Source organism: Labeo rohita, chromosome 8 (assembly GCF_022985175.1).
Source record: "Labeo rohita strain BAU-BD-2019 chromosome 8, IGBB_LRoh.1.0, whole genome shotgun sequence".
NCBI lineage: Eukaryota > Metazoa > Chordata > Actinopteri > Cypriniformes > Cyprinidae > Labeo > Labeo rohita.
The window spans coordinates 36,043,428-36,300,663 of NC_066876.1; the positions used below are offsets into that span (position 1 = coordinate 36,043,428).

Sequence of the window (257,236 nt, forward strand, 5' to 3'; positions counted from 1 at the left end):
TCCAACTTAACTAAACTTATAATAACTAACTAATTTTATAAGTTATATATCTGCCTCCATTATCACTATCATTGGCTACAGAGTCTCACAGCTACTTTCTGCATTTGATTGTCAGATTTATGTTTTCTATTGATTATCTATCATTTGTATTGATCAGGTTCCTTTGCAAAAGCTTCTGGTAACCTGACATATGTGTACCATATTTCCCATCATCCCTTACTGCTTCCAGTATGTGTGCTGTTTTTACTAGTCATGGCTATTATCTGGTTAAATTATTTAGTTGCATGGTAAACTGCAGTTTTATTGGGTTATCCTTATTGTTATCATAACAACGTCTTAGAGATTTTTACCCCATATTATATGTCTTTTAATATGCACTGGCATTTGTATTCAAGATGCGTTTTGATCCCCTGGGAACTTCCCTTATAAAGAAAATGTAATTATTATTTTAAGAAGGCTCTTGTTTTTTTATTATGCATTGGAGTAAAAAGACTCCCGTGTGGTCTGTAAAATTAATTAGAAAACTTCTTATAACCTTGGGTGCTTTGCTGCATTATTGGACCTTCCTGACAACAGAGGCCAGATCCTCAATGCATCAGCTCAGGCTGACAGCCGATTGGCTGCGTTGTCTTGGCATGTGCACAGAATCTGAGTGTATGTGTCTAGTAAAGCAAAAGATTTTTAATAGAAAGTGATCAGTTAAAGAGATAAATATTAATATAAATCACAGGTTACCTATAAATATTGCATTGCAATTTTTAGCAAACTTTTTTGTGAAAAAAACAAACAAAAAAACAAAAACTTCGGTCTCTCTTTGATGGAAGTGCAGTATACTGGCATTTCATAATTCATTTGTATATTAATCTATATAAGCTATTTTAAACACGTTCATAATGCTTTTACATATGCATGCGGTTTTATGACTATAAATTAGTTTAAAGACTACATGGAACATTTGTTATAAAAATAGTGCAATAAAAGGTTTCTTTAAAACAGTGATCAGTTACAGAAAATTATATACATATCATATTTAAGCTAAATTTATTTATTTATTTTTTGGTGCCAAGTTCAGTCATATTACCTCATTGTAGAAATTGCATTTCTTGTGTTTGCATTGCTCTGCGTGTGCAATAAACCTGACTTTGCTTGCGTTTGCATGCATAAAAATAACGAAGATATTTATAATGAATCCGAAGCAAAAAAAAAAAAAAAAATATTGGCAAAGAAACTTTTACTTGCAAGGCATTTAACTTTTTGGTTTGATCCAAAGAACACAGCCAAATCAGAATGGATTGAAAAAATGTATTTTATATATTAATAAATACGTATGTGGTATTAAAAACAAATCTTCTATTTTCACATAAAATCACATAAAATCTATAGAAAGACAGAAGATTTTTTTGAGCATGCAAGTCAGCATATTAGAATGATTTCTAAAGGACCATGTGACACTGAAGACTGTAGTAATGATGCTGAAAATTCAGCTTTGGATCACAGAAATAAATTTCATTTAAAATATATTCAAATAGAAAACAGCTATTTTAAACTGTACTAATATTTCACAATATTACAGTACTTTTAACAAATAAATGCAGCCACTTTTCTTCCAAAATATTTAAAAAAAAATCTCAATTTATCAAGACTTTTGACATATGCATTACACGTGTGTTTAAACATGTAGATGAAGAGTTTAACTGAGTGAGCATATAAAGTGTAGCTGCAATAAGGTAAGTGATTAAACAAGTGAAAAAAATGCAGCAAGTGCACTAAACAACACGTGATGCATGTTTTATGCATTTAATAATGCAGAAAGTCACAGCCTCTTGACTTCACCTTTTATACAATTTTAAAAGACTTCGACTATTTTGGGGCATTGAGGTGAATTGCTGAACATCCCAACGTCCCAACGTCCTCCTTCAACTTCATTGATTTTCCAAGGGGAGGGTGCCGCTCCTGCCTCGTTGACAAAGTAAGCCGGCGTATAAATACAGAACGACAGAACTCATTCCCTCACCACACCATCTATTCACAAGCACCATTCACTATGGACATGATAGTGACCTCGTCCCGCAGAAGGGGTCTGGAGACACGGACTATCCGCCAGCCGTCCTCCACTATGCGCTCGTGGGCTAAAACCAGCCCCCTGTCTTTCAAAAGATCCACAAATGTGGCCGCATCCAGGGCTGCCTACAGCCCCGCCGTGCTCGCGTCTCCGGAAGGCTTCGAGCTGAGCGCAGCGCTCAATGGAGACCCGGTGCGCAGTAACGAGAAGGAGCAGCTCCAGGGGCTCAACGACCGCTTCGCCAGCTACATCGACAAGGTTCGCTTCCTCGAGGACCAAAACAAGCAGCTGGAGGCTGAGATCCAAGCGCTAAAGCAGCAGAACCTGTCGCAGTCCCTGCAAAGCGATGCGTACGACCGCGAGCTCCAAGACTTGCGCTGCGCCCTGGAGCAGCTCCACAAGGAGAAGGCGCAGATGATGCTCGACACAGACCACATGGATGAGGATCTGCAGCGGATCCGAGAGCGCTACGAAGATGAAGCCAGGCTCAGAGAGCACATGGAGGCTGCGATCCGGGGCATGAAGAAAGACAAGGACGACTCGCTTCTGATGAAGCTGGAGTTGGAAAGGAAAGTCCAGGCGCTGGTGGACGAAATGGACTTCTTGCGGCAGAACCACGAGGAGGAGATCAGCGAGCTTCTGGCTCAGCTTCAAGCCGCGCAGGTGCCGGTGGTGGAGATGAGGGACCTCCAGAAGACCGACATCACCTCCGCGCTCCGGGAGATCCGCGCACAACTGGACGGGCTCTCCTCCAAGAACCTCCAGCAGGCTGAAGAGGTGTTCAAGTGCCGCTATGCCATGCTGACGGACGCCGCGGAACACAACAAGGATGCTATAAAGTCCATACGGGACGAGATCGCAGACTACCGCCGTCAGATCCAAGCCAAGAACATTGAACTCGAGGCTCTTCGTGGCACCAAAGATTCATTGGAAAGGCAGCTGCATGATATCGAAGACCGCCACAACACCGACGTTGGCAGTTATCAGGTCAGTTTACTAAACAAAAGCTGATACATTATAAGTTTAATTTAAAATATTGAATGCAGTAACATTAAACTAACTAAAAACACGTAATTACTATGTATTTTATGCACAGTTTTTGTTAAAATGTAATATATATATATCGAAAGAATTCAAATGTGCTGTCGTTGTTTTATGATTTGCATCAGATCTGAAAAACAAAATCAAAACAAATCCTGCTGCACTAGCAGTATTATGTAAATGTAAACACTGCGCCGTTGCGCGTTGCGCAAACGACTTAAAAATGGCTTTCTGATGCGTTTACGCAGTTTAACGATGTTTTGTTCGTAGCCCGTGTTTACTTGCTGATTCTAACGTCCTAAATAGAGGCTACACACAGAATGGCCCAAAAAAGCTGCATACTCGGTCTTGAAACGCAGCCATTATTTCACAGGTGGTTTGCGCACTGCGTGCGTAATCATGCGCAACGAGCAATGCGCACACTTACGTTTTACTAGCACTGCAGGATTTCGTTTTAGTGGCCTACTGGGTTAGTCTGAGCCAGATTTGGTATAATTTATTAAACAAGTCCTAAAACGGATGTGGGGTGCTACACTGGGTACTAAGAGAACATTGAACCCTAAATAAGAATTTAGTTGTTTATTGCAAGTTGCTTCATAAAAACTTTTTTGTTGAATCTAATGTAGTTGTAAATAAATGTATCGCATCTGCTTCAACAGGAAATGATTCACCAGTTGGAAAATGATCTGAAGGGAACAAAATGGGAAATGGCTCGTCATCTTCGGGAATATCAGGATCTGCTTAATGTCAAGATGGCACTTGATGCTGAAATAGCTGCTTACAGGTAGAGTTGTGCACCTTTTTGCTCTTCTGCGTGCCATTTGTTTGATTACTGACAACGTTTTCTCTCTCAAATGTAGGAAACTCCTGGAGGGCGAGGAGACGCGCTTCCGTACCGTCTCTGGAAGTATTTCAGGCCCTGTGTTTGCCTACAGCCAGCCTAAAACCTCTAAGGTCAAGCATAAAATAGTGGAGGAGATCATTGAAGAGACCAAAGGAGAGAGCGACCTCGATGATGATCTGGCAGAGGTTGCTAAAGAAGTAGCAGAAGAAGCTGCTGAGGGTGAGGAGGAGGAAAAGGAAGAAGAGGAGGAAAAGGAAGAAGAGATCGTTGCCGCAAGTCAGGCCGAAGTGACTTCTGCTGCTCCTGAGGCCGAAGAAGAGGAAGAGGCAGAGGCAGAAGGAGGAGATGAGGAAGAAACTGCTGAAGAGGGAGAAGAGGGAGAAGCCGCTGAGGAGGAGGAGAAAGAAGGAGAAGAGGAAGCAGAAGAGGGAGGAGAAGCGGAAGAAGCCGAGGAGGAAGAGGAACAACGAGTGGAAGTGATTGAGGAGACAGAACTGAGCGGTGAAAAATCTCCAACAGCCGAGAAAGAAGGCAGTGAGAAAGAAGAAAGTGAGAAAGAAGGAAGTGAGAAAGACGGCAGTGAGAAAGACGCAGAGGTAAAGGAAGAGAAGGAGGAGGAAGGTGGTGAAGAACAAGAGGCGGAAAGCAAAGAAGAAACCAAAGATGATGAGGAGGAGAAAGAAGAAGCTGATGAAAAAGCCGACGAGAAAGAGGAGACCAAATCCGAAGGAGATGAAGAAAAGAAAGACGAGTCTGGAGGAGAGGAAACTAAGGCTGAATCAGAGAAGAGCGACAAAAAGAGCGATTCAGAAGACGAGAAGAAATCACCAGAAAAGGAAAAACCAGAAAGCCCAGTAGAAGAAAAGCAGGAAGAAAAAGAAGACGAAAAAGAAGAAGAAGTTGTTCCCAACGGAGACCAGAAGAGCCCGGCCAAAGAAGAAGCCAGTCCGAAAGAAGAGGTCCAAACCAGAACAGTGGAAACCATCACCAATGGAGACAAGGAGAGCAAACCTGACACAGATAAAGAGAAGAAACCAGAGGAAAAGCCTCAGGAGAAAAAGAAAGTCACTAAGAAGGTGGAGAAGGTCAGTCCACAAGCAAAGGAAATCAAAGGAAAAGACTGATGCAAATGACTTTGGCAGGGAATTAGTTATAACCAATTGTTAGAAATAATTCTATTTGATGCAAATGGCGTTTGATTCAGCTAGCAAAAATTATTGCATGCGTGGTAATGATTGACTTGCATGTGTGGTCTGGAGGGACGTACAGTACTGAGCCATGCTGAGCCGTCGCGTCTGAAACAGAAACTATTGCGCCTTCGAATTAAAGTGCAAGTACATTTATGCTGCTAATGATGAGAGATTTACAGTCATGTCAAGTTCTTCAGCAGTTGTTTGGCAATAATGGTGCTATAATATCATCATTCGCAGGCGCAAACTGAGCTGAAACTCCATTTCATTATTTAAAATTATATGATGTCTTTCTAGTATACTTCTTGCCTTAAGACATAATGCACTGAATCAATGACAAGACTCGGTTTGTTAACATGAAACACAAGAGCTGTTAACAATGATACTGTGAAAGCTAAAGGTGCTGCTCTTTGCAATCTCACCTCAATCAATAAAAGCTCATCAAATCCTTACAAAACTCCCAGTGTGTTTGAATTTATGCTGCTGCACACTGCTGTCTAAAAGTTTGGGGTTGATTTTTGTGTTTTGGAAATAGTCTCTTCAAAGCTGCATTTATTGTTTAAAAAATAGTGTTCCTTGTCACATGATCCTTCAGAAATCACTCTATGCTGCTCAAGAAACATTTCTTATAAATGGTGAAAACAACAGGGTTATTAGGGTTAACTAAAACCATTACAAAAAATATTTGTTGAAATAAAACAAATGTTAACTAAAATAACAGAATACAAAAACATTTCAACTTATTTTATCTCAGCTATTGCCAAAGCAGTATTTCTTATTTTGGTTTAGTTTAACTAAGTTAAATAACTAAAGCTAAAGCCAATAAATAAAAGCCCAAAGAAAACCCTTAAAAATTACAAAAATACAAAAAAATTTACAATTAAAGATAAAACAGAAAATATAAAATAATATCTCATTTAAAATATGCTTAATTTTTTTGTGTAAACCATGCTTTTTCAACATTTACTTACTTTTTTTGAAATTAAAACAAGGTTTAAAAATGGCATTTACTTGAAATAGAAAATAACACTGTAACATTGTAAATGTCTTTACTGTCACTTTTGATCAATTTAATGCATCCTCACTGAATAAAAGTGCAAAGATTTAAAAAAAAAAACGAATAGCACAGATTATCACATCAAATCTATGTAACTCTGCATTTTTTGAAATATTTTAAGATATTATTTATTTCTGTGATGCAAAGCTGAATTTTCAGCATCATTACTCCAGTCTTCAGTGTCACATGATCCTTCAGAAATCATTCTAATATGCTGCTTACAAAACATTTCTTATAAAGGTTGAACAACATGGTTAATAAAGTAAACTAAAACTATTTATGTTGGAAAAAAAACAACAACTTATTTTATTTCAGCTATCGTCAAGGCAACATTTTAATTTTTGTTTAGTTTAACTTGAAGTAAAATATTTAAAGCTAAAACCAATAATTAAAAAAGAATAAAAATAGACAATAATTTGAAAAGCCACAAACTTACAATTAAAGTGAAAACAGAAAATATAAAATAATATCCAACTTAAAATATAAACCATGCTTTTTCTGATTTAAAAAAGTTTTAAAATGCCATTTATTTGAAATAGAAATTTGCAACATTATAAATGTCTTTACTGTCACTTTTAATCAATTGAATGCATGCTTGCTGAATAAAAGTGTTAATTTCTCTTAATAAACATTTGCACTCCAAAGATTTTAAAACTGAATAGCACAGATTGCAGATTATCATAAAAAATCAACATAATATCCTCTTGGAAAAGTGACACATAACCAGGGTTGCCAGGTTCTCACAAAACCCCCGCCCAACTGCTCCTCAAAACTAGCCTAAACGCATTTTGACAATGGCTCCCCAGTAAAAATAACGTCCAGGCGGGTAAAATACAATACAATACAATTTTGGCAGGGTTGCCTTAGTAAAATGTGCATTTCAGGGGCTATATATCACGGACATGAAAAACAACCCACAGCAACCATAGCAATGGCGGCAACAGAAAACTGCAGACTTGGCAACACTGCATATAACCCTAAATATATATGTATGTTAAATGCTTCCTGCATAATAAAGATCTTAAGATTACAAGTTTTTAAAAAGGTTATCCGTCCATTGGAAGATAAAGTCCTCTACACGTAAACTAAGATTAATAGTAGGCAATAAAACCTTCCTTTTTTCTACATGGGCAAATGCAAGGAATATCAGCTAGACCGAAATAGTGAAGCATGACTGATCTCACAAACGTTTCATCACGGCATGGACATTAATCACATTTTTCTTCTCAAACGAGACCACTCTCTATCCCCCTCCATTAGTGTGACTAGACATCAGCGTGTAGCTCTCAATTAGGATAATGGAGAACATGTGCTGCACTGGCTTGTTAGAGCTTGAGCCAAGAGCTCTGGGTCATCAGGTAACTGAATTTGTCACTGAGGGAGCAGTAATTGGATTTGCATGCTTAAAAACACTAATTCTGCAATGCAAACGTTAAATCAATACAGATTTGTGCTGATCTCTGGGTTTGGTTTGGGACCACAACTGGGGTGATACACTTAGTGCACAGATGAACTCTAATAGAGTTTAAACCTACAGTTTTAACAGTTCAGATTTTAACCACTATGCAACACTCACCTCATGTATACATGCATGGATGTGTGAATCACTGTGCTGTTGTTAAAGTGCTGATTGTGCACAAAATGGTCACATGACATCACTCTAGTGAATCACTTTAGCTGAGCTCTGGGTTTCTTGCATTATATTGATTACAGCTGTCATGAATAAATAATCAATGCACAGAGCTGTACTGGAGTTGATGGCTGCATACTAACAGATTTAGTGGGTTGTATTGTACCTGATTGAGAACAGGGGCCGTGCTTGGAATAGTACTATCTCTGCAGTATGCAATATATATTGTGTGCAGTATGCACATTTTCTGTATGCCTTAAATACATGGATTACCTAAAATTTGCAGGAAACAACAGACCACACTATGTGGGACATCCTATACCACAATGCATTGCACTCAACCTTTCATTTCCAGCATTACGAATGAACAGGAAGCAATTTTTCAGAATTTAAAGCAATAGTTTATCCTAAAATGAAAATTTTACTTGAAATAGATTTGGAGAAATGTAGCATTGCATCACTTGCTCAATAGTTCCAGTGGTCCCTCTACAGTCAATGGGTGCCGTCAGAATGAGAGTCCAAACAGCTGATAAAAACATCATGATAATTCACAAGTAATCCACACCACTCCAGTTCATCAATTATCATCTTGTAAAGTGAAAAAATGCAAGTTTGTAAGAAAAAAAAATCCATTGTTAAGATGTTTTAATGTAAAACCTTTGCTTAATAACACTTCCGCTAGTGAAAAGTCCATCTCTTCTTGTTCTCTCACATCAAAATTCACTGACATATTTGTTTAGGACTGTTTTCAATTGTAAACTGTGTTTGATCTGTGCATATTTCTCTCCTGATTCAGACAAGGTGACTTTTTTACTGGAGAAAGTGATATTATAGTTAGAAGGTAACAAACATGTAGCTTTTGATTTCACAAGATGTTAACTGATGGACTGGAGTGGTGTGGATTACTGTGGATTATTGTGATGTTTTTATCAGCTGTTTGGACTCTCATTCTGAAGGCACCCATTCACTGCAGAGGATCCGTTGGTGAGCAAGGGATATAATGCTACATTTCTCCAAATCTGTTCCCATAAAGAAACAAACCCATCTATATCTGGGATGGCCACTCTTTCTCCTCTTTTCAGCAATTTTTACATTTTTGTTGACCAATTACTTTTCACACAATTTAACAAAAAATGCAAAGCAACCAGTAATAAGATGCCACTTGCTGAATTATGCATGTCACATAGCATATAGTGTATACTGCACACAGTTAACAACAACAGAGTAACATACCAAGTTAAGGAGGTTTGTTAATTTTTTATTGGTAGGCAATCAGCCTTTCTTTGAGGATCTGGTCTAAGGCATTTTGAATACTAAGCACACTTGTGTTATCATAGGCAGTCGACAGTGTGATTAATGCTGAAGGCATACTGACACAATGCTCAAAGAATATCATTTGCATTTTAGTGAATAAAACGACAATTAAAACAACACAAAAAACCTGCAATTGCAACGTCCCTGCCAAGCGCAAACGTAAGGCATGTCTTCATGCAAAGGCTACTCTGGCTTGGGCCGATCTCTATGGTTGCATTTATAATTCTCGTTTTGCGTACATCGTGGTTTGCTTTTAATTTGAACTGAATCTGAAATCAGGCAGCAGGACACAGTGAAGTCGTTGTTAAGATGCCAGCATGTGTGAGATAAATGCACGAGGTTTGAACACCTCCAGATAGCACCAGGGTGTTTGGTCCGGTGTGTTTACTTCTCTTTTGGCTTGGCTTTTTCATCTTTACTCTCTTTATCTTCTCCTTTTCCAGCATCTTCCTTCTCGGCCTCCTCCTCTTTTTCTTCAGCCTCACCCTCTTCACCCTCTCCTCCTTCCTCTTTTGCTTCCTCTGCCTCTTTTCCTTCTTCCTCTTCCTCTGCTTCTTTTCCTTCTTCCTCTTCCTGTTCTCCTCCTTCCTCACCTTCTTCCTCTCCTCCCTCTTCACCTCCTTCTTCACCTGTAAAAGAAACCAGTTACAAATATCACCACTGCAGTAGGGCTGGGTGCTACAACAATCATATTTCGCATTTTGATTACATTACATATGTTAAATACATGAGAAATCTAGTTATAATCAATTTTTTCACTAAATGAAGAAAAAAACTATTTTAATTTAGATATACAATATATAAAAAACTAATGATCCTCACCCTCTTCTTTTTCCTCTTCCTTTTTTTCTTCTTCCTCCTCCTCCTTCTCACCCTCTTCTTCTTCCTCGTCCTTCTCTCCCTCTTCCTCCTCTACCTCCTCCTTCTCAGCTTCTTCCTCCTCCTCTTCCTCCTCTGGACTTGCACCAGCCTCTTGAGCCTTGCTGGATTCGATGATCTCATCTGGTGTGGCAGAGTAGCTCATCAGTCTTGTTCCCAGAAGATAGGGGGCGCCAGAACTCAGACTGGCCTGCACAGAGAAAACGGGACGTCCGAAAGAAGGAGTGGCGGCGATGGAGGGAGAAAACACACTGGAGATACCGCCAATGCCGCCCACGTTGAATCGGGTTTCTTCTCCTTCCAGAAGCTTCCTGTTGGAATGCAAACAGACTTTGTATTTAAGGATGTAAAGAAATATTCAATAATGGGAGGGGTATTGTGCCAATTAATCAAATGTATTGTACCGATTGACTAATATGCTAACGATAATATTACTAACCTGTAAGCAGCAATCTCAATGTCCAAGGCCATTTTCACATTGAGAAGGTCCTGATATTCTTTGAGGTAACGGGCCATTTCACTCTTCATGGTCCTTAGCTCATTCTCCAAGTCACTGATGGTATCCTGTCCAGTCAAATGTATTAAAAAAAGTTTAGCTTTTTGTGTACAACAGTAGTGCAGTATATAGCTTTTGATTAATAAATGTAAATTAAGCATATGTAATTATCATTCTGACCTGTAGGGCGGCGATCTCTGAGCTCTGTTTCTCCTCGACCTCTTGCAGTTGGCGCTCAAGTGCTTGGTTCAAGCCCTGGCACGCGTCGATCTCCAGGTCACGAGCTTTCAGCAGGCGACGGTACTCTCCAGCCTCGTCTTTAGCGGAGCGGATGTTCTCCGTGTGTTTGGTCGTGTCTTCCGCCATGGTGCTCACCTTCCCACGGAACCACTCTTCCGCAGCGTGGATGTTTTGCTGCGCCAGGCGCTCGTACTGACCTCGGATGTCTCTGAGAGCTACCGAGAGGTCCGGTTTGGCCACTTCCATCTCAACGGACACCTGGGCGCTGTATTGGACTTGGGCTTGGAGCTCGGCGATTTCACTTTCGTGGAGCCTCTTGAGGAAGGCCAGCTCATCCAGAAGATTGTCAGCCCGTTTTTCGAGCTCAGCTCGGGCCAATGCAGCATTGTCCACCCCCTTCCTGGCATCCACCAGCCGTCTTTCGACTTCCTCACGGGCTAGGACTTCTTCTTCGTAGCGGCTCTGCAAGGCCTTGAGCGCCTCTTCCAGTCGGTCCCGCCTTTCTTGCGCCGCTTGGCGCTCCCTGCGGGCCTCGTCTACTGCTGCACGGAGCTCCCTCGCCTCTTGCTCGTACAGCCCCCTCAGACGGGAGGGTTCGCAGTGCCTCTGGCGCAACAAGAGCAGCTCTGCCTCCAGGGCACGGTTCTGTTGCTCCAGGCCATGCACGCGCTCAATGAAGCCGGCAAAGCGGTCATTAAGGTCCTGAAGTTGAGCCCTCTCCTGCGTCCGCACTGCTTTGAACTCAGAGCTCAGCTGAGTGGCTTGGCTCAGGTCCAGATCCGGTGATGCAGCAGAAAGATGCAGACCTGCAGTGGAGGAGAGAACCGAGGCACGGGATGGGGATGAATAGGTCGAGTAGACGGAGCGAGAGCGACTGCTTCCTCCGGTGAAGGGCGTCCCGCTGCGCACCACCACCCTTCTCCGCTGCACAGATGGGAGATAGGGGTTGTAACTCAAGGAGCTCATGTTTGCTAAAGAGAGAAGAGAGCAGAGACGGTTTCCGCAGTGCTGCTGCTGCTGTGGAGAGAGGTCTGCGAGGATGCAGTGGCACCGGCAGGGCTTTTATAGCAGGCGGCGAGACTCTGACGCAGAGCTTTTTACTGACAGCATGAATCGATTATCTTCCAGTCCGGGCTGGGATGGGTTCTCGGAGAGTGGAGGAGGAAATTACAGAAATGGATTGGCAATGCAATGCAAGAAAGACAGAGAGAGTGAGCACAGCAAAAAGGGCAATGAGGACAAAGATTTCAAAAGCTTGTAGAGGAAAAAACTATTCATCATGTATGGATTCACTGTATAGCTCTATCAGGGGATACAGGCCACACGGAGCTGTTAAAACAAAATCCTTTTGTATTAGTTTCTAGCAGTTTTAGGCTTTACTGACTGTAGAACTGAAATGAAAAATATGCATAGTATTTTCACCTTCATAAAAAGGAAGCTGTAAAGGAAAGTGTTTTTAATGTCTGTGCAATTGTGTATATTCAGATGCACAGTCTTTTGAAATCTCTCAGTCACCAGGGGCCCTAAAGGCAAATCTTACTACAGACTGCATATAAACATTAACAGAAGTACTAACACAAGTAAATGCTTCTCTCTAGTGGCGGTTGAAGGTATTGTGAAATAATATCACATTTAAATTACTGTGAAACAATGCAGAGTCATTGAAAGAGTCATCTGAAAACTGCAGTTGGAATCAACAATATTGTGTAACAGAAAAGGTGCTGTATGTAATTTTATGTAAAATTTATGTGAAATTACTACAATAAAGCATAAAAATGCCATAATATGTTTGCAGATATTTAGGAAATTTGTGAATATTTCAAAATTCCAAATAGAAGAAGTAAGCTTCACTATGCTCACTATACTAATTATACATAAAACCAACAAATAAAATAATGAAATTTAAGATATTGCTATTTCACAGTATCTTAAATGTACAAACAAAGAGCATAAATATTCAGAAAATGAATAAATATACTCTTGTGTTTATACAAAATATTACAATTACTTCAGATATAATACTGGTGTTAAGTAAAATAGTTCTTTTAAATTAACGTCTATCCCAAAAGTGCTTGCCTGTGAAAAGCTGACGAAATTACTTCCTTGAAGTGACCACTGCATGTTTCCTTCACTAACAGACTTCTGGAAGGGCCCTTTGTGAAGAGATTCAGTTGTTTACTTTCGTTTGGAAGATCCCTACAAATGGCGTCCATTCCTATAGTGCCTTTCAAAAACACACACACACACACACACAAAAAAAAACATTTTGAAATGTGCATTCTTTGTCAGAATGTCTGTTTTGTTTTGGTGTGAGTGATTCTTCAACATCCGAGGCTTGGATCATGATCATGGCTGAACAATCTCAGGCTTACTGGATTCCAGTTGATGGATCCAGTCCAACTTTTTTTGGTACCATGATGCTGATCATCGACTTTCTCTGTCAACTCAGGCTTTGATCCTGAGTTTATGGAGCATGTGCACATGAAAGTGTGACATCAGTAATGAACAGCCAATTACATGCCTTGAAACTGCAATTCACTTCTCATGAGATAGTCAGTGCGATCACTGCCAAAGATTAAAAGACTGAAAAATGTGACCCTGGACCACAAAACCAGTCAAGGGTCATTTTTAAAACTGAGATTTATACATCTGAATAAATCAGCTTTCAGTTACGATAGGACAATATTTGGCTGAGACACAACTATTTGAAAATCTGGAATCTGAGGGTGCAAAATAATCAAAATATTGAGAAAATTACCTTTAAAGTTGTTCAAATGAAGTTCTTTGCAATGCATATTACTAATCAAAAATTAAGTTTTGGTAAATTTACGGTAGGAAATTGACAAAATATCTTCATGGAACAGATTTACTTAATATCCTTATGATTTTTGGCACAAAAGAAGAATTGATAATTTTGACCCATACAGTATTGTTGGCTATTGCTTAAGTGCTACTTAAGACTGCTTTTGTGGTCCAGGGTCACAAATATAAGAATTTAAGAACATTTACACAGCAAGATGAAACAATCTATCCATAAAAGAGGACAACTTAAAGAAAACATTTTGCCATTTCAGCGCAAGTGAAAGTTAGTTGTTAAAAAAAAAAACTCAAAAATCTAAGCTCATATGTAATCATGTTTAAAGCTGTTGATTCTAAAACTTATATTGCGGATTATCTTTATATATTTATATTGATTTAAAATAAATGCTTAACAATTATTAAACTAAACTGACTTGTGTAGTGGATTAATGGTATAATGATTATAATAATGATATAATAAATAATCTTCTCTAGAAGACAATTTTATCTTTAAAAATTTAATTTGGAGCAAGAGAAACTGGGGGAGTGACTTGTGTCAGAGATGTGTCACTTTGCTTAAAGCTGATTGGTCAAATCTAAGTTTGAGAGCTCTAAACCAGAACATAACCTGCCCCACAGCAGTTACTATGGCGATAAATGCCTCTAAAAGCCAAACCACTTTCATGGTACCTAAAATCCAGAGTTGGCACAAACTAAACTGAAACTTACCTGGGTAGCTGGCTAAACCAGCTTCATGGTACAGGCCCCAGAGTCACTCATCCTAAAGGAAATATAAAGAAGCCTTAAACTCTGATAATATTTTGGAAGCACTGTGTTTTAACTACACAAACAGCACTTAAAATCAGTTTGAAGGAAGCCACAGAATGTAACTCCTTTCTGTGGTGCAAAATGAATTCATTGCCACCCCTGAGCGTAAAGCAAAACGTGAGCCTTTTCTGTGGCAGCCCCATGTCTTTGGAATAGTCTCCCATTGCACATTAGATCATGTGACTCATTAGACTGTTTTAAATCAGTGTTGAAAACACACCTTCGCTCTGTGGCATAGTTGCCCCTAGCTTTTGGGACATTAAACAGTGATGGATATTGTGTATTGTGTCTGTTTGGGTCATTTTTAGACACGTAAAGCACTTTGGTCAACTGGTGTTGTTTTAAATGTGCTATGTAAATAAATGTTGATTGATTGATTGATTGATTGATCAGTGAGTACTCCTATTTATGCATTTATCTGCACTTCTTGACACTAGAAATGTTTCAAAATCCAAAAATGCACAGGAAGCGATTCGCAAATGAATGCTAGGCAGAGTTGTGTTTGTGACATAAAAACACAGGAAGGCTTGTGATGCTTAAAAAGGGATGACATTCTTTTATAAGGTAAGCTTTTTTTTTAATTATCATGGGCTATAGTAAATAAAAAAAAAAAAAAAAAAAACAAGTAGACCTTTTAATATAAAACTAATAGTATAAACATTTGGTTCAAATACATTTTGTTAGGCTATAAATATGTGGCTATGCTGCAGCTTAAAGCTCTTGATTTTCGTCCTTTTCCATCTCTCCAATCTTATTCTGCTCGCAGGTGATTGGAGATAAGTGGAGTGTCAAGTCAAGTCAAGTCACCTTTATTTGTATACCGCTTTTAACAATACAGAATTGTGACAAAGGGGCAGTACAGTATTGAATAAGGAATGGTGCATCAGTGATGCAAAAGGGCAACAGTGAACACTCAATTTTCAGGCAAAGGCAGTTCATCACTGGATTCAATGATGTCATTATCTAGCTCAGTTCAGTTCAAATAGTATACGATATGGTTTTTAAAAAAAAAAAAAAAAAAAAAAAAAATGGTCAAGCCAGAGGCGACAGCAGCAAGGAACCAGAACTCTTATCTCCTGCTTTTGTAACCTTTTGTAACTTCTGTTTTTGCTTTTCAAACTGTTTTTGCTTTTCAAATATAAAAGTATAAAAGTGGCTTTTGTTTAATATGTAATATTGATGAAAATAAGTAATCAAATAATATTGGGCTTGTTTTGGGCTTTCTTTTTGAAGCTGCGTTTGCTTACACTGTCTCACGACAGTTGACAACAGCGACTTAAAAGAATATTTCAGCCAAAAGAGACATATACAATAATTTGTGATGCAAGAGGCAAGAGACTAAGTGATATTTAAAATGTGTTTATTGAACATTCTTAATGTCGTTGTCAAAGCTTAGTCTGAGCAGAAACAAATTCAAGCATTATTACATCAAGAAAAGAACATGGTTACTGCTTTTAAGAGTCTTAAAAGCAGCCTTGAGGACCTTGAATTAAGACAACTTTTATTATTTTAATTATTATTGTGCACAAACTAATGCCAAAAATAACATTAAAAAAAAAAAAACAGTGCCAAATGTGTTTGCAATTATTCACAATAACTAATCCTCACTAGTAATATATAAAAACAAAATGTGAAGTCTCAGATAGGCTTGCAGAGGCCGAGGGACTAACAGCCATCTGAAGTGCAATCAGAAGCCCTATTTGGATGGTAATTATTTCGTGGACGTCTGTATAAATGAATTTACATGGCACCTCAGTGATAAAACTTGTGCATTCGGATTGTGATTTATTCCGGGTGGAGAAGTGATTTCTGTGATCCTAAGCAAAGCACTGTTCACGTGGCCAGTATTATGATTGATTACTGAAACACCTATTCGCCCAATCAATTTAAAAAAAAAACACACACAGATTAATTCAAAGACCAACTTCTGTCTACTTCAATGGCGAAATCCTTGCCACACTCAAATTTAAATAACATATTTCAAATCACCAACAAAATATGACATGAACTGTCTTAAAACCATTAATATCTCATGCTTTTTTTTTTCAGAATCAGAATCAGAAAGAGCTTTATTGCCAAGTATGCTTAGTGTCATTAGCTTCCAGTATACAATAACAAACACAATAATACAAAGATTAAACCATATTAAAGCAAGTACGATAATCAAAGCAATATCAATAGTTCTAAAAATGAATAAAAAGCAAAAAAAATAAAATTAAAAAAAAAAAAAAAAAAAATATATATATATATATATATATATATATATATATAATAAAATAATAAAAATCAGCCTATGCTAAGTAATTTAATGCTGTGAATATCATCAGTTTGGTTAACATCTGTTTGGATTTGATTATCATGTCTATCGCACTGAAGTCATGCGTTTTAAAGCCGTATCAAACCATATCAACTAAACTAAATTCCTGTCTTATTGCGCTTAAACTGTCAAATATAAGTCATGGCAATGGATTATGGTGGGATTTGGATGGATTTGGGCTTTAATTTATTCAAAAGAGGCATATGCGTGTATCTTTACAGAAGCAGCGCGGAGAGCCGCTTCAGAAACGTGTGCGACGCTGCTGGTATATACATCACATCAGCACACATCAGCTCCGGTGACCGTGTCGGAGCCGTTACGCGCCGCAGATGCGTGCAACGTACATAGCCTAAGCATTAACATAAGGGAAAGCACCGTACACTTACACTTAGCAAATAACTGTGTGTGAAAAAAACTGCTGTGTGTGATGTACTTTTTTGTTAATAACAAGAGGTTATTGTTTGCTAATAACAGGAGACAGGAGAAACACTGAACCATAAACTGCAAACCCAGCGTAGAGCGGTTCGCTGAATGTAGTGTTGAATGTGTGTATGCGTGTGAGTGTGTCAGAGACACTGTAGAAGGACAAAGTGCCGGCTGGCTGGTCCAGGTACACACCTACTTTGTTAGGGCATTTTGTTTGGACATGTATGTCTATGTTCTTGTTATTGTGCCAGGCACTGTATCTCTCAGCAGTACAGAAAAGACTCCAGGACTTATCATTCCACCCAAATCTACAGTCCATCCCTCCTTTCTTTCCTTTATATGTCACTGCAACATAAGCCCCCTCAGTACATTCAACCTCCCAGTAACAGCGTTCAGATAAAGCTTCTGTACACAAAACCTGCTCCTGGTGCACAAATCTGTCTGGATGATCAGGATATGGCTGCTCGTCTTCCACACGTGTCGCTTTTCTGTCGCCCTGAGACAGAGCAAGATGAGTATTTGCTGTGTTTCGATCTAGCACAAGATCACAGGCATCTAAATACAAGAGAAATTAGAACAATAAATACAAGGTCATAACCACAATATACATTGAGGGAGATGTTTTTTTTAATCAGTGCCAAAATGTTTAAAAAACCCTAATATGAATGCAAGCATGGTGCTTTAGTTAAAGAGTAAGTGAAAGAGTAGCTTTAATATTTGAAAAACTGTTTTACAATTTATCAGCCTAAAATATGTTACAAAAGCTATTTAGTTCAACCCCCTATTTTGGTACTATGTAAAGGGACAATGACAGAAAATAGGGGAGATAGGGAGATGGAGGGATGCTGGAAAAATTGTCACTGGGACTGCTGCTTATATACACTCATAATAATGACTGACAAGACTGTTTAGGCTCTTCCCAAACCTATGTTTGGAACTTGATTAAATTTAAAATCTGTTGACTGAAACTTGTCGCCAGTATACAAATCATCCTGTTCCTGTCCTACTCCATGTCTTCCCTAAAGTGCTCTTGCAGCCCCCTGGGGAAGTGAACTCCAAATTTTGAAAACCCCTGAGATTGATTTTTATTCTGGTAGTGTATGTAACATATTTAACCAAGATAATGTGACTGGGACATGAATTTACATTTAATAATATTAATAATAAAAAAATCCTAATTTCAGAACACCACTGCACGCCACTGATATGGCTCCCAATAACTGGCAAAGCAGGCCCAGTGTGACATTTTGTTACTAGTGCTATTATTTGTATTTTTTTATTATTATTATTATTATTATTTTGGTTCAGTTGTAGACATCTCCAGGTCTCTGTCTAACCATTAGACAACCAGGTGTTGAGCAAAGCTGACTCAGGTGTTGACCTTACTCCAATCCTCTACAGTCCAATCCTTATGGTCTTTTGCAAACCTCAGCATGGCTTTACTTTGCTTCTCATTCATGAGTTTTTGTCTAACTTTGCATGACTTCAGTCCTGCCCCTAGGAGCCTGTTTTTGAATGTCCTCGCTGTGCACTAAACCCTAGCTGCCATTAGCCATTCTTTTTGTAGGTCACTTGATGTCACGCTACCGTTTTGTAGCTTTGTTGTCCCCAATGTCTACAGCTCGACCTTGCTCTTATAAACTGCTGTCTTTTCAATTTTAATGAAGGAAGCAACCTGACGCTAAAGCCAGAACTAAACACTTCTTTTTCCTCACTCAAAACTTCTTTTTAACTCCACTGGCATGGTCAACAGTTATTATGCAAGACCACAGCAGTGGTTTTTATACTTGTATACTAAATACTATTTTATACTACTTATATACTATTCCTCATTAAAGGAGAAGTCCACTTCCAGAACAACAGTTTACAAGTAATTTACTCCCCTTGTCATCCAAGATGTTCATGTCTTTCTGTCTTCAGTCGTGAAGAAATTATGGTTTTTGAGGAAAACATTTTTCTCCATATAATGGACTTCATTGGTGCCCCCAATGAACTTTCAAAATGTAGTTTAAATGCAGCTTCAAAGGCTCTAAACGATCCCAGCCAAGGAAGAAGGGTCTTATCTAGTGAAACAGATAAGATTTTTCTAGGAAAAAAAAAAAAAAAAAATTTATACTTTTTACGCACAAAAGCTCATGTAGCACAGGCTCTGGGATGCGCGTCCACGATGCTACGAATTAGTGATGGGTCGTTCTTGAACGATTCGTTCATTTTGAACAAAGTTTTAATTAATCAAAACCCGGTCATTACACAAATCAAATCGCAGTATGGACTAGTATCTGTAAATATTATGCCACAAAATACCATTTAAATATGAATCCTGCATGTTTTGTGTGTCTCTTTATGAATGAATGGAGCAGACGTAGGCGCGGTTTGCTTTACTGCACACAAGCACGCGTGACGCTCACAGTGATTTTAGTGTCTGCAGCAAAATGCATTAACACCATCTCCAGAACTGCTCTGAGAGTGCTTCGTGAGCATTTCACTGTTTCATTTGAGTAAGCCAGGGTCATATACTCATATAAATGTAAAGGTATTCACGGAAACCCGTCAAAATAAAAGTTCGGTTTAGCTTGTAGACATGGTGCCAGAAATATATTACTCTCACTCAGTAGAATGTACGTACCTACAGTACCACTACAGCTACTGTTGAAAAAGTAATAAAACTTTGTTAAACAATATTTTTTCCATCTTTTAAAATTTAATAGTACATCCCCTTTATTTGCCAAAAATATAATTTAATTTTCATTCATTAAAAGATAAGTTATTATTTTATGCCTTAATTTCATAACCAGAAAAAAACACAGAACTTCATAAGGCTGTTGTAGAAATAAATAAAAGTTGTTTATGCATTTAAATAAATAGACATGCTAAAACAAATTTGGTAATAATAACAATAAAATATAAGGTGAGAAAAAATAAAACATTTCATAGGGCCCTAAACATACTGAACAAGGGTTAACTTGGAGCTCTTATTTTTGAACTCTCAAAGTACACCAGATTAATGAATTTAACTTTAAAATATATCAAGTTTTCTCCTGGAGGAGCATGCCCCTGGATCTCCCTAGAAGGATCCAGGTTCACCCACCTGTATCTAACAAAATCTTACGTGAGTGTGATGGGAGCTCCCATCCACCACTACTAGCCCCAGATGTTTTCAAATCCTAGAAACGCCCCTGCTTCTACACAAGCTTTTGTGCTTAAAAAGTATACACATTTTTATTTTCCGAAAAAAATGACCGATCGCTTCGCTAGATAAGACCCTTCTTTCTTGACTGGGATCATTTAGAGCCTTTTGAAGCTGCATTTAAACTACATTTTGGAAGTTCAAAATTGGGACACCAATGAAGTCCATTATATGAAGAAAAATCCTGAAATGTTTTCCTCAAAAACCATAATTTCTTCACTGAAGACAGAATGACATGAACATCTTGGAAGACAAGGGGGTGAGTAAACACACATGTAGACCAAATGTCCCCACAAGGATAGTAAAACCTGACATTTTTGACATTGTGGGGACCAGCCTGCGGTCCCCACAATGTAAAAAAAAGATTAAAAATGTTTATCTGAAAGTGTAACGATGCAAACATGTTTTCTGTAAGGGGTAGGTTTAGGGTTAGGGTTGGGTTAGGGGATAGACAATATAGTTTTGTCAGTATAAAAACTATAGAAGTCTATGGAAAGTCCCCACAATTTACAAAAACAAACGTGTGTGTGTGTGTGTGTGTGTGTATATATATGTATATATATGTATATGTATGTGTGTGTGTTAAAGAGGAAAAACCTACATTTTCTTAGTCCTTCTGTGATCCTGAATTCCCCACAATTGTCTGAACTACAAGATACAGAAAAATGTAAGTGAAGCAGAGCTGGTCTAGTGCTTTTAAAACTTTTTTTTTTTCCTTTCCTTTTTCTCCCACCTGTTAATTATTATTTTTTTTAAGATGGCCTCAGACAATTAGAAAAGCAACAACACAGAGCTGGATCAACTTTTATCAGAAAGATTCAGAAAAAAAAAAAAAAAAAAAATGTTCTGATATATTTATTTAACAAATGTGCCATTAAACCCAACATACTTAAGTTTCTCCAGTTTGCAGTCTGGATTCTCTAGCAAAGCAGAAAACATCTTGACTCCTGCTTCTCCTGGGTGATTGTAGCTCAGATCCAGTTCTCTCAGGTGTGAAGGGTTTGAACTGAGAGCTGAAGACAGATAACTACAGCCTTCCTTTGTCACCATACAGCCAGATAACCTACATAAAGAAAAAAAAAAAAAAGTCAGACTGGGATTTCTGGTTGAATTAGAATATTGAGTATGCTATGATGTTAAAAGGAAAAGTATGGGTTTTTCCACTAATTCATTCGGACAAGGATCACTCATTAGAACTCAGACTTACCATAAAAAGCCAAATTCTAAGACCAAAATAGTATGCGTCAGAGGTGTCAATTTGCATAAGCAACCCAAACAGAGTATACAGCCCAAAAGTTTTAGCTTTATGCACATGTGCCTAGAAATGACTGATATAACTGGTGGGTCAGCTAGCAACAGTCACAGCTGGACAGCTGTTTTAGAGAAATATTCAGAGAAGATGGAAAATGGCCATTAAACAAAAGGAAGTTCAGAAGGTTCTTGTGAGTATTAATTCAAATTTTCAATTCAAAATTTATTCGTATAGCACTTTTCACTACACATATTGTTGCAAAGCAACTTTACACCAAATTAACATTTTTACATTATATGTAGTAGTATTAAGATGACAACTCAGTGTTATCCTCTGCAGGTCAAGTCAAATATCAGAAAGCAGTGCTCAAATGTTGTTGTATTTATTGGCAGAAGAGCATAATGGCAGATACAAAAATCAATCATATCCTAGGCATTACTCACCTCAGTATCTCCAGCCGACAGTTTGGATTCTGTAGTCCAGCACAGAGGAGCTTCACACCAGCATCCTTTAGGTCATTGTTACTCAAGTCCAGCTCTACCAGGGGCGAATCTGATGATTGTAGAGCTGATATCACAATTTGATTGCCCTGATCTGTGAGGTTACAGCTGGTCAAACTGAAAGAGAAAGAGAAAAACACTGCTTGAGATGGTAAAGAATGCCTATAACAGCTCGTTAAAAGTTAATGATTTGTACACAGTGTTGGGGAGTAGCTAGCTGCGAGTAGCGACGCAACTAACACAATTAAACAGTAGCTCAACTACTTTTAAAACAATGTAGCATTTCCAGTAGCCAACTACTTTTTCCAACAAATAATCATGTAGCATGACAATAGCTACATTTAATTTTGTGAACTTGCAATGGGCTGATGCAGCACAGCGTATTCTGTTACAGCAGAAGTTGGGCGCCTTTGTCCATATTAGTGATTTTCTGTAACGTCATCAGTTCTGTTACTTCTGTGATGCATATTTGGACTTTCTGTGCGAGGGCGCCCTCTGACTTACAGTATAAGTGAAACTGACATTACATGTGCTTAGCACTTAGTAATGCATATTTAGTATTGCCTATTTTGGGTATAAACAGCAAAAATAATACTTTTCTCTAAAGAAGTCTGAAGTAAACATGATAATCCATGTTTTTCTCTGGTGTACAGAAGTGTATAGAAGTGTACAGAAGTTTTTCCCCCACTGTGGATGCATAAAAGTCTCAAATTTCATATGAAAGACATGGGCGCTACTGTTGATTTTACATACCTCCTGATAAAAAATACTAGAGATGGGACGATAAATCGTTGCAATGTGAATCGAGAAATGAAAATTACATGACCCAGCCGAACGCACAAGTTTTCTTCAGCACTTTTCTTCATGAGCATTTGATCTACAAATCGATTTATTGTCCCATTCCTAAAAATTACTGTCAAAGATTTTGATCTTAACAGGATCATATGATGTACAGTACAGGGTGGTATGTTAACAAGTAACCCTGCAGTTTTTTGTGAAACAATATAAAAATAAGTATCATTATTCTATTGTTATTCCATTTTAAAATCACAAATCGCAATTTTAAAAAGAAAAAAACCACACCTGTTAAAAATGCTTCTGTGTGCTTAATTTAAGTTACTGTACTTACATTTTGTTATTGCAGTGCTAAATTTGTATTAAACTTTGACTTTTGACAGTCTAATTAAGATATTTTGTGTGACAAACAGTTTTTGACATCACAATTGTACTGCATTGCTTTAAATACCAAATATTTTACTTAAAACATTTCTCATTAACGCTTATTCAGGTATTTGTAATATGCTTAAGTTTTCAATGTAGCTATAGATACTTTTTGGTAGTAACTTGTAGTGTAGCTAACTACTTTTTCAGAAGGTTAGCTTGATTGTAGTTTAACTACTTTCACTTATGAGTAGCTTGTAGCTTATCAAGAATGTAGTGCATAGAGAATTATTTACATTATTAACGAATATTAACGATTGAGTTTTATTGGTCATTATTCAATTTTAAATGTATTGTTACAGTGTTTTGACTTTCTATGGAGTTACAACAAACAGGAACTTAAAACATGCTAATTATACCTCACCAATTTCATCTCTGCAATTTAGAATGGATTGGTTTTGTATTGTCAATTGAAAGCTTTACCAGAAATCATGTGAACCAAACTGATACTTGACATTTTACCATGTAGATACTCACAGAGCTTTTCTGCAGTTCATCACAGCTGGTAACAGTCTTGTTCTGCCCTCACTAGATGCATTGTATTTCTTGAGGTCCAGCTCCTCCAGCGCCTCGTCTGAAATCTGGATCATGTAGGCAATTGCTGAGCAGTGAGACGGAGAGAGTTTATTCTGCAAGTCTTTATCTGATTTCAGAAACTGCACAATCTCTCTCAACAGTGTCTCATCTTTCATCTCCAGCAGACAGAGGAAAAGATTGATGGATCTGTCAGCTGAGAGACCATGTTCATGTTTGATTTTGTCTTTAATGTAAGCTGCGATTGTTTCGATGCTCTCAGAGCTCTTCTCCGAATATTTCAGCAGACCCTGTAAGAGTCTCTGATTGGACTCCAGTGAGATTCCCAGCAGGAACCGCAGAAAAAGATCCAGGTGTCCATTCTCACTCTGAAGAGCTGCATCTATCACTCCTTTATGAAAATTTGGAAGCAAATTAAAAAGATTCAGAAACTCATAATTACGATTTAGAAAGCAGTAAAAGGCATAAAATGCGGCAAGAAACTCCTGAAAACTCAGATGTACAAAGCAGTAGATTTTCTTTTGATAAATCACAGATTCCTCCTTAAAGATCTCAGTGCAAATCCCAGAATACACTGTGATGTCACTGACATCTATGCCGCTCTCTCTCAGGTCCTCCTCATAGAACATCACATTGCCTTTTATCAGCTGTTTAAAAGCCAGTTCAGCAAGTTTCATAATCACTTTTCTGTTGGACTGCAGGAGTTCCTCTGGATCTCTCTGATCAGTCTCATCATACTTCTGATTTCTCATCTTCATCTGAGTGAGCAGGAAGTGGATGTACATTTCAGTCAGAGTTTTAGGTATTTCTGCATCATTTTGTTTCAGGATGTTTTGAAGCACAGTGGCTGAGATCCAGCAGAAGACGGGGATGTGACACATGATGTGGAGGCTTCTTAATTTTCTAATGTGTGAGATGATTCTGCTGGCCTGATGTTCATCACTGATTCTCTTTCTGAAATATTCCTTCTTCTGGGGATCACTGAATCCCTGAATTTCTGTCACACGGTTGATGTATTTGGAGGGGATCAGACTGGCTGCTGCCGGTCTGGAGGTGATCCAGATGAGAACATTGGGTAGCAGCTCTCCTCTGATGAGGTTTGACATCAGCACACCCACTGATGAAGACTCATTCACATCAGAAACACTCTCTTTTTCTGAAAACGTCAGTGTAATTCTGCTTTCATCGAGACCATCAAAGATGAACACAATTTTACACTCCTCATAAATTTCTAAATCCAGATCTTGAAGTTCAGGATGAAATTCCAGCAGAAGTCTGTGAAGACTGTACTGAGCATCTTTAATCAAGTTCAGCTCTCGAAATGAAAGCACAAACACAAATTCTACATCCTGATTGGCTTTTCCCTCAGCCCAGTCCAAAATGAACTTCTGCACAGAGACAGTTTTTCCAATTCCAGCAATTCCTTTAGTAAGAACTGTCTTAGTTAAATCTTCTCTCTGCTTCTCACATCCTGGCAAGGGTTTGAAAATATCATTGCAATTGATTGGAGTCTCCTGGAGTGTCTTGTAACTTTTCTCCATCTGTAAGATCTCATGTTCTTCATTCACCCCTTCCCTCTCCCCCTCTATGATGTAGAGCTGCGTGTAAATGCGGTTCAGGAGGGTTTTATTCTCTTGTAATGGATTTCCCTCAAATAAGCTCTCATACTTGTTCTTCATGTTTGTTTTGTGTTTTTCCTTAAGTGCATCAACAGATGAAATGTAGTGGGGAGCAGAATCAGCAATACCGGATCTCTCCACACTGAAGAAAGGGAAACAAATTTCTTGATTACAATTTTAAAATAAGAACATATGTGAGATTTGACTGCAAATAGAATCCGAACTAGAAAAATAATTAACTAAAAAGAAAAAATAATTAAAATTACACAAAACACATTGCATCAAATTGATGTTCAAATTAAAAAAAAAAAAAAAAAAACAATCCCATGTAGTCTTTTACATTTTAAGTGTCCTTTCAAGAGTCTTGTACTATTCATACACACAAAGAGGGGTTCTGAAGGTACTGCTGTTTGCTATGTAAACATTTTTTTAAACTTATGAAAAGCAGTGTCTAGTCTTACCCGGGATCAGAGGCCACTGGTCTTTCATTGAATTCAGGAGGTTGATACATGGAGTCTGTGCTGTTCATAGACACACAGCTGGGTTCTGGAGATCTTGTGTTAATCCGCTTCCTAAAACAAATTAATGCAAGAATTAATTAATTTAAACAATTAAAAAAAAAAAAAAAAAAATCATGAAAGCACATGAAAAGTAAACATGTTCACTTAGTTTTCATTTTTGCTTGCATAATGCAATATTTTACAGAAGCAGTGCATTGTTTTACCTAGGGGGCACCGATTCATCACTGAATTCAGGAGGTTGATACATGGAGTCTGTGCTGTTCATAGACACACAGCTGGGTTCTGGAGATGCTGTTCTCCGTCTCTTCTTTCCTTCCATAGCTATCAAAAGATTACAATGTGTCAGTCATAGTAACCCCCCAAAAATGCTATATGTTTTGTTTTCTATTATTTTTAAATTATATCAAGTTTAAAAAATTAAAACAAAATCGAATTAAAAAACACTTTATTTTAGGGTGTCCCTGTTGCAGGTGCATGTACTTACCATTATAATAACAATTAATTATGCATAATTACATGCAAGTAACTCTAAACCAAACCCAAATCCTAACTTTAACCATAAGTACATGTAGTTATTAATATTACTCTGTATTTAAAATGTATAATTACACTGTAACAAGGACACCTTAAAATAAAGTGTAACCAAAAAATAAAAAATAAATAAATAAAAAATCCTACACTGGGTCAGAAATACCATAGTGTAGCAAGAATAGTGGGCGCACATTTTGTCCATTTTAAGCAATATTTGTAATGCTGTACTATAAAGATTTTTCCTAAATTATTTTAATACCGCACAAAAGCACGGTGCGTATGAATATGCCAGTTAAATCATGTGTATTTATATCCGGACGTCAGAGCCCTCTAGATTTCAATCTAAACTCAAAATGTCGTTAACATCCTCCACCTGCATCATTTGTTTACAAAGCCATGTCTACAAAGCCAACAAATAGTTTTTTTTTTTTGCTGAGACCTTTAAAGTTTAACAAAGCTCAATACAAAATCACAAAAGTTAAAACGTAAAAACTGAAACTTAAAGACTGAAACAAACATTCAGCGATTGCATTCCACAGTCAGACTACCTGCGTGACATACATGCAAAGACTTCTTATTAAAATATTCACCTGCGCAGTTTCAGACTCTGATCGATAACGCGAAAACAAACTTACTGTAAAATGTTACCACTCTGCTGATTTTCACGTTTTTATTCTCAATTCTGTTCAACTAAACGTCGAACAAAAACGTCCTATTTGCTTTTAGTCTGTCACTTTCGGTTTGGTTTCAAATAATTAGTCACCTGAAGTGGGTGGAGCAAAGTCGGAAGTGTATAGGTGTGTTCGACTTCATCTACGGCTACAGACGGCGATCAACGAGAGTAGCCGAGAGCAGTCGGGGGCGGAGTTGAAAACTGAGCTGTCAAATCGGACACTTTCTGCTCTCGTTAGTGAAGCTCTCGTGGTGTTTTCATGCTTTATCACAGAAGAAGTGAATTAAATGCAATATTTATAAAATACACCGACTTTTCAAAAGCGTTTTCATGAGCAACAGAAACACGTTTCATATACTGCTTAATACAGCGCCATCTGAACAAGAATAATGATAAACATAAACATACACTATTTAAATACTAGTAAAGTGGGGTTATATATGCTTTTATCAGTGTTTTATGAATAAATGTGACTCAATATAACATTGCGACAGTGGCGATTTCTTTAAGACTGCAAGGGAAGCTCAGCTTCCCCTATAATGTCACAAAATTAATGGTCAAATTATGTACTATTGTATTAACATTTTATTGACTAAAAATGCGTTAGAAAACGTTCATCTCAAAGACGAGTTCGTTCAGAATCAGTTAGATATAGCAGGTCGGCTGACTTGATTTTCTTCTCATACATTCCCGTAGCGTCACAGTGCATTTCCCCGTTGAAGCCCAGCGTCCATTGACTTCAATGCGGCTGCTTTGAACGTTTTTTTTCAGTGCTTTGAAACTAGACGGTCATTGGATAAACGCTGCGATTATGTCCCGCCCACGGACGCTCAGCGTCTCTGGGGGTGAATGAGGAGCAAATGAGGAGTGGGCTGGCCTGGACTCCGAGCTTCTGCGTGATGATTGGAGGGTCTGTCGAAAGATTGCATCTCCTTTTGACTGACAGCGATTTTGTACTATAAGAAATCGCTGAAGCTATTCGCGCTCAGTCCCATCCCGGATTTCTCAAGTTCAGTCGAAATAAAAACTGCTGCAACCTATTTCTTTATATTTGCTTGGCGAAATTGCTTGATTTTCATCATACATTTCACACAATTATACACCACATTCCTTGTTTCACTTTTACAGAGTTTAATATTTTTTTTAGATCGTTCATTCATTCATTCATGTTAATATTTAATGTAGTAATCAATATATATATAGATTACTACATTAAATATTAACATGGAGGATGACTATAAATTAATATAAATATATATATATATAGTAATCTTGAAAAATTTTAACATAACATAATGAAACCTTATATTTCTATTAAAATACTTTATAAATAAATAAATAAATAAATCTCCATAATAACCTTATTTAAAGTGCAAAATATTTATACTATATAGTAGCATCTGACTAAAAGAAAAAATACATCATGTTTTGCATAATAAAACTAAAGCTTTTTTTTTACGATTGTTTGCATTGTGACTTACTTATGACAATAAGGCACATTCTTGTGAATAAATAAATAGACAATTTTATGATGTTGATGTCATGAGCTTCCCCTATTTGACAGACCAGTAGCCGCCACTGCATTGCGACTACAGTAAAAACACTTTTATTGTTCTAAAAACACAGATTTGTCAGCATTATTGGAGTTGAGGATGTTAGAATAAACCCAAAACACACGTGATCGTTGTCATGCGGTGAATCTGGCCAATCGTGAAACAGTCATGTGGTCATCAGAGCTCCTGCAGCCGCTCTGGAGAAACTGCGCCGGCTGAGTCAGTCGACTGCTCTCGAATCGCTATCGCGGTATTTTGATGCCACACGTGACAGTCACGAGGCGTCAGCGCCGCCTCAAGTCGGACAAAATTTCTAACCGGCATGCACTGCTTCAAGTCAGAATTTGGATCGAGCTGCGCAGCGCTGCGTTGCGTTAAGTCGAACACACCTTTTTCTTCTGCTGCGTCCAAAAGCCTACTCAGCTGACTTGCTGCCTCGGTGCCCTATCAGGCAGTGACTTCGAAGGCTTCCATGGCAACTTAAAGAAACAGTTGCGGACAGACTTCAGAGACAGCGTAACGTGAAGTCGTTGCTAGGTTACCTAACGGTTAAGTTGTACATTTTGTAGAAAAACGTATAAATGTATACATGAATAATACATAAAGACCTCAATGTCATTGTCACTGAAGGGCTGTGCGTCAGAAAAAAACGGCAAAGAATGGCATTTTCTGCTTAAAAAAAATAAAAGAAAGTTATGAAAGTACTATTGCAGAACAGGTCATTGTTGTTAGTGCCTGTTTCATTATAATTGGTAGTATATTGTAAATATTATTCTTATGTACTACTCGTTTGAACCGAAAAAGTTCCTAAATAGTATTTATAAAAATACTATTATTACAAACAACAAATTTATTATAGTTTTTACACTATTGTTATTCATAAAGTATACCATGGTCAAGATCTCATATATTATACAAAGTAACAAGTTTAATTTCAAAATTCGATCAAAAGACAGGAAGCGAAGCAGAATTTGAATTCGGACGTTCCTTGATGTCTTGGAATGGCGTCTCCGAATGCTGTCGTCTTCTTCATCTCTTCAATTATAGGGGCGTTCTAATGCATTCTAATAGGCTTCATCATTCAGTAAATGTTTCAGGACTCTCAAAACTTTTTTTTTTTTTTTTTTGCCAAAGTGAGTGTCATGGTCAGTGTCAACAATTATATTATCACACTCCAAGCCCAAAATATTTTCTGTGCGTGAATTCACCTAAAAAAACACGTAACACTCCAAAATAGGAAGTAAAGAAACCAAAAGGTTCTTAGCTGGACGATATCAATTTACTTGGCCATTAATAGCGGAGGAGACTCAAGCACACAACCTTAATAAATACAAATATGACGCTTTTATTCTTATACAATAATACAGATATTAAAACCTAAAGAGGGCAGAGCAGCAGGTCAAGATAGTTGTTCCAAGAATACTTCTATTACTAATGTATTAAAAATCAGTAATTACCTAAAACAGTATGCATTCAACGAGCAGGAAGGTATTTAGCAGAGAGCTTCAACATCTTAAAATTAGTTCATGTGCCCACCAATTATACACAATTTCATTACACCGCAAACACCAGAGGTACGAAAATCTATAAGTGCATCAGTTACATTACACACACCAATGAAATCACTCAATATATGTGACCCTGGACCACAAAACCAGTCTTAAGTCGCTGGGGTATATTTGTAGCAATAGCCAAAAATACATAGTATGGGTCAAAATTATACATTTTTATTTTATGCCAAAAATCATTAGGAAATTATGTAAAGATCATGTTCCATGAAAATATTTTGTAAATTTCCTACTGTAAATCTATCAAAACTTAATTTTTGATTAGTAATATGCAGTGTTAAGAACTTCATTTGAACAACTTTAAAGGCGATTTTCTCAATATTTAGATTTTTTTGCACCCTCAGATTCCAGATATTCAAATAATTGTATCTCAGCCGAATATTTTCCTATCATAACAAACCATACATCAATGGAAAGTTTATTTATTTAGCTTTTAGATGATGTATTAATCTCAATTTTGAAAAACTGACCCTTATGATTGGTTTTGTGGTCCAGGGTCACATATGCCAAGACCACTCTGGCTAGCTACTTAGCCATCGTCAGTATAAAACAGTATGAAAATTAGCACATGAATAATTATAACCTGCATGTGTGCGCGCACACACACTCACAAACACAAACACAAATACAAACGCCCGGGAACCAGTAATAATTAATCATTCACATTAAACCAGGACTCCCCAGCGAAGAAAACACTTAATAGATACAAATGTCAATAACCACAGAGGCAGATAATGGCGCCAGTTTGACTTAACTTGACCTGACTGTGGTTCAGGCTCATTTTAAGCATGTTTATTGATGGCAATACTGATAACTACTCTGACGGCTTATGAATAAGGCACATTGTATAATAACCTTTACTTATGGTGGGAAAAAGTGACCATGACTAGACGCCTAGCACCGGATTCAAAATTCTTCCTGTTAGATCGCTGTCTCCATGCCTAGACAATTAAGATCCAGCCCCGGACACCAGATCCCGTCAGAAAATATCAGTTGTCCAGTATCAGAACAACTCGTCAGCAGAGTAGTCTAATACCCAAACCCTGTTAACAGGAGGTCTTGTCTGGTACCCAAAATACCCAAAACACTATTAACAGTCTTCTGTCAGCCAAGAAGTTGACTGAGGAAAAACCAGTGAAAATGAAGAGCAGAAACAGGAGACGAAGTAATGATGATAAAAAGAAGCAGAGTTTACTGAATAGTCTTAGTTGCGTATGTCTCAATGCTCAGACTTTATCTGAAAAACACAAATCCAACAAGTATTGTTATAGCAAACTGATTCACAACAACATCCCATAAACCTTGATTTTCTATAAACATTCCCTTGTTACTCTTATTCATGAAGACAAACAGCCCTTGAAGCTACACAGTCATAAAACTAAAAAACAATGGAAAAAAATCTATAAAAAAACAACTATAATATAAATGACTAATCAATTAATGAATAAATAAAATGAATATATAAATGACTATAGTGATTATTATAAATGATTATATGATTAAATGGAATAATAAAATGATGAAATGATTAATGACTATACATGAATAAAGAAGAATATATAAAAAGAAAGCAAAACACAACACAAATGTATGCATTGCACAGTTTGCATTTGAGGATCGTCGGATCCTTCATTCCTAAACGCTATTTTTTTCTTCCTACTTTTGAAAAACAGCTACAAATATTTTGTATTCTCAAAGATAGTATGTGCACGCCGTCACTTTTGCTAAATTTAAAATTTAGCCTACAGTAGCAGAACAAGCACAAACACAGACAGTGCAAAAAGACAACACATAAATGAATGAAACAGATCACTATACCTTGAGATGCACATGGTGCATTAAAACACAACACCAAGTGCTAAATAGCTGGCAACTAGTCAAAACGAAAATATTGTGCGCTTATAATAATTACTATGCAATCTGAAGGCAGTGCTAAAAGACAGCTTTTGAAGCGTTTTTTCTAAATAAAAAAATAAAAACTTCTTTTTTATTATTTAAGAAAAAAATTTTTCAAGAATTTAACATGCCTACGACAAGATTTTTGTGAATCCAGCCCCTAGTAAATTTGACTGCCAATGGTTAGTTAATACACTCTAAAGCAAGTGTAGTCTAAATGAAAACAGACAGCTGTGTGTGATGTATCTGCTGTAAATAACAGGAGGCCATTCAACTTGACAGAAGCACTGAACCATAAACTGCAAACCCAGCATAGAGCGGTTCAGTAAACGTGGTGTTGAACGTGTGTATGTGTGAGCGTGTGTGTGTCAGAGACACTATAGAAGGAGAGAATGCCTGCCGGCCTGTCCAGATACACCCCTACTCTGTTAGAGGGGTCATGTATGTCTCTATTCCTGTTTTCATGCCAGGCACTATATCTGTCAGGAGTACAGAAAAGACTCCAGGACTTTTCATTCCACCCAAATTTACAGTCGCTCCCTCCTTTCCTTCTGATTCCTTCATATGTCACTGCAACATAAGCCCCCTGACTCCATTCAAACTCCCAGTAACATCGTTCAGGCAGGGCTTCTCTACACAGGACCTGCTCCTGGTGCTCAAATCTGTCTGGATGATCTGCATATGGCTGGCCATCTGCCACACATATAGCCTTTTTGTTTCCCTCAGAGAGAGCAAGATGAATGTTTGCTGTGTTTGGATCCAGCGTGAGATCACAGGCATCTGCACACACAGAAAGGATATTATAGCAATAGATAAAGTTTATTCATCATAGTCTTAATTTGCTCTGTGGAATATTTTTTTTTCTGGAGCATTCAATTCTGATTTGTATTTATACCGAATATATGGGTCATTGCATGTGAACTCCCCGAGGTCCCCGGCTCAAATTTTTGATTTTGTTAACATTTTTTTCTGGTGAAAGAAATACCCAAATGAAGAAGAAAGCCAAAATATTAAATGCCAACAATGTACATTTACTAAGTAATCCACTATTTTCACACTGTTCATACTTCAACCAGAGTTTATTAATCCTGGTCATTCATAATCTGATGTGTCAAACTGTACATTCCTAAACCCCAGGTTGTTGTTATTATTCGCATATCTGCAGTGACAACAGTGATGTTTAGATAAACAATATCAGATTTGGTTTTAGACCACTGAAGATGTGTAGGATTCAACAATTTGGACATACAGCTAAACTGAGATCCCAAAGTGACCCACATCTGGTTCTGGACAACCAAAAATGTGTACAATTTAACAACTGACTGCTGGAGCCATATTGAAATTGCAACATCTCTGGAATGGAACCACAGAGGACCTTAAAAATGAAGATGCCAAAAGGAAGGTTAGTTAAGGCATGCAAACTTGAAAAGTGCCTTTTCCCCATTTTTGAATAGTCACCATCGGCATATAATGTAACAAAGATAGCTAAAGTCAACAAATTTTACTAACAGAGCTACCAATATCTGAGTAAAAACAACAATGATGCTGCCATCTTCCTGATTTAATTTTATACACACGTAATTTGGCTCCAAATCTCAGGTGAAAATTGCCATTTTGACTGCGCTCTACAAAATAATGCATCACGCAGTAAATATACATCCATGACATTTAATATTTTGGCTTTCATTAGAATACATGTTTATCTTTTTTTAGAAAAAATATTGACAAAATCAAAAATTTGAGGCAGGGAATTTTCTGAAATTTGATTGATTTGACACAGAATTACCCATATATATTTGAATTTGAAGGGATAATGTGTAGTATATATGTTACATTATGCATATTATATTACAGAAGGTATATTACAGAAATGGAGAACCTACATTTTCGTAGTCCTGTTGTGATCCTGAAATCTCCACAATGGTCTGAACTAATAAGTGACAGAAAATATACATATAGTAGTATTAGGGAGTAATACTCTCTGGACACTGTAGTTTTCTCACACTCTGTGTAATTACATTGTTTACTGATTTCTTTGACTTAGTATTAGCAGACTTCTTAAGATCAAATTGTAGATCTAAACTGTAGATCATTACAAATGTAAACAGGAACATTTATTAGTGCAAAATAGCAAATATTTGAATGAGAGTCCAGATTTTAATATATAAATAACACGTTTAGCAGAAATACATTTGTAATGAAATTCAACTGACTTGAGTTTCTTCAGTTTGCAGTCTGGATTCTCCAGCAGAGCAGAAAACATCTGGACCCCTGCTTCTCCTGGGTGATTGTAGCTCAGATCCAGCTCTCTCAGGTGTGAAGAATTTGAAGTGATAGCTGAAGCCAGATAACTACAGCCTTCCTCTGTCACCATACAGCCTGATAATCTACACAGAGAGTATTTGTGAGACTGGAATTTCTGGTTGCATTAGAGTTGTATTTATTATAATCAGCTAATGGAAGACAAAATGTAAAAAAAAATTGTAATGTGACTCTCACTAACCTCAGTATCTCCAGCCGACAGTTTGGACTTTTAAGTCCAGCACAGATAACCTTTACACCATCGTCCTGCAGGTCATTGTTACTCAAGTCCAGCTCTACCAGTGGCGAATCTGTTGATTGCAGAGCTAATGCCACAATTTCACAGCACTGATCTGTAAGATTACAGCCGGCAAGACTGAAAGAGAGTACAACACTTTGTTTTGAGTTGATGTAATAGACACCTGTAGCAGGTTGTTACTGTTTTTGTACAGTGTACAGTACTGTGCAAAAGTCTTAGGCCACTAGTATTTTCATCAGCTAAAAAATGGTCTAAAGTCAGTTAAAGTCGGTCTGTTGCTGTAGTGTGTCAGTAGGAAATATCAGTTTACATTTCTAAACATTAATTTAGCCATTAATTATAATAATCCAGTGAGATTTTTGTATGGAGCACAGGTTGTTGTCAGACTCCTTGTGCAAACAGAGATCTGATCTGTAAACTGATATTTCCTACTGACACACTACAGCAAAAGATAGAAATAACTTACTTTAAACCATTTTTTAGCTGGTGAAAATACTAGTGGCCTTTTGCACAGTACTGTACATGTAAAATTCAAGTTATTTACACACTGTTATACACATTTCTGTATTGTTTGTCATGTAAATAAGAAAAGAAACACAATTTTAGTAAACTAAAAAGCCATCAAGTTTATTTTTGATATTTCAATAATAACAAATGTGTTACACGTAGACACTCACAGTGCTTTTCTGCAGTTTATCACAGCCGGTACCAGTCTCCTTCTGCCCTCATCTGATGTGTTGTATTTCTTGAGGTCCAGCTCCTCCATGACCTCGCCTGAAATGCGGAGAATGTAGGCGATCGCTGAGCAGTGAGCAGGAGAGAGTTTCTCTAAGTCCTTGTTTGATTTCAGAAACTCCAAAATTTCTCTGTACAGAGTCTGATCATTCATCTCCAGCAGACAGAGAAGAAGATTGATGCATCTATCAGCTGAGAGACCGTGTTCATGTTTGATTTTGTCTTTAATGTAAGCTGTGATTGTCCTGATGCTCTCAGAGCTCTTCTCCGTGTGTTTCAGCAGACCCTGTAAGAGTCTCTGATTGGACTCCAGTGAGATTCCCAGCAGGAACCGCAGAAAAAGATCCAGGTGTCCATTCTCACTCTGAAGAGCTGCATCTATCACTCCTTTATGGAAATTTGGGAGCAAATTAAATACTTTCAGAGCATTTGAAGTGTCATGTACAAAGATGTAAAAAGCATAAAATGCAGCAAGAAACTCCTGAAAGCTCAAATGTATGAAACAATAGATTTTTCTTTGATAAATCACAGATTCCTCTCTAAAGATCTCAGTGCAAATCCCAGAATACAATGTGGCATCAGTGGCATCCATGCCACTCTCTCTCAGGTCCTCCTCAGAGAACATCACATTGCCCTTCATCAGCTGCTTGAAAGCCAGTTCAGCAAGTTTCACAATCAGTTTGCTGTTGGACTGTAGGAGTTTCTCAGGATCTCTCTGATCGGTCTCATCATACTTCTGGGTCTTCACATTTGTTTGGATGAGCAGGAAATGGATGTACATCTCAGTCAAAGTTTGAGGGATTTCCGCACCAAGATCATCTTTTTTCAGGATGTTTTGAAGCACAGTAGATGAGATCCAGCAAAAGATGGGTATGTGACACATGATGTGAAGGCCTCTTGATCTTCTAATATGTGAGATCATTCTGCTGGCTTGATGTTCATCACTGATTCTCTTCCTGAAATATTCCTCCTTCTGAGACTCATCGAATCCCTGAATTTCTGTCACACGGCTGATGTATTTGGAGGGGATCAGACTGGCTGCTGCTGGTCTGCAGGTGATCCAGATGAGAGCATCGGGAAGCAGCTCTCCTCTGATGAGGTTTGACATCAACACGCCCACTGATGAAATTTCACCCACATCAGAAATCATTTCATTTTCTGAAAACATCAGTGTAATTCTGTTTTCATCCAGACCATCAAAAATAAACACAACTTTATACTCCTCATAAATCTTTGAGTCCAAATCTTGAAGTTCAGAATAAAAGTCCAGCAGAAGTCTGTGAAGACTGTACTGAGCATCTTTAATCAAGTTCAGCTCTCGAAATGGAAGCACAAACATGAAATCTACATCCTGATTGGCTTTTCCCTCAGCCCAGTCCAGAATGAATTTCTGTACAGAGACGGTTTTTCCAATTCCAGCGATTCCTTTAGTAATAACTGTCTTGATTTTGTCTTTTCTCTGCTTCTCATATCCATGTAGTGGTTTGAAGATGTCATTGCAGTTGATTGGAGTTTCTTGGAGCGTCTTGTAACTTTTCTCCATCTGTAAGATCTCATGTTCTTCATTCACCCCTTCCCTCTCCCCCTCTATGATGTAGAGCTGCGTGTAAATCCGGTTCAGGAAGGTTTTATTCGTATGAATTTGATTTCCCTCAAGTAAGCACTCATACTTGCTCTTCATGTTTGTTTTGTGTCTCTCCTTAAGATATGAAATCATGTAGTGGTCAGCAGAATCAGCAAAACTGGATAATCCATATTTGGACTGAGCGCCTCTCAGCACACTGATGAAAGACAAACAACATTTCTTGATTACAATTTTAAAATAAGAACATTGTGAGATTTGACTGCAAATAGAATTTAAACAAAAAAAAAAAAAACTAAAACTGTTATTTAAATGATACCAGGCACACTATAGTAAGGTTATCCCAATAATTTAAATTAACATTCAAATGAAAATAATCGCATGTAGTCTTTTACATTTTAAGTGTCTAATTATACCTGGCCTTGTCTGTACTTTTCACATACACATAGAAGGGTTCTGAAGGTACTATCTACAGTCATGGGCAAAAATATCGGTGCCCTTGCAATTCTGTCAGAAAATGCAACCCTTCGCTCAGTAAATATTTTGCAGCTGCAAATGTTTTGGTACTCACGTTTATTTTTTTTGTTTGTACTGGAAGTCGAATCTGATACAATTCCACACAGAACCCCAAAAAATGCACTGGACAAAATTATTGGTACTTTGGTAGCACCCCCTTTGAAAAAAAAACTGAAATAAATAGCTTCCTGTAACGATGAATGAGTTTCTTACACCTCTCTACTGGAATTTTGGACCACTTTTCTTTTGGAAACTGCCTTATCCCAACTGCTGTTTTGAGATCTCTCCACAGGTGTTCTATGGGATTCAGATCTGGACTCATTGCTGGCCATTTCAGAACTCTCCGGCACTTTGTTTATAACCATTTCTGAGTGTGTTTCGGGTCATTGCCCTGCTGGAAGACCCATGACCTCTGGTGGAGACACAGCTTTCTGACACTGGCCACTACGTTGCACCCCAAAATTCTTTGGTAATCATCAGATTTCATGATACCATTCACACAGTCAAGGCATCCAGTGCCGCAAAGCAGCAAAGCAACCCCAAAACATCTTTGAACCTCCACCATGTTTGACTGTAGGGACTTTTTTTGAAGGCCTCGTTTCTTTTTCTGTAAACAGTGGCATGATGTCCTTTACTAAAAAGCTCTACTTTTGTCTCATCTGTCCACAGTACGTTCTCCCAGAGGGACTGTGGTTTTGTCACATAAGTTTTGACAAAGTCCAGTCTTGCTTTTTTATGCCTTTGTGTCAGCAGTGGTCTCCTACAATAGCATCCCTTTTCGACTGATAGTGTGAGCTGACACTGTTGTACCCTGTCTGGAAGGCAATCGAGGTTCTTGATCCACCATTCGAACAATCCTTTGCTGTAATCTTTCATTAATTTTGCTCTTTTGTCCACTTCCAGGGAGGTTACCTACAGTTCCACGGGCTGTAAAACTCTTGATGATATTGATAAGTGGACACAGGAACATTAAGATCTCTGGAGATGGACTTGTATCCTTGAGATTGTCCATGTTTTTTCACAAAATTTTCTCTCAAATCCACAGACAACTCTTTACACTTCTTTTTACACTTTACACTTCTTTTACACTTTTTCTCCAAGCTCAGTGAGACACAACACAAAGGTTGAGTCAATGTTTCTCCATTTTAACTGACTGCAAGTGTGATTACTATATTGTCCACACCTGTTACTTGCCACAAGTGTGTCTAAATACAAATTACAGGAGCATCACATGCTTGAAAAGCAATTATTTCTTACAATTTTGATGAGGTGGCAATAATTTTGCCCAGTCTATTTTTATGTTTTGTGTGAAATTTTATCAAGTTCGGGTTTTCCTCTGTTTTTTGTGGTGTTGCAGTGCAACAAAAACAATACGCACATGAATACCAAAACATTTGCAATTGGAACAATTTTCTGAGAGAAGTTTAGCATTTTCTGTCAGAACTGCAAGGGTGCCAATATTTTTGGCCATGAATGTATGTAATTTGCTTTGTAAAAAAAATTCAAGATTAGTGTCTAGTTTTACCTGGAATCAAATGCCACTGGTCTATCACTGAATTTAGGAGGTTGATACATGGAGTCTGTGCTCTTTACAGACACACAGCTGGGTTCTGAAGATGCAGTGATAATCTGCTTCCTAAAAAAAAGCACATGAAATGTAAACATGTTAGCTTAGTTTCTTTTCAGCCTGCATAATGCAAAATTTTACAGAAGCAGTGCCTTGTTTTACCCAGGGTCAAAGGGCACCGATTCATCGCTGAATTTAGGAGGTTGATACATGGAGTCTGTGCTCTTCATAGACACACAGCTGGGTTCTGGAGATGCTGTTCTCTGTCTCTTCATTTCTTCCATAGCTATCAAAAGATTACATTGTGTCAGCCATGGTAACCCAAAATAAATTCTATATAATATGATTTATTTTCTGTTAATTTCCAAATGATATAAAATAAAAACATTTAAAACAAAATTGAAATAGGAATAATAAATAATATAATAGCCTATTACACTGGACCAGTGTTAAAACAGTGTTGCAAGAAAAATGGGTTAAAATTTGTCTAATTTAAGTAATTTTATTAATGTTGTATAACAAATTGAGCCAATAAACAATTGCGTTTTTACTTTCACCATCACACGAAAGCATGGTGTATCATGGTGTATACATTTATTTTACACCGTTTATTAATCTTTGTTAATGTTAGTTAATAAAATTACAGTCATTGTTAATGTTAGTTCACAGTGCATTAACTGATGTTAACAAACACAACTTGTGATTTTAATAATGCATTAATAAATGCTGCAGTTAACATTAACTAATTTATGTAACTATAAACATAATAACAACTAATAACATAATCTTATTGTAAAGTGTTACCCTTATCACTTCTAAGTAATATTCAACTACACAGTTTCAAGCTCTGACGAATAATGGGAAAACAAACTTACTTTTAAATGCCATCACTCTGGTGATTTTCACATTTGCATCCTGAACCCTGTACAACTAAAAGCCGTTGAAAAACGTCCAGTTTGCTTTCCTTTTCAGTTTGGTTATCTGAAGTGGGTGGAGCAAAGTTAGCAGGTGCCAACTTTTCTTTTTATGCATCTGTTACTTATTCTTATTGCATTAGAATAAGGAACGTATCCATAATAAGAAATAAAAACAATAACAGTAGGATAATAAAACAAATGCCATATTGTTGTAATATTATTGTATAATGGTGAAAAACTTGCATTTGTTATTAGAGTAGCTAAAGTTTTACTCATTAAAAAGGGCTACACAGCAGCACTTATGTCTTGGGTGGTAGAAAAAGAGAATGTGTGCTTGATTTACAATCATTTATGTGCTTGTATATTCAAATAATATCTAATGTACGATACTAATTATGATATACTAATGTTTTTTTTTTCTTCCTGATAGACTGAGTGACAGGAGACTGGTGAGACTTACTAAAAGTATGAATTATTGTACATTTATTTACTCATTTGACATCTACAAAATAGCACTGCGTTATGTTCTGTATTGTGTTCTGTTCTTAAAATTCTACTATAAAACTTAAAAAATGACTGAATCAATTTTGTGTTTAAGATTGACTGTGTAATGAGTATTTTAAATTAAAAAATAGGTGTGGCATAGATATGGTTAAATAATGGCTTCTGGTCTATCAGCCTCATGTGGGCCACGTAAGGGATGTCAGCTCTTTACAGAACTCAACCATACAAGAATACCATAAAAGGTTTTAGGTTGGGTTATGGCACTGTTCTGGTTCAGTTCTGGGCTGGGCAAACACATGCTAATCTGGGCTACACTTTAGTTGTTGACATTGGCAAGATCCAAGCCAAAGGAAATTTGCTGACTCACGTGAGCAGGGCCAAAAAGATATCCACACTGCTGTGCAAAAAGATGTTTGGGCAAGATAAGTGACCCCGTCGCTTATCAACTTTTTCCCTTTTCCGAGCCTACTGCTTTTTAAATGGGTAATATGATGTTGCTAAAAAGAACATCATTTCGTGTATTTGGTTAAATGCAATGTGTTTACGTGATGAGAAGTTTCACTCAAAAAGACTGAAACAAATTATTTCAATCATGAAATCAGATCTGAAATTTTCAGATCATCTTTATGTTCAGTTTTCAGACACCAGGAGAATAATGTAGTGCAATTTTAATGTGACATTGTATAACAAGAACAGGTCTTCAGTCTGCTGCATTATTGTCCTCATTATTTAAAAAAAACAAAACAAAAAACGTGTATTTGTGGTCTGCTCTCCCGATTCAATTTACTATATATCTGATGAATAATTCACTGATATACACTAGGAATACCTCATTTTTCTCTCTAAATCATCAATTTTTCAGGTTTTCACAGGGATGATTTAAAATATACGTGTCTCTCCTTTTTACATCTAATCCATATTAACTATGTTTACTGGAATGTTCCTAAAGCAGCTAAATACAATATTGGTTATCTGCCATCTGTATGTTACCCAGTAAAGACATTAAATACTATAGCGATACAAGTCCTTAATATTGCTGCAGAAATACAAACCATTTACTACCACCGAAGTCAAATATGATTTGTGCCAAGCATAACCACATTATTGCTGAGATTGAAATTCAAGAAATATTTAAAAACCAAAATAACTAATTTCCTATTCAACCTGTGCCTGTGGTTTGTTGCACAATATGAATAAATCTCAATGTCTGATTCTAAGGAGATCTTTGTTTATGTTTTCGGATTGCTTTGGGTTGCCACTTGTCAGTTGAGAATCACTGAATGTCATTGAACACATCTTTTGGTGAACATGTTCAAAAGATTCAAAAAAGTCACTGGACTGAATCAGAAGCCTGTGTTTTATCATGCACCCAGACACTATATACAGTTGAGGTCAAAAGTTTACATACACCTTGCAGAATCTGCAAAATGTTAATTATTTTACCAAAATAAGAGGGATTGTACAAAATGCATGTTGTTGTTGTTTTTTTATTTAGTACTGATGTGAATAAGGTATTTCACATAAAAGACATAGTCCACAAGATAATATAATAGTGGAATTTATAAAAATGACCCCATTCAAAAGTTTACATACACTTGATTCTTAATACTGTTGTTACCTGAATGATCCACAGCTGTGTTTTTTGTTTAGTGATAGTTGTTCATGTGTTTGTCCTGAACAGTTAAACTGCTGCTGTTCTTCAGAAAAAAATCATTCGGATGCCACAAATTCTGTGCTTTTTCAGCATTTTTGTCTATTTGAACCCTTTCCAACAATGACTGTATGATTTTGAGATCCATCTTTTCACACGCAACTATTACAGAAAGTTCAAACACTCACTGATGCTCCAGAAAGAAAACACAATGCAGAGGCAGGGGTGAAAACATTTGAACAGAATGAAGATGTTTACATTTTTCTTATTTTCCCTAAATATCAAAGTTTTTTTTATTTAGTATTGCCCTTCAGAAGCTACAAGATACTTGCATGTTCCCTAGACAAAATTAGTTAAATTTACCCTCCAAATTCAAAAAGTTTTTACCCTCTGCCTCTTAATACATTATGTTTCCGTCTGGAGCATCAGTGAGTGTTTGAACTTTCTGTAATAGTTGCGTGTGAAAAGATGGATCTCAAAATCATACAGTCATTGTTGGAAAGGGTTCAAATACACAAAAATGCTGAAAAAAAAAACAGAATTTGTGGGACCTGAAAGATTTTCCTAAATAACAGCGGGAAAGGCAACTGTTCAGGACAATCAAGGGACTCATGATTACTAAACAAAAACAAAAAAAAAAAAACACAGCTGTGGATCATTCAGGAGCAACACAGTATTAAGAATCAAGTGTATGTAAACTTTTGAACAGCGTAATTTTTATAAATTCGACTCTCATTTTCTTTTGTGGACTATATGTAAATGTCTTTTATGTGAAATATCTTATTCAGGTCAGTACTAAATAAACAATAACATGTACTTTGTATGATGCCTTTTATTTTGGTAAAATAATTAACATTTTGCAGATTCTGTTAGGTGTATGTAAACTTTCGACTTCAACTGTAAATAACAAAAACTACACTGACCACAATTATAAATGCAACACTTTTGTTTTTGCCCCTATTTTTCATGAGCTGAAATCAAAGATCTAAGACTTTTTCTATGTACACAAAAGGCCTATTTCTCTCAAATATTGTTCACAAATCTGTCTAAATCTGTGTTAGTGAGCACTTCTCCTTTGCTGAGATAATCCATCCACCTCAAGATGCTGATTAGACAGCATGATTATTGCACAGGTGTGTCTTAGGCTGGCCACAATAAAAGGCCACTCTAAAATGTGCAGTTTTACTGTATTGGGGGGTCTGGGGGTCCGAAATCCAGTCAGTATCTGGTGTGACCACCATTTGCCTCACGCAGTGCAACACATCTCCTTCACATAGAGTTGATCAGGTTGTTGATTGTGGCCTGTGGAATGTTGGTCCACTCCTCTTCAATGGCTGTGTGAAGTTGCTGGATATTGGCAGGAACTGGAACACACTGTTGTATACGCCGATCCAGAGCATCCCAAACATGCTCAATATCCGGTGAGTATGCTGGCCATGCAAGAACTGGGATGTATCCAGCATCCAGGAATTGTGTACAGATCCTTGCAACATGGGGCCGTGCATTATCATGCTGCAACATGAGGTGATGGTCGTGGATGAATGGCACAACAATGGGCCTCAGGATCTCGTCACGGTATCTCTGTGCATTCAAAATGCCGTCAATAAAATGCACCTGTGTTCGTTGTCCATAACATATGCCTGCCCATACTCGATCCACGACACTGACATCAGCAAACTGCTCACCCACACAACGCCATACACGCTGTCTGCCATCTGCCCTGTACAGTGAAAACCAGGATTCATCCGGTCGTAACAGACCCACTCAAGTCGGTTACGACGACGAACTGCAATCAGGTCGAGACCCCGATGAGGACGATGAGCATGCAGATGAGCTTCCCTGAGATGTTTCTAACAGTTTGTGCAGAAATTCTTTGGTTATGCAAACTGATTGTTGCAGCAGCTGTCCGGGTGGCTGGTCTCAGACGATCTTGGAGGTGAAGATGCCGGATGTGGAGGTCCTGGAATGGTGTGGTTATTCGTGGTCTGCAATTGTGAGGCCAGTTGGATGTACTGCCAAATTCTCTGAAACACCTTTGGAGACGGCTTATGGTAGAGAAATGAACATTCAGTTCAACAGCTCTGGTGGACATTCCTGCAGTCAGCATGACAATTGCACGCTCCCTCAAAACTTGCGACATCTGTGGCATTGTGCTGTGTGATAAAACTGCACATTTTAGAGTGGCCTTTTATTGTGGCCAGCCTAAGGCACACCTGTGCAATAATCATGCTGTCTAATCAGCATCTTGATATGTCACACCTGTGAGGTGGATGGATATGGATATCCCGGCAAAGGAGAAGTGCTCACTAACACAGATTTAGACAGATTTGTGAACAATATTTGAGAGAAATAGGCCTTTTGTGTACATAGAAAAAGTCCTAGATCTTTGAATTCAATTCAACCAAAGTGTTACGTTTATAATTTTGGTCAGTGTACATAAATATCATTACACCATAGAATATTAGGATGAAATCCGTGGTATTTAATTCCATTATCTATAAGCAGAAACTTAAAAACCATGATGAACCGACAACAGACATGAAAAATTGAAGATATCCAACAAGGCAAAACAGCTTTAAACTATATACACACCATACAATGTAAGAGACTCAAACATTTCTTCAGTGCTCCAACTACAAAGTTGATCTTGTTAAGGTACATTTTGTACATTATTATTATGCAAAAAATGAGGGCTGATTTTAATTATCCACTCCAAATTAGCTTAAAAATAAACACACACCAAAATAATGCAATGTATATATGGCCAGGGCTTCTCTAGTCTGCTGTGGAGCTTCAGCAGGGGCTGATGGGTAGAGACCTGGTCCAGCACGAGCACATGTGAGCGAAGGAAGCATGAAATGATTACCTTCCAGTCCAGGCTAGGATGGGTTCTCGGGGACTGGAGGTGGAAATTACAGAAATGTATTGGCAATTCAACGCAAGAGAGGAGGAGAGAGACAGTGTGGCAAAAAGGGCAGTGAGGACAAAGATTTCATGAGCTTGTGGAGGGGATAAAAAACAGTTTTAATGTATATTACACTACAGCTCTGCCTGGGAATACAGGCCGTGAGGAGCTGTTAAAAATGCTTTTTGTATTCCTAGCAGCTCTCTTTGGCTCTGAAATGTTTCTAGCACTGAGATGTAAAATCTGTATAATATTTTCATGTTTGCCATCTTAAAATGTAATCGGTGTGAGGAAATCTTACAAACAAGCGTATAATGCATATAAACATTAACAGGAGCACTAACACAAGTAAATGCTTCTCTCTAGTGGTGGTCAAAGGTACTGTGGAAAAAAAAAAAAACTTAAGTCACATTTGAGGAATCTTAAAGGGGTCATCGGATGTCCATTTTCCACAAGTTGATATGATTCTTTAGGGTCTTAATGAAAAGTCTCTAATATACTTTGATTAAAAATTCTCAATGGTTTTGTAAAACAACACCCTTTTTACCTTGTCAAAATCAGCTCTGCAAAAATCATCACATTCTAAGGGGTTGTTCCTTTAAATGCAAATTAGCTCTGCTCGCCCCGCCCCTCTCTTCTCTCTGTGGAATGATGAGCTTGTTTACTTTAGCCGCGTTTAGCCGCTAAACTTCCTAACTACCACGTTATTAGGAAAGGCGATCGTAAAGATTCATAAAAAACTGCTTATACTTACTTCTGCTGTAAGTGAAGCTGGATCACGAATGATTCGCGTGAACATAGACGGATATATGTAGATCGGGAGGCTCATTCCCTTCACAAACAAACGTAATCCACTGCATCTTCAGCGGCTCAGATGTGGGGAGTAAATGACGACCACTATGTTCATTATTACATCCAGCAACACAACACCTCAATCGCTCAATCAGAGATATTCTTGTCTAACTTACATCCCTGCTTCAGCATCAAAACATGGAAAGTTACTGGACTGTTAAAGCTGATCTGAGGTAAGACGCTCATGTCAATCAACTATCGTGGGAGTGGCCTCTGTGGGTGTGACGTCACAACGACAGGCATCTGAGAACGGCTCGATTTGAAACGGGATATTATTTTTACAGATTAATTAAAAACCACTGCATGGATTTTTATTATTATAGGGTAGATTTGTACATACACTGACAACACATATTAATGTTCAAACAACATGAAAAAGTTAAGTTTGCATCCGATGACCCCTTTAAAAACTACAGATCAAACCAACCAACAATAATTTGTAACAAAAAAAAAATCTAAAATTTTATTATTTAAAAATCTAAAAAGTATTAGATTTACTAGATTTTCCTCTTTTTTTAATGTTGTTAATACAGCAGGTGATCAGTGTTGGTACAGATACCCGTGCACATAACTAAGTCTGTGGACTGAATCAATGGCCGTCACTGTCTCAGCCAGGTAGAACTGAGCCTGTCCTCCAGGATATGATCAACAAACTTATTCAGCAATGTTGATACTGTAAAGAAGAAGAGGAGAGACACCAGAATGAACAGATAACAAACACAAGATCACTGATTCATAAGTACTGAAACAAAACACACTACAGAAACTGAATTATCTGCCATAAATCAATCTGAATCAAACTGTTCAACACATTTCACCTCTTTCATGTTCATCTGCTTCTTCCATTTGATCTTTTTACATTGAAATATTTCAATCTAACATGTTTTTTGAGGTTCACCTTGTGATATTAATGGAGTGTTTCACTAGTTAGCAGTGTAAACCGGTTACCTCACCTGAATATGTTCGTAGATTTGTATTGGATGTCTTCTACGTGGAAAGCAGTTCTTCGGAATCGAAATATGGATATTTTATTTGTAACCACTACACTTTTGTCTACCACTACACTAATAACAGTAAGCGGTATAAACATGGCTGAAAACGCGAAAAGAGCAAGAATAAACAAACAGATTCAATTGAATGAGTCGTTTACGCTGGAACCTCTCTGATGATTAAAACTCAAACTCCTTCCAAGCTTTTCCCTAGCAAAGTAAAAAACACATAGTGAGTGATAACTGAGGTTTTCAAAACTCCGAATCAGTTAACCTATACATCACAAATATATGATTCACTGTTTCGAAGCACTCGAATCGAATCGCGTATAGCCAATCATTTGTTTCAGACCGGCAAAGCATGTATTGCGAATCATTTGATTCAGATCGGAACTTCAGTGCGTGTATCGCAAATCATTTCAGATCGAAACTTCGAAGCGGCTTCGCGAATCATTTGATTTAGAGTGGAACTTCAAAGAGCGTTTCGTGATCGAATCTTTTGGTTCAGAACTCAGATCGGGACTTCGGAGCGCTTATCGTGAATTGATTCAGATCGGGACTTCGGAGCGCTTATCGCGAATTGACTCAGATCGGGACTTCGGAGCGATTATCGCGAATTGATTCAGATCGGGACTTCGGAGCGATTATCATGAATTGACTCAGATCGGGACTTCGGAGCGATTATCGCGATTGATTCAGATCGGGACTTTGAAGTAGGTATCACAAATCAGTTGATTCAGATCAGAGTCCCGAGCGTGTTTCATGAATCTTTCAATACAAATTGAGCCTTCGGAGTGCTTAGTGTGAATCATTTTTTTTAGTTCAGAATTTCGCAGTGGTTTGGTTAATCTTTTAATTCAGACCTACCCTGTGTCCCAAAGTGCATACTATCTACCCTATCTGCCCCAAATAGTATTGAAAAATTACTACTACAACATTGAATTTAGCATGGATAGTATGCACACTGGGACGCAGGCCTGGATTTTGGAACAGATTCGCAAATCATTATTCAGATCTGGGCTTTGGGGCACCTATTGCGAATCATTTGATTCAGATCGGGAGTGAGTCGTTTACGCTGTAACCTCTCTGATGATTAAAACTCATCATTTGATTCAGATCGGGACTCAAATCAGAGTCAGGGGTGACTAAACAAGCAGGGCAAACTAAATGACTCTTCTGGTCCTTTTTGGAAATATATATCAAAATTTAATAACGGATTATACTCTTTATTTACTCATGACTTGAAATGGCTTTTAATGAATCGTAACAAATTAAGTAAACAAATGACTTACTCATGACACAGACACTAGTTACCTCCCAAATGACACTATATACTGAACACAATTCACTTAAACTATGTACTGTCAAGTGTACGACATTTAGAGGCTAGTTTGTAATTAATGCTGTGACCATTAAGTACATGAACATTCCACACTTTGTTTTTCCTGTAATTAAGTGCATCATCTGGGTTTCTTAAGTGCACTTCTTCATGTTGGATTTTTTTAAGTGTGAACACCCAACTCACATTTCAACAGCTACAAACTATATTATATATTCACAATGCACAATGGCAGAGATTTAAACATTTCTTCAATATGCAAACTACAAAGCTGATCTTGTTAAGGCACATTCAGAGTATCACATAAATAAGAAAGCAAAAAACAGAGAATGATTCCAATCAGCAACTCCAAAACAGCTTAAAAATAAACACACGCCAAAATGATACAATGCACATACGGCAGTGAAGCTGTACACAACATTAAAGATTTAACTGTAAACAATTATCAGTTTTCATATTGAAAGATACACAGATAAACTACAAAATGAACAGAAATTACTTGGTAATATATAATACAGTGTAGTTACTGTCATTTTGACACAGAAAACACCAAGTCACACCATTTGCATGACATTTATGACACTTATTTATATTTTTTTATTACTTTCTCATTCTCAGACTACCAGGAAAATTATCCTACTGCGTGTTGATCAAATGAGGCAGGCATCAAGTCACTTTTATCTGAGTTTTAATGAATGCAGTGTTCATTAAGGGCTCCATATTTACAGGCAGACGCATAAACCGCATCTTTCAGCGTTGAGAACGTCGAGGTTTGAATCTGTCCCAGCCGGCTCTGTCCGTCCAGCTGTTTTCTGGTAGCAGCGAGTCCTTCAGTCTGTCTGGCAGTGGCAGGGCTTTCACCTTCTCTTCAAAGGGCCAGGGCTTCAGACAGCAGCGGATGAGTCTCCTGCAAAGGCATCTTAGTGGTGGTGGCCGCCTCTCTTGCTCCTCTAGTCTGCTGTAGAGCTCCAGTAGGGGCTGATGGGTAGAGACCTTGTCTAGCGCGGGCAGTTGTGAGCGAGGGAAGAGAGGAGGAACGACTGGAGAGCAGATACTGGCCAGATCCAACAGCACCTCAGCTTTCGCTAAAACATCAGCCGCCTCTGCAGAATCTAAAGCTTCACCGAAAGCTTCAGCGAGACGCGTGAATATCAACTGTTGACCCGTCCAGTCGGAGGCGCTGTGGTGAGAGCAGATGAAGGAAGCGCCGTGCTGGAGGAGGAGTGTGGTCAGGGGAAACAGCAAGTCGAAGTTTTCAAGACTGGTGTAGGTTAGCGAATGTTCCCACACTTCCCCGTCGGTAGCGTTCAAGCAGCAGCTGGGATCGGCGCCGTGGCTGATCAGAAGATGTGCCACGCGGGTACAGAAACGCCCGATCTCCTTCGCATCCTCCACGCTGCCGTCCAGAGCCTCCTTCACCAGGAATGTGAGCGAAGACATGGGGGTCTCGCCATCATGTGTGGTGGCGTTCACATCTGCACCTGCGTGGGACAGACATTAGCATTATAAAACCACAATATTAGCTTTAACAACAATAAGCATTAATTGTTGTGTATTAAATGTATATGTATATTAAAGATATTAAAGGTCATATTTATTTTACCCCAAAATAATATATATAAAAATTAAATATATCACAATATAATTAGTAAAATTAACAACAATAAGCATAAAAAAAAATTTAAATGCCTGTTTTTTTTTTTTTTTAAATAGCTTAAAAAAATTAATTAAAAATATATTTTTATATAAAATTATATATATATATATATATATATATATATATATATATATATATATATATAAGAGACAGATGTATATTAAAGATTTTAAAGGTCATATTTATTGTACACCAAAATAATACATATAAAAATATAATTAAATACAATGCAATATAATTAATAAAATAAAATTACACAAAAAAAGTTACATTATCCTGTTTAAAAAAAGTAAAAAAAAAAGCTTAAATACAATTTATTAAAAATACATATTTTATCTAAATTATTAATCGATTACTATACTTATAATTACTTGATATAATTATCGAAAATCCTATTTCATATTATTATAAATTATATTATTTATATATTACACTATTTCTATTTATATATATATATATATATATATATATATATATATATATATATACATAGAGATTATGATAGATTATAGATAGATTATGTATATTAAAAGTCATATTTATTTCACGCCAATATAAAAAATATATAAATATATAATTAAATATGATGCAATATAATGAATACAATAAAATTACACTACCGCTCAAAAGTTTGGAATCAGTAGAATTACTGTTTTTTAAAGAAGTCCATTATTCTCATCAAGGCTTCAATTATTTTAATAATATAATTTTTTTTTAATTATTGAAAAATACATTAAAAAGAGTAGTATTGTGAAATATTATTACATTTTAAAATTTCCAGATTTTTTTTTTTTTTTTTTGTAAACTACAATTTATTACTTAAACTGAGTTTTCAGCATCATTACTCCAGTTTTCAATGTCACATGATCCTTCAGAAATCATTTTAATATGCTGATTTTTTATCAGTGTTGGAAACAGATGAGATGCTTAATATAATATTTTTGGAGATACCTGTGATACTTTTCTCAAGATTATTTCATTAATGAAACGGTCAAAAGAACAGCATTTATTCAAAATGAAAATCTTTTGAAATATATAACCCCAGTTAAAGTTATTTTAAAATGACAAAAAAACAACTATATACATTATTTATGTTTAATATTTTTAAAATATTGAATTGAATCAATATCTGAATAAAACTGTTGCCTAATAATGTCAGAGCTGATGGTTTAAATGCAAGGTGAAGCACCTCTTTCTAGAAGCAGCTGTATATTGTCCACATTATTGACTGTGAGTCCATCACTGCTGGCCAAAGCATGAAGCAGTGCAGTTTTTCCTGCAAGCATGCACAATAAACAGAGTTAGAACCAAAACCAAAAACCAAAAAAAACAAAAAAAAAACAAATCACAAAAATTCTATTTTGTTAGATCATTAAGCTAAAATACCATTCTTGTCTTTTGCATTCACATCAGCACCCAGATCCAGAAGCACACGCAGACACGGCAGCTTATCCACCTCCTCACTGGCCAAATCAAGAGGACTGCTTTCATGAATCTGAAGCAGAGACAAAAAAGCAAATATTTAAAGACATTAAAAAATGTAAAATGTGAAAAAATGACTACATTCAAAGCAAAAATCAAAGATACAATGAATTTAAAAAATTATAAATAATATGCATGTTCACAACAGTTTATAGAGAGAGAGAGAGAGAGAGAGAGAAAAATTCTCACCCTGTCCCTCTTTTCGATTTCAGCTCCACGTAATATCAACATCTGCACCATGTCTGGCCTGTTCCTCAACACTGCGATGTGTAAGGGGTTGTAATATGATACAGGGTCTGGAATCATAAAAAAAGAGATCTGGTTATGTTTCCATGATTAGAATGAGATTTATCCGGATCCTAAACTCATCTACAAACCTTCAAAGTTGAGATCAGCTCCGTAATCCAGAAGCACCCGTGCTGCGCTGATCAAGCCGAGGTCCGACACTCGAAAAAGGGAGTAACTGATTCCCTCCATGAAGACGGGAGACTGAGACTCTCTATCCAGCAGCTCCACAAGAGCCCCAGAGACGCTCTCTTCATCATCTTGCCTGTGAAATGCAGGATATCAAATGCAGCTCATATAATTCTATCATTGCAGTCTGTAAAATGCAGTTGGTTTGCTGACCTGCGCTGGTTTTCTCCTTCTACTCCCAGGACACACATCACAGAGTCCACCAGCGGCTGGTACTCGTACACGATCCTCCTGAAGCCGTGAAGGAAAGGCATAGCGTGTTCCCTTTGTGCCACAATCTCTTCACGCTACAAAACAGTACAGATATATGTAAATCACACAGAAATCATGTTACCATTCAGCAAAACATTACAAACATAAAACTGGATGAATAAAGATTGAGAACAAAATTTAAGTTGGCTTGAGAAAGCCTAGCCTGAAAGTTTGAAGCAGTTGTAAAAGTACGGAAGCAGCTGGCATGATTTAACACATTGCTTACATGATTTAACATGTTGTTAACATGTTTTAGCATGATTAGCTTAATGCTTGCATTTTTATAGGCTGATTACAATGTTGTTAGCATGATTAGCATGTCGTTATCATAATTTTCAAGTTACTAGAATGTTGTTAGCATGATTAGCAAGTTATTAGCATGTTTCTAGCCTGATTAGCATGTTAGTAACATGTTTCTAACATGGCTAAGACGTTATTAGCTTGTTGTTAACAGCATTAACTAGCATTTTTCTATCATGATTAACATGTTGCTAGCATGATTAGCATGTTACTAGCATTTTGCTAGCATGATTAACAAGTTACTAGCATGTTGTTAGCACGATTAGCATGTTACTAGCATGTTGTTATCATGATTAGCATGTTACTAACATGTTGTTAGCATGTTTCTAACATGATTAGCATGCTGCTACCATGATTAGCAAGTTACTAGCATGTTGCTATCATGATTACCAAGGTAATAAAATGTTGTTAGCATGGTTACTAGCACGTTGCTATCATGTTTCTATCATGATTAGCAAGTTATTAGCATGATGTTAGCATGGTTAGCAAGTTATTAGCATGTTTCTAACATGATTAGCATGTTGCTACCATGTTTCTAACATAAGCAAAGTTGTTACCGTGTTTCTAGAATGATTAGCATGTTACTAGCATGTTGCTAGCATGGTTAGCAAGTTACTAGCATGTTTTTAACATGATTAGCATTTTGCTAACATGTTTCTAACATAAGCAAAGTTGTTACCATGTTTCTAGAATGATTAGCATGTTACTAACATGTTGTTAACATGGTTAGCAAGTTACTAGCATGTTTCTAGCATGATTAGCAAAGTAGGTAGCATGTTTTTAACATGATTAGCAAAGCTGCTAGCATGTTTCTAGCATGATTAGCATGTTGCTAGCATGTTTCTAACATGATTAACATGTTGCTAGCATGTTTCTAACATGATTAACAAAGTTGTTAGCATGTTTCTAGAATGATTAACATGTTGCTAGCATGTCGCTAGCATGTTTCTGGCATGATTAGCAAGTTGCTAGCATGTTTCTAACATGATTAACATGTTGCTAGCATGTTTCTAGCATGATTAGCAAAGTTGTTAGCATGTTTCTAGAATGATTAGCATGTCGCTAGCATGTCGCTAGCATGTTTCTGGCATGATTAGCAAGTTGCTAGCATGTTTCTAACATGATTAACATGTTGCTAGCATGTTTCTAGCATGATTAGCAAAGTTGCTAGCATGTTCTTAGCATGATTAGCATGTCGCTAGCATGTTGTTAACATGATTAGCAAGTTACTAGCATGTTGCTAGCATGATTTAGGTAGATTATAAATATTATAAATATTAGAGTGGAAGCTTAAATGAGTGTAAATGGATTAGAAATAGTACATAGAAGGGAAGCTTGATTGAGCCTCAAGGGATTCTGGGAGTTTAGATTTGAATTTTGTCAGTTGGAGTTTGAAGAGTGTTGCTCATTTGAACATTCCGTCAGTGTAAGTCTATGGGATTTTTGGTGGTTTTGATAGTCTGGTTTATGAAAATCATAAGCCGGATCAGTCTGAAAAGATACAGCACACCGAGTCAGACCAGTCTGAAGGTCTGGACCGAGTTTGGTGGTTCTAGCTTGAAAGCTCTAGGAGGAGGTAGAAACCGAAATTTGGCTCAGAAGAAGAAGAAGAATCATCTTAAATAGTAGATCAGTAAGTTCACTTTCTCAAGCCAACTTGATTACACAACTTTAAACGACACAGATCAGCCTGTTTGTAACAACAAAACAATTTTATAAATTCTTATGGAGAAATTAAGGTATGTAGTAATGTATAAATGTATAGTACGGCTGTGATTATATAAGAAACAATCATTACATCACCTTTTTTTTTTTTTTAGTTTTATAAATAACATTTATGCAAAAGAAGAGAAGACTCAAGTTTATCAGATGGACCACACCTCTGAAAGAGCGGTCTATTCACATGCATGAAAACATACAGTAAATTAAAACTTCACAATGGCTTTCAAATTATAACGTCGGAATTAATTTAAAATAAACCTGCAAAGCAGATTTATTCATTTTATTCGTTGTTTTATCTTGTGGGTTCTTTACTTGCCTGCTAGCTGTCTCCCGCTTTCTATATGAATTGACGTTATACGTTATCAAAGCTCTTGGAGGCTTCCGGAATTATTATTATTTTATTATTTAACATAAATATACGTATAAATTTGCGTTTCATTCATATGTTTGTTATTCTTTTAGCTTACCCACTCTAGTACCGGAAGTAGTTCCTCCCACATGTTACAGTTAAAAAAACACTGTCGTGAGAGATTTTTTCTTTTCAAAATAAAAGCACACGAATAAACGCAGGACGAATGATTTCAAAATAAAAGCCATTACATATAAAATGGCAACAAAGGTGTCAAATCAAGTTGTTTTTTTTTTTTTATTGAACAATCATTCATGTACAAACAACTCGGCAATATCAAACATCATTATATTACTACAGAACAGGTGCATACAAATAAAATAGAAGAGAACGGAGAGAGAAAGAAAAAAAAAAAACTCCATGCGGGGGGCTTTTAGGGTTTTTCTTGTAAATCATATTCTATAATAATTGAAAACAAATTTACTGCATTTTACCTTTCATTACCTTTAGAGCTTTTGTATACAGAATAAACTCATTATGAAATGCACAAAAGGTTGGTTTTACTTTCAAGTATTTTGACTTATGTATAAAGAATTTACCCAACATGGGGATGTTATTTATCAGAAGATCATCTTTACTATTATTCATTACAAGTCCATAGCTAATGTCCTTTAGGGTGAAGCTATCAAGGTTACGTACCTTTGGGTAAAGCCAGTCGTGGATATCCAACCATAATGCATCTACATACATACAATGAAAAAACAAGTGATCTGTGGTTTCAATATCATCACAGAATATACATTTGTTAGTATCAAATCCAAATCTAAGTCTTAAGTACTCACTGGATGGATATATTCCGTTTAAGATTTTAAAATGAATTTCTTTAATTTTGGGAGATAAAGGAAATTTTAAGTATTTAGTTCTGAGACTATGAATGATATCTTTTTGGAAATAGTAAGTAATTGAATTTCTGTAAACTATGCTAGGATAGGAAATATTGTTAAACATATTTCTAATATTTTTGTTTGATAGTTTACCTTCTCTGAATTCACAGCCTTCAGTTACCAGTGGAGGTAAACATAAGGTCATGGTATTAGAGTAAAAGAGAGTTTCTTTAATTAGACTAATAATAGAATTAGGGATAGCTTTAACAACCAATTCAAATTTAGCCCGATTACAACTTAAATATTTAATGCAGAAACTCTCATATGATATAATACCACTCTTTTCCATTAAATGAGACACTGACCAAATACCTTTCTCCATCCAATCCTTATCACACAATGATTTGTTTCTAACTGTAATGTATCTGTTATTCCATAGTGGTGTATTATGTGGTGTGAAATTATGGTTATATAAAATCTTCCAATATAGCAAGACTTGCTGGTGACACTGTGATAATTTAACTGGGAGACGTTGAGCAGTGAAATCACATCTTAACAGACACTCTATTCCTCCTAATTTCTTGAATAACTCTCTGGGAATATGAAACCAAAAATTGTTTTGATTTAAAAGGGATTTCAAATAATTAATTTTAAGGGTATCAATTTTTTTGATAGCTCTTTTGAAATAGCAATTGTGTGCTATGCTATAATTGTGTTATATGCAGGATATATTAATCTTGAAATACTTTCCATCTTTGTCAAAAATATTCTACCTAATAGACTTATATCTCTCAACAGCCAAGAGTTGAGTTTAATTTGACATGTATCTATTGTTTTCCACACATTCATTAGTTCATTTTCAGATGAATCTTTTGAGATAAGCAAAAAGTTTAAAAAATTTATGATGATAGGCTTGTGAAAAGGGTCCATTCGCTTAAGTCACAGTTTGGTCAGTTACCTGGATGCGCGGCCATACTGGCGATACTCGAATGTAAACAACAGCATGGAAAAACAAACAAATACAAAACAGCAGTATTGATTGCAGGGTTTTAATGTACTACTGAATATCTTGTTATGCTAATTTATGCAGTCTTAACCATGGGCAAAACGTGTGGAAGCTGCTAAATCATAGAGAATGACTTAGTAAGCAGAAAAGGATGCAATATTTTGACAAACTAAAGGTAACAGGTGGTAAAGATACATACAAGCTGTATTAATTAAGATATATAAGCCTAATATTTCACTTACCTGACAAGAAATTGTAAGAACAAACACGAATGTTGTCAAAATTCTTGCCCTGGAAATCCTGCTTCAGTTTGGCCAACTATAAACTCCTTTTAGTCTTGAGTTTTTTGCACTTTTCTCCTTGATTTGTTGTAACCTTTGGCAGTCTATCCACCTTATTTTTCCCATAAGAGTGGGTTCAGCCATTTGTACATTTTTTGTGTCTGGCTTCCAGTCTCATCCACTTCCAGCTATTATTAGCTGCACAATAAGCTTGTTTTGCACATTAACACATTACCAGAAAACAGCTTACTTCCGCACTGAAAAATAAGGTGGATAGTATTCCAAATGTTTTTTCCTGGCCCACCCAATTAGTGCAGCCCAAAACATGACAATAATTGACCATTTTCAGTAGCAATAATCAGCAAAATATGAAGTTTCGTTCGGTTCAGTGGCATTGTTTACATATGGTGCCGCCAATATGGCCGATTGATGGCGCGTGGTGAAAACCCTCTATTCAACTTTGAAAATATAACTAGGTTCAATCTTATAAAAAGTCTTTAAAAATCTACACCCACATTTCCATTTTTGTTGTCTGATAATAGCTGGCTATTTAAAAAAACAAAACAAAATATGAAGGAAAACACAAAGACCAAATGTAGGTTAATTCAGCTAGTGTGATTAAATTTATTGAGTTCAACAAGGCATAAATACAGTAGTGTTATTGTGCAAGCGAACGCAACTTCAGTGACACGCCGACTCAACATTCTCACACAGACTCACTAAGACACACAATGCACAAAGGTGAACAAAGTATTATATTAACGTCTCCTCTCTTAAGCTGCACATTTATGACCACAAATCACTAATGAATTCCACATCCCACAAAAACAGAAATATCAGCCCTAAAAACAAAGTTAAGACACAAGTTTCTTTCATGGTCCACATGATTTAGTTCAGACTCACTTGAAACACATCAGTCATCTTGACATTTACAGTAGGAGTTTCATTGCACATGATTCAAGCCAGCCTGCACGGAAGATGCTGTTGCCAAGGTAGCGAAAGCTTAAAAGTTGCTGTGGTTACTTCTGCTCCCGTCTCCAGATGATCACCATTCCGGTGGCGTCAGAGGAGGCCAGCAGGCTTTCGTCACAGTTGAAGCTCACGTCCAGGACGGGCCCGCTGTGGCCCTGCAGCTTGTTTACGATGGCCTTAGTGTTGCGCTCGACGTCGAAAAAGTAGACGCACGCGTCCTCACTGCCAGTGACTGAAAGGAAAGAGCAGGATTCACTTTACTCATTTGTGACCCTGGACCACAAAACCAGTCATAAGTGACACGGGTATATTTGTAGCAATAGCCAAATACATTGTTTGGGTCAAAATTATCGATTTTTCTTTTACGCCAAAAATCATAAGCATATTAAGTAAAGATCATGTTCCATAAAGAAATTTGGTACATTTCCGACCGTAGATATATCATAACTTAATTTTTGATTAGTAATATGCATTGCTAAGAACTTCATTTGGACAACTTTAAAGGCGATTTTCTCAACGTTTACATTTAGTTTTTTCACCCTTACATTCCAGATTTTCAAATAGTTGTATCTTGGCCAAATATTGTCTCATCCTAACAAACCATACATCAGTGTAAAGCTTATTTATTCAGCTTAAGGTGATGTATAAATCTCAATTTTGAAAAATGTACACTTATGACTGGTTTTGTGGTCCAGGGTCACATTTCATTCATGTGCCATACAAACAGGAGATTTCAAAAAAGTTTGTCATTAACACGTTGATATCCTAAAAACAAAAGGCTCAAAAGATTTTTTAATAAATTAATCTGATTGAAAGTGACAGTAAAGGTGGTTATATATTTTACAAAAGATTTCTAATTATTATTCTTTTGAACTTTATGTTCATAAAAGAATCAAGAAAATCAAATATGAAGCAGCACAACTGTTTTCATCATCAACAATAATAAGAAATTAATGTTGTCAAATCAACCACATTTCGGAAACTTCTCTTGCTCAAATTTTTGATTTTGTTCCTATTTTTTTCTGTAGAAAAACAAGCATAAATAGTGAAGAAAGCCAAAATGATAAATGTCACAGATGTATATTTACTGAGTAATCCACTATTTTGTGGATGGGGGTCCAAATGACAATTTTCACCTGAGACTGAGCCAAATTACATAAAAGTAACTTTAGAAAGCTGGCAGCATCAATGTTTTATTTTTACACAGAGATTGGTAGTTCTATTAGTAAAATCTGTTGACTTTAACAATCTTTGCTGCGTTATATGTCAACAGTGAGAGTTCAAAATGGCAAAAAAGCACTTGTGTTTTTTTGCCTCATCTTTGGATGCCTGTAACTCAAGAAGTATTAAAGATATCTTAGTATCCTTTTAGATTCTGTTTTTTTAACGAACTTTCCTTTAGGTATCTTTATTTTAAAGGCCCTCGATGCTTCAATCCCAGCAATATAGAGATCTTAACGTGGCTTCATGAGTATATTTGGTTTTTGGCCGCTGAAAATGTGAACAATTTACCAGTTTACTCATGAAGTCACATTAAGATCTCCATATCACTGGGATTGAACCATCGAACGACACTGAACGGCCTTTAAAATGAAGACACCAAAAGGAGAGTCTGTTAAGAACCAATATCTAAAAGGATATTAAGATATCTTAATTAAGATAAGTTTATTAAGATAAACGTCTTGGGTTAAAGCCATGCAAACTTGAGGCAAAAAAAAAAAAAAAAAAAACACAGAAAGTGCTTGTTGCTATTTTGTTAACTGTTATTGTTGGCATATAATGAAACAAAAATTGGTAAGTCAAGAGATTTTATTAATAGTGCTACCAAAATAAAATAATGATGCTGCCAGCTTTCTAAAGTCACTTTTACACCCCTCTAATTTGGCTCCAAATCTTAGGTGAAACTTGCCATTTTGACCTCCCTTACTCAGTAAATATACGTCTGTGACATTTAATATTTTGGGCTTTTATCACTGTATATGTTTGCATAAAAATATTAACAAAATCAGAAATTTGAGACAGGGATCTCTGGTTGAGTTGACAGGGAATGACCCTATTATTTACCTGAGAAGCAAATCAACATATTAGTATGATTTCTGAAGGATCATGTGACTAAAGACTACATTAATGATGCTGAAAATTCAGCTCTGCATCAAAGGAACACACAAATGGCTTGTAATATGATGATTATACTCTTACCAACACAGGCTCCCTGTCTGAAAGACATGAGAGGACAGAAGATGCTGTGCAGCGGTTGGGATCCGTGTTGAATGGGGAAACTCCTCTTCAGCTGTAGAGTCCCCTCATTATCCACAACCCTGTCAATACCAGTTCCACACTGATCAATAATCATCTTAGTCAAGAGAGACAATCTGAGTTGCTATAAGTGCATTCTAACCTGTAGAGCAGTAGTTTGTTGACACAGGCGTTGACGAGCAACGACGGATCACGTGCCTCTCGACTGATCCACGAACGGGCTGAGATACTAGAGATAGAGCTGCCCTCATTCACCACCAGTCTCTTAGCTTTGGTCAGTTTTCCTGTGAAAGAAGAACCTCAGCTTTACATTAACACCAATATAGTAACTGGACGACATTATGTTGTCCAGATTTTCACTCTTTTTACATGCAAGAAAATATCTTTGTACCTGTGGCCATATCAAAGAGGAAGGAGAAAATGCTTCCCCTGTCATCACCAGCCCATAGGATTCTCCCCGGAGCATCAAAAGAGAGAGAAAGCACTCGACCAGTGAGCTTACTGGAACCTCCTTTCACTTTCTTCCCAGTGGAGATGTTCACCACCTGCAGGTGGTGTTTACTGTTGCCAACCTGGGGACAGACAGCAAATAACACGTTTGATGCATCATATCAACAGATAATACTTATGCAATAGATGGGATTGAGCGTAGGAAATGTGTAACAGACATCTGAAGATTTTATTTTCATCTAAATATATAAACAAACTTTCATATAGAAAATTAAACAATTAAACTCTGTAGCTGTTATTTTGGTCTCGGTTAAAGTTGCACTCAGTAATTTTTGTTTAGGTTGTAGCACTGCATAAACGCAAATATTTTAGATTACAGATACCAGAGAGGGAGTGAATATACTTTTAAATATTTTTTTTATTTATTTAGTTAATTTTTTTTTTTCTTTTTTTCAGAAGAACAATGAATTTCTGTTAGGGTATTTATTAACCTTGCATAGCCTTGCATAGAATAATCAAATTATTTGTTTAGACAAAATCTAAAAAAAGGTTTGCGTGTGTGGGTTTTATTTATTTATTTTTGAGTATCATATTTGACACATCAGGCTCATATAGAATGATATAATAAGAGTATGGAGTTGGAGTACTCAAGGAGGAATAAAAAAGCAGTCCAAATTGATACAAATATGTAATTATAATTTATAAAATTATAATTTATAATTTCTGACATTTATTTATGTTTTAGTGCTGTCAAATGATTAATCACGATTAATCACATCCCAAAGTTTCTGTTTATGTAATGTATGCATGTATACTGTGTATATTTATTATGTATATATAAATACACACACATACAGTATATATTTAAAAAATATTTCCATGTATTTCCATGTATATATTTATATTCATATACTTTATATTATACATAAATGTTTTTAATATAAACATAAAATTTTTCTTAAATATATACATACACTTGTGTGTATTTATATACTTTTATTTATATATATACACACACATACAGTACTGTGCAAAAGTCTTAGGCCACTAGTATTTTCATCAGCTAAAAAATGGTTTAAAGTCAGTTAAAGTCGGTCTTTTGCTGTAGTGTGTCAGTAGGAAATATCAGATTACATTTCCAAACATTCATTTTGCCATTAATCGTAATAATCCAGTGAGATTTTTGTTTGCACAAGGAGTCTAACAACAGCGAGTGCTCTGCACAGAGATCTGATCTCATCATCATCCAGTCTGTCTGGAATGACATGAAGAAACAGAACAAACTCAGACAGACTAAATCCAGAAGAACTGTGGCAAAGTCTCCAGGATGCTTCAAGAAACCTACCTGCAAAGCTGCAGCACTGTTAAAAGTTTTAGGCACTTGTGTAAAAATGCTGTAAAATGAGGATGCTGTCATAAATAGATTTTCTTTATCAATTACCCTCTATTAACTAAATGAAATCAACATTTGGTGCAACCATTCTTTGCGTTTACAGCAGCTTTTGCCCTGGGTGCCATTGCGCAAAATTTTTCAGGTAGCTTTGCAGGTAGGTTTCTTGAAGCATCTTGGAGATGTTGCCACAGTTCTTCTGGATTTACTCTGTTTCAGTTTGTTCTGTGTCTTCATGTCATTCCAGAGACAGACTGGATGATGATGAGATCAGATCTGTGTGGAGCACTGGCTGTTGTCAGACTCCTTGTGCAAACAAAAATCTCACTAGATTATTACAATTAATGGCAAACAGAATGTTTGGAAATGTAAACCGATATTTTTTACTGAAACACTACAGCAAAAGATAGAAATAACTTACTTTAAACCATTTTTTAGCTGGTGAAAATACCAGTGGCCTAAAACTTTTGCACAGTACTGTATATATAAAAATGTTACACACATATATTATGTAAACAAAAACTTTTGTTTTGGATGCGATTAATCACGATTAATAGTTTGACAACACTAATATTTTTATGTATATTTATATGGCCAAAAAGTGAGATGGCATTCTGTCTTTAATATAAATCAATTAGATAATTCTAATAGCAGCAGACATTAAAAGCATATAAATATCAGTTGTCACTCTATATCTCCCAATAATGTCCTATTGTAACATGATTTTTAAATACTTATTTTTATGTTCAAAGCTCTGTAGTTTCAAAACATTTAATGCAACTCAATACAATGATGGATGAGAGTTGAACAAATAAACCTTCCTTAAAAGCCTGATGCATCATTTTTATACTCACATTTAATCAGTTTTCCTAGACAAATGATGCAATCAAGTAAACCTAACAATAATATAAATTGTTATATTTATTTTCACATATAAATCAACATTGCATTAACAGCTACATAAGAAAGAAAGCATAAGAGATATAATCAAACCATCAACTGCATTTCTTGTCAAATGTCAGAGATGTTTTACAGGGCACCCAACACAGTGGTTTGCGGGTAAGTAAAATGACCCACCATCGCACACAAAGTACTCTTTTTGGCTGCTGGCGCATGTTAATTTCACACCCTAATAAGATTACTGAAAGGGCTGATGGTATTTGTTACTGCAGTCTGCAGTGTTTCATCAGCATAAACAATTTCATATTCCCAGAAAAATTCTGTCACCTTGAATAATACCATTACACTGTCAAATGATACTGTATTGTGGTTTCTACAAAAATATTAAACAGCTCAACTGTTTTTAACTTATGACAATAATAATCTATGTTTCTTGAACAGCAAATCAGCATATTAGAATGATTTCTGAAGGGTTATGTGACACTGAAGACTCGAGTGATGATGCTGAAAATTCAGCTTTGCATCACAGGAATAAATTATATATTAAAATATATTCAAGTACACAATGGTTATTTTAAAGTGTAATAATATTTCACAATATTACTGATTTACTGTATTTTGATTAAATCGCAGCATAAGAGACTTCCTTCTAAAACATTTAAAAATCTGACTGACCCCAAACTTTTAAATGGTAGTGTAAAAGGGAAATATATATATATATATATATATATATATATATATAAAAATAATGGCTGGCATTTGGACTTACCACTGTCAGGTTGTTGTTCATTGGCTGAAAAGTGCAGCACAGCAGCTCACTGCCCTCTGGGTCGACCACCTCTCGGATGCAGCGTCCATCCTCTGTGTTCCAGATACGCAGAGTGCCGTCTTTCGATGTGGACACAATGATGTCATTGCTGAGCGACCAGGCGAAGTCAGTGACTGGACCAGCATGGCCCTTTAGTGTCACCTTTACAGTTGGTGGAGGCGGAGACAGCGTCATGATTGACAATGTCCCATCCAACGAGCAGCACGCGAGGAGGTGTTTATCATCATTGGCAAACTGCAATCGAGGAACTGAGGAGATAAAATAGTAAAAGGTTAAAAAGAGAGGGTAAAACAGCAGTTCAGAGTCTGAGTGACAGACGGCTACTTTCAAACATTTACGTGCATGTACTGAGGCAGGCTAGTGGTAATGCTAGTGGAATCAGCAGATGCTACAAAGCAGAAATTAAACAACAACATTAATCAAACAATATTTAAAAAAGAAGAAATAGCAATCCAGTCACTGCTTTTTTTTTTGTTTTTGTTAAGTGTCATGACTCTTATTTAGAAACAAATTATATATATATACATATATATATATATATATATATATATATATACACACACTACCAGTCAAAAGTTTCTGAACAGTACAGTAAGATTTATAATGTTTTTTAAGGAAGTCCTTTCTGTTCACCAAGCCTGCATTTATTTGATCCAAAGTACGGCAAAAACAATACATTTTTTTAAATATTTTTGCTAAAATAATTTTTGTTAAAATAACTGCTTTCTATTTTAAAATATTTTAAAATATAATTTATTCCTGTGATCAAAGCTGAATTTTCAGCATCATTAATTTAGTCTTCAGTGTCACATGATCCTTCAGAAATCACTCTGATATGCTGATTTGCTGTTCAAGAAATATTTTTATTATTATTATTATCAATATTTAAAACAGAAGAGTACTTTTTTTTCAGGAGTATTTGATGAATAGAAAGATTCAAAGATCAGCATTTATCTGAAATAAAAAGCTTTTGTAACAACATACACTATATCATTTAAAGCTTTATTTTTTATTTATTTATTTACTTTACTATAGAAACTATAGAAATTAATACTTTTAATTAGCAAGGATGCTTTAAATTGATCAAAAGTGATTATAAAGACAGTTATAATGTTACAAAAGATTTCTATTTCAGATAAATGCTGTTCTTCTGAGCTTTCTATTCTTTATAGAAATCTGAAAAAAATTAGACTCGGCTGTTTTCAGCATAATAATAATAATAATAATAATAATAATAATAATAAATGTTTTTTGAGCAGCAAATCAGAATATTAGAATGATTCTGAAGGATCATGTGACTGGAGTTATGATACTAAAAATTCAGCTTTGAAAATCTTAATTTTCCATATTCATTTTTTCCGTCAAGTTCAAATATTTTATCATACTGCTTCTTTTTTAAAATATTTAATTTAGTAAGTATTGTGTTAATAAATCTCTAGCACACAGCATTTGTTATTTACCATTTTTAAATTAATTTGTATTGTACTGACATTCTTTCACCCTGCTCTCTAAGGTCCTGACCATCAAATTAAAAAATGGTATAGACTACAGTAATTTTTGTTGGTCACAACCCTTAGTCATGTCATTAACAGCTCACTCACCAGCTGAGTCGACATGCTGGTCAAAGATGTGGTGCATGCCGGCAAAGGCGTAGTTCTCACTGAGGGTGGTGTCACCTGCCATGGCTCGACTGGCTTCTGCCACGGATGTGGGCACCAGACTACCTGGAGGCCTGGCACATAAGATAAACCTTATTTATAGACTTATTTATACAATATGCAAAAAACACTAACAACACCTTGCATCATATTTGTTCCCCGGGACCACAAAACCAGTGTTAATTTGCATAGGTATATTTGTAGCAACAGCCAAAAATACATTATAATTGATAATACAAAATTATCGATTTTTCTTTTATGCCAAAAATCATTAGGATATTAAGTAAAGATCATGTACCATGAAGATATTTTGTACATTTTCTACTGTAAATATATCAAAACTTAATTTTTGATTAGTAATATGCATTGCTAAGTGCTTCATTTGGCCAACTTTAAAGGTGATTTTGTCAATATTTTGATTTTTTTGCACCCTTAGATTCCAGATTTTCAAATCGCTGTATCTCGGCCAAATTTCAATCCTATCAAACCATACATCAATGGAAAGCTTATTTATTCAGCTTTCAGATCATGCATAAATCTAAATTTCAAAACACTGACCCTTATGACTGGTTTTGTGGTCCAGGGTCACATTTGTTTAATGAAATCCATTAATTGTTTCTAACTAATTGTGCGTTGCTGATTCTAAAAAATAGTGCTTGTATTACTCTAGCATGTCACATTGTGTCACAAAGTATTAGGAACTTCGTAGCATGTAAACATCTGTCAGGTGAAAAAGTTAGTGGGATTTACCTTTCATCATACACCGCCCTGTTCATCTGGGCTTGCAACTGGTATGAACCACGGCTTACTGATCTCCGGTGGCCTCTGGCACCCTGAGCCCTGGGATCCTCCTCAAAGTCCTGATTGAAAGACAGAAAAGAGGATAAAAAAGACCAAGAAAAGAGGACAGCGGGCAGTAATGAAGGATGATTTTAGAGGTTAGCACTACAGCAACATAAAGCCAATCATGCACAAAAGAGCTCGCAATCTACATGCACTGCAGCTCTCACACAACACAATGACCTGGATCTGGATTGCTATTTATATCAAAAACTATATAGATGTTCTATCTTTCCCTCTGTCTGTGTTTTTGTGGGGCTCATTTTAGCCCAGAACTCTTTATCCGCATTTCTCAAACCCTTTTCCCTGTTTCTGAATGCACCTAACCTCCATGCGATCCAGTGTGGTGCGGGAACTGCGCACACTGCTGGCTCTGAAGCTGCTCTGCTCTGACAGAGGCCCGTAACGCAGGGCGAGCAACTGACTGCGCAGACGCAGATACTGCCTGCGCAGCCCCGGCTCAAAGCCACACTTGGCATTCTCACGGAGCAGCTGACTGCGCCGACGGATGTACTGCGTGCGGAACTGGGGGAACGTAGGTGTGCGGTAAGCATTGTACCTGGAGATAAAACACAGAAAGAGGCAGAAAGACAGAAAATAAAGAATAATGTAACACATGATTAGGCCCTACAAATGTCAAAAAGGCACATATGCATATACAGAGTCCCACTCCAATTTTGCACACACCTTGCGTCCACTGCCAGCACCTGCTGCCAAACAGCAGCCATGAGATCCACAGACACAGAGAGATGCAGGAAACACAAGGGCTGCAGGAGACACAAATACACTGTTATAGTAACTAAATGTTAAAAATATATTCTTACTAACTAACTAAAGATGTCAAAGCATTATTTGTATCATTCAGTGCATGATACAAGTTTATTTGTGACCCTGGAACACAAAACCAGTCATAAGCAGCACGGGTGTATTAAAGCAATAGCCAACAATACATTGTAGGGGTCAAAGTTATCGATTTTTCTTTTATGTAAAAAAACAGGATATTAAGTAAAGATCATGTTCCATGAAGATATTTAGTAAATTTCCTACCGTAAATACATCAAAATGTAATTTTTGATTAGCCAAACTTCATTTGGACAACTTTTAAAGTGATTTTCTCAATATTTAAATTTTTTGTACCCTCAGATTCCAGATTTTTCAGATACAAATAGTTGTATCTCAGCCAAATATTGTTCTATCCTAACAATCCATACATCAATGGAAAGCTTATTTATTCAGATAATGTATAAATTGTGGTCATTTTCATAAAAAGATCAAATGGGGTAAAAAACAAAACAAATATCCCTACAAATAAGTTATAAGTGCAGTATATTTTTTATGTTCTTAAGAGTAAAGTAAATCCAATATTTTTTTTTTTCCCAAAATTAAATATTTGGCTTTTGCACTGACATTTTACTAAAACATAATGTTAAAACGTTATTTGGAATTATTTACTTTTAATTAACTTGACAACGTTCATAAGATTAACACTTAATGTCTTTAGAAAAATATTTTTAAAACATTTATGAGGGAAAAAATGTCTTGGTTTTTGACCAGTCCTTCGACAGCAGAATGAAATAATCAATACTTTAGTGAATGTGAGCGTTAAACGTATTTTATTACTATCTTAAGTGCACACATTAACAGTCCTAAATACATTTTGTAAATAAATAAACAAAATCTTATCAATCCAGTTTAGTATACGAATAACGCAAATAAAGCTTGCTAGTGTTGTTTTTCCAACACACTATAATAATGAAACATGAAAAACGTAAACACGACGTTTATAAGAAATCTAAAATAACAAAAACGATTCATATTTAAGCACAGCATTAAAGCACAAATCAATGTTTTGACGCATTAGCCACAGTTAGCAGGGATGCTAACAACAACAGTCGTGACACACCGATTAACAATCCCTCCAAAAATCATGTCAGTCACCCCGTGGCTATAAAATCTCGCTAACAGCAATATCTGAAAGGTTTAACTTACTGAAACGTCAAATAATGTATAATTTTGTATTTGAAAAACACCTACCGTGCGAGACTCTCACCGGTTCATTCTGTCTGACGGGACTGGCGTGATCACGTGATCGACCCGCCCTTCCAACAGCTGATCTGCATATCATTGACGTCACCGCAGCGTGTGCAATGAGGACTGTCCAATGACTTGTATGATGTTGAAAATGGACAGGTCATGCTGTGTCACTTGGCCACGAGAATTGATGTTTACATGTATGTACAGTAAACAGCAGTGTCTTTATATTTAATTTGGTGCATTTAGAATCAGTCAAACAAAATCAGGTCAATATACCATCGGTCAAAATAGGCATATCTCTGTGTTCAAGTGTGAAATTCAACAGCATGACATACGTCTCAGAAGAAAAGCTCACAAACTACAAATATCAAGGCTTATCAATGAACATAATATAGGGTATAATTTATTAACGACAGAGGTTCCATTATTACAAAAAAAAAAAAAAAATTCATATGTTTATATTTTTTTAATATCAAATTTAGCCTATATCACATTTTCTTTTATTATTTTACTTTGTTTTTTATTTGTGCCAGGTTTGGATATGTCTAAACATTTTGCTTTGTGCATATCAGTATGTGGCCTTGGACCACAAAACCAGTCATAAGGGTCAATTTTTTGAAACTGAGCTTTATACATCATCTGAAAGCTGAATAAATAAGCTTTCCATTGATGTATGGGATAGAACAATATTTGGCTGAGATACAACTATTTGAAAATCTGGAATCTGAGGGTGCAAGAAAATCAAAATATTGAGAAAATCACCTTTAAAGTTGTCCAAATGAAGCTCTTACTAATGCATATTACTAATCAAAAATTATGTTTTGCTATATTTACAGTAGGAATTTTACAAAAAATCTTCATAAAACATGATCTTTATCTAATTTCCTAATGATTTTTGGCATAAAAGAAAAATCAATAATTTTGACAGCGAATTCAGACTGGTTTTGTGGTCCAGGGTCACATATAATTCTTAAGTTGCGTCTTCATTACATCTAAATAATAAAGATACAACACTGTCCTGGTAAACATAATTTATCAGAACTAATAGATCAGACTCTGTCCTACGGTTGTCCTACGGTTTTGTCTTAAATTTCAAACTGGAGTATTAAAATTTCTAAATGAGTAAATTATATCTATATCTGTATTGAGGGAAAGGCTGCAGGAGCGAACCATCGATCTGTGTTCAGCAAAATAAAAGGATCAACTGTACAAAAGATACAGACACATGATTTCACCTGAGCTCAGCAGAGGCCCATAGCAGGACAGTGCAGAGGCACAGCTGACGGGGCTCTTTGCTTGTTCCTGAGGCTCTTTCCCGAAGGGGCCCTGTACATGGAGTCATTCAGGGGCCGGGTCCATAAATGAGGGCCGTGGCAGCGGCTCAGCACTGCTTATTCTAAAAGGACACAAGACTTTGGAGCGCAGCCAAAATGCCTGGAACAAAAGGTAGATACTGAAGCATGAAATATACAGATTACATTTTATTTAATGATTTTTATATTATACGTAATATGCAAAACTGTCATGAAATAATAGTTGTACATTAAACCAGGCATGGAAAAAGTAATGTCCTAAATGTTTTAATGTCTAACAGGTAACAAGGCGGACAAGAAATCCACCACCAAGGTAAAAATTGCCCACAGCAGACCTATTGCACGTATTGGTTGCACATGCATAATTCATAATGCCTGTCAGTATCCCAGCTATCAGGGACAATTCTGAAAACGTTGGCTAATGTTCTGGTAATGTTCTCCCAAAGTTAAAAATAGTGCTCCAGTAACATTAATAGAATATTACTAAACATTCGCAGAATATTAGCACAAAAACTCTATTTATATTGTTCATAGAACTTTTTTTTTAAGAATTTTTTAAAATGTTACTACTTGTTTCAGAACATTCCGAGAACATTCAAGTAACATTCCCTTTATTTTTGCTCAATGATAAATGGACCATTCCCTGACTGTTTTCTCTAATGTTTACATAACCAAGAAAAAAAAATGTTTAAAACTGTTGAACATTCAGAGATCATTCTGAAATAACGTATTTATAACTTAATGAGAATGTTAGCAAATCTTTCTTAGAACATATTTTGTTAGCTGGAAGTTATTTCAGTTACATTAACAGAAAGGTTTTCTGATCTTTAATAACATGCACAGAAAAATGTTACTGATCCATTGCTCATGGAACATTTTTTAAAACTATTTTGAAACATTATTACAGAACATTCAAAAGTCATGTTTCCATAATGTTTGCAAAATGATAAATAAAACATCCCTTTAATGTTTTTTTTTTTTTTTAATGGACATTTTGAAAGTTCAGATGCCAGTGCCGATTATTACAGATCAAGTAGATCAGCAGCTAATATTTTGAACCATGTGGTGTAAAAATAAAATTAATGTCAAAATAACAAGGGCTCTGACAAAAACTTTCTTTAAATGCTTTTAAATTATTTTATTGGCAAATCGTTTTTGAAAATGACCAATACCGATAATCATAATAATGCTTAATATAGGCACCGATAATCAGCCTGCCCAGGCGATAATCGGTCGACCCCCAGCTGGAATATCTGAATGCTTTTTTAAACTTACATTTTTTCCCCCTTTTTCCCTGTAGCAACCTCAGAGTCCAAAGGATCAGCCGAAGAAAGGTGATCAGAAAGGAGATGATGCCAAAAAGCAAGGAGGTAAATATTGGCAACAGCATAGAAGTCATGAGTGAGACAAAAAGGCATTTCTGATGTGCAATTATGCATGAAATACAAGCAAAAATGTGACCCTGGACTGCAAAACCAGTTGTAATGGTCAGTTATCTGAAACTGAGACACATACATGAAAGCTGAATGAACAATAAATAAGCTTTCCATTGATGTATGGTTTGTTAGGATAGGACAATATTTGGGCGAGATGGAATCTGGAACCTGAGGGTGCAAAAAAATCAAAATATTGAGAAAATCACCTTTAAAGTTGTCCAAATGAGCGTTTTAGCAATGTATATTACTAATCAAAAATTAAGTTTTGATATATTTATGGTAGGAAATTTACAAAATATTTTCATGATCTTTACTTAATATCCTAATGATTTAAAATGAAAACACTATTGGACAGTAAAATATCTGAAATGTAAAATGCTTTTTATGGCTTATGAAAGAAAATGGTTTGTTGATTGATTAGAATAGATTATTATTATGAAGTGTTAATCCATATTTAGCGTGTGGGAGAAACACTACACAACATCTTGACGCAAATGAGAGGGAAGATTGCACATTTCCATCTTGCTCTCAGGGATAACTGGATTTTATTGCACTTGCTGTATGTTTCCAGTCAAGGTATCTGTCTTTGTGTCTTCCCCTCGCAGGACAGCCGAAGGGAGAGAAGCAATAATTTCCAGGCCTTTGTGAAGCTGGCTCTGGAGACTCTCCTGGGTTCTTGTCGACACAAGCATGGGGGCCCACGGGGTAGGCGGGGCTGAGGTTTGCTCCTCCCACCACCCAGCCAATCACCAGCATCCATCTGCCCGTCACTAGACAGAGTTGGCCTAAGCCTACGTAGTCTGTCCCTTCTGTAATTTCTCACATGGGTCTCAGGTTTGAATAAAGCTGCTTACACTGCTCATTGGAATTTAGGCCAATATAAAGACTCGAGAGACTCTGTGACCCCGCCCTCATCTGTTCATTTGACTCCGCCCATGTCATAGATCTCAACTGTGCTGTACATAAATGAACTGATTTACAAATAAACTTCATACGCTTGGCATAATTTGAAATTTTGACTTATTTTTAAATCAAAGTATTTATTTATTCATTCATTTACACACACAATACTATTCAAAAGTTCATGGCCAATAAGATTTTGTAAAGTCTTTGAAAGTAGTCTCATGCTCACCAAGGCTTCATTATTATGATTATAATAATATTTCATTATGTTATAATTTAATATTATAATTTATAATTTATATAATAATTTAAATTAACCGTTCTGCATGTAAAAATGTCATTTATTTCTGTGATGACAAAGCTGAATTTTCATCATTACTCCAGTCTTCAATGTCACGTGATCCTTCTGAAATCATTCTAATATGCTGATTTGCTGCTATAATATAATATAATATAAAGTTAAAAACTACAGCATTTATTTGTAGTAGAACTCTTGTCACATTTTATTATAAATGTCTTTATTGTCACTTTTGATCAATTTAATATGTCCTAGTAAATACTGTTTTTGAATAACATGTACACTAATAAATCATTTGCAACTAGACCAGGAGCATGTAAAATAGACGATTAATAGGTTTGATTATTATTTTATGTTGATGTTGATCATGTTGATTTTTTTAGCTACATAATTCTATAATAAAAAGACAGTAGCTTCTTGCTTTGACCTACAACAACATATGCCTTTTAAAGTAAATCCATTTTTGTCTACACTGGCCCCATGTGAACCGACATCTGGCCTAGTAGACAGCAGAGAGAAATAGGTGTAGTGTGTAACCATGCATTAGAGACAGCGCTGAGGGAATATAATGCATGTATGTAATATTAGGCTGAGGCAGCAAAACCACAGGATACATTTGTCACAGAGAACAAGTGTTTTAGGAGGTGCATGTGGTCTTCTACCTAGATTAGGGGCTGTGTTCGTTCTGGAAATGAAGCATATTACATGCACCAGTATTTGAACATATAGTACTTCTGCTTTATGGAATGTCAGAGAGCAGAATGTCATTCTTTCTTTTGACTTAACCACATCAGACAGATTGTGAGTGTGTGTGTGATCATATATGCAGAGCCACATATGCAAAGCCATAAACCTGTCAGAGTGATGTGAACATTTCACTCTGGATGCACTTCAAAAACTATGCCATTCATATTTAATCTGAAGTAATGAATATTTACTTACAGCAGCAACGCTATCATATGTGACCATTTAACCGAAGATGTCATGCAATGGTCAGACCCGTATAAACCAGTATACTTGCTCAAACTTGTATTGAGAGAGAACAGACACAGGATATGAGAATAAATATAATATAACATAATATAATAATATAATATAAACTGCTGAAAGTGCTTATGATGTTGTTTATAAAAATACTATCACGGTGTAATACTATCAGATGGTAATACCAGGGTATTTTGATATATTTTTGATATATTTTGATATTGATGATATAAGAAAGAAACAGACTAATATTAGTCTGTTTCTTTCTTATTCCGAGGTCACCTTAACCACCAGATCCAGTCCGTATCCAGATCAGACGGTCACTGCAGTCCTCCGGATCCAGTCTGTACCCAGCCCAGACGGTGGATCAGCACCTAGAGACGACCTCTACAGCACTGAATGTCAGCGGAGACCACATTGACTAGATTAGTCCAGAGACGGATCCCCAGTGAAGACCTCGTCACCTAGACGGCTGTCGGCACAGGACCACGGGACCTGGTGAGTCCTCTGTGTCTGGCCAGAGAAGAACTGGCCCCCGACTGAGCCTGGTTTCTCCCAAGGTTTTTTTCTCCATTTGTCACCAATGGAGTTTTGGTTCCTTGCTGCTGTTGCCTCTGGTTTGCTTAGTTGGGGACACTTTATCTTCACCTTATCTTCACACAATATTTTGTATTTTATTTTATTGTATTTGATTAACTACCTTTACCTGAAAAGTGAGTGTTTACTGTTGCCCTTGGCATTGTTGATGTACTATTTCCTATTTAATACTGTACAGCCGCCTTGTCACAATTCTGTATTGTTAAAGGCGGTATATAAATAAAGGTGATTTGATTTTGATTTTGATTTGATATATACTATAATACAGAATAACTATATTTATGTACTGTTGCATTTACATAATCCAAGGTACTTCAAAGAATATTATGGTATGACCATGATACATGTCATGAGCAAAAGAAATAGGCTACTATACTTAGAAAAATATATTCAAAAGTACCATAGTATACCATGGTGTTCAATAAAGTAATATATTATGTTACTGAATTACTATATATATGCAGCATGGTATTTATATAATACAAGTAACTTCATAGTATACCATGGTATTATCATGGTACAAAAATATACTTACAATAATGTACTCAGAAGTACCATAGTATTACCATGGTATTCAATAAAGTACTATATGGTACTGAAATACTATATTTATGCACAATGGTATTTACATAATATAAGGTACTTCATAGAATACCATAGTATTACCATGGTATATGTACAAAAAACAACATATGTTACTGTACTTACAAAAATGTACTCAAAAGTACCATAGTATTACCATGGTATTCAATAAAGCACCTACTATATACAATGGTACTGAATTATTATATTTATCCACCATGGTACTTACACATTACAAGGTACCTCATAGAATACCATGGTATCACCATGGTACATGTACAAAAACAACATAGGCTACTATACTTACAAAAATGTACTCAAACGTACCGTAGTATTACCATGGTATTTAATAAAGTACTAAATACAATAGTTAAAAATGACTAGATTTATGTACCATGGTATTTACATAATACAAGGCACTTCATAGAATACCATGGTATCACCATGGTACATGTACAAAAACTATACAGGCTACTATACTTACAAAAATGTACTCAAACGTACCATAGTATTACCATGGTATTCAATAAAGTACTATATGGTACCGAAATGCTATATTTGTGCACGATGCTATTTACATAATACAAGGTACTTCATAGAATACCATGGTATTACCATGGTACATGTACAAAAACAACATAGGCTACTATACTTACAAAAATGTACTCAAAAGTACCATAGTATTACCATGGTATTCAATAAAGTACTAAATACAATGGTTAAAAATGACTAGATTTATGCACCATGGTATTTACATAATACAAGGTACCTCATAAAACAACAAGGTATTACCATGGCACATGTCTGATAAACAAAATAGACTACTATACTTGGAAAATACGTTTGAAAAGTACCATGGTCTTTACATGCTATTCTATGAAGTATCAAATATGTCAAATTAACAAAATCGGCTATACTTACATATTTTTGTCCAAAAAGTACCATGGTACTATGATACTAGCGTAATATTTTAGACATGTACAATTATAGTACCCTGGTTTACTCTGATGTACCATGGAGTAGGTACCATGGTACATGGATTTCAGTATCATAGTATTACCATCTGATGCCATTACTGCATCATTAACCATGGTAAAGTCGCAGTACTTTGGATGCTGTCATGTAATTTATGACATTGCCATAGTAGGTACTAGTTCTGAAAATCTCCTATTACCATGGTACATGTCCAAAAACATGGTAGGATTGTAGTACGTTTTTTTCTAGTACTATGGATTCGTAATTCTGTGGGTTCACGCCCACAAAACTCCCTCCCGCCCACTCACTCTCTCTCTCTCTCTCCCCGCTCTCTTTCACACACTCACGATCCTTGGCTTCAGCCATTAGAGCGCCAGGATCGTCGCTCGGGAGCATCCAGCGCACGAAGCATCATTTCATCACAGATATGGCTTTCCATCAATCTGTCGGATGGACGGCGGGATCGGCTGATTTCTGCACGAACGCCGGAGAAATGTTCGGATAACTAGCATCGGTTTTCGGGTCCAGCATCTTTCTGAAGTGTTTCAGGTAAACGCTACAAGTGACGCCGCTGTTACAATCACTGTCGCTCGCTTTGACTGTCTGTGGGATTCTGTTGAGTGACACAATGTAACGCGCCAACAAAAATCGAATCGTGATTTGGCGCGTTTCACCTGAGATCGTGTTTCTCACGAAAGGTGAATCTCAGGACAACATGTCCGGGTCGCATTTCACCCCAAAATTAAAATGAGAAGATTTTTTGGTACCATTTGAGTTGTGGAATTATTTTAATGAAAATTAAGCACATTTCACACCAAATCGTCTTGACTTAAATCCAGATGTGTAGCTTTTGAGTTTCTATCTATCTATCTATCTATCTATATTATTTTTATTACATTAGTGAGAATAGGTGCCTGCTTAATTGTTATGAAAACAATTTCACAAATGAATGCCAAAAGGGCTTTAATTGTCTTTATGCTAACATATTTGTTTTTAGGCTGCAATATGTTGTTCTGATTATGAGATTTTCCTGTCAGATGGTCTGTAGACTATAATTAAATGCTATTGGGAACTTGGCGTAGGCAGCAAATTGCCCTTTACAAGCTTTCTGTAGGTGTTCGAACTATATACAGAGAAGAAGGGTTGATGTACAGAGTCTTATACTAACACATTATGTTTTAATTTTCCTGCATTTTGATTACAGACCAATTAGTGAAGGCCCCTGATACTGTGTTATAGCCAGTATGTTTTTAGGGAGATGCTAAGATTACATTGTGTTTGATAATTAGTCATTTTACTTCTTAGAGTTAGTGTTATTGTTCTTTAAAAATAAAACGATCAAAAATATTTGCATTTCTGTTCATTAAACTGAAGCTGTAATGAAATATTAATATTACATGCAAAACATAAACTTAAAATATAGTGAACAGGATCATTTATTGTCTGTGATGTGAAATAAAAACTAAAACTAAATGCCTAACTTAAAAATCGTTTTGGGAAATAAAGGCTGATATAAAATATGAAATATTAGATGAATAAAATATAATATTAATAAAATATGAAAATGAAAGATGAATAAAATATAATATTAGATTGAGGTACTAAATTTGAAGTACTACTAAAATTACTTAAATATAAAATTACTTATAAATAAATTAAGGCTAAATATAAATGTTAAAAAGCTATAAAAATTACAAAACATATAACAAAATGACTAAAACTAGCTAATATTAAAAAGAAAACTGAAAAAATGAAAAATTAGTGCTGTCAAATGATTAATCTCAACTAATCACACCCAAAATAGAAGTTTCTGAGTACTGGAAGTACTAAAATTACTTAAATAAAAATAAATTAAAGCTAAATATAAGCTTGACAAAAGCATATAACAAAATGACTAAAACTTGAACTGAAAATGAAAATTGAAAATATAAAAAATAAAAGCTCATTTAAAACAAAAAAGCTAGAATAGTAAATAATAACACTATAAAAAATGTATAATAAATGAATAAAATATAATATTAAATTAAAATTTAAAAAGTTGTCTTGGAATCTGAGTGCTAGAAGTACTAAAATTATTTAAATAAAAATAAATTAAAGCTAAATATAAGCCTGACAAAAGCATATAACAAATTTATTAAAACTTAAAAAATAAAAAATATAATATTATGAAAATTTGAAAATATTATAAAAATTAAAAAACAAATTAAAGCTCATTTAAAAAATTTAAAAAAAACTAAAAATGTTATAAAAATTAAAGTCAAAAACAAAAAAGTAATATAATGTTAATAAAATGTAAAAATGAATAAAATATAATATTAGATGAAAATTTGAAATGTTGTCTTGGAGTGCCAAATTAAAGCTAAATATAAGCTTAACTTTAACTAAAAATGAAACCTGAAAATATTAAAAATAAAAGCTAATTTAAAACAAAAAAGCTATAATGGTAAATAATTATACTATAGTATAATATTAATAAAATATGAAAATTAATCGCATATATTATTAGATAAAAATGAAAAATGAAAAGATCCCTTTGAATCTGAGTGCTAGAAGTACCAAAATTGCTTGAAAGGCTCATTTAAAACAAAAAAGCTATAATAGTAAATAATAAAATAATGTAATGTTAATAAAATATAAAAATGAATAAAATATAATATTAGATGAAAATTTTAAATGTTGTCTTGGAGTGCTAGAAGTACTAAAATTCCTTTAATAAAAACAAATTAAAGCTAAATATGAACTTAACTTTAACTAAAAATGAAACCTGAAAATATTAAAAATAAAAGCTTATTAAAAAAAGATATAATGGTAAATTAATAATACTAAATATTATATTATTAACATATTATGAAAATGAATAAAATATAATCTTAGATAAAAATTAGAAATGTTGCCTTGGAACGTACTAAAATTATATATTTAAATTCAAATAAATTAAAGATAAATATAAACATAAAAACTATTAAAATGACAAAAGCAGGTAACAAAATTGCTAAAACATTAACTAGAAATATAAAACTATATTTTTAAAATATCAAAGCTATTTTAAAACTAAAATACCACTGTCGAAAACATGCAGTGACATTTCATGCATCAACCCTTGTGGGATTTTAACCATCAGCTTTACAGTTTCCAGTCCAGCTTAATAGAGTTTCATCCCAAAATGACGCCTTTGCTGAATGATGACTCACTTACGATCACAAGAACTATTGATGTAAAACGTGTCTCTCTGTGCTTAACGTCTTAGGGAGAGTTTCACAGCCTTGCGGTGGAAGAACTGTGCGATGAAGACATCAGTGATGGATCTTAAAGTGGAACCTATGGACATTGATTACGACCAGCCTCCTCCCCTCCAAGTGTTCGCTCACACCTCGACTCTACACGGCATCTCTCACATCTTCTCCTATGAGAAGATCACAGCCAAATGCTGCCTCTGGGTGGTGTTTTTCCTCAGCTCATTGACTTTTCTCATGTACGTCTGCGTCGACCGCATTCAGTTCTACCTGGAGTACCCTCACGTCACCAAGCTGGACGAGATCACGACGCCCGTGATGGTTTTCCCAGCAGTGACGATTTGCAATCTCAACTCCATCCGCTTCAGCAAGATCACACGCAACGACCTGTACCACGCGGGCGAGCTGCTGGCGCTGCTGAACTCGAGGTTGGTGAATGTGTATCAGTCGAGGGCCGTGGTTAAGTTTTAATAATGAGCATGAGTCACTCGCTCAGTAGATTATGCTCTCATATTCCCCGCATGAACGCACAAGCACATCGGAGTGTAAATGATTAGCGTGCTTTTATTGAACTTGAGGAGCGGAAATGAAAATGCAGGGCTCTAGGGAGTCCCTGATGCCGAAGTCACGATATTGTATATATGTCTGTCACTCCTGCCTCTGCATCCTAAGTGCTTTTCTGGCAAATTGAAAGATGCAGTCTGATTATTGTTCATTTTTTAATCGAGGAAAGTGCACTCTTAAAAATAAAGCTTCCAGTAGGGAGTTTTGCAGCGACGCCATAGAAGAAACATTTTTGGTTCCCCAAAGAACGTTTGAGTGATCAATTCTTAAAGGAATAGTTCACATAAAATGAGAATTTTAATTTGAAATCTACTCACTGTCAGGCCTTACAAGATGTAGATGAGTTTGTTTCTTCGTCAGAAAGGATTTGGAGAAATTTAGCATTTTAACCAGTTAAAGGAGAAGTCCACTTCCAGAACGACAATTTACAAATAATTTACTCACCCCCTTGTCATCCAAGATGTTCATGTCTTTCTGTCTTCAGTCGTGAAGAAATTATGGTTTTTGAGGAAAACATTTCAGGATTTTTCTCCATATAATGGACTTCATTGGTGACCCAATTTTGAACTTCCAAAATGTAGTTTAAATGCGGCTAAAGGCTCTAAACGATCCCAGTCGAGGAAGAAGGGTCTTATCTGGCAAAACGATCAGTCAGGTTTTTCAAAAAAAAAAAATTTGTTTACTTTTTAAGCATAAAAGCTTGTGTAGCACAGGCTCTGGGATGTGCGTTCACGACGCTACGTACTATTGAATCACGTCGAAAGGTCACGCGGTACTACAGACCCATTGTTTACAAAGCGAAACGCGCAAAGACTAAGAAAGTGCAAGTAAGTCAAACGCTGTTTACAAACAAGAAGCTACAACGATGTCGGACGATTCTGAAGTTGGAGCCAGAGTACACAGATGATGAACTTAGACGTGATTCGTAGTAGTGATGGAAAGTTCGGATCATTTTACCGACTCGGACCTTTGAGTCTCGTTCAGAAAAATGAACGAATCTTTTTTTCGAGTCATTTAGTTCATTTTAGCAAAATATAATTCAAATGTTACGTGTTACTTCCCTGACACATCTACTGCTTACACAAACGTTGATCACACTACAAACAAGACAAAACTATAATGCTAGAAGAAACAGAAAAGATTCATTCATTGTTTACCTGGGTCTTTAGTCTATGATTAGCTCACCTCACCTCTTATCTGACAATTTTTTTTGGGTTTGAGTCGTTCGTTCATCACGTGACAGCCCCATAAGATGAACGAAAGACTCGAAAAACCCTGCATGCGCAACTGAACGAATCACTCCCCAAGACGACTCATTCTTCCCGAGTCACATTAAAGATCCATTCAAAATGAACGAATCATTCAAGAACGCGCATCCCAGAGCCTGTGCTACATGAGCTTTTGTGCTTAAAAAATATACAAATTATTATTTTTCGAAAAAAATGGCCAATCGTTTCGCTAGATAAGACCCTTCTTCCTCGGCTGGGATCGTTTAGATCCTTTGAAGCCGCATTTAAACTACATTTTGGAAGTTCAAAATCATGGCACCAGTGAAGTCCATTATATGGAGAAAAATCCTGAAATGTTTTCCTCAAAAACATGATTTCTTTACCACCGAAGACAGAAAGACATGAACATCTTGGATGACGAGGGGGTGAGTAAATTATTTGTAAATTGTTGTTCTGGAAGTGGACTTCTCCTTTAACTGTTAGAAAGAATTTTGACAGATTAAAGGAGAAGTCCACTTTTAAAACAATAACACCACTTGCTCACTGAAGTGAATGGGTGCCGTCAGAACGAGAGTCCAAACAGCTGATAAAAACATCACAATAATCCACAGTTGATCCACACCACACCAGTCCATCAGTTAATGTCTTGTGAACGAAGAGCTGCATGTTTGTAAGAAACAAATCCATCCTTAAGATGTTTTTAACTTTAAACTGTCACCTCTGGCCAAAATAATTCACAATATCGCTTCCTCCAGTAAAAAGTCCATCCCCTGTTGTCCTCTCACATCAAAGTTACCAACATATTTATTTGGAGCTGGGTTACCATTGCTTTATCTGTGCGTTTTTCTCTCCTGATTCAGATGAGAAGCAATACTATTGATAGAGGAATTATATTTTAGCCAGAAACAATTGTTTGAAATTAAATAAACTCATCATGAAGATATTTTTCCCCAATAAACACACAGACGATGGACTGGACTGGAGTGGTGTGGATTACGTGTGGATCACTGTGATGTTTTTATCAGCTGTTTGGACTCTCATTCTGACGGCACCCATTCACTGCAAGTGATGCAGTGCTACAGTAAATTTCTCCAAATCTGTTCTGATGAAGAAACAAACTCATCTACGTCTTGGATGGTCTGAGGGTGAAGACATTTCCAGCAACGTTTCATTTTTGTGTGAACTATTCCTTTAAGAACCTTTTAATGATCTACAGAACATTTTTCCATTATAAAGAACCTTTTGTCGAGCGGAAAGGTTCACTGGATGCTAAAGCTCGTTCACGCTACCAAAAATGCCAATAACCTTTATTTTTAATAGTGTGGCACGTTGACCGTGTAACGTCAGATCACACAATCACTCTTTTCTGGACTGCTGAGGTGCAGCTCCTGTATTAAAATGTTTAAGTGAAATGAAATCTTTGGCATGAGCATCAGTATCCGCTTCCATCTGGCATCAGGAAGTCGTGATTTAGTTACTGCAGTGTTGTAACACCCGGCAGCTGTGATGTGATGTGGGTTTGAATTGGACTTCAGTCATGCCTGCTTCTGCATTCCAAGTGCTTCTGCACAGTGACACACACACACGTCTCTTTCTCTGTATTCGGTCCAGTGTGGCACTTTTCGACATGTTTACAGAGAATTAACCTTGACTATTCATCTTCCTGAAAGGACGGCTGAACAGAACATGCACAGCTTTGCTGCATCAAAGGCGCAAAATAAATATTGACTTTTTGTCATTATTTGGGCTCAGTTGTGAGTGTAGTCAAACTGAGATTTAGTCTAGAGTTTTTTACTTCTAAATTATGCATTTCTTTATTTGTATAGCACCTTTATATCATTTACTCAAACCCGACTTCCTTTCTTCTGTGGAACACAGAACAAAGAAGAATAATTTTGCAATAAATCTTTTCTTCCATAATGTAACATACATCCTAGTTTTATTTTAGGATTATTTATATACAATTTTAATTTGTATTAATATTTTTAATTAGCTTTTTTATTTTTGTATTTTCCATTTTCATTTTCGTTTTAACTTACACTACCAATATTTTTAATGTTGTTTTAAAGAAGTCTCTTCTGCTCACCAAGCCTGCATTTATTTGATCCAAAGTACAGCAAAAACAGTAAAAATTTTGAAATATATTCACTATTTAAAATAACCGTTTTCTATTTGAATATATTTTAAAATTTAATTTATTCCTGTGATTTCAAAGCTGAATTTTTAGCATCATTTCTCCAGTCACATAATCCTTTAGAAATTATTCTAATAATCTGATTTGCTGCTCAAAAACATTTATTATTACTATTATGTTGAAGAAATAATAATAGTAGATTTTTTTCAGGTTTCTGTGATGAATAGAAAGTTCAGAAGAATAGCATTTATCGGAAATAGAAATGACTTTATCATCACTTTTGATCAATTTAAAGCATCCTTGCTAAATAAAAGTATTATTTTCTATAACCTCAATCCCAAAATAAATAAATAAATAAAATGATACTAACTGTAAGCTTTTAAATGGTGTAGTGTATAATTTTACAAACGCTTTTTATTTCAGATACATGCTGATCTTTGGATCTTTCTATTCATCAAAGAATCCTGAAAAAATTTACTCAACTGTTTTAAATATTTTTAATAATAATAATAATAATAAAATGTGTTTCTTGAACAGCAAATCAGCATATTAGAGTGATTTCTAAAGAGTCGTGTGACACTGAAGACTGGAGTAATGATGCTGAAAATTTTGCTTTGATCACAGGAATAAATTACATTTTAAAATATATTTAAATAGAAAGCAGTTATTTTGAAATAGTAAAAATATTTCACAATATTACAGCTTTTGCCGTATTTTGAATCAAATAAATGCAGGCTTGGTGAGAAGAAGAGACTTGTTTAAAAAAAACTTTAAAACTCTTAGTGTTCAAAAACTTTTGACTGGTTGTGTATTTTTTTTAATTAATTTTGTAATGTTTTTTTTCATTCATAAAATATTGTATTTTCAGTTAAAGTTATTTCCATTTTAGTTAACAATAAAACACTGATTCGCATAACGTCCTTTCTTCTGTGGAACACAAAAGATATTTTAAAGATGTCTTAATTTCTGTCATTTCACTGAGATTGAGTTATGACATTTTGTTGTATGAGTTATGAGTAAATAAATAAATAAAACGTATGCATGGATGAATAATTCATAATAAATGGAATAACATGCATTTTGAAATTAGATATGACTTTTTATTTCTTGCTGATTTTAATAATAAAATATATAGATAAATAGATAAATACAAACAAACAAACAAACCTGAAAAGGAAACAGCTTTTAAATCAGCCTGGTTTGCTTCCCTTAGCTGGTTTAAACTGGTTTAGCTGGTCTCCCATGTTGACCAGCTGACAGAACTGCTCTAAAACCATAAAACCAGACCATCCTGACCCTTGGAAACTGGTTTGGACTACATCGTAAGCTGTATGTTTCAACAGGGAGTCTCTTAATAAAAAGTTAATTAAAAAAACAATATCAGACCAATGCATTACGCCTTACGTTTGGCAATTAAACGCTAAAAATAAATTCTTTAATATCCATAAAACTTCTTCATTGCACTAAAGGTTCCTTATCAAATCTTTTGGGAATCCAAAATCTTTCTTCTATGGCAATAAAACCTATTTAAAACCTTTATTTTTAAGAGTGTACTCTCATCTTCTTTTTTTTGTTGTTGTTGTCTGTCTCTGTAGACACGAGATTCGGGACGCTCACCTGGTTGAAGAAAGCGTGATGGAGGTTCTCAAGAGCAAAGCAGACTTTCGCTCCTTCAAGCCGCGACCCTTCAACATGTGGGAGTTCTATAATAGAACAGGACACGACATGAAAGACATGCTGCTCTCTTGCCAGTTCAGAGGTTCGCCGTGTCAACCCGAAGACTTCAGCGTGGTGAGGCACTCTAGAGATGCGCAGTGATAGATTTCTTTGAGCTCTTTTCACTTCAAGTCCCATTCTGCGGCCCTGGCGTATTTATTTGATGCGAGTCTCCCGGTGCGCTGGAGGCTTTTTCTAGGTTTCATCCAAATGCTGGGGTGTGATGTTTGACAGTCCAATCATTTACGCCGCTGGAAATGAAGTTTGTAGTTCTCGAGATTTCCCAGGGTTCACATTGCGCTGTTGAGTTGGTTTATGGCTTTCATTTCGCAACAATAACAAAAAGCACCAAAAATACCATTTTCTTTTATGTGTCCGGCAACATGGTAACACCAGGTCTCAAGTATAAGGATGGCGTGAGCTGTTCGGTTTAGCAATTCAGTCAAGTTTGCGTGCAGGACGCCCTTTGTGTGAGTATCAGTGTTTTTAAATTTTAATTTATACACTATGGTTTAATATGGGATTATTTTTGTGCCAATAAGAATGAACGTAACTTTATAAAACTGAACGTAACTTTCCAAGAAACGATTAAAAATATGCCACTGCAAAAGAAGAAAAACACAATGAAAATGAAAAAATGAACTCAGTCGCACGAAATTAACATGCTCTTCAAATATGCTTCATTCTTTGTTAATGATTTTCAAAGAATCGTTTTCGCGAATCATGGATTCTGAATACGTTGCCACAGCTTTCGCTTACGCTTCGCAAATTTTCGCACAAACCTCTCATGGGGGCGGGCTTAACAGCGATCTACTCTGATTGGCTAATGAGCTTTTGATGGACAGTTGCTCTCTGACCTGGAATCACAGACAGTGACGTCAGTGGCGCACATATTGGAAAGTTGTTGCGGTGTGCAATACGTCGTGCTTTGTTTATATTAAGTATTAATGTTATTAGTATTTCACCTACGGTCGTCTCTTAGTTTCTAAAGATGAGCTCCCAGGAGAGACACGGAGCAGCATCATCTTCCACCTCAGCTTGTCCCTCAGGGCAGCTTGAAGTAAGTTCGTGTTGCTAAAGTAACGTTAATCAATAACATCGATAAAAGTTTTATTCATGTACAGTGTGCAACAGTTCTGATAGTTTCTATAAACAAAGCACGACGTATTGCACACCGCAATATGTGCGCCACTGACGTCACCGTCTGTGCTTCCAGGTCAGAGAGCAACTGTCCATCAAAAGCTCATTAGCCAATCAGAGTAGATCGCTGTTAAGCCCGCCCCCACGAGAGGTTTGTGCCAAAACAGCAAACGAAAATTTGCGAAGCGTAAGCGAAAGCTGTGGCAACGCATTCAGAATCCATGATTCGCGAAACGATTCTTTGAAAATCATTAACAAAGAATGAAGCATATTTGAAGAGCATGTTAATTTCGTGCGACTGAGTTCATTTTTTCATTTTCATTGTGTTTTTCTTATTTTGCAGTGGCATATTTTTGATCGTTTCTTGGAAAGTTACGTTCAGTTTTATAAAGTTACGTTCATTCTTATTGGCACAAAAATAATCCCATAGTTTAAAAGTTGCGGTTGGTTTTTACAGTTTTTCACATTTGTAAAAAACACTAAACCCCATACTCTAAACCAAATTCTCAATAGCCTAAACCAATTTGTCACATAAATAACTCTTTCTGCAAAACCTTAAACAAGTTTAGACACTGTTTGCAGATCTCATGCACTTTTTTTGCAAAACTCTAAACATAAACACAAGAAAGCAAAAGTTAAGCACAACTGCAACACGGCTGTCATCGTTAACACGCAATAATTCAAAATGCTTCACACTTGATTCTAAATATTTAAATATACAAAATATAAGCCAGTTCAAAGTGCACAGAAGGCACAGGTGCATCTGTAAATCTGAGGCCATGTCCACACTAACACGTTTTCGTTTGAAAACGCAACTTTTTCTCTCCGTTTTGGCCTTCTGTCCACACTGAGACTGCGTTTTTGGTCAAGGAAAACTGAGCTTTTTGAAAACGCTCTCCAAAGTGAAAATGCCGTTTCCGCATTGCAGTGTGGACTGTGAAAACGGAGGCTTTTGAAAACAATGACGCATGTTTAGTCATGTGTAGTCTGTGTTTATACCAGTAATTGTGGCTGTTTTGTGCTATTCACTTTCACACTGCTGCTAAAGATATATTTGTACACTCTTCACATTACAGTCCTAAAAAGATGACAGAAAATGTACTCAGTTGCTGTCCTGACTCCTGCAGCTGAACGTGAGGGCAGCTGCTTTTTAGATCAAACCTGAGAGCACGCGACATGGACGCGTCAGTAAATTATGAGATATTTCCGTAAATAAAATGATCCTGCCATTGCTTGAAAACTTATGTCTGTATCATCTCAGTGAGGTGTTACGCATGCGCAGGATGGCGAATTTAACGATTTCTTATGTTTCCGTGTGGATGAGAAACACTTGGAAAACGCTAGTGTGGACAGAGAGCGTTTTAAAACGAAAACTCTTTCGTTTTCAAATCTATCTGGATTACAGTTTTTCTGAAATGCTAAAACACATTTTTTGAAACATCACTCATTTTTTTTCAAAAACCTTAAACACAAATCCAAATGTTCAAACTAAATTCACAGAACCCCTGACTCTTCTGGCAAAATCAAACAGTCGCTTCAAAACCATTTCACCTGTACTCAAAATCAAACAAGAGAAACGTTTTGTTTATCTTTGCCCAAAAAATCTTCCGTACAGCTTTAAAAACGGTGGAAAAATAAAATGTTTGCCAGGTCAAGTGCAGTTATGTGTATTTGTTAAAAGCAAATTTAATTCCTTAGAAATGGTCCATTTTATCTGTGAGGTATTTTCTGGGAATCAAACCCATGACCTTGGCATTGCTAGTACTGAGTGCTTCCATTTGAACTACGGGAATGGAAATTAAAGTCTGTCAAATCTGAACTGCAATAAGTACAAATCTGAAATACTGACCCAACCGCTGCAGCAGAAAATAAGCTTGAATACCGTGTTTTTTTGCGCATGTAGCATTTAGTCTGACAAGTACACTGAAAAAAAATTAAGTAAGCAAGTAACAACGAATTAAACATAAAATTCTGACTTTTTTCTATGAATTCTGAGTTTACAAATCACAATTCTGCCTAAAAATCTAAATTGTGCATTATAAAGTCAGAATTGTGTGGAAAAAAGTCTGAATTGTGAGATAAACTCAGAATAGCAAAAAAAAGTTGGAATTGTGACAAACTCAGAGTTGCATGGAAAAGTGTCTGAGTTTTGAGATATAAACTCACAATTGTGGGGGAAAAGGTCTGAATTTTGAGATATAAACTCAGAATTACGAGGAAAAAGTCAGAATTGTGAGAAATAAATCTCTATTGTGAGATAAACTCAGAATTGTGCGAAATAAGTTTACATTATGAGATATAAATTTTGAATTGTGAGATATAAGTCTGAGTTGTGAGATATAAACTCAGAATTGCGAGATAAAAATCCTGAATTAGGAGATATAAACTTAAGATTGCCACAAAAAAGTCTGAATTGTAAGATATAAACTCAGAATTGCGAGAAAAAAATCCTTAATTAGGAGATAAACTCAGAATTGCAAGGAAAAACGTCTGAATTGTGAGATGTAAACTCAGAATTGTGAGAAATCAGTCTCTATTGTGACTGAGATATAAAATCAGAATTGCAAGATAGAAGTCTAAATCTATTGTGAGATGTAAACTCAGAATTGCGAGAAAAGTGTGAATTGAGATTAACTCAGAACTGAGATGAAAAAAGTCTGAATTGTGAGATAAACTCAGAATTGCAAGAAAAAAAATCGTCAATTAGGAGATATAAACTTTAAATTGCCAAAAAAAGTCTGAATTGTGAGATAAACTCAGAATTGCAAGGAAAAACATCGTCAATTAGGAGATATAAACTTAAAATTGCCAAAAAAAGTCTGAATTGTGAGATAAACTCAGAATTGCAAGGAAAAACATCGTCAATTAGGAGATATAAACTTAAAATTGCCAAAAAAAGTCTGAATTGTGAGATAAACTCAGAATTGCAAGGAAAAAAATCGTCAATTAGGAGATATAAACTTAAAATTACCAAAAAAAGTCTGAATTGTGAGATAAACTCAGAATTGCAAGGAAAAACATCTGAATTGCGAGATATACGTCAAAACTGTGAGATGTAAACTTAGAATTGCATGGAAGAAGTCAGAATTGTGAGAAATGAGTCTCTATTGTAAGATATAAACTCAGAATTGCGAGAAAACTCTGAATTGAGATTAACTCAGAATTGTGAGAAATGAGTCTCTATTGTGACTGAGATATAAACTCAGAATTGCAAGATATAAGTCTAAATTGTAAGATGTAAACTCAGAATTGTGAGAAAAGTGTGAATTGAGATTAACTCAGAATTGAGATGAAAAAAATCTGAATTGTGAGATGTAAACTGGGATCGTGAGAAATAAGTCTGAATTGATATTAGCTCAGAATTGTGAGAAATAAGTCTAAATTGCGAGATAAACTTGTGCTGACCCAAAAATCTTTTAAAAACCTGGGCCAAGTTTAAACCAGTAACCAGGCATTATTATTATTGCTGGTCTTCAATGATAATGTCAAATTACTTTAATGTATTTACACCAAAAAATGATAAGAATTTATGCGGATATCGTCCAAAACCACACTTTGCTAGGGGTGCTTCCAAACTTTTGGAGGGCAGTGTAAGTCTAAATTGTGAGATATAAACTCAGAATTACGAGGAAAAAAAAAGAATTGTGAAATAAACTCAGAATCATGAGAAATGAATCTCTATTGTGAGATGTAAACTCAGAATTGCGAGAAAAGTGTGAATTGAGATTAACTCAGAACTGAGATGAAAAAAGTCTGAATTGTGAGATAAACTCAGAATTGCAAGAAAAATCGTCAATTAGGAGATATAAACTTAAAATTGCCAAAAAAAGTCTGAATTGTGAGATATAAACTCAGAATCGTGAGGAAAAAATCCTGAATTAGGAGACATAAACTTAAAATTGCCAAAAAGTCTGAATTATGAGATAAACTCAGAGCTGTGAGGAAAAGTCTTAAGTGTGAGATATAATCTCAGAATTGCAAGGAGAAAGTCTGAATTCTAAGATAAAAAGTTGCAATACTTTTTACATTTTTTTTTTTAAATCCCCATAATTTTCTTATAAAACTGACTCCAGTAATCTGTATTTACAACCTTGAAAAGTCCTTTTTTACAGTGTACTTACCATGTATGTAATGTAACCATGATACATGCATATGATGATCATTCTTTACTATGGTATATATCAGGCTACCACAATATTACCATATGAAACCACTGCTACAGCTTTTATGTCTGAGAAGCCGTGACTCAGACCTAAACGTTTCAGTAAGCGATGAGAGCAGATGTGAGCAGCAGCTCATTACTGAAAACGAGCGTCGGAGAACGAGTTCACTGTGACACTATAAGGACTATGGTGCTGAAAAGGTTGCTTTGGTGATGTAACCATGTTTCTCTCCAAGTTTCCATGGCGACATGTGGATCTGACTCCCCCATCCCCATCTGAAGCATCCGAAGTCTTTTGTGTGTGTGTGTTTGTGTGTGTGGTGGTGATAATGCCCTACTTACCCAAATGCCAACATGAGCATATTGTACAGGGATTTTTCATCTCTAAATATAAGTGCTTGTATAACAGCATCAGTAGTTCCCTGATGAGCAAAGAGTCTCCCAAAACCTTTGCATGTTTCTTATTCCCCGATGACTTCAGCTCACCTTCCACGCCAGGCTTTTGAAGAAAGCCTACAGTCGCGTTTGCTCCGGGCTGCTTTAAACTCCCACAGCAGGTTCAAAATACCCTGCAGCCTTTAAAATAGGTCAGTGTTAAATATTAGATTTGGTGCGATGTGTGAGAGAGTGTCTGGGACGGTCTATTCTTTATCTCTGTCCTTACTGACTCAGTGCTTTGGGAAAAAATAGCCCAGTGAAGTGCACCAGACTTTTTGTAATTGTTAATGGAGTTAGAGGGATGGCTCTCCTCGGTCGGTCTTCACGGCCAGCCGGCTCTATTTAGTGGTTTTCAGCTCTGTGTAGCTACAATTAAATGCTTGATGGCTTTCGTTCTGGGAGGGGAATTGCTTGCTTCATTGGCCTTCATGACGGAAGTCATTTAGCTCAAATGCTGTTTAGATTCTCTACAAACTGCTTTATTTGGCACTTAACGCAAATAGGGTGCACTTGGTGACCTTTCTTTAAAGGAGAAGTCCACTTCCAGAACAACAATTTACAAATGATTTACTCACCCCCTTGTCATCCAAGATGTTCATGTCTTTCTGTCTTCAGTCGTAAAGAAATTATGTTTTTTGAGGAAAACATTTCAGGATTTTTCTCCATATAATGGACTTCATTGGTGCCCTGATTTTGAACTTCCAAAATGTAGTTTAAATGCAGCTTCAAAGGCTCTAAATGATCCCAGCCGAGGAAGAAGGGTCTTATCTAGCGTCATTTTTTTCGAAAAATAAAAATTTGTATACTTTTTAAGCACAAAAGCTCGTGTAGCACAGGCTCTGGGATGCGCGTTCACAACGTACTATTGAATCACGTCGAAAGGTCACACGGAACTACAGACCCAGTGTTTACAAAGTGAACGCGCAAAGACTAAGAAAGTGCAAGTAAGTCAAACGCTGTTTACAAACAAAAAGGTACAACGTGTCGGACGATTCTGAAGTTGTAGGAGAAAATAACATGGAGTTTTTTGACATACTCTACCTTTTTGAGCCAGAGTACACAGACATGAACTTAGATGTGATTCGTTGTAGAGGTGGGAAGTTTGGATCATTTTACCGACTTGGACCTTTGAGTCTCGTTCAGCAAAATTAACAAATCTTTTTTCAAAGTCATTTCGTTCATTTTAGCAAAATCAGCATCACGTGACAGCCCCATAAGATGAACGAATGACTCGAAAAACCTGAAGAAACAGGTGAACTAATTCCAGTACAGAACCTAATAGGACGTTGTGCATGTGCGAATGAGCAAATCATTCCCCCGAGACGACTCGTTCTTCGTGAGTCACATTAAAGATTCATTCAAAATGAACGAATCATTCAAGAACGACCCGTGGACGCGCATCCGAGAGCCTGTGCTACACAAGCTTTTGTGCTTAAGTATAAAACCTTTTTTTTTCCGGAAAAAATGACGGATTGTTTCACTAGATAAGACCCTTCTTCCTCAGCTGGGATCGTTTAGAGCCTTTGAAGCTGCATTTAAACTACATTTTGGAAGTTCAAAATTAGGGGCACCAATGAAGTCCATTATATGAAGAAAAATCCTGAAATGTTTTCCTCAAAAACCATAATTTCTTTACGACTGAAGGCAGAAAGACATGAACATCTTGGATGACAAGGGGGTGAGTAAATTATTTGTGAATTGTTGTTCTGGAAGTGGACGTCTTCTTTAATCGTTTGAGGCAGAAATTGTATTTGTTTTTTTTTTTGTGTTTTTTTTGATGATGAGATCTGTTCAAAAGTTCTCACATCAGTAGCTGGTTATTTAAAAAAAATAATGTATTCTGTTGAATTGATATTTAATTAATTGTAGTAAAAAGCAATTTTTTGCTGCTGCTGACGCAACTGACTGACATTTCGTCCTTAAAGGGGTCATCGGATGCTAAGTTCACTTTTACATGTTGTTTGAACATTAATGTGTGTTGTCAGTGTATGTACAAATCTACCCTATAATGATAAAAATCCATGCAGTGGTTTTTAATTAATCTGTAAAAATAATATCCCCTTTTTCAAATCAAGTCATTCTCAGATGCCTGTTGTTGTAGCGTCACATGACAGAGGCCGCTCACACGATAGTTGATTGACATGAGCGTCTTACCTCAGATCAGCTGTAACAGTCCAGTAACTTTCCTTGTTTTGATGCCGGAGCAGGGATGTAAGTTAGACAAGAATATCTCCGATTGAGCGATTGAGGTGTTGTGTTGCTGGATGTAATAATGAACATAGTGGTCGTCATTTACTCCCGACATCTGAGCTGCTGAAGATGCAGTGGATTACGTTTGTTTGTGAATGGAATGCGCCTCCCGATCTACATAAATCCGTCTATGTTCGCGCGAATCAGCTTCACTTACAGCAGAAGTGTGTATAAGCGTTTTTTATGAATCGTTGCGATTGCCTTTCCTTATAACGTGGTAGTTAGGAAGTTTAGCGACTAAACGCGGCTAAATGTCTAAAAGACTAAACAAGATCGTCTTTCCACAGAGAGAAGAGAGGGGCGGGGCGAGCAGAGCTCATTTGCATTTAAAGGAACAACCCCTTAGAATGAGATGATTTTTGCTGAGCTGATTTTGGCAAGGTAAAAAGGGTGTTGTTTTACAAAACCATTGAGAATTTTTAATCAAAGTATATTAGAGACTTTTCATTAAGACCCTAAAGAATCATATCAACTTGTGGAAAATGGGCATCCGATGACCCCTTTAAGTTACATTGTGTAAAATAATAGAATTTACAGCACAGTAGACTTTATAAATTAAATAAAATGTATACAAATCTTTATTTCACTGAAGAAGAGCAAAGTGCCCTGTGCTCTGACTGACTGTTAGTAATGGGTCGTTCTTGAGCGATTTGTTAATTCGTTCATTCGTTCTTATTAGGAACCGTACTGGAATTAGTTCACCTGTTTCGAGTCTTCAAGTTTTTCGAGTCACTCGTTCATCTTATGGGGCTGTCACGTGATGAACGAACGACTCAAACCCGAAAACTTGTCAGATAAGAGGTGAGGTGAGCTAATCATAGACTAAAGACCCAGGTAAACAATGAATGAATCTTTTCTGTTTCTTATAGCATTATAGTTTTGTCTTGTTTGTAGTGTGATCAACGTTTGTGTAAGCAGTAGATGTGTTAGGGAAGTAACACGTAACATTTTAATTATATTTTGCTAAAATGAATGAAATGACTCGAAAAAAGATTTTTTCATTTTGCTGAACGAGACTCAAGGGCCCAAGTTGGTAAAATGATCCGAACTTCCCATCACTAATGACTGTAACTCAGCAGCTGGGTTGTTTCGTCAGAGACAGGCTCAAACCAGCGGCAGGGGAGAAATAAATAACCTGCCTTAAAAATGACCCAGCAACTTAGTTACAGAAAAACTACCCAGCACCTGGGGAAAAAATATTAAAAATGACCCAACAGTCTGAACCCAGCATTTGGATTTAAGAAATTACCCAGTATTTTTTTCTTTTGCTCAGATGAAAAGATGAATTAAATCTGATGATTTATTTTTAATAAATTTGTAAAAAAGCAGTTTTTAATTAGTAAAAAGTTATTTTAATAATCATTTAATAAACATTAACTTCAGATACCAGTCAGCAGTCGCAGACAGTTTCTGTCAAATAAAAACATTTTCTGTTAATAAAAAATAACTTGAAAAAACTGTCAGCTGTCGCAGGTGCCTTCCTGTCAAATACATTTTGAATTCATATACAGAATCTTTAGGTACTTAACACTGACAGCAGGCAGTTCCTGTCAAATAAAAACATTTTTTATTCATTTAAAGTCAGTCCAGACAAGCGTCGGCTATCGAAGGGCATTGGTGTCAAGTAAATACATTTCATACTTTTGTACAGTTACAGCAGACTTGCCAGCTTGTCTCGCTGGTTTGGTGTCAGACACACTTTATATTAATAAACATTAACTTCAGATACAAGTGAGCAATCGCAGGCAGTTTCTGTCAAATAAAAACATTTTCTGATCATATAAAATAACTTGAAAAAACTGTCAGGGCTTTGGTGTCAAATAAATACATTTCATATTTTTGTACAGTTACATCAGACTTGCTCGCAATCTCGTGTGTTTGGCGTCAGATACATTTTATATTAATAAACATTAACTTCAGATACCAGTCAGCAATCGCAGGGAGTTTCTGTCAAATAAAAACATTTTCTGTTCATATAAAATAAATTAAAATAAGTGTCAGCAGTCACAGGCTCTTCCTGTCAAATACATTTTGAATTCATATACAGAATCTGTTGGTACTTAAAACTAACGGCAGGCAGTTTCTGTCAAATAAATACATTTTTTATTCTTATAAATCAGTTCAGAGAAGCGTCGGCTATCGAAGGGCTTTGGTGTCAAAAAATACATTTCATATTTTTGTATGGTTACATCAGACTTCCCAGCATTCTCGTTAGTTTGGTGTCAGATACATTTCGTGTTAATAAACATTAACTTCAGATACCAGTCAGCAATCGCAGGCAGTGTCTGTCAAATAAAAACATTTTCTGTTCATGTAAAATAACTTGAAAAAAGTGTCAGGGCTTTGGTGTCAAATAAATACATTTCATATTTTTGTACGGTTACATCATATTTGTCAGCGATCTCATGTGTTTGGCGTCAGATACTTTTTATATTAATAAAGTATTATAAAAGTTAAAGTGTAAAAGTGACAGCAAAGACATTTAGAATGTTACAAAAAAATTTTTTTTATTATTTTGAATTTTATATTTAATTGTATCTTTAGAAAACCGTTAAAAAATGTATCTCATTTTCCACAAAAATACAAAGCAGCTGTTTTCAACAATAAAAATGATAAATGTTTCTTGAGCAGCAAATCAGCATATTAGAATGATTTCTATAGGATCATGTGACACTGAAGACTGGAGTAATGATGCTGAAAATTCAGCTTTGCATCACAGGAGTAAATTACATTTTAAAATACATTCAAATATAAAACAGTTATTTTAAACATTTCACAGTTTTACTGTTTTGCCATATTTATGATCAAACAAATGCAACCTAGCAATGCAATACTAGCTGGCATGAAATAAAATATATAGCTGTGTGAGAAAACGAACAGATCACAGTCACGGCCCCTTTCCTGCACTGGGACTTCTTTAATAACCAAAGTCAATGTTTCAGATCTTCATTCGCAGATGAATAAATTATTGTGCAATGAATAATCTCACATGGTAATGAGACAGTGATTAAAGTGCCTTTGCATGCCGTCTGTGCTCCCACCCCACGTAAATGATGTTTACAGCTAATCATGACAGCTAATTGGACTCCAGAGTGTTGCCGAAGGAAAGACCGGATGATGGTGGTGGTGGGGGGTGTTTGCATAAAGAATGAAGACCAATGAGAAATGCATAGGCTTTCAGTTACTAACTGACTAATCTATGCATCTTTAACACAATTAGCCTGTTAAAATGCTTTTCAGACATGCACTAAAAAGTCGGTAGTGTCAAAATAACAAGGAACTGACTTTTTAGCATGTTATGCTGATGCAATAATTCATGCATGTGAGTGCTGCTTGCTCGTGCAATGCCAAAGTAAGATATTGTTATCCAGACTTTTTTTTTTTACTGGAGAAAGCAATATCAAAGACAGAGACTTGTATTTTAGCCAAAAGCAACAGTTTGAATTTAAAATAACCTTAATGATGGAGTTGTTTCTTACAAACACTCAGCTTTTTGCTTCACAAAATGTTAAGTGAAACGGCACCCATTCACTACATAGGATCCATTGGTGTGCAAGTGATGCAAAGCTACATTTCTCCAAATCTGTTCCTATGAAGAAACAAACTCATTTGCATCTATTTTGACTTGAGCCTGTTAACAACCACCTAGCAACAACTTAACAACCACCCTGCATGCTGGTAACCACCCACCACTTTTTAATCATCAATCATCCACAAGTTTTGTGGATAAATATCCCCCCATGCTATTATTCATGAGATGCAGCGTGTTTTGTTTTCAGCATGATCATCCCGACGAGTCTGTTTCTCTCCATGTCAGTGTCCTCCATCTATCTTTCTCTCTGCTGTTTTACTGGTGTAATTATTTCTCCTTAGCTCCTGCGGCGCACAGGTCTCTCATGCACGAGGGGTTTAAATCAGGCGGCTGTGTCGGGCAGACATGCCTCACGAGGACCCGCAGATCACTAGCCGTGATTCAAGCAGGCAGACAGATTAAAAGGGGAAAGAAGGGCTACAGGGTTTGTGGCTTTAGATGACAAATCAGATCGCCTAAGCTGGTTTGTGCTGATTTAACTGGTTTCCCAAACTTCCCAAATGGAGCAGGTTTTTAGTTTGGCAAGGCTGGGTGATCATGCTTTTTTAGCAGAGTGATCTAAGTTGGTTAGGTGACATACTGACATGTCAGAATGCATTTGTGCAAGGGTTCTTGTGTGCTACTGAGTTAAACTGCAGAATGTTTCTTCTTTTCTGTTTTGTAGGGTTTTTTTCTATGCAAACACACGCTAAATGCATGTGTTTGAACTGTTAAGATGCATCTCGCTGTCTTGTGCCACGAATGTGGTATTTTTAGGATGCTGTGTCTGTATGTAGAGTTAAAAACACATTTCCATAGAATTTGTATTACTCAGAGATGTTGTATTGTCTGAGATGTTTCCTCTATTTCTTAGTAAAATAAAAATAGACACAAATAAAACCATTTCTGACATACTGAAGGAGTATACAGCTATAAAATCATTGTGGATAGAAGCTCAAATCATTTAATCTTGGAAAAATTTGATGTTCCATTTATTGTCTGCTTAAATTGGTATTTTGGCAAAGCACAGTTTGAGACATTTTTGAGTTTTAGAAAAACAGAAATTTGATGCAAGATTTGATTGCAGGATTTCTTTAAAGCTTTTGAAAGTGTCTTTTGCTCACTAAGGCTGCATTTATTTGATCAAAAATACAGTAAAAACGGTAATATTGTGAATATTATTGCGGTTTAAAATAACTGTTTTCTATTTGAACATATTTTAAAATGGAATTTGTTTCTATGATGCAAAGCTGAATTCTCAGCATTATTACTACTTCATGGTCAGTGTTGGGGGTGACGCATTACATATAACGCGAGTTACGTAATAATATTACTTTTTGAGTATTCCTCAAAATGAATAAAAACAGTGAAATGCAAACTCTGAATATGACGCAACCCTGCAATAATTCAATATGTTAAATAAAACAAATATCCTTTATGTATTTAATACCATTTTATTAACTGTGTCTCCATACTAATTCAACCATACTAATAAGCAATAATTACTTTAGACAAACTAACATTTGTGCTTCATTTTTTTATAGCTGAAGAGTGATCTCCTGCATAAATGTACTTTTCTTTCAGCCTGAGATGATTCATTTCACTTTTGGTGTAAAATGGCTTTTACATTAGAATTGTTTTATATTAAAAACAAAGAAGCAAGTCCTGCCCAGATTTAAAAAGTAACGCAAAAGTAACGTAACGCATTACTTTCAATAAAAAGTAACTAAGTAACGTAATTAGTTACTTTTACAGGGAGTAACGCAAAATTGTAATGCATTACTTTTAAAAGTAACTTTCTCCAACACTGTCCATGGTTATAGGTATCTGTCATTTTCAAAACCTATTTGCTGATCAAACAATTTAAAAGCATTGAAAGAATGTTTTTGTCAGTGGCCTTGTTGTTCTTAATTTTTTACACCAGATTTTTATAGTTTTTTTTTAAGAAGACTCTTCTGCTCACCAAGCCTGGATTTATTTGATTCAAAGTACAGCAAAAACAGTACAATTCTAAAATATTTAAACTATTTAAAATAACTGTATTTGAATGTATTTAAAAATGTAATTTATTCCTGTGATTTCAAAGCTGAATTTTCAGCATCATTACTCCAGTCACACGAATCACGATCATTTCAGAAATCATTCTATTATTCTGATTTGCTGCTCAAAAAACATTTATTATTATTATGTTGAAAACAGCTGAGTAGAATTTTTTCAGATTTCTTTGATAATTAGAAAGTTTAGAAGAAATAGAAATCTTTGTAACGTTATAAATGTTTGCATCATCACCTTTAATCAATTTTAAAGCATCCTTGCTAAATAAAAGTATTAATTTCTATCATTTTTTTCAAAATGTTACAAAAGCTTTTTATTTCAGATAAATGCAGATCTTTGGATCTTTCTATTCATCGAAGAATCCTCAACTGTTTTAAATATTGTTAATAATAATAATTAAAATGTTTCTTGAACAGCAAATCAGCATGTTAGAGTGATTTCTGAAGGATCATGTGACACTGAAGACTGGAGTAATGATGCTGAAAATTCAGCTTTGATCACAGGAATAAATTACATTTGAAAATATATTTAAATAGAAAACAGCTATTTTAAATAGTCAAAATATTTTACAATATTACTGCTTTGCTGTATTTTGGATCAACTAAATGCAGTCTTGGTGAGCAGAAGAAAATTCATTAAAAAACATTAAAAACCTTACTTTTCAAAACCTTTGACCGGTAGTGTATACCGGTTTTAACAATAATCGTTATTGTCTGTGTTTCAGTGTCGCATGATCCTTCAGAAATTCTTCTAATATCCTGATTTGCTACTCGAGAGACATGTATTATTATTATCAATGTTGAAAACATTGTGTAAATAGTGATAGTTATTTTGTGGATTCTTTAATTTAATAGAAAATAACATAAATGTCTTTAATGTCACTTTTGATCAATTTGATGCAATTTAATCCTTGCTGAATAAAAGCATTTTTTTTTTAATAAACCCCTGATGTTTTTGAATGCTCTTCTGTTGTCATCTCCTTTTGATGTATTTTTCTTTGTTGTTGGAGCCGCTTATTCTCAGTGTTAGTCACTAACTAACGTGTGCTGTCTTACTCTGTTAATGTCAATTCAGGTGGTTCTACAGGGTCATTGAGTCTCGGAGGACGGTACACAGGGATGTTTTTTCAATATTGATGCGGTATGTTTGTGTAGCGCTAATGGATGCTGGTGTGGACAGCAGGGAAGGTCACTCTGAAGCAGGTCTGACGGGTCACAGGAAACACAGCAGAGATTCGAATCCTCTCAGGATCTCCCACTATGTTTTCAACACAGCCAGACAGATGGAGTCGTGCTCAAAGGGAAATGTCTCGAAACACTTTAAATGTTTAATTAACGAATCAAAGACAACACAGCGAGAGGACCGCGTCCGGTGTGTGTTCATGCGAGCGTTTCTGTGTTTTTCACACTCGGGTCTCTGTTTCCATAGGAACTGGTTCCCTTTAATAACTCTCAGCAGGTCTATAATGAACTTTTCATTTTTTATTCCTCTCCTGCTCTCCCATTGTTCACGTCTCATGTCAGTTTTCAAAGAATAGGATGTTTCACTAGCAGTGTTCAGAATTGCTACAACTCCCATAAAATATCTTTATTTTGTTCAGATCGTTTCGGTGTATCTTTTCTGACAGCAGGGGAAAACTAAAATGAAAATAATAAACTGCAACAGTCATGTTAAGACCGTACTTATTATTTGGCCTGTGATGCTGGAAGATTAATATAATGGAAATAGAAATATATATTCATATTTGTATGCAAACAAATTTTGTTACTCTGGTAATATAATGTGTAATAAAATATCAGGGTCTGGAAGCAAAAGCAAAATCATTGTTTATTTGTCTCGTGATGTCCACATAACAAAAGTTACCTTCTTGCATTAATGTTATCTTGACCAAACAAGCTGTACGATATAAGTAAATGTTCTAATTTAATAGTATGAATCAACCACTAAATTGTCCCTAGCAAAGATTTTGATCAAACAATTAAATATGTGTGTATGTAACCGCTGTTGTTGTAATTTCGTCTGCATCTGAAATAGTTCATGCACCATTGATATTACCTGAGAAGTTAAGGAAATATCCTAGAAAACTGCATGCTTTCAAGGACGTACATTTAATACATAGGCAGAGTAAGAACATATAAGGTAGCTGAAGTGTTTAAAACATACCGGCACAGTTCAGTTCAGTTGAATGATAAATGTACCCTCTTTATGATCTTATGCTGTTTTATGTTCATCTGCTTCTCCCATTTGCTCTTTTTACATTGACTATCACTCCATATAGACAAATACGTTATGTAAATAATATATATTTAACATTCACTTCAGTGGTATGAGGTGACTGGAAGCTTTCAACTGATTTCCTGTTGAATTATCACCAACTGAACTGTAGTGGTCAAACTGTTTAAAATATAGTGAATTAAGCTACAAACTTGATCATAATGCACAATGTTTCCATCTAACATGTATTTTATGGTGCAGCTCCTCATATTAATTAAGGGTTTCACTTCGCGTATCGCGAACCATTTGATTCAAAACAGAACTTCGGAGCGGGTTCGCGAATCATTTGATTCAAAACAGAACTTCGGAGCGGGTTCGCGAATCATTTGATTCAAAACAGAACTTCGGAGCGGGATCGCGAATCATTTCGCCAACTGAATGATTATTGGAGCTTCGGAGGGGGTTCGCGAATCATTTGATTCAAAACAGAACTTCGGAGCGGGATCGCGAATCATTTCGCGAATTGAATGATTATTGGAGCCAGGGGCGTCGCTAGGGCTAATCATTCGGCTCGAGCCCCGAAAGTTTTTACTCCAGCCCGAATGTTTTTTTGTATGGCCCTATGATTTCCACGGAATTTGTCAAAGTTTGAATTAATTAATTAAAAGTTGGTCATTAAACTTAAATCAAGTCGCGATAGGGACCAGTATCTGTAAATATTATGCAGCAAAAGGCTATTTAAATATGAATCCTGCATGTTCTGTGTGTCTTTTTATGAATGAACGGCGCGGATGCGCGGTTTCGTTTTCTACACATGTAATACTGACACGCGCAGTGATTTCAGCGTCTGCCGTTTCACTGAATGAAGGCATAAATACATTAGTCACTTCATGAGCATTTCACTGTTTCATTTGAGTAAAACAAGCGTCAAATATATACACAGAAATATAACGGCAAGTCGGCAACGCGTCAAAATAAAAGTTCGGTTTAAATTTATTCATCATTCAGTATAATGTACGTGCCTACTACTACTACTACTACTACTATTAATTAATAAAAATGTATACTTTTTTTCCACACAATATTTCTTCCATGTTTTACATTTTAATAGTAAGTCCCCTTTATTTGCCAAAAATAAAATATAATTTTCATTAAAAGATCAATTAAATCAATATTTTATACCTTCATCTGATAACCAGAAAAATACACAATACAGAATTCCATAAGGCTATTGTAAAAATAAGTAAAAGCTTTTTTTATGCATTCAAATAAACAGACGTATTTGGTAACAATAAAACGTAAAGTCAGAAAAAATAAAACATTTCATAGGGTCCCAAACATGTAAATTTTCTTAACTTTTGACGGTAAATTGTATAAGATTCATGGTTTTAATTAATTACTAATTAAATAATTAATAAAATTAAATTTAACCATTAAAAAGAAGACCAGAAAAATGAAAACAGAATTTGAAAAAAATAAAATAAAACGGAATTTGGGGGGGAAAAAAATAGGGCCCTCTTTTTGTATGCAACTATATATTTGTTACAGTTATAAATACATTTTCAAATGTATTATTTTATTTGTCTAACATATTTTTGTAATGCTATAATTTTGTTATAATACTTTGATATGTTTGCTATTTGCAATGATTACTATTTACTATTGTTAATAGTGTGACAAGGTCTTTAACCCCCGGTTTAATGCCCCCGGACCCACCTAGTAGGATCCAGGTTCAACCACTTGTGTCTAACAAAATCTTATGTGAGCATGATTTGAGCTCCACCGACTACCGCTAGCCCCTGATGTTTTGGCACCAGCCCCGGATGTTTTAAAATCCTAGAAACGCCCCTGATTGGAGCTTCGGAGTGGGTTCGTGAATCTTTTGATTCAAGCATGGATTGCGAATCTATTGATTTAGATCAGAACTTCGGTGCGGGTTCGCGAATCATTTGATTCAGATCGGGAGCGCGTGTCGCGAGTCATTTAGATCAAAACGTCGGAGCGGGTTCGTGAATCATTTGATTCCGATCGGAACTTAGCGTATCGCGAATCATTTGATTCAAAACGAAACTTCGGAGCGGGATCGCAAATCATTTCGCGAATTTAATAATTATTGGAGCTTTGGAGGGGGTTTGTGAATCTTTTGATTCAAGCACGAATTGCGAATCTATTGATTTTAGATCGGGACTTCGGAGCGGGTTCGCGAATCATTTCATTCAGATCGGAACTTCGCGTATCGCGAATCATTTGATTCAAAACAGAACTTCGGAGCGGGATCACGAATCATTTCACGAATTGAATGATTATTGGGGCTTCGGAGGGGGTTCGTGAATCTTTTGACCCAAGCATCGATTGCGAACCTATTGATTTAGATCGGAACTTCGGTGCGGGTTTGCGAATCATTTGGTTTAGATCGGGACTTCGGAGCGGATTCGTGAATCATTTGATTCCGATCGGAACTTAGCGTATCGCGAATCATTTGATTCAAAACGAAACTTCGGAGCGGGATCGCAAATCATTTCGCGAATTTAATAATTATTGGAGCTTTGGAGGGGGTTTGCGAATCTTTTGGTTCAAGCACGGATTGCGAATCTATTGATTTTAGATCGGGACTTCGGAGCGGGTTCGCGAATCATTTCATTCAGATCGGAACTTCGCGTATCGCGAATCATTTAAAACAGAGCTTCGGAGCAGGATCGCGAATCATTTCGCCAGTTGAATGATTATTGGAGCTTCGGGGGGTTCGCGAAACTTTTAATTCCAGCACGGATTGCGAATCTATTGATTAAGATCGGAACTTCGGAGCGGGTTCGTGAATCATTTGATTCCGATCAGAACTTCGGAGCGGGATCGCGAATCATTTCGCGAATTGAATGATTATTGGAGCTTCGGAGGGGGTTCGCGAATCTTTTGGTTCAAGCACGGATTGCAAATCTATTGATTTAGATCGGAACTTTGATGTGGGTTTGTCAGTTTTTTGATTCAGATCAGGAACACAGATTTTTTTTAAATTAAACACTACAAAAACAGTACAAAATACACAAATACAAATCCCTTAAGGAAAAAAATAACTGTTTACTATAGTAAAGGTATAGTAACCATGTTTTGTTTTGTTTTTTATTATGATTTTCAGGGGTGTAGAATTTAGTAGTGACACTATGACATGTCCCTACCAATATCCCGCGACTACTAGACTAATGTCTTTTGTCCGCCGTTATGTCCTCACCAATGCCAAAATCAAACATATGCCCTTGTGAAGCAGCACTGTTTCAACATTGATAATAATAATACATGCAAATCAGCATTAAAATGATTTCTGAAGGATCATGTGACACTGATGGCTGCTGAAAATTCACATTTGCAATACAGAAATAAATTACATTTTAAAATATATTCAAATAGAAAATAGTTATTTTAAATTGTAATATTATTTCAGAATATTACAGTTTTTACTGTATTTTGGTCAAATAAATGCAGCCTTTGTAAGCAGAAGAAACTCAATCCCAAACATTTGAATAGTAGTGTAACAGTCAATTTAAAAATACCAAATATATTATATAATATGTATTATATTTGTATGTTTTAGTTACAATATTATTAACTATATATGAACCATCTGTTGAGGTAGGTAATTCTATTTTTTTATTTATTATTTACACATAAATAGTGGAAAAGGAACACTATTATTCCTCCTAAACTAAGCTGACTTTTGCAAAAGCAAGCATCTCTCACATTATCTTCAAATTATGTAAAATAAAAGGCTTTCTGTCTAGTACGCGCATTGTTTCCCAATCATTGGCCCAGTAGAAATAAAACATTACATTACATTAATATAAAAGGTTTGCATTAGTCTTCTGTGTGTGTTTTCAGGTGTTCACACGTTACGGCAAGTGTTACACGTTTAACTCTGGCAACACCGGCACGCCGCTGGTCAGCGTGAAGGGAGGGATGGGAAACGGCCTGGAGATCATGTTGGACATTCAGCAGGATGAATATTTACCTGTGTGGGGAGAAACAGGTGAGGCCGCATGAGAAAAACACCAGATGCAAACTACTGCTATACCCTTTCTCTCATGCTCTCTTGTTTTCTCTCACAGACGACTCGTCGTTTGAGGCGGGAATCAAAGTTCAGATTCACAGTCAGGACGAGCCTCCGTTTATAGATCAGCTGGGCTTCGGAGTCGCACCAGGATTCCAGACGTTCGTTTCCTGCCAAGAGCAGCGAGTGGGTGTTATGTTAATACACACTTTACACTGATTGTTTTTTCTGTTTATTTATTTATTTTTTACACTGGTACTATTTATTTTTCAGCTGGTGTATCTTCCTGCTCCATGGGGCAGCTGCAAGTCGACCCCGCCGAGCTCTGATTACTTCAAAGCGTACAGCATCAGCGCCTGTCGGACGGACTGTGAGACGCGCTACCTGGTGGAAAACTGCAACTGCCGTATGGTGCATATGCCTGGTGAGTTCACTTCACCTGAAAAGTGGCGGTACCCTAAGGTACAAAAGTGAAAAGTTACAAATATGTGCCTTTAAGGTACCAATATGTACTTTCAAAGTACTAAAATGTACCGTTAAGGTACTAATTTATACCATTTAGGGGTAGGTATGGTACAAATATGTACCTTTTCACTTTTGTACCTTAGGGTACCGTCCCAGAGACAGAACTGTACCTTTTTTTCTGACAGTGTGGCAGTACAAAATCAAAAGTATTTTACTCTAATGCTACAGTTCAAAAGAGTCCATCAGGTTCATAGTGAACAGGATCGTTTATTGTCTATGTTGTGAAATGAAATGTCAAATTGCTTCACATGATGGCTTCATCCACTATCTAGCAGTGTCATTTCTGTTAAGTGAAACTATTTTTTTTGGTAATTTAAATAAAGCTGAAATAAAATGTAAAAAAATACATATTAGATGAAAAACTTAAATTAGAAATGTTCTTAAAGGGGTCATCGCTAAGTTCACTTTTTCATGTTGTTTGAACATTAATGTGTGTTGTTAGTGTATGTACAAATCTACCCTATAATGATAAAAATCCATGCAGTGGTTTTTAATTAATCTGTAAAAATAATATCCCCTTTTTCAAATCGAGCCATTCTCAGATGCCTGTCGTTGTGGAGTCACACCAACAGAGGCCGCTCCCACGAAATTGATTGACATGAGCGTCTTACCTCAGATCAGCTGTAACAGTCCAGTAACTTTCCCTTATTTGATGCCGGAGCAGGGATGTAAGTTAGACAAGAATATCTCAGATTGAGTGATTGAGGTGTTGTGTTGCTGGATGTAATAATGAACATAGTGGTCGTCATTTACTCCCGACATCTGAGCCGCTGAAGATGCAGTGGATTACGTTTGTTTGTGAAGGGAATGCGCCTCCCGATCTACATATATCCGTCTATGTTCGCGCGAATCATTCGTGATGCAGCTTCACTTACAGCAGAAGTAAGTATAAGCAGTTTTTTATGAATCTTTGCGATCGCCTTTCCTTATAACGTGGTAGTTAGGAAGTTTAGCGGCTAAATGCGGCTAATGTAAACAAGACGGTCTTTCCACAGAGAGTAGAGAGGGGCGGGGTGAGCAGAGCTCATTTGCATTTAAAGGAACAATCCCTCAGAATGAGATGATTTTTGCTGAGCTGATTTTGGCAAGGTAAAAAGGGTGTTGTTTAATAAAACCATTGAGAATTTTTAATCAAAGTATATTAGAGACTTTTCATTAAGACCCTAAAGAATCATATCAACTTGTGGAAAATGGGCATCCGATGACCCCTTTAAAGGAGAAGTCCTCTTCCAGAACAACAGTTTACAAACAATTTACTCACCCCCTTGTCATCCAAGATGTTCATGTCTTTCTTTCTTCAGTCGTGAAGAAATTATGGTTTTTGAGGAAAACATTTCTGCATTTTTCTGTATATAATGGACTGATATGGTGCCCCAATTTTGAACTTCCAAAATGCAGTTTAAATGCAGCTTCAAACGATCCCAAATGCGGTTGTAAACAATCCCAGCCGAGAAAGAAGGGTCTAGCAAAATGATCGGTTATTTTCATAAAAACAATACAATTTATATACTTTTTATTGTCAAATGCTCGTCTTGTCTTACTCTGCCTGGACTGTTTTTGTTCTGGTTCATGACAGTTAGGGTATGTCGAAAAACTTCCATCTCATATTCTCCCTCAAAATCGTCCTATATCGCTGTTTTAACTAAACTAAAATAAGTTGTAGTGCTAAACAGTGTTGGGGATAATGCATTAGAAGTAACGCAAGTTAATAATATTACTTTTTTCAAGTTACTAGTAAAGTAACGTGTTACTTTTAAATTTCTAAGAAAATATCTGAGTTACCTTTTCAAATTTCTTGATTGACAAGTCTCCTGTTGGGAAATTGTGAGTAAACATGATGTTACTGTATTCTAGACTAAATGTGAACATGCATTAATTCATCTCACTCACAAAAAAACAGATTCAGTATTCCTCAAAATGAATAAAAACAGTGAAATGCAAACTCAGAATATGACGCAACCCTGCAAAAATTAAATATGTTAAATAAAACAAATAACCCTTATGTATTTCATCCCATTTTATTAACCAGTGTCTTTGCTGCTGACCTTTGATGCAGTTCAACCATACTAATAAGCAAAAATTACTTTAGATAAACTAACATATGTGCTTGATTTTTTTTTTTTTTTTTTTTTTTTTTTTTTTCTTATAGCTGAAGAGTGATCTCCTGCATAAATGTAGTTTTCTTTTAGTCTGAGATGAATTAATTTTACTTTTGGTGTAAAAGGGCTTTTAGATTAGAATTGTTTTATATTAAAAACAAAGAACGAGCCCTGCACAGATTTAAAAAGTAACACAAAAGTAACGTAACACATTACTTTCCATAAAAAGTAACTAAGTAACATAATTAGTTTTACTTTTTACTAATTACTTTTCATGGAGTAACGCAAAATTGTAATGCATTACTTTTAAAAGTAACTTTCCCCAACACTGGTGCTAAAAATTTAAAAACTAAAGAAAATGTATGTAGAACTATTAAAAACTAAAAAAAATGACAAAAGCACAAAATAAACTTAAAATGTAAATTGAAAAAATCTAAAATTAAAAGCTAATTTAAATTTCGACAAATACTTTAATAGTGTGTAAACAATACTACCAGGGTCTTCTGTCATCAGTGTTGTTATTGTTAACTAAAACTATTCAAAATAATTTTGGTAATTAAAATAAAGCTAAAAGAAATAGATAAATATTAGATCAAAAAAACATGAAATGAAAATTAGAAATGTCTTGGCTGAAAAACTGAAATAAATATGTTTAAGTTGAGGTACTAAAATTAATAAAACTGAAATAAAATAAATTAATGCTATATATAAATATTGAAATAAATAAATAAAAATAGCAAAAGCACATAAAATTACAATTAAAACTGGAAATATAAAAATGAAAGGTAATTCAGCATATTCATTTAGCATATTAATAAATACAATAATAGTATATAAATAATGATAAAATAACACTGCTGTCCATGGCCTTCTCTTTTTCTTATGACACATACGCTAGATAATGACAAAGTTTATCTTCAGTCAGTTTGAAGTCAGCATTTATATAATGAGACTGAAACTATTCAGATGATTCTTATTTTTTGTTGCAGTTTGCAGTCTTTAATGATTTTCACATTTAAAGTTACTATAATTGTGCTTAATATTCACATGCATAACATATTAGTAGGTATTTTTACGTGTATTTTCAGCACTTTAAGTATCTGCCTCTAAAAACGCAGAGTTCACAACTGTGTTGAGGTCAAGTTAATCAAACCAGTGAAACCAAATTAAAACTGCTCCTGTTAAACTGCCACTGGCACTGAAATGCAATTTAGTTGATTACGAAAGGCTAAATTAACATATATTAGTGTGGGATTTTAACCCAAGGCAATTTATATCTGCAGTAAGGACTTTGGCTGTTGAATATTCGTAATGATGCACAAGAACATGGTAAGAAATTGAAGATGGGGTAGAGCTTGAGGTTTTCAATATTTAATATGATTTAAGCAGGACTGTGTTATGATCTTGTGATTTTACTAAATGTTGCATTAAAGCAAAAATGATTTAATTGAATTTACATGTGCATGTATGAACTAGTATATTAACATTTTGAGTTAGCTTTTATTTTTATATTTTCTGTTTTCATTTTGGTTTCAGTCATGTTGTTATGTGCTTCTGTCTGATAATAAGGTCTGATTTGTTAACATTAGTTAATGAATTGACTAAAAAGAACTAATAATGAGCAATATATTTGTTAATGAAAATGTTCATTTGATTCAGATCAGGACTTCGATGCCGGTTCGCGAATCATTTGATTCAGATCGGGATCGGAGCACGTGTTGCGAGTCATTTAGATCGAAATGTCGGAGCGGGTTTGCGAATCATTTGATTTAGATCGGAACTTCGCGAATCACAAATCATATGATTCAAAACAGAACTTCGGAGCGCGATCGCATATCATTTTGCGAATTTAATGATTATTGTTGCTTTGGAGGGGGTTCGCGAATCTTTTGATTCAGATCGGAACTTCGCGTATCGCAAATCATTCGATTCAAAACAGAAAGTTGGAGCGGGTTCGCGAATCATTTGATTCAGAACGGAACTTTGTGTATCGCAAATCATTTGATTCAAAATAGAACTTCGGAGCGGAATCGCAGATCATTTGATTCAAAACTGAACTTCGGAGTGGGATCGCAAATAATTTCGCGAATTTAATGATTATTGGTGCTTTGGAGGGGGTTCGTGAATCTTTTGATTCAGATCGGAACTTCACGTATCGCAAATCATTTGATTCAAAACAGAAAGTCGGAGTGGGTTCGCAAATCATTTGATTCAGATTGGAACTTCTCGTATTGCAAATCATTTGATTCAAAACAGAACGTTGGAGCGGGTTCGCGAATCATTTGATTCAGATCGGAACTTTGCGTATCGCAAATCATTTGATTCAAAACAGAACGTCGGAGCGGGATGGCGAATCATTTTGCGAATTGAATGATTATTGGAGCTTCGGAGCGGGTTCGTGAATCTTTTGATTCAAGCACGGATTGCGAATCTATTGATTTAGATCGGAACTTCGGTGCCGTTCACGAATCATTTGATTCAAATTAGGACTTCGATACGGGTTCGCAAATCATTTGATTCAGATCGGGATCGGAGCGCATGCCGCGAGTCATTTAGATCGAAACGTCGGAGCGGGTTCGCGAATCATTTGATTCAAAACAGGACTTCGGAGCGGGATCATGAATCATTTCACGAATTGAATGATTATTGGAGCTTCGGAGTGGGTTCGTGAATCTTTTGATTCAAGCACGGATTGCGAATCTATTGATTTAGATCGAAACTTTGGTGCGGGTTCGCGAATCATTTGGTTCAGATCGGTACTTTGATGTGGGTTTGTCAATTTTTTTTATTCAGATCAGGAACACATATCAGAAATCTTTTTTTCTGATTTTTTTAATTAAATTGTACAAAAACAGTACAAAATAGAGAAGAAAGAAAATATTCACAAATACAAATCCATTATAGTATATATTTGTTAATGAAAGTTAATAACAATGTTCATGTTAATTCACAGTGCATTAACTAATGTTAACAAATACAACTTTTGATTTTAATAATTTGTAAGTGAATGTTGGGATTAACATTAAGATTAATCAATGCTTTCAATGTATTTTTCATTGTTAGTTGATGTTAATTAATGTTAGTGAAACCTTATTTTAAAGTTTTAGAGTTTTGTGTGTTCAAATTCATTTTAATTAACAAAAATGGTTTTAATAGTCACCTGCTGAGAAATGTTAGGAATTTTGAATAGAAAATTGATTGATTTTTGACAGAACTATACCAATAATGACGACATTTCCTGCCCCCGCAGGTGATGCGCAGTACTGCACTCCTGTGCTATATAAAGAATGTGCACATCCAGCACTTGGTAAGTAACTTTTATCATGAATCAATGTCAGAAATGTAGTTTATCTTACAAATTAGCCATCATTTTAGTGTTTGCAGTGCTATAATGTATCTTGTTCTGGTTGCACAGATTTCCTGGTGGAGAGAGACAGCGACTACTGCTCATGCGACACTCCGTGCAACATCACACGCTACAGTAAAGAGCTGTCCTTCGTCAAGATCCCCAGCAAAGCGTCAGTCAAATACCTCGCAAAGAAGTACAGCAAATCAGAGAAATACATAACGTGAGTGCTTCATAAACATTGAGCGCTTTGTTGCCTCAGTGACATACAGTAGTACCTGTTTTCCATCACAAGTGTTTCGAACATTTCTTATAGGTGCTGTATGCAATTTTTTGACAGTACTATGTTTACAGATATTTAAAGGGGTCCTATTATGCTCTTTTACAAAGTCTTTTTACAAAACATTTTGTTTTGGGGGTGTACTAGAACATGCTTTCATGCTTAGTGGTTCAGAAAATGTTTCAAAAATAATTTTTCACATAGTTTATATTACAATACATCTCTCCCAGCCTGGCACAAATAACTCGATTAGTTCCAGGTTTAATGAAGGCCCGCCTTCCGAAAAACTAAATGTGTTGTGATTTTTTTTTTTAGCTGTCCCACTGCGTTGTGATTGGTGAACAGCTTAGATGGTGTTTCAGTACTGCCTGTCAAAGTAAGATTAAAGTGATTATTACGTTTTAAATATGGATATTTTTCTTACAAAAACACATCGATTCACTACAGGAGGCCTTTATTAACCCCCCGAAACTGTGTGATGCACTTTTAATATAATATGGATACGTATTATTGGACTTGTTTTGGACTGATGAAGAGAAACACCCGTCTAAGCCGTTCTCAAGCTTGGGAGTGCCATGATAAATTTTAATATAAGTCCGATTGCATTCGTCTGAAAGAAGGAAATCATATAAACCTAGGATGCATGGAGGGTGAGTAAATAATACACTACAGTAGTGTTGGGTCCTGTCGTCAGCCTGTGAGATCGCCAATACATGATATTATCGCACTAATGTATTTTAGTGTTGCACGATATACCGGTACTTAAAAAGTATCACGATATCCTGCTTTTAAAAATGCTACGATTCTGCATTTTACTAGTACCGGTACTTTAAGAATGCATTTTAATAAGAGCCGTATTTCTGCTTGTCTGTGTTAGTGAATGTTTACTACACACATACGTGTGACGCTCACTGTGTTTTCTCCGACGCAGCAACCGGAGCAGATCGCGGTTTCGGCATGTGTTTCGACCCCTGTACTGCACACGTCTCCGGCGCGTTACAGCTCTGAATCAGCCACTCGATTCGAATTTTCTGTGGGCGGGATTTATTTAATGATATTCTAATGGACCACGTTGTGACATCATTGCATGCGGAAAACAAACGTAGTCCAAAAGAGCCATTTGTTGTAGTTCTTGAAAAAACTAAATATCTCGTTTTGGAGTGGACTTTGATATTTGTAACTTTGTAGATCTTTTTTATGCCCAAAGACACACACCACACACTGACTAAAGTTCAAAAAGTGAAAAAGCATAATAGCACCCCTTTAAGGAACATACTACATTAACATGGTTTTTTCTCTGAAAAACAATGCTACAGCCAGTTATTATATTTTAAGATGTGTGTTCCATGTCAGAATGTCTGTTTTTGTTTTGTTCTTTGTGGTTCCGCCCACTGCCAATTCACCCAATAGTATTTCAACATATTGGGTTGCCAGTTGGTGGGGAAAAAACAAACTGGGTCAGAGAGATTACAGATTCTACCCGACCTAAAAAGCCTTTGGCATTCATCAAAAAAACGTATTGAAACGCAGATAAATCAGCTCATCCACTTACAGTCCAAACATTCTTACTTTGTCAGTTGTGCTTGTTCCTCTTGCGTGTAATTAATCTGGCATCCCAAAGGGAGAAACAGCTCTCTCCAATATATTGAATTTGGACTGCAGTGCCCATTTAAACCGCTAGCTGTCAGTATTACATACTGCACCTTTAATTGATTAACTGTGTAGATAACTTCAACATTTTAATTGATAATCTACCATACAGGACTGCCAAAAACAAGCTAAACGGTGTCGTTTTCGTTGTGTTCTGTCAGGGAGAATGTTCTAGTGCTGGACGTGTTCTTTGAGGCTCTGAACTATGAAACCATTGAGCAGAGGAAAGCCTATGAGGTGGCCGGTCTGTTGGGTAAGTAAAAATTATATGTTATACAGTAAAAACTAAAATATTGGGAAATATTATTGTAATTTAAAACTAGATGTGTAATGTTTGAGAACAAACTTTAAGTTGGCTTGAGAAAGCCTAGCCTGAAAGTTTGAAGCAGTTGTAAAAGTATGATATTAACATGTTGTTAACATGTTTTAGCATGATTAGCTTGTTGCTTGTATTTTTATAGGCTGATTACAGTGTTGTTAGCATGTTGTTAGCATAATTTGGAAGTTAGTAGAATGTCGTTAGCATGATTAGCAAGTTATTAGCACATTTCTAGCCTGAATAGCATGTTGATAGCGTGTTTCGCGCATGATTAGCATGTTACTAGCATGTTTCTATTATGACTAACATGTTACTAGCTTGTTGTTAACATGTTTCCAGCATTATTAGCATATTACTAGCATGTTGCTAACATGATTAGCATGTTACTAGCATGTTGCTAGCGTGATTAGTAAGTTACTGACATGTTGCTAGCATGATTAGCATGTTGCTAGCATGTTTATAACATGATTATCATGTTACTAGCATGTTGGTAGCACAATTAGCATGTTACTAGCATGTCAACATGTTTCTAACATGATTAGCATGTTGTTAACATTATTAGCATGTTACTAGCATGTTGTTAACATGTTTCTAATATGATTAGCATGTAACTAGCACGTTGCTAGCATGATTAGCAAGTTACTAGCATGTTGCTAGCGCGATTACCATGTTACTAGCATGTTTTTAACATGTTTCCAATATGATTAGCATGTAACTAGCACGTTATCTACTATGATTGCCAAGGTACTAGCATGTTGCTAGCATGATTAACATGTTACTAGCACGTTGCTAGCATTTTTCTATCATGATTAGCATGTTACTAGTATGTTGTTAGCATGTTGCTAGCATGATTAGCAAAGTTACTAGCATGATGTTAGCATGCTTAGCACGTTATTAGCAAGTTGTTAGCATGATTAGCATATTAATAACATGTTGTTAGCATGTTCCTAACATGATGAGCATGTTACTAGCATTTTGTTAGCATGTTTCTAGCATGATTAGCATGTTACTAGTATGTTGTTAGCATGTTTCTAATATGATTAGCATGTAACTAACACGTTATCTAGTATGATTGCCAAGGTACTAGCATGTTGCTAGCATTTTTCTATCATGATTAGCTTGTTACTAGCATGTTGTTAACATGATTAGCAAGTTACTAGTATGTTTGTAACATGATTAGCATGTTACTAGCATGTTTCTAACGTGATTAGCATGTTACTAACATGTTGCTAGCATGATTAGCAAAGTTACTAGCATGTTGTTAGCATGCTTAGCACATTATTAACAAGTTGTTAGCATGATTAGCATATTAATAACATGTTGTTAGCATGTTCCTAACATGATGAGCATGTTACTAGCATTTTGTTAGCATGTTTCTAGCATGATTAGCATGTTACTAGTATGTTGTTAGCATGTTTCTAATATGATTAGCATGTAACTAACACGTTATCTAGTATGATTGCCAAGGTACTAGCATGTTGCTAGCATTTTTCTATCATGATTAGCTTGTTACTAGCATGTTGTTAACATGATTAGCAAGTTACTAGTATGTTTGTAACATGATTAGCATGTTACTAGCATGTTTCTAACGTGATTAGCATGTTACTAACATGTTGCTAGCATGATTAGCAAAGTTACTAGCATGTTGTTAACATGCTTAGCACATTATTAACAAGTTGTTAGCATGATTAGCATATTAATAACATGTTGTTAACATGTTCCTAACATGATGAGCATGTTACTAGCATTTTGTTAGCATGTTTCTAGCATGATTAGCAAGTTACTAGCATGTTGTTAGCATGATTAGCATGTTACTAGCATGTTGCTAGCATGATTTAGATAGCTAGATAGATTAGAAATATTAGAAATATTAGAGTGGAAGCTTAAATGAGTGTAAATGGATTAGAAATAGTACATAGAAGGGAAGCTTGATTGAGCCTCAAGGGATTCTGGGAGTTTAGATTTGAATTTTGAACATTCTGTTATTGTAAGTCTATGGGATGACTTTCTCAAGCCAACTTAACAACTTATTATGATGATTTATTATTTTATATTGTATTGTCATTTTCAGCATCATTACTCCAGTCTTCACTGTCACATGATCCTTCAGAAATCATTCTAAAATGCTGATTTGTAACAATTTTTCAGGAATTTTTGATGAATAAAAAAATTGAAATCTTTTGTAACATTATAAATGTCTTTACTGCCACTTTTGATCAATTCAATGCATCCTTGCTGATTAAAAGCATTAATTTCTTTAAAAAAAATCACACTGACACCAAACTTTTAAACACTAGTGTACAGTGAATGAGAGATCATTAACTACAAATATAACAGACTTCGTTAGGAAGCCATGTAGCAATTACCCAAAACACCTTAGTGAATGTATAGCAACACCCTAAACTGTGGTAATAAGTTTTGCACCACAGTTTTTCTTCAAAAAATGTAAATGTCTGCACATCAACTCAATCTGTGTGTGTTGTGTGTTGGTAGGTGATATCGGAGGACAGATGGGGCTGTTCATTGGAGCCAGTGTTCTTACGATTTTGGAGCTTTTTGACTACCTTTATGAGGTAAGATTAGACTATTCTGTCCTGTCATGAACATTTCTACTTGGATTTGTGTGTTGACATGTTTATAGTACTAACGGAATATTTTAAATAAAAATAAAAATTGTGTCACACTCATGACATTCCAAACCCACATGCCTTTCTTTTCTGACTTTTCTGCAGATAGTTGCTATTCACTAAAAATCTCTTGCTCTTGCAATCCATTGCAACATTCTGAGCTCAAATACACTACACAAAATGGGCATCCCATGACCCCTTTAAGCAACATCACACGTTTTCACCATCACGACTGTTCAAAAGTTCAAGTTCAATAATATTAGGTCACTTACATTTTAAGCGCAGTATTGCAGACAGTTTTTGTTCTATTTATAATAATTAATTTCAAAGAAGACAGCAAAACCACAGTGATCTTGATTCATTGCTGAATAAATCATTGTTTTGAACAAATCAGTTGAGTCAAAGTTTCATTATCCAATGCACAAACATGAATCAGTTGTTTGAATCGTTAAATGACTCACTCATTAGACACTTGCCATCACATACTGGCGTTTTAAGTTTGTTTAAAAGTATAATTTCCCCCATTTCTTATGTATATTCAAAAAAAAAATAGTCCATAGTTTTCAATAGTCAAACAAGTCTTAATGAAGTGAGATACTGACTTTTTTTTTGTTTAAATGAATATATGTTTTTAAAAGACTTAAAGAGGTCATCGGATGCTAAGTTCACTTTTACATGTTGTTTGAACATTAATGTGTGTTGTCAGTGTATGTACAAATCTACCCTATAATGATAAAAATCCATGCAGTGGTTTTTAATTAATCTGTAAAAATAATATCCCCTTTTTCAAATCAAGCCGTTCTCAGATGCCTGTCGGTGTGGCGTCACACTAACAGAAGCCGCTCCCATGATAGTTGATTGACATGAGCGTCTTACCTCAGACCAGCTGTAACAGTCCAGTAACTTTCCATTGTTTTGATGCCGGAGCAGGGATGTAAGTTAGACAAGAATATCTCAGATTGAGCGATTGAGGTGTTGTGTTGCTGGATGTAATAATGAACATAGTGGTCGTCATTTACTCCCGACATCTGAGCCGCTGAAGATGCAGTGGATTACGTTTGTTTGTGAAGGGAATGCGCCTCCCGATCTACATATATCCGTCTATGTTCGCGCGAATCATTCGTGATGCAGCTTCACTTACAGCAGAAGTGAGTATAAGCAGTTTTTTATGAATCTTTGCGATCGCCTTTCCTTATAACGTGGTAGTTCGGATGTTTAGCGGCTAAATGCGGCTAATGTAAACAAGACAGTCTTTCCACAGAGAGTAGAGAGGGGCGGGGTGAGCAGAGCTCATTTGCATTTAAAGGAACAACCCCTTAGAATGAGATGATTTTTGCAGAGCTGATTTTGGCAAGGTAAAAAGGGTGTTGTTTTACAAAACCATTGAGAATTTTTAATCAAAGTATATTAGAGACTTTTCATTAAGACCCTAAAGAATCATATCAACTTGTTGAAAATGGGCATCCGATGACCCCTTTAAGCAATGAGCAGTTTGTCAGAACCACTAGTAAATTACGTTATTTTGTTTAGTTTTCTAATCTTTATTCTTCAGAATCGTGAGAGAACCATGGTCTCCAATTTAATAAAAACAACTGGGATTCTCAATTTATCCAGAATCGTCAGGCTCTTGTTTAAATGTTGTTTATTAGTGCATATAATTCATTAAAATGGAAGTTTAATTTCATAAAGTTCAAAATGTAACTACATTTTTTTGCATTTTGTCTTTTTCACTTGAATAAAAGACTGTTTTCCCTATATATTTCATCAATGAGGATTTCTTAAGAAGTTTCAAAATCTTGTCTCGTCTTGTTCTTGTGAACCCAGTCTTGTGTCTCATCTCGTGGGATAAGTGTCTCGTCACACCCCTAGTATTTATAGGTCAAATGTAAGAATTTGAAATGCAAGATGAAGTATAAATGAAGTTGGGGGAAAATGCTCTCTATAAAGGTAAAAGACATGCAGATTTATGCTTCAGAATAAATCATATTTGCAAAAAAAAAAAAAAAAAAAAGTATAAATATACACTACCGTTCAAAAGTTTGGGGTCAGTACATTTTTATTGTTTCTTTTTTTTTTTTTTTTTAAGAAATTAATACTTTTATTCACCAAGGATGTATTAAGTTAATAATTAAAAGTTTATTAAAAGTTAATAATAAATAATTTACATTGTTATAAAATATTTATATTTTGAATAAACACTGTACTTTTTAAACTTGTTATTCATAAAAGAATCCTGAAAAAAAAAAAATCACAGGTTCCAAAAAATATTTGGCAGCACAACTGTTTATATTATTTAACACTGATCATTCTAATAATAAATCTGCATATTAGAATGATTTCTGAAGGATCATGTGACACTTAAGACTGGAGTAACAGCTGATAAAAATTCAGCTTTTCATCACAGGAATAAATTCTATTTTAAAGTATGTTAAAATAAAAAACATTATTTTATATTGTAAAAACATTTTGCAATATTACTGGTTTTTTTCTGTATTTTTAATCAAATAAATGCAGCCTTGATGAGCATAAGAGACTTCTTTAAAGACTATTACAAGTCTTACTGACCCCAAACTTTTGAACGGTAGTGTATATATATATATATATATATATATATATAAAATATAAAACCCTGACTGTATGCATAATGCTCCATGGAAGAAAGAAAGTCTGAAGTTTTAAAGTAATGACAGAATATTTTTGTCTTCCTTTCTGTCGGTCAAGGTCATGAAATACAGGTTGTGCCGTTGCTCCGACAAGAAACATCACAACAACAACAACACTGATCACGGCACTGTACTCGGCCTGGATGATGTCAAATGTCACGTCAGTAAATTCCATTAACATTCCTGCAGAAATTCCAGCTGTTTGCCTGCCAGTCATATTCCGATTATGTTCTACATATTAGCTGATGACATCACAACACCAGCACGGTTGTGTTTTCTACAGATTGTTCTGGCATCTTGTGGTTGTACTATCTCTCTATCTCTCTCTTATGCCTATGTGATTTTCTAGGATTTTTCCAAAAATGTTTTGTGGTTTTCAGAACAAGCTGCTTTCGTCTATAAGGCAGAAATGTCAAAATCATTTAGTATTAATTACATGGTTCGATCTTTGTTTGCCTGGCCTTTTGTGACAGAAATGCATCTGCTAGCTTGAGGGGTTACTGTATGTGTCCTATATTATTAAATCTGTGCATTTTAATGGATATGATATGGCTGTAAATGCATTATGACAGGCAATTCTTTGCACAAGGCATTGTACAAGGTAACACCAGTTGGAAAGGAATAGTTCACCCAAAAATGAAAAATTGCTCAAAATAAATGTTATAAATCTGTTTCTTTATGGGAACAAATTTGGAGATATTTAACATTACATCACTTCCTCACCAATGAATCCTCTGCAGTGGATGGGTGCCGTCAGAAAAAGAGTCCAAACAGCTGACAAAAACATCACAATAATCCACACTCCACTGAAAAGATGCATGTTTGTATGAAACAAATCCATCATTAAGATGAAAGAACTTAAAAATTAACTAAAAATATCTTAAGGTAGATTTGTTTCATACAAACATGCAGCTTTTCACCTCACAAGATGTTAATTGATGGACTGGAGTGTGGATTATTGTGATGTTTTTATCAGCTGTTTGGACTCTGACGGCACCCATTCACTGCAGAGGATCCACTGGTGAGCAAGTGACGCAATGCTACATTTCTCCATATCTGTTCCTCCTTTAAATCTTGGATAGCCTGAGGGTGAATTATTTTTCAGCTAATTTTCATTTTTGAGTGAACTGTTTTTTCGAAGGCCTATGTGTGCTACATGATACGAGCATGATATCATCTGCCCATGTCAGATCAGAGAGAGACTAACCCTAGATATTCCCAGGGGTGCATGTGAGCTCTCCAAGGCTTCTGTCCGCAGTGTCATGTTCGTTTCGGGAGCTGGGACGCGTGTGCATGTCTGTGTACGTGTCTGTTAACGTTGTGTGCCGTTTGTGTGCGTGCAAGCTTGACTGCAAGTGCATGGATGTGTTTGTCTGTTTGTAAGCGTGTCTTTGTGCATGTATATATTACATGTGATCATTTCTGGAATGGATGGGGAAAAAGTTGGAGCAACAGGGTGTCAGATATTTTTGAATAGGAAATGATATTTTTAAGTCTGATGCATTAGAATGATGTGTCAAACGCCAGCAGATAGTACGCAGTGATTTGTCGTTGACTATGGTAGTTTATGAATATTTTTTCATGGCATATTTACATTTTAGACACTTTTCTTTTCAGAAAAAACACACAATCAATTTTAAGTATTTCCTACAAAATAAGGATTGTCAAATATCAACAGTATTAATATGTAAATCAAACTTTTTCAGCAGATACATTTCTGTATTATTTTGATGTTTATCATGTGGCTGTAATAAAATAAGATTTTTTTTATGAATAAACATGCATAAAATGAAGTGCTTACCTTACCTGCCTGGAATATTCATTTGTGTGTGTCTGTACAACCTAAGATGTAATTTTGAACCAAAGCAATGTTGTGAATGATAACTAAGAATTGTTTTCTGAAATAAAAAAATTATATAAATATTGGATTAAAAATTAAATGAAAATGAAATAAGTATTAACATGACTAAAACTGAAAAAATTAAAGCTAAATAAACATCTTAAAATTTCTAAAATTAAAATGAAAAATTAAAAATATATACACTACAAGTCAAAAGTTTTTGAACAGTAAGATTTCTAATGTTTTTAAAGAAGTCTCTTCTGCTCACTAAACCTGCATTTATTTGATCCAAAGTACAGCAAAAACAGTAAAAATTTTAAATATTTTTACTATTTAAAATAACTGCATTCTATTTGAATATATTTTAAAATGTAATTTATTTCTGTGATTTCAAAGCTACATTTTTAGTATCATTACTCCAGTCACATGATCATTCAGAAATCATTCTAATATTCTAATTTGCTGCTCAAAACATTTATTATTATTATAATTATTATGTTGAAAACAGCTGAGTAGATTTTTTTCAGGTTTCTTTGATGAATAGAAAGTCCAGAAGAACAGCATTTATCTGAAATAGAACACTATAAATGTCTTTATTATCACTTTTGATCAATTTAAAGCATCCTAAATAAATAATACCAAATAAAAGTACTATTCTCTATAATTTCTTTCTTCAAAAAAAAAAATACTGACTTCAAACATTTTAATGGTATAGTGTATAATGTTACTAAAGCTTTTTAGTTCAGATAAATTCTGATCTTTGGATCTTTCTATTAATCAAATGTTTTAAATATTGCTAATAATAATTATAATAAATCATCATATTAGAATGATTTCTGAAGGATCATGTGACACTGAAGACTGGAGTAATGATGCTGAAAATTTAGCTTTGATCACAGGAATAAATTAGATTTTAGATTTTAAAATATATTCAAATAGAAAGCTCACAATCTTAGTGAGCTGAAGAAACTTCTTTAAGAAGCATTAAAAATTTTACTATTCAATAACTTTTGACTGATAGTGTAAAAATAAAAGCCAGTTCAAAACATTAATGAATACTACAATACTAAATAAATGATCCTAAAATAACACAAAGGTTCTAACCTCGTTAAAATAATTTCTCCCATGGAACTCTGACCTTTCACCCCTGAAAACTGTTCTGGTATTCCATTTATTCCTGAACTGAGGATTCCATTGTTCAAAGGGCATTTTGCCATCTTAAGCCACTCAGTTCCTTTGTCAAATTCCTGTTCTGATGTATCAGTTTATCTTTCACCTCCGTGTGTGGCTGAATATCACATTTCAGTTAAAAGAAAACATATATTTTGCATTAAGCATATTTTTAGAACCATAACAATATATCACAATTCTCCTTTGTGACAGGTTTGCGTGTCTGCTTTATACTTCCCATCTCACTTTATAACTTATTGATTGCTCATGCTAAAAATAGATTATAAGCTTTAAAGTTAGTCCCTAAGCCAGCAGACAAATCCAGCATTGTACTCTATAAGTGTCTCATTGTACTTTTGCTAAGTGTCTAGTTACAGCTTGGCTTTGAGTGCATCATTACGTCCAACTGAGACTAAAGTTTCTGTCAGTGCTTAAAATATGATTATGAAAACTTGTCATGTACATACTGTATTTTTGACACTGCATATATATATATATATGTATGTGTGTGTGTGTGTGTGTGTGTGTATTACAATGCATTAAAAAAAATAAAAAAATATATATATATATATATATATATATATATATATATATATATATATATATATACATATATATATATATATATATATATATATATATACACTACCGTTCAAAAGTTTGGGGTCAGTACTTTTTTATTGTTTCTTTTTTTGTTTTTGTTTTTTTAAGAAATTAATACTTTTATTCACCAAGGATGTATTAAGTTAATAATTAAAAGTTTATTAAAAGTTAATAATAAATAATTTACATTGTTATAAAATATTTATATTTTGAATAAACACTGTACTTTTTAAACTTGTTATTCATGAAAGAATCCTGAAAAAAAAAAAATCACAGGTTCCAAAAAATATTTGGCAGCACAACTGTTGATATTATCCAACATTGATCATTCTAATAATAAATCCGCATATTAGAATGATTTCTGAAGGATCATGTGACACTTAAGACTGGAGTAACAGCTGATAAAAATTCAGCTTTTCATCACAGGAATAAATTCTATTTTAAAGTATGTTAAAATAAAAAACATTATTTTATATTGTAAAAACATTTTGCAATATTATTTTTTTTTCTATATTTTTAATCAAATAAATGCAGCCTTGATGAGCATAAGAGACTTCTTTAAATATATATATATATATATATATATATAAAAAATATACAAATAAAACTTTACTCTTTACTTTACTCCTAAGTTACTCCCCCTTGCTCTTAACATGCCAAATGAATCACTTGTGTTGACATTCCATAACCACACCCACCAGTTGACAATGGGCGGAGTTTTCTACTCTGAGTGGCGAATAGCGTCCGGGGGCGTGGCTTCACTGACAACACTCAAGTGTGCGCTCACAGCCCGGCAGTTTGATTGACAGAACGGAGTGATTGTAATTCAACGAAGGATCCGGTGAAGATTCTCAGCGCAATGTCAAGTCCAAAAAAAGTTTGCATCGTCGGCTCTGGGAACTGGTAACATTTCTGTATATTTTTCTTTTTTTAGAAATGACTGTTTAAGCTGTAGGGATTTAGGATCATATGACAGCGTAAGACTATTAGTTTAAACATTAAACAACCCGTTCAATGTATCACATGCTATTAACAAGTTTAAGGTTATGACATTTGAAAGAGCATAACAACAGACGTATTAATAGGGATGATACTGATATATAATACAATGTAGTTTTTGTTACACAATACGAGTACAGCTGTGAATGCGCTTTTGGACCGACTTGATACTATTTATCACTGTTTACATGAGCCATTTGTAACATTGCGGCAATGCAAAACAAGTAGGACACATGTCCCAGTCAGTCACACTGGTTATGTTCAGTATTTATGTTCCATAAGTTTCAACTAACCAACGTACAGTCGTCTGGCCACATCCGTGGTTCAGTCTTACGTCCATTTCTTCTGTTTGAAATATACCGACAGCTGCAGAAATGTGTGTTATGTCTTAAAATGCGTGAAAAATGTTCACTGTAGAATTGCCTTGGACTTTTCCCTGAACTATTAGGATTTTAATAATGTACACATTCATATAGACAGTTGTAGCATGATGGTTTTGAGACGTATGTGAGCTTGAATCTTTGAAATGGGCTACTGTTCCTTTAAAACCACCTATTTATGGTCACACTAAACAGGATTCTAAAAGCAGTAGTGTATATAACAACAATACAAGTTTATGTTTATACATAGAGTCAAGAGGCATATTGGATTTTTTACAAACTCTCTGAACGCATATACAGTGGAAATGTTTTTAGTTCAACATGTATACACATGTTATACCATCCCAAAATAGTTCATTTCCATAATTGATTGGGATCAAACTGATCTAAACCAAATCTGAGGCTAGTTAACCCCCACTTTACTAGAGGCAGACTGACCGTCTGTTCTTGCACAACAGGTTTTGATCACTATTATCACTGTCCCTTGGAATGCAAATGTCCCTTTTGGTATGAGATCCCGGGGGTTGTGACGAGAGTAAAGTCCTTAGTTGCTTTTCACTCAGCAGTATTGTAATATTGCATGCAACCTTTCACATAATTAACTTTCTCTGTTTCTCTCATGTCCGCAGGGGTTCTGCTATTGCTAAGATAGTTGGCACAAATGCAAGGAATAATTCAAAGTTTGACTCCACGGTTAACATGTGGGTGTTTGAGGAGACGGTGAACGGACGGAAACTCACAGAGATCATAAACGCAGACCACGAGAACGTCAAGTATTTGCCTGGACACAAGCTTCCGGAGAATGTTGTAAGAAACTTCATAACTGAATCATGTTTCACTTGAATACTTATGTAATAAAATAAGTAAGTGTGTAAGAAACTTTATATGTGACCCTGGAGCACAAAACCAGTCGTAAGTAGCAGATCGTAGCAGATCGATTTTTCTTTTATGACAAAAATCATTTGGATATTAAGTAAAGATCATGTTCCATTAAAACATTTAGTAAATTTCCTACCGTAAATATATCAAAACTTAATTTGTGATTAGTAATATGCACTTCATTTGGACAACTTTAAAGGTGTTTTTCTCTTTTTTTTCCTACTTATTTATTTATTTATTTATTTATTTTTTGCACCCTCAGGTTCCAGATTTTCAAATAGTTGTATCTCCGTCAAATATTGTCCTATCTTAACAAACTATACATCAATGGAAAGTTTATTTATTCAGTATGACATCACAATTAAAAAAACCCTTATGACTGGTTTTGTGGTCCAGGGTCACATATTTTCACAACTTAAAGTGTAAAATTGTAATTATTCATATTTGAATGTAGCAGAAGCATATATATGCATATATACTGTATATACACACACATGCATATTGTATTATTATATATAAATTCTTATTATATATATTTTTTAAAATATAATAAATATCTCTTAAAATAATAAATGTTGTAAGAAAGTTTAACGTTAAATATTAGAATAAATTATTGAAACAAATATGGATTTTATTTTTGCACAAAATATATTTAAAAATAAATAAATATATAGAGAATATATTACATTGTTGTATTATATAAAATTATTACATTAAATAGTATTATTAAATTATTATTAAATAATATTTTGTATTATAAAAATAAATGAAAACTTACATAGTTTACTATATGAATGAACAATTAAAAGATTATAATAACAATATTTATAATATAATATTATTATAATTTTATAATATTATATTAATTATTATAATATTATATAATAAATTATCAAATAAAATATGTATAATGCACTAAAATTATATAATAAAAGAATATATATATATATATATAATATATATATATATATATATATATATATATATATATAATGAAAATTATATATGTATGTATAATAATATATCTATAATATATGTATAATAATGTAAAATAATATATATGTATAAAATATGTATAATATAATAAAATGTATATAATAAAAGAACACAAGCAATATAATAAATATAATATAATAGCAATATAATAAACTATAAAATAAAATATATTGTAATATATTGTATTATAAAAACAAAAAATAGTAACTATAATATAATAAAATGTATATAATAAAAGAACACAAGGAATATAATAAATATAATATAATAGCAATATAATAAATTATAAAATAAAATATATTGTAATATATTGTATTATAAAAACAAAAAAATAGTAACTTATGTATAAGCAGTTTGTTTTACTTGCAGTTAATATATATATATATATATATATATATATAAAATAAATAAAAAATAAATAAATATAATACAAATAAAAAAATAAATAAAAAAATAATAAAATATATTTCATTAAAACATGTATATAATATATATATATATATATATATATATATATATAAAACATTAAAAATTATTAAAATATATAATTAAATAAATTTTATTAAAAATATATATATATATATTTAATGATATTTAATTATTATACTTTATATTATTACAATTATTACAATATAAATATCATATAAAATTGATAATAAAATAATATATTGTAATGTGTTGTATTATAGAAATAGAAATCACTTTTTACCGTTTATATTATATAAATAAAAATGACTTTTTACCACACACACATACACACACACACACACACACACACATGTCTGGTTTATTATCTTTGTGGGGACTCTCCATAGGCGCAATGGTTTGTATACTGTCCACACTGAATTTTCTATCCCCTTACTCTAACCCTACCCCTAAACCTAACCCTTACAGAAAACTTTCTGTATTTTTACTTTCTCAAAAAGTCTCATTCTGTATGATTTATAAGCTTTTGTACCCATGGGGACCTCAATTTAGGTCCCCATCGTGACACGAGTCCCCATTAGTATGTGTGTATTCAGGTATAAGTCCCCACCAGGATATATAAACCAAAAGCACACACACGCACATATATATATATATATAATTATATATAATATAAATAAAATATATATATATATTAAAATAACACACACATATATTCATATATATTCAGCCTTAACCACACAAACAGACAGTTCATGTTGTGCCTGAGAAACTGTTATATCAGCAAATAATTAATATGGAGGAAGTTAACACACAATACAGAAGTCTAGAGAACAGTGCTGAGCCACCAGATTCTCCCCCAAAATCTCTGGGAGGCACTTGCTGCTTTGCTTTGCAAAGGAAACCATCCGCTTGCACTCAAGCAACTAATAAGAAGCTGACAAAGCTGCATGTGGTTTCTCCATCATTATGACCTGTAGTCCAAATGGCTCAGAGTCAGCCAAATGCTTCAATCCTAACTAGGTTCACTAGACGACTGGGCTGGAGGCCTAGAAAACCATTGGCAGATGCAACAGAGACACGGTACAGAAACCAAAAGGATTTGTTTGCGAACAAGCTTGACGTGGACCCAGAAATAAAGTTAATCAGGCACATAAAACAAAGCACCATACTGTAGGTGTAACCAATCCTATAGTGAATACACTGATTGCATGCGTGTTTCTCCAGGTTTCATCATTCAGTATCAAACAGATTCTTCTCTCTCTTTCTCTCGCTCACAGGTGGCGGTGCCAGATCTGCTCGACGCCGCCAAGAGCGCCGATATCCTGCTCTTTGTGATTCCACATCAGTTCATCGGTCGTGTTTGTGACACCATGAAGGGCAAAATCAAACCGGACGCGCTGGGAATGTCACTCATCAAGGTCACGTACGCTCATAAATATACACACTCTGTGCCATTTTCTCCTTACTCAGCAGTCTGTCGTAAAGAGGAAAGTCACATTTGACACAGATAACAAACGATGACTCTGCATGTGGTGGGTTTAGGGGGTGGACGAAGGCCCGGACGGACTGAAGCTGATCTCAGAGGTTATTCATGAGAAGCTGGGCATCAAGATGAGCGTCCTGATGGGAGCAAATATCGCTAATGAGGTGGCGGATGAGAAATTCTGCGAAACCACCATTGGTGAGGCTGATGAAAAGCCATGCGGATATGTCAGATTTGGTGTTTTGGGTGATTATATGCATTTGTGTGTTTTATGTTTTCAGGCTGCAGGGATCAAGCTCAGGGGGCTTTGCTTAAGGAGCTCATGCAGACCGATCACTTCCGGGTCACGGTGGTACAGGAAGCAGATGTGGTTGAGATCTGTGGTGCTCTGAAGGTTTGCTTATTCACACTTCTCTATATTACCCCTCACTTACTGTACAAAATCAGATGTGTGATAGTCAGTTAAATCTATTTTTAGCTTGGCATTGCATGTAGTGTTACTTAAATTAACTCAAGACGTTGTTTTATCAGTACTGGTCTGTCTTGATATGGAAAGTGTGAGTTGTCAGTTTTACAGTCTGTTAACTTTCTCTTTTGCTGTGAATGCAGTAGGTTATTGTTTGAAGTATATGATATATGAACACAAAACAATCAAACCGGGAGATCTTTATACTTTCACAAGAATTTAAACAGTTGCAATATTAAATTAGCAGTGTTGTTATTATTAACTAAAACTATAAAATCATATTTTGTAAGATATTGTATTATAAAAACTAAAAAAATAGTAACTTAGTAAGCAATTTGTTTTACTTGCAGATATATACATATATATATATATATATATATATATATATAAAATAAAATAAAAAAATACAAAATAAAAAAATAAAATAAATTATATTTCATTAAAACATCTATATATAAATATATCTAAATTAAAAATTATAAAAATATAAAATAAAATATATTTAAAAAAATATATATATATATAATTATATATTAATTATTATTATATTTAATGATATTTCATTATTATACTTAATATTATTACAATATAAATATAATATAAAATTTATAATAATTATAAATATAAATAATATATTATAATGTGTTGTATTGTAAAAATACCATTTATATTATAAAAATAAAAATGACTTTTTACCGCACACATGATCCTTCAGAAACCATTCTAATATGCTGATTTGCTGTTCAAGAAACATTTTATTATTATTATATTTATTAAATAAAAAGCTTCTGTAACATTATACACTATACCATTTAAAAGCTTGGGGTCAGTACCATTTTTTTACACAAATTATAGAAATTAATCGTTTTATTTAGCAAGGATGCTTTAAACTGATCAAAAGTGATGATAAAGACATTTATAATGTTACAGACAATTTTATTTTAGATAAATGCTGTTTTCAACAATACTAATAATAAATGTTTTTTGGGAATGATTATTATAATGATTATACAATGTAATGAATATTAGAATGATTTCTGAAGGATCGTGTGACTGGAGTAATGATGCTAAAATTCAGCTTTAAAATCACAGGAATAAATTACATTTTAAAATATATTTAAATAGAAAACAGTGATTTTAAATAGTAACAATATTTTAAAATGTTACTGTTTCTTCTGTACTTTGGATCAAATAAATGCAAGCTTGGTGAGCGGAAGACACTTCTTAAAAAAATAATTTGACTGGTAGTGTGTTTATATAGTAATTAGAAAAGTTTATTTATATATATATATATTGTATTTGTATAAATACATATTTATATTAATACAAGTAAAAAATACTAAAATTAAAACCATAATAAAAATAAAGTTAAACAGAAATATTAATAAAATATAATAAAATTAAAAATGAGTGAATAAATAATATAAATAATTCTTAAAGGGATAGTTCGCCTATTTAAGACATGAAGTTGTATGCAATCCTTACCAGCACTATAGTGTATACACACTGACCCACTCTGTGATCACCTCCCTGGTCAGAGTTCTGGCCGCTGGAAGTTTTTCAAGAAAGTAGTCCCGGTTAGTTTCCGGGGCCTCAAAACTGTGTGTTTTTACGTGAAAAAAGTATATGCGTTTCAAAGCTTGATTAATTTACATCACAAAAAACACTCCAGACAAAATTCATACCTCAGTTTTAATCGGCACTATGTTCTTTCCATTACCGTCAGTCCGCGCTGCTGTCAACGTCAACAGTGCGCACGTTCCGATCAGCTGTTCCATAGTGTTTACACACTCGAATGACAACGACGTAAAAAGTAGAAAATTAACAATGGTGCGAACTTGTAAATTCCCAGGTTGTGACCACAAGAATGTGCCGGGATCACCGTTCAGATTCCATCGTTTTCCTGTTTCGGATATGGCTATGAGACAGCTTTGGCTGGTTGCCATCGGCTATTCTGCGGGAGCTAAAATATCCAGCATCAAGGATTTTCGTGTGTGCAGTGCTCACTTCAGCGAAGACGATTACATCCCCAACCAAGGAGGAAAAAGCAAAAAACGGATTTTAAAGATTTTCACTTATAAACACGATGATACCGACACAGGTTCCGCATAGTTACAGACAATAACAGCAATAGCGAAGCATCATATTTTGTTGTGTTATACAGATTCAACTTAATTCATCAGTAAAGACATTTGCCGATTTTCTCACCACATAGACAGTCGATTGTTTTCGATGCTATCATTGCCCCGGTTAGCATATTCTCAGTGTAGCCTAAAAACTGACGTTAGCTTCAAAATAAACCTGTTGTATGCGACATAAAGTTAGTAAATAGAGCTTACCCATGGTACTGGTACAGCAGAACTCTTTAAAATCCGTTTTTTGCTTTTCCTCCTTGGTTGGGGATGTAATCGTCTTCGCTGAAGTGAGCACTGCACACACGAAAATCCTTGATGCTGGATATTTTAGCTCCCGCAGAATAGCCGATGGCAACCAGCCAAAGCTGTCTCATAGCTATATCCGAAACAGAAAAACGATGGAATCTGAACGGTGATCCCGGCACATTCTTGTGGTCACAACCTGGGAATTTACAAGTTCGCACCATTGTTAATTTTCTACTTTTTACGTCGTTGTCATTCGAGTGTGTAAACACTATGGAACAGCTGATCGGAACGTGCGCACTGTTGACGTTGACAGCAGCGCGGACTGACGGTAATGGAAAGAACATAGTGCCGATTAAAACTGAGGTATGAATTTTGTCTGGAGTGTTTTTTGTGATGTAAATTAATCAAGCTTTGAAACGCATATACTTTTTTCACGTAAAAACACACAGTTTTGAGGCCCCGGAAACTAACCGGGACTACTTTCTTGAAAAACTTCCAGCGGCCAGAACTCTGACCAGGGAGGTGATCACAGAGTGGGTCAGTGTGTATACACTATAGTGCTGGTAAGGATTGCATACAACTTCATGTCTTAAATAGGCGAACTATCCCTTTAAGTAATACTGCCACTAATAAAGTTAGTGCTTGACGTGTGCTTGTTTATTAAAAAAATATATATATATATATATTTAATTATATATTAATTATTATTATACTTAATATATTTAATGATATTTAATTATTATACTTAATATTATTACAATATAAATATAATATAAAATTGATAATAAAATAATAATATATTGTAATGTGTTGTATTATAGAAATAGAAATCACTTTTTACCGTTTATATTATAAAAATAAAAATAGCTTTTTACCACACACACACACACACACACACACATATATATATATATATATAAATATAAAATATAATTAAAATATATATTAAAATAACACACACACATGTATTCATTTATATTCAGCCATAACCACACAAACAGATAGTTCATGTTTTGCCTGAAAAACTGTTATATTTATACATTTTCCATTTTTACTTTAACTTTTAAAGTTTTAAAGTTGTGCTGTTTTTGTGATTTTTTTATTAGGGTTTTATGTCTATATATTACTTATTAATTTCTATTTATTATATATAGTTTTATTTTATTTAGTTTTAGTTATTTTAATATTTCAACTTAAGAAAAGCTTGAATAAAACAAGAATATAATTTGTTTTATTTTAGTTAATATTTATTTCTTTTCAAGTAATTATTTTTGTATTGTTTTAATATTAGTAGCAATAATAACCGTTTCAGGGTGTTTTTTAAGTAAGGCTGAAGTGTCCAAATACTTTCTGGGTCCGTTTAATGATACTGAATATTAACTATAAATATTCTGTTATGTTCTTCATTAATATTTTGTATTTAAAAGCTATAGTTTTTCCATTTTAGATCGCTGTTGGTAAATATAAAGACATTTGCATTTATGCATTTGTCCAAAGCAACTTAAATTTAAGCGTTCAAGGTATTTGAATCAATTCATTCACTTCCTGGAAATCAGACTTTGGTGTCATGCTTGGTTTGAGCTACAGGAGAAACACTTTGCTTCTGATGTTTATTTGGTTGCAGAATCAGATGAACACATTGTTCATTTAATAATGAAATTCAGTCATCATTTACTGACCCTCACACATTAGACTCTGAACATATCAGACATTTGGACTCTCTGTGTCTTCCTACAGAACATAGTTGCGGTAGGAGCGGGTTTCTGTGACGGGTTGGGTTTTGGTGACAATACGAAGGCTGCGGTGATCAGACTGGGTCTCATGGAGATGATCAGCTTTGCTCGGTTGTTCTGCACCGCCGGCTCCGTCTCTCCTGCAACTTTCTTGGAGAGCTGTGGTGTCGCTGATCTCATTACCACATGCTACGGAGGACGAAATCGGAAAGTCGCAGAGGCTTTCGCCAAGACCGGCAAGGTGAGATGCTAAAACTTAAAGACAATTCGCAACATATATGACTCATGCACTGTATTTCAAGTCTTTTATTATTCATACTTACACACTCTTAAAAATCTAGGCTCCAAAGGGGTGTTTTTGCAGTGATGCCATAGGGGGAACCATTTTTGGTTCCCAAATAAACCTTTCAGTGAACTTCTTAAAAGAACCGTTTTGAAGAGCGTTTTAAAAATCTAAAGAATCTTTGTCCACTATAAAGAACTTCCGTGGATGTTCAAGGTTCTTCATGGAACCATCGATGCCAATAAAGAACTTCTATTTTTAAGAATGTATATATTTAAATTTGGCACATCACATCCAGAATAATTATAATGAACTAACCATAACCAACCAAAAAAATTTGGGTTACTTGATATAAAGTAAACATTAAATATTTTTAATAATTATATTTGAGCTACTTGCCAAGACAAGATTTTAATTTAGTTCAACTTGATGTAGTAAAATACCAAAGTAAAACTGAAATAAAAATTAATTAAAAAAACCCTACTAACACCTAATATCAGCTGACTGTAACCAAAAAAACTTCATAGTGCATAAAATAAAACAATAAAATAAAATAATTCAATATATATAGAGGCCAAGACATTTTCATTTAGTTGCACTAAAACCAAAGTAAAACTGAAATAAAAATTGAAAAAAGAAACGACTAAAAATGACAAAAATGCACAACAAAATTATTAAAACTTTAATTATAATTATTAAAAATATTTCAAAACATGAATAAAATGAACAGATTGTTCTGATAAAATTCTGGCATCATTTACTAACCCTAAAATAAAATAAAATAAAATAAAATAAAATGTATAATTTAAATAATATTAAATAATAATTAAAATGAATAAAAAAAACCCTACTAACACTTCTGTCATCATTTACTGACCCTAATATCAGCTGACTGTAACCAAAAAAAATTCATAGTGCATAAAATAAAACAATAAAATAAAATAATTCAATATATATAGATGACAAGACATTTTCTTTTATTAAACTTGCACTAAAAATGCATTAAAAAAACAAAGTAAAACTGAAATAAAAATAGAAAAAAGAAACTACTGAAAATGACAAAAATGCACAACAAGATTACTTAAACTTTAATTAAAATTATTAAAAATATTTCCAAACATGAACAAAAAATGAACAGAATGTTCTTATGAAATTCTGGCATCATTTACTAACCCTAAAATAAAAAAAAATAAAGTAAAATTTATAATTTAAATAATATTAAATAATAATTAAAATTAATAAAAAAAAACCCTACTAACACTTCTGTCATCATTTACTGACCCTAATATCAGCTGACTGTAACCAAAAAAAATTCATAGTGCATAAAATAAAACAATAAAATAAAATAATTCAATATATATAGATGACAAGACATTTTCTTTTATTAAACTTGCACTAAAAATGCATTAAAAAAACAAAGTAAAACTGAAATAAAAATTAGAAAAAAGAAACTACTGAAAATGACAAAAATGCACAACAAAATTATTTAAACTTTAATTAAAATTATTAAAAATATTTCCAAACATGAATAAAATGAACAGAATGTTCTAATGAAATTCTGGCATCATTTACTGACTGTAACGCCAGCTTACTGTAACCAAACAAGCTTTATAGTGCATAAAATAAAATAAAATAAAATAAAAATCTTAAAAATTATATTTTAGTTAGTTGCCATGACAAGATTTTCATTTAGTTAAACTTGATGTACTAAAATACCAAAGTAAAACTGAAATAAAATTAATTTAAAAAACTAAAAAAATTACAAAAGTACTCAACAAAAGTACTAAAACTTTAACTAAAATGTTTACAATTATTTCAGAATATTAATATTATATATATATATATATATATATATATATATTAGCCAGTTGCCAAAACATTTTAATTGTTTAACTTGACACACTAAAATGCCAAAGTAAAACTGAAATAAAAAGAAAACTACCAATAATGACAAAAATGCACAACAAAATTACTAAAACTTTAACTAAACTTATTACAGATATTTCAGAATATGAATAAAATAAACAGATTGTTCATTCAATAATGAAATTCAGCCATTATTTACTGACCCTAACGTCAGCTTACTGTAACCAAACTTCAGTGCATAAAATAAAATATAAAAATGTATATATATCTTTTTTTTAAAAAAGGACTTTTTAAAATATTTTAACCAAATATTTCAAAAATATATATTTTAGCTAGTTGCCAAGGCAACATTTTAATTTAGTTAAATGTACTAAAATACCAAAGTTAAACTGAAATAGAAATTATAAAGAAAAACTACTAAAATGACAAAAGTACACAACAAAATTACTAAAACTTTAACCAAAATTATCACAGATATTTCAGAATATGAATAAAATGAACAGATTGTTCATTCAATAATAAAGTTCTGTCATCATTTACTGACACTAATGTCAGCTGACTGTAACCAAACTTCATTAGTCATAAAAAATAAATAAAATAAAATGATTAAAAATATATACATTTTAGCTAGCTGCAAAGACATTTTAATTTAAACTTGATGTACAAAAATACCAACGTAAAACTGACATACAAATAAAAAAAGAAACTACTAAAAATTACAAAAATACATCCTAATATCAGTTAAAAATAAAATTTAAAAAAAAAAAATAATTATATAAAATTATATTTTATCTAGTTGCCAAGACAACATTTAAATTTAAATTTAAAAATTAAAATAAAATAAAAATGACAAAAATGCACAACAAAATGACTCAAAGTATGAATCAGATGTTCAAAATATTAATAAAAACTACAGTATTACCTCAATTATATTAAAATAACACAGTCATAATCAGACTTTGACTTTTTCATTTTAATTTTGGGGAAAAATCTGCAGAATGTTTTTTAATATAATAAAATGATTCAAACAGAGCTGATATTACTCCATGCAGAAGCATATTCAATTTAGCCTGTTCAAAAATAAATTAATAAATAAACCAGATGCACTGTGTATTGCCAAGTTTTAAATAAATGAGACCAGCAATGAGAGAGGGCGTAACATGTTTTATCTTCCCCCCAAAAATGTATTTAAATTCCATTTTCAATTAAACATGATTTATTGGCAGGACAAAAAGGGTACATTTGTATTGCCAAAACATGTATAGCTAAGTGCATAATGAGAATAGTGCATAATAGGTCAAATAACATGCATAGTAAGATACAAAACAACAGTAGACCAAATAAAGTAAACCATCTTTTTTTCAATATACACTGTAGTCACCTGATTCCCTGTGTTTCAGTCTCTTGAAGAGCTTGAAAAGGAAATGTTGAATGGTCAGAAACTACAGGGTCCCGCCACAGCTGCCGAAGTTCACACCATACTTAAAAACAAAGGTGTTTTGAACAGGTAAGATTCAAACCTCTTGTACATTTGCATCAAAGGATAAGTCCACTTTCAGAACAATAAATTACAGATAATTTACTCACCCCCTCGTCATCCAAGATGTTCGTGTATGGAACAAAAATAATGCCAAAAGTATTTGAAATAAAAAATTTGTTGAATCACACAACTGGGGAAAAAAATGCATTGCAATTAACAGTGCTTACATTTTAATGCATTGTATTTTCAGGGGTTGCATTTTTGTGCGCTGCATTTTAACATGGTTGTATATTTAAGTAGTGAATATTTCAATCAGAAACATTTCACCAACTTTTTCATTGTTAAAAATTCAATAATTAATATTCACCTCACAAAGTCCATTTCCAAAATATTCAGTTTGTTTAATAATTCCAACAATAACATTCGTCAGACAATTTTCGGTTAATTTTATTTCACTTTACAAATTCGTTTCCGAAAATTCAGTGGTTCAAATTCGACAGCTCTTAGCAGCGCACATCCGGGAACTGCAGGAAAAGCAGTAGAGTACCGGTAGAAGATCACCATCTGCTGTTAGACGTCCTCACCAGCAGGTGGTGCTAGCGGCTGTAAACGGCTTCATCAACAGGCCTGTGCAAAGCGATATGTGGCCAAGATGGACCAAGCGGTGAGTATTAAATACCAATTAAGACATAAAACCGAACTTTACTTCTTTAATTGCCTATAGTAATATGTCATTTCTTTTTACCTCGTGTAAACATGATCTTCTTTCACTGTAACGTTAAAGTTGATATAACGCAATAAATGTAACACATCACATCCAGTTTTCCTGTAGTTGGCAGTTATGTTACGTTTTAGAGAAACCAACGTAATTCGCAGAGAACGACTTGTTTTTGCTATTGACTTTTATTTGCAACAAAAATGTGCACTACAAAAATGTTTTGTTGTGTTTCCAGTCCAAATACTGTAGCATAAGATTCTTAAATCGAGAAGTTTTTAGTAGACAAGCAACAAGTAGTCTATTGTTTTGTTTTCTGGGGAAAAGAAAAAAAAAATATATATATATATATATGACTTGTATATATATATATATGACTTGTATATATATATATATATATATATATATATATATATATATATATATATATATATATATATATATACAAGTCGTTCTCTGCGAATTACGTTGGAAGCTGTTTACAGCCGCTAGCACCACCTGCTGGTGAGGACGTCTAACAGCAGATGGTGATCTTCTACCGGTACTCTACTGCTTTTCCTGCAGTTCCCGGATGTGCGCTGCTAAGAGCTGTCGAATTTGAACCACTGAATTTTCGGAAACGAATTTGTAAAGTGAAATAAAATTAACCGAAAATTGTCTGACGAATGTTATTGTTGGAATTATTAAACAAACTGAATATTTTGGAAATGGACTTTGTGAGGTGAATATTAATTATTGAATTTTTAACAATGAAAAAGTTGGTGAAATGTTTCTGATTGAAATATTCACTACTTAAATATACAACTATGTTAAAATGCAGCGCACAAAAATGCAACCCCTGAAAATACAATGCATTAAAATGTAAGCACTGTTAATTGCAATGCATTTTTTTCCCCAGTTGTGTGATTCAACAAATTTTTTATTTCAAATACTTTTGGCATTATTTTTGTTCCATATTCGTGTCTTTCTTTCTTCAGTCGTGAAGAAATTATGTTTTTTGAGAAAAACATTTCAGGATTTTTCTCCATATAATGGACTGATATGGTGCCCGATTTTGAACTTCCAAAATGCAGTTTAACCCTCTGGTTAAGATTTTCTTTTTCCCGAAAATACTAGTTAATGTTATCACATTGGACTCAAACTTACTGACTTTGTTCACACAGGGTGTAAGTACTTCTCTGAATTTTTTTCAAATTTTCGTAATTTTTTGTGGGTTTTATTTCAATTAGTCACACTTGTGGTGTTCCCGGTCAAAAATGACCGGACTCCAAACAACTGCTCATAAATCTGTCATTATGCTGTATTATCACTAAAGATTAGATTCATCCTTTTTGTCAACTTGTTTTCTTTCATTCAGCACTGGTTTTGTGTTTCTATTTGCATCTGATTAATCGTAGGCCTCATTTATCTGAGAGAAGGTACCTTGTTTTTTGAGTGAAAAAAAATGTAATGAATAATTTTCACAATATGAGATAAAAAATTATACAAATTGGCACCGTTTATCACACTAGTGTGCTTTAATGTTTAATCAGGAAGTTTGCTTTTAAATGCTTTTATTTTGTACAAAATTGCAAGAAGTCACACTTGTGGTGTTCCCGGTCAAAAATGACCGGACTCAAAAACAATTGCTTTTAAATCTGTCATTATGCTATATTATCACCAAATATCTGATTAATCGTAGGCCTCATTTATCTGAAAGTAGGCAAAACTGTACAAAATTGCACAAAGTCACTTGTGGTGTTCCAAATGAGGTGCCTACTCTGAGATAAATGAGGCCTACGATTAATCAGATGCAAATAGAAACACAAAACCAGTCCTAAATGAAAGAAAACAAGTTGACAAAAACAGTGAATCCAATATTTGGTGATAATATTGCCACGTATTGTGCAAGGAAGGGGCGAACGAAGACGAAGGTCAAAGATACAGTCTTTATTATATTCCACAGGTAAATCCACAGCAGGAGGGTAAAACCATGCATACATTGATGTTAAAGTTGACTTGACCGGACGACAAACACTGAACTCAATGCAACACATAAAGACAGGTGATAACAATGAACATAATTAAAGGGGTCATCGGATGCCCATTTTCGACAAGTTGATATGATTCTTTAGGGTCTTAATGAAAAGTCTCTAATATACTTTGGTTAAAGATTCTCAATGGTTTTGTAAAACAACACCCTTTTTACCTTGTCAAAATGAGCTCTGCAAAAATCATCACATTCTAAGGGGTTGTTCCTTTAAATGCAAATAAGCTCTGCTCGCCCCGCCCCTTTCTTCTTTCTGTGGAGTGACGAGCCTGTTTACTTTAGCTGCGTTTAGCCGCTAAACTTGTTAACTAGCACACTATTAGGAAAGGCGATCGCAAAGATTCATAAAAAACCCTTATACTCACTTCTGCTGTAAGTGAAGCTGGATCACGAATGATTCGTGCGAACATAGACGGATATATGTAGATCGGGAGGCGCATTCCCTTCACAAACAAACGTAATCCACTGCATCTTCAGCGGCTCAGATGTCGGGAGTAAATGATGACCACTATGTTCATTATTACATCCAGCAACACAACACCTCAATCGCTCCATCTGAGATATTCTTGTCTAACTTACATCCCTGCTCCGGCATCAAAACAATGGAAAGTTTCTGGACTGTTACAGCTGATCTGAGGTAAGACGCTCATGTCAATCAACTATCGTGGGAGTGGCCTCTGTTGGTGTGACTCCACAATGACAGGCATCTGAGAACGGCTCGAAATGAAAAAGGGGGTATTATTTTTACAGATTAATTAAAAACCCTTGCATGGATTTTTATCATTATAGGGTCGATTTGTACATACACTGACAACACACATTAATGTTCAAACAACATGTAAAAGTGAACTTTGCATCCGATGACCCCTGTAAGGCACAGGTGATACAAGGTTAACCAATGATGATGAAACAAGGACAGGAAACAGGAACAACCAAATATGGGCACAAAAGGGAGAAACCAACATAAAAGTCCACAGGGGTCTGACAAATATACCACAATGAGAGATTTATAAGCAATTGTTTGGAATCTGGTCAATTTTGACCGGGAACACCATAAGTGTGACAGGAATCTGAACACAACCAGAGGGTTAAATGTTAAAACGATCCCAAATGCGGTTGTAAACAATCCCAGCCGAGAAAGAAGGGTCTTATCTAGCGAAACGATTGGTTATTTTCATTAAAATAATTTTTATACTTTTTCATCTCAAACACTCGTCTTGCGTTACTCTCCTTGAGCTCTGTGTATTCTGACTCAAGACAGTTCGGGTATGTCGAAAAACTTGTATTTTCTCCCTCAACTTCAAAAATAATTTCTAAATCATCCTACATCACTGCAGAAGTACAGACACAGTCTTTGCAACATGAACATGCAAAGAAGATCAAACACCCTTAACAAAAAAGGTAAAACAGTGATATAGGACGATTCTGAAGTTGAGGGAGAACATGAGATGGGAGTTTTTCCACATACACTGACTGACATGAACCAGAACAAAAACAGTCCAGGCAGAGCAAGACAAGATGAGCGTTTGACATTAAGAAGTATATAACTTGTACTATTTTTATGAAAATAACCAATCTTTTCGCTATATAAGACCCTTCTTCCTCGGCTGGGATCGTTTAAAACCGCATTTGTGATCATCTGAAGCTGCATTTAAACTGCATTTTGTGAGTTCAAACTCGGGGCACCATATCAGTCCATTATACGGAGAACAATCCTGAAATGTTTTCCTCAAAAAACAATTTCTTTACGACTGAAGAAAGAAAGACATGAACATCTTGGATGACATCTGTAAATTTTTGGACTTAAAAAAAAAAAACTTTCTTCATTCCCACAGATTTCCTCTTTTTAATGCTGTGTATGAGATCTGTTACGAGAGTCGGCCTGTTACTGAGTTCATCCACTGCTTGCAGAATCATCCAGAACATCAGTGAATGAAAAATGAAGCTGCAATACTGAGTATGTGTGAGTGTCTGTGTGCGTATGTGAGCCCTGCTAAACGACATAACAGCGCTGCTGTTGTTATAAATCCTTCTTAACAAGTTTTTTAATCAGCAAGACTTTTCAAATCAACCAACTTTGTCAAACTGAAGCAAATCTTTGAAAAAAAAGTTGATTTGTTTATCAGGGCGTGAGTGTGTGTTACAGTAAGAGTGACCAAAGTCACTTGAGGACGCTCTCTCAGGTTTTGTCATAGCTGCTGCTCATTTTTAATGTGTCCGTCCTGCAGCGGTGTACTTTCAGCCACTTTATTCTGCAGAAAAGCCTCAAATGTCAGACAGAGCGCTCCTCTTTAAGTGCCACTAAAGTGAGTGAATCGTTCTCAAAATCACACTGAAATGAATGTACTCAATATATACTGTGAAATAAATCACTGTGTCTGTGAGCTCAAGCTGTCTAGTTCTTTCAGACAGTCATTTGGTGGAATAAATAGTATTTTTAGGAATGTACAGTATGCGTAAGAAGCAGACATGACAGTCTGAATGATTTACAGTGGCCCCAAAAAATTTGAACAATTAAGGCACAATTTAAAATGAAGTAATTGATTCTTCACAACCAGAAAGAACCTACTTTTTAATCTTAAATTTGAACATTATATCTATTGTTTTCAAGCTTTTTTTATATACACTGACCAAAATTATAAATGCAACACTTTTGTTTTTTCCCCCATTTTTCCTGAGCTAAACCTCACAGGTGTGGCGTATCAAGATGCTGATTAGACAGCATGATTATTGTACAGGTGTGCCTTAGGCTGGCCACAATAAAAGGGCACTCTAAAATGTGAAGTTTTACTGTATTGGGGGGTCCCGGGGGGGTCCGAAAACCAGTCAGTATCATCACCATTTGCCTCATGCGGTGCAACACATCTCCTTCGCACAGAGTTGATCAGGTTGTTGATTGTGGTCTGTGGAATGTTGGTCCACTCCTCTTCAATGGCTGTGCGAAGTTGCTGGATATTGGCAGGAACTGGAACACGCTGTCATATACGCCGATCCAGAGCATCCCAAACATGCTCAATGGGTGACATGTCCGGTGAGTATGCTGGCCATGCAAGAACTGGGATGTTTTCAGCCTCCAGGAATTGTGTACAGATCCTTGCAACATGGGGCCGTACATTATCATGCTGCAACGAGGTAATAGTCGATGCTCGTCACGGTGTCTCTGTGCATTCAAAATGCTATCAATAAAATGCACCTGTGTTCGTTGTCCATAACATACGCCTGCCCATACCATAACCCCACCGCCACCATGGGCCACTTGATCCACAACGCTGACATCAGCAAACCGCTCACCCACACAACGCCATACACAATTTCTGCCATCTGCCCTTTACAGTGAAAACCAGGGTTCATCCGTGAAGAAAACACCTCTCCAAAGTGCTAGATGCAATTAAATGTGAGCATTTGCTCACTCAAGTCAGTTATGACAACAAACTGCAGTCAGGTCGAGACCCCGATGAGGAAGACGAGCATGCAGATGAGCTTCCCTGAGACGGTTTCTGACAGTTTGTGCAGAAATTCTTTGGTTATGCAAACCAATCGTTGCAGCAGCTGTCCGGGTGGCTGGTCTCAGACGATCTTGGAGGTGAAGATGCTGGACCTGGAGTTCCTGGGCTGGTGTGGTTACACGTGGTTTGCGGTTGTGAGGCCGGTTGGATGTACTGTCAAATTCTCTGAAACGCCTTTGGAGACGGCTTATGGTAGAGAAATGAACATTTAATTCACGGGCAACAGCTCTGGTGGACATTCCTGCAGTCAGCATGACAATTGCACGCTCCCTCAAAACTTGCCACATCCGTGGCATTGTGCTGTGTGATAAAACTGCACATTTTAGAGTGGCCTTTTATTGTGGCCAGCCTAGGACACACCTGTGCAATAATCATGCTGTCTAATCAGCATCTTGATAAGCCACACCTGTGAGGTGGATGGATTATCTCAGCAAAGGAGAAGTGCTCACTAACACAGATTTAGACAGATTTGTGAACAGAGAAACAGGCCTTTTGTGTACATAGAAAAAGTCTTAGATCTTTGAGTTCAGCTCATGAAAAATGGGGGCAAAAACAAAAGGGTCCATTTTATTAAAATTGAGATTTATATATCATCTGAAAGATGAATAAATAAGCTTTCCATTGATGTGTGGATTTGTTAGGATAGGACAGTATTTGGCAGTATAAGGGTGCAAAAAAAATCGAAATATTGAGAAAATCTCCTTTAAAGTTGTCCAAATGAAGTTCTTATCAATGCTTAGCAATTTACAAAATGTCTTCATGGAACATGATCTTTACTTAATATTCTAATGATTTTTGGTATAAAAGAACAATCTATAATTCTGACCCATACAATGTATTTTTGGTTATTGCTACAAATATACCCGTGATACTTAAGACTGTTTTTGTGGTCCAAGGTCACATATTTCCTATATAAATACTATTTTATAATACTTGGTTAAAGAAGCAATGTGTCACTGTATAAAACTGTCTGTAAAAACTAGAGGGAGTCATTTTGTCTTTTGGTCTTGAAGAATAAAATAAAATAGAATATGCATTAATAAAAGCACATTAATTTTACACTTAACAAAAGTCAACAGCCTTAAAAAATATTTCAAAATGTTACTGTTTTTGCTGCACTGCTGATCAAATAATTGCAGGCTTAGGGAGCAAAAGAGACTTATTTAAAAAACATTAAAAATCTTACTGTTCAAAAACTTTTGACTGGTAGTAAATTTATAAAAACAATTTTTTTTATGCAGATAAATATGCAGGTGATCGAACCTGAGATGTGTTTCTCTAATAAACAATATTTTGGCACGTGTCCATCAGCTCAAAAACATCTTCACTGAAGTCATTATACTGCAGACTATAAAAAATAAGAGAAAAATTATGTTATCACATAAAGTACATCATACTGCAATCAAAATATATGTAGAAAATATGTTTTTTAAAAGTAAAATATATTTATGTTAGTTCAAATGTTAGTTCAAATATATTAGAAAATGTACTGCATGACGAAATATTGAAGATATATTTTGGACAATATAAATATATTTCCACTGAAAATAAAAAATGGTCAAAAAACATAGCTAAAATAATAAAACTAAAAGTAAACTTGTTGAAATGTCTTATATATATATATATATATATACACACACATACATGCTGTATGGGCATGCACATCTATGGATTGAACTTACTTTAGCTCGGCCATTTGTGGACGATCCAGCATTAATTTGACCAATCGTGGTACGGAGGAATCCGTCATTACATTGTTCTTCAGGATGAGAGTCGATAAAGTGCTACTGGCAGCAACAGATTCACACAAGTCCTCGACACAAGCATCTGTGAGCGACACCATATCCAGACTGCAGAAACACGACGAGACGGGCACGATTTAATCATCAGGTGAGGTTTAAAGTGTTTCAATCAATCTCTAATTGTGTTAGCAGCTACTATGATACTATGTATGAGGATTTTACCCACTCCAGGTACTGTAGTTTGCAGTGTTTGTGTCTCAGCGCCTCCCAAATGTGTTTGGCTCCAGCATCGCCTACGCTGTTCACTCCTAACGAGAGCCTGATGAGCTTTGACACGCCAGACGTCAAAACACTCCTCAGTGCTCGAAACACCTCCTCAGTCAGCTCACATCTGCTCATTCTATGACAAAACACACTCAGTGCTTACATTTCAGATAATACAATTTTAAAGCAGCTTAAATGTTCCATAAAAGCATTAACGTTCTTGAATCGGAAACATTTTTTCTAGGCTCAGTCAGGTTTTTGAAAAAAGTATTATGCTCACCAAGTCTGTATTTATTTGATCATTATTATAGCTGAATATTGTGTAATCTGAATACTAGAGGTCGACCAATGTATCGGTTTTGCCGATTAATCGGCACCGATAGTTGATTGGCAGAACTATCGGTTATCGGCAAAAATCTACGCCGATAGTTTTTTCCAGTTTGGGTCCGTTGTTGGAGCGGCTGAGAAGGTCGTCATTATACATTATAAAGTCCCTACAGTCTTTGTTATACACCAGGAGAGCGGCCTCTAGTGGTGGAAATCACTAACTGCACGTGCCTTTTGTTTAGACACGTGACACTGCAGGCGGATTTAAAACATCGACAACGAAACGGTGTGTACAGTATCCTGTAGTGCATGTTTTCATGTCATTACTAAGTGATGAATTTGTTGACTAGATGCTGCATTAGTGGAGAAAGGACAGCAGTATACTTTTGCCGTTTGGTGATCAAATAAAAGTCTTGTAGACGCCGCTTGAATTGAACGTAACGCGTCCAGTGTGTGTGATACCGGATAGCTGCGAGTTCTTCTAGACTCGGCGCTGCACTTTTCCCGTTGTGTGACTAACATATTTTTATATTTTGATTAGATAACCACAAATGTTCTAGAATAGAAGCAGTTTAATAGTGAAAGTACACAATATCCACATATATGCAATTTCAATACTGTGCCCTCTGTGTAGATATTTAAAGATGGTCATCTTCAGCTTGATTGTTGATGTAATGGTAACACTTTACAATACGAGTCCATTTGTAACATTAAGATTAATAAAAGCTGTAGAATAGAAGTATTGTTTTGAGTGTGTTCATTTCAGCATTTACTGATATATTTTAAAAATTTTAGTTGCTTTTGTTAACATTAATGAACAATGAACTGACTGTAATGATCTATATATGTAATAATATTCATATTTTTATTCATTTCCAAAGTGTGGTTCAGTAGGCTACTTTTTTTTTTTATAGTAGAGCACTATTTATTTTCCGTTCAGTATCCATTTTAATAACTATCAGTCAGTTAATCGGTATCGGCCAGTGTGGTCCAACCTAGTTATCGGTATCGGTAAAATTCAATATCGGTCGACCTCTAATGATTACAGTTTTAAACAACTGTTTTCTATTTGAATTTACACTACCAGTTAAAAGTTGAACAGTGAGATTTTGAATTTTTTTTTAAAGAAATCTTTCCTGCTCAACAAGCCTGCATTTATTTGATCCAAAATACAGCAAAAGCAGTAATATTATGAAATATGTTTACTGCTTAAAATATCTGCTTTCTATTTGAATATATTTTAAAATGTCATTTATTTCTGTGATCAAAGCTAAATTTTCAGCATCATTACTCCAGTCTTCAGTGTCACATGATCCTTCAGAAATCATTCTAATATGCTGATTTGCTGTTCAAGAAACATATTATCAATAATAATAAAAGTTGAGCACATTTTTTCAGGATTCTTTGATGAATAGAAAGATCCAAAGATCAGCATTTATCTGAAATAAAATGCTTTTGTAGAATATATTTAATATATTTTTATATTTATGTATTCTGTTTTATCAAAAATGGTAGAAATTAATTTTTTTTACCAAAGGATGCTTTAAATTGATCAAAAGTGATGTATTTCAGATAAATGTTGTTGTTCATCAAAGAAACCTGAAAAAAAAAATCTACTTAGCTGTTTTAAACAAAATAGTAATAATAAATGTTTTTGAGCAGCAAATCAGAATATTAGAATGATTTCTGAAGGATCATGTGACTGGAGTAATGATTCTAAAAATTCAGCTTTGAAATCACAGAAATAAATGACATTTTAAAATATATTCAAATAAAAAACAGTTATTTTAAATAGTAAAAATATTTCAAAATTGTACTGTTTTTGCTGTACTTTGGATCAAATAAAGGCAGGCTTGGTGAGCAGAAGAGACTTCTTTAAAAACATTAAAAATCTTACTGTTCAAAAACTTTTGACTAGTAGTCTATTTTAAAATGTAACATATTCCTGTGATGCAACGTTGAATTTTCAGCATCATCAATGTGAAACATTAGCATACATACTCCAATATTTCCAGTGTGCATTTAGGAGACATCAGTGCTTCACATATCTGCAGCGCTCCTGATTGGCCGAGTTCATTTATGGACAGATTCAGCTCAGACAGACGGCAGTTTTCTGATTGGAGGGCAGCTGCCAGAGAAGAGCAGCAGGAGCCAGTCAACTCACAGTCAGACACACTGCAATAAAAAAAAATAAAAAATCAGATGATCAGACATACAAATGGCTATTAGTAGGCTAAAATAAGTGCAGTTAATCTCTTGAATTTTGTGCTGTTACTTCAATGAGTTGAGGCGGCCTTTCGTCAAAACTTGTGAGATCAGCTCCATCCCATCATCCGTCACTGTGTTCTGGTTCAGGTTTAGCTTCCTCAGCTCTGAAAAGCCGCTGTTCAGAGCTGAAGACAGCGCAGGAATGGATGCCGCCGTCAGTGAACACAAAGACAGACTGCAGAATACATGCACACACAAACAACATACCATGTGGATTTCATTCCTATATTTCCAATTAGACAGAGTGTAATATGAATAGTGCAAGTGTACTCGATTTCCAGTAGTCTGCAGTTCTCCAGTGCACTGCTGAGATGAATAAAGCCTTGATCTTCCACATCAGTCCCACGCAGACTGAGCACACGCAGTCGTGAGCCTCCAGAGAGCATCTGAGCCAGAGCTTCGCAATCAGCTGGAGCCAGTGAACATCCACACAAGCTGAACAAGGCAATGACACATTTCAGAAAGTGTTTGAACAAAAGCAAGCATCCAAAATGATCAGGATGACCATACGGCCTCTTTTCCCAGATGTTTCTAACTTGCCTACAATGTCAGAGTTTTGTCTTTGTTTTCCTATTGGCTGCATCCGAAATCACATGCTCTCTTTACTACCTACTTATTTTGAATAAGTATTATAATATAATTTAAAAAATGCTAAAAAAGTATGTTCTATATAGTATGCATGTAATCTACATTCACCATGTTGTCATTATCACATGACTTACCTGCATTACTTGTAATGATTTTAAAAAGCACATAATGATGGGTAAAATGGAGCTTTTCAAATCTCAAATCATTGCGTCACAAAATCATTCACTGCTTCGAAGTGCTCCAAACAGGTCGCGTATCGCAAATCATTTGATTCAGATTTGGACTTCGGAGGGCATATCGCAAATCATTTGATTTAGACAGGAACTTCAGAGCAGGTTTGTGATTCTTTTGATTCAGAACAGAACTTCTGAGCTCGGATCGTGAATCATTTGATTCAGATTGGGACTTCAGAGTGGGTTTGCGAATCATTTGATTTAGATAGGCTATCTAAATCAAATGATTCGCAAACCCACTCTGAAGTCCTGAAGCGCTGAAGATAATCACAAATCATTTGATTCAAATCAGGATTGGAGCATGTATCACGAATCATTTGACTTAGAGCAGAACTTTTGGTTTAGATTGGAACTTCAGTGCACAGTTCGCAAATCACTTCATTTAGATCTGGACTTCAGAGCGGGTTTCATTTGATTTAGATAAGAAATTCGGAGCGGGTTCACAAATAATTTCACTTAGATCAGAACTTCGGAGTGGGTTCGCAAATTATTTGATTCAGACCAGAACTTTGAAGAGGGTTTGTGAATCATTTGATTCAGATCGGAACTTCACAAATCATTTGATTCAGATCAGAACTTCGCAAATCATTTGATTTAGATTGGAACTTCGGAGCGGGTTTGCGAATCATTTGATTCAGACCGGAACTTTACAAATCATTTGATTTAGATTGGAACTTCGGAGCGGGTTCGCGAATCATTTGATTTAGATTGGAACTTTGAAGTGGGTTCACGAATCATTTGATTCAGATCGGAACTTCACAAATCATTTGATTCAGTTAGGAACTTCACAAATCATTTGATTCAGATCGGAACTTCACAAATCATTTGATTCAGTTAGGAACTTCACAAATCATTTGATTCAGATCGGAACTTCACAAATCATTTGATTCAGATCGGAACTTCACAAATCATTTGATTCAGATCGGAACTTCACAAATCATTTGATTCAGTTAGGAACTTCACAAATCTTTTGATTCAGTTAGGAACTTCACAAATCTTTTGATTCAGTTAGGAACTTCACAAATCTTTTGATTCAGATCGGAACTTCACAAATCATTTGATTCAGATCGGAACTTCGGAGTGGGTTTGCGAATCATTTGATTCAGATCGGAACTTTACAAATCATTTGATTTAGATCGGAACTTCGGAGCAGGTTCGCGAATCATTTGATTCAGATTGGAACTTTGCGAATCATTTGATTTAGATAAGAACTTTGAAGTGGATTCACAAATCATTTGATTCAGATCGGAACTTCACAAATAATTTCACTTAGATCAGAACTTCGGAGTGGGTTCGCAAATCATTTGATTCAGATCAGAACTTCGAAGAGGGTTTGTGAATCATTTGATTCAGATCGGAACTTCACAAATCATTTGATTCAGATCGGAACTTCACAAATAATTTGATTCAGATCGGAACTTCACAAATCATTTGATTTAGATAAGAACTTCGAAGCACGTTCGCGAATCATTTGATTCAGATCGGAACTTCACAAATCATTTTAAATAAGAACTTCAGAGCGGTTCCAGTTCCAATCTACAATGATGGTTCGCCAATTATTATTCAGATTGGGACTGCGAAGCGTGGATCAGGAATCATTTGATTTAGACAAGAACTTCGGAGCGGGTTCACAAATCATTTGATTCAGATCAGAACTTTGCGAATCATTTGATTTAGACAAGAACTTCGAAGCGGGTTTATGAATCATTTGATTCAGATTGGAATTTGCCATATACTTATCTAGATCAATCAAAGAGAGGTTTAGGGCCAGTTTTGTTTATATACAAATGTTCAGTGTACAAATTATGTACAAATTTGTACGCTTGTTGATTTTTAAGGGTGCAGAATTTAGCAGGGATGCTATGACATGTCCCTACCATTATCCAGCGACTACTAAATTGTCCCTAGCAATAATTTTGATCAAACAATTAAATTTCTGTTGTCTGCTGTTATGCCCCAACCAATGCCAAAATCAAACCTATGCCCCTGCAATAGATCAATCGTGGGGGATCTACAAAGCTGGGATCTACAAAGAATGGTCAGAGCAATGCAAATACTAGTATACTGGGTATAACTGGAACATAGAAACATACGCAGAAAACAGTCTTACTTGAGTGACTCCAGCGCGGAGCGTGAGAGAGCATGGAAGAGGGTTTTGACCGACTCTTTTTCCAATCTGGAGTGTGAAAGATCCAGCGTTACCGTCCGTCCATCAGCCAGCGCTGTTGACAGGTGAGTGACGGCGGCCAAACTGAGACAACTCTGCGACAGACTGACAGGAATTCGGGAATTAATACTTTGTTTCAGTAAGGATGCATTAAAATGATTAAATGCAACAGTAAAGACATTAGTGATCATGTGACATTGAAGACTGGAGTGATGATGCTGAAAATTCAACATTGCACCTCAGGAATAAATTACAACTTAAACTATACTCAAATATAAAACAAATAATTGAAATTGAAATAATATTTGACAATATTACTATTTTTACTGTATTTTTACTGTATATTTAATCAAATAAATGCAGCCTGTTTTTAAAAAAAACTTTTAAAAAATATTACCGACCCTAAACTTTTAAATGGTTTTGTAATGCACTGACCCCTAAATATTCCTTTAAGCTATTATTATGCAAGAACAAGCTTGTATTATGCAAGAAATAATTAAAGCAATGCATCTATTAATACAACGTGCATATCTAAAACATCAGACCCACCCAATGCTTTTCGACAGCCGTAATGCTGGTATAAGTTTCTCGGCCTGTTCGCTTGTTAGATCTGCTCTGTACAGGTTCATGTCCTCCATTTCTCCCACGCAGCTCACTACATATGACAGCGCAGCGCAGTCGGGCTCCTGCATGGAGCGATAGCACCAAGCTTTCAACAGGCTCTTACTAATGCTTTCTTTGACCAGAGATGAGTTGCGTGCATGTTGCAGAAGCCGAAAAACACAGTAGTGCTTCGTTACATCACCATCTTGCAACACCCTAGAAGCATGTCCCACCAACCACTGAGAGAACACAGACATTCGGCTTTCATCGAACTTTCCCACATAGTCTTCTATCGGTTTACACTGGACTGAGTCCGACAGCCCTGCTAGAAATGTGTAGTAGAGGTCCGAGCGCTTGTCTGAGATCTCCAGCACGGATTGGTCGAGATAAAAAGAGGCGGCCAATAAGAACTCTTGCATCACTGGAGACAGGAAGGAGAAGGTGGTATCAGGGGAAGCGACATCACCACTGATGCACAAGAAAGCAGAAAGCACAGGGTGGTGGAGAAAAGATCCCAGACCAGACTGGTCAGGAAGTTTTCCCAAACTGGTCAAAAGTGCTCTGGTTTGTTCTGCATGCATTTTCTGGTTCTGCAAGAGCATGTGTGTAATAATGCAGAGCAGGTGAGTAAGAGTCTCAGGTGGGGTGTTTTTACTCTCTAACTGAGTTTTAAACACATTGCAAAGCGTCCAGCAGAAGGCCGGACGAAAACACTGCTCGTACACTCCCAACACCTGCTCACATTGGCGAAAAAGTCTCTCTGCTTGGCCTCCTTCGCTAAAGAACTGCTGGAAAAACGTTCTCCTCTGGGTCTGGGAGAACCCAACCACCTCAAAGCATCTTAAAGACTGGACTGGCTCTCGGGACGTGATCAGCATCGAAGCTTCAGCAAGCAGAGATCCGTGAAGTAGACTATGTAGCAAAACAGAGCCGGTCGCTTCTTCTTGTACGTCACATATGGATGAGGATGATGGCGTGCATAGAAGGTGCTGCAACTGCTCCAGTCCATCAAGCACAAGAAGCAACGACTGAGGCCGCCGTAGAGCATCGCTGAGAATCTCTGTGGAGATGTGAGTGTATATGCGGCCCAACATGCTTTGCAAACTCTCTGCTTTCGCCTCAAGAGTCGCCAGCTCCCAAACAGGCACTCGCATGAGGAGCGTATAATGTTGCAGTCGTGTACCTGCCGTCCAATCCCAAATGACCTTCTCTACCGCGGTAGTCTTACCCATTCCAACACCACCATACAGAACCAGTCGTCGGCCTTCAGATCCTGGAGGAAACTCTCGAGATATGACATCCTCTAAAGCTTCCCAGTCTGCTTTATTAACCCGTGCACGGTCGCCGTCATATGCATTCACTGAGAGGGGCGTGTAGTGGCCTCTCTGAATCACCTTTCCCACAGGCTGACCTCCCAAAAGAGAATTGGGTAGAGTTGAGTTCAGCACAGAGCTTCTCAAAGTCTCCTTATGCATTTGCTGCACATCTGTGGAAAAAGAAATGTTTATCCATCTATGTGATGTTTTATATATCCATCCATCCATTCAGAAACTATTTTGAATTCAGGCAGCAAACAGAAATTCACAATTGACTGTAAAAGGAACTGAAATTCAATGTATGTTTATAATCTGATTGTCTGACAAATGTTCTGTGCAATTATTTTCAGGTAGACACACGTCTAAAGTAGTTCCAGGCAGGTCTTGACTGTGTTGCATATCGCCAAATGATATTTTATGTTATTTTAAAGATCTTTAGTACAGCCTACAACGTCACTGAACAAACAAATACACTTTAAAGTGTCCTTGATGCAGTGTAATTATACCTTTAAGTACTGAGTAATATTAATTATTCGGATTAGGGTTTGGCTTACGGTTACTTGCATGTAATTATGCATAATTAATTGATATTATAATAGTAAGTACATGTAACGCACAACAAGGACACCTTAAAATAAAGTGTTATCAAAACAAATTATTTCCATTTTTTTTGCATCAAAATTACATTTTATTATGTATGGAAAGCACATTCTTTCTCCCACTCTCTCTCCTCTAAAAACAAATGACAATTTTATTATCAAAATAGTTCAAAGCTACTGTACTTGTCGTTTCTCACTACACTGTAAAAAATAAAAAACAGTTTGTTGAGTCAGCTTAAAATAATTTGTTACCCTGCTGCCTTAAAATTTGAAGTTCAGTTAACTAAAATAAGTTTAGTCAACTTGAAATGTTAAGTTGTAATAAGTAACAACTTAGATATTTGTGTTTGCTAAACTTAACAGATGGGTAAGTAACCCAGCTGCCTTAAAATCTGAAGTTGATTCAACTCAAATGTCTTAGTTGTCACTTAGCATAATTGAACATTTCGAGTTGAATACACTTTTTTTTGAGTTGACTGAACTTAAAATTTTAAGGCAGCCAGGTTACAAATTATTTTAAGTTGACTCAACAAATTGTTTTTTACAGTGTAGCGAGGTAATAATGGCATTTTTGAATCAGATGTACTTAAAAGTTTCGCTGTTAGAACAGACTCAGGTAATTTTTAGTTTAATCTCACTCTCTCTCTCTCTAATAACTTCGTTATTAACTGCATTAGTCTGGTATCGACGGGTCAAGTCTCTGTTAGGTCTAACATTATCTTTTGGAATGTCTTGAGGTGCGGTAACTCTACTACTACTGAAAAATAATGGTGTAACGGGATCACCACCTCAGGTGTGCATTCATTTCTAATTATTTCTAATAATAATTATTTATATATGGGCCATTCTACAGAATTGGTTTTGAAAAAAATGGTTCTTAAAAAAAAAAATTCAGAAATGTTGTATGTATGCAAACTGCATAATATCCAAGGTACACATTTCTAGTAAGTGTGCAGTTAATTCTCACTTTATATTTTCAGAAGGTTTTGGAATATTTGTCCTCTCCCCAAATTTGTTACTACCAAACCACAGTAATATAAAATTTAATAAGAAGCGTTATATTGACCGATTAAGATTTTGCTTACATCTTCCTTGTAAATATATATTTTTCTATTTTATTAAAAAGGTTTCAGAGGTAAATCAATAACAACTGATTCAATATCAACAATTGCATTGTATTTTAATTCCAATTTTACTTTGTCAAAGGCAAAAAGTTAATTATACTGATTTTAAACTTAAGGATTCATTAGTTTAAATATGCATTGAACCAAACACTATCATAACATCTTAGTTGATAATTCAGTATACTTTATTTTTGACTAAATATCCCATGTTTCTGTATTGATGGCACATTTTTGGTAGTGACAGTAATGCTTTGGTAGCGACTAATAAAACACTCTAAAGTACTAATTTGTATAACTGTACTAAAATTTTGTTCATTTCCCCCAATAAAGAATTATGTGTTCTCTTTTGTCACTGCCGAAACGATGACGACATGTTCCGGTCGTGACTGTTACAGCAATGACAATTGTACTTTTGAACCTAGCTCAAAGATGCTAATCAGCACATGGTTAGAAAAATTATAGAAAAAAAAAACAGATTTTTCATACTTTTGAACAAATTAAAATATATTTATAATATAATATTTCCTGAACCTAAATATAGGGGTGTAGTTAAAATCAGTCTCAGCCAATGCACTAAAACACACTGTTTCTGTAGTGCCCGACACATTTTTTACATGAGGTTTTAATCATTTACAAAGAAAACATAAAACAAATATTTTTTTGAACTTCACTTTTTCAAAGGATATTTTTAAAAACATAAAGGGAAAAAATGCTAAAATTATTTCAATGCTATTTTCATAAATTAAAGTTTAGAGATTAGGGTCTGGGACAGCCACATCCCAATTGTAACCCATTAAATGATCATTTTATGATTTTAAGCTTACTGATATTTTAAATACTACTGTGGGTTTCAATACATAATAAAAAAGATTTTAGTAAACATCTAAGATTTGAATACTTTTTAAATGTGTCTTTTGGCTTGACAAAAGTCTAATTTTAAAGTTTCAAAATGTTTATAGCCACATTCTTCCAGGGCGGAAGAACACTTTATTTCCTAGAATGCATTACTTCTGCTGAATGTCTTCATGCCATTCCTTCCAGTAGTCTGTGGCCAATAGTATTAGAATTTTAACTCATAAACTATTATGCAAACTTATCATACCACACAACAAACAGTCAGAGGTGTCAAACTCAAAGCTGTTTTTGCTCACCATATGAAATCTCGCTGTGCATGGCTGCAGATCCCAACAATCGTGAGAAATCCTGAAGTTTGCGGATGTCCAGAGGTGTGTTCGACTTCATGCAGCGCTGCTCAGACCGATCGGCGGCTGACTTGAAGTTGTGCCTGCTGCATGCAAGTTTTTACAAATTGTATCCGACTTGAGACAGCGCCGACGTCACGTCACTTTGACGTATGGTATGGCATCAAAGTACCGCGAGAGCAATTTCGAAAGCAGTCATCTGACCCAACCAGCGCAGATTCTTCAGAACGGCTGCAGTGGCTGGGAGTGACTTAGTTCTTGCACAATCTTGCGCGCAATTATGAACAGTTCTTGCATAAACGGCAGCCGGTTGTTCTGACCGAGTCCGCTCAAATTGTGTGTTTTGATCGTAATCTGAGGAGATTCGGGGAGGACACGATGACAGAGTTCGTCGTCTGGACAAAAGACAAGGCTTTTGGTGTGTGTTCTGCTCTGAAATGACAAGACTTAACTCAGGTTTCATTTGGTGCATTTTGTATGTGACTTTGCATCACATATCCATTAGAGTCAGAAGTAGCCTTGCTTATTTAAAAAGCTGTCCTGCTATTTCATATAATAGCCTCTGCAACCAAATATGGGTGCTAATATCAACAGATGGAATGTCTATGGTCCAGGCCAGGGGCGTTTCTAGGATTTGACAACATCAGGGGCTAGTAGTGGTGGATGGAAGCTCACATCCTACTTGATGCATGTATGACGTACGTATCATACTCTAACATTTGTTAGACGCAGGTTAATCTGGTGCACTTTGAGAGTTCAAAAATAAGAGCTCAAGTTAACCCATGTTCAGTGTGCAAACTGAACAAAGAGAAAAGGTTTATGACCTGACTCACCCCTCTTCTGATACTCTGAAAACATTGTGTGAGCAAAGTCATATTGTGCTTTTGATTTTAGTTCATTTGACAGATACTTTGCCTTAGCACAAAACAACATTGTTACGCTATGAAAAAAATAGTAAATTGTAATCATTGCAAATAGCAAACATGTCAAAGTATTATCACAAAATTATAACTTTACAAAAATATATTACACACATACAATAATACATTTAAAAATATATGTTTGCATGCAAAAATAGAGACCCATTTTTATTTTTTTTTATTTTTTTACCAAATTCTGGTAATTTTACCACATTCTGTTTTTTTCTGTTTTAATTTTTTAGGACTCCTTTTTAGTGGTTAAATTTAATGTTATTAATCAAAAAAGATGTCTAATTAATTTAAACATGAAACTTATACAATTTAAAGTCAGTTTATCAAAAATTAAGGTATTTTAGGGCCCTATAAAATGTTTTATTTTTTCTCACCTTATAATGTATACATATGTTTAAAATGCACCTTATTGTTACCTAATTTGTTTTAGCATGTCTATTTAAATGCATAAAACAACTTTTATTTATTTCTACAACAGCCTTATGAAATTCTGTGTTGTGTATTTCAATTTTTCTGGTTATGAAATAAAGGCATAACATTAATTTATCTTTTAATTAATGAAAATTAAACTTTATTTTTGATAAATAAAGGGGATGCACTATTAAAATGTACAAGATTATATTTAAGAAAATATTGTGTAACAAAGTTTTATTCATTTTTCAACAGTATAGTAGTAGTACTGTAGGTACGTACATTCTACTGAATGATAGTAATGTATTTCTGCCACAATGTCTACAAACTAAACCGAACTTTTGATTCATTCATTCAAACTTTGACAAATGCAGTGAATTCCTCAGAAATCATAGGGCGATACAAAAGCATTCGGGGCTAAAGAAAAATCTTTCGGGGTTTGAGCCCCTAATGATTAGCCCTGACGACACCCCTGGTCCAGGCCAATCACAATGCATGAACAAAGTGAACTGTATATGTGACCCTGGACCACAAAACCAGTCATAAGGGTACATTTCTGTTAAATTATCTGAAAGCTGAATAAATAAGTTTTCCATTGATGCATGGTTTGCTATGATAGAACAATATTTGGCCGAGATACAACTATTTAAAAATATGGATTGAGACATACGTAACTAAGACTATTCAATAAACTGCTCCTTTTTATCATCATTACTTCGTCTCCTGCTTCTGCTGTTTATTTTCACTGGTTTTTCCTCAGTCAACTTCTTGGCTGATAAAAGAGTGTTAATAGTATTTTGGGTATTTTTGGGTACCAGACAAGACCTCCTGTTAACAGGGTTTGGGTACTTTGAGACTACTCTGCTGATGAGTTGTTCTGATACTGGACAAACTGATATTTTCTGACGGGATATGGCGTCCGGGGCTGGATCTTAATTGTCTAGGCATGGAGACAGCGATCTAACATTATCATTTCCACAGTTATGGAGTGGTCAGATTTTAAGCTAGATGAGATAATTAACTTTGACATCAGTTGGAAGAGCATTTTAAGATCAGTAAACAAAAGCAGTAACACATGATTAATAGTTGCTAAACATACAATCACAGTGCCGAAAGGTGTTCTCATTTTAACCTAAGGACAACAGAAAAAATTAAGGGGTTAAACAGGGTTTTCAAAAAATGTTGAAAATGTTTTAAAAGTTTTTAAAGATATTTGTCAGATTAAACAGATGCTGACGTAATTGCTGTGAAGGTAAAGAGAATCTGGGCAAAAAAAGGGACAAGTTTGAACAAAATTTGAGGATGTTTGTTTTTGCGTGTGGGAAGCACATCACTAACAGTAGGGTAAATAGATGTGATGCGGACACTAATCTCACTGTTGAATTATTATTATGATAGCTGCAAAGATGCAGCATGAGCAGAGAGTGCTAGGCTCAAAGCCGGTGTGAATCTTGATTTGCAGCCTAAAACCCTCCAAGAAAGCCTGGGGTGGGTTTATACATATTTATATGCTATATTTATATCTGTTAATAATTTGGGGGAATTTTAATCTTGATATAGTTTTTATCAGCTTGAAAAACTACAGCTGAATGAGAAATTATTTTGTCTCAGACTCTGAGAAAGATTTCATCAGGTTATTTTTGTCAGTTCAGTGACATGTGAAACTGGACAACAATGGTTTTTAGTAATTTATGTTGCTAATGGGCTTTGGTCAATGCTACCAGCTATTTTTTGGGTTTAACAATGTAACCACTATTTCACCAGTCTTTGCAAATATTTTGGAAGATTTTGATTCAACACCTTACTGGTGTAACAATCATATCTAGCTGCTTTGAGATGCTAGGACACATCTGATATCTATAACTATTCAAATGCTGAGATTCTTCTGAGGATGTAACTAAACACTCTAAAAAACACTCTAACGAAACAATTTGTTGAGTCAACTTAAAATAATTTGTAACCTGGCTGCCTTAAAATTTTAAGTTCAGTCAACTCAAAAAAAAAGTTTATTCAACTTAAATGTTAAATTATACTAAGTGACAACTTAGATATTTGAGTTGAATCAACTTAAAATTTGAAGGCAGCTGGGTTACTTACCCATCTGTTACGTTTAGCAAACACAAATATCTAAGTTGTTACTTAGTACAACTTAACATTTCAAGTTGACTAAACTTATTTGAGTTGACTGAGCTTAAAATTTTAAGGCAGCAGAGTAACAGATTATTTTAAGATGACTCAACAAATTGTGTTTTTTATTTTTTACAGTAGGAATTTACAGTAGGAATTTTACAAAATATCTTCATAGGACGTGATCTTTACTTAATATCCTAATGACTTTCGGCATAAAAGAAAAATCGATTATTTTGACCCATACAATGTATTTTTAGCTATTGCTACAAATATATCCCAGCGGCTTAAGACTGGTTTTGTGGTCCAGGGTCACATATTGTGTATTGTCTTTAGCTTGATGACTTGTCTTCAAGACTCTGGACTGCCTAGCCAGAATATATGTGGTTCATCTAATCAGATTATCTGATTACAAGGTGTATATTCATATTTATTTAGTGATTGAGCCAAGTTTCTGTCTGTAAGTGTTGTTACGGCTCATTCTACTCTCTAATATAATTAAGAGACCCAACAACAAAGCTAAGCTATATTACTAGAACCACGACAGAATATTACAGCTACCCATGTAACAAATTAGCCACATTTTCACACACCCATACGTGGCCTATAGTCTTGTTCATAATCTGATCATATGAACTGTTCTGTATATTTGTAATGTAATGTGTATTCATCTTGCAAGCACTTCTGTGCTGTTTTCTGCAAGAAACAGGTGGGGCTGGGAGAAATTAGGAGTCACACATGGGGATTACCCCCTGTTTTCTTTGGATGTGGTGTGTGTAAGCAGTTCCACTCCTCCCACTGATAACAGCAGCATTCCTCACAAAGCCAACAACAATCCTCCCAGAGACACCAGCGAGACAAAAGTGTGGAAGCTTACTGTGTGAAATTTCAGATCTCACTTACCATTTACAGGATGAGACATTTCTGGACTCCTTGACTGTTTGACCGAACAACTTTTTGGAGGATGTAAGGCATCACACCCCTCATGATGACACCCTTCCCCTGTCTTACACACCTCTATTCAAAACCCCCTCAGTATAGTCTTCAAAAACATCCATCCTCTGGAAAGTTTAGCTGTTGTGCTGAAGCAATGAAAGCAATATTCAAGCTTTAAATGCAGATGTAATGTAGTTGTTTGCTTGTAGCATTTTTAAATATTCGCATGGTGTTCATTACTGTTTATTATTGTTCATTTATTTAACGTTTTTTTTTTTTTTAAAGTTACGTTCCATCACTGGAATATGTGAAAAGTAAAAAGGCCCAGAAACTTCTTGGAATAATAAGAGAACTCAGTTTATGTAAAGATGAATGAAGAAACCCCTGCTTATACCTAATTTGTATTAGTATTTTGTATCTGTTTGCCTGATATGTGCCTTGTTTAATACTTGTTCATTTGCATTTATTAGTTAGGTATTGTAGCTATTGTAGATGGATATTTTGTACAATATGTTCAATAAAAAAATGCATCACTGACAGCAGCTGTTTCACATTCGTCAAATTCACCACATGACAATAATGGCATGTGGTTTGTGCTTTTTTTCTGACACCTTCAGTTCATTAATGCTGATAAATCTGTGGTTTTACAACAGTAAAAGCTCTTTTACTGTAGTCGCAATGTTATATTGAGTCATGTTTATTAAAAAAAAAGTGTTTATTGACCCACTTTAAACTGAGGTTTTGCTTTATAGAGATCAATGCATTGAACAGTACTGATACCAGTCATGGCGAAGTACAGTACCCTTAAACACTGAAGGGATATAGAGTGTTTTTACAACACATCATTATTCGGCCATATTGGCGCCACTGAACCGAATGAAACTCACATATTTTGCTGATTATTGCTGCCGAAAATGGTGAATTATTTTCATGTTTTGGGCTGTATTAATCGATCAGACCGGGTAAAACATTTGGAGTATTATAGACTGCCAAACATTATAACAAATTAAACAGAAGAGTGCAAAAAACACTCCAAACTGGCCAAACTGAAACAGGATTTCCAGGGCAAGAATCTTGACAACATTTGTGTTTGTTCTTATCATTTCCTCTCAGGTAGGTGAAATATTAGGCTAATATTTTAATTAATACTGCTTGTACATATCTTTACCACCTATTAACTTTAATTAGCATAAATTAGCCATGCTGTTGTTTACATCCGAGTATTGCCGTTACGGCTGCGCATCCGGGTAACTGGTCAAATCGTGACGCAATGCAAATCCTATTAGGACATTAGGACAACATTACTCTTCAGACATGGCAAACTTTTTCTTTTCATGAATATGTCTAAACCTGACGGAAGACTTGAAGAGAATGACAGTTACACAACCAGGTGTAAAGTGTTCATGTAGGTGTCAACTATAATATATATTTTTTTATATTTATTCCAATCAGACATAGCATTTGAGGAGAGTGACTTACAGTCACAAACCAGAGTGAACATTTTCATACTACGAAATGACAAGTTGTAGTTTTAGACTCATATTTGCATCTTACTAAATAACACTAGTGTACAAGTATTTTTTTTTTTTTTTTATTGAACAATCATTCATGTACAAAAAACTCGGCAATATCAAACATCATTATATTACTACAGAACAGGTGCATACAAATAAAATAGAAGAGAACGGAGAGAGAAAGAAAAAAAAAAACCTCCATGCGGGGGGGCTTTTAGGGTTTTTCTTGTAAATCATATTCTATAATAATTGAAAACAAATTTACTGCATTTTTACCTTTCATTACCTTTAGGGCTTTTGTATACAGAATAAACTCATTATGAAATGCACAAAAGGTTGGTTTTACTTTCAAGTATTTTGACTTAAGTATATAGAATTTACCCAACATGGGGATGTTATTTACCAGAAGATCATCTTTACTATTATTCATTACAAGTCCATAGCTAATGTCCTTTAGGGTGAAGCTATCAAGGTTACGTACCTTTGGGTAAAGCCAGTCATGGATATCCAACCATAATGCATCTACATACATACAATGAAAAAACAAGTGATCTGTGGTTTCAATATCATCACAGAATATGCATTTGTTAGTATCAAATCCAAATCTAAGTCTTAAGTACTCACTGGATGGATATATTCCGTTTAAGATTTTAAAATGAATTTCTTTAATTTTGGGAGATAAAGGAAATTATTTAGTTCTGAGACTATGAATGATATCTTTTTGTAAATAGTAAGTAATTGAATTTCTGTAAACTATGCTAGGATAGGAAATATTGTTAAACATATTTCTAATATTTTTGTTTGATAGTTTACCTTCTCTGAATTCACAGCCTTCAATTACCAGTGGAGTTAAACATAAGGTCATGGTATTAGAGTAAAAGAGAGTTTCTTTAATTAGACTAATAATAGAATTAGGGATAGCTTTAACAACCGATTCAAATTTAGCCCGATTACAACTTAAATATTTAATGCAGAAACTCTCATATGATATAATACCACTCTTTTCCATTAAATGAGACACTGACCAAATACCTTTCTCCATCCAATCCTTATCACACAATGATTTGTTTCTAACTGTAATGTATCTGTTATTCCATAGTGGTGTATTATGTGGTGTGAAATTATGTTTATATAAAATCTTCCAATATAGCAAGACTTGCTGGTGAAACTGTGATAATTTAACTGGGAGACGTTGAGCAGTGAAATCACATCTTAACAGACACTCTATTCCTCCTAATTTCTTAAATAACTCTCTGGGAATATGAAACCAAAAAACTAGTGTACAAGTATTTCGTAGAATCCGAACACAGAAGCAAAGAGAAGTTAAACACCGCCATCTAGAGCCAACTTACATCATCACATTTCTTTTACGTTTTACGTTTTAGTGACAGGAATACAATGTATGTGCTATTTATTTTGCATATTAATTTGTATTTTGCAATCAGCTTCAGTTACCTTGTTGGGTTGGGTTTGGAGGTGGTTGCTTAGCTGTATATTTTGCACTATGTTTGTGTTCCCACGGAAAAAAGGAATCATTCAATCACATGAGAAAGTGGCAAAATGTTATCTTTCATCACAGTTGTGAGTATTTGTAAAGATGTTTGGATAAGGTGTTAAGGGGGTGTTGTTGTTTTAGCATTAGCTACTTTCCTTGGAATCTTATCAGGCCTGTTTCTCTTTTTGAAGACAAAATAACACACTTAACCCCTGTATTGCTTTTAAACCATGACCTGGGCAAAGCTGTCTGGACTCTAATCACAGCTCTTCTCAGATGATGACAAGATGCTTCAGATTCTTTAGATGACACTGTCACGTATGTTTAGGCATTTGCAGCAGTCTTCCCTGGTGAAAAAAACAGCTGGTAGGTATGTTTTGATGCTGGTTTAAGCTGGTCCTTTGCTGGTTTATGCTGGTCCTTGACCAGCAACATGACCAGCATAAACCAGCAAAGGACCAGCATAAACCAGCATCAAAACCTACCTAACCAGCATCCCAGCATCAAAACATACTTACCCGCATATGCTGTTTTTTTTCACCAGGGTTATGCAATACACACTTCAAAGTTTTAGATTTTGCACTGCATTAAACAAATGAAATAATCCATAAGTTTTTCATTTATAAATGTATTTTTAAATTCTTAATTACATTTTAGAATTTTAATAGGTTCAGATTAAAATTCAGAATCTGGGATAAGAGTAAATCTATAATGTATATGCATAAAGAGAAAACAATTACAGAAAGTATAGTATTAATTTGACCTTCATAAAAGAGCCCAAAATGATTTTATTCATAAGCAGGATGTCAACGATTTAAAAAAGAAAAGAAAAAAGAACTGAATTGAACTTTCTTTTCTTCTTGTTGTCAATTGCTCACTAATCTTTATTCAGCAGTGACGAGCAGAGATGACATGACTTGAGTGAATGTGTAGACAGTCGGATTCTTGCTGTTCATTAGCGTTTATCGTCCAAGCCTGATGGGAGAGAGGTCAGATTAACTACCTGAAACCCTCTTAATTTTTATTTATACCTATTTGACCACTTATTTTATTTAATTCATAATTTATATAATGATATAGCTACAGAAAAGGCTAGTGAAGTATGTTAACATTAAGATACGACGAAGATTTTTGGTACACATTATCTTTAAGGTGTCTAGTATCAATATATGAATTCACTTTTGTTGAGTGTGGTCATAGATTGAGTAAACATGTTGATGTTCACAGTAGTGACTGGTGGGATAACAGTGAACTTAGGTATACAATATAAATCCAAAAGTAGTGTTAGGGGTAACGCATTACAAGTAATAAGAGTGACGTAATACTATTAGTATAATATATTATTCTAAGTAACTAGTAAAGTAACGGATTACTTTTTAATTTAGAAGAAAATATCTGAGTTACTTTTTTCAAATGAGTGGATTTAAAAGATTTATTAGGTAACACAAAAGTAAAGTTAAGATAAATTATTTTAATTTAGTACACACATTATCCCACCGGTCACAACTGTGAACGACCATGTCTGGGAAAAATTTGGGATTAAATGGGTTAATGCATTGCAATAAAAAAATCAATCATTTTTTATAATAAAATGTGTAATATACTAAAGCAATAATATACACTGACCAAAATTATAAACGCAACACTTTTGTTTTTGCCCCATTTTTCATGAGCTGAACTCAAAGATCTAAGACTTTTTCTATGTACTCTAAAGGCCTGTTTCTCTCAAATATTGTTCACAAGTCTGTCTAAATCTGTGTTAGTGAGCACTTCTCCTTTGGCGAGATAATCCAACCACCTCACAGGTGTGGCATATCAAGATGATGATTGCACAGGTGCCACAATAAAGGCCGCTCTAAAATGTGCAGTTTTATCACACAGCACAATGCCACAGATGTCGCAAGTTTTAAGGGAGCGTGCAATTGTCATGCTGACTGCAGGAATGTCTGCCAGAGCTGTTGAACTGAATGTTCATTTCTCTAAAATAAGCCGTCTCCAAAGGCATTTCAGAGAATTTGGCAGTACATCCAACCGACCTCACAACCGCAGACCACATGTAACCACACCAGCCCAGGACCTCCACATCCAGCATCTTTACCTCCAAGATCGTCTGAGACCAGCCACCCGGACAGCTGCTGCAACATTCGGTTTGCGTAACCAAAGAATTTCTGTCAAAAACCGTCTCAGGAAAGCTCATCTGCATGCTCGTCGTCCTCATCGGGGTCTCGACCTGACTGCAGTTCGTCGTCGTAACCGACTCGAGTGGGCAAATGCTCACATTCGATGGCGTCTGGCACTTTGGAGAGGTGCTCACTTCACAGATGAATCCCGTTTTTCACTGTACAGGGCCGATGGCAGACAGCGTGTATGGCGTCGTGTGGGTGAGCGGTTTGCTGATGTCAACGTTGTGGATCGAGTGGCCCATGGTGGCGGTGGGGTTATGGTATGAGTAGGCATATGTTATGGACAACGAACACAGGTGCATTTTATTGATGGCATTTTGAATGCACAGAGATACCGAGCATCGACTATTACCTCATGTTGCAGCATGATAATGCACGGCCCCATGTTGCAAGGATCTGTACACAATTCCTGGATGCTGGAAACATTCCAGTTCTTGCATGGCCAGCATACTCACTGGACATTGAGCATGTTTGGGATGCCCTGGATCGGCGTATACAACAGCGTGTTCCAGTTCCTGCCAATATCCAGCAACTTCGCACAGCCATTGAAGAGGAGTGGACCAACATTCCACAGACCACAATCAACAACCTGATCAACTCTGTGCGAAGGAGATGTGTTGCACTGCGTGAGGCAAATGGTGGTCACCCCAGACCCCCCAATACAGTAAAACTGCACATTTTAGAGTGGCCTTTTATTGTGGCCAGCCTAAGGCACACCTGTGCAATAATCATGCTGTCTAATCAGCATCTTGATAAGCCACACCTGTGAGGTGGATGGATTATCTCGGCAAAGGAGAAGTGCTCACTAACACAGATTTAGACAGATTTGTGAACAATATTTGAGAGAAACAGGCCTTTTGTGTACATAGAAAAAGTCTTAGATCTTTGATTTCAGCTCATGAAAAATGGGGGCAAAAACAAGTGTTGCGTTTATAATTTTGGTCAGTGTAAATATAAATCAAATGCTTTCATGGTAAGTTAATAGCATAAGCTTTACAGTTTCACCTGTTCTCTTCTCCTTCCAGTAGTTTCTTGTAGGTGGCAATCTCAATATCCAGAGCCAGTTTGACGTTCATCAGCTCCTGGTAGTCACGAATATGTTTGGCCATTTCTTGTTTGTTTTTCTGCAGTGCGTCCTCTAGTGATTTGATTTGTTTTTTGGCGTCAAGCACCGCCTCCTCACCGCAACGCTCCGTCTCTTGGATTTGCTCCTCTAAGTGATGACGCTTAAATGATATCAGAGAGTTAATATTGTGGTAAAGTGTCACTGTACAAACTGTTTACATGCATTTACAATGAATGCCCATTGTTGTCCTGGTGTTCAGCAGCAAAACCAATATTTGCCATAATGAACAGATGTAGAGTATTATATTACCTGTACTTTAGCTGAGTCAATCTCATTTTGCAGTCGCGCTATCTGCCTTGTCAAATCAGCTATTGCACCTTTATTGTCTTTCAGCTCAGTGTTGCACTTCTTAGCCTCTGATGAGATCAAGTCAAACTGTGGAGAAAAACACAGGTATATGCACAATTATGACATTATTAATATGTTTTATACACAATTATGAATATATTTTAGGTGCTGAATTTTGAATGGTTATGTGGTAAGACAAATTCATTTTTAACAACGCAAATTTTGTATGTAATTTTTTTGTATATTAATTACAGAAAAAAAGCATTGCTTTAAATAGTTTTGGGTGAATTATAGCATGTCACTTTTAATCTTTAAACTGGGGTCAGAAAATTAAATAAATCTAAAATTAAATTAAACAAACAAGTCTTTATGCATTAAAATATACAGCTGCCTTTTAAATTTTGAGATGCTGTTTTAAATTTTGAGATGGGTTCCCTTGCATGGTTTCTGTGGCATCTAAAAGATTGAAAACCCCGCATTAAACCACTTAAAATTTAATGTCAGCTACTTAGAAATTAATACATGCATGTGTATAATATGCAATGCAGTTTCGAAAGTCTAAAGTCTGTCACTACATTAGTTTAAAACATGAGAACATTCAGAAAATAACAGCTCAATTGTTCTTTGTAAAGATTAAATTAGGGTAAATAGAGACATTTGCTTAAGGCTCTAATAGTTACTCTAACTTTTCACCTGAGAAAAAGCCTCAATAATCTCATGTTTCGCCTCTAGTGTTTCAGGAGCGATCTCAAAAGGTCAGAGCTGTGATCTTCACCTTGTTCTTATACCAGGCCTCAGCTTCCTTTCGGCTGGATGCTGAAATCTCCTCATACTGTCTCTTCACATCCTCAAGGATCTTCTCCATGTTCAGATGCCTGCTGTTGTCCATCTGCACCACAACGTCCATGTCTTTCACGTCATGCTGCAGCTCATGCAGCTCCTACAGAGAAAGAGAGGTGAAGTAAAGTCCGCTGATTAATCTCAGTTTCATTAATGTGTGTGAGTTTTCATTACCTGTTCATAGAAGCTCTTGAAAAATTTCAGGTCGTCCAGGATTGCTGCTATTTTATCTTCCAAGTCATTTTTACACAAGTATGTAGCATCCACATCCTGTTAGGAGGACATTTATACTTGTTAGCTTGGTGGATCCTTGGCATATTATCATTATTTGCACATTTATCTTCTACAATAGATTTCCTCTCACCTTCTTCAGAAGAACAAACTCATTTTCAGCCGTGTTTCTGTTGTTAATCTCATCTTCATATCTGTTGAAGGAAACTTCATTTTATCATACAATTCTCTTGTATATAAATTGTATGTATATATGTAAATAGATAGATAGATAGATAGATAGATAGATATAGAATATCTATCTATCTATCTATCTATCTATCTATCTATATGTGTGTGTGTGTGTCTGTGTGTAAAAAATTAATGAAAATTTAAAGTTAAATGAAAATAAACCAGAACTAACTGAAATAAAATAAGCTGAAGTGCTAAAAATATTATAAGCAATATATAGAAATCTTATAAAATTAAATAGCACTTAAAAAAGACAAAGACAAAAACAAAAAAAAGCACTTAAAAAGCTGAAAATGCAAAAATAAAAGCTTATTCAAAATTACATAACTTATATTAATAAAAAATATTGATGTATTAATAATTATATTCATTACATTAAATAAATTATTTTAATAGTATAATGGTGGATATGACACTGTCATATAAACAGTTTTTTAACTGTTAATTAATAATATAGTAATATTACTGTATTAATATAGTAGTATTAATAATACAGTAGAGTATTGGATCTTCAAACCATGTAAAAATGATTCAGAATCTCTCTGTTGTTTTATTTTCTTTTTTGATGATAGTGATGTGTAAAACCGATGGAAGCCTGTTTCCACCACTGAACAAATAAAAAAAAAAAAAGGCATTGCGAATTTTTATCTCACAATTCAGGCCTTTTTTTTTTTTTTACAATTGCAATTTTAAATCTTGCAATTATGAGTTTTTTTCTCAGAATTGTGAGATGAAAACTCGCAATTCTTTTTTCTCGCAAATTCAAGTTTGTATCTTGCAGTTCCGACTTTTTTCTCGCAATTGTCTGAATTTTTTCTCAGAATTGTGAAATATAAACTTGCAGTTGCGAGTTATAAAGTCAGAACTGTGAGATTACAATTTTGACTTATTTTCTCAGAATTGTGAGTTTATATCTTGAAATTGTGACTTTTTTCTCATAAACTGCGAGTTATTAAGTCAGAATTGTGAGATATAAACTTGCAATTCTGAGAAAGTCTTTTTCCCCCTCAAAATTGCAATTCAAAATGTATTTCTTGCAATTGTGAGTTCATGCCATTATGAGAAAAAAAGTCAGAATTGTGGGTTTATATCACGCAATTCTAAGGGGAAAAAGTCAGAATTGTGATTTTATGGCACGCATTTCTGACTTTATAAATCACAATTGCCAGTTTATATCACGCAATACTGAGAAAAAAGTCAGAATTGTGGGTTTATATCTTACAATTCTGACTTTATAAATCGCATTTACGAGTTTATATCACGCAATTCTGACTTTATAAATCACAATTGTGAGTTTATATCACGCAATACTGAGAAAAAAGTCAGAATAGTGAGTTTATGTCATGCAATTCTAAAGAAAAAGTCACAATTTAGATTTTTATATCTCGCAATTCTGACTTTAAAAATTGCAATTGCAAGTTTATATCATGCAATACTGAAAAAAGTCACAATTTAGAGTTTATATCACACAATTCTGTGGAAAAAAATAATGCAATAACCTTTTGTATTTTTTATTCAGTGGCGGAAATGGGCTTCCATAAAAAACAAATGTCCAGTTTTACTGCAGTAAAAGAAAAAAATAAAAATAATAATAATTAACACTTATTTTTAGCATTTTATAATGTGCATTTCTTGCCATACTACATGTATTGTCAAGTGAACTACTACTATAGTAGCTACATGATATGACATGGTATTTTGGCTGAAACTGTTGTTATCACGGTAAATGAATGCAAGGAATGTTGATGTTTACATAGGTTTACATATAAATCTAAAATAATATTGAATACTGACTAACTTCAAGAATACTGAGACTAATATTAAGACTTTGCTCTGTGCTATTGATAGCATGAAACTGAACACTAATGTCTACTTTAAAGTCAGGCTCAAGACAGAAGACGAAGTGTGTGATTACGGACCTGCGTTTTTGTTCCTCAACCTGTGCGTGGGCATTCCTGAGCTCGGCGTCCAGGTGTTCTCTGTCTTTGTTCACCCGCTCCAGCTGTGCCCGCAGGGAAGTGATGTAGGACTTCAGCATGGGCTGCAGTTTAGAATCAGGTTTGGACTCTTTCTGTAGCAGCTGCCATTTAGTCTCCAAAATCTTGTTTTCCTGCTCTAATTTACGGACCTGCGAGAATATTTGAATGCATAAAGGTTGCTCTTACAACATCTTTCAACTTTAATGTTTCTCTTAAAGTTCCTTAGGGGTAATAAAATGCAATAGACAATAGCTGTCATACAGTAAGTGTAAAGCTATGAAGTGTATGTGAACAGCGGCTCAGATCTTTTGATCTTATAAGAATGGAATGAGAATGTTCTAAGTTCAAACCGAAAATCACCCAGTCTGAGAAGTTTGCAACATCTCTGCTGATACTCAATAGGAGACACGTGCGAGATTGTTTGAGTCTTTTTATAAGAAAGCTTGTTCTGTTTGCTCTCATTTTTATCTCATTGCCATCAAGGAGAAAAAAATTAGATATCTTATTTGTGACTTTTCTCTCATACGGGTTAACCGAGATGGCGGCTGAGTTTAAAATAATAATTTTAAAAATATTTTTTAAAAATTATAAAATTAAAATAGTTCTCTCCTATAAATTAACAAGCTTCTATGATTTTAAATAAATAAATAAATAGATTTTTCTCTTTTTTTTCTACAGGTTATTAACAAATCTGGCAGCTGAGATTAAATAAATCAGTACGTATGTAAATACAAACAAACAAGTAAATAAATAATTTTCTACAGATTAACAACAAATGCTGCTCAGAATAGAATAAAAAAATAAGACAAAACTCTGAATTAATGTTAAATAAATATTTTCTCCTGATTGACAGATCTGGCTGCTGAAATAACAATATATAATAATTAAAAATAAGTAAATATATAAATAAATAATACTTTTCTCCTACAGGTTAATAACACATCTGGCTGTTGAGACTGAAATAAAAAATAAGAAAAAATGGTACAAACAAAACAGCATACTGAGATGATACAGATAGATAGATAGTTCAAAAACAGGTCTGAAAATACATTTAATTGTGACTGTCTCAGTAATATACTGTGTTATGAGCAGTAAGCAGGGTGAAACAGTTAGAGAAAGCTCTCACCTTGTCGATGAAGGTGGCAAAGCGATTATTGAGAGCTTTGATCTCTTCTTTCTCCTGGATCTTCACAGCCTGCAGGTTTGGGTCCAGCTGAAGATCCACAGGATTTAGGAGGCTCGTATTAACAGACACAGGCCTGATGGGGGCCGCAGCCGGCGACATATTCCCAAACCCGAAATAGGAGTTACCCTGCCGGGGTATTTGTTCTCCGGCACGGGAGTTTGAGCCCATTGAGCGGCTGCTGAAGTTGTTGTTGGAGGCGCTCATTGCGGACAGACGGACCGACAGAGAGATGAGCAGGTGTGTTACAGAGGGATGACAGAAAGACAGGTAGTGCTTCCTGAGAACTCAGCTACTTATATACTGACAGGTGGGTGTGTTTTTGTGTATAAATGAAAATATACCAACATTCCTCATTCTGAAAAAACCTGTTTTGCCCACCAGCCGTCCAGAGCAAACATGTTCCACATTCATGCACACTTACGCAACAGAAAGGACGAGGACTAATGTTCTCAGATATCTGATATGTCAAGAGATGTACCTTTGATTATGAGAATATTTCCTTTTCCTGATTGTCTGTGTCTACAAATATGTGATGAATGCACAGTAGAGCTGCAGTATTAGCTAAATGTGCTGTTTTGGGTTGCTTTTGCATGTCTTTCTTGGTTTTGTATGATTTTTGGTGGCATACTGTGCTATTTGTGCATGCACAAATCATTTGATTTAGTGCATTTCTGCATTTGTTTCAATACAGCTGATTCAGTTCCATATAGAATATGTATATATTGCATCATATTTATGGGTTTTGAACAAAGTGCATTGGTTTTTCACAAAACTTCACACAAATCTGCAGTGCACATATGAAAACAGAGGAAGGGTATATTTGCAATAGTGTAATGGCTTTTTTATGATGGAAGGCCATTTACAGTTGAGGTCAAAAGTTTACATACACCTTGCAGAATCTGCAAAATGTTACCAAAATAAGAAGGATCATACAAAATGCATGTTAATTTTTTACGTAGTACTGACCTGAATAATATATTTCACATAAAGACGTCTACACGTAGTTCACAAGAGAAAATAATAGTTGAATTTATAAAAATGACCCCGTTCAAAAGTTTACACATGCTTTATTCTTAATACTGTGTTGTTACCTGAATGATCCACAGCTGTGTTTTTTGTTTTGTGTTAGTTGTTCATGAGTTCCTTGTTTGTCCTGAACATTTAAACCGCCTGTTGTTTTTCTGAAATACCTTTCAGGTCCCGCAAGTTCTTTGGTTTTTCAGCATTTTTTGTGTATTTGAACCCTTTCCAACAATGACTGTATGATTTTGAGATGCATCTTTTCACACTGAGCGACTCATATACAACTATTACAGAAGGTTCAAACAATGCATTAAGAGCCGGGGGTGAAAACTTTTGAATAGAATGAAAATAGTTCACACATACTAGGAATTTGTTGTAGTGACAGAAGCTCCACAGTGCATGACGGTGAATGACAGTGACAGGACCAGACACGATAACAGACAATAAAAAGAACAATATACAGTTATGCAAGACAGACAATGTGCAAAATAACAATAACTTTACAATATACAAAATAAACAAGTTACTATGTACGCAAGGTGCAAATTTGGAAATAAGTATGTGTGTTAAATAAATAACTGGATAAGTGAATGTATAATAGTGCTGTGTGTTCCACATTTATTGTGAAGTGTTCATGAGATGGATTGCTTGAGGGAAGAAACTGTTCCTGTGCCTGGCCGTTCTGGTGCTCAGTGCTCTGTAGCATCGACCAGACGGCAGCAGTTCAAAGAGGGAGTGTGCTGGATGTGAGGGGTCCAGAGTGATTTTGCCAGCCTTTTTGCTCACTCTGGATAAGTACAGTTCTTGGAGAGTAGAAAGGGTTGTGCCAATAATTCGCTCAGCTGTCTGTAGGCAGACTCATCGCCATCCTGAATGAGGCCGATAAGTGTAGTGTTGTCTGCAAACTTCAGAACAGTGCTGATTGTGCGGGTGCTGGATGAGAATTTTCCCAGCTTTACTAGTTGCTGCCTGTCTGTCAAGAAGCTGGTGATCCACTGACAGATGGAGGTAGGCACAGAGAGCTGAGTTAATTTGGGCAGGAGTAGGTTTGGGATGATAGTGTTGAAGGCCGAACTGAAGTCCACAAACAGGATCCTCACATAAGTCCCTGATTTATCCAGATGTTGCAGGATGAAGTGCAGTCCCATGTTTACTGCATCATCCACGGACCTGTTTGCTTGGTAAGCAAACTGCAGGGGGTCCAGTAAGGGTCCGGTGATGTTTTTCAGATAAGCTATAGGAGATACTACTCAGAAGACAAAATAAATTTACCCCGATTGTCAATTTCAAAAGTTTTCACCCCCCAGCTCTTAATGCATTGTTTTTTCTTCTGGAGCATCAGTGAGTGTTTGAATCTTCTGTAATAGTTGCATGTGAGTCCCTCAGTTGTCCTCAGTGTGAAAAGATGGATCTCAAAATCATACAGTCATTGTTGGAAAGGGGTCAAATAAACAAAAATGCTGAAAAACCAAAAAATTTGTGGGACCTGAAGGATTTTTATGAAGAACAGCAGCAGTTTAACTGTTCAGGACAAACAAGGGACTCATGAACAACTATCACTAAACAAAAAAACACAGCTGTGGATCATTTAGGTAATGACACAGTATTTAAAATCAAGCGTATGTAAAATTTTGAACAGGGTAATTTTTATTAATTCAACTATTATTTTTCTCTTCTGGACTATATGTAAACATATTTTACCTGAAATGTCTTATTCAGGTCAGCAGTAAATAAAAAAACAACAACATGTGTTTTGTATGATCCCTCTTATTTTGGTAAAATAATTAACATTTTGCAGATTCTGCAAGGTGTATGTAAACTTTTGATTTCAACTGTACACAATTAAGTGATTTAACAGCAGGTTTGTTTACCTGTTGTTGCGTAATATAAGCAACCATTTTAAATTATTTATTTATATTTGCTGACTGAGAATCTAACTAGATAAACATATGATAGCATCATTCAACCCTTATATTCAGTGTAATGAGAAATGAGATCTCAGCACAAGAATTTTACAATAAATAATAAAAAATAAAGTAAGAAAGCAAAGAACTTATATAATTAATTAGATTTAAAAAAGTTAGTATATTATTACCTTTGCAAAGTACAAAGTTTGTACCCTAACAAAAGTAAAATGATTAATCAAACATGAATTAAAATGAAACTTATTTATTTCATCTAGTTGCCAAGGTAACATTTCTCATTTTTGTTTAGCTTGAAGTACTCAAATAAATAAACTAATAAAAGTAGATTAGAACTACACTGTGTGCAGAATTATTAGGGGCATTTTTTAGGATTTTTTTACCAAGCAAAGTCTCTGAGAGCCTGACACATTGTACTTCTGAAGACTCCAGGTAGGTTGCAGTTCTGGAAAATGGTGGCGCTGGAGACTAAACGGTTCCTGATGGTGTCACACCTAATTCTTCACCTTAATTCCTAATTCTTTTGCAGTTAACATGCATCTTTTCTTCTCCACCTGTTTTTTCTGACCATGCAGACTCAACAAACATTTCTCTGTCCAATGGTCAAGCCTTAACTTTGCAAATTCTTGTAATGCATTAGTATTGCATTCTTCTCATGGGCATTTAACAATTTGGATTTTTCAGTCTGGGTTAAATATCTTTTTTGGCTCATTTTAGCTGTAAAAGAAAACATGCCTACTAATTATGCACACCTGAATATAAGGAGTTTTTCACTTCCAGCCTTCACGGACAGTTATATATCACTTACAAATGATTAAATACAAAATTAATAGTAGTTATTAAGATTGTTGTGGTTTGGAATTGGTAAAATGTGCTTGGTAAAAAAAAAATATGACCAGATTATCAACATGCCTAATAATTCTGCACACAGTGTACAAACTAAACCTTACAAAATATATATCCACATTTAAAAATCATAAAATGACAACAGCTAAGAAAAAAATGACTGGCTTTAACTAAAACTAAATAATTAAATAAATGTAACTAAAAGTAAAATCTAATTCAAAAAATTAACAATAATAGTATATCAGTTATACTAAAATAAGACCACATATAATACAAATGATAAATCAAATGCTCAAATCCAATTTTATTTTATTATTTGGGGTGGCACAGACCATAACAAATTGAAAAAGTAATATAATTTGTTTGATAAATAAAAAATAATAATAAATATAGCTGCAAGCAGCGATGGACGGGCCCTCGCCGCCAGCGCATCCGCAACGATAAACATATTTCCTAAGAATGATTTGTTTTACATATGTAAAAAGTTGCGAAGAGTTAGGATAATGCACTTTAAATGCACTCTGTCTCTCTCTCACACACACACACACAGCCACTCAACTACCCCCAGTCACACTTACACACACACATACACAGACTTAAGCCCATCCCCCGACACAGAGTTAGAGTGAGAGAGTTAGAGTGAGAGCAGATGTTTAATAGTTTTTTAATTTTCTATTTTTAGTAGACTATTTTATATCGATGGAACTAAGCATTTATTTCTCAGAATGACTAGTTCTATGTATGTAAAAAAAATTGAAGTGTTTGGATGCTGCATTTTAAAATTACGGTTATGTTTTTTACTGCTACTTTAATAAATCACCATAAATCAACCATTCAAGATATCCCAAATCCACTCACAATTTAACATCTTCAGTATGTTGGCATCATGTTGACAAAGTTTGGTGTAAATTCATTTTTTTTTGTAGGAGTAGTATTTATTCATTCACAGCTATATTTTTCCAAAAATCCACATTCAAATCAAAATAGCAGTCTTCCTGTTGGTCGCAGCTAATGGGTGTAAATTAGAAAGTTGTCCGGCTTGATGAGACCAATATACATACCGAGTTTGGTGTCTGTAGCTAAAACTAACCCCCCCACTTTTGACAAAAGGTTGCGCTATAGAGCGCTTCCTCCACGCCCATTTATGAGCCTTTGCCAGTGTCTACCTATCATTAATACTGATGTGTGTGTTGAGTTTCATGAAAATCCAAGCTTATTAAGTGCCCCAAAAACACAGGAAACAAATGTTAAATTTTGACACGTTGCCATGGCAACAGCATTTAATGTATCCATGATCCCTTTACAGATTGTCATCGGCCGTGTTTTGACATTATTCTGATGAAGTTTGAAGCAAATCGGGTAAAAATAACCATGTGATATCAAAGCATTTTTAAAAGAGACACACTTCCTGTTGCCAGTTGGTGGCGCTATAACTTTGACTCTCAATAGTCAAATCTATGTGATCGGCATCATACAACAAACAAACCGCTGAAGTTTCATCAAAATCAGACAATGTGTGCAATAGTTATTAAGCATTTCCTGTTTCTCATTTCTCGCCATAAATTCAACGCCTCGCCACGGCCAAACCGTTTGAGATATCAAAAATCCCCTCACAATTTTTGATCCCCGAAGTCTTGAGATCAGGTTGACCAGGTTTGGTGGCAACTGGGTAAAAAAACCTAGGACTAGTATATCAAATTCCAGAGCATGCGCTTTTGACAAAACCCAGAATAACCAACTTCCTGTTGGGATTAGCTAATGACATTGAGTGTGAAAGTTGTTCAGATTGATGAGTTCTATATGTGTACCGAGTTTCATATGTTTAAGTGCAAGTATGTGTGATATATGACCCTCCAAATTCCAGGGGGCGCTGTAGAGTCCCCTTGCCACGCCCGTATACCAGTCTCTGCCCGGCCCTAATGGCCGCAGATTCCAAGGTGTGTGCCAATTTTCAAGAGTTTTTGAGCATGTTAAGGGCCCCAAAACCTTGACAAAAAATAATAAAGAAGAATAATAATCCTGCGAAAAACAATAGGGCTCGGGCCCTAATAATAACGCAATAGCTCACAAGAGGACGCTGTCGTCACGCTGTTTATTTCAACAGCGTCCTTTAGAGGGCGCTCTTGGAACGCACGCAAAGTACGTACGCAAATCTGCTTCCTGTTTACGTTTGCTGAGCGCTTTCACGGGGCGAGAAGGAATAGCAGACATCGCGAACTGCACCTGGAAACAGGCTCCGCGTTAGTTTTGTTCACAACCGTCGCTGTCCGTGCGCCTGCAGCCGATCCTGTCTGTTAGACAGGCCGTTTCAATGCATTTCAGAGAAGCTTTACCGCCGCGCAGATGGACGCTGTTGATCTGTTTTCAAGCTGCAGAAAGGGCGACATTGCCAGAGTGAGGTCAGACAGCTGATGGCTTCGTGTTGTTGTTGTTGTTTTGGTTAGAAGTTTCACATGTGGACAAATATGCGCGGCCTGTTTATTTCCACAATATTTTATATGCATACATAAAACGCAGCTACTGTATATGCATATGGAAATTAATTTGCACAGCCTACGTAATCTCTAAACTCAGATTTATATTCAAGCAAGTGTACATGACCTATATAACCTGTAAACAGACTACTGTTCAGTCGTAACTAAACAAATAGTCATGACTATACACTACCGTTCAAAAGTTTGGGGTCAGTAAGACTTGTAATAGTCTTTAAAGAAGTCTCTTATGCTCATCAGGGCTGCATTTATTTGATTAAAAATATAGAAAAAAACGGTAATATTGCAAAATGTTTTTACAATATAAAATAATGTTTTTTATTTTAACCTACTTTAAAATAGAATTTATTCCTGTGATGAAAATCTGAATTTTTATCAGCTGTTACTCCAGTCTTAAGTGTCACATGATCCTTCAGAAATCATTCTAATATGCGGATTTATTATTAGAATGATCAATGTTGGATAATATCAACAGCTGTGCTGCCAAATATTTTTTGGAACCTGTGATTTTTTTTTTTTTTCAGGATTCTTTCATGAATAACAAGTTTAAAAAGTACAGTGTTTATTCAAAATATAAATATTTTATCACAATGTAAATTATTTATTATTAACTTTTAATAAACTTTTAATTATTAACTTAATACATCCTTGGTGAATAAAAGTATTAATTTCTTAAAAAAAAAAAAAAACAATAAAAAAGTACTGACTCCAAACTTTTGAACGGTAGTGTATGTATATATGCACAGGTTATCTAAAACAAAACTTAATTTCATATCTATAAAAATTATTTAAATACAGTGTGGATATTGCATAAGCATATTTGAACATATTTGCTTGACCTCTTTACTATGTGCATGCAGAATATGAATATAGATAATAAATATGCACAGCCTATAACTTTTCTTAAAGGAGAAGTCCACTTCCAAAACAAAGATTCACATATAATGTACTCACCCCCTTGTCATCCAAGATGTTCATGTCTTTCTTTCTTTAGTCGTAAAGAAATTGTTTTTTGAGGAAAACGTTTCAGGATTTTTCTCCATATGGTGACTGATATGGTGCCCCGAGTTTGAACTTTCAAAATGCAGTTTAAATGCGGTTGTAAACGATCCCAGTCTACAGAAACGATCAGTTATTTTCATTAAAACAAATACGATTTAAATACTTTTTAATGTCAAACGCTCGTCTTGTCTTTCTCTCCCTGAACTCTGTGTATTCTGACTCAAGACAGTTCGGGTATGTTGAAAAACTCCAATCATATTTTCTCCCTCAACTTCAAAAATCATTTTAAAATCATCCTACATCGCTGCAGAAGTACTGACACAGTGTTTGCAAAGTGAACTTGCAAAGAAGATCAAACACCCTTAACAAAAAAGGTAAAAAGTTTTTGAAGTTGAGGGAGAACATGAGATGGGAGTTTTTCCACATACACTAACTGACATGAACCGGAACAAAAACAGTCCAGGCAGAGCAAGACAAGACAAGTGTTTGGCATTAAAAAGTATGTAAATTATTTATTTATTTTTTTTAGGTAAGACCCTTCTTCCTTGGCTGGGATCATTTAGAGTCTTTGAAGCTGCATTTAAACTACGTTTTGAAAGTTCAAACTCGGGGCACCATATCAGTCCATTATATGGAGAAAAATCCTGAAATGTTTTCCTCAAAAAACATAATTTCTTCACGACTGAAGACAGAAAGACATGAACATCTTGAATGACAAGGGGGTGAGTAAATTTTTTGTGAATTGTTGTTCTGGAAGTAGACTTCTCCTTTAAATAAAAAATAAAATATGCTTTATTTAAATGTACTCAAATGTGACCCTTAACCACAAAATCATTTAAGGGTCGTAATTTTAAATTTAAATTTTAAAATCATTTTTTTCCCCAAATTCTGTTTTTTTTTTCCCCGTTTTAATTTTTCTCAGCTCTCAATGGTAAATTAAATTTTATTTATCAAAATCAAATGTCTAATTAATTAAAATCATGAAACTTGTACAATTTCACATCAATTTAATAAAGGTTTAACAAAAATATGTTTAGGGCTCTATGAAATGTTTTGTCTTTTTCTCACCATGTTTTATTGTTATCAATTTCTGTGTTTTAGCATGTCTAATTATTTGAATGCATACTTAATTTATTCAAATTTAATCTTAAAATAGCCTTATGAAAGTTTTTTTTACCCTCAGAAATTCTGTGTTGTGTATTTAAAATGTTCTGGTTATCAAATAAAGGCATAAAACATTAATTTCATTTATTTTTTAATTATTGAAAATTAAGCAAATTTTTTTTTTTTCGCAAACAAAGGGGAATTTACTATTAAAATTAAAACATGGAAGAAATGTTGTGTGATTATACCCTAAAAAATAATGTTTGTTTCATTTTAGTAGTTAGTAGTAGTAATAGTAGTAATATATTTCTGGCACAATGTCTTCAAGTTAAACCAGACTTTTATTTTGACGGGTTGCTGTGTCTACCTTTACATTTCTGTGTGTGTATGATATAACGCTAGTTTTCCTAAAATGGAGCGGTCAAATGCTCATGAAATGACTCTCAGCAGATATTGTTCATGTATTTATGTCCTCATTTAGTGAGACGACACATGCGCTTCAGTGTGTGTAGTAAACAAAAGCGCTCGTCTGCTCCATTCATTAAAACAGAGACACACAGAACATGCAGGATTCACATTTAAATGGTATTTTTGTGGCGTAATATTTACAGATACTAATCCATATTGTGGTTTGATTTAAATGTAATGACCTACTTTTGATTAATTCATTCAAACTTTGACAAATTCCGTGACATTCCACGTTATTCAGTAAATTCCGTTTTCATGACTGGATTCTGCGATTCCATCCATGTTTTCCGCATCGTGGAAATCATAGGGCCCTACACTTAAGACTGGTTTTGTAGTCCAGGGTCACAAATGTGCATGCATTTCCTGTATAATCTTGTAAGATTGCATATGTGCATGTGCATGGCCAGTGTTGTTAATATATGCATATGCAACAATATGTAAGGCCTATATAGTGTTTAGATACTGTATATGCAAATCTAAGCAACTTTACATAGACTATATTTACCTTTTGATAATGCATATTGATGTCTAAACAGTTGTGCATGGCTTATGTATTATGTAGATACTGTATGTACGTTTAGTGCTCAAGGTGCTGTTACATTGCAGTGTAGAATTACGCTTTTCAAACACCTTTGGTTGGTGGATGTGCTTTGCTTGTAACACTGTAAGATATCAGGTTGTTTTTTAACTGGCATTTTGTTTGGCAGTAATGTTGTGAAATAGCAAGACACCCTATACGGCCTCAGAATTAGAAGGAAAAGCATGTGAGTGAGACAGATAACACGTTGTCACTGTATTGGCCCACATACTGGAATTACTGAACTCAGGCTGCTGATTTCTTAAAACTTGTGATGCTCTGTTTGGTTCTGAATGATGTTTTATTATTATGTTGGTTGGTTGTAATGTGGCATGTTTGCTCATCTTCTCCAGATACCTGGTTGAACAGAGGGATGTAGAACTGAACATCAGAGATAAGTGGGACAGCACACCTCTGTAAGACTGCTCGCTTATTTCTTTTATTGTCTGCAATGTCTGTTGTAATGAAGCCCCTGCCTGATATCTTTATCTCTCTGTCTTTGTCTTCAGGTATTATGCATGTCTCTGTGGACATGAAGAGCTGGTGCAGTATCTGCTTGCCAACGGTAAATACTACAATGATAATTCACAGTTAACTGGGAAGTTATAATCTGCACTGCATAGTCAGATTCACACGGTACAAAAAACCTTTTTTGGTACAAAATAAAGCCTTAAAATGTATTTTTTCTTCATTACAAAAAAAAAAAAAAAAAAAAAAAAATATATATATATATATATATATATATATATATATATATATATATATTTTTTTTTCTAATTTTTCTTTCTTTTTTATTTATTTATTACATTTTTTTCTTTTTCAGCAAATAGTCAGTGGGCACAGATGTGTAATCTTCAGAAAACAAAATTATTTGTTTATATTAACTAAATTATATTAACTAAAATGGGACTAAATTTTGGGTTGCATTTATTAATAAACTTATATTTTCTATTAAAGACAAAATATATCTACACTGCTTGTCACAATTTTTCAAATTTTTTTTGGATCATAATAAGTGGTACAGAGCTAAATATAATGAATAAAATTTTAGTTCAACAGATTATGTAATGTATGTCTGAAACCTAACATTTGTTTGTCAAAAAAAAGGAGGAAAAAAACTAAATAAAGAAATTCAATGTTTTCTTTAATTTTTACATTTTTTTTTTTTGTAACCTTGTTGCAAAAATTTGAACATGTCTAAACACAGTTCACAAATCCAGGTTTTGTTTGATTTTTCTGTAATTTATGCATTTTATTTTATTTTATTTTACTTTTTTTCCGAGCATGGGTACCCAGGCATTTAAAGATTTTTTTTTTTAATGTTTTCTTTCATTTTTAAATTGTCTTAATTGTTTAACATTTATTTTATTTTAGGGTTTTTTGTTTTTTTGTAACCCTGTTGCCAAAATTTAAGTATGTCTAAACACAGTTCACAAACCCAGGTTTTGTTTGATTTTTCTGTAATTTATGCATTTTTATAAATATTTTATTTCATTTTTATTTTATTTTATTTTACTTTAAGGTTTTGTTTGATTTGTTTTGTTGTTTGTTTTTTTTTTTTTGTTTTTTTCTGTAATTTATGCATTTTATACATATTTTAATTAAATTTATTTTAGTTTACTTTTTTTACGAGCATGGGTAGCCAGGCAGGTTACATTTGAATTAAATTCTAGTTCAACAGATTATGGATTTTTTTTTTATTATGTAATTGAAATAAATAAATTCTTATTTTTTTTCTTAATTTTCTTAACTTTTTTTTTAACATTTATTTTAAGTTTTTTTTTTTTTTTTTTTTTTTTTTTTAATTATGAATTAAATTTTAGTTCAACAGATTATGTAATTTATGTCCGAAACCTAACATTTGTTTGTCAAAAACAAACAAACAAACAAACAAAAAACAACCTAAATAAATAAATTCAATGTTTTCTTTCATTTTTACATTTTCTTAATTTTTTAACATTTATTTTAAGGTTTTTTGTGTAACCCTGTTGCCAAAATGTAAGCATGTCTAAACACAGTTCACAAACCCAGGTTTTGTTTGATTTTTCTGTAATTTATGCATTTTATACATATTTTATTTTATTTTATTTTATTTTATTTTATTTTATTTTACTTTCCTTTTCCTTTTTAAAATTAAATTTAAGTTCAGCAGATTATGTAATTGAAATAAATAAATTCAATGTTTCTAATTTTTTTTAATTTTCCTGCTTTTTTTTAACATTTATTTTAATTTTTTTTAAATAATGAATTAAATTCTAGGTCCACAGATTATGTAATTTATGTTTGAAACCTAACAACATTTGTTTGTCAAAAAACTCCAAAAATAAAATAATAAATATAAATAACTATTATATAAAATAAATAAATACATTCAATGTTTTCTTTAATTTATTAATTTTCTTAATTTTTTTTTTATTATTTATTTATTTATTTTATAAAAAAAAAAATGTAACCCTGTATGAAGTGTGTGGTTTTTTTTTGTAACCTTGTTACTAAAATTTGAGCACATATAAACCCAAACCCAGGGTTTGTTTGATTTTTTTTTTTTTTTTTTTTTTTTGTAATTTATGTATTTTTATGTGATGTGTGTGTGTGTATATATATATATATATATATATATATATATATATTTTGAATGGGATTTAATCAAGACCTAAAGATGTTTGATTGTTTAAAACTTTTCATGCTACGTGAATTTTATTTTATGTAATTGTTTATTTATCAAATATAATAGGTCTCACTAAAAATAACATAGATTTTTGCATTTTTAAAGAAGTGCACTGAATGTATTACTAGCATTTGTAATACAGCTTTGCTGTTTCAGGAGCAAAGTGTGAGGCGAACACGTTTGATGGCGAGCGCTGTCTGTACGGAGCGCTGAGCGACCCCATCCGCCGCCTGCTCAAAGAGTACAAGCGCATCACGGCGAAGGCCATGCAGAGAGACTATTACGACCAGTTCCTGCAGACGTGAGGACTGCAAACACGTACAAACACAAACTACAGTCACTGTCACAAACTCACTGTTTGGTGCTCTTCCTCCTTGTAGGCTTTTGGAGCAGGGAAACTACAGCGATGTGACGTTCATGGTGCATGGTGAGATGTTCAAGGCCCACCGCTGTATCTTGAGTGCCCGATCAGAATACTTCGCCCACATGCTGGAGACCAAGTGGAAGGGCAAGAGTGACATTACTCTGAAACATCCACTGGTAGGCGCTGTTTCATTACACACAAATCACTTTCACTGATTCACAGAGATTATGACTAGAGCAACCCAAAAAAACTTTTGAAAATAATTGTTTATTTCACAGTTTGGAGTTCACAGTTTTAAGTTTACATTTTACAATACAGATTTTTTTTTATAATCTTGAGTTTACATCTCACAATTCTGTTTCTTTTTTTCCCTCCATCACATAAAAATGTAAAATAAATAAATAAATAAATAAAGATAAATGCAAATTTTTTCTCTCATCATTGATTTTATTTTTTTCCAAATTGCACCTTTATATCTCACAAATGTTTCCACTACAGACTTTTTCTTACAATTCAGACTTTTTTCAGAGTTGCAAGTTTTGCATTTTTATCTCATAATTTTCACATTTGTGTCCCTATTCTGAGTTCATAGCTCACAATTCTGACTTTTTTACTCAGAATTTGGAGTTTGCATCTTTTAATTCTGACTTCTTAGGAAAAAAAAATGTAATTGTGACTTTTTATCTCAAAATTCTGCCTTTTTTTTCCAAAATGCAAGTTTATGTCTTACAATTTTGACTTTTGTTTCCGCTACAAAATAAAAAATAATTTTTAATTAACTTTTTGTCAAGATTCTCGCAATTTTTTTCTCAAGTTTTTTTTATTTCCAAATTTGACTTTTGCAATTCAGACTTTTTGTTTCTGGTACAGAATAAAAAATACACACATTTTCTCACATTTTAAACTTTTTTATATTTTGAGAATTGTAAGTTTTGCATTTATATTTTAGAATTCTGACTTTTTTTTTTATAATTCTGACCTTTTTTCCTCAAAATTTGGATTTTACATCTTACAATTCTGACTTCACAGAATAAACAAATAAAAAAATGAAATTGACAATTTTGACTTTTTTTCTTGCAATTTTTATCTCACAATTCTGATTTTTTTTCTCCAAAATGCAAGTTTATGTCTTACAATTTTGACTTTTGTTTCCACTACAAAATAAAAACTAATTTTTAATTAACTTTTTCTCACAATTCTGACTTTTTTTTTATTTCCAGAATGCAGGTTTATATCTTGCAATTCCGACTTTTTGTTTCCGCTACAGAATAAAAAATCAATTTGAATTGCCTTTTTCTCACAATTTAGACTTTTTTTTTTGCACATATCTCATCATATTGTCTTTTCTTTCACAATTCTGAGTTCATCTTCACAGTTTTTTACTGGAATTTGGATTTTACATCTTGCAGTTCTGACTTCTCAGAAAAAAAAAGTTAATTGTGACTTTTTTTCTTGCAATGTATATCTCAGTTCAAATTTTTTTTTTCCAAAATGCAAGTGTTATATCTTGTAATTCTGACTTAATGTTTCCGCTACAGAATAAAAAATACACAGATTTTCTCACAATTTAAACTTTTTTTTTTTGAGAATTGTTTTGCATTTATAACTCAGAATTCTGACATTTTTTTTCATAATTCTGGCCTTTTTTCCTCAAAATTTGGATTTTACATCTTGCAATTCTGACTTCTCAGAATAAAAAAATAAAAAATGTAATTGTGACTTTTTATTTGACAATTTTGACTTTTTTTTCTCTTGCAATTTATATCTCACAGTTCTGACTTTTCTCTCCAAAATACAAATGTATATCTTGCAATTCCGACTTTTTGTTTCCGCTACAGAATAAAAAATACAAAGATTTTCTCACAATTTAAACTTTTTATTTTTTGAGAATTGTAAGTTTTGCATTTACTTCTCTTAATTCTGACTTTTTTCCTCACAATTCGTGAGTTCATAGCTCACAATTCTGACTTTTTTTACTCAGAATTTGGAGTTCACATATTGCAATTCTAACTTCTCAGAATAAAAAAAAAATGTAATTGTGACTTTTTATCTGACACTTCTTGACACTTTTTTTCTTGCAATTGTAAGTTTATATCTCACAATTCTTACTTTTGTCTCCAAAATGCAAGTTTATGTCTTACAATTTTGACTTTTGTTTCTGCTACAAAATAAAAAATTAATTAACTTTTTCTCACAATTCTGACTTTTTTTATTTCCAAAATGCAGTTTACATCTTGCAATTCTGACGTTTTTGCTACAGAATAAAAAATACACATTTTCTCAGTTTAAACTTTTTTTTTGAGAATTGTAAGTTTTGCATTTATTTCTCAGACATTTTTTTCACAATTCTGACCTTTTTTCCTCAAAATTTGGATTTTACATCTTAAAAAATGCAAAATGTAAAAAAATAAAAAAATGTAATTGTGACTTTTTATTTGACAATTTTGACTTTTTTTTTTTTTTATCTCCCAGTTCTGACTTTTTTCTCCAAAATACACATTTATATCTTGCAATTCTGACAGATTCTTGCAATTCTACAGATTAAAAAATTTTTTTTTTTTCACAATTCAGACTTTTTTCTTTGAATTGCAAGTTTTGCATTTATATCTCATAATGACTTTTTTCCTTACAATTATTGAGTTTATATCTCACACTTCCAACTTTTTTTCCTCAGATTTTGGATTTTACATCATGCAATTCTGACTTCACAGAATAAAAAAATAAAAATGTAATTGTGACTTTTTATCTGATGATTCTGATTCATTTTTTCTCAGAATTGCAAGTTTCTGTCACAGTTCTGAATTTCTATATTGTTTCTGAGATATTTAAGGAATGATATGAGATTTAAACTCAGAATTGCAAGAAAAAAACTTTTATGCTACGTGAATTTTATTTTAATTAATAGATTATCCATAATATAATTGGTCTCACTAGAAATTGACTTTTTTTCTCAGAATTGCAAGTTTGTATTGCAAAGTTCTGAAATCATATCTGAAATATAAAGAATTATATAATATAAACTCAGAATTGCAAGAAATACTTTGCATGCTTTCATGGAAATATGAAAACTGGGAAATGTCACTTTTTCCTGAATAGTAAGTTATGCAACCGTCTTTTCATTTAGGATTGAACATGAAATCATGTTACATTTACATTTATTAATCTAGCAGATGCTTTTATCCAAAGCGACTTCATTATAAAAAGGCAAATAAACACAAAAAGTGCTCGTAATGCAAAATTAAAGCATACAACTTTTTTTATGTTCATCATGTTTTCTTCAGAAGGTGTTAATGCTGCTTTTCACATCTTGAGCTGCTTTATGTATCTTCTTCCCAGGGTTGCGTTAAATTAAGAAGAACAGACTTTTCTCTCTTATAACCTTTTATTTCAGTATGCTTTAAACTCTCATGATCCTGTCCATTTTAATTCTCTTTTTTCAGGTCAATCCTGCTGCATTTGGTGCAATCATGCAGTATTTCTACACTGGTGAGTGTTCGGCTATGACCAAGAGTTTGTAGGTGGTGTTAGTAATCTGGTGCCAGACACTGTTCACTTCACCACGTGCTGTCTTTTTCCAGGTCGTTTGGATATAGATGTGAATTACGTGGAGGACTGCAAGCGTTTGGCGAAACAGTGCAAGATCAGCGAGCTGATTGAGGAGCTGGAAGTGAAGTGCAAACAGGTTTATGAGTTTGGTGAGGAGCCGTCTAGTTTCATAAAGCTAATTTGAAACTCATAATTTACAGTTATTAACTTTACAGTCAAACTGTCACAAGAATAATTAGCTTCACTGCAAGGTGTTAACAAAAAGTAATGCATTAAAGCAACACGGCCGTTTTTTTTACCACTCATCAAGGTTGTATTTATTTGATCAAAAGTACAGTAAAACTGTAATATTGTGAAATATTATTGCAATTTATAAATAAGTATTTCTATTTAAATATATTGTAAAATGTAATTTATTCCTGTGTTGCAAAGCTGAATCTTTACTCCAGTCTTCAGTGTCACATGATTAAGAAACAAGAAACATTTCTGATTATTATTAGTGTTTAAAACAGTTAATACATTTGTGCAAAACTGCTTTTTAATTTTGTCTTTGATGACTAGAAAGTTTAAAAGAACAGCATTTATTTGAAATACATTTTTTTAAACATTTTTAATGTCTGGACTGTCACTTTTGATCAATTAAATTCATTTATTAAATGCATCTTTGATAAATAAAAGTAATAATTTTTTTTTAACTTCTATCACTTTTGAACAATATTTATTGGTGTGTTTATTATTTATTTATTTATGTGAGGTACCATTTTTCTGATTATACTGCTGTTCAACTGTGCATGAAATTAGATTAGTATTTATATCTTGTTTAATAATATTTTACGAAATCTCATCCATTAAATAATGTTAATGTGTTCAATCTTATTAAACAGGAATAAATAAATGAAAAGGATATAATGATAGCAGTCATTTAAAATCCTCAGCATTATTTATTTTGAAAGTGTATTTATTTATTTATTTATTCATTCATTCATTGATGCATTCATTTATTCATTCCCTACAAAAAAAAACAGTAATTTTTTGGATAAACTATTTAGTGATACGTTGGTGAATTACACTACTAGTCAAAAGTTTTTAAGATTTTTAATGTTTTTGTTTTTTGTTTTTTGTTTTTTAACTCAAGCCTGCATTTATTTGATCCAAAGTACAGCAAAAACAGTAACAATTTTTAATGTTTTTACTAATTAAAATAACAATTTTATATATTTTAATATATTTTAAAATGTAATTTATTACTGTGATCATTCTAATACTCCAATTTGCTGCTCAAAAAACATTTATTATTATTATTTATTATGTTGAAAACAGCTGAGTAGAATTGTTTTCAGGTTTCTTTGATGAATAGAAAGTTCAGAAGAACAGCATTTATCTGAAATAACAATATAAATGTCTTTATCATCAAGTATTAATTTCTAGAATTTCTTTCCCCCCAAAAAATAAAAATAAAACATGCTGACTCCAAGCTTTTGAATGGTATAGTGTATAATGTTACAAAAGCTTTTTATTTCATATAAATGTTGATCTTTGGATCTTTCTATTTATCAAAGAATCCTGAAAAAATATACTCAACTGTTTTAAATATTAATAATAATAATAAATGTTTCTTGAGCAGCAAATCAGCATGTTAGAATGATTTCTGAAGGATCATGTGACACTGAAGACTGGAGTAATGATGCTGAAAATTCAGCTTTGATCACAGAAATAAATTAGATTTTAAAATATATTCAAATAGAAAATGGTTATTTTAAATAGTAAAAATATTTCAGAATTTTACTGTTTTTGCTGTACTTCAGATTGAATAAATGCAGGCTTGGTGAGCTGAAGAGACTTCTTTAAAAAACATCAAAAATCTTACTGTTCAAAGAGATTTGACTGGTCGTTGTTTCATTGCAGTGAGTCATCTGAACAAACTGATTCATTAAAACAAATCTTGACTTGTCTCTTTCTCTCTCTGTCAGTGTCTAATAAGCCTGGGACGTGTGTGAAGGTGTTGACTCTGGATCCTCATAACTTTCAGCTGCAGGATGGAATGGCTCTGCTGGCTGACAGCGCACTTCCTGCTGAGCTGCGGGTGAGAGGACGCACACGCTCCAGCCCTCGCTCTGAACACCTGTAGCCTTTAATCACTAGGGTGAAAATTCATATGCGAAGGGTCTGTGGTTGATTGCGTTTTTTATAATTATGGGATGTGCAGTTGCCTAGCAACTGCTGGTTTAATTCATAATATTCGAAATGCCACTTCCTGCTGCCCTGTTGGAGATTGAGGCTTTTTACAAGTCAAATTTTCACATGAGGCTCTCTTTCCTGATGGGGAACAAATTTGCCTCAAGGATCTATCAATTTTGTTTTTAAGTTTTCGACATTTTGGGTTAAAAAAAAATCTTTTCTCATTTTCTCATGCAGTGCACTTCCAGTGGAGATGTGTTTATAGACAGTTTTTAACAGGGTTTCCACGCTTCTTGAAAGTACTTGAATATCAGACACATGGATTCAAGGCCTGGAAAGTACTTGAAAACAAATATAGGTCCTTGAAATAAATTTGAAATTAATTTTGTTTAGTAGAATGGTGCTATTTCAGAAACTGCTGTGTCGTGCTGCTTATATTAATCACGCAGTAGAAATGTCCCTCCCCGCGCCTATAACCCGTCGTCTGTGGATGAGCTGCATTGATTATAATGGAAGATCGTGATGAACGAAGGAGAGAGACAGATTTATTAATTAAGGGAGTTTGCAAATGATACTGATTTAATGCAAAAGTTCATTAAACAAGAAGTTAATATTAAGTGACTTGCGTTGTCTGAACGCTATTGCCTGATTTTGCTCTATTTCGTCAATGAAAATTGTTTCAAGCAAAGTAACATTCAAACACGGTGTTATTTTGTTTATGCATGAATGAGCATTTTTAAACAAATCTTGTTCATGCTCAGATCAGAACTACTATGCCTCATTCATTCATAATTTTACTCGGCTAAGGGCAATTCTCATTTCTGATATCAATTGCGCCATCTAGTGGTCTGTTATTTTACGACAAAAAACGCTACAACTGATAACAGACAGCTGCAGCAGGTACTGCGAGTCGTCTTGAGGTAATAAAATATGATGACATTCATATTTTGTGTTAAATTATTTACATATGTGGCACGTAGCCGTATAAGCAAGATAATTTCACAGTGGGGTCTTGTATGTGTGCACTGTGTGTAATTATTATGTATATATAAATACACACAAATTAATGTATATATTTAAGAGAAATATGTTATCTACAAAATATTTTTATTTATATATAATATCAATTATTTAAAAATTATAATAACTACATATAATTGTAAATATTTCATAAATATATACATGAATGTGTTTGTATTTATATATACATAATAATTACACACAGTACACACACATATGGCAAGCTCAAACTTTTATTTTGTATGCGATTAATCATTTGACAGCCTTAAATTAATATAGTCATTTTGTAAAACTTTTTAATTTAACTCAACAATATTAATGATACTGAATAAAAAAAAAAATCACAAGCCAGTAAACATACACCATGTTTATTGAAAGTAACAATAAAATTGAACAGAAAATACATGAATATTAAATCTCAATATATTATTTTTATTCAGTTCTATGAAACAGAATCAGATATAACTTTTTTGGCTAATTATCAAAATAATGTATAGTCCTACAAAGCTATTATTATCAGAGCATGTGAGCATCATTTTACCAGCGTTGTCCAGTACAGCAGCACTACAGCATGTTACAGCACAGTATGCGACGCTATAGCAAACAGGAACAAGTATACGTAGAAATTTTCTGTCGGCACGTTATTTGAGCGCGTTGCGTGTTTCTCAACGGGGGCGTTCGGACAGCATCGGGGGGCGCTGGAAGTAATATTTTTGAAAAGGGGGCGTTGAGCTGTTCCTGGGGGGCGTTTGATCAAGACGAGTTTACACCAAAGATGTATGAGCTGAAACTTGCAAAAGAAAATGGTCTGCCACATCCTAACGCTGTCTCTACACTGGATACATCAAAACGCACTTTCTATGTCTATTTCTCAACTTGTCGGTAGCGCCGGCGCGTGGAATCCCGCAGGCAGAAATAGAACGCGGCATCCGTTTACTGTAGCGCTCGCGCTCAGTTGTTACTGAACGACTGATTTTAACGGGATCGATGTGCTTTAACACAACGTGTCGCGCTGTTCGCGGTCAGTGTAGTAGTGCTGTTCACTGCTAGTTTACACCAATACTCCCGCTCCTAGACCTGACGGTGTATCATTTCCTTAGCAACGACTTCAGTACTTCAGTGTTTGCTTGACTTTCTGTAGCGCAGCTGCTGCGTCAAAACAATAGCAAGCATTTATACACGATGAAGCAAGAGATGTTTTTTCTTGTTTAGAAAAATTAATATTAATACTTTTTGTTTGCTGATTGGCTGCGGTTGGTTTGAATACCAAATTTCTAAAGAGTTTATTCAAAGCTCACAAATATAGCCTAATTTATATCCACGTGGCTTTTTTGCTCTTTTTTGGCTTCTAATGATAATGATACTTCAAATGATACATCAAAAATGTGATGAATGTCATGTGCCATTCAATGACATTAAAAAAATAATAAAATTATGTATGAGCTGTTTTGAGGGTTAGGATACATGCTTTCAAAACGGGCCTATATATTATAAATAAAATATAGCCTATAATATACACTACCATTAAAAAAGGTCAGTATGATTTGTTAATGGGTTCATAAAAAAGGTTGCATTTGTTTGTTTGAAAAAACAGTAACAGTAAAAACAGTAAATCTACCATTTGAAAAAAAAACCTTTCTTTGAATATATTTTAAAATGTGTTTTCTTCTCATGCTAAGCTACAGTATATTACTACAGCTTTCAGTGTCACATGATCTTTCAGAAATTATGCTGATTGTTGCTTAAGAAACATTTCTTATTATCATTATTATTATTATTATTATTATTATAGCTGACACAACACACTGACAAAAAAAGCAAGATTTGAAATATAATTTACTATAACAAATATAAAAATTAGGACAGCACTAAAATGGTCACTGTTTTGAAAATGAGGAGCATATGTTTCCCATCTTTCTACAACCCCATTTAAAAGTTGGGGCATTTTGTGAAATGCCATAAAATTAAGAATATGTAATCTGTTCTCTTTAGCCTTTATTTAATTGACTTAAGTACAAAGAAAAAAATCCAATGTTTTCACTGTCCAACTTTAGTTTTATTTTGTTAATATAAACAAATTTTGAGCCATGATCCCTTTGCTTGCAAAGACTGAGAAGCTCCATTTATAGCCAAACATGACACCCTCACCTGTTACCAATTCACCTGCGTGCTGTGTTTCAAAGCAGTTTATTTGGTTATTCTATAACCTTTTCACTTTTATTTTGCCTCTGTCCCAACCTTTTTGGAGTGGGATGCATACTTCAAATAAATAAATAAATAAATATTTTATAAATAAATATGCTTATATTTACAAAATACATTGAAGTTGGTCAGTGAAAACTTTGGAAATCTTTTCTTTGTACTTTTGTCAATTAAATAAAAGTTAAATAGAATGAACAAATCACAGATTTGATCATTTTACAAGATGTCCCAACTTTTCTAGAATTAGAGTTGTACTTAGTTTTAAGTAAACTTTGAAATATTCTCACAAAATCTATGAAATATAGTAAAGTAGGGTTTACATTTCTTCCATTTGCATGAGTAAATGTGGTATTTACTCATCAAAATAACAATGTCCACTGTCATTTTTATTTAGTCTTTTTAAATTTCGGGCAACAAGATATATCCGCATCTCAACAGCACTGAAGCTGTAGCAATGAAAACCACCAACATGCTTAAAAACTCTGTTTAACTATTAATGTTATTACACGTATTTTAAAATAATTTACCGTAAAAAAGTACTTCACTGTCTTTTTAAATCAATTCAATGCATCCTTGAAATAAAGTAATTTACTAAAAATCATATTGACCCCAAACATTTGAATTACTGTAAATATAATAACAGTCCTCATTATAAACACAAAATAAAAATAATCAACTTTAATATTCAGTGAGGACAATTTGACTACGATTTATTTGATGGGGGGCGGTGAGGGACCTGGATAATGGGTAGGGGGTTGCTGGCCCAAAAAAGGTTGAGAACCACTGTTGTAAGACAATAAAAGTGTTTTTTGACCTTGCATGCTTGCAACTTCTTGTTGGTGACTCCCAAACACACAGCACAAGTGCTCCTAAAAAGAAAAGTAAGTGTAGAGCTCTGTTTAACCATTTTTATTAATTTAAAAATTTAGAAATTCTTTCAAATTTAAATCTTTTACAAGAATTACGGCAAAAAACAGTTTGATGCAAGAACATATGTTTTTATCAATATTTGAGAAATTCAAAATTCCTTGGAACGCGACTGCTCAAAACGGTCTAAATTTATAAAACCTACACATTCAAAAACTTGTTACTCTGAAAAGAAGTTAATACTTTTATTCATCAAGGACACATTAAATTGATCAAAAGTGAGAGTAGAGACATTTATAGTGTTATAAAAGATTTTGAAAACAACATATGGTTTCCACAAACATACATTAACAATAATAATAATAATAATAATAAAGTGTTGGGGGTAATGCGTTACAAGTTACATAATAATGCTACTTTTTTTAAGTAACTAGTAAAGTAACGCATTACTTTTCATTTCTAAGAAAATATCTGAGTTGCTTTTTCAAATAAGTAACGCCAGTTACTTTTTCCCCCATTTATTGATTGACAAGTCTCCTGTTGGGAAATTGTGAGTAAACATGATGTTACTGTATTCTAGACTAAATGTGAACATGCATTAATTCATCTCACTCACAAAAAACAGATTCAGTATTTCTCAAAATACATAAAAACTCAGAATATGACGCAACCCTGCAATAATTAAATATGTTAAATAAAATAAATTCCTATATGCATTTAATCAAATTTAATTAACCAGTGTCTTTGCTGCCGACCTTCAATGATGCAATTCAACCATACTAATACGCAAAAATTACTTTAAATGAACTAACATTTGTGCTTCATTTTTTTTTTTTTATACCTGAAGAGTGACCTTTTGCCTAAATGTACTTTTCTTTCAGCCTGAGGTGATTCATTTCACTTTTGGTGTAAAAGGGCTTTTACATTACAGTTGTTTTATATTAAAAAACAAAGAAGCAAGTCCTGCCCAGATTTAAAAAGTAACACAAAATTGTAACGCATTACTTTTAAAAGTAACTTTCCCCAACACTGATAATAAATGCTTCTTAAGCAGTGAATCAGCATAGTAGAATTATTTCTCAATGATGCTGAAAATTCAGCTTTGCATCACAGGAATAAATGACATTTTCCAATATTTTCCAATAGAAAAGAGTTATTTTAAATAGTAAAAATATTTCACAGTATTTCTGTACTGATTAAAACTGTTGCTGTTTGGTCTTTAGGTTGGATACGGTCAGCTTCCTTTCGATCTGACTGACAGTTTTCCGAGTTATCCTGACATCTGCTTGCGGGTGGAGGGCTATGACTTCCTGTGTCATAAGGTCAGCATTTAACACTGCTCGTTTATTTGTGGTAAATGCAAATGTAGACATAAATTATTAGAATGACGGTTGTGCTTTAATGTTGTACTTTTGGTTTGATTAAAAAGTGCATTTGTGCAGATTAAACGTGTGGTTGTGTTTGTGTGTGCAGGCGTTTTTCTGTGGTCGTAGTGATTATTTTAAGGCGCTGTTGGAGGATCATTTCAGCGAGGGTGAAACTCTACAGTCCCATCCCAGTATTCCTGTCATCACCCTTCATGATGTGTCTCACGATTTGTTTACAAGAATCCTTTACTACATCTACAGCGACAACTCTCAGGTACACACAAACACACTCACATGTGCAATAAACACCACATACAAACTCTACCAATGAAGACACCTCCCTGCTGTAGAGGATTGTGGGACAAAAACGTTGATAAACAACATTTTCTATACTCAAAACAATGGAATAAAAAAGCTAAATAGACATATGAAAACACATACAAATTATAAAAGTACAAAATTACTGAAAATATAAAGAATACTGAAAATATACTAATTAAAACTATGTGGAAATATGAATAAATTAATTGAAATGAAGCAGAAATAAAATAAAATGAAAAAGTACTAAAATTAGTAAAAATGAAATAAAAAGGCTAAACAGAAATATAAAAACTTATAGAAATCATAAAACAACAAAATGACTGAAATTAAGAAAACTGAAAATATAAAAAATTAAACTCAAAATATGAATAAATTAATTAATATAATACAGGAATAAAATGAAATAAAAAAGTACTAAAATGACTAAAAATGAAATAAAAAGGCTAAATAGAAATAGAAATTTAATAGAAATTATAAAAGCACATAAAGTTACTGAAATTAAAAAGAAAACTAAAAATTAAAAAATTAAAACTCAAAATAAATAATTGAATAAATTAATTGAAATGAAGCAGAAATAAAATAAAATGAAATAAAGAGTACTAAAATGGCTAAAAATGAAATAAAAAGGTAAAATGGAATATTAAAACTAATAGAAATTATAAAAGCACATAACAAAATTACTGAAATTAAAAATATAAAAATGAAAACTCAAAATATGAATAAATTAATTGAAATAAAGCAGGAATAAAATTAAATGAAAGAGTACTAAAATGACTAAAAATGAAATAAAAAGGCTAAATAGAAATATCAATCTAATAGAAATTATAAAAGCATATATCAAAATATGAATAAATTAATTGAAAAAGCAGAAATAAAATAAAAAGATGCTAAAATGACTGAAAATGAAATAAAAAGGATAAAATAGAAATATAAAACTTATAGAAATCATAAAACAACAAAATGGCTGAAATTAAAAAGAAAACTGAAAATATAAAAAAACTGTCAAAATATGAATAAATTAACTGAACTTAAAATGAAATCAAGAAGTACTAAAATGACTGAAAATGAAACTGAATAGTATAAAAACTAATAGAAATAGAAAAAAATATTTTTAATTGAAATGGAAAATAAAAGTAAAAACTTAGAAATTACAAAACACCAACCAACTTACAACATTAGCACATAACTAAAATGAAAAATAAAAACTGAAAGGAAAAATAAAAACAAAACGTGTAAGTAAGTCAAAATATTAATACATTAATTTAAATAAAGCAGAAATAAAATAAAAGCTAAATGGAAATACAAAAACTAATAGAAATGACAAAGGCACAACAAAATTACTCAAAAAAACCCCCTGAAAAATATAAAATAAAGTCAGAATATGAATAAATTACATCTATAAGTACACTACTGTTCAAAAGTTTGAGGTCAGTACATTTTTTTTTTTTTTTTTTTTTTTTTTAAGAAATTAATACTTTTATTCACCAAGGATGTATTAAGTTAATAATTAAAAGTTTATTAAAAGTTAATAATAAATAATTTACATTGTTATAAAATATTTATATTTTGAATAAACACTGTACTTTTTAAACTTGTTATTCATGAAAGAATCCTGAAAAAAAAAAAAATCACAGGTTCCAAAAAATATTTGGCAGCACAACCGTTGATATTATCCAACATTGATCATTCTAATAATAAATCCACATATTAGAATGATTTCTGAAGGATCATGTGACACTTAAGACTGAAGTAACAGCTGATAAAAATTCAGCTTTTCATCACAGGAATAAATTCTATTTTAAAGTATGTTAAAATAAAAAACATTATTTTATATTGTAAAAACATTTTGCAATATTACTGTTTTTTTTCTATATTTTATAGATTTGATGAGCATAAGAGACTTCTTTAAAGACTATTACAAGTCTTACTGACCCCAAACTTTTGAACGGTAGTGTATATTAAAAAATATAAATATATAACATTTATTTTCTTAAAAAAAAAAAAAAGATCTGATTTCTTGATTGAGCTGTGATTAGAGCACACTCTATAAGGGCATATTCTGTACTTTTATTTTTTATTAATTTAATTTATTAAGTCGGCAAAAATGTCAGTGTAGTTTTTCATTCCCTCTTTAAAGTCCCGTGTTGTTTCATGATGTTAAACGGCTTCATAAGTGCAGCGATCCGTCAGATGTGCTAACGAAGCCTGTGTGGTTGTTTTCCAGCTCTCTCATGAGAACGTGTATGAGGTTCTGTGTGTGGCCGACATGTACCTGTTACCGGGTCTGAAGCGTCTGTGCGGCCGGACTCTGGCTGTGCTGCTCAACGAGGAGAACGTGCTGCACATGTGGAAGACGGCCAAACTCTTCCGGCTCTCACGTCTGGAGGACCAGTGCACTGAATACATGGCCAAGATCATCGAGCGGGTACGGCACAATACAGCAGCTGTGTGTTCATTCACGTTTATGCTGCTCATCATCAAAATTCTCCTTATTTTCATTCAGAATTAAGGCCCCTGTTGTTATTGTGGAGCACTTGTTCATTTTCATTTTAATACCATTATAAAACATTGAAGAAAGAAAATTATACATTTTTTACATTTTTTTTATATATCTATAGTATATAAATATATTGTATAATTATACAAGTATAATACTATAATTTTTATGATAATATTTATGTTTTCAAATATTTTAAGTATAATAAATATAAAAATGAAATATCGATATTAAAATATCGAATTTTATATGAATATTTATTTATGTAACAAATATAATTTAGTAATATAAATATATTTATAATATAAATATATTTATATAATATATATAAAATATATTTATATATTTACAAAGAAAATTGACATTTTTTTACATTTTTTTTTTTTTTTTTTACTTGTATAGTATATAAATATATTGAATAATTATATAATATTTATATAATACAACTAGAATTTGGTAATACAAATATGTTATTGTGGAGCACTTGTTCATTTTAATTTTAATATTATTATAAAAATATTTTTAATTTTAATAAAGGTAAATTATTTAATATAAAAATTATATTTTATATAAGTATGAATGTAAATAAAAACAATATTGTTTATACATAAGTTTATGTAAATATAAAATACTTGTTAATATTTTGATACAAGTACAAAAATATTTTTGTTATGTATAAACAATATTATTTTTATTGTGTAATACAAAAATATTTTTCTAGTTTTACAAAAATATTAACAAATATGTTATATTTACTTTAACTTATTTGTTTGAACAATATTTTATTGTATACGTTTGTATATATGAAATGTGTTAATATTTCTACAAATTTACGAAAAAAATTACATTATCCATTTTTACATGTATAGTATATAAATATATTGTATAATTATATAAATATATATAAGTATTTTTATTTTTTTATAATAATTATTTTCAAAAACATTTATTAATAAAAAGGAAATATATCAATAAAATAATATTGAATTTTATATAAATATATAGATGTACATAATATACATATAATTTGTAAAATAAATATATATTTACATAAACATGTATAAACAATGTTGTATTTTATACGTTTATGTAAATATAAAATATTTGTTAATATTTTTATACATTTACAAAGAAAATGTACACATTTTTTACATTTATAGTATATAAATATATTAATATTTAAATATATTGTTCTAAAATTCTATTATATAATATAACTATAATTTGGTAATATAAATATGTTATTGTGGAGCACTTGTTCATTTTAATATCATAAAAAATAATTGAAATAAAAGTGAATGATTTAATATAAAATTAATATTTTATGCAAGTATGAATGTAAATAAAATAATATTGTTTATACATAAGTTTTTATTGTATATGTTTATGTATATATAAAATATGTTAATGTTTCTACAAATTTACAAAAAATGTACATACAAATATATTGTATAATTATATATTATTATATTTTTTATGATAATTTTTTTCAAAAACATTTTTGTTAAAAAAGATTGAGTTTTATATTAATATAGATTTATATAATATATATATATAATTTTGTTATATATATTTACATGAACGCATATAAACAATGTTTTATTATGTAAGTTTATGTAAATATTAAATATTTGTTAATATTTTTATACATTTACAAAGAAAATTGACTTTTTTAAAAAAATGTTTACATGTATAGTATAATAGTAGTATAATATATTGTATAATTGTATAATATTTATATAATATAACTAGAATTTGGTAATATAAATATATATATATTAACATAAACACATATAAATGTTTTATTCTATAAGTTTATGTAAATATAAAAAATGTATACATTTCTTTCTTCAATTTTCTTTGTAAATGTATACAATATTAACATTTTTTTTTTTTTTTTACATGTATAGTATATAAATACATTGTATAATTATACAAGTATATTATTATTTTTTTATGATCACATTTATATTTTAAAGTATATTAAGTATAATAAATATAAAAATGAAATATCAAAATTAAAATATCAAATTTTGTATGAATATTTATTTCTATAACATAAATATAATTTTGTTATATATGTATATATATATATATATATATAGGTATTATATATTTTAATAATTTTATTTTTTTAATAAATAAAAATGAATTATTTAATAAGAATTGAATTCTAATTTTATAATAATTAAATATATAAAATATTTTATATAAAAAGAATTATATAAAAACAATATACAAAAATTATATTTTTGTTTATATAGTTATACATGTATAACAAAGATATGAAAACATTTTTAAATGTTTTTTTAAACATTTTTAAATAAAAAATATTTTAATTTAGATTTTTTATAATATAAAGATATAAAAAATATTTTTGTATTATTATTAAGTGAAAAATAATTTAATGTATATACATTTATATTTATTTAATTTTAATTTATTAAATATTTATTTAATTTTTATTAAAATACTTTTTAATATAAAATAAAAATGATTTAATGCAAAAAAAAAATATAGATATATATTTTTATATAATCTAAATTGTTCTAAACAACAACAAACAAAACAAACTCTCCATCTGATGTATGAAATGAACTGACTGTTGAGGTTCACTGTAAAATATGTCACAGTACAGAAGTTGCGAACACCATATACACTCATTTCAACATTAATGAAGGATTTAATGAAGTAATGTTTGTTTCCAGCTGGTGGAAAGGCCCGATTTTGCTGATATGATCAGAGAGGACGCCGGGAATGTGGCCGCCAGGCAGGAAACCGACTCCATCCCTTTGGTAGACGAGATCCGTTTCCACATCGCCAGCGACGTTCAGACGTACAGCGCCATCGAGGAGGCCAACCAGAAACTCAGCGCCCTGGAGCTCCTGCTGGCCAGCATCGGCCTGGAGTGCTGAAAAACACAAACAAACTCCACCGAACGCTTCTCAAATGCTTTACATGCACAAATAATCCGTAGCACCAACAAACTAATATGGTCGATCCTAACCAAAAACATCGCAGTGGCCTGTTGTGATGCAGTGAAGCTTCCTGTCTTTAGTCGTTTCTGTCGTTTTTGATGAACTAAAACAGAGTTATCAGTTATTTGACTGATAGTGAGCCTTATTTATCAGCCGTTCATTCTTCCAGATGTGTCGTCATGACAGACGTAGCAGAATATTTATCAAGCTTTATAGGAAAGTTGTAAAGCGTTGCGAACGCAGAATCAAAACAGTGTGGTTTAGTTGTTACATCACTGATTATTTCAGTCATTCGTTTTGAAAAGATTGATTTGTTCACATGCAGATCGGAGGCGGTACGACTGACTGATCCGAGAATGAATTACCAAAGGATTTGGCTTGCATCCTCTCTAGGGTTTTTGTAATGGCTTACCCTTTGTTTAAGGAAGTAGATGATCGTTTCTGTCTCTAAGTGTATCTTCCAACACTGATATAGAAGTTTTCCAGCTTTGCATCCACAGACTCCTGCTCATACGCATGCAATATTTGCATAGAATTACTCAATGATATAATCAGGAAACATGCGCCTAAACCTGTTTTTCCTGCATTGCTTTGATTTTATTTCTTAGCTTTTTATTTGTTGTATTTTATGCTGGTCTTCGCATATCCTGAGCTCACTGGGTGGAATGAAAATCCCACAGATGAGGCTTGTATGAACTTTCATGAATGTTTAAGTCGTGAAGTGTCCGTTTACTGATGCGTTGGCAATGCGGTTTCCTTTTCTTGTGATTTCTTGTGGGATGCTCTGACTGAATGGGATGTACATAAGTGAGCAGAAATAAATATTATTTAATGTACGTATTACTCGTGAGTCTGATTGATTTACCTTTGGGGAACTTTGAGAACACTGGGGAAAAAAACCTTGAAATTTACATTTTTTTTTTTTTTAATTACATATTTATTACATATGTTATTATCAGTATATTTTGAGTGACAGGTTGAAAATATATTTAGTAAAAAAAAAAAAAAGTTTAATTAATTTAATTTAATTTTATGATCATCTTTTGAGTAAAAAGTTGAAAATATTGTTAAAAAAAGTTCATTTTGAGTAAATTTTTTTTCTAAGCAACACTCAAGCCAAATTATTTTTATACAAATCACTTTTATGCATATTTATTATTACAAATGTTATCAGTATATTTTGAGTGACAAGTTGAAAATGTATCTAGTAAAAAAACAAATTTTGTTTTTTTTGTTTTTGCTTTAATGACAATTTGTTTACATTTGGACCTATATATAGTTTTTAATTTAATACAAATCTGTTATTAAAAATTAAATTATGATCATATTTTGAGTCAAAAGTTGAAAATATTATTGGTAAAAAAAAAAAAGTTAGAGTACATTGTTTTTTTTTCTAGACAGTAACACTCAAGCCAAATTTCTTTTTTATTTTTACACAAATCACTTTTATGCATATTTATTATTACAAATGTTATTATCAGTATATTTTGAGTGACAAGTTGAAAATGTATTTAGTAAAAAAAAATAAATAAATTTTTGCTTTAATGACAATTTGTTTACATTTGGACCTATATATAGTTTTTAATTTAATACAAATCTATTATTAAAAATTAAATTATGATCATATTTTGAGTAAAAAGTATAAAATCGTTTTAAAAAGTTAATTCAGAGTACATTGTTGTTGTTTTTTTCTAGACAGCAACACGTAAGCCAAATTTCTTTATATTTTTATACAAACCACTTTTTATTTTATGCATATTTATTATTAAAAATGTTATCAATATATTTTGAGTGACAAGTTGAAAATACATTAAAGCAAAGGAAAATGTAATATGTAGTTTCTTTGCTCAATGGCAAAATTTGTTTATATTTGGACCTATGTAGAGTTTTTAATTTAATACAAATCTATTATTAAAAATTAAATTATGATCATATTTTGAGTCAAAAATTGAAAATATTACTAAAAAAAGTTTTTAGACTTTTTTTTTCTAGACAGCAACACTTAAGCCAAATTTCTTTATATTTTTATATAAATCACTTTTATTTTATGCATATTTATTATTAAAAATGTTATCAATTTATTTGGAATGACAAGTTTTAAAATATATTTAATAAAACAAATTACATATTAGTATGTTTATTTACTTTTGCTTTAATGACATAATTTGTTTACATTTGGACCTATATAGTTTTCAATTTAATACAAATCTATTATTAAAATTGTATTGTGAGCATATTTTGAATGAAAAGTTGAAAATATTTTGAATATTTACATCAATGTTTTTGTTTTTTTTTTCTTGAAAGCAACACTTTACATTTTGACTGACAAATAGCATTTTTTTTTATTTAGTACATATTTATTATTACAATGTTATTATCAGTATATTTTGAGTGACAAGTTGCAAAATGCATTTTTTTTTCCTTCTTGCTTTAATGACAATTTGTTTACATTTGGACCTATATATAGTTTTTATTTCATACAAATCTATTATTAAAAATCGTATTGTGAGCATATTTTGAGTCAAAAAAAAAAAAAAAAAGAAAAAAAAAAGAAAAAAAATCAGAGTACACCAGTGTTTTTTTGTTTACATTTTGACCGATAAATAGCTTTTTTTAATTTAGTACATATTTATTATTACAAATATTATTGTCAGTATATTTTGTCAAAAGTTGAAAATATTATTGTTAAAAAAGGTCATTTAGAGTACATTAATGTTTTTTTCTAGACAGCAACACTCAAGCCAAATTTCTTTATATTTTTATACATATCACTTTTATTTTATGCATATTTATTATTAAAAATGTTATCAATTTATTTGGAGTGACAAGTTTATAATATATTGAGTAAAAAAAACATTTTTTTTCTTTTTGCTTTTAATGACAATTCGTTTACATATATAATTTTTTATTTAATACAAATGTATTATTAAAATTGTATTGTTAGCATATTTTGAGTAAAAAATTTAAATTAAGAGTACATCAATGTTTTTTCTTGACAGCAACACTCAAGACAAATTTCTTTGCATTTTTGACCTACTTTTTATTTAACAGATATTGATTATTACAAATGTTAGCACATAGCAATGTGAGCATATTTTGAGAGAAAAGTTGAGAATATTTTGACTAAAGAAAATTTTATATTTTTTAAAATTGCATTGTGAACATATTTTGAGTGAAAATCTGAGTAAGAAAAATGTAAAAATTCAGAGTACATCAATATGTTTTTTTTTTCTTGAAAGCAACACTCAAGACATATTTCTTTATATTGGCCTAAAAAATAAACAAATAAATAAAATAGATATTTATTATTGCAAATGTTATCAGTATATTTTGAGTGACAAGTTAAGTTAGGAAATATATTGAGTAAAAAAATGACTTATTAGCATGTTTTTTTATGCTTTAATGACATAATTTGTTTACATTTGGACCTTTATATAGTTTTTAACTTAATACAAACCTATTATTAAAATTGTATTGTGAGCATATTTTCAGTAAAAAGTTGAAAATACTGAGTAAAAAACATTCAGAGTACATCAATGTTTTTTTTCTTGACAGGAACACTGTTTACATTTTGACCAACAGATAATGACAAGTTGAAAATATATTGAGTAAAAAAAATATTGTGAGCATATTTTGAGTAAAAAAAATTCAGAGTGCATCAATATGTATATTTTTCTTGACAGCAACACTCAAGACAAATTTGTTTACATTTTGACATAAATAGCTTTTTTTTATTTTATATCATATTTATTATTACAAATGTTATTATCAGTATATTTTGAGTGACAAGTTGAAAATACATTGAGTAAAAAATGACTTACTAGTATATCTTTTTTCTGTAACATTAATGACACAATTTGTTTACATTTGTACCTATATAGTTTTTCATTTAATACAAATGTATTATTACAATTGTATTGTGAGCATATTTTAAGTGTAAAGTTGAAAATATTTTGAGTAAAAACAAAAATGTAATTCAGAGTGCATTAATGTTTTTTTTTCTTGACAGCAACATTTGTTTACATTTTGAACTACAAACAGCTTTTTTATTTTATACATATTTATTATTACAAGTTTCATTATCAATATCTTTTGAGTGACAAGTTGAAAATATATTGAGCAAAAAAGTTATGTATTAGTATGTCTTGAAATAAAGTTGAAAATATTTTTTTAAAAAGTAAAAAAAAAAAAATTCAGAGTACATCAGTGTTTTTTTCTTGACAGCAACATTCAAACCAAATTAATTTATATTTTGACCTACTTTTTTATTTAATAGACATTTATTACAAATGTTATTATCAGTTTATTTTGAGTGACAAGTTGAAAATATTGAGTAAAAAAAAAAGAAAATACATATTAGTGTCTTTTTTCTTTTGCTTACATTTTCTTTTGTTTACATTTGGATCTTTATATAGTTTTTAATTTAATACAAATCTATTATTAAAAATGGCATTATTTTGAGTGAATATTTGAAAATATTTTGAGTAAGAAAAATGTAAAAATTCAGAGTACATCAATGTTTTTTTTTCTTGAAAGCAACACTCAAGCCATATTTCTTTATACTGACCTACTTAAAAACAAATAAAAAAAAAAATTTGGAAATATATTGAGTAAAAAAATGACTTATTAGTGTGTCTTTTTTCTTTAGCTTTAATGACATAATTTGTTTACATTTGGACCTATTTATAATTATATACATACTCTGATTTTAAAAAAAATCAGAGTACACCAATGTTTTTTTCTTGACAGCAACACTTTTGTTTACATTTTGACCGGCAAACAGCTTTTTTAATTTAGTACATATTTATTATTACAAATATTATTATCAGTATATTTTGAGTGACAAGTTGAAAATATATTGAGTAATATATATATATATATATATATATTATATATAGTATGTCTTTTTATTTTGCTTTAATTACATAATGTGTTTATATTTGGACCTTTATATAGTTTTTAATTTAATACAAATCGATTATTAAAAATTGTATTGTGAACATATTTTGAGTGAAAAGTTGAAAATATTTTGAGTAAAAAAAAGTACAAATTCAGAGTTTTTTTTTCTTGAAAGCAACATTCAAGACATTTATTTTTAAGTTGGTCAATATAAAGAAATAAGTAAAAATAAATAAAATAGATATTTATTATTGCAAATGTTATCCGTTTATTTTGAGTGACAAGTTGGAAATATATTAAGTAAAAAAAAAAAAAGACATATTAATGTCTTTTTTTAAAATTTGCTTTAATGACATAATTTGTTTACATTTGGACCTATATATAGTTTTTATTTAATACAGAAATTGTATTGTATTAAACATTGTATTTAATTGTATTGTTGAATTTTTTTTCCTACAAATAGCTTTCTAAATACATATTTATTAATACAAATGTTATCAGTAAATTGTTAGTAAAAGTTAAAAATATACTGAGTAAAAAAAAAATTACATATTAGTCTTTTTATTTTGCTTTAATGACATAATTTGTTTACATTTGTACCTATATAGTTTTTAACTTAATACAAATCTATTATTAAAATTGTATTGTGAATATATTTTGAGAGTAAAGTTAAAAATATTTTGAGTATGAAAAATGTAAAAATTCAGAGTACACCAATGTTTTTTTTTTCTTGAAACCAACACTCAAGCCATATTTCTTTATATTTTGACCCCCTTTAAATTAAATAAATAAATATAAAATAAAATAGATATACATTATTGCAAATGTTATCAGTATATTTTAAAGTTGAAAATATACTTATATATATATATATATATATATATATATATATATATATATATATATATATACTATTTTTTTGCTTTAATGACAATTTGCTTACATTTGGACCTATATATAGTTTTTATATAATACAAAAAAATTGTATTGTATTAAAAATTGTATCGTGAACATATTTTATATATATATATATAATTATTTTATATATATATAATTAAAGAAAAGTATATTAGTGGCAAATATGTTGAATTTTTTACCTACAAATAGCTTTCTAAATACATATTTATTAATACAAATCAGTAAATTGTTAGTAAAAAGTTGAAAATATATTGAGTAAAACAAGTCATATTTCTTTATATTTTGACCTACTTAAAAAAAAAAAAATATTTATTATTGCAAATGTTTATTTTGAGTGACAAGTTGGAAATATACTGAGTAAAAAAATTACATTTATGTCTTTTTAAATTTGCTTTAATGACAAAATTTGTTTACATTCGGACCTATATACAATTTTTATTTAATACAAAAATTGTATTGTATTAAAAATTGTATTGTGAACATATTTTGAGTGATATATATACATATATGTGACCCTGGAGCACAAAACCAGTCTTAAGTCGCTGGGGTTTATTTGTAGCAATAGCCAAAAATACATTGTATGGGTCAAAATTATAGATTTTTTTTATGCCAAAAATCATTAGGAAATTAAGTAAAGATCATGCTCCATGAAGGAATTTTGTAAATTTCCTACTGTAAATATATCAAAACTTAATTTTTGATTAGTAATATGCATTGCAAAGAACTTAAATTGGACAACTTTAAAGGTGATTTTCTCAATATTTTGAATTTTTTGCACCCTCAGATTCCATATACTGAAATAGTTGTATCTCAGCCAAATGTTGTTCTATCCTAACAAACCATACATCGATGGAAAGCTTATTTATTCAGCTTTCAGATGATGTATAAAGCTCAATTTTGAAAAATTGACATGGTTTTGTGGTCCAGGGTCACATATATACAAAACGAAAAGTACATTAGTGACAAATATGTTGAATTTTTTTTTTTTACCTACAAATGGTTTTCTAAATATATATTTATTAATACAAATGTTATCAGTAAATTGTTAATAAAAAACCTACTTTAATAAATAAATAAATAAATAAACATTCATTATTGCAAATTTTTATTTAATACAAAAAAAATGTATTGTATTAAAAATTGTATTGTGAACATATTTTGAGTGATTATATATATATATATATATATATATATATATAATTATTTATAATAAAAAAGTACATTAGTGGCAAATATGTTTAATTTTTTACCTACAAATAGCTTTCTAAATACTATTTATTAATACAAATGTTATCAGTAAATTGTTAATAAAAAAGTTGAAAATATATTGAGTTAAAAAAAAATTAATGAATGAAAAATTAAACGTTTTTTTTTTTTCTTGAAACCAACACTTATTTTTTTATATTTTGACCTACTTAAAAAAATAAAAAATAAATAAATAAACATTCATTATTGCAAATTTTTATTTAATACAAAAAAAATGTATTGTATTAAAAATTGTATTGTGAACATATTTTGAGTGATTATATATATATATATATATATATATAAAATTATTTATAAGAAAAAAGTACATTAGTGGCAAATATGTTTAATTTTTTACCTACAAATAGCTTTCTAAATACTATTTATTAATACAAATGTTATCAGTAAATTGTTAATAAAAAAGTTGAGAATATTGAAAAATTAAACAGTTTTTTTTTTCTTGAAACCAACACTTGGTTAAACATAATAAACATTCATTATTGGAAAAAGCAAAAAAAAAATGTATTGTATTAAAAATTGTATTGTGAACATATTTTGAGTGATTATATATATATATATATATATATATATATATATATATATATATATATATATATAAAATTATTTATAAGAAAAAAGTACATTAGTGGCAAATATGTATCTAAATACTATTTATTAATACAAATGTTATCAGTAAAGTGTTAGTAAAAAGTTGAAAATATATTGAGTAAAAAATATATATTAGTATATTAGTATTTTTTCTTTTTTCCTTTAATTACAACAATAAAATTTGTTTGCATTTAAACCATAAAAGTTTTTAATTTAATTGTATTTTCAGCATATTTTGAGTTAAATTCAGAGTATGTTGTTTTTTTTTCTTGACAGCCACACACACAGGTCAACATTTTGACCTAGAAAACAGCGTATTTTATAATTCTCCATTTTATTTATTTATTTAAATACTCAAAATGTCTTTAATTTCAAGTTCAAGTCAATCTCTCTGCGTTTAGAAATATCTGATGTGTTTTATGAATGTAGTCCAGCAGGAGGCGCTCTGCATTAGTCCAACTCAAAACCTCACAATGGCACCGAAAGACAAAGCTTTATTCAATTACTTGGATCTTTTCCACATTTGTCGCCTTTTCGTCACACATTTCTGTTATAAAGCGTCATATCAACTGTAAATGTCTCATAACTGAACGTCCCAAAAGTTAGTTCATATCAGCAGGTGCGTGTGGCAGGAATTCCAGTGTTTTTAATCAGCCCATAAAAACACATGTTCAGCAGGGATGATCTCAAACGTGGAGCACGAGTATCGATTTTCTCTTAAGATGTTTGGGAGAATGAACATGGAAATGTCTTAAATGACCAGATATGTTCCTCTCCGCTCATGAAATAGCCTGCAAACCTCTGGAAACTCGTTTAAATGTGGTTTGCTAGAGTTTCGTAACTTGTCAAAGAACAGCGCCAGGCTCTCGTCTGGGTTTTCGTGTTTCTCCAGGCAACAGGAGGCAGAATTACCATGACAACCGACTCAAGTGAGGGATGAAGGCCTGTCAGAGCAGCATCGTTCCTCTGACATCTATCCCGAGAGCCGTGTGTGTTTGTGATCCCTGAGTCACTGACACGCCGTGAATCCGTAACTAACCAGCGTGGATCTGGGGACTTTGAAGATACTAACTAGATGAGCGGTGATCTCAAACCCACACACCCACGGATCTCAGATCAGAACCACTACAACAACTCCCACTTCACAGGCCAGATCTGCTGATGTCATCTCACATCATGCGCTTTGTTCAAGAGGAATAATAGGCCTCCGAGAGCACATTTAGATGATTAAGACAAGGTAATATGTGCTATTACTCACAATTCATCAGATGTTGAATATTTTATGCGTACTGCTGAAGATCATTACACTGTCTGTAAATGAATGTTGGGGTGTGTGTAGCCTGAATACACTAGGAAAAATAACTAAGTTCAGTTTGGAATAATTAGAATTTATAATATCTTTGAAAGAACACATTGGTGAGTTATGCTCAAGGTTGCATTTATTTGATCAAAATACAATATTAGAGTAATTTCTGAAGGATTATGTGACTCTAAAGACTGGCATAATTGGTGCTGAAAATGATACATTTTACATAAAAATAAAACAAAAACAAAACATTAACTGAAATGAAATATAAAAGCATTTTGAAAAACATTTTAGATAACCGCCACTTATTTATTTTGATTTCATTTAGCTTGATATACTAAAATAACACAACCTAACACTGAAATAAAATAAATAAAAACTATATAGACATGTAAAAAAAATTACTAACACTTCACCCAAAATGAAAATGAAAATAGAAAATAACTAAAAACAAATAAAAATATATTTTTAAAAAACTATAAAATATCTATTTATCTGTTATCTGTTTCTTTATCGATCTATACATTATTATTATATATTTTTTTAACTATTATGAATTAGCTTTTGTTTTTTTAAGTAATATATTATTTTATATATTATATTAAAATATATAATTTTTAAAATTATATATATATATATAATTTTATGTATTTTTTATATATATATATAAATACATTAATTTAATTAATATATAAATAAATTAATTTACATTAAATTAATAATTTAATTAATAAGTTAAAATTAATTGTTTTATTTACATATAATATTTATATTTAAATGTATGTATTTTTAAGTTTATGTATTTATATAGTAAATATATAAATACATATAAAATTTATATATATATATATATATATAAAAATTTGATGTATATCTATATCTATCTATATATATATATATATATTTTATGTGTGTATATATATATATATATATATATATATATATATATACATATATACACACACATGTAAATATTATATATAAATAAAATGATTAATTTGAACCATTAATTAAATTATTAATTTTATATTTGTATGTATTTTTAAGTTTATGTATTTATATAATATAAATATATAAATACATATAAAATTATATTTTTATATAAAATATATATATACACATTTAATGTAATAATATAATATTTTTAATTGATATTAATATATAATATAAATGTATAAGCTATACTACTTTTTGGAGTCTATAGAATTATAAGAGTAAAGTTAGATAATTTGTACTTTTAAAAACCTATACAAATATCTATTTATCTGTTTATCTGTCAATCTATACCTTATATATAATGTATAGAATTATATTATTATTATAGTATTTGTTTAATTATTATGAATTAGATTTGTTTTTTTAAATAAAATGTTTACATATAGTATCTATTTAATATAAATAATATAATATAAATATATAAAAACATAAAATTAATCAGTTAATATGAAAAATATTTATAGCTTTTAATTATATAATTTATATTTTTTATTCATATTAATATATAATATAAATATATAAAATATAATAATATTATAATATTAACATTTTTAAATACATTTATTTATCTATCTGTCTTTAGGATAGAATCAATCATTATAGAATCAAAACAGCATAAAATCATAAAAATATCTATTTATCAGTTTATCAATCTTTACATTATATATGCATCATATAATGTATAGAATATTATTACTATTATTATTATTTTAAATATTGTGAATTTATTTACATATGATATTTATATTTAATTGTAATAATATTTAATTTTATGTATTTTTTAATTGTATGTATTTATATAATATAAATATGTAAATACATTTTACAATATTATTAGACCTTTTGGAGTCATTACAGAATCAAGCAGGGTCAGAGAATTTTGTGTTTTCTTTAACCCAGCTAGAGTATGTAAGTTTCCTTAACACCACTGTAAACATGTTTTCTTCCAAAATGAAAGGAGACTGCCAAGTCGTCAAATATCCTTAACGCTTAAATAATAATCAAATGTTAAACAAATATATCCAAAGTGTCACATGCATGTCCTCCTGCAGCTTACAGAAGTACTGAATTTCCTTGAGTAGAGACCTGAGACTCCACAGCATATTTCCCAACATTTTCTGTCTTCAATAAGACTATAGTACGCCTACATCAAAACTAAACTACAAAACCTTTTGAATCTGTTCCCAAATCAAAATGATTATGAATACTAAGTCATTTAATAAAATACTGTGGGTAAAAAACAAACCAAAATAACACGTAAACACACATTTACATATTTTGGCTTTCATTCCTTTAAAAAGAACTGAAAAAAGCACAATATTAATTCGGACTAATATGCAAATTTTCAGTTTTATAGGTTTAATCACACAAATTGGAATTCTTTCCATGAACCCCCAGTCAGGAATCACTTTCCATGAATGCATTTCCTGCTGCGATCAAAGCATTGTTTGGAGGTTGAAGCATTGTAGATCTCCTGCATTGTTCTAACAGTTTAAATCGAGCGCAGCATGCATCAGTCTATGTGTATAACACAACTGCATGGCAATTTGTGAGTATTTTACATTTTGGTGAATCGGTGGCTGGCGTGTGTCAGCGTGTGAATGAAATCTTTCAGTATTCCCCAGCTGCCCTGTGACACAAACAGAGCGCATGTGAGGGTGAAAGAGGCTTACTGTGGTGGCACATGACTCTTCCCATAGTCCACCTGCTTCACATGTCTGTAAAAATGCAGCTCTACAATCTCTATCAAAACTACCAGCCACATGACACCGGGAATCTAATGACAACAAAGGTAATTAACAAGCAACAATGAGCTCTTTGCATGCCGCTGCTTAGAATTCAATTAAATGCAGGCAAAGAGATCTCATTACATGCAAATGTCAGCATTACACAACCCCAATACAGCTGGACTCAGCACTCCGGAGCTGAGCTGATTTACTGCTATTATTTCGGCATGGATAAAAAAAAAAAAAAAAAAAACCCAACCTGTTCCATTGCCTGGCTCTTTAATCTCCTCCTGGGTGACCGGAGGCTCCAGAGACCGGCGAGGAAACCTGGCAACCCCACTCACCGTCACACTAAACACTCACATACTCTTGCTGGGAACTATTAGAATTCTTGTTGACTTCAACATTATCTTAATAGCACAAAACACTGTCATAATTCTAGTAATTCAAAGTGCCTCAGGTAGGCATAATAAAGAAGAGAAATGAGACATTAAAGGGGAAGTCCACTTCCAGAACAACAATTTACAAATAATTATAAATTAAAATAAATAAATTAAAATAAAATTATAAATAAATAATCACCCCCTTGTCATCCAAGATGTTCATGTCTTTCTTTCTTCAGAAATTATGTTTTGTGAGGAAAACATTTCAGGACTTTTCTCCGTATAACGGACTTCATTGGTGCCCCGATTTTGAACTTCCAAAATGTAGTTTAAATGCAGCTTCAAATGTCATTTTTTTCGAAAAAAAAAAAATTTTGTTTACTTTTTAAGCACAAAAGCTCATGTAGCACAGGCTGTGGGATGCGCGTTCACGACGCTACGTACTGTTGAATCACGTTGAAAGGTCACGTGGAACTACAGACCCAGTGTTTACAAAGCGAATGCGCAAACACTAAGAAAGTGCAAGTCAAACGCTATTTACAAACAAAAAGCTACAACAACATTGTGGGACGATTCTGAAATTGTTTTTCACCATACTCTACCTTTTTTAGCCAGAGATGATGAACTTAGACGTGATTCGTAGTAGTGATGGGAAGTTTGAATCATTTTACCGACTCAGACCTTTGAGTCTTGTTCAGCAAAATGAACAAATCTTTTTTGAGTCATTTTCGTCATTTTAGCAAAATATAATTAAAATGTTACGTGTTACTTCCCTAACACATCTACTGCTTACACAAACGTTGATCACACTACAAACAAGACAAAACTATAATGCTATAAGCAACAGAAAAGATTCATTCATTGTTTACCTGGGTCTTTAGTCTATGATTAGCTCACCTCACCTCTCATCTGACAAGTTTTCAGGTTTGAGTCGTTCGTTCGTCACGTGACAGCCCCATAAGATGAACTAACCACTCGAAAAACCAAACAGGTGAAGTAATTCCAGTACAGAACCTAATAGGATGTTGCGCATGCGACTGAACGAATCACTCCCTTGAGACAACTCGTTCTTCGCGAGTCACATTAAAGAAGTTCAAAATGAACGAATCGTTCAAGAATGCGCATCCCAGAGTCTGTGCTGAGCTTTTGTGCTCAAAAGTATACAATTTTTTTTTTTGAAAAAAATGACCAATCGTTTCGCTAGATAAGACCCTTCTTCCTCATCTGTGATCGTTTAGAGCCTTTGAAGCTGCATTTAAACTACATTTTGGAAGTTCTTTATATTGGAGAAAAATCCTGAAATGTTTTCCTCAAAAACTATAATGTCTTTACGACTGAAGACAGAAAGACATGAACATCTTGGATGACAAGAGGATGAGTAAATTATTTGTAAATTGTTGTTCTGGAAGTGGAATTAGATCAAAATCATATACGAAACTGAAATGAGAGTAAAGGGAAAGTGCAAACAAATAGATTTTGTATTGGCTGTGCAAGATTGGCATTGTGGATATTTACAATAAAATGTTGACTGTTAATTTTAATAAGTTAGACATTTTATTAGAAAACGTAAAATTAAATATTATTGGCCGCTAGAGACTGGCTCCAAAAGGAAGTCAATCCCGTAGACTCCCAATGTTAAAATGCCCAACTTTACAGCAGAAAAAATATGTATACAGCCTGGTACAGAAAGTGGTTTTGGTTTATATAGCTAACTGTGCCCTTCATGTCATCTGTGAGGGGGGTGAATTTTTTTATAACTCATCTGTTTAAATTCTATTAAGCCTTAAAGTTCTGCGTAACTTAGGGCGTAGCACTTTGTTGCCCATTTTCGATTATCCGGGGGTGATGTGCAGTAACGCGATTCCAAGACGGCCGAATCCACCCCACTAAGAGCTTCAAAAATGCTCTTCAGAAACCGATGGGTGATGTCACGGACACTACGTCCATATTTTTTACAGTCTATGGTTCACGTGAATCATTCGTGATCCAGCTTCACTTACAGCAGAAGTGAGTATAAGGGTTTTTAATGTATCTCTGCAATCACCTTTCCTGATAACATGCTAGTCAGCAGGTTTAGTAGCTAAATGCAGCTAAAGTAAACAAGCTCATCACTCCACAAAGAGAAGAGAGGGGCAGGGCAATCAGAGCTCATTTGCAACGATCTCTCAGAATGGGATGATTTTTGCAGAGCTGATTTTGACAAGGTAAAAAGGGTGTTGTTTTATACTTAAAAAGTCAATGCATGTCATTTTAGTTTGGATATATTTAGTATTATATCATACAAATATTACAATTTTACAATATACTTTGCGTATTCAACAAGTATATTATATACAATAAAAGCAATGCATGTCCTTTTTTAATTTTGTTGATACATTTACATTATATCATTATATACAATTATGAGATGTAATATAATCACTGTGTATACTGACTGCTCAGTTTGTGATATGAAATATACAGTTATGAGATGTGTATAATATATAACAGTCACGAGGTGTATAATTTATAATCACAATGTATTTTGACTGTTCGACAAGTATTTAAAGTAAAATGTAAAAAATGAATTTAAAAAGCATGCATGTCATGGCTAATATATATAAATTACAAATGAAATATACAATTATAAGCCATAATGACAGTGTATTCTGACGATTCATCAGATATTTTAGATTCTAGTGTTTATTAAAAGGCAATGTATGTCATTTTAATTTGGTTGGTATATTAATATTAAGTAATTTGAATATTAAATATACAAATATGAGCTATAAAATATAATCACATTGTGTCCTGGCTGTTCCTCAAGTGTTTTAGATACTGCAGTGATCAATTTAAGATGAATAATATATATGAATAACATTAATTTAAATATGAAATATACAATTATGAGCTGAATAATATACACACAGGGTATTCTGACCATTTAATAAGATATTTAGATGCTACAGATATAAACTGTATTTTAATGCATGCATGCAATTTTAAGTTGGTTGATATACCCAAAACGTTTGTGAACAGGAAGATTTTTAATGTTTTTTTAAAGCAGTGTCTTCTGCTCACCAAGCCTGCATTTATTTCATCCAAAGTACAGCAAAAAAAGGAAAATCTTGAAATATTATTGCTATTTAAAATAACTGTTTTCTATTTGAATATATTTTTAAAAATTGAAATTCCTGTGACTTGAAAGCTGAATCGCATGATCCTTCAGAAATCATTCTAATATTCTGATTTGCTGCTCAAAAAATGTTTTATTATTATTATTATTATTATGTTGAAAACAGCTATATAGTAGAATTTATTCAGGTTTCTTTGATGAATAGAAAGTTCAGAGGAACAGCATTTATCTGAGATAGAATTTTTTTGTAACATTACAAATGTCTTTATTATCACTTTTGATCAATTTAAAGCATCCTTGCTAAATAAAAGTATTAATTTCTATAATTTATTTCCCCCCAAAATAAATAAATAAACAAACTGACTCCAAGCTTTTGAATGGTATAGTGTATAATGTTACAAAAGCTTTTTATTTCAGATAATTGCTGATCTTTAGATCGTTCTATTTATCAAAGAATCCTGAAATAAATGTACACACCTTTTTAAAATGTATTATTTAAATAATAATGATACATTTTGATTTCTGAAGGATCATGTGATTGGAGTAATGATGCTGAAAATTTTGCTTTGAAATCACAGGAATAAATTACACTTTAAAATATATTCAAATTTGGATTAAATAAATGCAGGCTTGATGAGCAGAACAGAATTCTTTAAAAAGCATTAAAAATCATACTGTTGAAAACTTTTGACTGGTAGTGCATTAATATACTTTTAATAAAATTATGATACTACACTAAAACGGAGTTTTTTAAAAGGTAATGCATGTCATTTTAAGTTGGTTTATATATTAATATTACATCACAGTGCATTCTGAGCATTCACAGTATTTTTGATACTAATTCTCCTAAAGCATGTAACACGTTTGTGCATTGACAGATTAGATACTGTCACATGGATGCGACGTGTACATCTACATGCTCAGCATGTATGTGGGAAAAAATAATAGAAACGATGCAGCGAGAGACTGCCGTCCAGTAGCGTAATGACCACAGCTCTCACCCTTTGAGTGATCAGCACAGTGTGGACACATGGACAAGCCATCTGTCTGCAGACAATCTCACACATGCGTATGTCATGAATTCGGGTGACCAAACTCTTCATAATACACTATACAGAATAGCTTCAAATGCCACAATAACAGACCTTGATATCCATAACCTTGAATTGTAATCATGCAATCAGATTTTATTAAAGCAGATAAGAAAAGCAAAGATGAGAGGACATGTGAAGGCATCGTGGCACACTAGCTTCATGGAAAAACACCACCGAGGATCACAATCCTTTGGCTCGTTTGTGATTGGCAGACACGATTAGCTCGCCATTGTTGCCGTACAATCAGACTTTGGACATTTACGCCCTCCACCCCACCCTTTTTTCTTTCTTGTTGATCCCTACGTTTTGAGTCTAGGTAGATTATCCCCTCACAAGGCCACTGAACCCTTCATGTGACCTCACTTCAGCACTGTAAGTGGAGATTTCGCCGCGGCACAGACTCCGAAATGCATTGGGAAAAAAAATGTATGGTTTGTCAGTCATCCAGGACTTATGATGGAATGGCATGTGTGAATGACGCTTTGCTTTCCAATACAGTGACGCAAACAGGTCTCCGTCCTAATCCACAGTGCGCATGCGCAACATCAAAATCGCGAATGAGGTGTGGAAACAATTAATGGGCGGGGTTTGCTTTTTGAACTTTTAACTTGGTGTTCTTTAATTAAATGGTTAATCATTTTATTCAGACGTGATAAACGTTACTTTTCTCTGCTTCACTGATGAGTATTTTCAGTCAGGTGCTAATCTTTGAAAACGAATCCAGTTTTAAATATACATTAAGGGTGACCAAACAACAACAAAACATTGTGATTTGAATGTATGAGACTCGATGGTGGATACAGGTTTCTGTGCCCTCTGCTGGTGTCGGATAAACTCATTACCAAGCAACAAAATTGCCGCCCAGCGGCGCGACGCGATGCGAAGCGAGCGTGTGCTTGTCTCTTTAAGAAACACTCCTGTTGCATGAGAGCCTGGTGTTTTTCCACTCTCTCCGTTATTACATGCGCTCGCATATAAGACAGAAATCGGGGGGAGAGGGCGTAAAGATTATTTCCCTCGCTTTGTAGCCTCACCACAGGAAGACAAAAGAACAACAGACGGACCTGAGCAATAAATTGCATTGTCAGGTGAGTGACACCTTACAGGTCAGCGGAGGCTGAGCTGCATCTTTATGTAGCCTATATTTTATCAACATGTTAAGTATTTTTGTCTAAGGCGGATATATAGTCATTTTTAAAATTAAAATATATATTGAATTAAAATTCAGTCTGATTTGCATTTTTGAGAAGCGCACTTTTATGACTTATTGTCAAAGAACGATAGATGAGAGACTAAACTATTGCGCCACTCAACAGTTCTAGTTAGAATATCATACAACAACATTATTACCAAAACTGAAAGCGATGTGTGTTATTGTGCACAAATGCTCTTTTTGTCTTAAGTGCTCTCACAGGCTTTTTGGAAGCTTAGTGTCATTAAATATTAAACGCAATCAATTTATTTTAGATGCACCGTAATTACAGATGAATTGTAAGTATTGGTTAACCCTGTGGCGGTTTAATATAGCCAGCACCCTCAGGACCATCACAGAGCATCATTCTCAAAGCGCATGCTTTAACAGCTCAATAAAAATGTAGGTTAATGTGAATTTCCTCTGCACTGCTCCTGCATGTAAACACTGACACCGCTGGAGACTGATCGGTCTCAAACATCCTGTCATGTGGGTTCATGTAACACCGGCACTCGCTCAGACACAATGTAGGTTATTGGGGCACAGCCAAGATTTTAACTTCTTATCATCTCCATTGGTTCTAGTGTGGTAAATGCAAAAGCCTCGTTGATGGATATGCATTAGACACGTAATTGCTTCACAAATGAATGAGAGTTTCGAGGCGTGTCCGCATGCGCAGCCTTTTATTTAGCTGGAGTTTCCAAATTAAACACGCATAAAAATGTAATTTAATCAGGAGCGCGCGCCGGAGAATTAGGGCACCTGGTGATGCTCGAGCGGGATATTTTTCAGGTTTAATTTTGAGAGCAGACAGATTTAGTTTTATAATGCATGACATGAGATGACCTTGCAGAAACAGTGCTTTGCACTTTCTCCTCAAGTACCGTGCAGCAGTAGCATGCACTTGATTCCCAGTCATCAAAACTATGTTTTGCTAACATTTGTTAACTTTAAGAAAACGTTACTTCTGATTGGTTTTTAAACGCTTTTAAATGTGTAAAGAACGTTTTGGTTTTGTGAACAATAGAGGAACATTCCATTGTATCGAAAACATTTGTATATTAAAACTGTATGAACACCTTATTTCTGAACTTTATTTAAAATATTCAAATCATCTAGTTCTCTTTTTATTAAAAAAATGTTTGTTGTTGGTTATGCGAACGTTAGAGGAACATTCCTTTTTATAATTTAAAAAATGCTATGAAAATTCCATTCTATCGTTTGAAAATGTTATGGGAATGTTACATTTAAATAATTTCTCAACGTTTACGTTACTTCCGAATGTTTTTCAAACATTCAACACGTTTTTTAAATGTGTAAAGAACGTTTCTTCTTGGTTCTGTGAAGATTAGAGGAACATTCCATTCTGTCATTTTGAAAACGTTATGAAAACGTTATTTTAGAACATTTTTTTAAATATTCAAAACGTAGATTTTTGTTGTTGTTGCTTTAATTTAATCAAGTTTTGTTCTTGGTAATGCGAATGTTAGTGGAACATACAGTGGAAAAATGCTATGAAATTCCATTCTATTATTTGAAAATGTTATGACAATGTTATATGTAAATATTTGCTAAACGTTTAAAACAACCGTTTTTAAAACGGTATGAAAACATTATTTCTGATCTTTATTTAAAACATTCAAAACATCTAGTTCTCTTTTTATTAAAAATGTTTGTTGTTGGTTATGTGAACATTAGAGGAACATTCCATTCTGTCATTTTGAAAACGTTATGAAAACGTTATTTCAGAACATTTTTTATTTTAAATATTCAAAAAGTAGATTTTTTCTTTTTTGTTGTTGTTGCTTTAATTTATTAAAAAGTTTTGTTCTTGGTAATGCAAATGTTAGTGGAACATACAGTGGAAAAATACTATGAAAATTCCATTCTATTATTTGAAAATGTTATGACAATGTTATATGTAAATATTTGCTAAACATTTAAAACAACCGTTTTCAAAACGGTATGAAAACATTATTTCTGAACATTTTTAAAATATTCAAATCATCTAGTTCTCTTTTTATTAAAAATGTTTGTTGTTGGTTATGCGAATGTTAGAGAAACATTCCATTTTATAATTTAAAAAATGCTATGAAAATTCCATTCTATCGTTTGAAAATGTTATGGGAACGTCACATTTAAATAACTTCTAAACGTTTAAAATACCCAACATTTCCTCTCAACATTACAGGAAAGTATATAAAATATTGATAATGATTCCATAAACATTATTTTAAGAATGTTTGTCCTAATATTTACATGCTTTTGAATCCCAGTCATCAAAAATATGTTCTAAGAACGTTTGGCTAACATTTTGAGTTATGAATGAATTAACATTAAGAAAATGTTACTTCGGAATGTTTTTTAAATGTGTAAAGAACGTTTCTTCTTGGTTCTGTGAACATTAGAGGAACATTCCATTCTGTCATTTTGAAAACGGTATAATAAATATTTGTAGATTTTTCTTTTTTTTTGTTGTTGTTTTAATTTATTAAAAAGTTTTGTTCTTGGTAATGCAAATGTTAGTGGAACATACAGGGGAAAAATTCTATGTAAATTCCATTCTGTTATTTGAAAATGTTATGAGAATGTTACATTTAAATATTAGCTAAACATTTAAAACAACCGTTTTTAAAACGTATGAAAACTTTATTTTTGAACATTTTTTAAATATTCAAAACATGTAGTTCTCTCTTTTTAATGATTAAAAACGATTTAAAATGTTTCTCCTTGGTTATGCGAACGTTAGAGGAACATTCCATTTAATCATTTGAAAACGTTATGGGAACGTTACATTTAAATATGTTTGCTCAACGTTTAATACTGCCATTTTTAAAACTGTATGAAAACATTATTTCTGAACCTTTTTCACCATGTTCTAAATCTGGCTCTTTCTGATCCCTAATCTTTATGGATGTTGTTTTAAATATCATTGTTTGATTGACTAGACAATAATGAACTAACATTAGAGCGTCTTCCCAGATAATGGCTTTAGATTAAATGCTGTCATTTCAGTTTATAATATGCCATTAGCTTCATGAGTTTTCCTTTGTCATCAATATCAATACTAAATACCAATCATCATCAATATTAAATACCAATATTAAAAATACCATGGAATTACAACAGTATGTGGTAAAATGTCAACAAAACTGCTGTAATATCATTGCACCATGTTATAAAACTGTTGTTATTGTTATTTTTTTTAAATCCCTAACCCTTACTGATTTTGTATTGTACAAAGATGGCATTGTTTTTCCACTCTTTTAAAGTTGAATCATTGTAGCAAAACATGAAGTTCCATTATAGATGATGGCATTAGATGAAATGTTATAGATTAAATTTGCTTCATGAGTTTTCCTTTGTTGGCTTTTGAGTATAATTAGATTATTAGACCATCCCCTACATGCTTTGAGCATTTTAATACATCTAATTTGTGTTCCAGAGTTGATAGTTAGAGTAATTTATAACCTTCACAGCTGAATATCTAGACAAGGTTGAGTCACAGCTGTCTGTTGTTGTGGCCTTCTGATACATTGTCTTGGCTTTTTCTTCTCTGCTTACGCCATTGGTTGATTAAACATGCATTTACATAGCTTTTGTTGATAGCGCGCTATCAGTGTTTATCTATGTGAAGGCTAATGAGAGATGTGTGCGTGTTTAGAAGGTCATCGTTGGGGTCAAGGTTGAAAGAGGGTGATGGTGGCTGAAATAAGCTGAGCTGTGACCCTGCAATAATTTTCTGCTCATGGCCACAGAAACACTGCCACAAGGGCATTGGGCCAGTATGAGTCTAGCAATCCGATTTAGCTTTTCAGACGGTCTGGTGACCCAGGCGAACCAGTCACATTCCACTTATTGGTGTGGAGTTCTTATCAGTTTTATTTCACAATAAATTGACACACTGCTCATTCTCCAGATGAGATAAGATGGATGTTTTGTGATTTAATGGCTCGTTGGAATCTAATGTCAAAAGAGCTCAAGATAACAATCTATTTTAAACTTCAAAAGTTTTAGAATTTTGAAAAATGTTAGACAGAGGTGACAATTTTAGGTTAGAAAATTGTAACAACACCGTTTTGAAATGTTTCTAAAATGCTGAAATTACAGTTTTCTTGTTGTGGTTTGAAAGGGTACAAAAACATTTCTTAAAGGGGTCATTGGATGCCCATTTTCCACAAATAGATATGATTCTTTAGGGTCTTAATGAAAAGTCTATAATATACTTTGCTTAAAAATTCTCAATGGTTGTGTAAAACAACACCCTTTTTACCTTGTCAAAATGAGCTTTGCAAAAATCATCCTATTCTGAGGGATTCTGAGGCCCCGCCCCTCTCTTCTCTCTGTGGAGTGACGAGCCTGTTTACTTTAGCATTTAGCCGCGAAACTTGCACGTTATTAGGAAAGGTGATTGCAGAGATTCATTAAAAAACGCTTATACTTACTTCTGCTGTAAGTGAAGCTGGATCACGAATGATTTGTGCAAACATAGACGCATTTATGTAGATCGCGAGGCACATTCCCTTCACAAACAAACGAAATCCACTGCATCTTCAGCGGCTCAGATGTGGGGAGTAAATGACGACCACTATGTTCATTATTACATCCAGAAACACCTTAATCGCTCAATTGGTGATATTCTTGTCTAACTTACATCCCTGCTCCGGCATCGAAACAGTGGAGGTCGGACTGTTACAGCTGATCTGAGGTAAGACGCTCATGTCAATCAACTATCGTGGGAGTGTCCTCTGTCTGTGTGACGCCACAACGACAGGCATCTGAGAATGGCTCGATCTGCAAAAGGGGATATTATTTTTACAGATGAATTAAAAACCACTGCATGGATTTTTATCATTATAGGGTAGATTTGTACATACACTGACAACACACATTAATGTTCAAACAACATGAAAAAGTGAACTTAGCATCTGATGACCCCTTTAACATTCTAACATTTTCACCCAAAATATAGCATTATTTGAACACTTGTTTTTAACATACTAAGAACATTAAAATTCCAGTTTTCTTGTTGCAATTAGATTGTTATTTAAAGGTTACAAAAATGCTTTTTAGAATGTTTAAAGGAGAAGTCCACAGAACAACAATTTACAAATCATTTACTCACCCCCTTGTCATCCAAGATGTTCATGTCTTTCTGTCTTCGGTTGTGAAGAAATTATGATTTTTGAAGAAAACATTTCAGGATTTTTCTCCATATAATGGACTTCATTGGTGCCCCAATTTTGAACTTCCAAAATGTAGTTTAAATGCAGCTTCAAAGGCTCTAAATGATCCCAGCCGAGGAAGAAGGGTCTTATCTAGCAAAATGATTGCTCATTGTTTTCGAGTCCATGGGTCATTCTTAAATGATTTGTTCATTTTGAATGAATCTTTAATTGACTCGGAACATCCTATAAGGTTCTGTACTGGAATTAGTTCACGTGTTTGAGAATGTTGATCTCAGAATGTTTTGAGCATATATATCAAAGTTCTAAAAATGTCCCATAAACGTTACTTTAAGAACGTTTATGTAACTTTTAAAAAATGTGAGAACATTCCCTGTTAGCTGGGGAATTACTCGTGTTTCTAAGCCTAACGTGCTCTTGGGATCATCTGAAATCATGCTGGAGAACATGATCATCACATTTTGTTTATGTAGTGTAAAGAAGAGTGACAAAGAAAATACTAAGACGTTTTCAAATACATGCATTTTCACCTCAACTGTGTTGTCCATTATAATTTGTAATGAAAACAGATGCATTAAATGGGAAAAATGCAAAATGGAAACATTCTAGAATTTACGGGAGCAATACAACCTGCCGTGTCTTTCCAGGCTTCATCAGAAGGATTTATCCTTAGATAACTCCTGATAGGAATAGATAAGAGGATGTTAAGAAATCATGTGTTGACTTTCTGCTGTTAAAAATATAGATGCAAAAATGGTATCAAACCCCCTAAACACAGAGAAAAGAGCTCTGGCCAACTAGGACGTGTGTAATGGAGTGATCAGTTTTTTTTAGTGTCAGTGTGAGTTTCACACAGGATATCAGACTATAGAACGGCTTCCTGCTCAGCCTGAAGAGCTCAAGATCTCAAGTCTTATTCTTAGCTGGAGCACTATATAAAACAGCAAACACTGAAACATTTTCTATATTGTATCATTTACACTTACATAGTTGTATACGTGTTAGGTTTTGAGGCTTCTGTGTTATTCAAATGAGTCCTGGGAATGTTTTGCATGAGCTTTAAGCTGTCAGCACTGAGATCTGCTGATTTTTTAAAGCTTTCGCTTCTAGATCTGTCTTATATAACAGCAGTCTCAGTGGATTTGATTTCATAGCTCAGTTTATTTATCTGTTATGAGATTTATTTTTTCCTCATGGGTCTTCATGAAAGATTTTCAGCTCAGTTTAACACATAATAATAGACATCTATGATACACTAATGTTCTGTGAGATTTATTCAGGTTTTTAAAAGAAGTCACCACGGCTTCATTTATTTCATTAAAAATCCAGTAAAAACAGTAATATTGTTAAATATTATTACAATTTAAAACAACCATTTTCTACATTAATGTGTTAAAACTTAATTAGGTTGGCTTAAGAAAGACAACCTACTGATCTGCTACTTAAGCTTATTATTATTATTATTAATAACTAGAGTCATGTTAGTAGCCTGCTAATCATGCTAGTAACATGCTAGTAACTGGCTAATCAGGCTTACAACATGCCAGTCATGCTAGAAACATGCTAGCAACATGCTAACAACTTGCTAATCATGGTAACAACATGCTAACAACTTGCTAATCATGCTAGAAACATGCTAGCAACATGCTAATCATGGTAACAACATGCTAACAACTTGCTAATCATGCTAGAAACATGATAGCAACTTGTTAATCATGCTAGAAACATGCTAGCAACATGCTAATCATGGTAACAACATGGTAACAACTTGCTAATCATGCTAGAAACATGTTAGCAACATGTTAGTCATGCTAGAAACATGCCAGCAATATGCTAACAGCTTGTTAATCATGGTAACAACATGCCAATCATGCTAGAAACATGCTAGCAACACGCTAACAACTTGCTTATCATGGTAACAACATGCTAACAACTTGCTAATCATGCTAGAAACATGGTAGCAACTTGTTAATCATGCTAGAAACATGCTAGCAACATGCTAATCATGGTAACAACATGGTAACAACTTGCTAATCATGTTAGAAACATGATAACAACTTGCTAATCATGCTAGAAACATGGTAGCAACTTGCTAATCATGCTAGAAACATGCTAGCAACATGCTAATCATGGTAACAACATGTTAGCAACATGCTAATCATGCTAGAAACATGTTAGCAACTTGGTAATCATGTTAGAAACATCCTAGCAACATGCTAATCATGCTAGAAACATGCTAGCAACATGCTAATCATGGTAACAACATGCTAACTACTTGCTAATCATGCTAAAAACATGCTAATCATGTTAAAAACATGCTAGCAACTTGGTAATCATGCTAGAAACATGTTAGCAACTTGGTAATCATGCTAGAAACATCTTAGCAACATGCTAATCATGCTATAAACATGCTAACAACATGATAACAACTAGCTAATCATGTTAGAAACATGATAGCAACTTGCTAATCATGCTAGACACATACTAGCAACATGTTAGTCATGTTAGAAACATGCTAGCAACTTGCTAATTGTGCTAGAAACATACTAGCAACATGTTAGTCATGCTAGAAACATGCTAGCAACATGCTAACAGCTTGCTAATCATGCTAGAAACATGCTAGCAACTTCCTAATTATGTTAGAAACATGCTAACAACCTGCTAATCATGTTAACAACATGCTAGTAACATGCTAATCATGCTAAAAACATGCTAACAAGTTGTTAATCATGCTAAAAACATGCTAGCAACAATATCTATGTAATCCATTATCTACATTTTCAAACTTCAAGCTTTTACAAGTCCTTTAAACTTTCAAGCTGGGCTTTCTCAAGCCAACCTAAAGTTTGTCTTGACAAACTTTTTTATCTGGTTTATTTCTGTGATGCAAAGCTGAATTTTCATCATCATTACTCCAGTCTTCAGTGTCACATGATCCTTCAGAAATCATTCTGATTATTAATGTTGTAAACAATTATGCTGCTTACTTTAGAAAATTTATGAGATATGTCTTTACTTTCAATTCATTATTTTAATGCATCTATTCATTTCTTTTGTTTGGTAGTGTAAATCATTCTCAACCCGACCTCTCCTTTATTGTCAGTATGGCACAGAAGGAAAAGTTGCAGTGTCTCAAAGATTTCCATAAGGACACGATGAAGCCGTCTCCCGGTAAGAGTCCCGGCACGCGTCCCGAAGACGAGGCGGAGGGCAAAGCACCACAGCGGGAGAAATGGGCCAGCAAGCTGGACTTTGTGCTCTCTGTGGCCGGAGGTTTCGTGGGTTTAGGCAACGTTTGGCGTTTTCCGTACCTCTGCTACAAGAATGGCGGAGGTGAGTGTGTTTACATGTGTAATATGTCAACAAAATATGTTTGAGGTAGCACTTTTCAGTCTGTTTACACTGTAAATATCTGCTAATGTCACATGCAAACATAATTTTGTGACATTAAAGGGACAGTTCACTCAAAAAGGAAAATTCTGTTATCATTTACACTCTAAAGTTGTTCCAAACAACTTGTTTCTTTCTCTGTTGCACATAAAAAAAAGACATTTTAAAGATGTTGGTATCAAAACAGTTGGAAAAACAAAATACTATGGAAGTCAATGGCTACTGGCAACTGTTCAAATCCCTATTCAAATAAACATATAAATAAAAAAAATAAAAATAAAAAAATAATACATTTTGAGCTTCAGAAGTTTTACAAGTTTAAATATTAATATATTGTATTCAATTCTATATGGAAGGCCGTTTTCACCATTGAATAAAAAAGGTTATTGCAACTTATCTCACAATTCTGACTTTTTTTCTGAGAATTGTGAAATTTAATGAGTTATAAAGTCAGAATTGCATGACATAAACTTGCAATTCTGACTTGTTAGAGAATGTTAGAGAAACATTGATGCCGGTGACAAATTTAGGGTTTAAAATTGTGACAACACTGTTTTGAAATGTTTCTAAAACAGTTCTGCAGTGTTGGGAGAAAGTTATGAAGTTCAGTTTTAAGGAGAAAAAGATGGATATGTTCTCAGAATTGTGAGTTTATATCTCACAACTCGCAATTGCATGTTATAAAGTCAGACTGGCAAGATTCCACAAAAAAAGTCACAACTGTGAGATACAAACTTGCAATTCTAAAAAAAAAGTCAGAATTGAGTTTATATCTCGCAGTTCCGTCTTTATTTCTCAGAATTGTGACTTTATGTCTCATATCTGACTCTATAACTCGCGATTGTGGGTTTATATTTCAATTCTGAGAAGAAAAGTCAGAATTGCGAGATAAAAAGTCACTATTACCTTTTGTTTCTTATTTTTTATTCAGTGGCAGAAACAGACTTCCATAATTCTGTTATAATAAATTTGTGCATAAAAACTATATTATATTAATACTAAATATAATACAATAAAAAATATATATAGTAATATATTTATAAATAATTTCTAAATAATTTAGTATTATTTATACACTATTGTATTTATTAATATTTTATATTGTATATTGTATTTATTGTATTTATATTGCATTGTATTAAAATGTATTTAATATTGTGTTTATTAATATATGAAGAGTTCAAAAACTCAACAATATTCAAAAATCATGTTTTTCATTGTGCAATCCAATTAATAATCAAATTGCAGTTGGGTTATTTTGATTAGGTAAAAATAACCAAAAATACTGCTAATACAATAAAACACAATTTTTTTTTTTTTTTAAACAGAGTTCTCTGTTTTTGCTAATAAACTGTTCATTTATTGTATTTATTAATATTTATAATTAGCTTTTATTTTTATATTCTCAGTTTTCATTTGAATTTTATTTTTTATTAATTTTGTTATGTGCGTTCATTGTTTTATTTCTATTTAGCTTTTATTTATTTATTTTTTTATATTTTATCTATCTATCTATCTATCTATCTATCTATCTATATATATATATATATATATCTATCTATGTCTATATATATATATATATATATATATATATATATATATATATATATATAAGCTTTATTGCACTGACCAAAAATTATTTTTAATAGTTAACAATAACAACATTGTGGTTCCAAGTTGCCAGTTTAGCTCTTACAATAGTATCTTTAACTTACTGTTGGTTACCATTTAATGTTATTAATAGTCTATATTACTACCATAATTTCTGCATAATATGCAAAAAATAAAAAGCTTGTATTTTTGTTTAAGCGCTTTAATTATTTAATACAGAAAAAAAAAAATTATTTAATCAGCAAAATTATGGTGTAGGACTACTTTTCATGTTTCACAATGTCCATTGCAATGCATTCCTGCGAACATGATTTTTACTCATTTTGTTGTGCCCTTGATCATTTAATGTGGTTTTCTGTATTATGTGCACCTGCTTTATCTTGTGTTGGTCTTTCCAGGTGCATTTCTCATCCCCTACTTCATATTTCTGTTTGGCGGAGGTCTTCCCGTCTTCTTTCTGGAGGTGGCGCTCGGCCAGTTCACCTCTGAGGGAGGAATCACCTGCTGGGGGAAACTCTGCCCCATTTTCACTGGTGAGACAAAAGGATTGATGAAGAGAGATTGAGAGAGAGGACGAGACAGGTCTGACTTTGATGATATTTAATGACTCATGGGGCTCAAGCACATTTTAATCAGCATAAATCATATTTCATAATGCTCCCATCCCCCCCGTCGGCCGCTCGCGGTCTCTCACGGCAGCGTCGACCAATCGGCACGGCCGTTACTGTGATGCGCATCCAGTGCGATTGGCTGCTGAAGTGTCTCGTTAAAGCATCTTCACTCTGACCTGTTTTCAGCATCTGCTGCGGTTGCTAGGCAACAGTAGAAGACGCGGTGTTCTTTTCAAGCGTGTCGTCGTGTTCTGATTCTGCATGTTCTTACGTGTGTGTGTGTGTGTGTGAGTGAGATGCGGGTCACTCGTACACACACACTGTACATGTTCGTTTAATTCCCCATGATTTGTTTGCTTTGCGCCGCTCTCTGCTTCAGAGTGCTCTGACTAACACCCCGCTCCGCATTTGGACATGTATTCGGATCTCCATGGCAACAGCCGTGAGAGGTGACTGAGATGCTTGCGATGGGATCTCCTCTCAGCTCAGGAGCCAAAATGGAGTGGTTGTGTTAGGAGCAGACACGATTTGAGGAGAAACAACAGGACAAGAGGCGTTTCTTAGAGCTAGGCTTTCAATCTTTTAAATTCCACAGACTTCCAGATGTGAGCGACCCCCATCCTAAAAAGTAAAAGGCAGATAAATATTTTCATATTTTCATGTAATGTAGACCCAATTAATACTGTGTAAAATATACATTATATATATATATATATATATATATATTTTTTTCATTTTAATCAAATTTATTTAGTTAATATCTTATTCATCTTTATTTATTTTTACATTAATTAAATTAGATTTTTATTATTTTTCATTTTAATCAAATATATTTAGTATCTTATTCATCTTTTATTTTTACATTTTTATTTAAATAAACATATTTTAGTTTTTAGTTTAGTTAAATCTATTTATTTAATTAGTATTATTAGTTTTTTCTTATTTATTTTTGCACTTTTACTGTGCATTTCTTATTTTTATTTTTTTGAATCAAACTATATTTACTTATTTTTTATCAGATTTGTTTTGTTTAAATCAAATAATTTTAAATGTTCCTATTTCAATCACATTATTTTTTTTACTTAGTTATAGTTATTTACTTAACCAAATAATATTAACTGTTTATTTTTAACATTTATCATATGTTTATTTAGTTATTTATATAAAGTTTAGTATAACTTTTTAATTAAAAAAAAAAAAAAAAAAAATGTAATTAGTAGGTTAATGTAAAAAGACCTGATTAATACTGTGTAAAATATACAATATATTTTCTATTTATTAAATTGTTTTTTTTAATCAAATGTCTATTAATTTATTTATTTATCTACCTAAAAGTTATTACATTTAAAAAAAAAAAAAAAAAACATTAATTAAATTTTAATCAGTAGGTTCATGTAAAAAGGCCTGATTAATACTATGTAAAATATACAATATATTTTTATTTATTAAATTGTATTTTTTATTTTTTTATTTTAATCAAATTCATTTATTTAGTTAAAATATTTACAATATATTTTTATTTATTAAATTGTATTTTTTATTTTTTTATTTTAATCAAATTCATTTATTTAGTTAGTGAAGTTTCTTAGTTTGTTTACACTACTTTTAAGTTACTTTTGAGTTGCATTTCACTGTTTTTATACTGAATCTGTTTTTTGTGAGTGAGATGAATATTAATGCATGTTCACATTTAAATCTAAATACAGTAACAATTTATTAGTTAGCCTTATTATTTTTAATAATTCAGTTTTACTTTTTATTTAAATAAATGTGTTTATTTAATCAAATGTATAATTTTAATTTTAATTTATATAAATATAAAAATTTCAGTACCAAATTTTATGTATTTATTTGTTTTATCCAGTGTTGGGCAAGTTACTTCCAAAATGTAATACATTATATATTACTAGTTACTGTCTTTTAAAAGTAAAAGTAATTACAATTTATTTGAAAAATGTAACTACTTTTAGATATTTTTCACTGTTTTTATACTGAATCTGTTTTTTGTGATTTAATGCATGTTCACATTTAGTCTAGAATACAGTAACATCATGTTTACTAATTTCCCAACAGTTGTCAATCAATAAATGGGGAAAAAAGTAACTGGCGTTACTTATTTGAAAAAGTAACTCAGATATTTTCGTTACTTTACTAGTTACTTGAAAAAAGTAATATTATTACGTAACTCGCGTTACTTGTAATGCGTCACCCCCAACGCTGGTTTTATCTATTAAATCAAATTTTATTCATTCATTTTTATTGCAAATATATTATTTATTTAAATCAAATTAATTAATTAAATAATTTATTTAATTAGTTTTTTTTTTTTTACATTTTATACATTGCTTTTCTTTAAACTTTTCCATGGATCCTCACTCCCTTGTGTGATTTTTTTTTACTTCGGTGCCTGACCTCTATATACGCACTTGCATGGGCACGTCGCTCACGTGTCTGGGTTTTATTTAGCATGTACAGCGCAAATGAGTGATATTTCCTGCCACCGTGAGCCCATTGTCCCCTTTCACCCAATGATTATGTTCTTAGTCTCAGTGGCAGCTGACTATTCTCCCTCGAACACGCACGCGTATCTACGTTACGTACTCAAACGCACGTTTGCCATTCTCTCGTCAGCTGTCACGGCGGCTCGTGGCTCCGCGGCGCGAGCTCGTGGCACTTTGTATTAATTATAGCATAAAACTGGCACTCGGCCCTTTGACTGCCCTCAGCCCTAGAAAACGAACACTAAAAATATGATTTCAGACGCAGACGTGTCAGAGCCAACAGGTGAAGCCTCATTGCTCTGAGAATAGAGTCGCTTCAGCTGTGTTTGACTCATTAACACACAGCAGGGCCCTCCGAGACAACACAGGCTCTCCGTCTCATGAAGTCTCACGTTGGGCTCCGTTCCGCTTAGATGTGGCACATCCCGTCAACAATACTCATAATTTGAGATATCATTCATATCTGTAATGCAAAGAGCGACTGGCTACGTGCAGCGCGAGTAGTGATGCTTGTCTTATCTTTAACCACCAGCTCCGGTCCTGCCAGTTTAACGGGTTGACGAGCCATTGTGTGTTGGTCTGGTTAGTCCACCGGGACTGTTAGTTCCAGGACGGCACTACAGATTGCTTAGAGAACAAGCGTCTGCTGACAGGATGGATAGTCCAATTAACTCTTTCCTCTTTATAAACCATGAAATGCTATTCAACCTATTTTACTTTCATAACGGGAGAGACTTGAACCAAGTCTAACCAAGTTAGTTGTTTCGCTACTAAATATTTGAGCGTTGATCCATTAAACCCTACTTATAAACTAAATATTTAAAGATGCAGTTGTAACGGTTGGAATAAAATGAATTGATTGGATTCGATCAATGAGCTTATGTTTTACCTGACAATTGTTTACATTTTATTAGAGAGAACTTTATGTAAATAATGATTACTAAATGGCTCTCGAGCATGAATTTGGTCAAAATTAAACACTTAATGTAAAGGAAATTTGAAATAAAACAATATAGATGAATAGATAAACAAACAAATATGTAAATACAGCAAATACATGTCAGACTTTCCAGTTTGTGGTAGTAGTATTTGTTTATTTGGCTAATATTGGATACAAGTTCTTGAAGATTTATTGTTCACATATTTAAATATGCTATTTAGACTATAATATAGTTTATATATATCAACTGCTGTTTAAAAAGCTTGGGATCAGAAAGATTTTTTTTGTACATTTAGATGTAATTTATTTTATTTGTATTTATTTTATAAATTAAAAATCTAAATTTAAATATAAATAATACATTTATTGAAATGTATCTTATTAATCATATTTTTATATTTATTTTTACATTTGTACATATTTATTTAAATCAATTTTTTTGTATTGTTGTTAAATCTATTTATATAAGTGCCATTATTAGTTTTTTTTTTATATATTTTTACATGCATTTCTATTTTTTTAGTACATTTTTTTTTACTATTCATCAGATTTATTTCGTTTTAGTCCAATTTTATTAACTTTAAATGTATCTATGTAATTCAAATGATATTATATAGTAATTAAAAGTATATATATTTTTATTTTAATCAAATTTATTTAGTTAGTATCTTAATCATATTTATAATTTTTTTTTACATATTAAAATCAAGTTTTATTTTTCCAGTTAAATATATTTAATTATTATTATTATTTTATTATTATTATTTTTTTTTTTTTTTACATTTTTACAGTACATTTTTATTTTTTTATTTTAATCCAATTTTATTTACTTATTTTTTTATTTTGAATTTCAAATGATATTATATATAATAAAAAAATATATATAGACATTAAAATATATATATATATATATATATATATATATATATATATATATTATTTTAATAAAATTCATTTATTTAGTATTTTTTAGTACATATTTATTTAATATATCAAATTCTGTTTTTTTTTTCAGTTAAATCTATTTAATTAGTATTCTAAGATATTTGTAATTTTTACAATGCATTTCTATTTTTTATTTAAATCAAATTTTATGTACTTATTTATCAGAATTATTTTATTTCAGTAAAATGATGAAATGATTTTATTTATTTGTAGAATCAAATAGTCAATTAAATGTATAATTTAAAAATTTACTTAAGTCAAATATATGTATTTTTCATATAAAAAATATTAATACTGTGTAAAATATTCAATACATTTTTTATTTATTTAATTGTATTTTTTTAAAAATATTTGTTTTATTTTAATTAAATGTATTTATTTAGTTAGTGAAGTCTTATTTATTTTGACATTTCTAAACTGCTTTTCTTATTTTTATTTAAATCAAATTTTATATATTTTATGAAGGCTAGAGTAATGATGCTGAAAATTCAGCTTTGCATCACAGAACTAAATTACATTTTACAATATATTACAATAGAAAATTGTTATTTTAAATTGTAATAATATTTCATAATTTTTCTGTTTTTACTATATTATTGAGCATGAGACACTTTAAAAATATAAATATAACATAAAACCCTAAACTTCTGAATGGTAGTGGAAATACATTTATATGTAATATAATTTATATATATAAAGATGTAATTTATATATAATTCTGATCAATTTAAGCAAGTAGTTTTGAATAATAACTGATGAATTGTGAACAATAAAACTAGGAATGTGTTTTAGGAAAGCCAGTAAGAGTGACTTTTGCTTTCATACTGACTTGTATTGTGTATTTGCATCAGGAATCGGCTACGCCTCGATCGTGATCGTGTCCCTGCTGAACATCTATTACATCGTGATCCTGGCGTGGGGTCTGTACTACCTGCTGCAGTGTTTCCAGCACGAGCTGCCCTGGGCTCGCTGCAGGCACAGCTGGAACACGGGGAACTGCGTGGAGGACACCGTCCGCAAGAACAAAACCCTCTGGCTCTCCGCCAACGCCACCAACCTCACCTCGCCGGTCACCGAATTCTGGGAGTGAGTATCGAGCGCGTGGGAGCGTCGTCCTGAGGCTGTGTGTACGGGACGGACGCTCTACGCCCATTCTCATCACTCTGCTATCGCCTGTAGGCGGAACGTCCTCAGCATCTCTTCGGGGATCGACGAGGTCGGCGGTCTGAAGTGGGAACTGGCGCTGTGCCTCCTGGCCGTCTGGATCATCTGCTTCTTCTGCATCTGGAAAGGAGTCAAATCCACCGGCAAGGTGAGGGAGAGGACAAGAAACGTCCTCTAGAACATCATAAGTGGGGCAGCTATTACACTTTTAGGGATGTATAAGTTGGGAAACGGTTATTATTAGGGCTGTCAGTCGATTATAGTTTTTAATCTAATTAATTACACGATGTGTCGATTAATTAATTATTACAATTATTTAAAGCTAATTTTGTGTTAAATGAGAAAGTATCAAGTAGACGTTACAAATTATAGCTTTAGAAATAAATATTTGATTTGATTCAACAAAATTTATTACATGTAAACATAAACTGCAACATAAAAGAAGATCATTTGAGAAACAACTCAGTATTTTTTGTTCATACAATGAACTTAATTGGAGCGACATGAGGGTGACAGAATTTACATTTTTTGGGTGAACTCTCTTTAATGTTTTTTTAATGATATGCTACTTTAAATAAGAAACTAAATCTGCCAGCAGGTGGCGGTAAATGTCATTATGAATCCACTTCCAGAACAACAATTCACAAGTAATTTACTCACCCCCTTGTCATCCAAGATGTTCATGTCTTTCTGTCTTCAGTCGTGAAGAAATGATGGTTTTTGAGGAAAACATTTCAGGATTTTTCTTCATATAATGGACTTCAATTGTGTCCCCGATTTTGAACTTTCAAAATGTAGTTTAAATGCAGCTTCAAAGGCTCTAAACGATCCCAGCCGAGGAAGAAGGGTCTTATCTCTTCGAAAAATAAACATTTGTATACTTTTACGCACAGGCTCTGGGATGCGCGTTTATGACGCTACGTACTATTGAATCAGGTCGAAAGGTGATGCGGAACTACAGACCCAGTGTTTACAACGCGAACAAACAAAAAGGTACAACGTGTCGGACGATTCTGAAGTTGTAGGAGAAAATAAGATGGAGTTTTTCTCCATACTCAGTACACAGACAATGAACTTAGATGTGATTCGTAGTAGTGATGGGAAGTTTGAATCATTTTACCGACTCGGACCTTTGAGTCTCGTTCAGCAAAATGAACGAATCTTTTTGAGTCATTTCGTTCATTTTAGCAAAATATAATTCAAATGTTACGTGTTACTTCCCTAACACATCTACTGCTTACACAAACGTTGATCACACTACAAACAAGACAAAACTATAATGCTATAAGAAACAGAAAAGATTCATTCATTGTTTACCTGGGTCTTTAGTCTATGATTAGCTCACCTCACCTCTTATCTGACAAGATTTTCAGGTTTGAGTCGTTCGTTCATCACGTGACGCCCCATAAGATGAACGAACCACTCCAAAAACCAGAAGACTCCAAACAGGTGAACTAATTCCAGTACAGAACCTAATAGGATGTTGCGCATGCGCGACTGAACGAATCACTCCCTGACTCTTCAAATCTTCTTCCTGAATCACATTAAAGATTTGTTCAAAATGAACGAATCGTTAAAGAACGACCCATCACTAATTCGTAGCATCGTGGACGCGCATCCCAGAGCCTGTGCTACACAAGCTTTTGTGCTTAAAAAGTAAACAAATTATTTTTTGAAAAAAATGACTGATCGATGAGCTGGGATCGTTTAGAGTCTTTGAAGCTGCATTTAAACTACATTTTGGAAGTTCAAATTCAGGGCACCAATGAAGTCCATTATATGGAGAAAAATCCTGAAATGTTTTCCTCAAAAAAACATAATTTCTTTATGACTGAAGAAAGAAAGACATGAACATCTTGGATGACAAGGGGGTGAGTAAATTATTTGTGAATTGTTGTTCTGGAAGTGGTCCTTTATTTTAATCACGTTATTTTTTCTTAACTAATTAAGTTAATGCGTTAAACCGACAGCCCTAGTTATTATGTTTTAAGTGTGAAAAATGTAGCTGAGTGCTTAAAATGACCAAGCAGAAGCCAAGTGGTTGTTGCTGGCCTTTCAATAAATCAGATTGGAAAAATGTATATTCATAATTCAAGAAGATTTCCCCAGTATATATATATGTTTTAACATTTACACTACCAGCCAAAGGTTTTTAAACAGTAAGATCTTTAATGTTTTTTTTAAAGAAGTCTCTTCTGCTCACCAAGCCTGCATTTATTTGATCCAAAGTACAGCAAAAATGTTGAAATATTTTCACTATTTAAAATAACTGTTTTCTATTTAAATATATTTTAAAATGTAATTTATTCCTGTGATTTCAAAGCTGAATTAGTATTATTATTATGTTGAAAACAGCTGAGTAGATTATTTTTCAGGTTTCTTCTTTGACAGCATTTATCTGAAATAGAAATCTTTACAAACATTATAATTGTCTTTATTATTACTTTTGATCACTTTAAATCCTTGCTAAATAAAATGATTAAATAAAAACATTATTTATTAAATAAAACAAAAAATATTTTAAAATATTACAAATTATTTATTAATAAAACATTTCTATAATTCCTTTCCAAAATAAATAAATAAAATAAAATACAAAGCTTTTTTTTTTTTTTTTTTTTTTTTTTTTAAAAGCTTTTTATTTCAGATAAATGCTGATTTTTGGAACTTTCTATTCATCAAAAAATTCTGAAAAAATTCAGCAAATCAGTATATTAAAGTGATTTCTGAAGGATCACATGACTGGAGTAATGAAGCTGAAAATTCAGCTTTGATCACAAGAACAAATTACATTTTAAAATATACTTAAATAGAAAAACAGTTATTTTAAACAGTGAAAATATTCTAAAAATGTACTGTTTTTGCTGTACTTTGTGTCAAATAAATGCAGGCTTGGTGAGCAGAAGAGACTTCTCTAAAAAACATTAAAAAACTTCCTGTTCAAAAACTTGACTGGTAGTGTAATTTATTTCTGTGATGCAAAGCTGAATTTTCAGCATCGTGACATATGATCCTTCAGAAATCCTTCTGATATGCTGATTTGACATTTATTATTATTATCATCGGTGCTAAAAACAGTTGTGCTGCTTAACTGATACATTTAAGAATTTTCGGATAAATTAAATGTTCAAAACGTTTGTAACTTTGTAACATTATAAATGTCTTTACTGTCACTTTTGATCAATTTAATTTGTATTAACTTTCAGTGTAAACATGAGCTCTAAGCTCAAACCTAATAGAAATGAACTAAAAACACAAAAAATGACCTTACAGGGGTCTCTAAAAGAATTTTTTCTATTTAAAAATACAGCCACTTCATGTGAAAAGTCATAGCTGTCAAATAGAGATACGTTTTGGTGGCACACATGAAAATATCTCTAGACTGGTGTTTTTCAGTCAAGGAACTGTGTAGGATTATGATCACAGATGCACACTGAGCTTCATTCATGCAACATGAGCAGAACCGATTTCTGTGTAAATCGTTTGTAAAACCCTTCGATTCAATGCGGAAGGATGATTTTATGAGCGAATTACACAGAAAGCCATTCTGCTTGTGTTTCTTGAACAAGACCCAATTAATGTGCACTTTCAGCCTTCCTTTCAGAGTTTGCAGCTCTCTGTGGATTTCATTTCTGTGCTTTACGTAGGTGTATAATTATTTTAAATTCATAATGGAAATCCACGAACCCTCTGGCCTCCTCTCGGTCTGTCCGTAGGTGGTCTATTTCACAGCGACGTTTCCTTTCCTCATGCTGATTGTGCTGCTGGTTCGCGGCGTGACTCTGCCTGGTGCCGCCGAGGGCATTAAGTTTTACCTTTACCCCGATCTGACCCGCCTGAAAGACCCGGAGGTACTGAAACAGAAAGAAGGAAATCTTTGTACACTGTTGTTTTTCATTCGATGGAAATGTGATGAAGCAAACTGCAATCTCTGTCTCTGTGGACCGATGTAGGTGTGGATTGATGCAGGCACTCAGATCTTTTTCTCATATGCTATTTGTCTTGGTGCAATGACTTCACTGGGAAGCTACAATAAGTACAAGTACAACTGTTACAGGTGAGGACTCGCATGTTTTAAAGGCATGTTTATAGCTATATGTGGTCTATTTATTGTACAAACATGTGTCTGTGTGTGTGTTCAGGGACTGCATGCTGCTCGGATGCCTGAACAGCGGTACCAGTTTTGTGTCAGGCTTTGCCATCTTCTCCGTCCTGGGGTTCATGGCACAGGAACAGGGCGTGGCTATCGCCGATGTGGCCGAGTCAGGTAATGCTCAGGGTCAAAGGTCACCAACCTGATCAAATAGACTGTCATTGATCTTATGTGCTGTATGTTATATGAAGTACAGCATTTGAATCATTTGCTTGCTGTGGTAATGAGTCAATTACCACAGAAAGTCATTTATAAAAGTATACACATGCATATAATGTGAATTATCACATTCAAAGCAGTTCGGTTACGTACGTATAAAGTCATAAAACTGTTTAAAGTGCACAAACAAGGCTAGTAAGGTATAATATTATATATGAAAATATAAAATAATATAAAATAAAACTAAAATATAAATGATGTGTGTGTATAGATAGATAATTGAAAATTACAAAAAAAAAAAAAAAAAAAAAAAAGGACAAACATTTATTTATTTTTTTTTAGAAATGATCTATTAAAAATGTTTATTTATTTTTGTCTTTGTACATATATAGAAATGGTATATTATACACATACATACATATATATATATATTTTTTTTATATATTTTTATATATATATATATATATATATATATATATATATTATAAATTGTTATCTATAATATTAATTTATTTATTACAGTATAAAGTATATACACACATACAAATATTGATTTATAAATATAAATATAATACAGACTTAGAAACAGTATTTTAGTATATAAAAAGAAAAATATATAAATAATACACACACGCACATATATAATTTTTTCTCATAATTATCTATAATATAAATGTATAATTTTTTACAGTATATATAGTATATATACAGTATATATACACATACAAATATTAATTTATAAATATAAATATAATACAGTATTTTAATATATATAATATATATATATATATATATATATATATATATATATATATATATACACACACACACACACACACACACACAGTATAAAACAATACCAGTCAAAAGTTTTTGAACAGTAAGAATTTTTGTTTTTAAAGAAGCCTTTTTTTTCTGCATTTTTTTTGATCCAAATAACAACAAAATCAGTACAATTTTAACATATTTTTATATTTCAAATAACTGTTTTCTATTTGAATATATTTTAAAATATAATTTATTCCTGTGATCAAAGCTGAATTTTTAGCATCATGACTCCAGTCACATGATCCTTCAGAAATCATTCTAATATTCTGATTTGCTGTTCAAAAAACATCTATTACTATTATGTTAAAAACAGCTAAGTAGAATTTTTTCAGGTTTCTTTGATGAATAGAAAGTTCAGAAGAACAGCATTTATCTGAAATAAAATTATTTTGTAACATTATAAATGTCTTTATCATTCTTTAATATATAAACATATTAGAATGATTTCTGAAGACTGGAGTAATGATGCTAAAAATGTAGCTTTGATCACAAGAATAAATTATTATTTCAATATAAAACAGTAAAAATATTTCACAATATTACTGCTTTTGCTGTATTCTGGATCAAATAAATGCAGGCTTGGTGAGCAGAAGAAAATTCTTTAAAAAAACATTACCAGTCAAAAGTTTTTGAACAGTAAGATTTTTAGTGTACAGTATATAACAGGTTTTCTTCCTTTCCTTGTGATGGTGTGTTATTGTGTCATGTGATAAGCTTTTACTTACCACATGCCTTTATTTCTGTGTTTGTCAGGTCCTGGTCTGGCCTTCATCGCGTATCCAAAGGCCGTCACAATGATGCCACTGCCGACAGTCTGGGCCATACTTTTCTTCATAATGCTTCTGCTGCTGGGCCTAGACAGTCAGGTTAGATCAACACACACAAACACACCTACACTACCAACCCCTGCCATTAAATTAAAGCCATAGTTCACCCAAAAATGAACATTCGGTCAAGAAACTAAACCTAAATGACTTTTAGGTTTAAAAACGAAACGAAAAAAAAAAAATTGAAGTCATTATTGGGTGAACTGTTTCTTTAAGACAAACTTGAAGATAATTGGAAGTCGATGCAACCGTTGAGTAATAAATTGTCCTCTGGCTGGTGTGACATATGAGTGTCCCGTAACGAAGGACGGCAAACACTAAGATGGTTAAGCCAACAGAACATAACTCTACAGCATAGCGTTCGGTCCTGATGTGAAACATCACCTCTCTGCGGCTGTGAGCCAGCGCCGAGGAATTACACCGCAGTATTTTTGGGCTGCCTCCCACAAACACACCCTCACACTCACACATCACGGGACGCTCAAGTTATTCCAGTCTCATATGACTTGCTGGAAAGCCAACGTGCGGTGGATCATATTTCCTTTTGCGTATGTGTGTGTGAAATTACACCTACATCACACACACACACACACACACACGCACACAAGCAAACACACTGAGAACAACAACGGCGTGGACATAAATAAGGGCGCCATTATTATGAATGTCATTTACTTTCTAGGAAGCAATGGAAAGATGTCAAAAAAGATTTATAATGTGTGTGTTGAAGCACATTTGTTTTGATTTTCCACAGTTTAGGGTCAAATGTCAGCAATGTTTGTTCACTAAGACACTTTACCTCAGATGTTTTTTAGAAAATGTTTGTTAGCAAAGGTTTTTTTTTTAATATTTACATATTAATATATTTATATTTTACATATTAACCCGAAAAAAGATCATAAGTGTCACTTCCACAATAAATTTAAGCTATATTAAAAGATAGAAAAACAAAAGTTCCTTTAAATCAATAGTTCACCAAACAATTTAAATTTGCTGAAAATGTACCCTCAGGACACCAGGATGTAGATGACTTTGTTCCTTCATGGAAACAGATTTGTAGAAATTTAGCATTGAAATACTTGCTCACCAACGGATCCTCTGCAGTGAATGGGTGCCGTCAGAATGACGTCCAAACAGCTGATAAAAACATCACAATAATCCACAATTACTCCACACCACAGGCCATCAATTAATGTTTTGTGAAGTGAAAAGCTGCATATTTGTAAGAAATAAATCCATCTTTAAGGCGTTTTAACTTTAAATTGTCACTTCTGGCCAAAAATACCAGTCTATAATCTATAATAATTCTTCCTTCAGTGAAAAAGTCCTCACTTAAAATCAGTAGTTCACCCAAAATGAAAATTTGCTGAAAATGTACTCACCCTCAGGTGATCCAGGATGTAGATGAGTTTGTTCCTTCATGGAAACAGAATTGTAGAAATGAATGGGTGCCGTCAGAATGAGAGTCAAAATAGCTGATAAAAACATCACAATAATCCACAAGTAATCCACACCACTCCAGTCCATCAATTAATGTCTTGTGAAGTGAAAAGCTGCATATTTTGTAAGAAATAAATCCATCTTTAAGGTATTTTAATGGTCACTTTTGGACAAAAATACCGGTCTATAATCTATAATAATTCTTCCTCCAGTGAAAAAGTCCTTACTTTAAATTAATAGTTCACTCCAAAATTAAAATGTACTAAAATGTACTCACCCTCAAGCCATCCAAGCCATTATTTCTTCATGGAAACAGATTTAAAGAAATGTAGCATTACATCACTTGTTCAGCAATGGATCCTCTGCAGTGAATGGGTGCCGTCAGAATGAGAGTCCAAACAGCTGATAAAAACATCACAGTAATCCACACCACTCCAGTCCATCAATTAATGTCTTGTGGAGTGAAAATCTGCATATTCTGTAAGAAATAAATCCATCTTTAAGGTGTTTTAACTTTAAATTGTCACTTTTGGCCAAAAATACCAGTCTATAATCTATCGAAAAGTCCTTACTTTAAATGAATAGTTCAACCAAAAATGAAAATTTGCTGAAAATTGCTGAAAAACCCTCAAGTCGTCCAAGATGTAGATGAGTTTTTTTTGTTTGTTTTTTTTTGTTTTTATGAAAACAGATTTGTAGAAATGTAGGATTGCAATACTTGTTCACCAATGGATCCTCTGCAGTGAATGGGTGCCGTCAGAATGAGAGTCCAAACAGCTGATAAAAACATGAAGTGAATAGCTGCATATTTTGTTAGAAATAAATCATGTCAGTGTTCAATTTCAGTTTTCAAATTTCATTTGAATTTTGTTTATTTTTATTTAAAATTTATTAAATTTTTTATTAAATATTCTCTAAATTATTTAATAAAAAATTTAGTTCTGACTATAATGCATTTTATAATACATGTATTTAAACAAAAATTTAAATCTGTATATTTCTACTTTTTTAAAAAAGAAATATTTCAATTATTATATTCCATTAATTTATATACATAAACAGATTTATTTAATTAGATTTAACTTTTTCTTAATGTATCTCTTTTTTTTTTTTAAAGAGAAAAGCTAATTCAAAATTTTCTACTTCACCTATATAATAAATTTAGCTATAAAGTAGATGAGTTTGTTTTTTTTATGAAAACAGATTTGGAGAAATGTAGCATTGCATCACTGTCTCACCAACGGATCCTCTGCAGTGAATGGGTGCCGTCAGAATGAGTCCAAAACAGCTGATAAAAACATCACAATAATCCACAAGTAATCCACACCACTCCAGTCCATCAGTTAACATCTTAAGAAGTGAAAACCTGTGTATTTGTAAGAAACAAATCCATTATTAAAGCTTTTTTTTTTTTTTTTTTTACCTTCAACTATCACTTTTGGCCAAAAATACAAGTCCATAATCTATAATAATGATTCCTCCAGTGAAAAAGTTCATCCCTGTTGTCCTCTCTCAATAAAATCATTGAGAATACACCACTAACAATGCACTACATGTAATGCAATATCCTAATCAGACACTATAATGCAGAAAATCAATAACAATCTCTTATGATCAAATGACAACACAGTCACTTCTAACAGTAACTAATACTGCAGTTCACTCATATGCTGTTACTACAAGAGCTCATGCTTGAGCGTATACAAGTTGAACATTTTAGTTTAATGTTTGTGCATTCTAAAGTTTGGTCTGTTACTGTTTAAAATTATGATTAAAACAAAGACTGTATAAACTAACAATGCTGTACTTGTGGACTGCAGTATCCAGTGTATCACATGACCTCTGCTTCACAAACATTGGCATTGTCCAAATCACATCACTTCTCAAATGGTCTTGAATGGTCGCACTGTTCTGTGAATCATTCAGTGTAAACATGTATTTATAACTGTATTCTCATGCTTAAGTAAGCATTTTCAATTGCACAATTTAAAAAATAGTAAAACATTAGAAATAAATAAGTGCTAAAATGACTAAAAATTAAATATAAATATATTTCAGCTAAATAGAAACATGTAAAAGTAAAATAACAAAAGCACGTAACAAAATGACTAAAATTAAAATAAAAACTGAAATTGTAAGAATAAATAAGTAAACTAAGTCAAATAAATCATTTTAAGTTGAAGTACTAAAACGGCTAAAAATGAAATCTAAAAAATATATAAAAAAGGAAAATCAAATTGTATTAAAATTAGAAATGCACAAAAATTAAAATGAAAAAAAAAATCAAGTTTAAGTATTAAAAATACAAAAACTTAAAAATAAATAAAGGCTTAAAATTACAAAAGCACAAACTAAAATTAAAATAAAAATATAAAAATATATAAAAAAAATAATGAAATCAATAAGTTTAATTTGAAGTATTAAAAATACAAAAATAACAATATATATATAAAAAATACTGAAAATATAAGATAATAGAAAATATTAATAAATACTACAACAGTACATACACTACCAGTCAAAAGTTTTTGAACAGTAAGATTTGTGATGTTTTTTAAGTAAGTCTCTTCTGCTCACCAAGCCTGCATTTATTTGATCCAAAATACAGCAAAAACAGTAAAACTTTTAAAATATTTTTACTATTTAAAATAAGTGCTTTATAGTTAAATATATTTTAAAATGTAATTTATTCCTGTGATCAAAGCTGAATTTTCAGCATCATTACTCCAGTCTTCAGTGTCACATGATCCTTCAGAAATCATTCTTCTTCTTATTATTATTATCAATATTTAAAACAGCTGAGTACATTTTTTCAGAATTTCTTTGATGAATAGAAATATCCAAAGATCAGCATTTATCTGAAACAAAAAGCTTTTTTTTAACATTATACACTATAACATTCAAAAGCTTGGAGTCAGTATTATTTATTTATTTATTTATTGGAGAAGAATTTATAGAAATTAATACTTTTATTTAGCAAAGATGCTTTAAATTGATCAAATCAGACTATTAGAATGATTTCTGAAGGATCATGTGACACTGAAGCCTGGAGTAATGATGATGAAAATTCAGCTTTGAAATCACAGAAATAAATTACATTTTAAAATACATTCAAATTGAAAACAGTTATTTTAAATAGTAAAAATATTTCAACATTTTTTTTACTGTTTTTGCTGTACTTTGAATCAAATAAATGCAGGCTTGGTGAGCAGAAGAGACTTCTTTAAAAACCTTACTGTTCAAAAACTTTTGACTGGTAGTGTACACAATTCTTAAATAACTCTGGTACTATTTGAATCCGTCCCATAAGGTGTGCGTATGTGTGTGTTTTCTCCCATCAGTTTGTAGAAGTGGAGGGTCAGATCACCTCTCTGGTGGACCTGTACCCATCCCTCCTAAGGAAGGGATACCGGAGAGAAATCTTCATCGCTGTAATCTGCGTCATCAGTTACCTGCTGGGACTCACCATGGTCACTAAAGTAAGAGAGAGCGAGACGGAGGTATACGACTGATTCGTATTGATCTGCAGTGTTTGAATGCTGAACGTGTGTCTGTCTTTCTCAGGGTGGCATGTACGTCTTCCAGCTGTTTGACTACTACGCCGCCAGCGGTGTGTGCCTTCTCTGGGTTGCATTCTTTGAATGTGTTGCAGTAGCCTGGGTTTACGGTACGTGCATGCTAGATTAAATGGGGTTTTAATACTAGATTTTATTTTAATTTAATTTAATTTTGTTTTAACCTTTTCTTAAATTGTCATTTAATTTAAGGAAAAGGCTAATTCTGAATTTTCTACTGAAAATTATAAATTTTTTTTTTTTTTTTTTTTAATTCTACTTTTTTTTTTTCAAGAAAAGAATTATATTTTATCAATTATATTTTAATTAGTTTGGTATTATGTAAATATATAACTTATAGAAAAAGACTCATTCTAGTTTTAAAGGATATTTTATAATAATTTAAGGCTTTTTATTTGAATTTCATTTGAATTTTATTTAACTATAAAATTATTTTAACTAAAAAATGTATTTAAATATTCTCTTAATTATTTAATTAAAAAGTTAATTCTGACTGTTATGCATTCTATAATACATATATTTAAAAAATGTTAAAATTATGAATTTCTACTTTTTTAACAAAAGAAATACTTTAATTATTATATTCAATTCATTTATATACATAAACAGATTTTATTTTACTTTTTCTTAAAGTATCTCTTTTTGAAATTAATATATTATTTATATAATAAATAAGGGAATTTCTGCTTTTTTCCAGTAAAATTAATTTATCAATCATATTTTAATTAATTTGATATTATATAAATAGATCATTTGTAGAGTCATTCTAGTTTAAAAGGACGTATTATAATAACTTATGGCTTTTAATTTACTTTTATTTTTTATTTTAATTTTATTTAACTTTTTATTATATTTTTTCCTAACTTTCGATTATGTTTTTTATTACTACTTTTAAAAAAAATAAATAAATAAAAGAATTTTTATTTTTATCAAAAAAAAAAAAAAAAAGTTTTTTCAATTAATTATGTTTTAATTAATATTGTACTGTTTACAGATGAAGCAATCATTCTAGTTTTAAAGGAGATATTGATATTAGGCCTATATTAAGCTATTATATTTTAATTTTGTTTTATTTAACTTTTCTTACATTTTCTTTTCTTTTCTTTTTTTAAGGAAAAAGCTAATTCTGAAATTTCTACTTCACCTATAGATAAATTCTAAAGCTTAAAAGGACATATTACAATAATTTATGGCTTTTATTTTTTAATTTAATTAATTAATTAATTTGTTTTTTTAATTTTATTAAATTTATTACATTTTTCCCTAACTTTCTATTAAGTTTTTTTCTGTTTTTCTATTACTTTTTTAAAAATAAAAGATCAGTGTATTTCTATTTTTATCAAGAATATATCAATTTAATTATATTTTAATTCATTTTGTATTGTTTACAAGCAACCATTCTAGTTGTAAAGGACATATTATATTAAGCTATTTTTATTTTATTTTATTTTATTTTATTTTATTTTAGCTATTTCAGACTTTTCTATGTCCTTTCAAAAAGAAATCTATTAAGAAAAGACTTAAAATCAGGTAAATATATCATTTAATTAATTCAGATTTCAATGCATTTGGTTCTGTATACAAAGATACCTTTTTTTCCATTATTTCTAGAAAATTATTAGAGAATTGTAACTTTATTTTAAGATATGGTTTTGTATTCACTGAGAATGCTGTTCATACTAAATCAAAAACAAAATAGTATTTTAAAATAGGTTCATAATATTAATTATTTCAGTTCTGGGCAAATCAAAAATATTTATTCATTAATGTTTTTTTTAGTAATATTTATTATAATATTTATTTCATATTTAATATAATATTTATTTTTAGTAAAGACATTCGTAATGTTACATGATTTCTATTACAAATAAAAGCTCTTGGTGGTTGCTAGGCAGAATTAATTCCTAATTTTAACATATAATAAAATATAAATGTTCTATTTAAATTGTAATAATATTTCACAAAATTATTGTTTTAACTGTATTTTGATCAAATAATGCAGCCTTGCTGAGTTTAAGTAACTAAACATGTTTAAAGAAAATCTAATCAATATACATTTTATATACGTTTTAACATAAAATCATCATGCTGATACATAAAAAGAGCTTATGGACATTATGCTTTACAAGCCTAAATACACAAATCATTGTAAAATCACTGTGGTTTCAAAGTATTTGAGTGTTAAAGTCAATCAAACACAATAATCAATCACAATTATTAAATGAGTGCCTGTTCAGAAACAGATGCTGTGGTCACTAGTGTTTACAGGATAAATCTTTGCACGAATCTCATTAATGTTGCTCAATCAACAGTCTAACAATGTTTGCTGAGATTATTCTTATATAATCTTATTTAGTCTTATATAATCAGATCAGTCCTCTGGGCTTATTTCAGATCTTTATTTTTCGTCCCATGAAATCTGCAGACTTTCCCTCATGTTTTCATTGCTGATCACTGGGAAAAACTCAATAATAATCGCACAAATCTTGACCGTATGTGTGCGTTTGCAGGGGCTGATAATTTCTACGATGCTATTGAGGACATGATCGGCTACAGACCCAACGGCTGGATGAAATGGAGCTGGATGCTGATCACTCCTGTCCTTTGTGTGGTAAGTTTGTTTGTGAACGCAGTTTACGTTTGAGAAATACGGCCAGCAGCAACGGTTTGTGACGATTCTTTCTCTTTCAGGGTTGTTTTGTCTTTTCATTGGTCAAATACAAGCCGCTCACCTATAACAAGTTTTACGAGTATCCTGATTGGTCCGTTGGATTGGGTTGGGCTCTTGCACTGGCTTCTATGATTTGCATCCCGATGATGGTCGTCATCAAAATCATCCAATCAGACGGCTCCCTCATAGAGGTCAGAAAGTCATCAATTGATTGTAAAACACACTTTAAACATATACATCTATTAGTATTTTGATCAGATTTTTTATTAGAAAATTACAGTCTGTGATGTTAGGATGATTCTTAAGTTAGGGCAAAACTTTTGTGTCTCATAGGATTATATATATATATATACGATTTTTTAATTTTATTTAACTTTTCCTTTTTTTTTTTTCCTTTTTACTAATTACTAATTTACTTTTTAGCTAATTAAAAATGTTCTACTTCACATATATATATAGAGAGAGAGAGAGAGAGAGAGAGAACAGGGTGTTTCTGCTTTTTTCCAATAAAATAGATTTATCAATCATATTTTAATTAATTTGGTATTATATAAAAAGATAATTTCTAGAGTCATTCTAGTTTAAAAGGACATATTATAACTTATGGCTCATAATTTTAATTTACTTTTATTTTTTTATTTTAATTGTATGTAATTGTTTCTTTCTATTTTTTCCCATTATTTTTTTATTATTATTTTAATAAAAGATCTGTGTGTTTTTTAATCAAGAAAAGAAATTTATCAATGAATTATATTTTAATTAATTTTGCATTGTTTACAGAGAAACAACCATTCTAGTTTTATAGGATATAATATATTAAGCTATTATATGTTTATTGTAACTTATTTTAATTTTGTTTTATTTAACTGTTTCTTAAGTTTTGTCTTATTTTTTAAGAAATATTTTATATAATTTGGTATTATATTAATATATACATTCTAGAGTCATTCTAGTTTAAAAGGACATATTATAATAACTTTTGGCTCATAATTTTAATGTACTTTTATTTTTTATTTTAATTTTATGTAATTTTTTCTTAATTTTTGTCCTTTTTTTATTATTTTTTTAATAAAAGATCTGTGTATTTTTTTTAATCAAGAAAAGCAATGTATCAATTAATTAATTATTTTAATTAATTTTGTATTGTTTACAGATAAACAACTATTCTAATTTTATAGGATATATTATATTAAGCTGTTATGTTTTTATTGTAATTTATTTAAATTTCTGTAAAATTTTAAAATTCTAAAATTCTGTTTCTTACATTTTGTTTTATTTTTTAAGAAATATTTTATATAATTTGGTATTATATTAATAGATAATTTCTAGAGTCATTCTAGTTTAAAAGGACATATTATAATAATGTATGGCCTTTAATTTTAATTTTAATTTACTTTTATTTTTGTTTAACCTTTTATTACATGCATTACATTTTATTACTTTTATTACACTTTCTTTCTCTTTTATTACTTTTTTACATAACAAATCTGTGTATTTCTATTTATTCCATTTTTTATCAAGAAAAGCAATTTAGAATTTAATTATATTTTAATTAATTTTGTATTGTTAACAGAGAAAAAACTATTCTAATTTTAAAGGATATATTAAGCTACTATATATATATATATATATATATATATATATATATATATATATATATATATATATATATATATATATATATATATATATATATACACACTTTTTTTTCTTACATTTTCTTTTAGTTTTTAAGAAAATAGCTAATGCAGAATTGTTTATTTTACCTATATATTAAATATATAAAAATGTTAAAATCAGAGTTTTCTGCTTTTTTCCCAAGGAAAGCAATCTATCAATTACATTTTAATTTGGTTTTATATAAATAGATCATTTCTAAAGTCATTCTAGTTTAAAAGGACATACAGTATTATAATAACGTAAGGCTTTTTAATAAAAAAAGTATATATATATACACACACACACACACACACACACACACACACACACATATATATATATATATATATATATATATACACACACACAAACATAGTTAATTTAGCTTTTATTTGTTTAACTGTTTATTTAATTTTCCTCCTAATTTAAGAAAAAAATTAAGTTACTTAAGTTTTTTTTTTATTATTATTAAATAAAACCGTTACAATCTGTAAATATATTTTAATTAAGTTGGTATGGTATACCAAATTAAAAATAAAACAAAACAAAATAAAATAAACAAATAAATTCATCTTTTTCATTTTTGTATCTCTCTCACTGAATAGCATCAATAAAAAGAGGTAAACTAATAAAAAAAACAAATTATTTATCTTTTTCTTACATTTTCTTTTAATTTTTAGGAAAATAGCTAATTCATAATTGTTTATTTTACCTATATAATAAATATATAGCGTTTTCTACTTTTTTTCCATGGAAAGAAATCTATCAATCATATTTTAGTTTGGTTTTATATAAATAGATCATTTCTAAAGTCATTCTAGTTTAAAAGTATATACAGTATTATAATAACTTAAGGCTTTTTATTTATAATATATATATATATATATATATATATATATACTACCGTTCAAAAGTTTGGGGTCAGTACATTTTTATTGTTTCTTTTTTTCTTTTTTCTTTTTTTTTTTAAGAAATTAATACTTTTATTCACCAAGGATGTATTAAGTTAATAATTAAAAGTTTATTAAAAGTTAATAATAAATAATTTACATTGTTATAAAATATTTATATTTTGAATAAACACTGTACTTTTTAAACTTGTTATTCATGAAAGAATCCTGGGCAGCACAACTGTTGATATTATCCAACATTGATCATTCTAATAATAAATCCGCATATTAGAATGATTTCTGAAGGATCATGTGACACTTAAGACTGGAGTAACAGCTGATAAAAATTCAGCTTTTCATCACAGGAATAAATTCTATTTTAAAGTATGTTAAAATAAAAAACATTATTTTATATTGTAAAAACATTTTGCAATATTACTGTTTTTTTTCTATATTTTTAATCAAATAAATGCAGCCTTGATGAGCATAAGAGACTTCTTTAAAGACTATTACAAGTCTTACTGACCCCAAACTTTTGAACGGTAGTGTATATATAAATAAAAGAAACTAAGAATTTTTTTTTAATTTAAAAAATCAGAATTTTGTTTTTAATTCAATGTGAATGCTGTTCACACTAATTCTAAATCAAAGTGTATTTTAAAATAGGTTTATAATATAATCTATAATGTGACATTAACAGTTATCAGCTATCGTTTTAAAGTCTATAGCACTGCATTCATAATTTTTAATAACAGTCTTGAAAATGTCCTCAAATCAATGAATGTTTTGTGCTCAGCGGATCAAAGCCGTGGCGGCGCCGGTTAAGGGAGGCGCGAGCTCTCGCCCGAAGGAGTACAGCCTGAAGAACAGCGAGCTGCTTCACCCGCTGGACCCCAACGGCATCCACGCCTTCACCAAACACAGCCACACCATCGTAGAAACTACTATGTGAGACTCTCTAAGAGAGATTCCCATATTCTCCCGCTCCTGTCCTCTCCTATAGGAGATCCCGTTTTCCTGTTGTCCCGTTCCTTCCCCTCCGTTCCTCTTTCTCGCTCTGCACTAGTGCGTTTTTACGAAATTATCTTATATCGATATATATCTTTTTTGCCATGTAGAATTTGTACTCTGATTGTAATCAGTGGTATTAGCACTAATGCTGATATTGTAATAACCTGATGTGAGCTTTAGCCGTCTGGGGCGGTTTGTTTAATCTGTAGTGCACTGTTTCACATTAAACCACGTCCTAACCAGGAACGACACAGGCTCACTGCATTACCATTTCTTTCAAATGAATGAGTTTTGGTCCTCAACAGCCACTATGACACATTTTGCTTTCTATTTAGGTCCTGTCACTCTGAATAGCAGACTGAATTCAGACTACTACTTTCTACTTCACTTCAATAATAATTTATTTTAGACTTAAAATCAGAAGTTTCTACTTTCTTCAAGAAAAGGTATTTAATTCAGATTTTAATTCGTTTGATATGGTATACATAAATACCCGTTTTTAAAAAAAAAAAAAAAAAAAAGTGATCGTTTCAGATTTACTCTGAATGCTGTTCACACTAAATCTAAAACAATTAATTTTAATTTAATTTAATTAATTCCTTAATTTCATTTCATTTCATTTCATTTGAATGAATTCATACTTTTATACTTCCCTTCAATAATAAATTTATTTAAAAAGAAGAAAATGGATAAATTTTTAAATAATTTGTTATAATAATTTATTTTAAAAATAAGGAAATTTCTATTTTCTTCAAGAAAAGGTATAATTTAATTAATTCAGATCTAAAACAATTTAAAAATAAGTTTATAATATCATTAATAATTTTGGCTATTATCATAAACTCTCTATCACTTTATTTTATTTTATTTGAATTTAGACTTTTATACTTCCCTTTAATAATAAATGTATTTAAAAAGAAAGAAATTGATCATTTTTAAATAATTTATTATAATAATTTATTTTAAAAATGAGGAAATTTCTGTTTTCTTCAAGATATAATTGAATTAATTCAGATCTAAAACAATTCTAAAATAGGTTTATAATATCATTAATAATTTTGGCTATCATTATAAACTCTACATCATTTCTTTATTTTAAAATAGTCTTTAATACCACTTAATTCGCGCAAATAAATTAATGCAATGTCACAACGAAATCCCATTGGTCCAAAATCCTGCTCTGCATAGGTTTATGTACATAAACCATTGATTACATTCTGATTTTGTTGCTTTGCATGGCGTTTTCCTTTCTATGAGGACTTCTATTGTGTCGCACCTGGTTAGGACGGCAATTCATCAGCAGAGAGAGCAAGTTTTAGCTTCATTTTTAGGAAAAGACTTACTGTAAAACAGCACCGAACTAAATGTGACATAAGCTACATTATGACGTCCGTCAGTGGTTGTGGCAGTAACTCTTGTTCGATGAGGTTCTTAAATGTTCTTTGTCTTGAAGAAAAATGAATGTACCTCCGCTTCGGGCGGACGCTGTGCACAGACATGCACAAACACGTAAGACATAAGCAAACCTTAACGCTCCGTCCTTTCGTCTCTCCTTGAACCGTAGTGATCACTGCCATCGCACACATCGAGCTACTGAGTTCCTCTAACACTGTAGGCAGCTGTGTTCACTAATATAAGTATCATTTGATGCACTATTATAAGCGTCATTTACTGTAAGATGATCCGAGAGCTGATGATTATCAACACCACGCAGGGCTGTTTGGCAGCACTTTACTAGCTGTTCATGTACAGCGGGGTCCGAAGGTCTGAGATAGGTGTGTGTGTGTGTGTGTGTGTGTGTATATATACATAAATATATACACACACAAACATATATATACATTTTTAAACTTTAAAAATGTTTTTATATTGTAAAGAAATTTAATTCAAACTTTTCTACTTCCCCAGGTTTTATACATATTAAAAAAAACAATGTTAAAGTCAGAAAATTTCTACTTTGTGAAAAAAAAAAAACACATTTATCAATCACATTTGAATTCATTTGATATTGTAGTTTTTTAAAAACTATTATTTGAGAAAACATTAAAAAATCTATTTTTTAAATGTTTTAAATATTCAGTGTTTTTTTGGTTTTGTTTTATATGAACACCAGAGCCATGCACACGACGAAAATACATATTATGACCATGAATTGAGAATTTTGTTTCACTGTTTTAGTCCACAAATTAATTTGTTCTCTCATTTTAGTAAATCACTGGCACATTCTACCAATTTGCTCCCTCACAATGTGGCTACAGTTTACTAAAATGAGGGAATTAATACGTTTAGAGAAAAATAAAAATATTAAAATGTATTTGAAATACATTTATTTTGTGCCATGCAATTTGACTGCAATTGTACTTTTGGTTTACTAAACTGACATACTTAAAATCTGCTAAACCGGAACAACTAATTTTGTGCTTAATGCGTTTAAAATGTGAGGAAATAGTGCTGAAGTTTAACTAAAAAGTATATTTGTGACCAAGGACCACAAAACATAAGGGTCAATTTATTAAATTGAGATTAATACATGCTGAATAAATAAGCTTTCCATTGATGTATTGTTTGTTAGAATAGGACAATATTTGGCCGAGATACAACTATTTGAAAATCAGGAATATGAGGGTGAAAAAAAAAAATCAAAATAAGTAGAAAATCACCTTTAAAGTTGTCCAAAAGTTCTTAGCCATGCATATTACTACACTGTAAAAGTTTGTTGAGTCAGCTTAAAATTAAGTTCAATCAACTCAAAAAAAAAGTTTAATCAATTTGAAATGTGTTGTACGAAGTGAAAACATTTGAGTTGATTCAGCTTAAAATTAAGGATACAAAGCTTTTAATTTTAACTAACCAGATTTTAGTTTAATCTACTTAAATATCTAAGTTGTAACATTTCACGTTGACTAAACTTATTTGAGTTGACTGAACTTAAATTTTAAGGCAGCGGTAACAAATTATTTTAAGTTGACTCAACAAATTGTGTTTTAGTGTTTGTTTGTTTTAAGTTTTGATATATTTACAGTAAAAAAATTTACAAAATACCTTCATGGAACATGATCTTCACTTAATATCCTAATGATTTTTGTCATAAAAGAAAAAACGATAATTTTGACCCATACAATGTATTTTTGGCTATTGTTACAAATACACCCATGCTACTTAAAACTGGTTTTGTGGTCCAGGGTCACATTCAATTTGTGCTAAAGTGGAACTACTGTAAGTATACTTCAGGTACACTTTAAATATCTTGAATTTAAAGACTGATATTATACAGAGGTCATACAATCTTTATTAATAGTGATATTAAAACACTTTTTAGGCTTAAGAATTGTGCACAAAAAGAATACTCCAAATAAAGTTTAATTAGAATTTTATATTAGATCAGTAATCTTAAGTGATATGTCAATAAATAGTATAGTTAGTATGAAATAAATGCATTTTAAATAAATTATGGCATAGTTTTTGTTTGTTTTGTCTTTCTTACTAGAGTTGTGGGAACAATTTCTTAATTAATTCATGTGGCATATTCACTTTTTAGATTTTCATTATGAATTGTACTATTTGCATAATATTTTAAGGAAAAGCTGACAAGAACAAAACCTGATAAGCATCTTGTGCTTCAGTCTGTACAAAGAGTCACACGATCAATATCACTAATTCACTTCCATCAAATTAGTGACTTAGAAATAGTGCAGTTTTTTTTTTCTCCCCCAAAACCAAAATTTTGATTCCCAGACATGTCAGACATTTGGAGGCCGCTGTCTATCACATGATTCAGCACAGCCAAACTCGCTCAACAATCATCAAACCATCAGCTTTCAGAATGAACGCAGGAAACCTGGGCTTTATGTCCTTGCACAGAGACACTGCCTAAGAATGAGATTGTGCAATTGTCTCTTTAGCCTTAAAACCTCCAAATATTCAAGCTAATCACCAACAGCAAAGAACTGCCCCTCATAATACCTCTGTGTCCTTTACCTTCGACCACCCACCCTCCATAAATACCATCCCCTCTCACCCCAGCGTCTTCGTACACATCCGACCTGACCTGTGACCCCTGAACTCTTCTAGATTTAGCTAGACCCTCTGACCTATTTCCACCAATCTTGAGCTAACTGTTCACTAAGCAAGTGTTTGCTCATTTGTAGTATTTTCATTTATCTAAAATTTGCCTTTTTGTATTTAACCATTTTATACTGTACCTGATGTGATTGGTCATTTGCCTATATTTTTTCTGAATGTATTCAGAAATTTATATTTAAACGGTGATTAGTCTTTAGCCTAAATGCAACTTGCAGTGTGCAATATTTGTAAACAACTGGCTTTGTCCATTTTTTATTATAATTTCAGCTGGAAGGTACTGTAATATGATAAAAACAGGAAATTCAAGATACAGTTTTTCATTCACATTTTGCTGTACTGTAAGGTAACTTGATTAAACAAAAACAAACAAAAAATCTTGTAAAACCAAAGTAGTTTTGTGACAAACACCATTCTAGATGCATATTGCATCTTTCAGACAAAATAAAAAAAATGTCCAATCTTCATATGTGTTGTGTAAAGTCTGTTCAGAAATGTCCATACCTGCTTTTTTGATGTTCTGTACCAGAATGGACCGGGATGAGGAGGATGATGGTCAAGTACACATCTCAATGAACCCCAATGGAAACGCTTCCTTTTCAAATCTATCAAAGAATAGCTGGTTGATAATTCATGTGTGTGGAAACAAGTGACAAAACAGCAAAGTATAGCAGTGAAACCTGGTCTTAAAATGCTTACAACTTACTCTTTTACTGCTGATATGTAAAACTCAATCCGTCAGATTCCACTCACATTTGAGCTCCGATGGTGGTTATTCATTCAAAATGTGTTCTGACCTGTTCACTGAATCAGGGAGTTCTAGAAATGCTGCACGACTGAAGGCTCTGTGAATAATTTGCGAACCAAATCAAGGTTATTGATTGGTTATCATTCCCGGTTCTTTGATCATTTGAGTCAGACTCGCCCAATTGTGAGAGTTGATTCGGATTAGCGAAATGCGGCAATGGAGTCAATACAATTCACGAATTGGTCATTCTGTGCGATTTGTGAACAAATTTGACAGGTTCTTTGAAAAGAATCACTCATCCGTCAAATATTGCTTTACCCTTTACCTCTGAGGATTTTTAATAGGCTCGGTTCTTTGATCAGTTGAGTCAGGTGAGTCAAATCTGAGTGGCTTCAAGATTCATGCCGACCGCAGCATTGAATTATTAAATTCTGGTTTGAAAAACGCGGCGATCGGATCAGTTCAATTCCAGTGGCGTACGGGACACCCCCGCAGCCCCCGCGGTGCGTGGGGGCCCCGACCCTTCGGGGGCCCCATTGCAGGGCGTTTTAAAAGGCAGTGCTTCGAGACACTGCAAAAGACGCGAGACGTGAGCTCAAAGGTAGTGTAGTGGAGCGGGGTTAATACTCTAAAATAATAACCGGGGGAAAATTAATTTTTCTCACATTTCACTTGTCATAAACACTACTTCTAAGACAACCGCGCCGTAATGAAACAGGATATTTTGACACTTAAAGTGGCTTATGGAGCCCCACACATCAAAAAGTTTAAATAGTGCGCACAATAGTACTATTCGCTCCCTCGTTTTAATAAATACGTTGACTTCATTCAGCTAAATCCTGATTTAGTAATGTCGTGTGCAAGACTAAGTAAAATGGGGGAACGAATATTCGTGCTCACAATTTAGTAAAATGAGAAAACGAATTCGTGCAGACGATTTTTTTTTTCTGTTCATGCGTTTCTCTGTATTATTAGGCTACCGTTTAGTGTTTTCTTCAGGCTACTCAAAAAGAAAGAAAAAAAAAACACGAAGCGAGTCTTGATCTGGTAATCTAGTCATAGCCAATTCAGCATCATCTTTTCTAGATTTTGGCCAAATTTTTAAACGAAACAAAAAACTTTCAATGCTTTAAAAGACATTAAAGTATTTTTTTCAAGATATTTCACTAGGCTATTTTATTCCGTTCTCTCCACACCAAATTATCCACAACATTATCCTTCACAAAGACTATAACAGCACAGTGAGGCGCTGGTCATGCTGAATGGAACAACTGACTATTTAAATTAAGCATTTTAACTTTTATATGTTTTTTTATGCATTTTATTTTGATAATGAACAGGCTGCAATGTCAAGGAGGCAAAATGTTATGTGTGTGCGTGAGGCGCCAGCGCGATCACTGCATTGTTTTCCCAACTGTTACTCCTAATTTAGTCATACCAGTGCTCATACAAGCAAGATATCATTCATAACTATAAAGCTTTGGCAAAAAAAAAAAAAAAAAAAAAAAAACAAAGGAAAGAAAAGAAAAAATAAGAAAAGTGTAAAGCTTTTACAAAATAAAGAAAACGGCTTTCCGCCTCCTTTTCGTTTACGTGAACTTTGGTTCGTGTCACAATGAATCGAAACTCAGCACATTTCCCCCTTTCGTTTTGTTAACCTGTTAATGATTTAAGTGAAATATATTTATATGTTTTTGTGCCCTGGTCCGCTGTTGCGCTTCTCTGACAACCCGTTTCAATTGCAGCGGAAATTGTCACCAGATTTTGCCATACAATTTATCATTCGTTCTCCACACTGAAAGTGATCAAGACATTTCTCCGGAGCACAATGTTACAAGAAAGACTGTCAAGTTTAGCTCTTCTAAGTATTCAGAATGCCCGCGCTCGCAACATCCACATAAAATCTGCAGTCAAAGTCTGCACACCAAAACGCTCGTAGAGCGCAAAGGTAGAGTTTTTGCTTGTTTGTGATTGTCAGTTATGTATGGAAGCCCGTTTCCGCCACTAAATAATATATATATATATATATAGCGACTTTTTATCTCACAATTCTGACTTTTTTTCTCAGAATTGCGAGATATAAAGTCAGAATTGCAGATATAAAGTCGCAATTGCGAGAAAAAAGTCAGAATTGTGAGATAAAAAGTCGCAATATTTTATTTTATTTTTTTTAATTTAGTGGTGGAAACGGGCTTCCATAGTTATGCATCCACGTTCACAGTCTAAATATTTATTCCTGCAGGGATTTCAGTCTCATTGAAAAGCAATATCAAATACGCACATATATATGCTATAGCCTATTCTATTCAATAATAACGTCAAATGCATCAATGCAGTGGTAATTCACCACATTCATTACTGATAAATCAGTTATGTACATGGGAGAGAAGGACTCAGGTGCACAATAAATTTTCATGCATGACATCGCTGCTGGTGGGAGGGGCCCCATCTCGTTCTTTGCGGGGCCTCTAAAAAATGCGGTACTCCACTGAAACTAACAGAAAATGTTTTTAATTTGACAAAAACTGCTTGCGATTGCTGACTGGTATCTGAAGGTAATGTTTATTAATATAAATTATATATCTGATGCCAAATCCACGAGATTGCAGACAAGTATGATGTAACTGTATAGAACTAAACAAAAATATTAAATGTATTTTTTTCAACTTTTTTCCAAGTTATTTTATATGAACAGAAAATGTTTTTATTTGACAAAAACTGCTTGCGATTGCTGACTGGTATCTGAACTTAATGTTTACTAATGTAAAATGTATCTGACGCCAAATCCACCAGATCGCTAACAGGTATGATGAAACCGTACAGAAATATACAAAAATATTTAAAAAAAAAAAAACATTTTTTTTTTTTAATTAAAAGAAAATGTTTTTAATTTGACAAAAACTGCTTGCGATTGCTGACTGGCGTCTGAAGTTAATGTTTATTGTTATAAAATGTATCTGACGTCAAATCCACGAGATCGCAGTCAAGTATGATCTAACCGTACAAAAATATGAAATGTATTTATTTGACATCAAACCCCTGACACTTTTTCAAGCTGTTTTATATGAACAGAAAATGTTTTGTTTTTTTTTTGTTTTTTTTGGACAAAAAGTCCTTGCGATTGCTGACTGGTTTCTGAAGTTAATTTTTATTAATATAAAATGTATTTGACGCCAAATCCACGAGATCGCTAACAGGTATGATGATACCATACAGAAATATACAAAAATATTAAATTTATTTTTTCAACTTTTTTCAAGTTATTTTACATAAACAGAAAATGTTTTAATTTGACAAAAACTGCTTGCCGTTGCTGACTGGTATCTGAAGTCAATGTTTATTAGTATAAAATGTATCTGACGCCAAATTCATGAGATCGCTAACAGGTATGATGGAAT

General features: G+C 33.3%; 11 protein-coding genes and 1 long non-coding RNA gene across 16 annotated transcripts; 6 read left to right on the top strand and 6 right to left on the bottom strand.

Moving 5' to 3' along the window:
- The first annotated feature begins 1,808 nt into the window (after positions 1–1,808).
- Positions 1,809–5,604, top strand: nefmb (neurofilament medium chain b). The gene is made up of 3 exons (XM_051117140.1): positions 1,809–3,049; positions 3,763–3,887; positions 3,964–5,604. Exons 1-3 carry the CDS (start codon positions 2,045–2,047, stop codon positions 5,069–5,071), a joined length of 2,238 nt encoding a protein of 745 aa, XP_050973097.1. The 5' UTR covers positions 1,809–2,044; the 3' UTR covers positions 5,072–5,604.
- Positions 5,605–9,061: 3,457 nt separating this feature from the next.
- On the bottom strand, positions 9,062–12,492 carry neflb (neurofilament light chain b). 2 transcript variants are annotated; one of them, XM_051117142.1, is made up of 5 exons: positions 10,694–12,492; positions 10,457–10,581; positions 10,055–10,328; positions 9,961–10,003; positions 9,062–9,767 (listed from the first exon to the last, which is right to left on the bottom strand). In XM_051117142.1, the coding sequence occupies exons 1-5, from the start codon at positions 11,717–11,719 to the stop codon at positions 9,523–9,525; spliced, it is 1,713 nt and encodes a 570-aa protein (XP_050973099.1). In that variant the 5' UTR covers positions 11,720–12,492; the 3' UTR covers positions 9,062–9,522. The 2 variants fall into 2 exon arrangements, with proteins under 2 accessions (XP_050973099.1, XP_050973098.1); XM_051117141.1 differs by having other exon boundaries at positions 9,961–10,328; positions 10,694–12,491.
- A 4,175-nt stretch (positions 12,493–16,667) lies between these two features.
- Positions 16,668–40,104, bottom strand: si:ch211-255g12.8 (uncharacterized). The gene is given in 17 exon segments (XM_051116521.1): positions 16,668–17,678; positions 20,912–20,958; positions 21,200–21,373; positions 22,006–22,179; positions 23,761–25,578; positions 25,898–26,008; positions 26,161–26,278; positions 27,124–27,170; positions 32,459–32,530; positions 32,532–32,958; positions 34,062–34,108; positions 34,392–34,565; positions 34,682–34,855; positions 35,416–37,254; positions 39,097–39,207; positions 39,301–39,424; positions 40,014–40,104. Coding segments are annotated over 17 exon segments (5,997 nt in total). The 5' UTR covers positions 40,027–40,104; the 3' UTR covers positions 16,668–17,151.
- An 8,075-nt stretch (positions 40,105–48,179) lies between these two features.
- asb6 (ankyrin repeat and SOCS box containing 6) lies at positions 48,180–54,745 on the bottom strand. 2 transcript variants are annotated; one of them, XM_051117147.1, is made up of 7 exons: positions 54,650–54,745; positions 52,062–52,195; positions 51,812–51,984; positions 51,624–51,730; positions 51,339–51,447; positions 51,142–51,228; positions 48,180–49,776 (listed from the first exon to the last, which is right to left on the bottom strand). In XM_051117147.1, exons 1-7 carry the CDS (start codon positions 54,680–54,682, stop codon positions 49,046–49,048), a joined length of 1,374 nt encoding a protein of 457 aa, XP_050973104.1. In that variant the 5' UTR covers positions 54,683–54,745; the 3' UTR covers positions 48,180–49,045. The 2 variants fall into 2 exon arrangements, with proteins under 2 accessions (XP_050973104.1, XP_050973105.1); XM_051117148.1 differs by having other exon boundaries at positions 54,499–54,692.
- Positions 54,746–57,296: 2,551 nt separating this feature from the next.
- wdr13 (WD repeat domain 13) lies at positions 57,297–68,124 on the bottom strand. Its single transcript, XM_051117146.1, has 10 exons — positions 68,032–68,124; positions 66,685–66,764; positions 66,325–66,556; positions 65,908–66,017; positions 65,101–65,231; positions 63,440–63,747; positions 60,322–60,502; positions 60,073–60,214; positions 59,874–59,992; positions 57,297–57,906 (listed from the first exon to the last, which is right to left on the bottom strand). The coding sequence occupies exons 2-10, from the start codon at positions 66,723–66,725 to the stop codon at positions 57,722–57,724; spliced, it is 1,449 nt and encodes a 482-aa protein (XP_050973103.1). The 5' UTR covers positions 66,726–66,764; positions 68,032–68,124; the 3' UTR covers positions 57,297–57,721.
- A 1,247-nt stretch (positions 68,125–69,371) lies between these two features.
- Positions 69,372–71,786, top strand: LOC127169643 (uncharacterized). The gene is made up of 4 exons (XR_007828262.1): positions 69,372–69,477; positions 69,626–69,657; positions 70,645–70,714; positions 71,386–71,786. It is a non-coding gene; the product is annotated as an uncharacterized LOC127169643 (long non-coding RNA).
- Positions 71,787–75,459: 3,673 nt separating this feature from the next.
- asic1a (acid-sensing (proton-gated) ion channel 1a) lies at positions 75,460–117,710 on the top strand. Its single transcript, XM_051117145.1, has 11 exons — positions 75,460–75,668; positions 78,367–78,780; positions 83,875–84,070; positions 103,696–103,843; positions 103,923–104,050; positions 104,138–104,288; positions 109,739–109,795; positions 109,904–110,057; positions 111,926–112,017; positions 114,577–114,656; positions 117,432–117,710. The coding sequence occupies exons 2-11, from the start codon at positions 78,404–78,406 to the stop codon at positions 117,549–117,551; spliced, it is 1,503 nt and encodes a 500-aa protein (XP_050973102.1). The 5' UTR covers positions 75,460–75,668; positions 78,367–78,403; the 3' UTR covers positions 117,552–117,710.
- A 4,035-nt stretch (positions 117,711–121,745) lies between these two features.
- gpd1a (glycerol-3-phosphate dehydrogenase 1a) lies at positions 121,746–139,489 on the top strand. The gene is made up of 8 exons (XM_051117150.1): positions 121,746–121,889; positions 122,995–123,172; positions 125,947–126,087; positions 126,212–126,350; positions 126,434–126,546; positions 130,737–130,973; positions 134,282–134,388; positions 138,941–139,489. Exons 1-8 carry the CDS (start codon positions 121,846–121,848, stop codon positions 139,035–139,037), a joined length of 1,056 nt encoding a protein of 351 aa, XP_050973107.1. The 5' UTR covers positions 121,746–121,845; the 3' UTR covers positions 139,038–139,489.
- On the bottom strand, positions 139,352–153,215 carry si:ch73-233m11.2 (NACHT, LRR and PYD domains-containing protein 12). The gene is made up of 9 exons (XM_051117138.1): positions 152,994–153,215; positions 148,750–150,289; positions 148,144–148,305; positions 145,483–145,647; positions 145,220–145,387; positions 144,946–145,119; positions 142,580–142,753; positions 142,294–142,461; positions 139,352–141,959 (listed from the first exon to the last, which is right to left on the bottom strand). The coding sequence occupies exons 1-9, from the start codon at positions 153,082–153,084 to the stop codon at positions 141,890–141,892; spliced, it is 2,712 nt and encodes a 903-aa protein (XP_050973095.1). The 5' UTR covers positions 153,085–153,215; the 3' UTR covers positions 139,352–141,889.
- A 5,933-nt stretch (positions 153,216–159,148) lies between these two features.
- Positions 159,149–168,799, bottom strand: si:dkey-222n6.2 (intermediate filament protein ON3). Its single transcript, XM_051118244.1, has 8 exons — positions 168,464–168,799; positions 167,278–167,486; positions 165,261–165,321; positions 165,071–165,166; positions 164,832–164,996; positions 164,018–164,143; positions 163,648–163,868; positions 159,149–161,434 (listed from the first exon to the last, which is right to left on the bottom strand). Exons 1-8 carry the CDS (start codon positions 168,725–168,727, stop codon positions 161,422–161,424), a joined length of 1,155 nt encoding a protein of 384 aa, XP_050974201.1. The 5' UTR covers positions 168,728–168,799; the 3' UTR covers positions 159,149–161,421.
- Positions 168,800–174,466: 5,667 nt separating this feature from the next.
- abtb1 (ankyrin repeat and BTB (POZ) domain containing 1) lies at positions 174,467–198,801 on the top strand. Its single transcript, XM_051117654.1, has 12 exons — positions 174,467–174,713; positions 178,311–178,373; positions 178,467–178,522; positions 180,782–180,926; positions 181,006–181,165; positions 184,430–184,475; positions 184,568–184,684; positions 186,506–186,618; positions 192,026–192,124; positions 192,276–192,443; positions 194,715–194,915; positions 197,696–198,801. The coding sequence occupies exons 1-12, from the start codon at positions 174,658–174,660 to the stop codon at positions 197,900–197,902; spliced, it is 1,431 nt and encodes a 476-aa protein (XP_050973611.1). The 5' UTR covers positions 174,467–174,657; the 3' UTR covers positions 197,903–198,801.
- A 16,347-nt stretch (positions 198,802–215,148) lies between these two features.
- slc6a6a (solute carrier family 6 member 6a) lies at positions 215,149–253,557 on the top strand. 3 transcript variants are annotated; one of them, XM_051116906.1, is made up of 14 exons: positions 215,153–215,345; positions 223,700–223,968; positions 226,035–226,169; positions 231,485–231,719; positions 231,813–231,945; positions 235,514–235,648; positions 235,751–235,854; positions 235,940–236,064; positions 237,691–237,803; positions 242,546–242,683; positions 242,769–242,871; positions 245,290–245,390; positions 245,471–245,641; positions 248,796–253,557. In XM_051116906.1, exons 2-14 carry the CDS (start codon positions 223,740–223,742, stop codon positions 248,949–248,951), a joined length of 1,878 nt encoding a protein of 625 aa, XP_050972863.1. In that variant the 5' UTR covers positions 215,153–215,345; positions 223,700–223,739; the 3' UTR covers positions 248,952–253,557. The 3 variants fall into 3 exon arrangements, with proteins under 3 accessions (XP_050972864.1, XP_050972863.1, XP_050972862.1); XM_051116905.1 differs by having other exon boundaries at positions 215,155–215,345; positions 223,739–223,968; XM_051116907.1 differs by lacking the exons at positions 231,813–231,945; positions 235,514–235,648; positions 235,751–235,854; ... (5 more) ...; positions 245,471–245,641; positions 248,796–253,557 and having other exon boundaries at positions 215,149–215,345; positions 223,739–223,968; positions 231,485–231,723.
- Positions 253,558–257,236: the final 3,679 nt, after the last annotated feature.

Coding starts and splice junctions, on each gene's coding strand:
- nefmb (XM_051117140.1), top strand. CDS start 2,045: ATGGACATGATAGTGACCTCGTCCCGCAGAAGGGGTCTGGAGACACGG. Junction 3,050..3,762: donor CCGACGTTGGCAGTTATCAG/GTCAGTTTACTA, acceptor CTGCTTCAACAG/GAAATGATTCACCAGTTGGA. Junction 3,888..3,963: donor GCTGAAATAGCTGCTTACAG/GTAGAGTTGTGC, acceptor TCTCAAATGTAG/GAAACTCCTGGAGGGCGAGG.
- neflb (XM_051117141.1), bottom strand. CDS start 11,719: ATGAGCTCCTTGAGTTACAACCCCTATCTCCCATCTGTGCAGCGGAGA. Junction 10,582..10,693: donor CAGAGATCGCCGCCCTACAG/GTCAGAATGATA, acceptor TTGACTGGACAG/GATACCATCAGTGACTTGGA. Junction 9,768..9,960: donor GGAAGAGGAAAAAGAAGAGG/GTGAGGATCATT, acceptor TTTCTTTTACAG/GTGAAGAAGGAGGTGAAGAG.
- asb6 (XM_051117147.1), bottom strand. CDS start 54,682: ATGTGGGAGGAACTACTTCCGGTACTAGAGTGG. Junction 51,985..52,061: donor GAAGGAGAAAACCAGCGCAG/GTCAGCAAACCA, acceptor TGCATTTCACAG/GCAAGATGATGAAGAGAGCG. Junction 51,229..51,338: donor GAATGCAAAAGACAAGAATG/GTATTTTAGCTT, acceptor GCATGCTTGCAG/GAAAAACTGCACTGCTTCAT.
- wdr13 (XM_051117146.1), bottom strand. CDS start 66,725: ATGGCTGCTGTTTGGCAGCAGGTGCTGGCAGTGGACGCAAG. Junction 59,993..60,072: donor AACAAACTACTGCTCTACAG/GTTAGAATGCAC, acceptor TGGTATTGACAG/GGTTGTGGATAATGAGGGGA. Junction 57,907..59,873: donor CAGACAGGGAGCCTGTGTTG/GTAAGAGTATAA, acceptor CTTTCCTTTCAG/TCACTGGCAGTGAGGACGCG.
- asic1a (XM_051117145.1), top strand. CDS start 78,404: ATGAAGACATCAGTGATGGATCTTAAAGTGGAACCTATGGACATTGAT. Junction 104,289..109,738: donor CCGTATGGTGCATATGCCTG/GTGAGTTCACTT, acceptor CTGCCCCCGCAG/GTGATGCGCAGTACTGCACT. Junction 110,058..111,925: donor AAATCAGAGAAATACATAAC/GTGAGTGCTTCA, acceptor GTGTTCTGTCAG/GGAGAATGTTCTAGTGCTGG.
- gpd1a (XM_051117150.1), top strand. CDS start 121,846: ATGTCAAGTCCAAAAAAAGTTTGCATCGTCGGCTCTGGGAACTG. Junction 121,890..122,994: donor ATCGTCGGCTCTGGGAACTG/GTAACATTTCTG, acceptor TCATGTCCGCAG/GGGTTCTGCTATTGCTAAGA. Junction 126,088..126,211: donor TGGGAATGTCACTCATCAAG/GTCACGTACGCT, acceptor TGGTGGGTTTAG/GGGGTGGACGAAGGCCCGGA.
- si:ch73-233m11.2 (XM_051117138.1), bottom strand. CDS start 153,084: ATGAAGTCGAACACACCTCTGGACATCCGCAAACTTCAGGATTTCTCA. Junction 148,306..148,749: donor CGGCTGTCGAAAAGCATTGG/GTGGGTCTGATG, acceptor AATTCCTGTCAG/TCTGTCGCAGAGTTGTCTCA. Junction 145,648..148,143: donor TCCGCGCTGGAGTCACTCAA/GTAAGACTGTTT, acceptor TGCCTTGTTCAG/CTTGTGTGGATGTTCACTGG.
- si:dkey-222n6.2 (XM_051118244.1), bottom strand. CDS start 168,727: ATGAGCGCCTCCAACAACAACTTCAGCAGCCGCTCAATGGGCTCAAAC. Junction 165,322..167,277: donor GTTGAGGAACAAAAACGCAG/GTCCGTAATCAC, acceptor TTCCTTCAACAG/ATATGAAGATGAGATTAACA. Junction 163,869..164,017: donor TTGACTCAGCTAAAGTACAG/GTAATATAATAC, acceptor ATATCATTTAAG/CGTCATCACTTAGAGGAGCA.
- abtb1 (XM_051117654.1), top strand. CDS start 174,658: ATGGACGCTGTTGATCTGTTTTCAAGCTGCAGAAAGGGCGACATTGCC. Junction 178,374..178,466: donor AAGTGGGACAGCACACCTCT/GTAAGACTGCTC, acceptor CTTTGTCTTCAG/GTATTATGCATGTCTCTGTG. Junction 180,927..181,005: donor TACGACCAGTTCCTGCAGAC/GTGAGGACTGCA, acceptor TCCTCCTTGTAG/GCTTTTGGAGCAGGGAAACT.
- slc6a6a (XM_051116906.1), top strand. CDS start 223,740: ATGGCACAGAAGGAAAAGTTGCAGTGTCTCAAAGATTTCCATAAGGAC. Junction 231,946..235,513: donor GAGTCAAATCCACCGGCAAG/GTGAGGGAGAGG, acceptor GTCTGTCCGTAG/GTGGTCTATTTCACAGCGAC. Junction 237,804..242,545: donor TGCTGGGCCTAGACAGTCAG/GTTAGATCAACA, acceptor TTCTCCCATCAG/TTTGTAGAAGTGGAGGGTCA.